At 41.8% G+C, this 288,358-nt stretch overlaps 2 protein-coding genes and 1 non-coding gene across 6 annotated transcripts in view; 1 reads left to right on the top strand and 2 right to left on the bottom strand.

The window, feature by feature from the left end:
* LIFR (LIF receptor subunit alpha) overlaps positions 1-88,568 on the top strand; it is a 91,748-nt gene extending 3,180 nt beyond the window's left edge. The window contains exons 2-21 of one of the 4 annotated variants that reach the window (XM_036846777.1): positions 3,903-3,995; positions 30,121-30,281; positions 31,934-32,048; positions 34,483-34,619; positions 40,698-40,861; positions 45,737-45,911; positions 48,143-48,397; positions 51,588-51,717; positions 52,163-52,332; positions 54,130-54,275; positions 55,452-55,614; positions 57,756-57,826; positions 67,731-67,944; positions 70,209-70,388; positions 73,092-73,193; positions 74,094-74,261; positions 78,046-78,207; positions 79,129-79,222; positions 80,859-80,937; positions 81,320-88,568. In XM_036846777.1, coding sequence (XP_036702672.1) covers positions 3,967-3,995; positions 30,121-30,281; positions 31,934-32,048; positions 34,483-34,619; positions 40,698-40,861; positions 45,737-45,911; positions 48,143-48,397; positions 51,588-51,717; positions 52,163-52,332; positions 54,130-54,275; positions 55,452-55,614; positions 57,756-57,826; positions 67,731-67,944; positions 70,209-70,388; positions 73,092-73,193; positions 74,094-74,261; positions 78,046-78,207; positions 79,129-79,222; positions 80,859-80,937; positions 81,320-81,943 — 3,339 coding nt within the window. In that variant the 5' untranslated portion in view covers positions 3,903-3,966 and the 3' untranslated portion in view covers positions 81,944-88,568. Of the gene's footprint in view, positions 1-3,902; positions 4,027-30,120; positions 30,282-31,933; positions 32,049-34,482; positions 34,620-40,697; positions 40,862-45,736; positions 45,912-48,142; positions 48,398-51,587; positions 51,718-52,162; positions 52,333-54,129; positions 54,276-55,451; positions 55,615-57,755; positions 57,827-67,730; positions 67,945-70,208; positions 70,389-73,091; positions 73,194-74,093; positions 74,262-78,045; positions 78,208-79,128; positions 79,223-80,858; positions 80,938-81,319 lie in introns of those variants that run through there. The other 3 variants (XM_036846781.1, XM_036846780.1, XM_036846782.1) reach the window with 3 other exon arrangements.
* Positions 88,569-99,164: 10,596 nt separating this feature from the next.
* Positions 99,165-263,905, bottom strand: EGFLAM (EGF like, fibronectin type III and laminin G domains). Its single transcript, XM_036849240.1, has 23 exons — positions 263,622-263,905; positions 217,866-217,975; positions 216,590-216,673; positions 213,489-213,515; positions 205,529-205,646; positions 204,168-204,303; positions 184,468-184,634; positions 149,107-149,222; positions 148,192-148,510; positions 147,426-147,526; positions 146,081-146,181; positions 143,932-144,076; positions 140,718-140,907; positions 132,223-132,348; positions 130,862-131,105; positions 127,148-127,259; positions 122,847-122,963; positions 120,276-120,456; positions 111,949-112,027; positions 108,810-108,953; positions 102,082-102,165; positions 100,470-100,573; positions 99,165-99,657 (listed from the first exon to the last, which is right to left on the bottom strand). The coding sequence occupies exons 1-23, from the start codon at positions 263,716-263,718 to the stop codon at positions 99,503-99,505; spliced, it is 3,057 nt and encodes a 1,018-aa protein (XP_036705135.1). The 5' UTR covers positions 263,719-263,905; the 3' UTR covers positions 99,165-99,502.
* TRNAD-GUC lies at positions 119,891-119,962 on the bottom strand. Its single transcript has one exon. It is a non-coding gene; the product is annotated as a tRNA-Asp (tRNA).
* Positions 263,906-288,358: the final 24,453 nt, after the last annotated feature.

Here is a 288,358-nt window from a genome sequence, read left to right as displayed (position 1 = left end):
TCACATCTTAGTGAGGGAGGTGGATAAAAAGCAGAGAAGCAATAAAGGCAATAATATCAGAGTGATAAGTGCTGGGAAAGTGATAAAATAGGTTTGCTGTGGCAAACAGGGTCAGGGTAGGGGCTGCTGTTTTAGACTGAGTGGCCCTGGAAGCCTCTCTGAGGTGGAGAGATTTGAACTGAGAGTTGAGTGTGTTTTTGGAGAATGGTGACTCAGGCAGAGGGAACAGCACATGCAAAGGCCCTGCAGCGGGGCTGAGCCTCGCATGCCAGAGGAACAGAGGGCTGCCTGTGTGGCTGGAATTTATGATGAAAAAGTGGCTGGCAGGAGAGAGCAGGCACTGGGGCTAGTGTCCTGGGTATTTGCATATGTCAAGGAACGTTTATAGAAGTGGGAAAGAGACCTTGGGTGGTGGAGTTCCTCCACCTGCTGGAAGCTCCAGGAGGGCAGGCATGGATCTGCTTGTTCCTCATTGCTTACCCCGTGCCAGGAACAGCCTTGGTCAGAATGGGCTGTGAATATTTATAGAATTAATGAATAATTAGAGAGTTTAAGAAATAATCTTGCCTGGTTTTGGTCAAAATACCTAGATTTGGGAGTCTTTTGAGTTTTCCATCTTGGCTCTGGCCCTTGACATTACCAAATCTGGTCTACTGTTAACACATCCTCTCAAATTGTTGCTTTAAGTCAGTTGCATTTGATTTCTATTCCCTGAAATTAGAGTATGAAGCCTTAAAAGCATGCCTAATTTTCCAGGACTTTATAGTGATTTCTAAGTAATTTAGTTAGAAGTTCCATCTTTGATTTTAGTGGATTAGCCATTTGCCTAAGTGTAAAAATTTCAGAGATGCCTTTTTTGGTATAGTGAATGTTTGAATCCTTTTGGGCAGATGACAGACTAATGAGCACATAAAATGTATGTATTTTATGCAGGTACTTTAATTCTCACAGGAAGAATGTGTGTGTGTTCTATTTTAGGGAGTATCAGGAACTGTGGTATTTCCTCTTCCCAACTTCTAATCTGTTTGTCATTCTAAATATATGTTCCTTTATATTAACTGAAAGCTTGGGAAATGAGTTTTGTGCCAAGCAATTGTTGTAGATGCCTAATTAGAATCTGTTGTTTTTTTCTTAACTGTGACTTTTGAGGTCCTGTTCGATACCAGGAGTTGTGATCTTGCAGAATGAGGGGGGTTGATTTTTTATTTCCTATCCTAATTGGTTGATACCTGAACCCAGTAAGTTGTTCCCATATAAGATAATTTTATCTTCCAGCATTCTCTCTTAAGCTCTGTGCACATGCTATGTAAAGGATGGATTCTGTGACTCCAAAATCTTAAATCAAGTTACCTTTGTTTTTCATCACTCTCCTTGCAGTGAAAGGTCTTCAGGCAAATTGCGGAAGCCCATACGCATCTGTTTTATAGGCCACTGGTACATTGAGGCTTAGATGCTTGAGTTAAAGTACTTTTACTACTACCTTTACATTTCCTTTGTGAACTACAGAGATGCAGGAGTTCCAGATTTGTCTTACATTGCCTAAGATTTACAGCACATACATTCCTTACCAATCCTTGCTGCTCCTCTTGCTCCTGTGAGCAGAGGTTGTGTTTATCAAATACTGTTTTATGCTTTTATGTTGGAAGTTGAAGAAAACCTTCTGGTGGGTGAATTTTTCATGTACTTTTGCAGAGAGGTGAGAAAATCTTGCCTCTATCCGTTCTTCTGGTTTGTAGGGCAGATACAGAGGAAGACTTGGAATCAGTATGTGCCAGTAGCTGAGAATCTGTATCTGTATTATTAAGTGGCAGTATCCTGGAAGACCACAAGAAGGCGCTAATACTCCCATAAAGTGTGTGGCTCTTTCCTAAGGGTGACTTGGGATACTGAGGCCCCTTGCCTTCTTCTCACTGCTTGCAGGAGCAGGCTTCTCCAAGGAAACCCTGGATCGGAGGACAGTTGAAGCAGTGGTGGTGGGAACATGTGGTGGAAAATAACAAGTGGTGGCAGAAGTAATGCTTCCCATTTCTCATATTGAAAATGCTGGTGGGGCAGTGAATTGTAGACATTTTGTAGACAGAATGTGCCTTTGAATTGGGGATGAGGGTAAGCTGGAGAGAGGTGAGACTCCACCATCACGACTTAGTGCTGCAGCCGCCAGCGTGCCACCTTAAAGCTGGGTGCCAGCCTTCCCAGTCCCAGGCTTGGAGACCTGCCGCCACACCAGTGGGTCCTGTTTCATGTTTCACGCTGTAGTATTTATAGTGCATGCAGTTCAAAAGCGAAGGAGGCAAGAACATCTTAGGATCCTTTTCAAACAAACAGTTAAAATTGGGAGCATAAATCTTCATCTAACACGAACCTTATCCTGTATCATTCCTTGAAGTTACCTGGATCACCAAAGTTTTACTGTAGATGTAAAATTTGGGAGGAGGGGGCTGAGAGCTTCATTCTGATTTCTAAGGAAGGACTATATATAGTCCTGTATATAACGTAAAATGCAAAGCATTTACGAGTAATAGGAGCTTAAGCATTCAAACAAAACCAAAGAAGGTATAGAATTTAAGGGCCAGAAGGGGCCTTGGATCATCTGGTCAACTTTTTTAAGTTTACTGATAAACCAAGCCCCAGAGGTGTTCTAATTTGCCTAAGAATCCAGTAGTTCCAGACTGGTGTTTGTAACCACGATTTGCTGATTCCTAACTGCAGGGTTCTGAGCTCCCCTCTGGAACATCAGGAAATTTGTGGGGTTCACTGCTGTGTCTCCATAGAACAGCGCCCAGCCCAGATTATTTGTTGAATAAATGAATACATAAGAGAATTTTGAGAACTTAAGATTGCACATTAGCTATTAGATAATACTTATAAAATTGGAAAGAATACATGGTTTCATGAGTTTCTTTTCTTGTTAAACAACAGAGCATGTTGCTATTAAAGCCCAAACTATTAAGCCTAATATTAGCCAGATGGGCAAATGAAGATGTGGAGTTTTACTTACTAGCTTGGCACTTTTCAGAGCCTGGTGTCACTAGATCTTGTAATATTCTTTCTGTTCAGTCTGCTGGGATCCGGTGTCATTCAAGTTTTTATTTTGTATTTGAAAACGTATGTACTTTAAAATTTAGCATTTGTTGTCTGAATTGTTTGCTATTTTTCTAGCTATGTTTTATCAATAGTTTCACTATTTTTAAAACTTAGAGCCATATAGGGATTTGATTGTTTACAAACAAATCTAGCTAACCATTAGGTTTTTGGGGATTGTCACTTTCAAATGCTGCTGGTGGGTGTTTCAATTGTTATAACTTTCCAGGAGGGCAATTTTGTTTATTACTCACCGAAAGCCTCAAAAATGTGCCATGTCCCTTAGTCAGGCATTTCCACCGCTAGGAATTTAAACTAAGGAAAAAAAAATAAAGTGTGTGCACAGAGACCAGTCTATAGCAGTGGTTCTCGCCTACGCGGTGCATGTGGGCACCGTATTCCTGTCAGGAGCTTTCTCCCCGCACAGTGATTCTTCACTTGGCGGGAAGTCCACGTAGTGGGGTGTCTCAGATTGTGAGGGGTGGGGTGCTCTCCCAAGCTTGGAAACTCATCTCCAAATTCTGGTGACCTCCACAAAAAGTGCACCAAAAACCCCACCTTTAGTTTGCAAAAATGATTTTTGTAGCTTTGTTTATGATAGTTATAAGCTAGAAACAACTTAAATGCTCAATAATAGGGAGATGGATTACTTAAATTGTGGTATATATCAATACTTGTAATGAAAAACCCTTTCTTCATTGACAGTGAGGTAAGAAAGTATTTATTGATTTGGAAAGATACTCAAAATTTGTAAGCTGAAAAAGCAGATTGCAAAACAGCATGTGTAAGTGGATCTAAGGTGTTTTTGTTTGTTTTTGGAGAAAGGGGCAGAGAGAGCGAGCGAGCGAGCAGGAGTGTGCAGTTTTCTACCTCTTATGCTGGAAAATGCCGGAAGACTATACACCAGATGTTAGGTGAGAATATCTCCTTGTGCTGAAATTACAGGTGACTACTATTTTTATTTTCCTGAATTTCCAACGTAAGGAGCATATTATGTAGTAAAGAGAATGAGAGCAGCTTCCTTTTTTCATTTACTGGTTAGGCAGCCCACAGAACTTGGACAAGTTCTGTGTCTGATTTCTTACCTGTAAAAGGGAATAATATCCACCTCATCGTGCCTGCCAGTAGTATGTGTTAGATAAATGTTACCTTTCCCTCACTATTCTGTTATGATTAAGGCCAATATTCCTACTAATATAGGATTTCTAAGCAGAATAACATATCAACTGTTGTAAGAAGCATTTTATGACATTCTGACAAAATATTTCATTTCTTCTGGTCACTGGGAAATATTTTGTTGAGTTATTATTTACTTTAAAACTGAAATGCTTTCCAGTGCCAAGAAATTTTATTTTGAATCAAAAGCTTTTTTTTTTCTCCTTTGTTTCCTTCTGTATCGGTTTCCGTAGTTCTGTATGATAAGTTCTCAAAAGTCAGGGTCCGATCTTTCTTCCTTTTATAGAGTTGTTAAAATGAAATGTGATTCATTCATTCAGCAACTATTAAGGGCCTTTTTTTCCCCAGGCAGCGGGTAGGCATCAGATATGCAGCAGTGGGCAGGGCAGACACGCCCCCACTACTTGCATGCCAAGGAAAGTGACCAGAGCACTTCAGGGCCAGGAGGCATACCCACTCAGTAAAAGGTGTGTTACAGCAGCTGACAATCAAGTGGGCCTCATTTCCTCTCCTGCGATTTTAAAAGAAACTATGTTGTGATGTTACTTTTCAGTGAACACAAACATTGCCTCCTGCTTGTTCTACGAAGTACATGAGGAGCAGACTAGGTTATTTCACCTTGACATTCACTGATGATTTAGTGATGACTTGCATTATATATCTGTGAGAATATCCTGGGCTAATAGTATTAAAATTGCTACTCTGTATCCTCTATGAAGGATATGCCTTTTTTGAGATTATCTAGTGTAAAATTACTGCTGTGGGTTCCTACTAATAAATTGAGGGTGGATAGAATTTATCGATACCGCATTTGAGAAATTCCAGCACGTGGTCTCACTGAGGATGAGGGCAAAAAGCCTGCAGTTTAAGGTTTCCATTTGACGGTATATAAGAATACATTAATTTTGTAATTTGTTCCTTGTGTAGGGACAGTTTTGGCAGCAGCTGTAAATGTTTTGATATAAAGTACACCCTCAGTGTTCATAAGAAGTGTCTCGGGACCTTTATGGCAAATACTGACCTTGCATTTTATTTCCCTGATACAGCCTAATAAAAGAAGACAGTTTCATAAATCATTTTTTCTTGTTCCTGTGTAGAAAGAATGTAGAAGTCATGTCACAGGTTGGAGCCACTAGCAAAGCCAATATTTTATTCTTTCTTTATCTCACATTTTTTCCATCTACACCATTGCTTTCCACGGCCTATTCCACTTCATTGGCCTCCGCTGGAACCAGCAATTAGCTTTCTTTTTTTTAGTGGTGGTGGGGGGATCTCTTTTCACAAAGAAATACCCTTTATCTCTCTTGAGATGTACTGAGTATGTAATATTAAAGGGAGAGCAACCAAACTGTGTTGACCTGCAGACCTTAAGCTGTTGTCTAGACCTAGAGTTTAGCCAACTTACTCTTTCTCAAATGCAAACTTCAATAAAAGTACAGGTGACTCTGTTTTGGAACTTTTCAGCTCACTTACAAATAGTCAAAGTTGTGATTGCTGTACTCACGCATTCCATGGGCTGTATTGCTGGGATCAAAAACTCAAATGCTTACAGGGACAGAAGAGGTCACAGACATTGCTGAGTGGGTCTGATCTGCCTTTTGTCTTTATGCTTCTGATAAAAACATAAGGAATATTTTACTTTCTTCTTAATTCTACTACCAGATAGACAACACTGATAGTCTAGATGAATGGCAACTGAAATTTGTCTCAGTTTTGGGGACCAATAAGGAAAGACACAGAGGAGGGTTGGATCTGGAGCAACCTTGAGCTGATGTGAGCTGAGTTTTGAAGGACGAGTTGGTGTTTGTTAAATGGACAGGGAAGAGTGGAGTAGGAAGGACATTCTGGGTAGAGGGTAAGGTGTGCAGTGACACAGAGGACAGCAGAGCCTGCCATGTTTGTTGGGACTTGAGCACAGGGCCAGTGTAGGTCAGAGGGCAAAGGTAGGTGGGACTGAAGTTAGGCGGCTTGGAACAGCAGAGAGCCTCATGCCATGCTGACAGCTGGCACCTTCTCCGTAGGCCAGGGAGAGCCATGGAAAATTTCAGGCATGTGAGACTGACGATTCAGAAGGGGGCCTCCAGCTTGTGTCATGGAGGCTTGGGAATCCAGAGACCAGGGAGCAACCTGGCAGGAGTGCAGACCAAGGGGAAGAAGCCCCAACAAGGCCCCAGCCAGGCCCAGCCCTGGAAGTTTGTCTTTACTTTCCTAATAATGTTGAGACATTATTTCCTAATAATGACACGTGCAGCAGTAATGACTCTGCTCTTCCCATGCTCAATCCATCATGCCCTTTTCTTAAAGCTTTTGATTAAACTCAAATGGTGAGAAAGCATTCAATGTGTTTAAAGCTATCAAACACAGATCTACTGATGCTTTACCCTTACGTTGCTAAAAGTTTGAGAGATCCAAAGTGTGGGTGATTATAAAACAGGGAGTAGGTGAAGTGGGAGTGATGAAGTAGCCGCTTGAGCTAAAGATGTTGGTCAGAGGGCACAAACTTTCAGCTGTAAGATGAATAAATTCTGGGAATCTATAGTTAATAAGACGGTATTGTATATCTGAAATTTGTTATGAGAGTAAATCTTAAGCATTTTTACCACACATGAAAAAGAAAGCTGTGAGGTGACAGATGTCTTATTAACTTGGTTGTGGTAATCATTTCACAGCGTACATATACACGTGTCAAATCATCGTGCTGTATACTTCAAATCCATACAATTTTATTTGTCAGTTGTACCTCAGTAAAGCTGTGGAAAAACAATAGGGAGCAGGTTGCACCTATGGAGAGAAGGGATAAGAATACTTTGAGTAAGGTTTATATTGAAGCAAGAATTTATAATAATTTGGACAGTAATAAAGACAACAATAATAGCTTATGTTTCATATTATTAATACTTTAATGTTAGATTACCTACTTACTCATTTTTTAGACTAAAAACGAATCCCTCAATTTTAATACCACCAGAGGACAGGATTTTAGATATTATGATAAAATGAGGAGACAAGAGAGTTGTCCCTCTTCTTGTTATTTTGGCAGTTACATTACATTATTGGCCCATTTCACTGACCAGTCTTTTGTGTTTTTCCCACATGCTGCTGTTAAGTCATATCTCCTCCAAACTGTATTTGTTTATTTTCTGTGTGTTGTTGTCATCATCATAACCATTTTATTTGGGACCCTGAAATTATCAATGCTAAATTTATCTTATTGGATTAGTTTGTTAGATTAATTTGTTAGCATCCTCATTATTATGTGCAGTATATTTTCTACTTTGCCCATTTTTTGGTCCACAAATTTGAGAAATGTGATTCCTGTATCTTCCTCCATTTCATTAATGAAAATGTCAAGAAAAACAGAACTCTGTCACATCTGTCCATAATCTTCGTCCAGGTTGGCATCATCGATTAATTAGCACCGTTTGAGTAGCATTGATCACGTGGTGAAAGAGCCCCCTTCACTCTTTTTTATACAACCTTCATCTTGCTCATAAACATCTTTCAGACGTCAGGAAAGGTCTTGTTCAGAGCCAGATACTTCATGTCTGATTCTGATGCTGGCTTTCCCAGTTCATTGGCCTTGTCAAGTTGGGGGTGAGGTGGGGCTGGGGTACATTGGATTAGGGTCCCTTTCCTAATGCGTTCTGTAATCTTATCCAGGATCAACGTCAGGCTCACATGTTTCTAGTCTGTAGAATCTGCTGTCTTGATAGGATGCCCATTTCCAAGATAGTTTTGACAAATGACAGTTATTTCAGGTTCTGTTGTATTTTTCATTCTCTGTTCCATCTTATGTAGAAGACTCAAATAAATGTTAAGTGGATGCTGTACTTCCACATACTTAGAAGACCTTGTAACCCTGGTCAAATGCTAAAGATTTTATTTTAGTTTTTGTTTTTTTTGAGAAGCATTTGTATTCTAAAATGATGCTTAGGATTTTGAGATCTGGGATGGAATAATATGACCAATCAAGAAAAGGCCATTCAGTGGGGCTTCCTTGGTGGTGCAGTGGTTAAGAATCTGCCTGCCAATGCAGGGGACACGGGTTCGAGCCCTGTTCCGGGAAGATCCCACATGCCGCGGAGCAACTAAGCCCTTGCACCACAACTACTGAGCCTGCGCTCTAGAGCCCGCGAGCCACAACTATTGAGCCCGCGTGCCACAACTACTGAAGCCTGCGTGCCTAGAGCCCGTGCCTCACAACAAGAAAAGCCACCGCAGTGAGAGCCCGCACACCGCAACGAAGAGTAGCCCCCCTCGCCGCAACTAGAGAAAGCCCGCGCGCAGAAACAAAGACCCAGTGCAGCCAAAAATAAATAAATAAATAAATAAATAAATAAATAAATATATTAAAAGAAAGAAAAAGCCATTCGAATTCTTTTGGAGAACAGAACTTTCAGATTCCAGCACTAAAGAATGTTAAAACATTCAGGCACATTTTGGTCAATATCTGTGCCCTGAAATATATGTCTTCAAACAGTTTATATTTTGAGATTATTTCAACAGCAAGAGAAGAATTTTTTCACGCCCATACATTTTGAAACAGGTTGTTAACTGGCACCCCAAGAATTCTATTGGGCCTGCAAATGTGTTTTGTTTGACCCACATACTGTTTTTTTGAAAAATTGGAATTAGTTGCCAGCATTTAAAAATAAGGTGATTTCACATTAAAGAAAAAAAAAAACCCTGCATTTCTGGCTCTTTTTGAAAACCTTGAAAGTCTGTGATTACACTGGGCGCATGTTCCTAACCGGTGGTAATACAAGAGTTAGGCGCTAGCTGGAGGCCGCCCACCACAGCCCTCCCGTCCTCCTCACTGCGTTTCCTGCGGCCAGCGTCACCCCCTTCATCGGCCTGGCCCTCGGGGGATGTCTGGGCTTACACCTGCTGAGTCAAGAGCTAACCAGTCGGAAGTGTACTTTGAGTTTGGAGGAGAACAGTAAGATGGTAGCTGTTTGCTGTTTTGTTTCCTGACATCGACTGCCTGAATTACTTAATTTGTCCTACTGTGATGGTTGGAAGGGCTTGGTAAAGCAAGTGGTATTTCTGCCCGGAACGGCACTCAGCTGGGCAGGGTCGGGGGAGCAGCATTCCTGCTCACGTCCTAGATATCCGAGTTCATAGATGTGACAAGCAAGGTGTCCTGAGAAGAAAACAGCTATAAATTTCTTATGACATTTAAAGTGGGGCAAGTAGGCCCTGGGTCATACCTGTGTGGTTTTAGAGATGTGAGGGGATTTGCCCGAGGTCTCATGCCTGCCACCCAGTCAGTGGTGGAATAGGGACTGGATCCCTGGATTCCTGACTCCGCTTCACTGAGTTTTCTGCTCCACGTTTTTCAGTTTAGTGTAATAGTCTAGAGATGAGATTTATAGCCAGATCTGGATTTAAATACAAGTTCGGCCCCTGTCTAGCCGCTGGACCTCAAGTAAGCCTCAAAAACCTCTCTGTGCCTTGTGTTCTGTGTTATAAAAAGGGGGACAATAATGATATGGACCTCCATAGGGTAGTTATAGGGATTAAAATCCAATATTGCGTTTAAAGAACTTAAAACAGTGCCTTGCCTGTAATAAACAATATGTAAACAGTGCATGGTATCTCAAAAATAGTATTTATGAATTCTGTATTATGGTAAACTTAGCTAAAACCAGCATTTCAGTCACTCAAAACTATTACATAATTATCAATTTTTTTCCTCTTAGAGTTTAGAAAGGGCATTAAGGATAGTTTTACTCCATCTATTTTGTAAAAAGCCTCCAGCAATTTGACCCAATATTGGTTTTTTATTCATAAATTTATCTATAGCAAACAGGTGCATTCAAAAGTATAGCATTCAACTTTCTCTCAGAATGTAAAGAAATAACTGGGTGTTATCAAAATATTTTAAGTCCTTACCAAAGATGTCATTTGGATGGATTTGTTTAATTCACTAAATGAATGTGGAATATGTAGTGCATATAAAGCCCTCTTAGATGCAGGAATGTTGGAAAGACAAATCTCTGCTGTTAGGGAACTTATAATTAATGGGATACGAGAGTGGGAGGGAGGGAAAGAATAATCTTTGTAATACTTGGTGTGATATGATAAATGACCAACGTGGAGATTCACCACAGTGCAGCAGAAACATGAAGAGACCACCAGTATCTGGACGTGATGGTCTTTGAGAGAGCCAAGAGGCAGAGCTGCCCCAAGCACAGGAGTAGAGGGGTAGTTGGTGTGACAGCCTCCAGACATTACGCCTGGAGTTTGGATGAATGATGAGACTTAGATGGAGATGCTGCTCAGAGCCAGGTGAGTCATTGTGGAAGATAGACTGTGGGAGGCCCCTGCCAGAGGCCATGGGATGAATTAAGTATTGATGTGAACGACCTATGCCAGAGATGCTGATGAGGGCCTGCCAGAGCAGTGGGAATGGAAGTAGGGGTAGGTTCTAGGGCAGAGAGTCAAGGTGTGTTTTGGAGGTAGAACTGGTGAGTAGGTGGGAGGGGTGAGAAGGAGGAGTACTTGAGTGGGACACAGGAGAGACTGGTGCCATGAATGGAGATGGGCTTGTCAAGGGGCAGGATTGGAAGAGAAGGTGAGTTTATTTTGCACATGTGGAGTTTTTTGAGAAATCTGTGAAATATCTCAGTGGATATGTAGCATCAAAATATTTTGTCAGAGCAGAAGCAAGAAGAACTACAGTCCTGAAGCCTATGAAACTCAAACCACACTCACAGAAAGATAGACAAGATGAAAAGGCAGAGGGCTATGTACCAGATGAAGGAACAAGATAAAACCCCAGAAAAACAACTAAATGAAGTGGAGATAGGCAACCTTCCAGAAAAAGAATTCAGAAGAATGATAGTGAAGATGATCCAGGACCTCAGAAAAAGAATGGAGGCAAAGATCGAGAAGATGCAAGAAATGTTTAACAAAGACCTAGAAGAATTAAAGAACAAACAAACAGATGAACAATACAATAACTGAAATGAAAAATACACTAGAAGGAATCAATAGCAGAATAAATGAGGTAGAAGAACATATAAGTGACCTGGAAGACAGAATGGTGGAATTCACTGCTGCAGAACAGAATAAAGAAACAAGAATGAAAAGAAATGAAGACAGCCTAAGAGACCTCTGGGACAACATTAAATGCAACAACATTCGAATTATAGGGGTCCCAGAAGGAGAAGAGAGAGAGAAAAGACCGGAGAAAATATTTGAAGAGATTATAGTCAAAAACTTCCCTAACATAGGAAAGAAAACAACCACCCAAGTCCAGGACGGGCAGAGAGTCCCATACAGGATAAACCCAAGGAGAAACACGCCGAGACACGTAGTAATCAAATTGGCAAAAATTAAAGACAAAGAAAAATTATTGAAAGCAGCAAGGGAAAAACGACAAATAACATACAAGGGAACTCCCATAAGGTTAACAGCTGATTTCTCAGCAAAAACTCTACAAGCCAGAAGGAAGTGGCATGACATATTTAAAGTGATGAAAGGGAAGAACTTACAACCAAGGTTATTCTACCCAGCAAGGTTCTCCTTCAGATTTGATGGAGAAATCAAAAGCTTTACAGACAAGCAAAAGCTAAGAGAATTCAGCACCACCAAACCAGCTCTACAACAAATGCTAAAGGAACTTCTCTAAGTGGGAAACACAAGAGAAGAAAAGGACCTACAAAAACAAACCCAAAACAATTAAGAAAATGGCAATAGGAACATACATGTAGATAATTACCTTAAACGTGAATGGATTAAATGCTCCATCCAAAAGACACAGGCTCGCTGAACGGATACAAAAACAAGACCCATCTATATGCTGTCTACAAGAGACCCACTTCAGACCTAGGGACACATACAGAGTAAAAGTGAGGGGATGGAAAAAGATATTCCATGCAAATGGAAATCAAAAGGAAGCTGGAGTAGCAATACTCATATCAGATAAAATAGACTTTAAAATAAAGAATGTTACAAGAGACAAGGAAGGACACTACATAATGATCAGGGGATCAATCCAAGCAAAAGATATAACAATTATAACATATATATGCACGCAACATACGAGCACCTCAATACATAAGGCAACTGCTAACAGCTATAAAAGAGGAAATCGACAGTAACACAATAATAGTGGGGGACTTTAACACCTCACTTACACCAATGGACAGAACGTCCAAAATGAAAATAAATAAGGAAACAGAAGCTTTACATGACACAACAGACCAGATAGATTTAATTGATATTTATAGGACATTCCATCTAAAAACAGCAGATTACACTTTCTTCTCAAGTGCACACGAAACATTCTACAGGATAGATCATATCTTGGATCACAAATCAAGCCTCAGTAAATTTAAGAAAATTGAAATCATATCAAGCATCTTTTCTGACCACAATGCTATGAGATTAGAAATCAATTACAGGGAAAAAACGTAAAAAACACAAACACATGGAGGCTAAACAATACATTACTAAATAACCAAGAGGTCACTGAAAAAATCAAAGAGGAAATCAAAAAATACCTAGAGACAAATGACAATGAAAACACAACGAACCAAAACCTATGGGATGCAGCAAAAGCAGTTCTAAGAGGGAAGTTTATAGCAGTATAATCCTACCTCAAGAAACAACAAACATCTCAAATAAACAATCTAACCTTACACTTAAAGGAACTAGAGAAAGAAGAACAAACAAAACCCAAAGTTAGCAGAAGGAAAGAACTCATAAAGATCAGAGCAGAAATAAATGAAATAGGAACAAAGAAAACAATAGCAAAGATCAATAAAATTAAAAGCTGGTTCTTTGACAAGATAAACAAAATTGATAAACCATTAACCAGACTCATCAAGAAAAAGAGGGAGAGGACTCAAATCAATAAAATTAGAAATGAAAAAGGAGAAGTTACAACAGACACCGCAGAAATACAAAGCATCCTAAGAGACTACTACAGGCAACTCTATGCCAGTAAAATGGACAACCTGGAAGAAACGGACAAATTCTTAGAAAGGTATAACCTTCCAAGACTGAAGCAGGAAGAAATAGAAAATATGAACAGACCAATCACAAGTAATGAAATTGAAACTGTGATTAAAAATCTTCCAACAAACAAAAGTCCAGGACCAGACGGCTTCACAGGTGAATTCTATCAAACATTTAGAGAAGAGCTAACACCCATCCTTCTCAAACTCTTCCAAAAAATTGCAGAGGAAGAAACACTCCCAAACTCATTCTATGAGGCCACCATCACCCTGATACCAAAACCAGAGAAAGATACTACAAAAAAAGAAAATTACAGACCAATATCACTGATGAATATAGATGCAAAAATCCTCAACAAAATACTAGCAAACAGAATCCAACAACACATTAAAAGGATCATACACCATGATCAAGTGGGATTTATCCCAGGGATGCAAGGATTCTTCAATATACGCAAATCAATCAATGTGATACACCATATTAACAGACTGAAGAATAAAAACCATATGATCATCTCAATAGATGCAGAAAAAGCTTTTGACAAAATTCAACACCCATTTATGATAAACACTCTCCAGAAAGTGGGCATAGAGGGAACCTACCTCAACATAATGAAGGCCATATACAACAAACCCACAGCAGACATCATTCTCAATGGTGAAAGACTGAATGCATGTCTTCTAAGATCAGGAGCAAGACAAGGATGTCCACTCTCACCGCCATTATTCAACATAGTTTTGGAAGTCCTAGCCACGGCAATCAGAGAAGAAAAAGAAATAGAAGGAATACATATTGGAAAAGAAGAAATAAAACTATCACTGTTTACAGATGACATGATACTATACATAGAAAATCCTAAAGATGCCACCAGAAAACTACTAGGGCTAATCAATGAATTTGGTAAAAGTTGCAGGATACAAAACTAATGCACAGAAATCTCTTGCATTCATATGCACTAATGATGAAAAATCTGAAAGAGAAATTAAGGAAACACTCCCATTTACCACTGCCACAAAAAGAATAAAATACCTAGGAATAAACCTACCTAGGGAAACAAAAGACCTGTATGCAGAAAACAATAAGACACTGATGAAAGAAATTAAAGATGATACAAACAGATGGAGAGATATACCATATTCTTGGATTAGAAGAATCAATATTGTGAAAATGACTATATTACCCAAAGCAATCTACAGATTCAGTGCAATCCCTATCAAATTACCAATGGCATTTTTTACAGAACTAGAACAAAAAATCTTAAAATTTGTATGGAGACACAAAAGACCCCAAATAGCTAAAGCAGTCTTGAGGGAAAAAAATGGAGCTGGAGGAATCAGATTCCCTGACTTCAGACTATACTACAAAGCTACAGTAATCAAGACAATATGGTACTGGCACAAAAACAGAAACATAGATCAGTGGAACAAGTTAGAAAGCCCAGAGATAAACCCACGCACCTATGGTCAACTAATCTATGACAAAGGAGGCAAAGATAGACAATGGAGAAAAGACAGTCTCTTCAATAAGTCGTGCTGGGAAAACTGGACAGCTACATGTAAAAGAATGAAATTAGAACACTCCCTAACACCATACACAAAAATAAACTCAAAATGGATTACAGGGGGCTTCCCTGGTGGTGCAGTGGTTGAGAATCTGCCTGCTAATGCAGGGGACATGGGTTCGCGCCCTGGTCTGGGAGGATCCCACATGCCGCGGAGCGACTGGGCCCGTGAGCCACAACTACTGAGCCTGCGCGTCTGGAGTCTGTGCTCTGCAACAGGAGAGGCCGCAGAGGTGAGGGGCCCGCGCATCGCGATGAGGAGTGGCCCCCGCTTGCCGCAACTAGAGGGAGCCCTCGCACAGAAACGAAGACCCAACACAGCCAAAAAAATAAATTAAAAAAAAAAATGGATTACAGACCTAAATGTAAGACCAGACACTATAAAACTCTTAGAGGAAAACATAGGAAGAACACTCTTTGACATAAATCACAGCAAGATCTTTTTTGATCCACCTCCTAGAGTAATGGAAATAAAAACAAAAGTAAACAAATGGGACCTGATGACACTTCAAAGCTTTTCCACAGCAAAGGAAACCATAAACAAGACGAAAAGACGATCCTCAGAATGGGAGAAAATATTTGCAAAGGAATCAATGGACAAAGGATTAATCTCCAAAATATATAAACAGCTCATGCAGCTCAACATTAAAAAAACATACAACCCAGTCCAAAAATGAGCAGAAGACCTAAATAGACATATCTCCAAAGAAGACATACAGATGGCCAAGAAGCGGACGAAAAGCTGCTCAACATCACTAATTATTAGAGAAATGCGAATCAAAACTACATGAGATATCACTTCACACCAGTTAGAATGGGAATCATCAGAAAATCTACAAAGAACAAATGCTGGAGAGGGTGTGGAGAAGAGGGAACCCTCTTGCACTGTTGGTGGGAATGTAAATTGATACAGCCACTATGGAGAACAGTATGGAGGTTCCTTAAAAAACTAAAAATAGAATTACCATGTGATCCAGCAATCCCACTACTGGGCATATAACCAAAGAAAACCATAATTCAAAAGGACACATGCACCCCAATGTTCACTGCAGCACTATTTACAATAGCCAGGACATGGCAGCAACCTAAATGGCCATCGACAGACAAATGGATAAAGAAGATGTGGTACATATACACAATGGAATATTATTCAGCCATAAAAAGGAACGTAATTGGGTCATTTGTAGAGACATGGATGGATCTAGAGACTGTCATACTGAGTGAAGTAAGTCAGAAAGAGGAAAATATCGTATATTAAGGTATATATGTGAAACCTAGAAAAATGGCACAGATGAACCGGTTTGCAGGGCAGAAATCGAGACACAGATGTAGAGAACAAACATATGGACACCAGGGGGGGAAAATGGTGGGGGTGGGGGGTTGGTGGTGTGATGAATTGGGAGATTGGGATTGACACGTATACATGAATATGTACAAAATGGATAACTAATGAGAACCTGCTGGATAAAAAAAATAAAATAAAAAATAAACAAATTTTTTAAATGTATATTTTGTCATTCCTGAAGGACCTTATTTGAGTGGATTTGTGCAGATAAGCAAGGAATTGTCCAGTAGATGGTTAATCAGTAACTGGGAAGATACCTGGAAATATGTATTTAGAAGTCATCAGTTATAAGTGATGGTTAAAGCCACAAGAGTAGAGGATGCTGTTCAGTGAAGGAATGTGGGGTGAAGGAGCAGTGGGTTATTGGAGTTCCACCAAGGAAGTTGAGAAGGAATGGGGTCCTAATGGCATCTCAAGTCAGTGGAGGAAGGATTGGGTTATTTAATAAAAAGTGTTGGGACAAGTGGTAGCATTTGGTGGGGAGAGGGGAAAGCTGGGCCCCTGACTCTTATTGTTCACCAGAATTAATTTTATATGCATTAAACCTTAAAATGTTAAAAGGCTTAATTGTACTTGAAGACAATATAGGTGACAATTTATGAAATCTTCACATGAGAAAGAAGTTTATGGTCAGAAACTATAAAGGACAAAACTGAGAAATCTGACTTAAGGAAAGTCAAACAAAAACTTCGCTAGAAAGTAAGAGAACAAACTGGGAAATATATTTGCAATGTATATAACACAGTTAATATGCACATTGTGATATTTCTTTCTAATTGAGCAGTAAGGAACAGATTAATGCCTAATTAAAAAGGTAGACAAAAGATAGAATAAGCAGTGTACAAATAAAGCATTGTAAATCACCAATGAACATGAAAATGTATTTTGATTACATAAGCAAGGAAATGAGATTTATGGCTAACAGTTGGACGATTAAAATTAAAAAGAAAAAAAAAAGATAACCCTTGATAGTAGAGAGTGTAGGGAAGTGTGGACTGGGGAATGGAGCTGTTCCTGGTTCTTTTTGAAGGTGAGCTTTTATCATGCTTTCTTTCATGTTAAAAATCTCTTGACATGTTTTTAAAAAAGAAGGAATGTTCTTCAGGTCATTTCTTTACTATAATAGTAGAGTGTTTCATCTCTGTGATAGAAGGAAGAAACAAGTTCATTTGTCTGATAGACGCTTGTTGACATTTCTTGAAGGCTGTTGAAGTCACTCCTATTATAGCAGAGCTGAGGTGAGACCTGAGTGGATAGATGTCCCTCTTCAGTGGGGTGGGGCTTCCAGGGGCCTCTGAAAGATGGGAACCGTTGGCGAGTGGAGAATATGGGTGGGTGGAAAGGGCCATTCGCTGGAGCTGTGGTTTAAGGAGAGGCCTGAGGCCTGTGGGAGTGAGGAGGTTTGGGGAGTCACCGGTCTTCAGCTGTACTGTGGAGGGCATGGAGGCAGACCGTTGGTGGCCCCTGGAAGGGCCTGGTCTTCCAGGCAGAGCAGGGACTTGATGCTGGAGCAGCAGGGGCCTTCGAAGGGTTGTAAGCACTTGAGTGATGTGCTCCAATTTGTTATGATATGCTGAAGTTGATAAGGAACAGGCTCTTGAGTGAACAGGGAGGTCCTCGCTGGAATGATGACCAAAACTGACAGAGAGGAATGTCAGGATCCCGAGAAGCAAAAAATCTGGATGACAGTGTATAAAAAATTCCTAGGACATTCAGAAAAAACATAAGCTAGATTCTTATAACATAGCAAAGGTTGAATTTCAGTATTATTCTCCTGCATGTACAAGGCGGACTAAAATATGATACTGGAATCCCTAAGCACTTGAACTATCCTCTCATTTAATTCCCAAACTTTCGTGGTTCATAGTGTCCTTAGTGTTTCATTAATGTTTTTCTTTTGTTTTTTGTTTTTTATTTTTAATACAGCAGGTTCTCATTAGTTATCCATTTGATACACATCAGTGTATACATGTCAATCCCACTCTCCCAATTCATCACACCACCACCCCGACCCCCCGCCGCTTTCCCCCTTGGTGAACATATGTTTGTTCTCTACATCTGTGTCTCAATTTCTGCCCTGCAAACCGGTTCATCTGTACCATTTTTGCAGGTTCCACATACATGCGTTAATATACAATATTTGTTTTTCTCTTTCTGACTTACTTCACTCTGTATGACACTCTCTAGATCCAGCCACGTCTCTACAAATAACCCAATTTCGTCCCCTTTGATGGCTGAGTAATATTCCATTGTGTATATGTACCACATCTTCTTTATCCATTCATCTGTCGATGGCCATTTAGGTTGCTGCCATGTCCTGGCTATTGTAAATAGTGCTGCAGTGAACATTGGGGTGCATGTGTCCTTTTGAATTATGGTTTTCTCTGGGTATATGCCCAGTAGTGGGATTGCTGGATCACATGGTAATTCTATTTTTAGTTTTTTAAGGAACCTCCATACTGTTCTCCATAGTGGCTGTATCAATTTACATTCCCACCAACAGTGCAAGAGGGTTCCCTCTTCTCCACACCCTCTCCAGCATTTGTTCTTTGTAGATTTTCTGATGATTCCCATTCTAACTGGTGTGAAGTGATATCTCATGTAGTTTTGATTCGCATTTCTCTAATAATTAGTGATGTTGAGCAGCTTTTCATGCGCTTCTTGGCCATCTGTATGTCTTCTTTGGAGAAATGTCTATTTAGGTCTTCTGCTCATTTTTGGACTGGGTTGTATGTTTTTTTAATGTTGAGCTGCATGAGCTGTTTATATATTTTGGAGATTAATCCTTTGTCCATTGATTCCTTTGCAAATATTTTCTCCCATTCTGAGGATCGTCTTTTCGTCTTGTTTATGGTTTCCTTTGCTGTGGAAGAGCTTTGAAGTGTCATCAGGTCCCATTTGTTTACTTTTGTTTTTATTTCCATTACTCTAGGAGGTGGATCAAAAAAGATCTTGCTGTGATTTATGTCAAAGTGTGTTCTTCCTATGTTTTCCTCTAAGAGTTTTATAGTGTCTGGTCTTACATTTAGGTCTGTAATCCATTTTGAGTTTATTTTTGTGTATGGTGTTAGGGAGTGTTCTAATTTCATTCTTTTACATGTAGCTGTCCAGTTTTCCCAGCACGACTTATTGAAGAGACTGTCTTTTCTCCATTGTCTATCTTTGCCTCCTTTGTCATAGATTAGTTGACCATAGGTGCGTGGGTTTATCTCTGGGCTTTCTAACTTGTTCCACTGATCTATGTTTCTGTTTTTGTGCCAGTACCATATTGTCTTGATTACTGTAGCTTTGTAGTATAGTCTGAAGTCAGGGAATCTGATTCCTCCAGCTCCATTTTTTTCCCTCAAGACTGCTTTAGCTATTCGGGGTCTTTTGTGTCTCCATACAAATTTTAAGATTTTCTTGTTCTAGTTCTGTAAAAAATGCCATTGGTAATTTGATAGGGATTGCACTGAATCTGTAGATTGCTTTGGGTAATATAGTCATTTTCACAATATTGATTCTTCTAATCCAAGAATATGGTATATCTCTCCATCTGTTTGTATCATCTTTAATTTCTTTCATCAGTGTCTTATTGTTTTCTGCATACAGGTCTTTTGTTTCCCTAGGTAGGTTTATTCCTAGGTATTTTATTCTTTTTGTGGCAGTGGTAAATGGGAGTGTTTCCTTAATTTCTCTTTCAGATTTTTCATCATTAGTGCATATGAATGCAAGAGGTTTCTGTGCATTAGTTTTGTATCCTGCAACTTTTACCAAATTCATTGATTAGCCCTAGTAGTTTTCTGGTGGCATCTTTAGGATTTTCTATGTATAGTATCATGTCATCTGTAAACAGTGATAGTTTTATTTCTTCTTTTCCAATATGTATTTCTTCTATTTCTTTTTCTTCTCTGATTGCCGTGGCTAGGACTTCCAAAACTATGTTGAATAATAGCAGTGAGAGTGGACATCCTTGTCTTGCTCCTGATCTTAGAAGACATGCATTCAGTCTTTCACCATTGAGAATGATGTCTGCTGTGGGTTTGTCGTATATGGCCTTCATTATGTTGAGGTAGGTTCCCTCTATGCCCACTTTCTGGAGAGTGTTTATCATAAATGGGTGTTGAATTTTGTCAAAAGCTTTTTCTGCATCTATTGAGATGATCATATGGTTTTTATTCTTCAGTCTGTTAATATGGTGTATCACATTGATTGATTTGCGTATATTGAAGAATCCTTGCATCCCTGGGATAAATCCCACTTGATCATGGTGTATGATCCTTTTAATGTGTTGTTGGATTCTGTTTGCTAGTATTTTGTTGAGGATTTTTGCATCTATATTCATCAGTGATATTGGTCTGTAATTTTCTTTTTTTGTAGTATCTTTCTCTGGTTTTGGTATCAGGGTGATGGTGGCCTCATAGAATGAGTTTGGGAGTGTTTCTTCCTCTGCAATTTTTTGGAAGAGTTTGAGAAGGATGGGTGTTAGCTCTTCTCTAAATGTTTGATAGAATTCACCTGTGAAGCCATCTGGTCCTGGACTTTTGTTTGTTGGAAGATTTTTAATCACAGTTCCAATTTCATTACTTGTGATTGGTCTGTTCATATTTTCTATTTCTTCCTGCTTCAGTCTTGGAAGGTTATACCTTTCTAAGAATTTGTCCGTTTCTTCCAGGTTGTCCATTTTACTGGCATAGAGTTGCCTGTAGTAGTCTCTTAGGATGCTTTGTATTTCTGCGGTGTCTGTTGTAACTTCTCCTTTTTCATTTCTAATTTTATTGATTTGAGTCCTCTCCCTCTTTTTCTTGATGAGTCTGGTTAATGGTTTATCAATTTTGTTTATCTTGTCAAAGAACCAGCTTTTAATTTTATTGATCTTTGCTATTGTTTTCTTTGTTCCTATTTCATTTATTTCTGCTCTGATCTTTATGAGTTCTTTCCTTCTGCTAACTTTGGGTTTTGTTTGTTCTTCTTTCTCTAGTTCCTTTAAGTGTAAGGTTAGATTGTTTATTTGAGATGTTTGTTGTTTCTTGAGGTAGGATTATACTGCTATAAACTTCCCTCTTAGAACTGCTTTTGCTGCATCCCATAGGTTTTGGTTCGTTGTGTTTTCATTGTCATTTGTCTCTAGGTATTTTTTGATTTCCTCTTTGATTTTTTCAGTGACCTCTTGGTTATTTAGTAATGTATTGTTTAGCCTCCATGTGTTTGTGTTTTTTACGTTTTTTCCCTGTAATTGATTTCTAATCTCATAGCATTGTGGTCAGAAAAGATGCTTGATATGATTTCAATTTTCTTAAATTTACTGAGGCTTGATTTGTGATCCAAGATATGATCTATCCTGTAGAATGTTTCGTGTGCACTTGAGAAGAAAGTGTAATCTGCTGTTTTTAGATGGAATGTCCTATAAATATCAATTAAATCTATCTGGTCTGTTGTGTCATGTAAAGCTTCTGTTTCCTTATTTATTTTCATTTTGGACGTTCTGTCCATTGGTGTAAGTGAGGTGTTAAAGTCCCCCACTATTATTGTGTTACTGTCGATTTCCTCTTTTATAGCTGTTAGCAGTTGCTTTATGTATTGAGGTGCTTCTATGTTGGGGGCATATATATGTATAATTGTTATATCTTTTGCTTGGATTGATCCCCTGATCATTATGTAGTGTCCTTCCTTGTCTCTTGTAACATTCTTTATTTTAAAGTCTATTTTATCTGATATGAGTACTGCTTCTCCAGCTTTCTTTTGATTTCCATTTGCATGGAATACCTTTTTCCACCCTCTCACTTTAACTCTGTATGTGTCCCTAGGTCTGAAGTGGGTCTCTTGTAGACAGCATATGTATGGGTCTTGTTTTTGTATCCATTCAGCGAGCCTGTGTCTTTTGGTTGGAGCATTTAATCCATTCACGTTTAAGGTAATTATCTACATGTATGTTCCTATTACCATTTTCTTTATTGTTATGGGTTTGTTTTTGTAGGTCCTTTTCTTCTCTTGTGTTTCCCACTTAGAGAAGTTCCTTTAGCATTTGTTGTAGAGCTGGTTTGGTGGTGCTGAATTCTCTTAGCTTTTGCTTGTCTGTAAAGCTTTTGATTTCTCCATCGAATCTGAATGAGATCCTTGCTGGGTAGAGTAATCTTGGTTGTAGGTTCTTCCCTTTAATCACTTTAAGTACATCATGCCACTCCCTTCTGGCTTGTAGTGTTTCTGCTGAGAAATCAGCTGTTAACCTTATGGGAGTTCCCTTGTATGTTATTTGTCGTTTTTCCCTTGCTGCTTTCAGTAATTTTTCTTTGTCTTTAATTTTTGCCAATTTGATTACTATGTATCTCGGCGTGTTTCTCCTAGGGTTTATCCTGTATGGGACTCGTTGAACTTCCTGGACTTGGGTGGCTATTTCCTTTCCCATGTTAGGGAATTTTTCGACTCTTGTCTCTTCAAATATTTTCTCTGGTCCTTTCTCTCTCTCTTCTTCTGGGACCCCTATAATGCAAATGTTGTTGCATTTAATGTTGTCCCAGAGGTCTCTTAGGCTGTCTTCATTTCTTTTCATTCTTTTTTCTTTATTCTGTTCTGCATCAGTGAATTCCACCACTCTGTCTTCCAGGTCACTTATCCATTCTTCTGCCTCAGTTATTCTGCTATTGATTCCTTCTAGTGTATTTTTCGTTTCAGTTATTGTATTGTTCATCTCTGTTTGCTTGTTCTTTAATTCTTCTAGGTCTTTGTTAAACATTTCTTTCATCTTCTTGATCTTTGCCTCTATTCTTTTTCCGAGGTCCTGGATCATCTTCTCTATCATTCTGAATTATTCTTCTGGAAGGTTGCCTATCTCCACTTCATTTAGTTGTTTTTCTGGGGTTTTATCTTGTTCCTTCATCTGGTACATAGCCCTCTGCCTTTTCATCTTGTCTATCTTTCTGTGAATGTGGTTTTAGTTCCACAGGCTGCAGGATTGTAGTTTTTCTTGCTTCTGCTGTCTGTCCTCTCTTATTAATGTTCTTATAGTACCCCCAGGTCAAAAGAAATAACCTAACATTTCTTTTTATGAAATAGTAGGTCCAATCAAATTAATAAGTATTTATGACCTGACACTTTAGTAGCAGTTTGAGAAAATAATGCATATCAACGTAAAGGTAATAATATCTTTATTTTATTCTTAAAAAGCCACGTAGACGCACCTGTCTGGGTACTGCAAAGCTTCTCAAACCTTGGAAACAGATTGGGCCCTGCCACCCTTTTTTCCACCTCTACATTGATATTTGGTTTGTACTTGTGTTTTATCATGGCATCCAACAAGCCTTCCCTCCCACTTCACAAAGATATGACGTCATTGAGAGGAATGTGGCATGACCTAGTGTTGAAACCAAACTACCTTTAGCTAAAGGTTCTCATAGTGTTGGATAGATGTCACTGTGTTTCCTCTGAAATTTTAAAATGTACTGTGGTACCCCAGTTCATTTGCTTCTGTGCCTTGGGGCACCTTAGTGCATGGTTTGGGAACTACAGCTCGAACTTAGCTTCCCAGTGTTGGCAGTACTTGGGTTAGTGGTGAAGCCTGGCAATCAAAGCGTAGTGTGCAGACATATACATATTCATTTACGTCTTGGTATTCACTCACCTATCATCCAGCTTGAGCTTTGAGTGCTGAGTGCCAGGAGCTGTGCTTGGACACTGATGGGGGGTGGGGGGGGGAGGGGGAAATGCCTTACAGTGAACAGAGAGACAGCATTTCCTCTCAAGGAGCTTATAGTCTGTTGGAGGAATTACAGAATTGGGAAGAGATCAGCAGACTTTCTAGTAGGGGCAAGGTCGTCAATATTTTAGGTTTGCTGGCCTTGTAGTCTCTGTGGAAACTATTCAGTCCCAACATGGGGATGTGAAAGCAGCCTTGGGCAGTATGTAAACAAATGGGCGTGGCTTTGTTCTAGTAAAACTTTATTTACCAAAGCAGAGGTGGGTGAATCTGGCCCACAGGTCACAGTTTTTGCAACCCCTGTAATGGAGATGTAATTAAAGTGTCCTGGAAGCAGAAGAAGGTGCATCAGACCTTCGGGAACCGGAAGGTATCACAAAGGTGATAATGAGCTCTTCCTGACTCCCACCAGGAGTCTCCCAGGTGAATTGAGGAGAGGGTGGCAGAAAGGAGTACAGAGGGAACTCCAGGCAGAAGGGAAAACATGTGCAAATGTAAAGAGTCATGAAGGGGTCCGGCAGCTTGGAGAATGGAATCAATTTTAGTGTGACCTGGAATGAGATTGGAGGGGAGGCACAGGGCTTCTTTCCTGGGTTAAAACAGTTTCATGGATCATTTTTCTCATTTTTGGTTTTCTACCTCATTTTTTTGGTGAATCATGTCCTCTAGTAGTCTCCAGAGAATGGCTGCAAGGAAGAAATATCTTTTGAGATCTGGCATGTCTTTATAAAATGTATTTTATTCTCTCGCTTAATTAATAGTTTGAGTATAGAAGTCAAGCATGAAAGTAATTTTCACTCAGCTTTTGGAAGACGTTCTCTCTAGCTTTCAGTGCTACGAAGTCTGTGTTTTCCTCTCCTCCCTGCCTCCCCTCTCCTCCCCCAGAGTGTTTACTGACCACACACCCAGTGTCTCCCGTACACCCGTGGCCCGCTCTGGAGATAGCGCCGTCACCTTCCCCGTGTGACAGTAGAGGGTTCGTGGGGCTCACAGGGCAGTCGCAGAGTCCTGGCTCAGGGAGCTGCTCCCATGTTGCGCTCGTTCCTGGGCCCTGGGTGGGACCTCCCCCTCCCCCTCCCTGGAAGCTTTTCAGAGCTTCTTTTACGCAGTTATTACGTGCTGTATTGTGGAAGGAGTCTTTTTAAATTCATTGTGCTGGGTACTTGGTGGCATCTTTTAGGACTAGATTTTTGCGGTTGAATATGGATTCTGTGTATGTTCTTGTTATTGCAGTTGTCTCTTAATCAGTCTCCTTTAAACACCACTTCCTTCAAGCTTCTCTCTTCCTTCACACCTTTACGTCTCCCTGCACAGTCCAGTCTCCATCTGCCTTCCCAGGCTGAGCTTTCCAGTCCAGCCAAGTTGGGGTTTTCCACAGGTACATCTCCCATTTTACTTAAATCCCCACACTTCACTTTAACAATGCAATAGAGTCTACCTACTGCAAAGTTTCTGTTCCTAGAGAGCATTCTTCAGAGGGCAGTGCTTGAGGAACTTAAGCTCTTGTGAGTAGGCGGGTAGGAGTGGGGAGTGGAATTAGGAGAGTGGTTGCTGATCAGAGTTTTTTAATGATTTTTATGTTCCCTAACAGAAAACAGTGAGGAAGGAAAAAAAAAAAGGGACACTAAGGAGGATGGGAATCGGCAGTAGGACACTGTCTGCTTTCCCACCTGGTTGCTCGGGGTGACCACCCAGGCACCTCCTCTCCTGTAGGCTCAGTGAACTACTTGCACATTTATTTTGCTGTGCGGTGATTAAGCAGCTTTTCTCCTTCCAGTGTTTCATTCCTTTGTGTGTTAATGACAAGGAAGTTATTTCACTGTGGTGACAAGAATAGAGGCTCGGAATAAAGATGCTTTGGGTCGTCTTTACTCACCTCTCTCTGCCTGAGCAGTTGTTTCTCAAGCCCCCTTCCAGGCCGGAGTAGATTCTCACCAGCAGAATGCACTCACTCACTCTCTGTCATGTTCCTGCTCCCTCTCTGCCCACCTGTCTCCCCTCCACCCCCCAAAAAGAGAAAACAAACATAACAACTAAACAAAATACATCAGGACTGCAGTTTCTGGCACTCTTCTGCCTTTAGCTTTACTTTTCTCCACTCTTTTTTCTAACTACTGTATCCTCAGCAGAAAGGTCCAGAACCTCACGTAGCCTAGAGGCAGAAATCTCAAAGCCGATGAGAAAGCAAACAGAGCACCTGTGTGGCCACTTTCAAGGGAGGGACCATGCTTATATGGTTGGTGGCCGAGCTCTGCACGCTGGGCCCCGGCCGCTCAGACGCCTAAGACAGAGGGCAGGATACACGCAAAGACACAAGAACTAACAAGCAAAAGACAGATTTTTTCTTTGTGCTCAACAATTTTATACATTGATTCTGCATGATCAGTTTTCCTAAACTGAAGGTTTTATTGACATTTTTGAATCCTTTAAAATAATTACATTGAGGAGGTTACGAACCTGGTAGCCCTTGGGCAGTCTGAAGGCGTATTTTGTTTGGCCTTTAGAATGTATAAAAAATATGAGTTAGTTGCTTATGTTTACAGATTTGAGTATTTCATGTAAAATCCCAGATTTCTACCTAGTCTTGAAAAAGAAGAAAATCTGGCAAAACAAGGCCCATTGCTGCCACCTTTAGAGCAGGTGGCTGTCCCCACCAAGGACACAGGGCTCCGGTTGACACCTGCCTGAGTAGTTTCTTCCCTGTCTCACCCCTTTAGAAATTTACATTTGCATTCTTCTGGTGTCAAAAGGCAGCTACTCTAATTTTGAAAATTAGCTCCTGAAATTTGATAAAAATGTGCTTTCCTCTAAAGAATAAGCCATTGGTGGGAAAAAAGTAAGTTCTGACAATGCATCTATCGGGAGGGAGCAGGGACGAGTTTTGTGGGTCCCTGTTTTCCTGGAGGTGCACCGGAGGGCTCTGTCCATGTATTGTTCCAGCCTCAAATAAGTCCATTTGCTAGAGAGGTCAGAGCTATTAGAGCATAATATAATACGGCCTAAGGACTTGCTCAAAGTCGTCTGTGTCAATGTTATAACAACAAAGTCCTCTTTATCATCTTGCCTGTTTTCAGTTAAGCTGGCCTTGGCGACAGTGCCATTGATTCTTCTGTTCCCGAGCACCCCACCCTGACCCTCGCAGACCTGCTCAGTCGTGTCCCTCCTGGGTGGGGCTGGCACTGCTGGCACAGTGCTGCTGGCACTGCTGCCCTTGTGCTTGTGCCTGCCAACAGGAATGGAATATCCCGCTTAACTTGGGGAAGTCTCTCCTAGGGACTCTGGGCAGAGCTTGCCTCTGTGCCACCCTGGTTGAGGCTGAAGCTGGGGAGGTGGGGGGGGTGGATTAAGTGATTTGCGCTCAGTCACACCGCTAATTGGTAACGGAGCCAGGATGAGGGCCTTAGTCCACAGTACCCAGTCCCGTGCCCATCCTCAGCCGCCTCCCTCCCCCACCTGCCGCTTCATGGGACACACTCTTTTCTAGACAACTGTAGACTTGTAGCGAGGGATTGTCTCATTTCAAGGTAATTCTTAGCCAGTCAGTGAATATGGTTTGTGATTATTTTAGTCATGGTTTGGTCATGTTTGGTCTCCTTTATTAAGTTATTCCTGTACACGCCACGTAATTCTATAACTTTAGCAATTGGCATTTTCGACATTCCATGAATACATTTTCATTTTAATAAGTAAGCTCGGCGAAACTGTGATTGACTAGGAAGTTATTCATCCAGAAAATCATTGTGAACACCTTTGAAATGTGTGCTTGTGCCTCGTGTATGTTTGGTTATGATCATTTGTGCTCTTTGGGATTCACTTCCCGGGTTTGTGGCAGGGCTCAGCAGCAGCCAGGCGGCCATCTTGCCGTTTGCTTTCACTGAGAAACATGTTTCTTGAATTCTCTTGTTAGGTTCCAGTTATTTAGATGTTCGATCACCTTTCCTTTTTCAAGTTCCTGTTTCTCATATTTCTTCTCACATTTTCTATTTCTGTCTTTTGTGTATTCTGAAAGATTACTCAATGTTTTATCTGTCATTAGAAATCTTTTACTATCAGCCAATGTATGTAATGTGTAAGAGTTATTTCTGATTATTCCTTTTTCATTGCATCCTCTTCTTGTTTTTATGACTATGCCATGCCTGCTCAGAGAGTACTATTTAGAGGTGATTTTCTTTTTGTTTTTTTTTGTTTTTTACTTTTCCTGTTTCTCACATTATCCCTATTTCCTCTGGGAGTAATTTTTATTTTCCTTTTGGTGATCCTGTTTATCCTGAATTTCTCTTCAATGATTTAGGCTTTCTTATATGTTTTATGATCCTTAGTCGTCTATTCCAATATAAAAATGAGGCAATATTAGGTCTGACAAGGAGTTTTCAGCACATTGGGAGGACTTGTTGTCTGGCAAGCTTCATTCAACAACAGTGGATGCGAACATCATTACTCGGAGGAATCCCTCAGGGTCAGGTGTGGAAGGCTTTCCTCTTTGACACCCATGTCTTTGTTAGCTGCTCTGTGTCCTCAACAATTCTTTTATGTTCTGTAGGGAGAACACTTCTGTTGGGAGTGGGGTGTAGGAGCATGTCAGAGTTGACTTCTATAAACAAATCTTGGAATCCTTGAGCTTCAGCCCCATGAATCACTGCATCCTCCTTTACACACGCACAGAGGATTTAAGTGGCACCATATCCATCCAGTATTGTTTTTCCACCAAATCTAGTAGTCATATTTGCCTTCTCTCTTCTCCCTATACCTCACATAATACACAAAGTACACTTATAGCACGTATATGTTGTTGGCACTATTCCAAGTGCTTTGCATATATTTACTCATTTAATCTTCACAACAAACTTATGAGAAAAATAGTCATCCCTACTTTACAGATGGGGAAACCGAGGTACAGAGCAGTTAAGGTTACACAGTAGGTGCAAAAGCTGGGATTCAGAGCCTGTCTGTGTTTTTAACCACCACTCTGTCCTGCCTATAATGGATTGATAAGACCCTCCATTTCTTGTACAGATCCTGAATCTGACCACCTATCACCACCTCTGCTCTTGAAAACCTTAGCAGAGGGTCCTCACCACTGATTATTTCATTTGGACTATGGTTCCCCTGCCTCTCTTCTCCCCTAGAGTCTGTTCTCCATGTAGCAGCTAGAGAAATCTTCCCAAAGTGCAGATCGGATCATGGATGTCCCCTGATTAAAACACTCCAGTGGCTGCTGCTCATCTCGACCTGTTAAAGCCCTTGTCCTTTTGATGACCAAAGGCCCTCTGTGGCCTGGCCAGCCCACCTCCTCTCAGCCCCCCTTCCTGACCTTTGAACCTGGTAAGCTGTCCTTGTCTTAGGGTCCTTGTATTTGCTCTTGCTACTCTTTCCCTGATCTTACCATGGCAGTCTTATCATCAGTCAGATCCCAGCTCAGATGGTGGACCTTCACTCACACACTCTCGTGCACATTGACTTACTCTAGATTTTGAAGTTCGTATCAGGACCTTACTTGTTTATGTATGTGTCTCTAGAACTAGCGTCTAAGCTCCTTGAGGGCAGGGACTTCGTCTAGCTCGGTGTTGCACCCTTAGTGCCTGGAGGAGGGCCTGGCACTCGCTAGGCTGATGGGTATGTTGGGCTGAACAATGCCTCCCTCCGCTGCAGCCCCTCCCTACCACCCGCCAGATGCAGTCACCGCTCGTCTGCACGCTCTCAGTTTTCAACAGAAATGTGTTGAAATCTCTCGTCTGCTGATAGTCCCTTCCCTGTTATAGTTGTTGAAGTGTTTGTTACACTTTAGTCATTTGTATGTCATTGTCAATATTTTTGTCACATCTGCAATCCCCCATATGTGATTAATGACCCTAAATTTTTCTTTAAACTATTTAAATTTATATAAAATAGAAACTTAATATCACAGTGTACATGGAAAAGAAAACCAACATTACTTGTCATAAATAGGTGACTATAAAAGTTAATATATACTAATTAAAATTAAAAATGCCATTTCACATATCAGTTAAAATTGTCAAAACCTCAGTTTTATGCACTGCTTTTCTATACTCTAGCAGTACTGGAGTGTTGATAACTATGTGCTCAGTTATAATCTTGAATTTGAAGCCTATCCTGACCCTATAATGGATCCCGGAGCAACAGCTGTGTCCGATTGTCACATCTCCTAAAGCCGGGGTAGCTGAGTCCGGTGTCTCCGTGGCTTTAATGTGCAGCATGTTTTGGTATTTGTCGGTATCCATTTTCAATGTTGATGTGCACAGGATAAGGAGTGTCCTTGGACCAGTTTGAACACCATTTGAAATTCTTCTCCTCATGCAGAACTGACTACATTGCACAGATGATGGACATTTCCTTATATTTGAAACGACCATCCCGGATGGGGGACAGTAAAAGAATGAGGATGACTTCAAATTTCCAGTGGCTGTTATTAACAGTTCTTCTTCTATATTTAATGAATCAAGTAAACAGCCAGAAGAAAAGTAAGTGCATCAGAGTCAGAGAAAATGAACTGATTGCAATGTCATTACTGTTTTGATTAAGAAGCGATCTTGAGACTTTATTGAACCCTTCAGGTTGTGGTTAAAATCCATTTCTATGTCATTTTTTTTTTTAATGTACTTCTAGTTTCTTTTAAAAAGGCCCGTAAAGGTATATCTAAGTATTCATTTCCCATTAAAAGATTAAGGTATAACTTCCATACAGTAAAATTCACCCTTTTAGGATAAAGTTCTGTGAGTTTTGACAGATGCATACAGACATGTATCCACCTGCACAATCAAGATACAGACCAGTCCGTCATTCCAGAAAATGCCCCTGCTCCTCTGCTGTCAGCCTCCCATCCCCACCTGCAGCCAACACTTGTCTATTTTCTGTCTGTAATTTTGCCTTTCAGAATGTCACATAAATGAAATCCAGATATCTGCTTTAAGAAATATATGATTTGTTTTCCTTTTATTTAAAAACGTTAAGAATGTTTGTAGGTGTAATCTAGCTTGCTCTATAAAGAACATTTTCATCCTTCTGCCTCTGAGTTTAGTTTTTATATTATTTCCATAATTAAAGAGATCTTCTCTTTTCCCCCCAAATTACTACTAAATAACTTTATTATGATTACTAATGATTTCTAATGTGTTTCTAATGTTTTTGTTTTCTGTCTTACATAAATAGCTTTATAATTCATTGCTGTAGTGAATAGCATACCAATCACATGTAAAAATTAAAGAAAAAACCTTTTTAATAGACATTTATATAGAGAATCTGAGATAGAATACCTTTTTCACACTCTAATTGCTTTTCCCCTCCCTCTCTCCCTCTTTTCCTTCCTTCCTTTTGTTCTCCCTCTTTCCCTCCCTCAAGTCCTCTCCTTTCTTTCTTTTCATTGTCTTTTTAGAATGACAGTTTTTCATTGTATAGTGCTTATGTATTCCATGATCTAATGTTATTTTATAGATGTGAGTAAATACTATTAGGACTGTAATCTTCTGAATTATTTGTTACTTTTCAGTTGTTTAGGCCTACACAAAATATATATTTTTCAGAGACTCATGTGAGTTTATTACTGTTTATGTGATGTGCTTCATAAAAATCTAAAGATTGGCTATGGGATTTCTGTGTAGGTGGCAGGCTGGTAACAAGCTGTGAAGCACTAGTAGTTAGGAGTGCTTAGAAGCTGTGTTTGTGGCATAGGAGATACATAGTTTTTACTTAAAGTCTTAGAGGTATTTTTTTTTTTAATTTACCTTTTTGCAAATGGGGTCACTGGAGACTAAAATTCTCCCAGGCGCTCTCTTGGTCCCTTCATTGAATCCATATAGTCACTCCCTCTGTTTATCTTAGTTGTCTGGAAGTGGAATTTTTGAGAGAGGCCTAACCCCTAAGTGGTCTCGTGGTTGACCCACTTTCATCAGTTTACTCACTAGCTTTTTTAAACCAAAGCTACAAAAAGAAATATAAAACCAGTCACCTCCTGTGACTGCAGGTTCATCTCTGCATGAAGAACATGGGCCTTCTGCAGACACATATGCTTGTACTGATGGCTGGGGACAGTTTGACTTGTTGACTTTTACAGTGCAGTTAAATTAATAAGCATTTTGTGTGTGTGTGTGTGTGTGTTTTGTTTCTCCTTCTCCAGGGACTCCTCGTGATTTGAAGTGTATAACTAACAATTTACAAGTGTGGGACTGTTCTTGGAGAGCACCCTCTGGAGCAGGCCATGGTGCTGCTTATGAAGTTTGCTTTGAAAACGGGTAATGGAAATACTTTGGTTAATTTATAGTTATAATCTAAAGGTTCTTTGTCTTTAATTTTAGAATATAAAGATTTTATTCTGGAAATTTTTAAAAGAAATTTTAAATCTTAGCTCTCTATTTTCTAAAAATCTGAATCTTACTTCAGTCAGGATGGAAACAAACCCTTCTCCTGGCCACAACTTTGATTCTTTTATCGTGTGAATGTTGAGTATGGGAAACACTTCTCATGGGCTGTGGATTCTGATCGTCTGTGGGGAAGTTTTACTGGTCTATCCTAAACCAGTGCCTACCTGTATCAATGAAGTTCAAGTTTTGACTCTGCCCAACAGAAAATGTCAGTAATAGACAGGCATTTACTGTCATGTAAAAGGTCTGGAGTGGGTGGTTCAAGGCCAACGTGGGTGCACATGGCCATGAGAGGCCCAGGTTCCTCTTTTTCATGCTACTCAGCCATCTTGAGTGTGTGATCTCGTTGTTCAAGATGATGCTTCAGGAGTGGCTGTCACGTCTGCCTTCCAGAAAGCAGGAAGGAGATGGTTTTCTTTAGGAAGACTTCTCAGAAGTCCCGTACAACACCTCTGCTTACATCTCATTGGCAGAACTTAGTCCAGTGGCTAAACTTATTTGCATAAGAGGCTAGGTGATGTGTTCTCATAGCTGATGGCAATGTACTCGGATAAACCTGGGGCAGTGTTACTAAGGAAAGCGGGGAAGTGGACATTAGGAGGCAAGTGGCAGGTTCCATCACACTGCCTTACCCTCTCAGGTAATCTTGGAGTGGCTGCAAGTCCTGGAGCTTGCAGTGGAAGCCTTCGGGCTGTCTGCAAGCCAGAACACTCTCCTTGCTTCTCCCTAACCCCAGCGGGGCTCTGAGTTGTTTAGCAACGCCAGAGAAGTTCAGTGCAGAGCTCCAAGCACGAGTGTGCTGATAAGTGGTCCTAATGTAAATTGACATAAATGTGGATTTAAATACACTCAGATTTTTTTCCCAGTCGGTGTACATTTGTTGAACATTAGTCTAAGTGTGATGGTAATTTATCAGCCAGGACGAGCTTGGTTTTATTGCAGAAAAAACCCTCGAATCTTATGTCCTTATTTTCTGCAGTGAAAATAAAGGATTACTCCCGCTTGTGTTTTGTGTCTCTCTTGGGGTCAGCTGGCATCTCTGCCCCTTTTCCCTCCCTCAGGGCCACAGGCCAGGGGGCCCTCATCTCCCAGTGCACCAGGACGGGAGGGGAGCAGAGCCTGCCTGGCTTTTAGAGCCTTCCCGGCTTTTAGAAACTGTGACCTTCACTCATTTTCTCTACAAATAACATCACATGGCCATGCCTTGCTTCAGAGGAGCAGGGAAGTGCAATCCTCCTGTGAATCCAGAAGGGGAGAATCCGAAAAATCTGGTAAATAGCACTACTGACTACTGCAGGCCCCACAGGGAAGAAGTTATCCTGGCTCCAGGAGTTCACGAGAAGCAGATCATAACGATGCTGTGGGTTAAGTGCTGATGCTAATTGTCTGTGATGGTCTGAGGCAGCGTTGACTAAGGAGTGCAGGTCCAGAGAGGCTGTCAGAAGCGTGGTGGTGGAGTAGGAATACTCAGTTTTCTCGGCAGAAATAGGACAGAAAGGCATTCCAACCTGAGAGAATATTGGGTACAATGGTATCAATGTATGAAAAAGCATGATTTAGAGAATTCGGGTGGTTTTGTGCTGCTGGCATGTAAAGAAACCTCACACGTGAGGTTAGCCAACCCTTTCAAGTCCTCAGTCCTAAATTCACTTAGGAATGTGAAGAGGCCTGTGCGGCACAGGGTGGTGATACAGGAGGCACCCAAAGTCCTTTTGCTTGAATTAAATTTTATGGGAAATTAGAAACGTACGTGAATAACAAAGCGCGTAAACATGCTCTGTAAAGATACAGAGGGCCATGGAACCACAGGAGAAAAATTCACTTTTGTCTGAGAGGTAATGGGTGGTAACTAGAAGCACTTTGAAAGCGGAGCTGATGAGAACATGAGAATGTTTTGTACGAGTGACCCATGAGGCAAGACAGAGGAGCAGACAAGCTGGTGGAAGTCTCACTGATGGGGACCCTGTAGTGGTCGGTCCAGAAGGGGGGTGTGGGGGGCAGGGTGTGTGCAAAGGCAGGGTTGGGCGGGGTTTGAAGGCCATGCTAAAGCCCTAAGTTTCTTGATAGAATTGTCTCTGCTTACTCTCTTGACTTTCTGATACAGTCTGGTTATTTTTCCTACCACCACATTGATGGACTTACCATTTACCTCGCTTTTTTGCAGTCTTAAAATGGGATATAACCTGTCATATTTTTGTATACAAAAGAACAAAATATTTTCCAGTGGATTTTTTGTTAATCAAGTTTTTATGAAAATTGTGCTCAATTTTATCTGCTAATTAAAATTTGATTTCTTATATTGCAGGTCCCATTCTTGTTATCGATTGGAGAAAAATATTAAACTCCCAGCTCTTTTACCTGGTGATCATGAAATAACAATAAATCCTTTACACGATTTTGGAAATTTTATAAGTAAATTCACACTAAATGAAAAAAACGTTTGTAAGTATTTGAAAAGAAAATTGATTTGAAAATAACTCAGAATGGTGCCTTTGTTAGTACTGTGCTGCTTTATATTTGACAGAAATTTACCATTCTTTTATATCTTTTGTTAAACTAATATTCTCATTTACCCAGCGACCATACTTCCAATTGTGGAGCATAGCCAAGATCAAGATGGAAGCAAACTCTTCCTCTGGTCAGTCAAATAGACGTCACACAAGTTAAGGTCCTTCCCACGGTTGGATTCTCTTCTCCTACCCCTCTACTTTGTTGATTCCTGCATGCCTTTCAGAATTCCTCAGCCATCCCTAGGAAATAGTCTTTGACCATCCCCTCCCAGAGGAGACCCCATTCCTTTCTTAACATTCCTTTAGGCAGTCTGTTTCTCTTTTGTGGTATTTCTCACAATTGCATAAATAATTTATTATATAATTAGGTGCTTCCTGTGTGTTTCCTCTACAAGAAAATGGGTTCCCTGAGGGCAGAGACTTTGTCTTCTACACCTAGTGTCTAGTCCAGTGCCTTGCACATAGCAGGCATCTTTTATAGATGTGTTGACCGAATGCCTAGGACATATGCTACAAGCTGGGTGGAAGCATGAAATAAATCCAGGCTCTTGGAGATGGAAATTTTGCCATGCAATGAGACCTTAAAAACTCCAGTGGTCTTGACTCTCTTAATGGTGGGGTAAGCAGGTTTGTTGCCTTCTGACAACTATTATAGGATGGCATCATAATGATATTACAATGAGTCTTATAAGGATGACTTATTTTGAAGCAAGGGAAAGAAAATATAAACAACTTGGTGATCTCTCCAATTTTACAGACAAGGTGCATGTTTGGAGTGGTCTGTGTCTGAGATAGCACAGATTTTGAAAGGATAATAGCAAAGCATGCTGTCCAGGAACTTAGAACCGGTCTCATTTTCTGGCTGAAGTATTGTCTGGGTAAAGTGCTACTTAGGGCTGTTTTCAAGATAAAGAAGAGCCATGTTTGTTACTTTCTTTCTGTAGTTGTCTGTGAGATACGTGTGAGATTGTTTTGTGCAGATCAGCCATGATCCCAATACCCAGGAAGAAATATTGTTAATACTTACATGTGTTCTCTATGTATGTGTGTGTGTGTGTGTGTGTGTGTGTGTGTGTGTGTGTGTATAAACAGTAAAGTTTATATTACTTTATGATAGGCTTACCAGAAGATATAGATAGATTTTCAAGTTATTATGTAAATAAATCTACATTATAGCTGCCTAGTATTCCATTGAATGGAGGTACCATAATTACTTTGTCATTGATTTTTTTTTTTAGCAAATTGTATTTTATTTTATTTTATTTTTAGCAAATTATATATTTTATTTTTAAATTTTTTTATTTATTATACTATTTTATTATAATCAATTACCACATCATTTTAAATAGAGGCCTTGTAAAATTGAACTAGATTGATGTCTTTTTTTTTTTCAGTTATACATGTACATGTATCTATTCTTTTAAAACTTCTTTTCCCATTTAGGTTGTTACATAATATTGAGCAGAGTTCCCTGTGCTATACAGTAGGTCATCCTACTGTTGGTTATCCATTGAAAATACAGCAGTGTGTACACGTCAATTTCAAACCGGGGTGGGGCGGGGCTGGGGGCGGGACGTTTTGGGGGGGAGGGATAGCTAGGGAGTTCGGGATTGTCATTGATTATTAACATTGAGATTTTTCTTTCCAGTCTTTCAGCATAATTACCAATGCTTTAATGAACACTTTTTGCACATATATGTTGCTGAATTTGTGCGATGGTTTTCTTAGGCTAAATTCCTAGAATTGGGAATGCTACATCAAAGACATCTGCTTGTTGTGACTTTTGATGTCCGCTACCAGTTGTTCCCCCCACATTTTGAATCTTTCTGCATTCCCATAGACATCATATTAGAGCATGCCTGCTTGTCTGCATCCTTGCCAGGACTGGGTATTGTCTATCTCTCTTAGTTTTGCGATTTCAATCTGATGGCCCCCGAATTATAGCGCTGTTGTTTTTATATTTCTGTGATTACTTTTTTAAATTATCAGTCATTTTTATTCTTTTCTGAACTATTTATGTCCTTTGAAATCTTCTCTCATGTTGAAATTCATCTTTTTCCTCATTAGTTCACAAGAGCTTTCTGTATAGTATGGTTATCACTTCTGTCCTCTTTGCTACAAATACTTTTCCAAGTTTAAAATTTAAACTTTGTGGGGTTTTTTTCACACCACCAATTTTCATTTTTATATAATAGAATCTCTTGATATTTTTCTTCATGAGTTTTTGGTTTTGTTATCATGCTTAAATCTTTCATCCATCTGGAATTATTTTGTACTAAGGTATGAGGGAATCTAACTTAATTTTATTCCAGATTTTAAAAAATTTCCCCAGGACTCTGTCAGAGAGCCAATTTGTGCTGTCTGCTTTTTCAGTAGGGATTGAGAAGGTTCTGTCTGGGAAGCTACTTGAAGATAACAGTGTTAGAATTAGAAAGGCAAATCAGGACAGACTCTAGGTGACTTACTTGATTAATAGTTCACTGTTTTTGCATAGCATGTAATTTGTTGACAGCATTTTTAATAATAATGGGCCTCATTGTGATTTGAATATTAGATTAACAGTATCCCAATATTAAGATATTACTACTGCTACTCAAATAAGAAAAATACTGATAAGAAAATGAAAAGCAAATTAGATGAATATAAGAGAAGGAGGTGGGTCCATCAGCAAACCTTTGAACACCTGTCATATGCAAGAGATGCTGTGAAATGATAGTGGAGCTGTGCATTAGAAGATTTGGGTTCTTTGGCAGTTTGCTACTAAATAAAAGTATGAGAAATTAAGTTTTCTCCAAATCTTAAGATGCTTTCAAAAGTATACATATAAAGCAAAGAAGATGTTTAACACATATACATATATCTAATAAGCTTCTTTTTTAAAATTTTATTTATTTTTGGCTGTGTTGGGTCTTTGTTGCTGCACGTGGGCTTTCTCTAGTTGAGGCAAGCGGGGGCTACTCTTCGTTGCGGTGCGTGGGCTTCCCTTGTTGTGGAGCACGGGCTGTAGGTGCACGGGCTTCAGTAGTTGCAGCATGTGGGCTCAGTAGTTGCGGCACGCAGGCTTCTAGGGCACACGGACTTCAGTAGTTGTGACACACGGTCTCAGTAGTTGTGGCTTACGGGCTCTAGAGCGCAGGCTCAGTAGTTGTGGTGCACGGGCTTAGTCGCTCCGCAGCATGTGGGATCTTCCCGGACCAGGGATCGAACCCGTGTCTCCTGCATTGGCAGGCGGATTCTTAACCACTGTGCCACTGGGAAAGTCCCCTGTAATAAGCTTCTAATTGACAAGGGCAACCACAAAAATAAGCCTTTGTAAGATTTTTAATCTCTAAGTTTCTTAAAATAACCTAAAAATTTGGATCTGTATGAGGCAGAATAAATAACGTGGATCCTATAGAAGAGCTGGGAAAGCTCCCATCTTCTGATGTTCTAAGGCAGAAGGGGCATGGAGGTTATGGGTAAAGATAAACCAGCTTTATTTAAAAAATAAACAAGACTGATGAAATTTTTTCTAGCTGAAAAGTTTCTAGTTTCTAGAAAGCAAGCTAACATTGTCCTCAAGTGTATTTTAGCTGGAGAAAAATGCAGATGACAGTTCGTGGGAGCTTAGGGGAACTTCCCTGGTATACAGTGAAGAAGTATACTATGAAGTCGTGAAAAAACTGTGTTTAATCTTTTCATTTGTAATTATGGCTGTTACTGTCTTTAGCTTGAAATATTAGATATGACTTGGGTTTTGAAGAATAGCCCACTGCTATTTAGATAAAACGTTAATTATGTGTACTTTTCAGGGAGGGAAGCATTTTAATAGATGAGTGTTGCCTTAATAAAGTACTCTCATGTTTCATAATTTTAAGTTACTACGTTGTGTCATCTTGGAACATTGGAAGGATCCGTGTTCTTGGCAGCCTCTGCTCTGTGTGGTTGCCCTGCCACCTTGAACTTGTCCCTCCTGGCACTGAATCAGCTTGTTACTCCTCATTTGCTCCTTCTTTTTTAAAAGCAGTTTCCCACTTAAACTTCTCGTGTAAAGCATCCTCCACTGTCCTTATGTAGCTGTGTAACTGTTGACTGCTGCATATTTTAGGCTTTAATCCACATGTTCTATTTCCTGTGCGGCCCTAAATATTTTACATAAATCCAGTGTAGAGCACTGTGGTCAGTACATTTTAAGTAAGTTTAGTAAAAACTTACTTTTAAGTTCCAAAACTAATTTATATTATATATAATTTATATTATTTTAGTCTGCTTTGCCATTTTTGTTCTTCAGCACATTCAGCCACCCTCCCTCTGTCAGCTCCCGCAGTTGTGCTGGAAGTGACTTTACTTAATGGTCCTTGAACTTCCTGGGGGAGCACTAGGATAGATATGGGGCCTGAGAGGCTGTGACTCTGGATTTCTTTTAGCTTCCCTTCACCTTACTGTCATTTGAGGAGAGCACAGGCAAGAAAGAGCCCTTCATACCAGAAAGCCTGAATTACATAGAGCAGAGCAGGCTATACCTGTGTGCTTCCCACTGATCCCCACATTTTTCATCACTATACTCCTTACAGGTAGGAAGACTTGAAGATTTTGAAGAATACTTTACTCTTTTGGCTACCTTGTTGTTCTTTTAAGTTTACCAGTTTCTCCCTGTGAGAGGCTCTATCCTTGAGCATGGTTTTTCTCTTTACCTTTTGTACTACAGCTTCAGAGCCTACTGCCCTGCCAGCCTTCTTTCTCAGGAATTGACGGTACCCTCACCAGCATCAGTGGTCTTTTCTCAGCCTTCCTCTCTGAACTCTGTTTTCTTGGGCCTGGACGACAACCCATTTCTTTTGACCTCAGTGATCCCAGATTTTCTCTGGTTTCCTTCTGCTTCTACGTCATTCCCTCTCGGGATTCTTGCTGGGGTCTCTGGCTCCCTGAAGGTGTGACTGTGTCACTAGCTGTCAAACAAGCTTCGGCTGTTTTGTGTCAGTGTGTTATGTTCATTTCTTGAGCTGCACTCAGCGAGTTCCTCTTGAGTCTGTGTGCACGCTCTGATTGGTCCCCGTTCTCACTTACTGTCTGCACCTCCCCCGTCCATTGATGGTCTTTTTTTCCCCAATACTTAGTCATCCATGGCCAGACTCCCACATCTCTTCACAATTGTCCCTGATACCTTTTGCCTTTCTTCCTGCTTTCTGGGCTAGTGACTTGAAGAAATCTTAGATGTTTTCATGTCTTGTTATTACTAATCCTTCATTTCTTTGATCCAGTCATTTCTTTGTAATGCCCATTAGATTTTGTCCTTTCTTTTCCATATATGGCGTCCTGAGCCACATCCTTATTACTATAGCCAGGCTTTCTCCAGCTGTCTCCTGCTGGATCGCCTTATCTCTTTCTCAGTCACCTGCAGACCTGTTGCACACCACTGCAAACTAGCCTTTCTGAAGGACTTCCCAGATCCTGCCAAGTACTTCTTAGAACCTTGTTGGCTTCCTCAGCTCAATGCTTTGGTCACTACCACGGGCTTGCTGCTGTTTACTGCTGCCTATGCCAGTAGTAGCTCATTGCATCCTCAAGTGGGTAACTTTCCCTAGCATGCAGGCTGTGACTGGAGTTGAGTGGGGAAGGGTGCAGAGAAAACAGATGGAAAGGTTTACCAAGGCCAGCTCTCCATAATCTATACAAAGGGAGCTTTTTTACCTCTCTCCAATGTTGTCTGCTTGGGGATTTCAGACCCAGTGACACTGGAGTGTTGTGGGAACTCAGTTGCTGTTTGTATTAGAAGATGTATTATGGATTTGAAACAGCGGGCTGGTAAATAATTTTCTCAGATTTGGCTGATGAACAACTGGGACCTGCTTATACAAATAAATACATATATTTATTCTCTTTTTTCAGTAGTAGGTGCAAGAATTTACTTTAATCTTTAATTGTTTTTTGATCAAGAAGTAAAGTTTAAAATTAGTTGATTAATGGGATTATAATATGAAAAATAGTCACTTATTTGACTAAGTTTTATCTTTTGTTTCCTTTTTTTAAGCCTTAATTCCAGATGCTCCAGAGATCTTGGATTTGTCTGCTGATTTCTCAACTTCTACATTACACCTAAAGTGGAATGACAAGGGTTCTGTTTTTCCACATCACTCAAATGTCATCTGGGAAATCAAAGTTCTACGTAAAAAGAATATGGAAATCGTAAAATTAGTAAGTTTGAACAAAAATAGTTTTTTTCCTGTGACATTAAAGAAACTGAATACTTTTTTAAAATTTTAAAGTGGCAACAGTGAACCTTTAGATTATTAAAGAAGTAAATCAGATATCCTTTGGGGGTTCACTAAAAACTGTATGCTATGCCTAAAAAAATCACTAAATTAATGAAAAAATGTGTAACCATTATAGGAAGTTTAGGAAATTAAGGGAGGATTAATCCATGATTCTGCCACTTGAACATAGTAAACAATATCTTTGTGTATTCCTGTCTAACCTTTTTTATATGCATGTTTTTACATAAATAAAATTAAAAATATACATATAATTTAATTTACATATTACTATAAATTATCTAACATTATAGACATAAAAATAAATGTTTTGCAACATATTTAGCCATAGTAATTGTTGAGAAATCTATAAGTATAAATCTATAAGTTTGTATAAATCTATAAGTTTGAATAAATCTGTAAGTTTGAATTTATCTGAATCCAAAATAACATTCTTATATTTAATAGTACATGGTTTTTTTTCCTCTAATTTTTAAAATCTTGTTTATGAATAGTTTCCTAATAATCCATCTTTAGTTTGTTATTAATCTAAGGAATAATGAGAAATAGCAGTGAAAAGTATTGACAGCTAGTACATGGGAATTCCCTCTTTCATCCTTTTACTCTTTTCCTCTTTAATGCACTTGAAATATGCCTAGTTATAGACTTAAGAATTAGAAGACCATGATTTTACAGTTTATTTGCCTAAGTACATAGATAAAATAGTAAAGATAATAAATAGGATTATTCTGTATTTCATAGCCACTGTATTATTTTTCCTTTTTGACAACCTATGTATTACATCCTGAAACAATAGCAGCCATAATTGTAGTTATCTTGTATCCAATGCTTCTGGCATTCCCCTTCCCAGCACTATTGTGAAAGCTCTCTATATGTTAATAGTTTGCATCTTCACAACAGGCCCCTGGGGGAGGCTCTATTAGCATCACCCCCATTTTACAGATGAAGATACAGAGTCACAGGAAGACATTAAGTGGAGGAACCAGAAATCAAACCTAGACAGTTGATTCCAGAGTCTGTGCTCTTCCTTAACCAGTACGATCTGTATTGTATTACATAATCAGTATACTTATTTTCATCTAAGAAGCCCTCCCTTTCCTTTTCACCTATACAAATTGAATACACATTTCAAGACCCAGGTCAAATCCTATCCCTTATTTTAAAGCCCATTCTAATTACTTCAGTGTAAAAATGCTCTCTCTTTTCTTGAGTTTTAATGGCAATTCTTGTGTGTCAGTCTGATTTGCAGCTAACTTTGATATAGCTCTACCATTGTTGTCTTAATAAAACTCTTACTTATTTAAAATTGTATTGTGTAGCTTTTTTTATGGCCTAACATTTTATATTCTGCATTACTACTTACTGGCTTAGGATGACTTCTCAAAACCTCCTTTTTCTTATTTGTAAAGTGGTGCTAATATTTGCTGTAGTAAATGATATGATATTTATAAAGCTACTAAACAGCTACTAGTTGTTATTAATTCCTTTGGGAGCTAGATGGTTTGTTTGTTTTTTTAACTGACTTAGGGATGCCGGAGTAAGAGGGATACTCTTTGACATGAAGTGAAATCAAATATAAATGAACGGAAATATTATTCTAAGGTCATGTAACTCATTGCCAGAAGATGCGTAACAAGACAGCAATGGCAAGATAGTAATTCCCTACTTTCTGGAATATGATCTTTGGAGAAAAATCTTTCTGTGGGGAAAAATAGCAAGAGGCAAGAAAAATAGAGCTAGAACAAATTAATTTTAAAAAGTTACTCCTGTCCATAGTAAATATGACATTTTTATTTATAATTATATTATTAGTATTTAAGGTAGAATTGCTTATAATCAGTCATTTTATGACAGGTTATAATGCTATTATTTTGTAATAGCTTAAAGATCATTAAGGATCATGAAACACTATAAATGTGAGTTTCATTTATAAGTTTCATTTATAGTGTTTCATTTATAACTTGACATTTTCTGCCCGCAGCCTCACAAACAGCTGTGGAAGCTTTGCACTGTGCAAGCCAGGATGTGAATGACGCCTGGGAGTTAATGCAGCCCTCTCTCCTCCTCTCATTTTTCTCTCTTGTAAACAATGAATTCTTTTAGCTGATTCTTTTATTATTTGTCTCCATTTTTCCAGATAGCACGCTTATGTTGCTCTTATTATTATTATTATTATTTTAGTTTTTTGAACAATGTTTTATTAACTTCCCACAATGGAAAATGAGAATTTAGTCCTGTCTCACTTCCCAGCCCAGGGACACGCACTCGCATGTATGTGCACTCACATGCGTGTGCACGCACGCACGTGCTCTCTCTCTCTCTCTCTCTCTCCACTTCTTATTTTTTTCCAATATCATTATGTTATAATTTTTGGTAGACCATTATTCATTATTTGGATTACAGTTATGTAAACACTATTTATAACTGAACCAAGTAGTGTTTACTATTCTTACTTTTCTTTTTTTTTTGTACATCTTCTTGTATTGTACTTTTAGTTTTTATTTGTCTGCTTCATTAATTCAATCCTAAATTCTCTCTGGGTTGTGTGAATCTGTCTAAATGTTCAAACAAACATCAGTTTTGTCTTTGTGAATACATCTCTCTGAGGGCCTTCTGACTTACTTCCTGACTCTTTTCATATAAGAGCTCATGTGGATGCTGCCAATATTTGTATAGCACAAAGTGCGGCAAATAGCTGAGTATTCTGAGGTTTCTCAGGAGCTCCAGCAGCCTCCACTCCCAGTAGCCAACCCTTGGTTTGAAGAGATTAATACCTGGGTATACCTGTAACCCATTCAAGACAAACCTCTATGTTTTTCAACACATTTGTTAGGAAGCTATGGTTCATCCTCATCCAGAGGATTCCTTTTATATTTGTCTTATGATGGATCCTCTTTTTCCTGAATCCCTTGTTTCCTCATTTTGGTGGAAGCATAAATTCTAGTAGTTATTTGCTATTTTTTGTAGATACTCTCTGCTAACTGCAGTGGTAGCTTACAGATATATTTTATTTAAAAAAATTTAAATCAGTTGCCAGGAAAATTTAAAAGACTGTCAATTCCGAATATTGAGAAGATGCAGAAGGATTGGAACTTTCATACCCTTCTGGTGGGAATGTAAAGTGCTACTTGATGAATACATTGAGATACTACATTTCTAAAGATGTCTTTATTCTGCATTCACTCATGATTGCTAGTTTAGCTGGGTAAAAGATCCTAGGTTGGGAAATTTTCTCAAGATTTTGAAGGCATTGTTCCATTTGCTTCTCATTGTGGATCTATCTTCATCTGTTGTGCTGGACACTCATTAGGCCCCTTTCAGTCTGAAAACACATGCCTGTCAGCTTGGGAAATTTTCTTATTTTATGTCTTTGATTTCCTCATCTCTGTTTTCTCCTTTTTTTCTTAGAACTTCTGTTCTTTAGAAATTGTACCTTTCTGACCTTTCCTCTAATTGTCTTATCATTCTTACATTCCATCAGTATTTTGCTCTATTTTCTGAGCAATTTTTCCTAAACTTTATCTTGCACTTTTGAATTTCTATTAATACACGTTTTAATATACAAGAGATCCCTTTTCTCTTCTTAGTCCTTTTTTTAAAAAATTTATCATGTTCTTGTTTCATGGATGCAATATCTCTTCTTATCTTTGAGGATATCAGTGATTAAAAATTTTTTTTTTTTTCTGTGCATTCTGTTTTTTCACATTGCTTTTTTTTTTTTTATCTTGACCTTTGACTTTCACATTAGAACTTTTTGTCCACTTTCTGGTCATCCTGGTTGCTGCTCATATTTAAGTGAGTGGTTCTTGAAAAATAAAACAAGTCTAATTGGAACTTTTGTTTGCCTGGGTGGGACTTGTTGACTGGGACATCATTGTATGTGATTAGGATGGGCTGTCAAGCTGGAAAAATCTTAATATTATTTTAGGTTTTTATCTTGACCTGTTCATATGCTCCTTAGAAAAGTTTGTTTAGACTCTTACCTGGTGAGTATGTACTTGGCCATCAGTATCCTGGGGGCTGAGTAGAGAAGAAGGCAGGAGTGCCCCAGCCTTTAGAATGCATAGTTAGTTACCATTGCCCATCTGCTTTCCAGTGTCCAGAATCTTACCGGTGTTGTTTCTTCAATTTTTTGCCCTTGTGCATCTGTGCCTTTTTTTAAAAAAAAATCTTGTACTTTTGTTCTAGAGGAATTTCATGAAGTAAAGAGAAGGAAGTACATTTATTTAATCTGTTGTCTTTAACCAGAAGTCCCAAGGTTTCTTTTAGTATATCCTCATATATTTGGTTGAAATCTTGCCCATTTTCCACAATTGAAATTAAGCGTCCTATATTATTATAAGTTGCATATTTAAAAATAAAAGTTGAAATATATGACACTTATATAAAAAAAAATCTAGTCTAAAATAATAGTTTATTTTGTTGAAATGCTCTCCTCTCTTTGACTTTAACCCTTGGAGATAAAAAAGCATTAACTGTTTTTTCTCCATGAAAAATGGGACCATTTTAGGCAATGGTGTATTTTCTCATGAACTGTATTGAATGTTTTGAAATATTAACATCTTGTGTAATAATGAAGTAGGCCCTAAAGTTGAAGAAGTAAACATAAATGAATCATAATTATTGTTACTACAACTCTCTTTTTATGCCTTATAGAAAACAGGTAGTTTTACAAAAGAACAAAGCTTTGATTTACTTAGCTGGTAATTGTATATAGTCTGTTGTGTTTTTTTAACCCTAAAGGAAAGCAGGACATAGTACTTGGAAATAGAATTTTGTGTTTGTGTTCATTTTGTAGGTGACCCACAACACAACTCTGAATGGCAGAGATACAGTTCATCACTGGAGCTGGATCTCAGACATGCCCTTGGAGTGCGCCACTCACTATGTGGGAATTAGATGCTACATTGATGATCCTCAGTTCTCTGGTCGCAAAGAGTGGAGCGACTGGAGCCCACTGAAGAACATCTCTTGTAAGTGCATATTTAAAGAATTTTCGTTTCAGATGAATTAGATTAGTCTTGCTTAAGGGTAGGGTTTAGCTCACGGTTTTAGTTCTCTGAACCCCATTTGGATGCATGAGGGTCACCTGGGGATCTTCCAAGTCTTCCACCCCAGAACATTTTGATTCAAAAACTCTTGAGATAGGCTTCAGGAATCTGTATTTTTAAAGAACATACTGAGTGATTGGATAAACATCCAGGTTTAAAAATCACTTCGAATAGACATTGGAAGAACATTTAAAAATTTTATGTAGGCGGTAATGAGATCAAGTCCATATTTTTAAAATATAGCTCCCAATTTCTTGCCCATAAAGCAGACCGCTGTGAGCTGCAGTTACTGCAGAGAACATGGGAATCTGCAAGTATAGGACTTGCCTGGCAGTCCAGTGGTTAAGACTCCGAGCTTGCAATGAAGGGGGTGCAAGTTCGATCCCTGGTCGGGGAGCTAAGATCCCGCATGCCATGTGGCGTGGACAAAAAAATAAAATAAAATTAACAGTGTGAATCTGCAGGTATATCAAAAATCATCTGTACATTGAATAAAACTCATATGCAGGTATAATGTTGGCAATGTGAGAGAGGGCCTAGAAAATTGTTGACAATAAAATAAAGGGCTTTAAAAGGCTGGTAATCATTGTAGATTATTCACTCTAGTGACAATGTGGAGAAATGGATCAGAGGGAGGAAGGACTGGAAGCAGGCAGGTTAATAAGGAGAATCTTGTAGTTCAGCAAAAGACAGTGAAGGTATAAAATAGGACACCTGGGTTTAGAAATGAAAAGAGGGAAGAAGTATAAAAACACTGAAGAGACCGAATTAGAATTAGTGCCTATGCTTTTGGTAGGGGAGAAATAGAGCCGAAGATGACTATTAGTTTGGGCAGCTGAGTAGCTGGTGATGCTGTCCAATGAGACAGAAACTAAATGAACAAACTAGGTGGGAAAGATAAATTTCAATTTTAATATGTTGAGCTTGAGGTAGCTGTGAAGTGCCTGGGAGCAATTTCTCATTGTCAGTTGGGAATACAAATTCGGCATCCAGGTGATTAGTTCAAACTGGAAATATACAGTTGACCCTTGAACAACTGGGGGTTAGGGGCTCCGACCCTCCATGTAGTGGAAAATCCACACATAATTTATAGTTAGCCCTCCATACCCGTGGAACCTCCATATCTGTGGTTCCATATCCGAGGATTCAACCAACTGCAAATCCTGTAGTACTGTAGTATTTACTATTGAAAAATATCCACACATAAGTGAACCCATGCAGTTCAAACCCGTGTTGTTCAAGGGTCAACTGTGTGTTTGAGAATCATTAACATACGTGATGTGAAATTTTTTAAATCTTGGAGGTTAACATAACTCAAGGAAAGGGGCATGAAGACCAAGGACACATCTCTTAGAAGCTTGTATGAGGAGGGTTGGATGGAAGAAAACGAGGCCAGCAAAGCAAACAGCAGCCAGAGGGTTAAGAGTAGCAAAAGTAAGTAGTCTACACCCCAAGAGAGAAGGGAGTTTTGAGAAGGAAGACTTTAGGCAACATACCAGATGTTGTGGAAGTTGAAGGAAAGATTACTAAGACGTGGCCATTGGATTGAGTAGTTAGGCCACGGAGCCATTTTAGTAAAGTGGCCAGAGTAGAAGCCAGATTGCAGTAGATTAAAGAATGAGTAGGTAGAAAGGAGACTAGAGATAATATTTTTAAATTGGCTATTTAGGAAAATAAAAACAAAGAGGTGGCTTTAACCTACAGAGTTGGGATTTTTTTTAGAAAGTGCTTTTTAGGATGTGGAGTATTTAACCATACATGCAAGCTGATGGAAAGTAGGACATCTGATCTAAATACCTAGAATAATTTCAAAGGAATGGAATTATTTAATGTGTACCTTTTTCTTGGTGTGGATTTTTCACATGTGGATAAACCCGCTTAATTTGAACCTTTAGACTTCTTAGATATTAACCTGTGACCTTACACGTTGACCTGCAGTCCCCTCTACTCCCCCACCATCACCCCGTCATAAGTAAATAAAACCACACACATTTTTATTTCTTGTGTATGTCTTGCTCCTTTGAAACCTGGGGAGCGTTCCTTATCTTTGGGCCACCATAATTACAAAGTACCTAACAGTGTGTTTTATGTACACTGGGCTAATTTATGTAAAAGACTTCTAAAGTATTTATAATTCCTTTTGCTCTTTCTAGGGTCTCCTGCTTCTCAGACTAAGGTTTTTCCTCAAGACAGAGTGCTACTTGTAGGCTCAGATATAACAGTATGTTGTGTGACTCAAGAAAAAGTGTTATCAGCACAGATTGGCAGTACATATTGTCCCCTTATCCATCTTGATGGGAAAAATGTTGCAATCAAGATCCGTAATATTTCTGCTTCCGAAAGTAGTGGAACAAATGTGGTTTTCTCTGTAGAAGATAACATGTTTGGAACAGTTATTTTTGCAGGATGTAAGTATATAATTTTTTTTTTAAGAAAAGAGTTCCTATTAATCTGTTTTGGTCCTCTTTGAAAGCCTTAATGCTTTTTTGGGGGGATGATTTTATTTCTTTCTTATTTTTTTATTCTTTGATACAAATGACATTATGAGGGTACCAGCATTTTTGCTTGTTTTAAGGTGAGTTCTAAGCTTGTTTTCTACATACCTGTATCTATATAATTTGCAGCTTTTGTAATAAGATTTGAAACATTCATCTGCTAATTTTTAGTTTAAATTCTTAGTTAACAGCTTTGTTGAGTCAAGGGCAGGTAGTATATAATATTTCTTACTCCTACATCATTTAGGAATTTTTTCATATAAATTAATTTCCCACCTAATTAAAGCATACCTTTTTTTTTAAGTACCTGAATTAAAGAATTTGTAATGATTTTACACAAAATCTTTCAAAAGCATAACCTACGCTTCTCTGATGAGAGGAGGGTGGCTGCAGGACATGGGGGGAGGAAGAGTCCCCCTCTCACTGTGTTCTGTGTCTGATGTACTCTTCATAATGCAGGGGCATTTTTTAACATGGTCACTTCTACATTCCATGACGTTTCCAAAAGTTGTTGTGGGTGGACTGCCCTACCTATATGGCTTGTGTTGTGCATCCACAGATACTTTTGTATTTAGAGCTTTTCTGTCCCCTCCCCTGTGGTAACTGTAATGTTCTAATGCACTGATGGCTTTGCCTCCAGCAGTGCTTCCCTTCCTGCTCACATTCGGAACTTAAAGTTTCTAGTGGTCCAAGGGTCTCATGAATAAAGTGTGTGAAATGTAGTGAATGGATTTTGTCATTTTCTTTTGCTCACTCAGTGATTTTTCTTATGTTTTTTTTTTCTTATGATTGTCAGTTATGCTGTGGATCAGCCGCTTTCAGTCACTTTTTTACTTCCATAGAAATTTATGATAAATTACATTCATTTGCTGATAGATTCCCAAGGGAAGGGGATTAGGTGCCCTTCTCAGCTTGATGGCTGTAACCTTACTCTCTTTTTGCCTTCCAGTAAGGCATTTTGGAATGCAAGTGAGAGTGAGGATATATTCGAATTTAAATTTTAGAAATTTAAAAAATTAAATTTTCTTTCCTAAATGGAATTTTAGGAAGTGATGTGCAACATTCCTCACAAATGATCATGGAGTCTAAGTAAAGAACCAGTGTAGTGAAACTGCTTGATAAGTGATACCAAAAAGTGAGATACTCACTTAAAAGAATGAAATAAAAAATTAAAACTTAAAAGATGAGAATATTCACTGTTTTTATTGTTTCTAACAATGTTCTAATCTTTTATCATAGTTCTAGAGCAAACCTATTTAGTTCATAATTTAGCTTTCCTTTATAACATTTGGAGGTTGAAATATTGATCAATATTTGTCAATTCAGGAACAGCAGTAACATTTCACTTCAGAGGGAGCTCTTTAGAAACTTGCAGCAAGGGCAGACTGTGGTGTGAGTTAGGGATCAAGATTTACTTTCCTTTACCTTATGGGTAGCTTGTTATCCCATCATTTACTGAAAAGGCTGAAAAGAATGTTAGAATCAGCTTGTCAGTTTTCCCCTACACACACACATACACATTCAAACGTGACAGGATTTTGATTGATATTACATTAAATCTATCAATTTAGGAGGATTTTTATTCTTAGAATATTGAGTCTTCCAAACCATGAACATGGTATAACCTTCCATTTATTTAGATTTTCTTTGATTTATTTTAGTGATATGAGGTCTTTTATCTCTTTTGGTAAATTTATTCCTAGGTGTTTGATGTTTTCTGATGCTATTAAAAATTGATGTTTTTAAATTGCGTTTTCTATATACTGCTACATAGAAAGACAATTGATTTATACCGAGCTTTTACCTAGCTTCAATTGATTCTTTTGTAAGTGAATTTCTTTGAAAAGAAAATCAGTATATTTCAAGTACTGCCCCCTCATATTTTTTTCTCCTTCAATTTTTCCTTCTACTTCTGTCTAGTTTGCTCCTGTTATTTGGATTTTAAGTATTTCAACTTAATATATCTGCCAAATCCTAAAATAATCAGCATTTTAAATATCCTCAAAATTTGGGGTATGTGAATTTAATAAAACGACCAAAAGAGTTTGTCCTTAAGTTTAAAACAGTTTTCAAAATAAATATGTCTGTGTTAGTTTTATTATCCAGTTGGTAAACTTTCATATAAATACTCATTACTTCTCTTAATGTTACCTAAGATACTTGAAGGATGTAATGCTTATCTCTGGGGAAAGTATGTGAAATTTTCTAAGTCTTGTTTGATAAACTAAGGACTATTTTAAAAATTCAGGTTTTTAAAAATAAAGTTATCTTTTAGACTTTTTCAATGAGTAGATAGTCGTTTAACAAAACTTACCTCCATGGAAGATAGTTTGGATAAATATGACAGTAGGAAATATCAGTTTCTGTATATGCTTGGTTAAGTAAGATTACAGAAATATCACTTTCTATAATCAGTGTCAGACTGTAGAATTTTTATTTATCACTCTGCCTCACAAAACAAAAACAACTTTTTTTCTTTTTCTAGTCTTGCCCCTACAAAAACAGAACAGTCTCATTAAAGAAGGAAAACAACAAAAGATCAGTAGTCACTTGGAATATAGGGATATGTAGAATTTTACCAAGAGTGGCTTTGTAAATAATAGTCCTTACAACTTATTTAAGAACTCTGAAGCTTGTAACGTGGCTTATACTGACTTATGATTTGGTACTTCTTTTCAAATCACAGTATAAAGAGGATAGGTAATAATACTTTTAACCTGTAGATTTTTCTGATTTAACTAGTTGGACAAAGGTTCCTTTGAGAGATTTGATGGACTCTGAAATGGGATTTAAGGGAAAAGCATGATAGTTGATCTCTTCAGGTTGCTATTGGGGAGTTTCCAAATGAGCTAATGGTCACTCTTAAGTGACTAACTCTTAAGTTAAGTGATTAACTCTTAAGTTAATCCATCACTCCTAATGTAATATGAACTCTGAATCAACATGCTATACAAAGAATGGTAATTCCTGCACCATTCAAAATGTAAGCAAATGATTTTTTAAGGAAATTGTCCGAAATGTAATTAACATTTATGAAACATAATGTTTTCAGAGAAAATATACATAATCAAAGTAACTACCTTTTTTTCTTTTTTTTTATTAGATCCACCTGATATTCCTCAAAAACTGAACTGTGAGACATATGACTTAAAAGAGATTATATGCACTTGGAATCCAGGAAGACCGACATTCTTGGTGGGCCCACGCAATACAAGTTACACTTTATTTGAAAGGTAAAGGTCTCTGGGAAAGGTTGTCAAACAGTGAGGAGTACCTTGGAAGGATGTTAAATGACATAAGAAGATGCTCTGTTTCATTTATATTATGAGAACAAATATAAAACAAAATATGCTGTAGAAAATTGGGTATACTATAAATACTGCACTTTAGACACATGCAGACTTGATATCTTGTCGTCTTTTTAAAAAAGCCTCTAGAAGGAAGAACCCTCAAATATGAACAGAGACTGTCTCTGGGTAGTGGGCTATGGCTGATTTTTTTCTTCTGTTTTCTGCATTGTATATATTTTCTTCCCTGAGTATGTAGTATATCTGTAATTAGAAATACAGACTTCTTAAAAAAAAATTTATTAGAAATTTACCCGTTCATCTTTTCCTGCAATAAATCTCTTGCCATTTTGAAATTATTTTAATATTCCTTAATGTTCTCTTAATTCAGTTTTTCAGGAAAATATGTTAGATTTAAAAGAGTTGAGTTGCCCACAAATGAAAGCTATCAGTTATTCTTTCAAATGCTTCCAAATCAAGAAATATACAATTTTACGTTGAATGCTCGAAATCCTCTGGGTCAATCAGAATCAACACTTTTAGTTAACATAACTGAAAAAGGTAAGCTGCTGCATAAACCAATGTCTTAAAAATAACTTTAAAAGTGGTAAAATGTCTTGAGATTAATGAAAAGTGCTTCTAGAGATTACTTTTTACTGATTATTTCCTTTATAGTTACTTAATACTAATTTTGTAAATTTCATTTAAAAATCTTTATAATTTCAAGTTTTACTGTTTTATTAAATTCAAATAAAAATTTGAATTGTTTCATAGAAATTGTAAGTGGCTTTATCTGATAGTTTTTGATTTCTGAAAACAGTTTTTTGCCCAATTTTTAAAACCTTTTTATTTTGAAATAGTTGTAGACTCACAGGTGGTTGCAAAAATAATTACAGCCCTTCATCCGACTTTCTCAGTGGTAGCATGTTATGTAACTGTAGTACCATGTCCAAATTAGGCAGTTGACCCTGGTTCAACACTGAACCAGACTACTGACCTTGCTCAGTTTTCACCAGTTTTTATATGCATTTAATTGTGTGTGTGTGTGTGTGTGTGTGTGTGTGTGTAGTTCTGTGCAGTCAGATCCACGTACAGATTCACGCAACCCACCAATACAGTTCAGATACAGAACTCTTCTGTCACCCACAGGAACCGCCTCCCGCTGTCACTGTAGCAACACCACCCCCACCCCCATCAACACACACGGGCACGTGCTAGAATCTCTGTTCCTGGAAAACAGCTAGTCTGTTCCTCATCGCTATTGTTTTGTTATTTTGGGAATGGTGTGTAAATGGAGTTGTACACTATTTAACCTTTAGAGGTTGGCATTTTTTACTAAGGATGATGTCCTTGAGATCCATCCAAGTATGTATCAGTAAATAGTTTGTTCCTTTTTACTGCTGATGATTTCTGAATTTTTACCAACCCTATTAATGTACAGCTCAAAATAGAAATAAAAGAGGCGTGTCTTTTTGGCACTCATTCCTGTGGTCATTCCATGTGTATCAACTCTGTGCCAGGCTCAGCAACACACAGAGCAGTGGCGTAGAGGCCTTCTCTTAGAGACAGTCAGGGGCGTAAGGGCTTAAACCAAATGCATTATAATACAGCCTGGCAAGTGATTAGTAGATGCTCCTGTTGCCTTACTTGTGAATATAAGTCACTTTTATCAATTATTCCTTCTCATTATCTTTGTTATGTCTTGATTTTTTCCATAAGGTCAGAAAAGCTACATCTTATACTTGCATGGCAGTTTTATATATATTTGTCTGCCCTCTGCCATTTCAGCCATATCTTCCACGTGATTCTTTCCCATCACTCAATTTGGTATATGCACTATCACCAGTGTAATGTGCAGTTTGCTTCACTGTACCTTTGTTCTTGCCAAGACCCCAGCCTGAAATGATTTTCTGCAACTGTTTTGCCAGTTTCATTCTGATTCATCCTTCAAAGCTCATCTTAAGTCCTATCTTCACTGTACATCTACACTTACATCTAAATTCCTGTAGCAGTGAATATCTGTACTACACCTTTAGGACTTAATGTATATACTCTTGTTGATTTTCCTTCTTTCTGTTTGTCAGTCCCCAAGTAAATGAGGGGTTCCTTAAAGGTAGAGACTGACTTACTACCTTTTAGTATTTCTGATGCCAACTGAGGAACCTTGAGCGTGAATGGTTCTTAAACAATGCTGGCCTGGTGTCAGCAGTAAAGGTGAGATTTGTATTCCACACAACGGTGGGTGGAACATTGTTGATCAGCAGTGATGACATCTCTTCTGTTTTTTGTTTTCTTTGACTCTCATTTGTCATATTAGAAAAGAGCTTTTAAAGTAATCTTTGAAAATTGTATTTACAGTTCATCCCCATATTCCTACTTCAGTCAAAGTGAAGGATATCAGTTCAACAGCTGTTACACTTTCCTGGCATTTACCAGGCAGCTTTGCAAAGATTAAACTGTTATGTCAAATTGAAATTAATAAAACTAACTCAGTACATGAATTGGTGAGTAAGATTCTTCTATAAACTTCCCTTGAGGTTATTTTGGATAAAATACTTAGTTTTCAAAAAGAATTAAGTAAATTGGTATGCATAAGTGCTCAGATTACTTATTATAGAGATTTACTAAGCGTGAAGACATTATATATCAATGTCATAACAGCATTATATTTAGCACTTAAAAACAATTATAATACCGGATATTATAGAACGTAAGTTTGACTTTTACTACTCAGAATATTTCCAGGTCTAGTATAGTACCTGGCATGTAACTGGTGCTCAATAAATTTGTGAATGAATTAGTAGTTTTTGCTGTAACCATTGGTGTTAGTTAACGGACTAATCGGCACCAAAGAGAGGATGTGATTTTTAAAACTGCTAAGTGCAGCAATAGGAGCAAGTTATAATTGGGCGTTATAAGTCAAAACACGGCTTTTTTGTACATTTTAAATACTTAGGTTGACTTTTATGCTGCACCATCTTGTAATTTGGGGTAGGTCCAAAATAAATGATGTACTTAAATAGTCACTTGGAAACTTACTGATAATTTCTAGAAAATCAGTCAAACTGCAAAACGTAACCCAAAAAACTTCTTTGCGGTAAGTAGTTGGGAACTCAGAGACTTTCCTGAGGCATGCAAATCCTCAAATTTGTTTAGAAGTGCTTCATCTTAATTTATTTAGTTTAAATGTTTGTTGAATAGTCTACATGTTTAGCAGCACACTAGAGGTTCTAAGTGCCGTATAAAAAAGGTGCACACGGTGATGCCTGCCTCCAGTCAGTTTCCAAGTATCATCTGAATAATGTATTTAATCCTCAGGGTCATCTTAGATTACTAAGTTATACTAAGGTATATTGCATTACCTTTAACCATTGACTGAATATCATCTTCTCTGCATAATTAATTGACCATTATTACTTAGATCCAACATTTGGACTAAAAAGATACTCAATTTTATTTATTGCTGTTGCAGAACATAATTTCACAGATTTGGCATTTATATAAGAATTAAAATATAGTGGATGAACTGCCTTGGTTTTATAGAGGTAAACTCTTATGACATTCAGTCAATTTATGTTACAAATTTGGGAGGCTTTCTTCTAAAAAAAATATATGCGTATATGTATGTATTCATATACATGTGATATTATATATGTAATATATATATTTGTTTCTAATAGCGGAATGTCACAATGAGAGGAATAGAAAATTCAAGTTATCTTGCTGCTGTGGATAAGTTAAATCCATATACCATATATACTTTTCGGATTCGTTGTTGTACTGACCCCTTCTGGAAATGGAGCAAGTGGAGCAATGAAAAACAATATTTAACCACAGAAGCCAGTAAGTTAACTGAGTGACTTATGGCTAATTATTACTATGGATCCTGAAATTTTGTTTTTAAAAGAAAATGTCACCAGAGTGACTAAAAGCAGGAGAATGTTTAGATAAATTGTGTAACTATATAATGCCTGCTAGTAAAATACCATACAGACATTTTAAATGATGGTTTTTCAAGTTTTGTGATACTATGGAAAAATGCTTGGCATGTGTTATGTGAAAGGACTAGGCTACCCTAGCCACGATATGATTGCAGCTGTATTAAAATGATACATAGGAAACCAAACTTGAAACCGTAGTAAGATTTTAGAGTGATTTTTCTCACACTCTTTCCTCCTATTCCTGGAGTTTTAATAACCTATTTAGAGTGTCTGTTTATTGAAAACAATTATTAATAAAGCTAATTTGGTGGAACTTTTATTTGTGACTTAGGCCTGAGAAATGGATGGGACTACAAGTTCTTGAACTTTAGTTTTTGTGGTACACCCAAGTCAATATATCTATAAAATCAGATAACTGGTTTTCTAAGTATGATAACTTCTAAAGACAGAATGAGATACTATTCTTGATTAAGCAGATGTCAGCTTTAAAACAAAGCAAAAAATTTAGAAATAGGTGTAATTTTCAGAAATCATTCAACAAAAGATAGCAAAAGCTTTGTTTGAACTATATAATATAGGGACTATAAAACTTCTTCCAAAAAATTTAACAAACAGTAAGACAAAAAAGGACAGGTATTAACCCAGATTTTGTCTCTCCACATGAAGACTAGAAAGATGAGAGTGGATCCTTACAGCACATGTAAGAATTATTTGGATCATGCTTGAGTCCAGGGAGAGAGTGTACTAGTTATCTGTTGCTATGACAAATTACCTCAGAACTCAGTGGCTTAAAACAGCAAACATTTGTTATCTCACAGTGTCTGTGGATCAGAAATTCAGACAGCTTAGCTGAGGCTACAGTCGGGATGTGGGTAGGGGCTGCAGGCTTGATTGGGGCTAGAGGATTGGCTTTCAGGATGGTTCAGTCACATGCCTGTTGGCAGGAGGCCTCAGTTCCTCACCACGCGGGCCTCTCCATAGGGCTGCCGGAGTGTCCTCAACATGGCAGCCAGCAGCTCCCAGACTTAGTGATCAAAGAGAGAACAAGGCAGCCTCCACAATGTCTTTTATGTCCTAGCCTCAGAAGGGACATACATCACATCTGCCGTACCCTACTTGTCACGCAGGACAACGCTGATACAGTGTGGGAGGGACCACACAAGGGCGTGAATGTCAGGAAGCGAGACCAATATCATTGGTCATGTTGGAGACTGGCTGCTTTTGCTTTCAGTTGTGAGCTGTTGTTGCCAAGAGGAAGCATTTTATTTACGCCTCATTAAGACGAAGGCATTAATTCATTTAACAAATACTTGTTGGGTGTCCACCATGTGTCAGGAATTGTTCTAGTTACTAGGAATATAGCAGTGAATAAAACAGCAGTCTCTGCCCATGGAGTTTATAGGATAGGGGATTAGAAATGAGTTTTTAAAATATGTATATAATAGCATATTGGGTGGCAGTGAGTGCCACAGAAAAAAATAAAACCTAGAGAGAGGGCTAGGGAATGAAGGCCAGGCGGTTGAGGAGGAGGGGTTACAATTTTAAATAGAGCAGCTGGAAGAGACTTCACTAATAAGGTGACACTTGATCTGAAATATAAAGGAGGTGGTGAAGGAAGCTACGTGGTTAATTCAGAGGAGGCAAGTTCTAGGCAGAGGAAGAGAGGGCATAGGAAGTGCAGAAAGCCTGGGGCAGGTGTCCTTGGCATGCTTGAGGAACAACCAGGAAGCCAGTGTGTAGCCAGAGCCAGCTTGAGTAAGGGGAGGGAGACGGATGTGAGATGGAGAGGCAGCCTTGAACCCATTTTTGAGGGACTTGAGGGTGATTTTAACCCATTGTAAGGGGCCTTGTGTTTTGTAGACATTTGGAGCTCAGCTTTTCCATTGCTCTATTTTCTAAGTGGAAGCCACTGACTTCTTCACATTTTTATTGAGAATTTCAAAAACCTAGACAAAAATTTCAAATACCACCATCCCACTTATTGATCTTATCAACTGACATAGTATGCATCTTCAAATACTAACTTTTAAATCTCTCTTCTAGTTCCTTCAAAGGGACCAGATACTTGGAGAGAGTGGAGTTCTGATGGAAAAAATTTAATAATATATTGGAAGGTAAATATCTAATTCTTCCTTGAATATTTAAATAACTTTATTATGCTGAACTAGTTAACTTACATATGGTACCTGGGTTATCAGGGAGCCAGGATTTCCCAGACTGGCTTAGCGTACAGTATTGCTGAGAATGTAACCTGGCTTCTAAAAGCCCCAGATTCCACATCACTGCAGATGCACCACAGTCACTGTAGTGAGGATCTCTGTGTCAAGAGCTGAGCATTCTTTAGTTTGATTTTATGAGGCCTGTAAAGGACGGAGGATTTCATGAATTCCATCTCTCTCACTTTAGTCAGAAATGCAGCCAGAAACCACAAGTGAGAATCTCAAGTGTTTATGTTGCATTTTCACTTCAATGACTAGGAAACCAACTTTTTATATATATCATGTGTAATTTGTTGTCCCCTAAGTAAATTGCATTATAATATGACAATTATAAAGTTTTACATAGTTTTCTAAAATTTTAGATAAAATATGAATTGCATTATGTTTTACTAGCTTTTCCTTACCAGAGCAAATGTTTTTGTTGCTGTATTTTTTTATCTGATTTATGAACATCAAAACCACAAACAATTGTCTTCTACACCAGATTTCATAGGAACAGTTATAACCAGATTCTTTTAAACAGTTAATTTTGTTATTGAAATTTAAACTATTATTTTTATAAAAATTTGACATCTTTACAGCTTTAAGTAAAGTAAATCTTTGAAGTCTGTGAGCAAGTTGTGTACACATTCCATTGCTTTGAGGTTGTCCGTATATGACTGTGCATCCCCTCTTACTCTTGATTAGCAAATCCCCTGGCTACCTGCAGTTGTCTGTCAGATTTCACAATAATATAGTAACGATTATATAAATTACTTCAATGTGAGAAAGTTTAGAATATTGTTCAAACGAGATAAATGTTTAACCAAGGATTAAAAATATTGAAGCGATTTGGATTCTAACGTCAGTGACTAGTTGATGGTTCTGCCATATTTGGTTGGAAAATTAAGTTGTTTTGGACATGTTGAGTTTTTTAAACATGTGCCACAAGGATATCTGAGTACAGTTCAGTAGGACGTGGTTTGATGTAAGGCTCTGGAGCTCGGGAGAGGTCTGAGCTAAAGACATAGCTGTGAGTAAGCATATAAATGGGATCACTCAGGGAGAGCACGCAGGGCTGAAAGAGGCCAAGAGTGGAACTGTAGGTGATGGCAGGATATAAAGGACCAGCAAAGGAGGAGGATCCAGCAGGGGAGATTGGGAAGGCCAGAGAGGCAGGAAGACCAGAAGAAAATAGCTTTTGCAGAAGCCAGTGGAGGGGGATGTGTGAAGGAATGAATAGTATCAAATGAAACCCACAAGTCTTAGGATGGTAACATGTCTACTGGACCAGGCCATCGGAGAGCCGTCGGGGACCTCTGTTGGAGCAGTGTCTTCAGCAGAGTATTAATGTCAGTGTCAGTCTGGATCAGAGGGTCCCATGCATTGCTGTATAAATTGGAGCAATTATTTTAAAAAGCAGTTTAGCTATATAAATAAAGAAGTTTGAATGTGAGGGAGACCTTCAAGATGGCAGAGGAGTAAGATGTGGAGATCACCTACTGAACACTGGCAGAAGACCTCAGACTTCCCAAAAGGCAAGAAACTCCCCACGTACCTGGGTAGGGCAGAAGAAAAAAGAAAAAACAGACAAAAGAACAGGGACAGGACCTGCACCTCTAGGAGGGAGCTGTGAAGGAGGAAAAGTTTCCACATGCTAGGAAGCCCCTTCACTGGTGGACACAGTGGGTGGCGGGGGGAGGAAGCTTCGGAGCCATGGAGGAGAGCACAGCAATAGGGGTGCAGAGAGATTCCCACACAGAGGATCGGTGCCGACCAGCACTCACCAGCCTGAGAGGCTTGTCTGCTCACCCGCCAGGGCGGGTGGGGGCTGGGAGCTGAGGCTCGGGCTTCGGAGGTCAGATCCCAGGGAGAGGACTTGGGTTGGCTGCATGAACACAGCCTGAAGGGGGCTAGTGCGCCACAGCTAGCAGGGAGGGAGTCCGGGAAAAGGTCTGGAACTGCCTAAGAGGCAAGAGAGCATTGTTTCAGGGTGCGTGAGGAGAGGGGATTCAGAGCGCCGCCTAAACGAGCTCCAGAGACGGGCATGAGCCGCGGCTATCAGCGTGAACACCAGAGACGGGGATGAGACGAGAAGGCTGCTGCTGCCGCCACCAAGAAGCCTGTGTGCGAGCACAGGTCACTGTCCACACCTGCCCTCCCGGGAGCCTGTGCAGCCCGCCACTGCCAGGGTCCTGTGATCCAGGGACAACTTCCCCAGGAGAACACACGGCGCGCCTTGGGCTGCTGCAACGTCACGCCGGCCTCTGCCGCCACAGGCTCGCCCCACACTCCACACCCCTCCCTCCCCCCGGCCTGAGTGAGCCAGAGCCCCCTAATAACCTGCTACTTTAACCCCGTCCTGTCTGAGCGGGAACAGACGCCCTCAGGTGATCTACATGCAGAGGCGGGGCATATCCAAAGTTGAACCCCAGGAGCTGTGTGAACAAAGAAGAGAAAGGGAAATCTCTCCCAGCAGCCTCAGGAGCAGCAGATTAAATCTCCACAATCAACTTGATGTACCCTGCATCTGTGGAATACCTGAATAGACAACGAATCATCCCAAAATTGAAGCAGTGAACTTCGGAAGCAATTGTAGATTTGGGGTTTGCTTTTTGCATCTAATTTGTTTCTGGTTTTATGTTTATCTTAGTTTAGTATTTAGAGTTTATTATCATTGGTAGATTTGTTTATTGATTTGGTTGCTCTCTTCCTTTTTTTTTTATATAGATATATATATTTTTTCCTTTTTCTCTTTTTGTGAGTGTGTATGTGTATGCTTCTTTGTGTGAATTTGTCTGTATAGCTTAGCTTTGCTTTTACCATTTGTCCTAGGGGTGTGTCTGTCCATTTTTTTTTTGTTTTCTTTGTATAGTTTTTAGCACTTGTTATCATTGGTGGATTTGTTTTTGGGTTTGGTTACTCCCTTCTTTTTTTTTCTTCTTTGTTACTTTTTACTTTATTTATTTATTTAATTTATTTTTTTATACATTTATTTATTTATTTCATTTTGGCTGCATTGGGTCTTTCTTGCTGCGCATGGGCTTTTCCCTAGTTGTGGCGAGCGGGAGCTACTCTTTGTTGCTATGCGCAGGCTTCTCATTGCAGTGGCTTCTCTTGTTGTGGAGCACGGGCTCTAGGCATGCAGACTTCAGTAGCTGTGGCTCGCGGGCTCTGGAGTGCAAGCTCAGAAGTTGTGGCACACGGGCTTAGTTGCTCCACGGCATGTGGCATCTTCCTGGACCAGGGCTCGAACCCGTGTCCCCTGCATTGGCATGTGGATTATCAACCACTGCGCCACCAGGGATGCCCAATTTTTTTATTTTTAATAATTTTCTTTATTTTGTATTTTAATAACTTTATTTTATTTTATTTTTTTCTTTCTTTTTTTCTCCCTTTTCTTCTGAGCTGTGTGGCTGACAGGGTCTTCTTGCTCTGGCCAGGTGTCAGGCCTGAGCCTCTGAGGTGGGAGAGCCAAGTTCAGGACATTGGTCCACCAAGACCTCCCAGCTCCATGTAATACCAAACGGCGAAAGCTCTCCCAGAGAGCTCCATCTCAACGCTAAGACCCAGCTCCACTCAACGACGAGCAAGCTACAGTGCTGGACACCCTATGCCAAACAACTAGCAAGACAGGAACACAACCCCACCCATTAGCAGAGAGGCTGCCTAAAATCATAATATGGTCACAGACACCCCAAAACACACCACTGGACGCAGTCCTGCCCACCAGAAAGAAAAGATCCAGCCTCGTCCCCCAGAACACAGGCACCAGTCCCCTCCACCAGGAAGCCTACACAACCCACTGAACCAACCTTACCCACTGGGGGCAAACACCAAAAACAACGGGAACTATGAAGCTGCAGCCTGCAAAAAGGAGACCCCAAACACAGTTAAGTTAAGCAAAATGAGAAGACAGAGAAATGCACAGCAGATGAAGGAGCAAGGTAAATACCCACCAGACCAAACAAATGAAGAGGAAATAGGCAGTCTACCTGAAAAAGATTTCAGAGTAATGATAGTAAAGATCCAAAATCTTGGAAATAGAATGGAGAAAATACAAGAAACATTTCACAAGGACCTAGAAGAACTAAAGAGCAAACAAACAATGATGAACAACACAATAAATGAAATTAAAAATTCTCTAGAAGGAATGAATAGCAGAATAACTGAGGCAGAGGAACGGATAAGTGAGCTGGAAGATAAAATAGTGGAAATAACTACCACAGAGCAGAATAAAGAAAAAAGAATGAAAAGAATTGAGGACAGTCTCAGAGACCTTTGGGACAGCATTAAATGCACCAACATTCGAATTATAGGGGTCCCAGAAGAAGAAGAGAAAAAAAAAAAGGGACTGAGAAAATATTTGAAGAGATTATAGTTGAAAACTTCCCTAATATGGGAAAGGAAATAGTCATCAAGTCCAGGAAGCGCAGAGAGTCCCAGACAGGATAAATCCAAGGAGAAACATGCCAAGACACATATTAATCAAACTATCAAAAATGAAATACAAAGAAAAAATATTAAAAGCAGCAGGAAAAGCAACAATTAACATACAACAGAATCCCCATAAGGTTAACAGCTGACCTTTCAGCAGAAACTCTGCAGGCCAGAAGGAAGTGGCAGGATGTATTTAAAGTGATGAAAGGGAAAAACCTACAACCAAGATTACTCTACCCAGCAAGGATCTCATTCAGATTTGACGGAGAAATTACAAACTTTAGAGATATGCAAAAGCTAAGAGAATTCAGCACCACCAAACCAGCTCTAAAACAAATGCTAAAGGAACTTCTCTAGGCCAGAAACACTAGAGAAGGAAAAGACATACAATAACAAACCCAAAACAATTAAGAAAATGGTAATAGGAACATACATATCTATAACTGCCTTAAATGTAAATGGATTAAATGCTCCAACCAAAAGACATAGACTGGCTGAATGGATACAAAAGCAAGACCTGTATATATACTGTCTGTAAGAGCCCACTTCAGACCTAGGGACACATACAGACTGAAAGTGAGGGGATGGAAAAAGATATTCCATGCAAATGGAAATCAAAAGAAAGCTGGAGTAGCAATTCTCATATCAGACAAAATAGACTTTAAAGACTATTACAAGAGACAAAGAAGGACACTATATAATGATCAAGGGATCGATACAAGAAGATATAGCAACTGTAAATATTTATGCACCCAACATAGGAGCACCTCAATACATAAGGCAAATGCTAACAGCCATAAAAGGGGAAATCGACAGTAACACGATCATAGTAGGGGACTTTAACCCCCCACTTTCACCAATGGACAGATCATACAAAATGAAAATAATTAAGGAAACCCAAGCTTTAAATGATACATTAAACAAGATGGACTTAGTTAATATTTATAGGACATTCCTTCCAAAAACAACAGAAGACACTTTCTTCTCAAGTGCTCATGGAACATTCTCCAGGATAGATCATATCGTGGGTCACAAATGAAGCCTTGGTAAATTTAAGAAAATTGAAATCTGATCAAGTATCTTTTCTGACCACAATGCTATAAGACTAGATATCAATTACAGGAAAAAATCTGTAAAAAATACAAACACATGGGGGCTAAACAATACACTAGTAAATAACCAAGAGATCACTGAAGAAATCAAAGGGGAAATCAAAAAATACCTAGAAACAAATAACAATGAAAACACGACGACCCAAAACCTATGGGATGCAGCAAAAGCTGTTCTAAGAAGGAGGTTTATAGCAATACAATGCTACCTCAAGAAACAAGAAACATCTCAAATAAATAACCTAAACTTACACCTAAAGCAATTAGAGAAAGAAGAACAAAAAAAAACCCAAGTTAGCAGAAGGAAAGAAATCATAAAGATCAGATAAGAAATAAATGAAAAAGAAATGATTGAAACGATAGGAAAGATCAATAAAACTAAAAGCTGGTTCTTTGAGAAGATAAACAAAATTGATAAACCATTAGCCAGACTCATCAAGAAAAAAAGGGAGAAGACTCAAGTCAATACAATTAGAAATGAAAAAGGAGAAGTAACAACTGACACTGCAGAAATGCAAAGGATCATGAGAGATTACTACAAGCAACTCTATGCCAGTAAAAAGGACAACCTGGAAGAAATAGACAAATTCTTAGAAAAACACAACCTCCTGAGACTGAACCAGGAAGAAATAGAAAATACAAACAGACCAGTCACAAGCACTTAAATTAAAACTGAGATTAAAAATCTTCCAGCAAACAAAAGCCCAGGACCAGATGGCTTCACAGGCGAATTCTATCAAACATTCAGAGAAGAGCTAACACCTATCCTTCTCAAACTCTTCCAAAATATTGCAGAGGGAGGAACACTCCCAAACTCATTCTACAAGGCCACCATCACCCTGTTACCAAACCAGACAAAGATGTCACAAAGAAAGAAAACTATAGGCCAATATCACTGATGAGCATAGATACAAAATCCTCAACAAAATAGTAGCAAACAGAATCCAACAGCACTTTAAAAGGATCATACACCATGATCAAGTGGGTTTCATCCCAGGAGTGCAAGGATTCTTCAGTAACGCAAATCAATCAAGGTGATAAACCATATTAACAAATTGAAGGAGAAAAACCATATGATCATCTCAATAGATGCAGAAAAAGCTTTCAGCCAAATTCAACACCTATTTATGATAAAAAACCCTCCAGAAAGTAGGCATGGAGGGAACTTTCCTCAACATAATAAAGGCCATATATGACAAACCCACAGCCAACATCATTCTCAATGGTGAAAAACTGAAACCATTTCCTCTAAGATCAGGAACAAGACAAGGTTGTCCACTCTCACCACTGTTATTCAACATAGTTTTGGAAGTTTTTGCCACAGCAGTCAGGGAAGAAAAAGAAATAAGAGGAATCCAAATCGGAAAAGAAGAAGTAAAGCTGTCACTGTTTGCAGATGACATGATACTATATATAGAGAATCCTAAAGATGCTACCAGCAAACTACTAGAGCTAATCAATGAATCTGGTAAAGTAGCAGGATACAAAATTAATGCACAGAAATCTCTTGCATTCCTATACACTAATGATGAAAAATCTGAAAGAGAAATTAAGAAAACACTCCCATTTACCATTGCAACAAAAAGAGTAAAATACCTAAGAATAAACTTACCTAAGGAGACAAAAGACCTGTATGCAGAAAACTATAAGACACTGTTGAAAGAAGTTAAAGATGATACAAACAGATGGAGAGATATACCATGTTCTTGGATTGGAAGAATCAACATTGTGAAAATGACTGTACTACCCAAAGCAATCTACAGATTCATTGCAATCCTTATTAAACTACCACTGGCATTTTTCACAGAACTAGAACAAAAAATTTCACAATTTGTGTGGAAACACAAAAGACCCTGAATAGCCAGAGCAATCTTGAGAAAGAAAAACGGAGCTGGAGGAATCAGGCTCCCTGACTGACAAGACAGTGTGGTACTGGCACAAAAACAGAAATATAGATCAATGGAACAGGATAGAAAGCCCAGAGTTAAACCCATGCATGTATGGTCACCTTATTTTTGATAAAGGAGGCAAGAACATACAATGGAGAAAAGACAGCCTCTTCAGTAAGTGGTGCTGGGAAAACTTGACAGCTACGTGTAAAAGAATGAAATTAGAACACTCCCTAACACCATACACAAAAATAAACTCAAAATGGATTAAACACCTAAATGTAAGTCCAGAGACTATAAAAGTCTTAGAAGAAAACATAGGCAGAACACTGTATGACCTAAATCACAGCAAGATCCTTTTTGACCCACCTCCTAGAGAAATGGAAATAAAAACAAAAATGAACAAATGGGACGTAATGAAACTTAAAAGCTTTTGCACAGCAAAGGAAACCGTAAACAAGATGTAAAGACAACCCCCAGAACGGGAGAAAATATTTGCAAATGAAGCAACTGACAAAGGATTAATCTCCAAAATTTACAAGCAGCTCATGCAGCTCAATATCAAAAAAACAAACAACCCAATCCAAAAATGGGCAGAAAACCTAAACAGACATTTCTCTAAAGACGATATACAGATTGCCAACAAACACATGAAAGGATGCTCAACATCAGTAATTATTAGAGAAATGCAAATCAGAACTACAGTGAGGTATCACCTCATACCAGTCAGAATGGCCAGCATCAAAAAATCTAGAAGCAATAAATGCTGGAGAGGGTGTGGAGAAAAGGGAACCCTCTTGCACTGTTGGTAGGAATGTAAATTGATACAGCCACTATGGAGAACAGTATGGAGGTTCCCCAAAAAACTAAAAATAGAACTACCATATGACCCAGCAATCCCACTACGGGGCATATACCCTGAGAAAACCATAATTCAAAGAGTCATGTACCACAATGTTCATTGCAGCTCTGTTTACAGTAGCCAGGACATGAAAGCAACCTAAGTGTCCACTGACAGATGAATAGATAAAGAAGTTGTGGCACATATATACAATGGAATATTACTCAGCCATAAAAAGAAATGAAATTGAGTTATTTGTAGTGAGGTGGATGGACCTAGAGTCTGTCATACAGAGTGAAGTAAGTCAGAAAGAGAAAAACAAATACTGTATGCCAACACATCTATATGGAATCTTAAAAAAAAAAAAAATGTTTCTGAAGAACCTAGGGGAAGGACAGGCATAAAGACGCAGACATTGAGAATGGACTTGAGGAGACGGGGAAGGGGAAGGGGAAGCTGGGACGAAGTGAGAGAATGGCATGGACATATATATAACTACGAAATGTAAAATAGATAGCTAGTGGGAAGCAGCCGCATAGCACAGGGAGATCAGCTGGGGTGCTTTGTGACCACCTGGAGGTGTGGGATAGGGAGGGTGGGAGGGAGAAGCAAGAGAGAGGAGATACGGGGATATATGTATATGCATAGCTGATTCATTTTGTTATGAAGCAGAAACTAACACCATTGTAAAGTAATTATACTCCAATAAAGATGTTAAAAAAAAAAAGTTTGAATGTTTATTTCCTTTTATCCAGTACGTCCAAATTTGGGAACTCACATTAAAGAATTAATCCTAGCCATGAAAAAATAATGTTGCACCAAAAGATTTATTTTAGTATTGTGAAAAATTGGGAACACCTTAAATTTCACTTATTTAAGGAATATTCAAGTAAAGTGATTAAAATGCTACATGAAATATAAAGCTATTAAAATGTATATAACTGTATTATGGACAAGTGTGTATTATAGAAGAGTGAAAAAAGATGTAAATTGTATAGTATGATTAAAACAATTTTAATAAAAATCTCCGTCTAGGAAAACAACTTGAAGGAAATATCACAATGTAAGAGTATTTAAGAGATGGGAATATGGGAGATTTTTCTTGCTTTCTTCCAACTTTTTAGTATTTTCCACATTTTCTATAATGAGCAAGTACTACTTTAAAATGAGAAAACAATAACTGTTTAAAAAAACATGATGCCATACTTTTTAATATTTTATTTTTTACGTAGAGGAATGTTGCTTATCACTTCCTTTGGTTTACTTCTGAAAAATAGGAGGCTAAATATTTTGTTACTTAATTTTTATATTTCTGTGTGCTTTTACTGCTTACAGCAAGTGTAGTTTTTCTTCAGCATCACTTTCCTGATTTATCTCAGTGGATTTTAAATCTGTGTTGTGCACTGTTAACAACTTCATCTTTTCTGACATTACTTTGTTAGGATTAGCAGAGTGTCCAGTTCAGACTCGACGGCCTTGCCTTGTCGCATAATCACTCCTCGCAGGTTTTTATAGCGGAATTTATTTTTCTGTTTTTGTAGCCTTTACCCATTAATGAAGCTAATGGAAAAATACTTTCCTATAATGTATCATGTTCATCAGACGAGGAAACACAATCCCTTTCTGAAATTCCTGATCCTCAACATAAGGCAGAAATACAACTTGATAAAAATGACTACATCATCAGTGTGGTGGCAAAAAATTCTGTGGGCTCATCGCCACCTTCTAAAATAGCTAGTATGGAAATTCCAAATGGTGAGTACTTAAGATAAAAGTAGTGTATAAGAACAAGAAATTAAGGTGAAACATTTGGAAGGTGTTGCTTGCTCTCATAAATGTCAGCTTTCTTCTCATACACCCTGCTGCTGCTGATGTGTAAGGAGGAACAGGCAGATTAATGTCATGTATTGATGTTGAGAGGCAGCAGTTATTAGTATTGACTTGAAGCGTCTACACTGATGGATAAAATATTACTAAACCCAGTTACTTTAACACGTAATGTTGTAGAGTTATGGTAGTGGATATTACTCTTAGAAATATCTTAACAGTTTATTCAGATAACATTTTCACATATCTCCCCAAGACCATGACAGTTGATACTTAACGTCAGCTAGGCAATTTTCAAACTGTCAGGCAGGAACAAATACTCATTTTAAATGGCAGCTCTGTTGATAAGGCATTCTTTATTAATAGGAATCCTTTACTGATAAGAAATTCTTAAAGTCTAAATTAGATCTTCAGTGTAAGCTTTAAAAAAACAACTGCAGTATAATTTTAAAATTTCTTAGTGCCCCCCTGTAAATTTGGTGGATTACCAGTGACTAGTCCGTTCCTCCTTAGCTGCCTTGACAGCTTTTTGAGTCACAAGTTTTCAGTGGCCACTCCTGCCTCTTCTCCTAGTTAACTCCTCTTCCTGAGTCATTCCCTGGTCCCCCTTGCTATCCCACCCTAATATGGGAGCACCTTTCTATGACTACCCACTCGGAGAGGCAGAAAAATTGGTCCAGTTTGGGTCCTAAGTATCTTTCCAGTTCTTGCTTGAGGCAGTGTCTTACTGCTTGTTACGTAACTGGTTCTTCGTTTCAGTCTGTTGTGGGCACATTAGAAGGAAGGAATTGGGGACACACCGTACATTCTGAGACACACAATATCATCCAGAGCCCAGATAGCAGTGCATACTGGAGAAGAGAGGTCTGCAGGCAGTGGTATGGAGTCAAAAGAAAGAAAAGGGAGAGAGATGTGAACGCCCATAGCAAGATAACCTGCTGATTTAAATTAGGTATTTAATGGCTCTTGCTATGTTATCTTTTAATTCAAGAACTATATTCCTACCTTTTCTGTGTGTCCGTCAGGACACAGTAATTTACAGAACTAACAATGGTCTGGCTATCAGCTTTCAGACAGTTAATGCAGTTCGGAACAAATCATTGTTCCTTGAGGATTTCCCGCGTCAGAGGCCTTGCAGCCTCAGCGCAGGTTACCTTGTGGATTTTTAGTCACATTGAGTCAAGAAGCTGTCATATCCAAAGTCTTCTGTATTCCCAGCCAAGTTGTTGTCTTGTGTCCAGTAGTAGTTGCTTATGAATGCAAATTTTGTTCAAAAAAACCTTTCCATGGCTTTTTACTGAACCCTTAAATATACATCAGTTAGAGAAATTACTTCTTTCCCCTATTTCTTGGAAAATTTCCCTCTCCCTTTGGCCACGCTGTCCTAACCCATGCTAATTCCTCACCCCCAACCTTGGGCCTCCCTTATTGCCTAGGCTGAGATCTGGCAGGATGAGGAAACCAAACCTCACCACGGCCCCCTTCTGCCAGCCTCTGCACCTCACCCATCCGTGCTCCGCGGACGCTTTCCCCTCTCTGCCCACACTGACCATCCCATCCCACCCCACCCCACAGCATTTCATCACTGTCCTGTCTTCACAATGCCTTCAGCCCACCCCGGGGGTAGCAGTCTCCCTTGAAAGGAAGAGAGGGGCTGGCCCACCCACTCATTCACTGCATGTCATCGTGCTCCTGCTTTGCATGGCCTGTGCTCGGGGCTGGAGTTGCAGGCACAAGCCCCCGTCTGCTCTCGTGGAGCTCACACCCACAGTGGACGAGGAGACGGGGGATTCTGACACCCACGCGTGCTCTTCACCAGCCTCCCGCCTGCCTCTCCCCCCGCCCCCGAGCTGCCATGCCACCCTCTAGCGCCTGTATTCCCTCTGCCCCATCCTTCATGGCTCTTGATCCTCGTGTCCCGACCCAGTTATGTCACTGCCTGATCCTAGGTGCTTTTTCATGGTTTTTTTTTTTTTCCATCTGCTGAGTTAATATATATGCACAGGTAATTGCCATAGTTAAGACGAAAACAACAGAGCAGCACTTCTAAACTTTGCTAAAGGTTTATCTAGTTTAGCACTATTCTGCAATGTCTGCACGGTGAAGTGATTTTTATAACTCTTGCCCATTTTCATGAGATTTACCTTAAAACATTATTTTTAACACTGGTAATATATCCTTCTTTCTTGAAGATGATCTCAAAATAGAGCAGGCTGTTAGAATGGGAAATGGGATTCTGCTCACTTGGAATTATGACCCCAACGTGACTTGTGACTATGTAATTAAGTGGTGTAACTCATCTCGGTCTGAACCCTGCCTCATGGACTGGAAAAAAGTCCCTTCGAACAGCACTGAAACTATAATAGAATCTGGTGAGTGTCTCGCAATTAAAGTTCTTTAAAGATATTTTTAAAATTTACTTTTTATAAGGGTAACGTTGGTTTATAACATTATGTAACTTTCATGTGTACACCATTATGTTTCTACTTCCGTATACACTCCAGCGTGCTCCCTACCAAAAAAAATGCTTTTAAAAAGAGCAGCATACAGAATGACTGGTTGCACTGCAGTGACTGTCCCCTCACCGCTGGGCTGCGTGTGGATTGGTTTAACTTTTCTGGAAGGCAGTTTGTGGCAGTATGTGTGTGAAACATTCATAGGCTTTGATCTAGTCATTACTTGTCTAGGAGTTTATTCTAAGAAGTAATCCGAGAGCAGCACAGATTTACACCTGAGTGTTCAACACAGCATTATTTATAATTGTAATGGTGTCACTCACCATCTTTTTGCCCTTGTTTGCCCAGGGCCCAGGTTACTGAGCACAAAGGAGTTGCAGCCGTTACCATGTACCCTGATGTAGGTCGGGGGCGGCGGGGGGGGCGGCAGGGGCGTAGCAGGGAAGGGGCAGCTCCCAGTGCCTGACAGCTCAGGAGCCGCGAGCCCCGCATGGTGGGCTGCCCTTGAGATGACGCAACCAGGAGGGGTATGTGGTAACCTACAGGCTGAACCAGCCTTGTCCTTTGGAATTCTGGCCCTCTCTCCACTATCACTGTTCCTTCTGAGTAACTGGTGAGAGTGGATTGTGCCTTTACCTGTGGGAATTCTGGAACCAGTTGGTAGTGAAGCTTCTTGACGTCATTCCCCCTCTCGGCTCTCCCTCACGTGTTAGTGAAGTTCAGGAGAGCAAGCGGCCGCTGGTCCCTTCTCTCCCAGGGAGCACGTTCTGCTCGTTTACTTTGCTCACTGTCACATGGTAAGGATGAGTCCCGGTCATTGGATTCCTACATGTGGCTTCAGGTTATTTTCCAGTTCTACTTGGAATACAGCCAGACTCCTTCACGTTAATAATTAGCCAATGACTTGATGGTCGCCTTTATTCTTTTTACAGCTTACGTCACTAACCAGCAACATGTGTAGCTGCCTGAGCCTTACACAGTTGTAGTGTTCTCTGTATAAATTCTGACCCCTCTTCCCTCCTTTCTCACCTGGGCTTTGAGAATAATCAGAATGGACTGGGGCAGGGTGGAGTGATGTGAAGAGGTGTCTCTTTAGATGAAATATCTGGGATGTGAGTTTAAGCTGAGACCTGTAGGATGAAAAGGAGGACTTTTGATGCTGAGGCAGGTGAACAAAGGCCCTGTAGTGGCTCAGAAGACAAAGGCTCCGAGAAGTTGGGTAACTTGCCCAAGGTCACAAAACTAGTATGTGATCACACCAGGATTTAACTTTAAAGCTATTCAGAGCTTTAAGTGGCTGGGGATTTTGTCTTTTACTTGTTGCTGCTAGGACAGGGTGTGGCCAAAACCTGCACGTTTCCTATTCCTTTCTTATTCAGTCACCCACTCTTCCAACTATCCTCTCTCTTTTATGATCCCAAAACACATTCCTGATGCGCTAACCCCTCAGGCTCTTTTTCTTTTTCAGGCGGAAGAACGCTATAGAATATTGGTATGCATAATCATAATATAAAACTAGGTACAGATTTACTAACATACATGTGGTGTAAAATCAGAACCTCAAGTACACTTGTCCCCCCCAGAAAAAGTTGCAGAGTGGTTTTTAGAGGTAACCATCTCATTTTTGAGCCTGCAGACCACTGGTGTTCTGAATCGGAGAGCAAGTGCTTTAACCACACTAGAATAATTGTATTCCACAAATTAAATGCAATCCCATAGGTTGCCATTTTTCCCCCAGGCAGTGTCTTCTTCCTTGATCACTGCAGGTGAGCTACTAAGTACCCTTCAAGGCTCTGTTCAAATATCACTTCCTGGTGGCTTTTTCTGATCTTCTTAGGCTCACTTGGTCCCTCATTGAAGGGGCCACAGGCTCTGTGATAGATCCCTCTAGTCTAACACAGGGTCTTATGGTTACCCCTCCTCATCTGTCCTGCCACCTCTCTGCCAACTGCTCCAGGCCAGGGGCCTTGTTATATATCCACCTCTGTGGTCCTAACACTTTACACGTTGCATTGTATCGAGGAGGCATTTAAAAGTGATTCACTTGGATCGAAGTTAAGGTGCTTCTCTTGTATGTCTTGTGGAGTTAACTCAAGGGCACTAAATGCTGATGCTGTAAAGAGGAGTAGACTCTATGGCCCATTTCCTTTAACACTGAAGTGTCCAAGTAGAGTGGACATTTTAGTATCTGCTTCTTGGAACAAGGGAAGAGCAGTGGGTTCTTTCCAACCCACAAATAACACTAGTTAGGGAAGGGCTTTTTCAGAGGCATGACATGGGCCTGGGATAGGTTAGAAAACTGACCCTAGACCAAATCTGGGAAGAAGTTGTCATTGCTTAATTTGAAGGAACAAAATGAAAGCCTTGATTACCAATTTTTCCCTTCAAGGTGATGTCATGTTATAATACTAAACTGTTCATTACAACAGAAGTGAGTTTAATTTTTGTTGAGTCAGTTTTCAATCTGAATATTTACCAATTTTGAAAATGTGGATTTTCTGTAACCTTTTTAAAATTAGTTTTGGAAATTTCAAAGTGTGTTGTTATAAATTTGATATTTCTAAAATATTCATACTAATATGTACTTAGGAACGTTTACTGGTTGTGTTCATCTTATAGATCAGTTTCGACCAGGTGTAAGATATAATTTTTTTGTGTACGGGTGCAGAAATCAAGGATATCAATTACTACGTTCTATAATTGGATATGTAGAAGAATTGGGTAAGTTAAATGGGTAAGTTTTCTTAGAGTTCAAGGTAATATGAGAAATTATAAAACAACATCAGTTTTTTTTGTTGTTGTTTTTTTTTTTTTTTTTTTATTTTATTTATGGCTGTGTTGGGTCTTCGTTTCTGTGCGAGGGCTTTCTCTGGTTGTGGCAAGTGGGGGCCACTCTTCATCACGGTGCGCGGGCCTCTCACTATCGCGGCCTCTCTTGTTGCGGAGCACAGGCTCCAGACGCGCAGGCTCAGCAGTTGTGGCTCACGGGCTTAGTTGCTCCGTGGCATGTGGGATCCTCCCAGACCAGGGCTCGAACCCGCGTCCCCCGCATTAGCAGGCAGACCCTCAACCACTGCGCCACCAGGGAAGCCCAACAACATCAGTTTTAAGATTGAATTCTAAAAATAGATTGAATTGAGATGTTTATTAGTTCAAGGAAGAAAAATAATTTGTATGATAACTGTAAAATTATTTATCATTACTTATTTTTCATTTGTTTAATGTTTATATTTCATAATTTTACTGTTGTCATTAAGAAAATTAAATCTTAATTTGGATGTCAAAAATACTTAATTTACACTTATACAAAGTTTTAAAACTATTAACTTATTCAAGACTATCAGTAAAGAGGGGAAATATGAGTAAAGCCTATTCTAGTAGCCATTTAAAGATTTTGCATAGGTTACCTCCCTAGATATGTTTTATGTCTGAAAGTTGTAAGTTCTACCTTTGTATCTTCACAGCAAAAGTGCTTGTGATAATATCTGTGAAAGTTTATGATTAAATAAAGTTCTCATTACAAGTTTAGCTATTTTTGAGGCTAGAAATCTCATTAAACCTTAATGTCTTGCTCTGTATTAGTAAACCCTCCTTTAGCTATTGACTTTTTTCCTTTTACAGCTCCAGTTGTTGCACCAAATTTTACTGTTGAGGATACGTCTGCAGATTCGATATTAGTGAAATGGGAAGAAATTCCTGTGGAAGAGCTTAGAGGCTTTTTAAGAGGGTATTTATTTTACTTTGAAAAAGGAGAGAGAGACACATCTAAGATGAGGGTTTTGGAATCGGGTAAGTAAATTACTAGAATAAGTATACTGTTTCTGAGAAGTTCTTTATTAACTACAAAAAAAAAAAAAAAACGAGGAAAGAAAAAAAAGAAGTAAAGAAGCTACTGAGTAGTTTATACAGATTTCCAGAACGCTCTGAAAAATAAGGAAGTGAAAATGCAGTCATTTGATGAATATGAGATTTTTAAGATTTTATTATGTGATCAATGGCATGTAGTCTTTCAGAAATCATTTAAATCATTTATTCTGAGGCCTTTGTGAGCCCCCCAGGACAGAGAGCATCTCTTTCTAATCTTGCATGATCCATAACATAGCATCTTATGAAGGTTACTTTAAAAAAAAAAAAGGTCTTCCTGTACTTATACTAATGGAGGAGAAAACTCAGGAACCTAAAGAATGGCTTCAGAATCTCCTTTTATCTGACAAAGAGCCATCCACACAGCCACGACCTTAATGAGCTAGGAAACTTAATTGACTTGATTGGGGATGTGTGTATCTATTAAATCTTAAAAAGTACAGTCAGTCCTTGACAAGTGGTAAGTGTATGTCCACAGACCTTTGAGAATCCTCAAATTTACAAATACAGAAATGTTTGTGCAGACTTTTGGCTTTAAACCCTAAATTACATTTCTGTTGGAAGTCAGATGCTTTTTATTCATGGCTGAACAACACAAGCTTATCATCTCTTCAATTTGAGAGCTTTTATTTTCCTTAATGACCTTTCCTTGGAAAGAAACCATTTTAATTATAATATTTAGTGCCTGACAAGTAGAGAACAACAACGCCACAGGGAGATGCTGACCAACTGGGCAGTAGCTTAGTCACGTCCCGAGAGCAGCTGCGTAAACATGAGCCTCCCCCAGACCACTAAGTTCTGCATTTCCTGAACCTTCAAAGTTGAGGGAAACCCTAAATATCAGATTCTGCAAACATCCAGACTCTAGTGTAATTTCCCTCAGGTGCTCAGAAATTTTACACTTGAACCAGTTAAAATTCTAACATGTAGACTTCTAGTTAGGGTGGATTGGTCACTAAAGTTAGAGCCAAATAGAGAAAAAGCAACAACAATGCATAAAGCCACAAAGACACAGAGAACTGGAGAGGCACAGAAGAGGATTTGGAAACGCTGGGTGTGGAAGTGGGCCAAGTGACCTAGAGGAGTGGAGGGCGGGCAGTCTAGGTGGACAGTTGGGCATCAGTAAGAAGTAATTTGGTTCATCCTGCGGTGCCAGAAGTGGAGGCCAATGGTTAGGATGAATCTGGGCTGAACTGCGGGAGTTGATTGTAAGTCTGTAAGGAGCAGTTAGAACCCCCAAGTCCTACACCAGCTTCATGTAGCTCATGTGAGTGCTCTGTCCCCTGCATGAGAACAATAGGTTTATTCTGGACCAGAGAGCTTCCAGACAAGGGACACTGTAGCAAACCGTGTGACTCTCCCTCTTCCTCCTTCCCACCTGCTTAATAGGACATCATCAGCTAGGCCTGTTTTCTGGGCAGGAGATGAGAGGATTAGAGTAAGTGGTTTCTGAGGAAAGACATAAAAGATGCTGATATTTGGGGGATTATCCCAATGAAAAGCCAGGAACCCACCTGGTCATTCCTCATCCATGATATAAGTGAAGCCCACCCACCAGTAAACCCCACCTATGTACACCAGGCTTCCAGTGAGCCTTTTAGTGGCTCACTCTCGAACATGACAAGCAGCCAGGGCTAACCAGATGATTGAGAAAGCTTCTACCCTGAAAGACAGACACCAGGAGAAACCAGAGGAAATGGATGCAATGTGGGAAAACAGAGAAATTTAAAACAAAACTATCCTTGGACAGTTGACGTATACTGTATTTATTGAAAAGACATGATGTTATAAAAAAGAACAAGCAGAAGACAGTTAAGAATTCCTTAGAATTAAAAATGTGATCAAAGAAATTTTTAAGGAATTAAGTACAAGTGGAGAAATTAAATGAAAAATGGGGAAATTCTTCTGAAAATGAGACAAAGGCAAAGGACAAGACTTGGAGGTAAAAGATTAGAAAGTTGGAGTTTGAGTCAAAGACCTGCACTGGCCTCCTTTATAAGAGTTCTGTTAAGAGAGAAGAGTGGAATGGAGAGAAGGAAATTATCAAAGTAATAGCACAAGAAAAAAATTTCCCAAAACTGAAAGACCTCAGTATATACAGTAAAAGGTGCCCTTAAACACACAGTAAAATAAATAGAGAAAAAGATCTATGCTGAAGTAGGTCACCATGAATTTTCAGAGCACCTGATGTATAAAGAAAAAAATCCTAGAAACAATCAGAAAAGCATCTCTTGTGCAAGGATCAAGAATAAGAATGGTAGCAGGCCTCTCAACAATGTACCAGATACTAGAAGATATCGCAGCTACATCTTCAAAATACTGAGTGAAAATTATTTTCAACCTAAAATTCTGTACTCAGCCAATCTATCTACAGATATAGTAGTATCTGTACTACTATCTGTGAGTGTAGAATGAAGAAATTTTTAGACATGGAAGGCTGCACATATTACTTCCCCCATGTATCCCTTCTCCAGAAGCTCCCAGAAGAGTGTGTGTCAATCCAAGGAAATAGTGGGGCAGGGAGTTCTAGGATGAGAGCGCCTAGAAGACTTCCAGTGCAGAGCAGATGCCCCAGGAAGCAGCCTGGGGGGAGTGGGCAGCAGCTGGGGGAAGCGGAGGCACTGGGGTGTTGTTGTTTTGGACCACATGGAAACTTGTATGGAATATTCATTCGAGGGTGTTGGGCGAATCAGTAATTGGTACATTAAGCAAATAAGGAAGAAAAGCAGTTATAACAACAGAAAAATAAGAAAGGAAACATGATCATACCAAGCAGTTTGTCTTAGTAGTAATTTGTATTTATATGATCATTACAATGTGAACACTGAAGTTACCAAATTTTTTGATGTTTCTCTATGAATGATGTGGGCTCGAGGGGAGAAGGGGTAGTGGTTGTGTGTTAGAACTAATGTCTAATATTTAAAAATCAAGCACTGCCAATTTAAGTTTATTTCAAAATATGGAAGTCAGTACCCAAAGAGACCAGTAACTTGAGTTTGAAGTGATTGTTCGTGGTGGGGAAAGATGCTGGCAGGGAACTGCTGCTTTTTGTTTTTAGCCGTATCGTACGATTTAGTTTTAGGCTATTAAACTGCATTCTTTTGGTTAAAATTCTAAAAATAATTTAATAATTTAAACAATTCTCCACATTTCCTTTCAAAATGGTTCAAGGGCGTCCTCTCTAATCTCTCATTTGAGAACTCAGATGCACTGCCTCGTTTCCCGCGTGGTTTGGAGCGATCTCTGTTGATCTATGATCTTGCTTCCTGAGTTTCTCACTTGACTCACAGGCGTGATCAGCCCGAGTGACAGTGTCCCTGCCCCAGTGGGTTTTGGTTGCGGTGGGTTTTCATGCTCTTAGTAACAGAAAAAGAAGAGACTTCTATTGATTGCCTGCTATAGGCCAGGTATTATTCTAGAGAATGTGCACGAAAACTTCACAGAGCCCTGAGAGCTAAGTCGTGATATTCTATTTCATAGTTAGAGAAACTTAGGTTCAGAGGCGTTTAAATAACAGTTACAGATAACATAGCTACCACCTGGCAGAGGTAGAACTTGAACGTGGCTCTGGCTGGCTCCATGGGCCTTGGCCCTGGAGGTGACCAGCATTCAGACTCATTTAAAAAGGGTGTGAATGTGACAGGTTTGAGTAAAACCATGTGATTAAAATGGTATAGATCAGTAATAATCTTCTTCACTTTAAAAATAGGTCGTTCTGACATAAAGGTTAAGAATATTACCGACATATCCCAGAAGACACTGAGAATTGCTGATCTTCAAGGTAAAACAAGTTACCATCTGGTCTTGCGAGCCTATACAGATGGAGGAATGGGGCCAGAGAAGAGCATGTTTGTGGTGACGAAGGAAAATTGTAAGTTAAATGTTGTCATCGAGTTGCTTTCCAAGCTTAAGTGCATTGTGTTTCTAGTGATTTTTGTTTGTATAGGAACGCCCCTTTTTAAAATTTCACGTTTTGTTACACGTTTATAGTGGGTGGAGGGCAGTATTGAAAGGCCATGAGATGACTTCATATTTATTCTTACCAGTTATTGCCTAATGTGTACTTAAGTAATTAACGAATTAAGGGTACCTCTGAAGTCTAGAGTTCTAAATTCATGTTGAACTTATGTAACGGTCAACTGGTTTAAAATTTTTTTACCCGAAATATTCTGTGATTTTTGACATATCCAGGGAAGAGTGTAAGAAATAGCCTTTAAAAAAAAGCATAAAGCACAATGCTCATAAATTTGAGATGGAAAGTAGAGAAGAGTGATGGACTTGACTAGCTTGTCAACAGCAAAGAACTTTCATTTGATCACGGGCTTATTCTCTAGCCCTGGGCTGGAGTTCATACATACCCTTAAATAAAGGACCATGTGGAGATGGTTCTCAGCTGGGGGTGATTTTGCCTCCTAGGGGACAGTTGGCAGTGTCTGGTGACATTTTTGGTTGGTGCTACTGGTCTCTGGTCATAAGAAGCCCAAGGATGCTGTTAAACTTCCTGCAATGCATGTGATAGCCTCCTCCCTGCAGAACACACAGGAAAGAAGTATCTGCCCACCATGTCAGTAGTGCCAAGGTAGAGAAACGCTGCTCTGAAGAATTTAAGTGTTAGTATAAAAATTATTACAGTACTTTTTAAGGTTATATTTTAATAGTTTTTCAGTTTCCCTGGAGCAGTTTGGATTTTTTCTTCAAATAATCTACTGACTTAAGTATCTGATAATGCGAATTTATTCTCTAGTTCATACTAAAAATGTTGATTTTAATATCTGCAATATTCTCTTTTCAGCTGTGGGATTGATTATTGCCATTCTCATCCCAGTGGCAGTGGCTGTCATCGTCGGAGTGGTAACGAGTATCCTTTGCTATCGGAAACGAGAATGGTAATGGTTTACTCTTGCTGTTTTGTCCTTAAGGGCATGATTATTTAGTTTATGTGTTAAAAAATAAGTACAACTTTTTGGTGGAAACAAGGTAGTAAAAAATATTTGTATTGGTCAGAATTAATATTGGAGTTAATATTAGGAAAGAACATGGCACATTATTTAAAAATTTTAAAATTAACAAAGTAAAAGTGTAAATTTTTCCCTACTGTATTTACTAATTAAAGTAATAGCAGTTGTACTAAAAAAATATTTACAGGCATAAATAGGTCAATAGCTATATGCAAGATTAAATGTAGCTTAATGATTGAGGTATCACTTGTCCTGGTGACCTATTTAGAAAATCTGGTCATTTATTCATTTATTCAACAAATAAGAATGACCCCTCCCATGTGAAGGGGGACATACTGGTGAACGAAATAAGAATGGTCATTAGAATTATAGGATAGTGGGGAGGATGGACGTGAAACCCATAAGCATTTAATAAATATATGGGTACAGATTGTGAGTGGGTGCTAGGAAGGGCGCGGGCGGCACGAGGAGAGTAGCGGGGAATGACGTCACAGGAGGTGGTCAGGCATCCCTGTGGAGGTCCCACTGCAGCAGGGCCTGAAGGGGAAGGAGAGGGAGAGACTGTGCCAGGCAGAGAGAATAGACTCTGTGAGGGCCCAGAAACTGGAAAGAGCTTGATCTTCTAGAGAAAGTGAGACGTGTGTGTCTGGGTGCAACAGCCGAGGGAGTGGTGTGAGCTGAGTGAGGTGAGGTAGGGTAAGAGAGTGCCTCGTGGCCAGCCAGCTGGAGCTGTCCTGGGCTGGGCTTGTGGCACCTGGCTATGTTCATGCATAGACTGTCCTCACTGGCCTTAAAAATGCCGTCATTCATGATGAAGAGAATGTACTCTAGCAATCCTGGCTTATAAATCAAAATAGTGATAGTTTAGAACTGTAGAATACCCTGTTTGGTAACCATATTCTCATTACCCAAAATCACATTTAAAAAATGATTTCAATACAAAAAAAAAAGATAAAGTTAGGAGATAGTTTAGAAGTTAGAGCATTTCGGACTTACATTAACAACATTTCTTTTTCCTGCAGGAATTTCAAATAATAAAGGTTTTTTAACAGCTATAAATATGATAGGGCACTAAGCAAATTTCATTTTTGTTTGCGTTTAGTTTTTGCTCAAGATTAACAGCCTTCCTTTTTCTGATAATCCAGAGCCTGTTTTGAGCAGTAGAGAACTACATAACGCGAACATGTTCCCAAGTAGTTGACTGTGCTGAATCCAGTCTGCAGTATGAATATTTTGGTTATGAGTAATGCCCGTATTTGACTTTTGACTTGATAGCACAATCACCATTTTAATTCTTTGCTCTCCATTTCCATAAGATACCTAAGATACTGTAGTTCTAGTAATAGAAGTACTGTTTCTGCTTTTCAGATAGGAACCTCTCAGTGCATTGTATTGAAAACTCTAGTGACTGATCACGCTGAAAATGATCTTCCATTTTTATCTCAGATATTCATTAGAGTATTCATATGAAACGTCAGAATAAGCCTGATAACTTATTAACTTATTTATTGTCTATTTGATAATCTTATCATTATTAAATGTACTTAATCATCTTTATTTAAAGGATTAAAGAAACCTTCTACCCTGATATTCCAAATCCAGAAAATTGTAAAGCTTTACAGTTTCAAAAGAGTGTCTGTGAGGTAATCCTTTATTTTCTTACGTTTACCTTTGAAGTACTGACTTCCTTTTTTTAGTTTTTTGTGAAAAGTTTTTAACATGTCAGTGTCATCCAAAGTAAAATGTATTGAGAAAATAGCAGTGCTTGAACATCTGCTGAACTTCTAAAATTATTCATTTTGAATTGTTTGTACATGGTCTTTTTTTCACTACTATTAAGACCAAGGAAAATACTGATATGTAGAAAAGAAAGTAGCTTTGCTCTAGTATGCACTACAGAATAGTAGAGACACATTTTTATAAGCAGCTGTGAAAAACACTATAAAATAATGCTTCTTTTTGTAGGAGAGGCATTGCAGCGGCTTTCTGTGGCATCCTAATCCCTGTTTTAAAACTTATTTCCAGGGAAACAGTGCTCTTAAAACATTGGAAATGAATCCTTGTACCCCAAATAATGTCGAGGTTCTGGAAACTCGATCAACAGTTCCTAAAATAGAAGACACAGAAATAATTTCTCCAGTAGCTGAGCGTCCAGAAGATAGCACTGATGCGCAACCGGAAAACCATGTGGTTGTGTCATATTGTCCACCGGTCATTGAGGAAGAGATAGTGAACCCAGGAGCGGATGAAGCCGGAGGGGCCTCACAAGTCATTTACATTGACATTCAGTCCATGTACCAGCCTCAGGCAAAACCAGAGGAAGAACCCGAAAACGACCCTGTAGTGGGGACAGGCTATAAGCCACAAATGCACCTCCTCGTTACTTCTACTGTAGAAGATCTGGCTGCAGATGATGATTTAGACAAAACTGCAGGTTACAGACCTCAGGCAAATGTAAATACTTGGAACTTAGTATCTCCAGACTCACCTAGGTCCACAGACAGCAACAGTGAAATTGTCTCTTTTGGAAGTCCGTGCTCCATTAACTCCCGACAATTTTTGATTCCTCCTAAAGATGAAGATTCTCCTAAATCTAATGGAGGAGGCTGGTCCTTCACAAACTTTTTTCAGAACAAACCAAACGATTAACAGTGTCTCCCTGTCACTTCAGTCTACCATCTCAATAAGCTCCTGTTGCCGGGTCAGCACTGGGCACCTTGGAGGGATCCTGTGAAGTGTTGCTAGTGAGGTGGACTTCACTCATGCAAGTTACACTGAAAGTGTTAATGTGCTTTTAATGTGGTCTCAAAGCCAAAGTACAATAACTCAGAAATTCAATCCACACAACTCACAATTTGGAGCTATTTGTGATTCGAGCCAAAGAATTCTAACATTGCTTTACCTTTAGGAAGCATTTCAATAACGGATACTGCCTGGTCCATACGTGCAAAACAAATCCCACAGCAACTATGTTCTGTTCTGTTGTTCATCAGGTTTTCTCATGCATATACCTTATGGAATTGTAAGCAGATTTGCAGGCAAGGGAGAAAAATGTCAGAGTAACAGATGATGTTTATTTGCCTGACATTTGCTCCATTCTAGATGAAAAACAAGCACAGATTTTAAAACTTTTAACATTATTCTCTATCCACAGAATTTAAGAAAATTAATATAATTTTTAATGTATCAACAGCAACACCTATTTAGTGTTTTGTTTGATAAAGTATGTTGATTTCTGTGCCTACTGTATAATGGTTATCAAACAGTTTTCTCAGGGGTACAAACTTGGAAAACGAGCGTGACACTGACCAGCTCAAATCAGAATCATGTTTTCTTGCTTTGGAAGATTTTTCACACCGTTCCATTATTTTTTAGCTTTTATGCTAGCTTCCCTTATTAGGTTGCCCTAATATTTAAAACTAAATTTCTAGGACTATAGACCTTAAGTTTAAAAAACAAATTCATTGTTTTTTTTTTTTTGGTGACAGTGTCAGCTTTATAAATATATGAGCAAATTCAATATTCCTCATAAGCATGTAATTCCAGTGACTTACTATTTGAGACGACTACTAAGCAATATCTGGCGGCATTAGCCGTCTGTATAGTTCGGATTGGCCTCAGTCCCTCCTGAGAAGACCATGCTTTGAGCCCCGGTTGCCCAGGCAGTGACGATCTCTGACACCTTCTAGCAGGTGTTCCTCCTCATTGTGCATCTTAGCAGTTCCTCCCTCTTAAAGGGTCATCAGTCCAGACTATCTGATTCAGTCCTCAGATTTTTACATGTAAAACTAAAAAGATAATGCGTCTTACAGGGACAGTTACTCAAGGGCTGTTTTATGTGGAGTATCATAAGACGGCTTTGAACCCGTGGGCATACCCGTGGGCACACCCGTATTAAAGGTGCAGCAGTTGCTCTGGGCGTCGTCCAGAGTTGTGTCCTCGCAGCATCCTCTGCCCACCGCTGGTTCTCATAAGTGATGTCTAGAATGAATGTGGTTCTTGGAAAAGCAAACTGAAAATCTACAAAGTGTATATTTTCCCTGCCCTCAGGTTGTCTATGTATTTTGAGTTAAGGCCAAAGTACTTGAAAATTTGGAAGATCTAAAGAAGTCAAGATATGCCTTTTTTTTTTTTTTTTAATCATCTGAGGTTCTGTAATGTGTTTGCACATAATGGATCAGTTTTTTTTTTCTAGCCCATAATGTATCGTTGTAAAAACCATGTTGTGGAAAAAAGCCACAATAAGGGTGACAAGGGAGAAAGTCTGTTTAGGTACTCTGTTTATGAATCCTGATTTTAATTGCTAGGATTCAGTTAAATTCCTGAGCTTCTTGATATATGAACATGTGGAGTGAAATACAATTAATTATGTATACAAATAGTGTAGTAAAACTACATAATAGCTCACAGAAATTTTCAACAACGAAAATTATATCAAACCAGAGCCACCTGTAAACAGTTCGCGCTGTCTTCTCATTTCTCCTGTTGGGCTCCTTCCCTTTACTTCCACCCCAGACACTCAGACCTGGGCGTGCCTTCTCTCCCTGCAGAAGCTTGTCATTACCACACCCCTCTTGCCCCCAACTCATGCCTTTTTCCCCATCAAAACTCACCAGTCGTGTACCTCCTCTCTTTAGGATAAGTGTTGGCCAAGGTAGAAGTTTACTGATCTAAACTCCACTAACCTGAGGTAACGGGAAAAGGCCAGAAGAGATTGTTTGATCTCCGCCATTAATGCATATGTGTTTCAACTGTGACCATCTGTATCCAGAGCCCTATCTAACCTACATTATGACTCATTTGTTTGGCTAATGGTGAATATCACCGGGGCTCTTGAGTCCTATCACTCCATCCAAGACTTCACAGCTTTTTCTGCATGAAGAAGATTCAGGGTGCAGCTCACCTCTCCCCTGCCTCTGGAGATCCATATGCCGGATCACTGGGTCAATGAGAAGCAGAGTATCGCTCTGTTAGTCTGGGCAGGCTCCTTGTAACCTGTGATATGCTTAGAAGAGTGTGGTTTAGGTCTGAGGTCAAAACAGTTTTCCTTATCTTTTCCCATTGAATTGAGGATGGCCAGACCTGCTCTGCAGATGGGAAGGGATTACTTCCCAACCCCTGCCCCACCTGGGCACATGGGGACAGGGCGAGGGGAGGGAGCTGGGGAGAGAGAAAACACCCTCTGTCACATATCTCTGGTTGCTTGTGGCACTGGAGACCCTGGTAAACGTGCACTGTTTGTCAGTGCCAGGACCATGCACACGGGTGACAGGTGGTCTAATAGGGCCTTTCTCTGTCCAGTCACATTAGCTCCTCTTTCTGGGGGAGGGCTAACCAAAGGCTGCTTAGAAGGGGAGGCTAGATGTGTTCCCTCCAGCGCTTCCTGACTGGGAGAATAATTGGGAAACCCCTCTTTCCTGCTAAAGTTTCCAGCTAGAACCCAATCATTGGTTAGAAAATTCTAAATGTCTGACGCAGAAGTATATCCCATTATGTCTTGATTAGTGCTGTGTAAAGGATACATTTTCACATCTCCTACAAGCCAGTTAACTTATCAGCCAGTTTCAGATCAAGCTTCCCTTGTGAGGAATGGAGATTCTGGTGGTCATTTTGACTGCATTTCTCTTGTGAGTGGCCATCTTAAATAAACAATATTGAACATAAAAGTCTTCTTGGAAGCCTTAGCTAGGCTTCTGACGTTAGACAGACCTTGTAAGTTATGTACTGCGTGGATTAGCATCCGTATACAATTGAAGTCTTCAGTGTGCTGAACCTGTAGAAGCCTGGATTTGACACGATGGCCCGAGTATCTGGAGAGTTGAATTGGGTGTTCATGTGCTTAGGTGATAGAGGTGCTTTGTTCCTGCAGCTTAGACACAGACGCAGCCATTCACGGGAAAGTTTCAGCCTCATTTTCCATACCAGCATTGCTTTCATGGTTCACGGATCTGAAGGAGTGCATTTAGAACATCTACTCCTCTTGCACTCTCGGAAACTGTGGTAAAAGTCACATTCTTCAACCTTCATGAAACTTGTATTCTTGTTGGAAATTAGTCCTGTAATTTCTTAATTGTCTTCATACCATCCATCTTTAAAGAACATGACAGGCCTTTCTGTATTTGAATAATTAGATGTAGTTTAGTGGAGACTAGGGAACACTTTCTTCCAAAAGGAATTTGGAATCAATTTTATGATAGCTTGAAATGAAAGTACTCCCTAACCTGTCAATATGCAGAAAATGTTATGTCAAATTTTTCTACTGCTCAGGCACATAACCAGATAAAACTTTTTTTTTCTATTTAATTTTTACTGTTTTCTGTTTTGAACCATGTTAAAATTTGTATATCTTTTATAAAATGCCTTTTTATCCTTATTTTGAAAGTATAAAATCGGGCATCTCAGAAGTCAAATGTAGGATCATTAGCTAATCAGTGGAAGTTCAGTCAATTTTTTATTCACTGAGTTCCATCCCAGAATGTGCAGATTCAACAGAGTTTTCCTGAAAGGTGGTATGTGTCAAGATCTAGCTTGTGTAGGTCTGAGACCATTGGCTTGAAGATTCAAATCTACTCTAGAAGTGACTCCACAGTTTGAGTGAAAACTTGAGAAAGACTCATGCAGAAGCATCACTAGATATCTTATTCCATCCTAATTTTAAGTGTTCACAGTATCTTTTTATTTGATGGGTACACAACGTGGGACATGTTTGTACCAACCAAGTGTTTCTAGTAAATCAACAGCACATTGATGTGTGAGCTTAACTGACTAGGATAAGCACTCATTCTCCTGATAAACTCTTTCTTCAAAGCATTATTTTAAACTCGTATTTCCTGCTGAAACAACGTTTCATGGTAGCATGCCCATCTTTATTTTTTATATCCAGGAGAAAATCTTTCACAAAAGAAAATAAGTTGTGACTAAACTTACTGGAAATGCAGCTTTTAGACATGACCTTAGAATATCATTGTTAATGGCTTGTTTTGAATTTGGTCTGTTTATACCTCCATGGATTATGTACCAGGGCTATTAATATTTAAACCTCTTATTTCAATAGGGTGGTGAGATTTTTATTCCTTTTCAGTTAGTACTTTTTTCTTAACTATTACATGATCATATTCATGCTAATTATAATACAAAGGAACTATTTTTAATGCTGATAATGGATTAAAGAACAACATTCTGTTCATTGAAATGTCAGGCTTTATTGTATATGGTAAAATTTCAGGGAATGTGATTTGAATATATCCAAACTCTTATAATTATGATACTGAGTTATGACAGGATTCTATTAATTTTAACCATGGGTAGCATTTGTTCCTCTATTAAGAATGTTAATATTTTGGATTATACATGTCCATGTTATCAAGAGAATTTACCTGTGCAAGACAAATTCTAACTGTGCAACATTTTTATGAAAATGAAAAGTGATGTTTTTAAGAGGGAAACCCTCTGAATTTTTTTTCCTATGTGCAGGTGCCTAGTTGAAGAAACGTAGAAACAATAAATTCAAAAGCTCTTAAATACTAACCAAATACAAAACAGTAATAACTTATATTACTTTTTGGTTGCTATAACTGAATACCCTAAAAACTGAGAGATGTGAATGGGGGAAAAAATGAATGTTTAATTGATAAAGAATTGGTTTTTATTACATTTACATATATCTTCTAAGATTGCCTTTGCAGTAGCCAATCAGAACTTTAAAACAAACAAAAAAACTAATAATATAGACCTTATGCTGCACTTAAGCCAAAAATACTTTGTATACCTGATTGAATGGATCACTTAAATGTATTGAATTTCCTTATACATTTAAAATGTACTTCCCTTAAGAATTACTCCATTTTAAATGGGTAACTTTCAATTTCTGAACTTACTATTTTTCCTCAGCATTCTGGTGGTATATTATAAAAGATCGGAAGATTTCTAGGTGGTAATGCAATTTTAATTAAAAAACATGGACAAGTTAACTGTTAGGTTTAACCTTAACATTAGTATTTTTGTAGTTGATCGTAGAAAACAGTACTGAATAATGATTTTCATAAAATTTTTTTTTCAAATACTCTGTCCCCTGTTTGATTTTCAGTACTTTTTCCTATTATTTATGATATATCCTTCAATTTAATTTTTTCCTTCCAACATAATGTTTCAGAAAAATGTGAATACGTTATGAATACAACACACAAAAAGAAACCCTATTCCATTCACTGTTGTGGAAGGGTAGGTATTACATGATACCCTGGGATTGGGATTTGTTTTATCCAATTATTTTCTCCAAAAGGAGCAAGGCGTTTTCTTACATTTCAATTCAGAATTGCTTGAAAAAGATTGGCCTGGATAGAGAGACATCCTAAATTTGAGATGGTGCCACCTTAAGGTATGTCCAAAGGTAAAGTCATTTTAGAACATTCAGTTTTCCTAGTAGGAGTGTGTTACCTTTCTTTCTCTTTCATTAGCTGGCCACAAGTCAGAGGTCCTTATAATGCTAGGAAGTTACCATTTTTTACTTTCAAAATTGCATTATAGTGAATTACTGTTTACAAAATACACATACTGTGAACAGATATGTTTTTGTCTTTTATAAGGTTGTTTGTAGAATGAGTGTTTTTTTAAAGGGGATGTTATATGTTAAATATTTTCAGTTTTTTATAAATACTAGTAACTGTTTACTAATTTTTGTTTGGTCAGGTGTGTGCAAATGTAGCTGAAAGATAGGGAGAAACTGCAAATCCAGAACTGTTTCATTTTTCATTTCTTGAAATGTTACCACTACAGACTTTTTTTTTTTAATCTGAATGATCAGTTGTGATGCTCTGTACCTAAAATCGTGCTTAATCATATCAGGAAACATTTAAATATACATATGCAGGAAGCAAACTATAGATTGCAGTATATTTGTGTGATATTCAGTCTGATTCACACAAGTCTGAGTTTAATATGGAATAAAACAACTCCACTTACAGAGACAACAACTGAAGTATTTTCTACCTTATGAAAATTTGGAGATTATGTTGCTGTTAGAAGGAAAAATTTGGACATTTTATATCATTGTATAATTTCAGAATTTAGTTTCCATATCTTTTGGGAGACATGGTTAATAGCAAGAACATAGAATATAAGTAACCTATTACTAAGACACCTTAAATGTAAAACTAGTATGCTTGGCTGTTAACTCTAAAGATGTTACTTATGTTTGTTTTTAAAACATGCATGTATTTAACAATTTTATCATAGTATTGTCATGGAAAAAATAAATATATTTTCTTACAACTTACACTGACAGATTTGGGCATTATTTTGGGGTTTTTTTTTTTCCTCCTATTTTAAGCACTTAGGAGAAGTGGCTCCTGCTTTGTTGTTAATACTTTCGGTTCTGTCTCATAAGAATTATAGTGGTTATGAAGCAATCACATAGGGCTCTGACTAAATTTTTAATATTTTAATATATTTCTATGCCATTGATATAACCTTCCATAAGTTTTCTTAAGTCTATATTCTATTTACCAGACAGGTTACCATAAAATAATCAGATAGTGGGGAGCCAACATTATAAAACACATACTAAATAAATACTGGTCCTTAAAGTATGGTTTTTCATTTTTTTCCTCTGAGGATAACCTAAACATTTCTTGAAATTCTAGAAATATATCAAAATTTTATTATCAACTTTTTGAATTTGGAAATATAGTCATTGATTCAGCAAAACCTCAGTAATTTTAAAGGATGAAGTGATCTTAAATAGAATTTCATAAGGGGGGAAGTTAAGTCTTCAGTCTTCTGTAGCCTATGCTCACCCACAGTAACAACTGATGTATTATGAAGAAACTGTAGACACCAATTTTAAATTAACTGTGAAACACATGTTAGTATTTAAGTACTATTTAAGAGCTCATACATGTGGTCTGTCCTTTACGGAGACCTCAGTGCATATCTAGTTTCCCAGATGGTGAGTTCTTGAGCCAAAATGTATAGCACCATCAACCCCAGGAAGTTTGAAAGGATCAAAAGGAAAGGAATGATGTAGTTATTAGGGGAAAGCAAAATAGAGGTGTATGAGTAATGTTTTTCATGTATGGTATTCAACATTACACTAAAATGTTAGCGTACAAACAAGTTCATTACAAAAGGCCTGTGTAAGAATTGGTTTTCAGTGGCCTATAAATTTGATCCATTACCCTTCCCCCGGAGTGACTAATAATAGAATTGAATTAAAAGTACTTATTCAGTCTGGAAGAACCAATGAAGTTGAAGTAACAAGAGATGTCTTAAACTGATTTGGGATTAAACCCGAGATGATTTTTATCCCAGAGTAATTACTTTCAGATTAAAGAAACAAGAAAAGCTTTTAAGGATGATTTTGATAGAAACTGTTAAGTGGGAATCATGTTAAAATGAGTACAACTGCTGTGCATGGAGCTCATAATTATCCATCCCTACACGTTTGCAAGATGAGAAAGAATTTCAAGTCTCAGCTGACATTGAAACCTTTTCCCCCTCCTGTCCCCAGCCAACTTGATCTCGGCCGCAGAGCTGGGTCTTCACTCTGGACTCAGCCTTCAGAAGCAGGGTGGGTCTGGTTCTCTTCCTGGCACTAGAGGCCTTGCACACACACCCCACCCGCATTTTCCTCGAGTTGATGGAGAGGCGGGAAGCCTTGAGGAAGCAGAGCATTAACAACACGTGGCCCTTCCTGGCTCCAAATTGCCCAAGGACCAGTGCAGACGACACACCCTCTTCAGAGATGTACCTGGAGTCTGACTTTCTCAATCACCTTTTGTGGCTCCTTTCCTCTTCTGTGGCTTCTGCAGGTGTCACGCCCCGGGCAGCGGCTGCCTCGTGTGAGCTGCGCAGCCCTGGCTCCTGGCCAGTTTCACCACCACTGACTACCTGGGCGACCCCGGAGAAATTCCTCCACCTCTCACCTCAGCTGTGGGTCTTGATAACCTACCTTTGCGCAGTTGCGGGGATGGCGGGTGGCGGACACAACGCTCCCGACAGAACAGATGTCGGGTTGTTACTCGCTCCTCTATCCCTTGAGAAACCTCAGGAGCACCTCGGACTTTCTGACCCGCACCTTAAAGATGTAAATGCCTTAAAACTGGCTTAGATGCACCTTAGGTTAGTGACATCTCTCAGGTACCCAGAGGGGAGTTAGCCAGCAGGAGGCCTGCTAATTAACGCACAGGATGTCTTCCCACGGGACCCGATGCTGTAGCCTTCACCTTTCTTCGCTTGGGTAACTTCTTCCGGTCTCCGTCTAAGCGGTGCTGCTCAGAGTAAGTCTTTCCAGGCTCCTGGGAGCCCCGTCGTCTGCCTTCCCAGCACGCCCACCTCTCAGCGGTCCGAGCGGCTTCGTTTGATAGCAGGAGTTGAACGGCTGCATCCACAGAGCTTAGCGTAGTGTCCGCCGCATCACAAGTGCTTGATGAATATTCTTTGAATAATTGCGCCTCGAAAGAAAAAGCAGTTTAATATGTTTCCCCAGATATTAGAAATGTTATCTTACAGGGAGGTGATACGCCTGTGGAAGAGTCTCCAAGGATGGAAAGACAGGGCAGTCCTCGTGGAGCTGGCATGCCTCGGAAGAGGAAGGAGTCTTCCCAGGTCATCTGGGAGAACATCCTGCTGTTCACGGTGGATGCTCCAGTATTTGTTGCATGCAGCTACCCTTTGTTCTCCTCAAAGCAGATTTGCCCTCATCCTGTTATCTCTTTGACAGGAGCAGATAGGGGATAAATGGGCTGTATCGGAAGTGACCACAGGTTAGGGCCCTTCTCCCACCCACTGCCCATTCCCCACCTCCTCCCGCTTTAAAATGTATTTCACCCTCTCTGTCGGGTTCTCTCCATCCTTCCAAGTGACAATGTGCATCACCAAGCGATTCGTTCCTGCCCCCATCTGTCTTTCCACAATCGCATATCTGCTTCTCTAGGAGACAATCCTTGCCCCATCTCCCAGGCATTTACTTGGTGGGCAGGTGCCCTGGTACTTGCTGCAGGCTGCACTGGGCTATAGTCTCCTACTCTACCCAGAACTGACACATACCTCTTCTCTACACCCGAAACTCTCAGGCCAGACGTCCCCAAAGAGCTGGACCCATGGTTTCAGGCTCCTCCAAGTCTACAGCCTTACATTCAGAGAGAAGAGGGCACCCTTCCTCCTGGCTGCCAGGGAGGACTCTGGTTGGCCCGGACTGTGTCACGTGTCCATCGCTGGTCCAGTCGTGTGGCCCAACAGAAGTTCTATTCAAGGGCCACTTCCACAAGTACCACATAGTTAGAGTTGGAAGAGGACCAGTCCCCCAAAAGAAAGGAGGTGATATTCTGAGTGGACAGAACAATAAATCAGCACTATAGACTCACTGAAGAAAAGCTAGAGAAGAGATAAAAGGAAAAAGAAAAAAAAATCCCCTCAACCTTCTCATGCAGCATTAGCTATTTTTAACGTTTTACTTTTTGTCCTTTCAGACATTTTTCTATGTGAATGTGTATGTATATATATATTTACACATATTTTCATATGTTTGTACCTGTATGCATATATATAAAATTATATTGTATATTCTATTTTGGAACTTGATTCTTTTATAGAACATTTTGAAAATCTTTGAATATCAATAGGATATTTTATGGCATTATTCTTTCATGGATATATAAGATTCCAAAGTATAGATGAATTCTTTAAATTCAGCGTTCTGGACATTTGTACTGTTCACACTTTTCATTAAATAATGGATGACTTTAAAACTCAGATGAAGCTGTTTGGCACTGTTTTTTTTCAGCCTTAAGAAGCCACACTTGAATTCACACTAGGTGCCACTGGCCCGTGATGCTCAAGAACTCCCAAACCAGCTTTCCTATGCTGTCATATGTGGTTTTCACCACTGAGTGACTAGTGAAGATTTTGACCTAATGCAGAGCTCTACTGCTTACATGCTGTTTCCTCTAAGATGATGGGGTGGCCAGCAGGAGCTTGGAGCAGGGACTGCTCAGGGCTCATCCACTGAAATCCAAGCTGGGCCCCTAGTCATTGGTGACAGTTCCAGGACCCAGGGGAAACAGGATTTTGCAATATTTATTGATATAAGGAGAAATTTTAAAAGACTGCCATGGTCTCTGGGAATAGAAGTTCTCTTATCCTGGGAGTCTTGGTTTGGCTCATGGTTTGGGGAACTAACAGAATGTGGCACATTCTTCGGATGGGACAGCACATGACGTAAAGTGCACTTGAAGGAAACAAAGCAGGTCTCTGGTGAAGTACGGTCTGGAGGTGGGAGAGACTGGGGTCAGAGGTGAAGAGGGTTGGCGGAGGCAGATTCTAAGATGGTCCCTGGGACTCCTGGGCCCGGCTCTACACACCTGGTACAATCCCACCCCCTGGAGTGTGGCCCGGCCTGTGCCTATGACGGGAAGGCACTCCCACAATCAGGTTACTCATCAGTCGACCCTGTGTTAACGAAAAGGGAGGCTGCACAAGGCGGGCCTAACCTCATCAGGAGAGCTCTTACAAGAGAGACCGGGCCTCTCAGAAAGACGGTCTCCTGCTGGCTTTGAGGAAGCAGGTGCCCAGTGGCCTTGGAAGAGGGCCCGAGTCTCCGAGGACCCCACAGGCCTGGCCGATGCTGGTTTGAGGAACAGAGACTTCACTGGCCTTTATGTTCTCCCCCGTGCCTCGTCCAGGTTGGTTTGCATACAGTGAGTACCCACGAGGGGCCGCTCCAGCAGTGCTTGTGAGGATCCAGGAAATCATTTCGCATCCACACCCCATCCTAACAACCCCAAAGCCTCCGAACAAACTCCGAGGACTGCAGGCTTCCAGGCCAGAGGTAGTCACGTGACCGTGAATCAGGCCCCAGCCCTGGGCAAATCCTCTGAGGTGCTGGACCAGGAGATCACACAGCTTATTCTATTTCTGAGGCAAATATGTGGCCTGGACAACTATTGGGCACATTTTCTACTCTACTGGACAGTGCCCCCCGTTTCATACCCACCTGCCCACAGTTGCCCTGTGAACCCTAAGGTCTGTGAGAGCAAGGCATGCCTGCCGCCAGGGCTGAGAGTCACCATGCAGCAGGCCTTGCACCCCGACCCTCTCTCCTCCACAGTCCTCTTGTCTGAGGGTCCCTTTACTCTGCTTCTACTTTCCTTCAGCCAGTTTCCTAGCAGGGCTTTCCATAGCTCATCCTCTGGCCTGGTGCCCGTTGCTTTTGTTTCTAAATGAGCGTAGATGAGCAGATTCCTTGCGCTTCCCTGGCCTTCCTTCTCACAGATATTCCCATCCAAGTCCCCTTTTAGCCAAGTTGGAGGTGCAGCCCCTTAGCACCAGGCTGTCCGAGGCGGCCAGAGCCCCAGGCCGGGCCCTTGCTTGAAGGTGGGCAGCTGGGACGTGGGGGGAGGCCTTACCACATGTTCAAAGATCTCTGTGCCTCGGTAAACCTTTTGGATCTTGAGCAAGTCAGAGAGACAAAGAGAGACAACGAGAAAGGCAGCAAACGCAGCCCAAGTGCTGAGACACATAGTTTCTCGCACGTCTTTCCAGGAAAAGGCGAGTGCTCCTGGGAGCCGTGCACTTTCTAGGATAAAGACGTCTTAGCAAGGGCATGAGGAGGAGGAGAGGCAGGGAGTTTTTTTCTGTTGCCTGCCCTGCTCTTGCTGTTCTCAGCTTGGCCAGGGCCGGGCAGGGGCCCAGGGGAGCACACCACTGCTTGGAAATAGCTTGCAGCTACTCCCCTGAGTGCTGGAGGTTATTTGTGGAGGAGAAGCCAGAGGAGAGAAGGAAAAGACTTCAAGACCAGACCTCATTGCCTGTCGGGGGCCCTGAATCCCTCTCCGACGGAGTGGCTCTGGTCTCTGCTTTCAGATTTGTTCAACCCGGCGTCCTTGCGATGGGAGAGCTTTGGAAGAAAGCAGACTTGGAGCTGTGACGAGAGCCCAGCAGGCAGACACTAGGGGACTGGCCTCTGCCCAAATCCCCCTCACCCACAAGACTCTCCTGCCAACGACAGCTAACCGGAGGGATCCCCAGAATGCCCCTGAACAAGCCTCGGGTCCACGGGCCGCTGCATCTGACTGAGGGTTGGGTAAGGGGTAGAAAAGTTCCACAGTGAAGCACCGTGGTTGTGTCCTGTGGAAGGACCAGGAGCAAGTCACTTGGTCTTTCTGGCCGGCTTTTGTCTTTGTGAGTCAAACTGGCCTTGCCCATGTGCTCTGGCTGTCATCAAAGGAGGGCTGTTGCTGAGATCAAATATGTGAACATTCTTTGAACATGAGGTTGAAGTGCAATTACTCACAGGGCCTGTCTCAGCAGCCAGACCATGCTGTTGAACTGGATTAGTCATTTAGCTGCCTGAATATAGCCACCTGTAAACTGGAACTTCCTAATGACAGCCTGTCACTTCCACCAGGACGCACCAGCTTAAATGCCTGCAGACCTCGTACTCCACGGCCTCCCCGAGGCTGAGGCAGGGCCACTGATATTTCCCTTGTCTGTTTAGTGCGAGCTGTAGAACAATACCCAGTGCTGATGCAGTTGAATGGCCCCCCTTTTCCATCTTGGCAAGTAATTATGCAGACCGGGCTGAAAGCAGCACAAATCCCTTACTTTGGATTCTGATCTTGGACTCTGTGCTGGCAGCCCTCGTCCCTCTGGGCTCCTTCTGGATGGTAGTCCTAGAGCTCTTCTTTCCTGCCTTTGACCAGCTAAGCACACACCCTTCTCAGCTAAGGGACTGGCTATCTCAGAGCACACACCTTACCGCCCCTCCACCTGCAAGGGCAGCGACTGAGGGTTCCTAGAAGAGACCAGGAAGGGACTGGGAAGCAAGCAGTAAATGCTCCGTCCAAGCCCCTCTCCTCAAGGACGAATCGTCTTTCCATGTGGAGCTGGAATTCTCTGCCTTTATTCTCGCCCTCAGCCAGGCCTCCGCAGGCTGCCCCTTGGTGCTTCCCTCCCAGGGGAGAGCAGCCTTGGTTGCGGGGGGGGGGGGGCTTGCTATCAGAGCTCTGAGAGGGGCTGCGAGCCCCTCCTTCTCGCTCTTCTCTTTCCTTTGGGAGCTCTCTGTGCTAAAAACATGCTTGCTGAGAATCCTATTTTTCTGGGTGAAAGGTGAAAAATGCAGCACTTCCTCCAAGTGGAAAGCACTGGGCCCGCCAGCTCCGGGCACATTTCCGAGATCCCTCCTCCCACTCTCCTTGCCAGGGGGAGAGGAGAAGAGGTGGGCGGTGGAGGGAGGGAGGGAGGCGAGGAAACCGGAAGGGAAGCACCGGTTACTCTGAAGCCTGGGCTGTGGGCATGTGGAAAGCAGAGGGCCCGTTTGTGTTGGAGGGGCCTGGGGGCTGGACGGGCCTGGGCCCAGAAATGGAAGGCAAAGAAGAGGGCGGGAGACCGGCAGCTGCTCAGAGGTGCCTGAGTCGCAGGGTCACAAGCTGCCGCTCCTCGGGCCCTGGGGCATCATGGGGACAAAGATGACCCCGCAGACCTTTCTGAGAAAGAGCCCCCAGGCGAGCTTAGAGGAAGCACGTGCCGGTGCGAGAGTCAGTTTTTGTAGGAAAAGCAAGAACATTCCCCTTCTTGACACCACCCCAGCCGTCCTTGCTTAGAACACATGGGAAGTTCTGGAGAATTTCCTCAGATGCTGATTGTGGACAAAAGCTTTTCAGTAACCCAGGCTTCATCATATCCTTCCTGGGCGGGACAGGGATGGTGTTAACCTTCGAGCTCCCTGGCTCCTCCTCAAACCTCTTTCTCCAGCCAAGAGCCCAGCCAGCCTTCTCCGACATGCCCCTCCACAGAGCCGCTGCCCAGAAGCCATGGCGCAGATCCCTTCCCCTGCCAGGCCCTCCTCCTCAGAACGACAACACGGCTGCCAGGTACCAGGCAGCAGGTGGACGAAGGGGGGACAGCAGGGGCACAGCAGGCAGGGCTGGAAGAGGCAGACGCTGCTCCCCCCGCTGGGCCCGTGACTGCAACCTCCCAGGCCTCGGCGCAGCCCCAGGGATCCCACAGATGAACTCCTGTCAGGGGCCGCCTCATCCCTGTTGCACCCTTTCCTGAACAGCACAGGACTTGCGGTGGTGGATTGGTTGCGCTAATGGCCCTAATTTTCCACCCTCCCTGAATCCATGCTCTGTGCCAGGTGACTTTGCAGTTGCTCTCACAACAGAGATAGAGTCGATTTCTTCATCTCTTGAATGTACGGACTTTGACTAACACAATGTGGCAAAGGTGACATGAGGCAGTTCCAATCCTAGGCTGTAAAACGCCTTAGACCTCAGTTCCAGTGCTCTCACCCTCCTCCATCACCAAGTGAAGGGCATGTCAGGCTAGCTCACGGGTCCCAGCAGGAGGGCGGAGCAGACCCAAGTCACCTCCCCATCCCAGCCAAGGCTACGATGAGCGAGCCACCCTACACATGTGAACAAGTCCCCCTGAGACCAGAAGAACCGCCTAGTCAAGCCCGGCCAGGATCAGCAGAAATGCCAAGCTGACCACTCAAGGCATGGAAGCTATCAGCACATTTTGCGGTATGCCACTGAGGTTCTGTGGTTGTTTGTCGTGCAGCATTATTGTGGCGATAGATAGTGATACACTTAGAGAGGAAACCGGGGGACCCACAAAACCAGGCTGCGTTCTCCTTGGCTCTCCTGCCCATCTGAACACAGGTCTAATCCCTCAGCTTCAGGACAAAGTTTATATTCTCCCAACCACCTCTGCTATAAACTCATCCCATGTTTCCCGAATTTTGGCCACTGAGAGGGTGAAAGAGCTTGGGATATACTGTCTCTTACCCTGTTCTCCCACGCTGAGCCCTCCCATATGATCAGCTCCTCTTGGGTCCCCCTATTCTGCTGTCTTCTCACCCGCAGCCTCTCTACGGCTCTGACTTCATCACGTGTCACCCCTCTTTTCCTAGCCCACCTAGGGAAAGGCAATTCATCACCCTCATCACTCCTGGGCCCCCAGCCCCGGGTTACCGTGTTTTTCTCAGGATGACACTTGCAGGGAACAACAGCCCATTCGCAGCACAACTCTTCTGGCTTCAGCTCAACTGGACGTTTTGCCAAAATCACCGTGACTTTTTTTTTTGGACTGGAGGCAATCGATTCAAAATGTGAATCAATTGGAGTTGTGAAAGCAACTCCATTATATCTTGGGAAGCACTGACCCTGGATGTCTCCAAGGAGACGGTGTTGAGGTGAGGGTGACAGGGAGGTGGTACACCCACTCTCTACCACGTGGCTTTCTCCACACCGCACTCACAGGTGACATACGCGGGAGAGGATGAATTGTTGTTGTCGTGACCATCATTGCTCTGAGAGGAAGGATCCTGGTCATCGAAGGTTCCCAAAGACAGGAGGCAGAAGGGTGAAGCTCAAGGTGAACGTCTCTAGTTTATTTATTCATTTTTTTTTTTTTTTTTAGAAATTCACGTTCTTTTATTTATTTATTTATTTATTTATGACTGTGTTGAGTCTTTGTTTCTGTGTGAGGGCTTTCTCTAGTTGCGGCAAGTGGGGACCACTCTTCATCGCGGTGCGCGGGCCTCTCACCATCGCGGCCTCTCTTGTTGCGGAGCACAGGCTCCAGACGCGCAGGCTCAGTAATTGTGGCTCACGGGCCCAGTTGCTCCGTGGCATGTGGGATCTTCCCAGACCAGGGCTGGAACCCGTGTCCCCTGCATTGGCAGGCAGATTCTCAACCACTGCGCCACCAGGGAAGCCCTATTCATTTTTTTAGAGCCCTTAATGTGCCTAAAACTGTGCTTGGCACAAAGCTCGAAGCCTTCGCTGACCGCCTGCTGCACAAGCAAGGGCAGAGTCACGATGAGACTAATTATAGGCGCTTGTGTGAGGTGGGTCACATTTCCCTCCTCTCTGGTGGCAGCATTCATCTCACTTGCCCTTAGCAAGTCCTGCCATGGGGATCTGCCAGTGAGCCAGCTGTCTCCGGGGTCACCGCGTGAGTAGCAAAGTGGCACTGTGATGGCTCAGAAGGAAGCAGCGCCGCTTCTCTGGTTCTTGCCCAGATGCTCAGACCAGGCTGAGGGCGCCCCCAGCTCAGCCTGAGAAACACTGACTATATGTATTCGTGTCCATTTCTAGACACTGCCTCGGGAGGGATCAGTAACCCCTCCACAGGTGAACGAACGACTAAATGAACGTGCTGTAGCCTTCTTCATCTTCTTTATTCAAGTTCACTACAGACACCCCCCCACTTAGAACCAGAATGACAGTGACCCACCTCAGTAACACATGTGCCTTTCCATCTGCTTATTCTGGAAGCTTCACAGTCACCTCCTTGAGTCACCATTTACCGAGAGAGAACCGTCAGCTCCCCGAAGTGCCCACCCCAAGTTACCTACCCTGCTCTGCTGATGCCACAAAGGGCCCAGACAAGTCTCCTTTGGGAGAAAATTCTTAGGAAGTGTGCAAAGAATTCAGGGCTGTCCACCCAAACTTGCAAAAGTATACTGTATGGACAATCTGTAGCTATAAAAATATACACATACAAAAGGACAGCTACAAAGTCATGGCGCCCATTTTCTTAGATTTGCATTATAAAAAGTACGGATTTCTCATTAAAGGTAAACTTTCGGGGGGGCAGCTTTATAATTATGATTCTATCTCTAGTCTCCCTTAATCCTTATTTTCATAGTCAGGGCACAATGAACCAGCCAGTGAGGAGGGGAAGGGGTTAATCCTAGTAATTCATGGACCAAAGTAGAGAAATTTGAGGTTCAATGTCTTACAGTCATTCTGCTGTCAGTAAGAGTGTCAAGAGTCAGGGGAGGAGAGAAGTATTTTAATACTGCCCTTTGGGTCTCTCTCTCTCTTTTTTTTTTTCCTTTCTTTCTTTTTTTTTTTTTTTTCTTACAAACTATGAATCACAACACAGTCATTGAGCTACAGCAGACAGGCTCGGAAATTCGCCGTGATGTGTGATCTCTGGCGGCCACTACACATTCAATGGACAAAGTCCGACGCTTCCTACACAGAGCATTCCGTTGGGTTTGGCCCACAGGATGTCAGCAGGAAAGGCCACCCAGGGACTCTTGTCTCGGTCCTAGTTTCCCATCAGGGTGTACTTGCTCCTTGATGAGAGGAAACACACCTGGTCCCCGTGCCTCTGTGTGTAGTGTCAGGCAAGATCTTGGGGCCCCCGGGATTCTCAGGATAGAAGGTTTTGTCCCTTGGGCAGAGCCAACTGCTGTTACTTGGCTCCACAAGTGTTGATGTTTTTCCCATCCACGGCGTCTTCCACGAGGGAAATGTGGTAATCGGTGGACAGGGTGAAATGAGAAATGCAGCCCACGAGGCCTCGCATGTACTGCCTGTTAGTGTGCAGAGCAATTTCCTTCATTCCACCTGCCAGGAAGCCAAAGGAAGATGACGTGTGTCAAAGGGAAGGATGTCTCTTCAGTATGCCTGAGTGTCTACTGACCAAGGCGTCCCTCAGCTGATAAGATAGGTGAGGCTGCGGTACCTAGAACTCAGGACATCACAGCTGTCTAATTTATAATTATCCTTGAAGGAACAAGCTGACTTGGATCAATTTGATACACAATCGGAGTCTATAAGTATCCAACTCATAAGTGATTTCTGACCTAGTTGACCACTTAAAACCAAATAGTACCTGGTAAATTTTGAAATGTATAATGTCAACAAAATGTAGTATGTGTGGTAAGAGGTGATGTTATCTTAAACCAAGAGAAATACACTGATGTTGAATGCTTTCGATTAAGTTCACTTTTAGGAAATATCGTACAGATAGAGGTATCTTTTCATGTTGATGTGTCAGCGTTAGTGGGTTCTAAGCTATTTACAAAAATACCACTCATTCTAACTCTGAGGGGGCCGGAAAGACAGATCCTCCTTCCTCAGGGAGAATTCAAGGAGCTATATTTAGCAGGTTCCTGTTCTATAAACAAGAAAAGCAGGGTTTTCCTGGTGGATCAGTCCACAGCACAAAAGCATCTAAGTGCTTCCTGACCCCTCAGCCATGAGTCAGAAGTTCAGAAAATGGAAGAATGGAATATCTGGAGAGCTTCCTGATTTCCAAGTATTTGACTGATCCAGTGAAGTACACAGCTTTGGGAAGCCCCAGCATGACAAACGGAAGGTTAAGAAGAAAATGCACTGGCATAATTTAGGTTTCGTCAAAGGTCAAGGTCACTTACCCACATACAGTGCTCCATTGATGTTGAGCTGCCTCATCACGCCAGGTGACTTGCCTGTTCTGGCCCCATAGTCATCCACAGTTATCTTTCCTGATTGGCCATCCCTGTAAAAACCGCCACCAGTTTTTGGAGCTTCATTCACTAATTCAATCATGCATTCATTTTAATACAAATGTATTATTGAAATCCTTACTAAGCACCAGGCACTATACTAAATGATGGAGCTGCCAAAATGAAACAAACAAAAACAAACAAACAAAAAACCACCGAAATTCCTAAGACAAACAAAAAATCAAATTGCCGGTGATGCCACAGTGTCACCACTCTATGGTAGAAGAATGGCCGGGATGACAACAGAAGCCCAGGGAAAGCTTCTGAAAAAAAGATTCTGAGATGCGTTTTGAAGGCTGGGTGGGTCAGGTGAAGGAGAAGGCTAATGCAGACAGGAAGTGGCAACGACAAAGAGAGAAAGGACATGGGGGTTGGTACAGACTGAGCATACAGAATTCTAGAGGTGGGAACAGAATAGTAAAAGATGAAGCCAGAAGCAGATGGTGAAGGGCATAAGGAGCTTAGTTAGAATTTATCCTGAAGGTGAGAGGGAACCAGGGAAGAACTTTAACAGGAGGGGTGGTGGTGACATGGTGACGCATGGTGAGTGTGGATGTTATTCTAAGCACAATGGGAAGCCAATGCAGTAGTCTTTGTTGGTAGAAGATTACTCTCAGGGAGGACGAAGAATGGCTTTGAGGTTTCTAAAGGACCCAGAGAGTCACCCCAAAGTGACTCTGAGGACAGTGACATGGAGGTGTTCATCTGTGGCAAGGGCTTTGCAGTTTTTTAAGGTGGTTTTCAAAAAGCAGCCACACTTCTCCTCCTTCTCCTTCTTTTCTTCCTCTTTTTTTTAACGAGTTCTTTATTGGTCTTTTAATGTTCCTTTTTTATAGCAATCACTTCTTGTTTCTTGGGTTAATAGCCTCTCTTATCTCACTGATGATATTAATGTTTTCATCATTGTTTTCATTCATAGTCTCTGTTTCCTCCAAGTTGCTTTGTTATATCTATTTGTTCTGATATCCATCTTTCATACTGGAAACTTTTCTCAAATGCCTAGTGATCCCCGACTGCCACACAGATAAGTGTTGAGCGCCAAGAAACAGACTGGAAGCCCTGTGTGCTGGATGGCTTTTGTTGACTGTGCTGTGATCTGGCTCAGTAATTGCCTTGGGGGAATACCTGGATTTCCTATTCTTCTTACTGTGGGGTATAGACCTGGCTCCCAGCATTCTGGGATCTCCTCAAAGTCCACCTGCCCTGAAATCTTATCTCACTAGAGATATCTAGATCTCCCTGGAAGGTGAGGGCTTCTTCAAGTTTAGCCATCGACATTCTTTCTCTAGAAGATCTCTAATGAGTGAAGATTTGGGAGTTCAGCCTCTCTGGCCTGCTAGTGTTAGTAAAGGGCACAGGTGGGAGTTGGTACCGAGATGCCCTAATGACCCGGATCAAGGATACTTGGATGCCAGGCCAGGATGGGGAACAGGAAATGGGACTAAAGGGAATTGGAGAGCACATCCCATCAGCTCTGTCTCACACTGTGGCAGGTACTCACCGAACAGCCTTGACTCGGTGCCACCGACCGTCATTGAATGAACCGTTCACCATGATGGATGCTACACCACTGCCCAGGTTATAGCTAAAGGCGTCGGAGAAGAACAAGACAGAGAACAGAATAAAACACTGATGTACAGACCGATGGTCGTTCACAAATGATTCTCACTGAGAAAGTTCTTTGGAGCTCAGGATGTAGTCTCTTTAACACAAAACAAAACAATGTTATAAAGACACTAGGTCCCCAGATTAGGCCATGAGTGAACAAAACTGGTTTTTTATTTTTAATTGTGGTAAAGTTTACAGTCTTAACTATTTTTAAGTGTACAGTTCAGTAGTGTTAAGTATATTCACATTGCTATGCAACCAATTCCAGAACTTTTTCATCTTATAAAACTGAAACCCTCTACCCATTAAACAACTTCCCATTTTGCCCTCCCCCAGCCCTTGGCAACCACCATTCTACTTTCTGTTTCTATGAATTTGACTGCCCTAGGTACCTTGTATAAGTAGGGTCATACAGTGTTTGTCTCTTTGTAACTGGCTTTTTTCACTTAGCACAATGTCCTCAAGGTTGATTTATTTTAGGCTCTATGTACAGTATTAGAGTATAAGGAACAAAAGGGCTTTATTGTTTGTAATGTGGTGTATCAATACTAGGTTGAATAGTATCCCCCCAAAATTAATGTCCACCCAGAATCTCAAAATGTGACCCTATTTGGAAACAAGGTCTTTGCGTATGTAATTAGTTAAGAGGGGTTATATGGGGGTTGTATGGGGTTAGGGAGGAAGTCATATGGGGTTAGGGAGGCCCTAAATCCAATATGACCAGTGTCCTTATAAAAAGGGGAAATTTGGACACAGAGACAAAGACATACAGAGAAGAACGCCACATGAAGATGGGACTGGAACGATGCATCTATAAGCCAAGGAACACCAAGGATTGCCAGCAACCATCAGAACCTGGGGGAGAGTCATAGAACAGACTGCCTCAGAGCCCCCAGAAGGAAGCCACCCTGCCAACAACTCCAGGTTGAAATTCTCGCCTCCAGAACTGTGCGAGAATACATTTCTATTGTTTTAAGTCACCCAATTTGTGGTAATTTGTTATGGCAGTCCTCAGAAACTAATACATGTGTTTTTACTTTTCAAAAAACAAAACAGAACAAAACATTGCAGAGCAAGCTGAGCCCCAAAGAATTTATGGGAAGTTGCCTAAAATCTCAAAGCTAACGTATAGGACTTGAACTTGGTGTCTTACCTGCCTCCCACCCTGCCACATTTTACTCGGTAGCTTTCTATTTCCTATTTCAGTTGCCAGATACTGTGATATGCTAAGGGGATCAGAAGACATGCATATGTTGTTTACCAGAGAGAAATAACCCTCTTAGTCCACTGTTCATTCAATTATTCTAATTTAATTCAATACAACAAATATTTGGTGAGTGACTATTCTAGGCCGGGCACTGGACCAGCTGCCTAGACCTCCCCTTGATAAAATAATAAAGCCTATGTAATCATGCTTTTGAAGGAAAATGTATTCCACCTGGACAACCCTCTTCTCATCTTGTAAGAGGACATGTCTCTCCTTTAGCTCGTTGGCCAAGAAATAGGAATATTGAGAGGAAACCCGCATTAGTCACTGAGCTCTTGCATGCACTCAGTATAAGAAAAGAGCAAGAATAGAAAGCTTTGGCTTTCCCCAGGGAAAGCACTATGGGTCCTTTCTTTAATACTGGAGCCTCAAAGAAGTCACACAGCCCAGCGACATTTAACCAAGAATAGAACTTGGGTGACTTGACAAACTCTGAGACAAAGCTGTTGCTCTGACCCAGAAAAATCCACTGTTTTCTAATGAATTTTCCCACATCAAGTGTCTCCTTGTATGAAGCAGCCTGGAGGTGGAATTTTCAGATTTCATTATTTAGTGGCCAAATGCTTGTTGAAGAAATGAATGAGTATAAGGCAGGGCTGAGAGCTGGTTGGCAGAAACCAACCAGCTGAATTACTGGGGCTGAATTACTATGTGGGCTTTTATGAGAGGCAGAAAGGGGTGATAGAAAGAGCCTAGACACTTGGATTAGATGAATCTGCCTCAATTCCCAGTCTCGCCAATTACTAGTTCTGTGATCTTGGGCAATTTGCTTCGTTTCTCTGAGGCTAAATTTTCTAATCTGTGAAATGGGGTAATAATACCTTCCCTGAAGGATCTTAGGGAAGATTCAGTAAGATAACATATGTAAAGAGCACAGCACATAGTAGGAGCCAAACAAATAATCCCACCACCCCCAATATATGCAGTACTTAATGCAGCTTGGATATAGCGTCAAACAATACAACCTGGGGGAACTAGCAATAGGAGAAAGTTGCCGCCAAGAGATAAACTTATCAAGCCTCTCCTGGAAGAGTAGTCATGTGTGAGAGTAAACCAACAGGCTGTAAATATGTAACCAGAACGTCCAGAAACACCCAGGTCTCAGAATCAAGGTGACTTGGGTATAGCTGCAGTGGCACTAGACTGGAATGTGATTGTAATCCAGTGAATGGAAACCTTTTCAGTTGTGTTCGGACAAAGGACGGGCCTTCTTCTCCTGTTCTCCAGCCTGATAACATGCTTGTTCATGCAATGAGCCAGATTGTATTCAAGGGAGCAAACGCTGAACCCAGCAGACAGGAATTCAGCCATCACTGCAGGTGGTGGTGTGGCCCAGCTGGCACATCTCTGGCCTGACTCTCCAACCCCCCTCGACTCTCTCTGATTTCAGACCCTCCGAATAACCTCCTGCTCCCCCAGACACCTGATACATCACCCTGGAACTTCTCTTTCTTTTAAATAATAAATGACCAAGAATAGTGGCTGCCTTCGTTGGGAGAGGGCATGAGGGAGCCTTCCTGGGTGTGGGTGGAGAAATGTTTTATACCTTGTTCTGGGTGGTGGTTACACAGGTGTTTACATGTTTAAAAATGTATTGAGCTGTACACCTAGTATTTTGCACTTTATGTAAATTATACCTCAATTTTTTAAAAATTGAACTATAGTTGAATTACAACGTTGAGTTAGTTTCTGGTGTACAGGGAAGTGTACACCAGTCTATGTATATGCTTTTTCAGATTCTTTTCCATTATAGGTTATTACAAGATACTGAATATAGTTCCCTGTGCTATACAGTAGGACCCTGTTGTTCATTTTATATATAGAACTGTGTATCTGTTAATCCCAAACTCCTAATTTATCCCTCCCAACCCCCTTCCCCTTCGGTAACCATAAATTTGTTTTCTATGTCTGTGAGTGTGCTTCTGTTTTGTAGATAAGTTCGTTTGCATCACATTTTTTTTAGATTCCACATATGAGTGATATCATATAATATTTGTCTTTCTCTGACTCACTTCACTTAGTTATACCTCAATTTTTTTAAAAAGGTAAAAACATGTGAATGAACGAATAAATGAATAAATGCACGCCTGGTTTCTCTATCAATCAATGTCCTGTGTATCCGGTTCGTGTGAATCGGTTATCCTGATCCAAGTGTACCTACTCAATTTGGTGCTCACGAAAGGCTAGGAGGCAGAGCACCAAGGTGGGCCACCAGGAAATGCCATCAGGTGGGGTCCTTATGGTGGTACTTATACTTAGGCCTCCTTTAAAGTATAGCACAGGGTACTTTGCTAATGTCAGACTGCTTTCCTTTCTCTGCTGCATGAAAATGTTATCAAGGTCACATGGAAAATTAGTGGGAAAGATCGCCCATAAAGTGATATTCACACACCTGGTTTCATGCCCTAAACATAATCATAAAACAAAATGAAACAAAACAAACAGCAAAAACCACACTCTTTGCTGAGCACTTCGATTCCCTTTCTTTTACTTAACCTTGCACCAAAACCATACATAATTTTTTTTTATAATTCCACTGTTTTTCCTTATTCTCTGGCTGAAGTGCTTTGAGCACTAAATTAGCAAAAGGACCAGCATTCAGGTGAAGAAAGCTGAGATTATATTGTATTATCTTAGGTTTCCTACTGTTTGCTTTGGACCTGGATCAAACACCAAAACCTCAAAAACGGTTCATCTACCCAATCAATCAGTTCACTCTCTAGGTTCCACTGATGTAAGCTGCTTGAGGGCAGGGCCTTATTCAGATTAATAACAACAATAACAATAATAATAGCTAAATTTTATTTAGTAGATATATTGTGCCAACTTCCTGACATATGTTAGCGATCAGAGTTTTTAGAACATAGAAAACACCCGATCAGGGGTACTCATTATCACTAATAACTAGATATGCCAGGCCCTGCACTAAGCCCTTTCTATGAATTAACTCATTCAGTCCTCATGACTAACCGTTTCCTTTTACGGAGGTCGGGTAACTTGCAGGAGATCACGTGGCCGTGGGAATCCGGCACGTCTGACTCCGAAGCCCATGCTTGTGACCACTTCAGACCCTGTTTCTCAGGGCGTGGTGGTTCCTGATGGCTTCCAATGAGGATCTGGCGCTCAGCGGGACTTCCTCCACCAGCACCTCTGGGTATGGGCCCAGGAATCCAGTAACCTCTAACACGAGACCCGCAGCTGACTCTCTGTATGCTGACAATTTCAAACCAGTGGCCACACTCCGACTCCTCTCTGTGCCCAGCCTCCCGCAGGGCTTCCATACTTCTGTGTTGGGTGAGTAATGTTGGGGGGAGTAGCTGCCCAGAGGCAGGAAATGCAGCAAAGCAGCCGCGCCGGGCCTGGGGCCCAGGGAAGAGTTCAGATGTCTGCCTGCCTCCGGTGGTGTGCCCTTTACGCAGAGCACAGCCAGAACTCCAGGCTTAAGAGGAAAACACGGGGCCTATTTCCAGAAACCTGAGAAAGAGATGGTAAGAAAAGAAATACATCGGGATGGCGTGGAGTTGTAAGAAGGGTGCCCCGGGGCCTGGGGGTCTGCCCAGGGCCGGGTGTGAGAGCCAGCGGGGGCTGTGAGGGGGCCCCAAGCAGATCAAGCTTCCCTGTCCAGCTGGGTTTTCGCTGGCGGTTTAGGGAGAAGTTGGGCCTCCCACCCACGGCTGAGCTACTGTTTCAGTTCCCTTTTCTGGGCACAATCAAGTACTTGAGGCCTTGGCGAGGTTAACCACAGGAAAACCACAAGAAAATGGCTTTGCGCAGCCAGCCTGAAACTGGGGTGTGAAGAGCTCAGCATTTGACCTCAGGGCCCGGGGGAGGGGACGGAGGTGGTGAGAACTGCTCTCTCCAGCTTTCAACCACACACTCGGCTCCCCAAAGTCCCCAACAACCATAGGGCCGCATCGCTGAGCGCGCTCTGCTAGGTAGGGGCAAGCGTGGTGTCGGACAAGTGACATTTCCTTTCGAAATGCCTTTTGTTCGAATTGCAAAGACACAGCATTCTACCCTGGCTGTCGGCAATCCCAGCGCATGACCCACTGAAGCCCCACAATTAAGCCTTCATCTCCTCTGCAGTTCCGCTCTCACTTTCATCTATTTCAATTCCAGTTAATTCCGTATCATTTAGTGAACACTTGTGCTAGTCACCAGAGGGGGGATTAAAGAAGGGAAAGCCAGAGAAACTCCTGTCCCCATGGAACAGATGGTGAGTAGGGGTTTCAGACCTTAGCAGGCGTCAGAATCACGTGGAGAAACAGTTAACAGATTGCTGGGTCCCACCTCTAGAGTTTTTCTGGTTCAGTAGGTCAGGGGTGGAGCCTAAAATTTGTATTTTTAATAAGTTCCCAGGAGATGCTGATGCTGTGGGTCCGGGGACCACAGTTTGAGAACCACTGGTCTAAACAAGATATTTCTAACCTTGAGTGAGGCTGTGCTATCACAATCTCTAGAGAAGCTTTTTCATATTACACAGCTGGGGCCTGCCCCTTGGGAATCCCGCTGGCACCCAGCTGCCACCCAGCTTCTGGTGGTGAGAAGTCGTCCAGGTAATCCTTTAGCTACTTCATCGGTACCCATCTGACAAATCTGAGAGCAGTCTGAACTCACGTAAAAGATGTTAGAACTTCTGGAACTGGCTTATCTGTTATCACCCAAGAAGCACTTTTAAAAATCCAAATGTTGGGTTGCCCTATTGAGATATGAATCTGTGCTTTGTTCTTTGCAGTGGGAGATTGGAAAAAGCAGGCATTCTCCTTCCCAAGGCTCCAGAGTGAATAGGGAGCAGAGTCAGAATATAAAGAAAGGTCTCGAGACTAAATCTTCAGATCTTCCTGAGCTGGAGGGCACTGGGCCAAGTACCCGAGTCCATGCTTGGCAGGATCAAAGTCCTCTTTCGACTACTTCCTAATTTGTAAGTGGGGAGTATATGGCAGTAACATAGTAGAACAGGAGTCACAAAATTTTCCTCTAAGGGGCCAGATAATAAATATTTCAGGCTTTGCCGTACAGTCCCTATTGAAACTACTCAAGTGTATCACTGTCGCGTGAAAGCAGCCGTTGACAGTACCTAAATGAATGAGGGTGGCAGTATTCTGATAAAACTTCATTTACAAAAATGGGTGGTGTGCCAGATTTGGCCGTCAGGCTATAGCTGACCAACTGCTGCTCTAGGGATGGATATTGGAAAGAAAGACCAGGAGCCTCAAATTAACTCGGAGCTGCAGGCAGCTGTTCATTCTAGCAGACTGTGTTCTGGCTCCCTCTGCAACCCTCCGTTTGGCGTGATCTGTACTGTCTGAGAAAAATCGCAAGGTGATGTAGAAAGCAGCTGGAGTAGGGGTTACCTGAACACCAGGGCTCCATCCCGAAGGCCCAAGGAAATGAAGTCACTGTTGGGTCTCATGGGGCTGTCTCCCCTCCACATCAACAGGCCATCTTTGGCAGTTGTCTTAAACCTCATGAATGCATTTGATCTGGATCCTGACACCCTGGAGGAAATACACAAATAGTTACATCAAATCAACCAGTCTCCACCAACATTCATTTCTGAGGAATCCCAGTTTTGTCTGCCAATTATAAAGATAATCTGACATTTCTGACTCTTACTACCAGGAGATTAGAAAAGGCATCACCACCACAAGTCATGCCATGGGTCTAAAGGTCTGACCTCCTCATTCTGCAGTTTGGAGTCTGTCTCTCTCCCCAGGTGTGGTCAAATGCCGCAAGAGAGCATCTGATGAGTCACAGATCAGCCAGACTGTGGCCAATGCCACGGTCCCAGCCTGCACCCCCAATACACACTTCAGTCTTCCCTCTTTCCTGTACTACCACTCACGGGTCCTTGGGAAAGTGTCTCCTATTCCTCAAAAGGAAGTGGTTTCCTTAATTACCAAGAGGTTCAAGTTGGCAGCTACTCTGGGCTATGATCGTGGCTGTGGATGGTTATCTCTGGAGATGACATCCTTGAGGGCAGAGGAGGAATGACTGGACAAGGGGCAGAGTGTCAGTCAAGGAAGGTGCCTTGATGGGATAATGGTCTCGAGGGGTGTTGGGGCAAAAGCAGGGTGGAGAGGAACAGGAAGATGAGAGGAAGGAAGGGTGGTCAGGAAGGTCAGGTCCCGGCCCTACAGCTTTGGCTGGGAATAGGATCACGTGATTATGTGTCCCTATCAGTTCTGGGATGTTCTTAACAATTCTTGGGAATAGACTAGTTCACAGATCCAGTTTCCCTAGAAAGTGACCAGTGTTTCATCTGCAATAAGGAGAAAAGCAACCATGAGGTCCTTAAATAAAAGGTGAGATAAGAGTAAACATAATTTAATATTGCTCCTAAGATGGCACTACTGGAAAAAGCTCTTTGTCCATTTTCCTGTTATGTGTACCATCCCTCTGTCTCACGAACATGGCCTGAAGCTGCAGAGTGCATTCCGTAGTGAACAGTGGAGGGGACTTTTGTCTAAGGCTTCCCAGAGCCTGAGCTAGACAGGAAGAGATCAAGTTTGCCCTCCCCAGGCAGGGTCTCAGAGTGGTGAGCGAGGAGCAGGGTCCATGATACTGACTTCTTCACCAGGCCAGGTGCAGAGCAATCCAGCCCCGGGCTGTTCCCTAGAGAGCTGCTTTCCCAATCTTTTGCCCAAGTTTCCTTCTTTCCCTCACTTGCCTTGGATACACTGATTGGTACAAGCCAATCACGATGGTTCCATTTCTCTTGCAGTGACTGGTTTAGGGGTGGGCATGTGACCCACTGTTGTCCAATGAGACAGAGGAAATTTATCAGGAGGATTCTAGAAAAGACTCCTTTCCTTTTTAAAAGAGTCACATAAAAAAAAAAGTTTTTTTTACTTGCATGGGATATTGCCATGATTTATAGCCATTTAATGAGCATTTATGAACAACTGTCTTGTAACCACAAAGGGTATGACCATTGGAAAATATGCTGAGGATAACAAGGCAGGAAAATGGGTCTTTGATAATACAGTTGATTATCTGAATTAATCAACTCAGGATCCAGTCTAAGTCTGGACAGCTTGTTATGTGAAATAATAAATACCCTTCATGTTTAAGACATTTTGAGCTGAGTTTCCCGTTACTTGCAGCCAAAGGCATCTAACTGAAACAGACCCTGAACTTGACTTTTACCTGCAGCTTCACACACATGCACACGTACACGCACCTACATATATGCACACAGGTGCCGTCGGGCTTTCTGCTTTGGGGCACTGCACCTCCTACTTTCACCAAACCCCTCTGCTCCCAACCACCCAGGGCCTCTCACTAAGCACCAGGGGGCTAGAAACTTGGGCCCTGTTCACACCCTCCCAGTTTCTGGGGACTGAACACCCTTCCATCTCTGGGGAAAAAGGGCTGAAGAAAGAAGAGGGTTTCTTGGCTGGGAATCCATTTTGCCTAAGGCCCGTGCAAGACAACCTTGATCTACACAACATGGGATTAGAGAAACAAAGCCCTGCCTGTCTGGTGTGTGTCCAGAGTCACCAGGGACACTCAATGCCCCAGGAAAATGTCTCTCAACCTCTTTTGTTCCTCGAAAAGCCACCAAATCCCACCCTAAGAACTGGATGCCTTTGGCTTAAAGCATTGCCTTAGTCTGTGAATATGCGATCAACCTGAAGAGGATGGAAAAATTCTAGAATGATTGTGCTGGCGGTAGGGTGAGGGATGGCACGCTCTAAACTACAAAGAGCTAGGGGGAAGGAAAAGAAAGAGAAAAGGGTAAACTGAAAGCGCCAAAGCCAAGCTTCACTCGATTGAAGACTTTGCCTAGAGCCAGTCTTTCCCATGTTGTGTAAAATAGGCTATTCCAGACCAGGAGCTTGGACCCCGGAGCAGGGCTGGAGCTTCTGCCACCAGCGATTAAAAGCCACAGCTGTGACTCAGGCATCTCCTTGGATCAGGCTCTTGTATCCACATGAAGAGAGCTGAGGAGCCCCCCACCGAACTGGAAAGAGCCTGAAGAGGACAGTGGACCTCGTTGATGAAGACGCAAGGTAGGACACGGACTTGGGGCTGTTGTCTGGTGGAGGGTGCCCCAGAACCCTTCCTCAGCTGACCTCTTCAGACCATGGCCACAGAGCAGCATGACGCTGACCGCCCTGCTGGGGAATCGGACTCATATAACCCCGGCTTCGGGAGCATCAAGTTCTCACTGCTTCTCAAAGCCTGAATACTAGAAATCCCGGGGCTGGGCACGTCCCTCTCTCTGGGAACGTCCCTTGGACCAGAAAGGCTTTGGGTTGTTTGTCATGGGCTTGTTTCAAAGGCTGCATTTTTGAGTTTGTTTTTTGTGTTGTTTTGTTCTAGTTTCTATGTTTATTTTGTATGTTTTTCCCCCCGGGACTATGGCTAAATTCTCGTGCCTTTTTGGAGAACTATCTTCTGGCACGGAAGACAAGGAAAAGCTCTGGGAAAGATATTGAGAAATTGACCTACCAGGAGATAAGGGAGGTGCCTGTGGAAGCTTCTTACCTCTTGAGGATATCTGGATGGTCATATGTCAGGTAACTGCGGCCGATAAACTGAGGGATCTCAATGGCTTCTGTGATGGCTGAGACAGAACAGAAAATGGAGGTTACACGCTACATGACTCTCTTGGCCCCAGCACTCCACCACGTGGCAGGAAAATACAAAGAAAGCCAGCTCCTGGAGGTAGGACATTTATCAACTTGGCGGCCCCTTCCTCTTGGCTGCACAGGCACTTGGCCTGGTTTGGGACTGCCCGGCCTGATGGCCTGTAATTGGCATCTCTCTGCTGTCCCCTCTCTGGGGCTGGCCGTCACTCCTATCGGTCTCAGCACTGCCGAGAAGGCTCGCAATATGCCAAAACTTGAACTGTGCCCAATTATTCTTGGAAGCCAAAGGGCAGGTCTTGGGCCATGCGAGGAGCAGCTGGGGATAACCCTCCTTCTCCAAGGGAGGCAGAGAAAACAATCCCTTCAACAAAACCCACCAGGATTTCTCTAGCTGAAGCCAATCTGGTCCAGAGCCCTTTCAGCCATGACCTTAGACACTGGTGAAGCAGAGGGGATGAGGCTTTGACAATTGTTTGCAAATCACCTCCCCGAGTCGTATTTCACAAGATTTTCACCACAGTCACAGGAAGGAGCAGGGAGTGCGGGGGTGGGGGGGGGGAAGGGGAGGGTTTGATTGTTCCCATTTTTATAGAATAGGAAAATGAGGCATAAAATCATCAAGGATTTGCCCAAGATCATACAGCTAAGAAAGCAATAGACCATGAGCCAGACCGACTCTCCCCAGTTCTGGCCCTCAGCCCACTTTTTACTTTTCAATATTTTAGAAGTGTGTTTCCTTCCTCCCAACTTCTCATCTTTGTTTTCTTGAGGAATCTCCTCCTTCCATACAGTCAGTAAAAGAATAGGCTAAGGAGTTGTGTTTGGTGTCACAAATTAGGGATAATTTAGGGGATTTCTTCTAAAGAGATTATAGCAATATCTCTTTTCTCTTTAGAAAGACACAAATGGCAGTTTAAATAAATTAAGGTAGAGTGAATCTCATGTTTAAAGAAATGTACAAAACGAGAGAGAATAAGCCAGTTTATAAAACGAGTTCTAGTTTCACAAAAGCTTGTTGTTGGTACAAAGAAGACACTGAACTAAGGACTCTATACCCAGGGGAGAAAACGTATAATTATTGACACTACAAACAGCAGGAGAGTTCTAAACATTAAAAGAAAGAAGGAAGGAGGGAAGGAAGGAAGGAAGGAAGGAAAGCAAACACAAAACCCAATGACACTGGGCCCCCAAATGTAAGTTCCTATGTTAGCAGGTCACCCACAGCAGGCTCCCATCCTCTTCATAAAAAAAATAAAGGAAGGAAGGAAAGGAGGAAGGGAGAAAGAAAGAAAACAAGAAATGCAGAACAGAAGTAAAAAAATGTTAAAGACAGTTTCTGAGGTAACTATCCAAGAAATTGCTTCACTGTCCTCTGAGGCAGCACAGCCGAAGACAAGGGCCTGCTGACCGGAGGGCCTTTTAGAGACTGAAATGAACAGCTCTTGCATCTTAAATTCTGGGCTGTACCACAGGCCTGTCTTCCTCTGCTTAAAGTGAGTAGGAGGAAGAAGGAAGAAAAGGAAGTCGAGAGAAGGAAAAAGATGCAAAATGGCACGAGTAGAAAGATGGTGGGAAGAGGGAAGAAGAAGGGGAAAGTAGATGCCAAAAGAAAACGTGGAGGAGAAGGTGTAAAAATGGACGGCAGCCCCGGGCAGGGGAAGGGGAGGGGGATGGGAAAGGTGAGGCTGGGAGAGAGGACCCAGAGGAGCAGAAATAGAAAGGAGAGGGCCAGAGGGGGGGATGAGAGGGAAGAGTGCGGAAATGCAGGAGGGCAGGAGAGCTCTTAGCTGGGCCGGCAGGCCCGGGACTGCAGGCTGCTAGTGCTGAGACAGGAGGAGAGCTAAACATCGACCCGGCGCCCCTGCTGGGTTTGGCTGAGCCTCAGGCAGGGCCTGTCCCTGCTGTTATTGGCCATGGATGTGGGTCTGTGGCCAATAGTCATCATTCCCCTGGACTCCTTGAAATGGTCAGGACGCGCTCTGCACCTGGACCCTCAAAGGGGTGTGTATGAGCCCCGTCCAGGTGCCTGCTAAGCCCCCCAGCTCAGGAGCTCAGGGCTTCCCGAGGTCCAGCTGGGAGACAAGTGTGTTCCCAGGGCCGGCGATTTTGGAGGAAGGATGCCCACCGCCCTGGGGGGTGTGTCCCCCTCATTACCTCTGCAGGCGGTTGGCCTGCTCTGTGCCCGCAGCCTGCCCTGGCATGAGCCCAGGGCACTGTCACAGCTTCTCAGAGGACTCACTGTACTTACTATTGAGGCAGTAGTTCCCACACTCTGCCAGGTGCCAGCATGAAACAGAACAGGGAAGGTCAGAATCTCACAGTCATTGTAAAAATCCCAATTACTTTGGTTGCAGATTTCTGGGAACCAGCCTTGCTGCCCTCGTGGAGCCCTGCAGGAATTCACATTCGTCTTACGGAATGTGAATCTGATTCCCAACGGGAACCACTGGAAATCTTTTCTCCTCATGGTTAGCACCAAGTCACCCAACACGCCTCGCCAGTCCCAGCTCACGAGTGGAGGCACAGGTGGTGGTGGGCCAAGAAGATGTGTGTAATAAATTATCCTACACCTCTGAGGCTCCCCTGAGCTTGCGCTGACGATCCCCATTTAATCTAAACCTGGAGAAATAACTCCTTGCTGAAGTTACTTACCTTGTCAATGACCATTTATTTTCTTGGCTCCAGGCTACGTGTGAAAAAGGAATGATAAGCCAGCCAGCTGCCTCTTTTCTCTCCCTAGTGGAAAATATCACCCTAATTCCCACCCCACCCCCTTTGCAATATTCCAGAGCCCTGGTGATGTGGTGATTAACAAAGAGCAGGGGAACGCTCTAGAAATGACACCACTGAATACAAAAATGGTGGAAATATACTCAGTGTCGTCACTGAGTGGATAAACATTAATTCCGTCCTACAACATTAGAAGTGACCATCTAGCCCTTTCTGGCCCTTTGTGGTTTGTTTAAATATTGTAAGCACAGCTATATTTGATCCTAACCCTTTATATCCGATTTCTTCTACATTGTCTTTTTTTCCGTGGTAAAGGCACGAGTCGAAAAGTGTTTTTGGTGCTTCCTCACATTTAGACCTAAAAGCTCGTGCCATCTGGTGACACAAATAATACCCCAATGAATAGCAGCCTGCAAGCTAGGCAAAGCATTTTCCACTGCAGGGACTTGAAATTCCCAAGGGACCATGATGAGCTAAAGGGAGCTTGCTGGTTCCTTCATACAGTCCCAGGACCAGTGAAGGAAGGACCTGGGGTGTTGTAACCTAGCTTTCCCAGCAGCCAGGACTCCTCTCAACAACCCCCTGAGAGATGGTCATCCAGCCCCAGGGAACACTTTCCACGATGGGTAGCTCTCTCGCCCATAGGGCAGCACCCTCCCCTGCCGGACAGCTCTACTTGGAGCAGATGTCTTGGTTCCATGAAACTGACTCTGCAGCCATAAAGTAAAGAACAGCAAAAAAATGTTTTTCCAACTAATACTAAACTTTCATTGGGTTATTTGTATGGAAATATGTTAATATAAATGTTTCAGACATTACATGAAATTTCTAAAAATCTTATATGTTCTGGTATAATGTTATAAGTCATAATCCTAGTTATTACTTTAAAATGTAAATCTCAGAAATAACTAATTTTCTTGTCAACTGCATTATTATGATCTTTCATCAAATCTTTAACTGTGGTCATTTTTAAGTCTTTTGTCATTTACAGACAGTTCTGGGTGTACTCTGATGCTTTTGCAAATATGTTCCTATAAAAGGGTTTCATCTTCAAGAAATTCATGGAAAAGACTCTGACAAGTACAGGTTTCTGGTAACTGACTATACTGCTGAGCTGAATGAATAAGCATTTTCAGAACTCTAATGAAAAACTGATGAATTCATAAAAGTGCTAACAAAAGATCAAGATGAAAAAAAATGAACTTTCACTGCAAAGTAAAGGAGCTGTTACAGTGGAGGATTACTGGACTGAATGTCAATATTATGACATAGTATGAGTGTGTTTCATGTTTGGTAATTGCAATCATTGTTGCTTTTGTTGTGGTCATCCATGTACAATGCTTGGTGTCAGTCTATTTATCTCTTGTACAAATAAAATAAAGTGTGTGTGTGAAAAAAAAAGTACATATATATGATTTTTTAATGTCTATAAACAGACATGATGCATATACAAAAAAAAAAAAAAATGTTTTTCAACACTACCAGTCTTCAGCTATCTAAACATGAACATCTAGGTTGAACACCCCCCCAAATTTTCCATTGTTTATGATACACCATCAAAAGAAAACAAATTCCCTGTAGTATGCACAATTTCTATGTTTTATTCACTTGTGTTTTTTCATACTGAGTTTTCTTAAATTATAGCCCATACTTAATGATGCTATGTGTTTTATGCACTGGGACTCCTCTCCCCGGCCAAAAAAAATCACCCAAATCAGACCCAGCAATACGATGTGAATTTACTAAACACAACATAAAATGTCCAGAATGTGGGAGATCAGCATGGGTCAGGCAGGTTCCCATCTTTGAGGACTGCGCACCCCTGACAAATGTGTGACCTAAGCCATTAGCTTTTGGTGTCGGTAGTGAGTGTGGCGCGGCTTCAGCTGCTACAGAGAAACAACCCCATCTAGTGGCCTGCAGGGTCCTGCATGGTCTGAGTCCAAACTCTAATGCAGGGAAGGGAAAGAAGGACCGGGCTCAGAGTTCCTTCCCAAGTGGCCTGTCTGCTATGGGCTGGGGGAACCCCAGGAGGAAACAGCTGCATCCTGCACCCCTGTCTTGGACACGCAGAACATAGCAAATGCTCTGAGAAGTCCCACAGAAGAGACAGTGGTTTGTTTACCCAGGATTACCCAGATTTATTTGACCCCAGAAGCCCCCTCCCATTTTGTGCCTATGAATGTATGTTGTCTGTCTCTCTGTGTGAGCATAAAACAGCCATCAGTATTCCTTGGAACTTAATTTTTTACATGTGCTTCGTGGAACTCTGCTTTAACTTGTTAGTAACTTAAATACAAGAGCCCTGAGGGACTGGGACACAGGTGGGTAAATTTGGATGAGAGCAGAGAGAAAGAAGACAGAAATCTCTAAGGATGGGGAGTATCTTTTTGAGGAGGGCAGCTTTTTGACACCCCTCTGGTGAGATGAGAAAAGGGCCTCGGTACTAGGGTACAGCATGGGTTGCTGAGGTTTGAGGTGGAAGAAGGCACCTAAGAGTGACAGCCCCCAAATGGATGGTGAGGGGACCACCAAGCCCTATGGTTTTTGCTGGTACCTGAAGTCGTGGCTGGGAGTTAGAAGACCCTCTGGCTCCTCCTGCCCCAGCTGGGGACAGAGAGGCTCACTTTTCTGCAGTTCAGTGGGAGCCCGGTGTCCACCTCCATCTGGGCTCAGGCTCTGCTCCTGCCTCTGATTTTGCCAGAGACAAAGGGCAGGACGGGGGTCCCAAAACCCCCTCAATGTTCTGATGGTCTGGGAGCCTGGACCGCTCCAGGATTTGTCTGAGTTTCTGGCCCCAGCCCGTCTGCACCACCAAGAGGTGAGAACAAGTTTCCAATCTCCCGACTAGGGTCCCAGTGGAATTCTCCTCTGAGGAGGGCAGAAAGAACCAGACTCACTGAGGATCCCAGAAGCTAATTTCCTGACCGAGAAGGTGCGCCTTGGTATGGACTGAGCGAGGCCTGGCGCTGGGGATTTCTACACCCCGCTGCCCACTGTAAAAGGACTGGTTTAACTTCTGTGGGGAGTGCTAGGAAAGGTTCGTGCTTTTGAAGCATGATCTGTTAATCAGGGAGGGAAACAACCCTTAAATATATGAGGCTAAGAATCACCTTGCTGGATCAGACAGGATTCTCTTTGACAACCAAGGATGGCTTCTAACCATTCTTTGTCTTTCTCACGAAGAATATACCCCAACTTTTAGACTGTTCTCCTGCATCTCTGTGGAACCAGCTCTCCTCCCTTTATTTCTGATCCTTACTCAGGACTAGATGCTCACCTCAAAAGTCTGTCTGGTAAGTGTGCACCTCTGAGAGCCTGCTGGGGCCTGGAAAAATTGTCCTTAACAGTCCTAACCTGCACCCAGAGTCCCACTAATCCTCTCAAGCCATATAACAGGAGAAGAAATTATGTGACACAGGCCATGCCTCCTATAGATGAATCTTCTTAGGATTGGCAACAGCTGCCATTTTGCCAGAAACACCATCTTTATTTCAAAGCACAGGGAAATACTGATATAACACAAGGACAGCTGATGTTCTGTCTGGGTTTTAATCTTGGCTCTAGCCTAGGATGTTGCAGAAAAAGAGCCCTAAAAGCCCCCCAGATCCCCCCTGCCACTGTCCATTCCCTTGGATCTTGCCAGGAGGCCCAGGCCCTCATCAGCGATCTGACTCTTCATTCTGGGGAGATTTATTTCTCATTGAACCTGAACCTATAGTTACAAAGCTATACACGTGAGCACTTTATATCTGTACGGCTAATGTTCTGTAATGGGAAAGGAGGGTTAACAAGATCACAAATTATCCTTTCCTTCCTCCTTTAATTCCCAAAGCTAAATGTTCACTTAAGCTTGGACTCTATATATTGACCATTAGTGTTAGCATTTAAGGCAGGAGCAAGCTTGAATTTGCCTGCAGTAAAATTGAAGACCTAGGAGATTCAAATGCTGATGTGTGAAATCCAGATCCAGTTTTCTGAATGAACGGGCCACTCGAGCTAAACCTCTTCAAGTACATGCTATTAGCTAAACAGTGATTTGCTCGTTAGAATTATAATCAGGCTCATTCACAAATGTTCTTCTTCTTTGGGGGTTCGTCACCAAGGTGAGCTATGTTAATAAATATATTTCATATGATTTGCCATGCAGGTTTCAAAATTCATTTCAGTATACTGCTACTTAGTCTTCCAGCTGGAAAACTGGCACCTTTCATATTTTCCAAGACTGCTGCAAAACAAGCTCTCCTAGCACCCCATGTACCGAAATATCTACCTGTTTTCCTCTAAACCCCACTTCTAATAAAAATCAGGAACCTGGAAACAAATAGGAAAGAGAAAGAGCACGTTCCTTCACTTAGGATGGCTGCCTTCTTTCCTTCAGGCCTGTCTACCTTTTTTAATTAGTTCCCAGACAGGTGAAGTCACCTGGCATTTTAACAAGAAGGCCCACGTGGCCCGACATGACACAGTTGCACAATGCAGGCCTCCTCCGGATCCACCGTGGCCTCCGCCTCCTTGAGCTGGTGTGGAAAGCTCAGTCCAGCAGGGCCTGTGGTCCGGGACCTGCTCTGCTTTCACACAAGGGCAGGTTGAAAGCTGAGCAGCTCACAGCACTTGCTGATGCATTTTATTTTTCTCACCAAGAATAATAATGTTTAATATTGGTTGAGTACTTACCAGGCATTCTTCTAAGGAACATGTGCTGCCTCATTCTTCTTCTAAGGAATATGCCTTGCCTCACTTAATCTACGCTACAATTCTCTGTGTCATACAATATTGCTCTATTACTCCCATTTTACAAATGAGGAAACTGAGGTACAGAGGAAACATATACAGCATGGAAAATAGCAGTCTACAGAAGGTTATTGATATTTTTGTTCGGAGCAACTAACGTACAACTCATATTTTGCCATACTCAGCAACATTTCTCAGATTTCTCTTTACAGCATTCACAGGTAGGAGTCAAAAATATTTAGTCAAAATATTTATCCGTCTATGAAGCCCAGGCATCCACCTGTCAGGATAGGCTCTGGGAGTGGCTCAGATGTACGAGTCCTGGAAAACTCCCTTACCCATATTATGAGTTAAACTTTTTTTTTTTAATTTGGTTGCCCAACCAGGGATCGAACCCGGGCCCCGGCAGTGACAGCGCCGAGTCCTAACCACTGGACCATCAGGGAATTCCCTACGAGTTAACCTTTTGATAGCTAGACCATGAGGGGATTCTCAGGGAAGGAGCCATGACAGGTTGGGGGAAGGGGGGAAACTATTTATTTACTGTTTACAGAACTGTTTCAGCATTTTAATTCTTATTAAATAATTATAGTAGTTTATATATAATTCATCATCTAATATGCTATTGACATCATTGATAAAAATAATTGGTATGGCTGTCCCGGGGTTATCAACTGGTCCCACAAACGGTCTGTCCATTCCCTCTGCTTCCAGAAGCAGCACCTGAGTCCCCTCTCCCCTCCCCTCCCCATGGTGTACCTTTCTGGCAGTGCAGCCCCTCAAAGCCCAAGGGACAGTCACACTCATAGCCCTCCTTCCTGGGTCGGCAGCTGCCCCCGTGGGCGCAGGGGGCTCCCACGCAGGGGTGGGCTGCATTCTCCACGTTCACGCCCCACGTGAAGTCATGCTTCACGTGGATGGTCCGGTCATTCAGGATGATCTTAGGAAAGAAAATGTAAAGAAATTCAGGAATTCAGAAAACGTCTTTTCGGTCTTCTACAGCTTTCCTCAGCTAATGTGAACTATGCCTAGTGAGGAAGCTTTAAACAAAAGAGAAAAAGTCCGGTTGCTGCTTTTACAGTCTCGTAAGTGACACAGGAACTGAAGTGATTATATCTGGTGTTTGGGAGACTCTGCATCATTTATAACACTATACACGCAGCTTCCTCTGTCTCTGCAAGACCTGGCTACTCAGTGAGGTCGTAAAGAAGTCCCAATAACCACAAAATTAGGGTTCTAATTCTGCATATTAGAATCACCCGAGGTGGAGGGGGGGAGGGTTAAGAAATATACTCATGCCCAAGCCCCACCCAGATCAAGTGAACCAGAATCTCTGTGGGTGAAATGGAGTCATCGGTAACTTTAAAAAGCTTCCCAGGTGATTCTAAGGTGCAGCCAAGGTTGAGAGATGCCGCTAATAAAGCGGAGTAAGGAAGAATACAACACAAAATGCTACACAGGCAGGAATCCAAGGGCGGGTGATTGCGTGTGGAGGTGGTGGAATTGTACTGCTGTGTCCTCCTGGCCAGAGTTCTCTGCAGCTTCTTCCAGCTCCACCAACTCGGCCTCCCCAGTTGCCCCCCTCCCTCCTGCTTCCTTCCTCCCCTGACACTCTGGAATCCCCTTCCTCTCCACATCCTCTTCCCTGGAGTGAAACCCAGGTCACATTCTTAGCACTGCTGGGCATATTCACTGGACGAGAGAGTGCTCTGCTCTCACCCCTTTTCCCTGCCATGGGGCTCTAGTGAAACTGATGATGAATTACAGGGCGAGGTTACTGGTCTCCCCAGCCACAAATGAACGGAGTGTGCACTGGCCCTGAGCTGTTGGTATTTCAATGTCTCACAGGCTTTGCTGAACTCAGAGACAGAGAGAGAACACATCCCAGGGGAAGGTCCACCATGCAGGGGGTCCTAAGAGATTAGCAGTGGCACTTCCAGCCACTAATCCATGTTTCCACAGGTTTGCCTAGTTGTTAGGGAGTGTCAGGAGAGCTGGGAGAAAACTTTTCCCTAGCCCTGAATCTCAGAAGCTGCCAGACAAGAGCCAGAACCTTTCCGCAGTCTCCTCCTTTTCTTGCTGAGAATGCAGGACTTGAACAAGCCAAGAATGGCGCGGTCCGCTGCAGGATAAGGCAGAGCCGATGACTGGGTCACTGGGAGGGGAGGAGGGCCTTTCCAGGGAGTAAGGAGGAAAGGCTTGTGTGTGCTGTGTGAAGAAGGGCAAAACCTGACACAGTAGGAAGGAAGGTGAAGCCTCTTAGCAACTCAGCCCGCTTCCTAATTTCAAACCCGTGATTACACACGGCCTATGGGGGCCGTGTCCCCGCCCCATTCCTGGAGGGACAACGGTCTGAACTGAGGTGTCATTGATATCACAGTTCAGCAACAAAGGGAAGCACACCAGAGAGAGGAAATATTGACTGGGATACAGAGTACAGAGCCCCAGGGGCCCTTCCCAGAGTCCAGATATGCAAATCGTGAGAGGACCCTCTCTCACTGTCCCTCCATCATCTTAGTCTCTCCTTACTTTGCTGCAGGTCTGAAAGGGATCAGTGGCCCCCCATTCCCCCAGTGGTTGCTAAAGAGAAACAGGATGCAGCTAACATCCAGGAACTGGATGTGCTTTTCTTCAAATTCTTTCCCCCCAGTGTTTAGTGGTCCTGGAAATCTGGGTTGGTGGGTCAACCTGCACATCTGTTGCAGACAGAACATAATCTCATGACTGGAGAGATCATGGGCAGCCCCAAGAGAAGGAATAAGAGACAGATATGAATGGGGTCACTATCCTGTCTCTTTTACTAGCTGAGTGGATTTTTTCCAGACCTTCTATGGAAGGGCTCTAATCTGTGCTCAAGAATATGATTACATGATTGATGAACAACTGCTAAATCACGGTGGTGGGAATGGGAGTGGAGGCGGCGGAAACAATTGGGTCTTGCCTTGAGCAAAAAGCAAAGTGACCCCAAAGAGAAGCAGGAGTCCCTTTGAGACTTCATCCTCTTCCTTCCCTTTTGTAGAAGCGTCTAGAGCGACCTGGCGCCAGGTGCCTCCCTCAACAATCCTAGGATATTTTAGTGGATGTGTTGTACAAATTCATCTTCACTGAGTTGCATTCATGGGATGTCTGCTGGATCTAGCTAGGAGAAGACGTTATAAGAAAGTGGGGTTGGAAAGGTGTGCTCTGAGCACTAAAAAATATAATCTTAAAAACGTTAAAAGTTTCTCCAGCTTTCTTTCTTGGGTGCAGCAGGTTGCACTGATCACAGTCTTCAGTTCCATTGTCTGCAGTCAAGGTCACACAATACACATGAGGAAGGGAAGCCTGTACCTTCTGGATGCTCCCACTGAATGGCTTGAGGATGCCTGAGTTCTTCTTCACGTCATCATAATTGGGGACCCCACCAATGAAAATGTCCGAGTTGCACTTAATCTGGGTGAAGCCTCCCTGCCAATAGATGAAAAACAAAACACGGTGCAACTTCAGAAAAAAATGGTTAAGATTACCAAAGGTACCTTTGGTTCCCTGTCAGGGAGCAAAAGTCAGAGACAGTCTCAAGACTCATCATGACAATCTGTCTACACATTGGCTTGACCTTTGCCTTGTTTTGCATTGCTTCTTACCACCTGTTTGAAAGTAAATTTCTTGACATTTCTGAGACTCAGTTTCATCATCTATAAAATGAGAGCGAATACGGTAGACTGTTCCGTCATCAATACCCCTCTCCCTGCAAGAAGATTACCTCCAACCTGTCAATCTCAAGTGGGGCTGTGTAACTTGCTTTGGTCGATAAAGCATGAGCAGAAGAGAAGTGAATCACTTCTGGGCAGAGGCTTTCGGAGCCAGGAGTGGTTCACCATGCCTTCTTCCCCCACGCCCTGTTCCTTCAGCCTGGGTCTCAGATTAAAGCTGCAGCTGACCATTGATGGACATGTAGTGTGAGTGAGAAATAACTCCTTATTATAAGGTGCTGCTATTTTGGGTTTATGTGTGCCTGACTGCAGTACAGTCTAGCCTGTCCTGGCGGCTGAGATTCCACTGATTTAGCGCTTTGCCTAGAGTTGGATGCAGGATCTGCGTTCCAGTATGGCTGCTACTGTTATATTCACTAATGGTAAAGATAGAACCTCTTTAGGCCAAGAGAAAGGGAAGGCATGGCAGGTGGGAGGCATTCCTTGTTATCAAATACAAGGGCAGAGAAACTCTTTTCCAGGCTCTCAGAGAATTCCCCATTGTCAATCCCCAAAGGCTTCCCCTGCTTCTGGTCATTTCAACAGCCTAAACCCAATGGCTGGGCTAGATAACAAGCTGTGTGTGAGACGTAAGGTCTAAACTCCTTTAAACATGAGTCTTAATTAAGCAAAATGTTAAAATGTCCTAAGATAACATACAAATTTGAGACCTCTGGGGATGAACACACTTTGGGTAACGTAAGTTATTGTTTCCTTTGATTTATGATCAAAAGAAATACAAACAGTAGCAGCATTTAATTATTTAACAAATATTATTGGGTACCTAGTATGTCCCAGGTACTAAGTGCTGCACAAACAACAGTAAATAAGAAAGCCCAGGTCCCTGCCCTCCAGAGGCTTATGCTGGGGTGAACACAGACAAGTGACCGGGCAGGTAAGATTAACCCTTTGAGGACTGTCCAGGTGACTATGGGTGCACCTGGCGGGGAGGGGGCATCGCATACTCTACCCCAGACATAGGGAGTGGGGAGGTGCACTAGGAAGAGTTAGAACTGAGAAAGAAACTGGACAAAGTCAGGGCTTAGAGGGCATGTAGGTATAGGGCAGAGGCAAGGAGGGACCAGATCATGCATGGATAGAAATGTGCACTTCACCCCAAAAGCAATGAGTTTTCAGCAGGAGAGAGAACAGTCAGACTGTGTTTTAGGAATATAACTGGCCAGAGGGAGGAGAATGGATTTGGGGTCTGGTTGGGATGGAGAAGAGGAGACAGAGAGGAGGGAGCTCCATCTAGGGGAGCGCTCACAGTGGCGGGGTCCAGCCAGGTAGAAGCAGAGAGGTCTTGGATTAAACAGATTGAACTGCCTTCCGTCAGCAACCTTCAGGCAGCTTCGAGGGTTCTTATTTAACTAGCGGGGAGGCGGAGGGGGGTGGTCATCAAAGAAGGGCTTTCGCGAATTCTTGTGGCCCGATGAAATAGAAAGCCAGACAGGAGCTGTCAACACACACCCCCATGAACCCATCTCCATCTTGTCTTTAAAATAAAATACTAGGAGGAAAGCAGGAAGGCTGCAGGGTCAAAGGGATTTCAGAGAAGCAGGCCGTTTTGAAAACACTTGCAGTTTCTTGGTTGGGTCCAGCGAAAGGGGCGGGGTCTCGTGGGGCGAGAGGCGTCCCTTTTGGCTGCCCATCAAACCTCCCCCGCCACCGGCCGGGGGATAAGAGGCGGGGCTGCAGCGGCCACGCCCACGCAGGACCACAGGAGATAAACAAACAGACCCACCAAGGTGGGCCTGTTCTGCCGTGGGATGCTCTGGGCCTGGATCTGCCGCTTCCGTTCGGCTGGGAGTGGTTGGAAAACCTGAGCAAACGCCCTGGTTGGGTTCTCCCGAAGCCCTGGGAAGCACTGCCTTTCCTCTGAGTCTGCACAGCTTGGCTCACCTTGCACTGTTGGTGTTTCTCAGTGCAGCCAGCAATCTGGCCTCGAGTGTAGCCCGGACACTTAGGGGCTGGGTTAGCCCCCAGCAGTATCCTCTAATCCCTGTCCCCACCCGTCTCGAAGCTCCAAGACCTCTGCCCCTGTCAGCCACACCTTTGAACACGGTATGTACGGACAGGACAGCTGGGGGGGCAGAGACCCCTGCGGGGTGATCTGATTAAGGTTTAACTCCTGGAGATCAAGCACTGGGCCTTCCCACTCCCGTCTCAAGGCAGCGTCACAAGAACCGCCCTCAGATGCACACAGAATAGCCACGCCTTCCCTCCCACGTGCTTATACTGTTTCCAGGTGGGCAGCCCTCCGGTCAGCTCCATCCGTTCAAATAACCAATAGGGAGGACTCTGGTTTTACCATATTGTCTAATTCTCATTCCCTGGCGTGGCAGTAACAGAACCCGAGGTGTGGTTTCTACCTTTGTGTTACCTCTTCACTGTAGGATCCCAATGGTAAATGCTGCCTCCTGAAGAGTTGCTTATTTAGAATCAAAGGCCTTAAGCCCACTATTTACAAACATGCCCATCCTAAGTTTTTGTTACTGTTTTACAGATGTTGGTAACTAGGGCCTAAAGCGATACACTGCTTTTTTGAATTTATATTATTAAGTCAACACACAGTCAGATCTATGCTTGTGAGCTTCTAATCTTGTCTTGGACTAAAGTCAGCTGTTAGAGTTTTCTGGATTGTACAAGAAGTGACTCCCATTCTCCCTTTAAAATCCATTTTCCTTTATTCGTCTCCCTTCCTTCTTCCCTGCTTTCCTTTCTTCCTTCCATCTTTCCTCCCTCCCTTCCCCTCACCCTTCCTTCCTTCCACAAATATATATGGGATATTTTCTAAGGTACTCGCCTCTTGAAGCAGAGCCCAGTTTCTGATTCTTCTAATTCCCAAGGAGGTCCTTGGTTCTGATAGGACCACCCACCATTGTTGTCCCCCAAGCTCCCTTCTTGACATGTGTGTCCTTCTTTCTTCTCTCCTCCTCAACCAAATACCTCTTACCACCAAGAGTCCCTTTTCCTTCCTTTTCTTTTTTCTATCAATTCATTTTCTTATCAGAACACCCACATTCATCAATGCCCCCTTTAAATCTGTGATGCACAAAATGAAGACTGTTGTAATGAACATCCTGGCAAATCTAAAGTCCCCTCTGTTTTAGGGGTCTGTAAATTTCGTGTGTGTACAGAATCGCAGTAGGTTATAGTTTAAAGCAAATCTCTCTTATCGCTCCTTAAAAATGTCATTTTCCTTTGAACATGACCTTGGAAATAAAATCATGGATGAAAATTATAAACTTGAGTGGAAATTCTGAGCTCTTGAGGTTATTATGATAGTACACTATTAACAGTAAGTAAAGCTACAAAGTGCTGATCATATGCCAGGTTCTGTGGTGTTTTATAAATACAGTTATTGTAATTCTTACAACTCTATAAAACATCATTATTGTATCACCATTACCCCATTTTTTAGATGCAAAAACACCAACTTGGGAGATCGAGTGGCTGGTCCGAGTTCACACTACTGGTGAGGAATGGAGCTAGATTTTGAACCCCGTGAGTCTGGTTTCAGAGTCTGTGTTCTTGTCAGCTGTGCGACCACCCCATCTCTGGCCCTGCCTTGGAGTTGTGTTCTGAACTACCTTACACACCAACATGAACAAAGGCAGAGGTTGGGAGGCATGGAGGTAGGCAGGCAATTTTCTAAGCGCTACATTTGTATTCGCTCACTCCATCCTTCCAACCACTCTATGAGGCCCCTCTTATTATCATCCCCATTCACAGTTGAGGAATTGCAAAGTTAAGAAACTTGCCCAGTAGGAAGCTTGGTTGTTAGCCCAGGTAAACTGGCACTGTGTTTAATCATTATGCTGCCACTTTCATCTCCAAGACAGGAAGGAAATAGTAACCCCATTCACATAAGCCATCAGGAGGTGACGTCCTTCTTACCTCCGCCATTCCCTCCACTACCTTCTGTGTATCCAGCTGTAAGATACCATTCTTCGCTGTGCGAGACACGTGCAGCTCGTGCCAGTGACCCAGGGTGAGGGGCTCTTCACTCCTGTTGAAGGAAGGAAACTGAGCATGGGTTAGCGTCAATGGCGTTAGAAATAATGGCCACCAATCTGGCTCACATGAGGCGTGCCAACCTTAGGCACCTCACTCTCTTCAGCAAAAAGAAAAACCTTCATTCCTTCTTGGTAAACACCGCAGTGCTAGCTCCATTTATTGGACCCCTTCATGGAAGGAGTAAGTATCTCACTTATCATTTTACTTATTCCTTACAACAAGTCTGAAATGGGGGTAGGATTAGTCTGGTTTTCAAGATGAGGGGGTGACATGAGGCTAAAGTGTGATCAGAGTTGCATACAAGCTTTGAAGAAGAGAAAATTATATAGGCTATGATGCAAAACAGATTCCTTGATGTCCTGATGTCTGTAGCATCCTCTGAAATGCATAAAAAATAAGATGGATGGATGGATGGGGAATATAAGGATAAATAGATACATGATAAAGCAAATACAGCAGAATGTTAATTGTAGACTGTAGGTGGTGGGTATAAGGATTTTACTGTACAATTCTTTCAACTTTTCTATATGTTTGAAATGTTTCATAATAGAATACTGGGGGGACAGTTTCCATGTTGTCTGATATTATGAAAAGGATTAAAAGTACTTTAAAAATTCAGTTATTAATTCAAGATGGAAACACTTGAAGTTTAAATAATATTGATAAGAGTTTTACAGCGAGGTGTGTAAAAGGGTATAAGTATTGCATTTGTGTTTCTAAAGATGTCTATATAGTTCCTGGCCTTCACTGAACCTCCCAATTATTTTTTGGTCCTGGATCATCTTTAGAAACCCACCAGGAATACCAATGGGCACAATTATTGAAAGGTCTCCACCCCCTCACTTGATTTTTTGCTCTGGCAAATGCTTTTGCCATTTGTCCTTAGCAATTAGAACTTAATCACCTTGGCTCAATCAATATGCAATAAAGATCTTGTTCAGCAGCCCATCTCCATAATAACTAACGGCGCCTGAGCCTGTTGTCGTGTAGAGGTCATTCCCCGTCGACACGCTGCTTCCCTCAGCAGGGTGATACTGATCGTGGCCATCATGAGCTCACTGCAGTTGTCTCGATTTTTGAATCAAGTTCATCATAAATCAGACCACCTTATCCTTTTCCTAAAGTTAAAACGATTTGGCCAATTCCGCAGCTTCCTGTAGTTGAGTCTTTCGCTGAATTGTCTTAATGAAGCAGGAAGTCTTGGAACTGGTTTTCAGAATAAACATCTTCCAAAGGGCCGTCTGAAACACTAACCATGATCGGTGTTGTCAGTTACATTGGAGAGGGGATGGCCCAGGGGAGCAGACGGTGGTCTGTTCCTTGGAATCTCTGAGTTCTTGCCTCCTTTTCATCACACCTAATACTAAAGAATTCTTTTTCCAGGCGCCTTTCCTGACAGGCAGGGAAGCAATAACTTATGTGAAAAGAAATGAAAAACACCTCTTGTCAAAAATAGAAACAGGGGCTTCCCTGGTGGCGCAGTGGTTGAGAATCTGCCTGCCAATGCAGGGGACACGGGTTCGAGCCCTGGTCTGGGAAGATCCCACATGCCGCGGAGCGACTAAGCCCGTGAGCCACAATTGCTGAGCCTGCGTGTCTGGAGCCTGTGCTCCGCAACGGGAGAGGCCGCGACAGTGAGAGGCCCGCGCACCGCGATGAAGAGTGGTCCCCACTTGCCGCAACTAGAGAAAGCCCTCGCACAGAAACGAAGACCCAACACAGCCATAAATAAATAAACAAATAAATAAATAAATAAAAAATAAATAAATAAATAAAATAGAAACAGAATTATGAAAGAGGGAAATGCTGGACTTCTAAGGTTCCACTGTGACCCCATAGCTGGAGCTGCCACTGTCGAGGTGCAGGGGGCGGGGGGCAATCTGTGCAGGACGAGGGCTGATGAGCCCCGACCCTCCCCAGCCCTTTCTGTTCATTCCTTATCCAGGAAGAGGCCATTTGAAAGTACAAGGTGATATTCAAGGTGTCTTCCTTTCTCGACCTGACAAACAGTTCTAAGTGAATTGCTTAGACTGTTTTGCATAATCATATGTAAATTGAATCAATTAAATACCCACCAAAGTTGTCTTGAGACATAGGATGTTCTTGCATAACCAGAGGTACAGAAGTGTTTGTCCATTCCCCACGTGGGAGGGCTCACTGATGTGTAGGAATTCAGCCCTTAAGGACAGAAATGAACTGTCCTTTTAAAGAACTGTTGAAACCTAATGCAGTAGGCTCGTCCCATCAGCCATGAAAAATGATCAGCAATTAAGGGCAACGCGTGGCTATAAGATCTCAGCGACAAATGCTTTCTAGAAATGACAGTCTAGCAATATGAATTGTGATTCAATACAGCCCTCGATTTCCTTTAAAACAACAACAGAGACTAACCGATTTCCTGCTGCAGGGCACTGTTGAACAAAACACCACAGTGTGTTTCAAAAGCGAAGAAATCACCAAATGTAGGAACAAGAGGCATGCCTGCATTAGATTAGCAGGCCTCCGGCTTGAAGGTAAAAAAAAAAACTACGATGGGAGGAACACAGTGAGAAGAGGGAGACATAAACAAGTAAGAAAAATATCTGCACCTCCCAACTGCAGGCTCCGAGGGGTTCACAAAGATACTGCCACACTGTATAGGAACAATCGATCTGCTAAATCAATGATTAGTACAAACTAGATAACAGAAGGAAAGTTTTGATAACCCAGAACCAAATCTGCAGACACCAGCAAGCGCTGTAGAAGCACTTAGTTACTCCATGCTATTGAAACCAGTCATCACACAGCCTTCACGAGCACGTTGGTCAGGGAAGGGTCTTTGAAGTTGCTGGTGATTTGCTATCAGCTTCTCTATATGGAGAACAATAAGAGCCATGCCAAATAACTCGTTGCCACCAAAGAAATAAAGCAAGAGGAAAGTTAAAATTTAAAGTGAGGCCACCCCAATCTATTGATGCATAGCAATGAATGATTATGTGACAATTATGTATTTATTCAATATGAGCATGTGTAATGTAATGCCACAATGTGTTCACTCAATGCTGGTGAAGAAGTAGGTGTCCTTTTGAAATCCTCTTAATCTAATGGAAACAACTTGTTAAGCTTCTATCAATAGGATGTTTGTGGGAAATAGGGCAGATGAATAACAATTTGATGTTTTTAAGTGATTGTGGCTCTGATACACACTACTTCCAATGGACAAAATAAATAAATAAATAAAGTGAGGTCACCAAGGAAATTTCTGTTCATTACATTTCTACTGGTACTTTTTAAACTAGTTGTCATATATTTGCCCACCAAGTGATGCTCTGAGCAAGGTACTGATTGACAATTTATCACGTTTCTGCTGATTGCGTTGCATGATCTTAGGTGGAGAGGACTGGGTAGTTATTCAAGAAGAGGAAACCTTGCCAGCAGGAGAGCATGATCTCTGGGAAGCATGTCATCTGTATGAATCAGGACAGGTTTCAGAAAAGATAACTGTGTAGGGAAGACAGGAAGAGAGCAAGCTGGTAGATGACAAATTTGTCTTTCTTCAAAGTGACTGTTGTCTGGCTTTTGAGGGGAGGGGGGCCTGACGGTCTCAGCCCTTACCTGAGAACACCAGTCCCAGAGCCACAGTCAAAGCGGAACTCCACGTGGCCCCCTGCCATGTTGATAGACAGGAAGTCTTTGCTGTCCGTGTCATAGCTGTACAGGAGGACGCCGTCATCTGAGTCAGGCCAAAACGTGATCTCAAACTCCATGAAGGAAAGGTAATGCCTGGGCTCCAGCGGCCAGGGTGTTGCAGCGTAGGACCTCAGAGACTCTCTGAACTGAGGAACGGTCAAGGTGAAGGCTGAAAGAACAAGCACGTGGTTAGAAATCCCTCCGTGCCAGAACTAGCATCTTCTTTTCCTCCTGGGTACGGAACTAAACTCTATTTCTCAGCTGCTCTGAAGATAGGTGGCTGGTGTAGCTGAGTTCTGGCCACTGGAATGTGGGTGGGAGGAGTACACAGAATTCCAGGTCTGGCCCCTAAAGCTTCCCTCCCTCCTCCACTTGCTCTGGCTTCCTCGCCTGCTGGCAGGATGCAGGACTCAGTGGAGGACGCTAAGGCCCCAGCAGAGCCACTAGAAGGCAGGCGTCTACGTCCCTGAATGACTATGTGGAGCAGAGCACGCGGCTCCCACGGACCTCCAGTGACGTGAGCAGGGATCAACCTTTAGTACGTCAGGCTACAGAAATACGAAGGTGGTGTGTAACAGCTTGGGCTTACTCTGACTCACAACGCCCTCTTCTAGGTGACAAGAAATTTGAGATTACACAGTGTTAAAAAAAAACTTTTCCCCGGGATGGTGTCTTAGGGCCAAATCTGAATCACTGGCAGAAAAATTAAAACATGTTCAACCCTGCTTGGTTTTTCCAAAATCTTTCAAAATTTCCATTATTATATGTGTGTATTTGTGTGTGCATGTGTGTTTATATGTCTGTATACATATATGGGTATATATATAAATATAATCAATATATACAGTATTGAGAGGTAGAATAATTCAGCAGAACGGTACCAAGAAAAAGAAACATCACATTGTTAATGTTTCTGTGTGTGTACCTTCCCAACATTTTCTCTGGAACCCTCAGATATTCTAAGGAGCCTGAGCTGTGAATGCTTCAAATTCTGACACAAACCACACAAATATAGGCTTTTCAAAGCTATTTGAGGGCCAAGATGAGCCCACCAAAGCCCGGCCCAGGAACATCTTAAAGAGAACTTGTCTTTGGCTGGTTTGCCACTCTGACGCTTGAAGACACTCCAACCTGGTTAAAGAGAAGATTCTCCCATCCCTCCCAACAAAGCAACATTAATCCCATAAAAATATACGGGACCTTGCTAAAAGTACATTGATGAAAAATTACATCAACATGAATTAACAACGCAGACAGAAATCGCCATCAGCTTGCTTCTTTCTCACCGTCTTCACAGTGTCGACCTCTAAATCCCAGGGGACAGAGGCAGATGTAGGAGTCAGCTTTGCTTGCTGTGCAGGTGCCACCATTGATGCAGGAGGCTTCATCACAGATTCCACTGCTGCATTCCCCTAAATACAGAATGGGAATGACAAAGCCCGATTCATCGCGTGAGCCAGTCCGAGACTGAGCACGCCGACAGCTCACGATTCTGAACAAATACAGTTCACGCGCCACTCCTATTGATTTGCTCCTCTGCACAGCTGCAAACCAGCTTTCAGGAGAAGTGGAACTTCCCTTCATTTTAATTTGATTTTGGTTTGCTCTTTACGAAGAGCCACAGGGACCCTTTCAAACATGGTGGACACAGTCAATCAAATAATAAATTACTGGGCGATTTTATGACCACTGACAGGGATGACAGAGTTGTTTCTGCCTGTAACTCATCTCGCTGTTGTTCTCACAAGAGTGTGTTACCATCCCTCCAATGTCAGCAGAGTGTTTATGTTAAAAGCGTTCTCATTTGTTTGGCCCCAATTACCTTAAGTGCTGCCCGCCTTCTTGGTTGAACGTTGGGTCAAGCAAGATAAGCACAGAAGGAGGTAAGGAGACTTGTCGAAGCTTATTAACTGGCCTGGACTGTCAACTCCTCTGTCTGGAGCAGGGAGGTGGGGGGGCTCCATGATACCTTAGCAGGGGCCTCCAGAATCTCTACTTCTAAACTCAAGGTTACAGTCTTATGAGGGACAGCAAGGTGACCGGAAGTAAGAAAAGTGCTGAAAGGTTCAACATCAGATGGGTTAGTTCTCTCTACCAAACACACACCGGAGAGACCCGTAAAGGGTACACTTGGTCATTTCCAAGTGTAGGTCACCAGATGAAGTGAAAGCAAACTGACTTTTCCTGGGCTGCTTTTCTTCCTTTCCTTTGCTTTCCCTTTCTTCTTGTGTATAAGAAATAAATGAGGCAGATGGGCCACAACCTGGCCCAGAACTACAAAGGTGAGTCCAAAGCCCTTTTTCTTGGGATGGAGGCAAAGGGGGTGCATCTCTGGCTGAGCCGCGAGGGGTCCAGCTCTGCGTCGCACAGTCTCCAAGGTGACGCCCGTGGGAGCTGGTAGCCGCCCCCCTCCCCCCTCCCCCCCCCTCCCCCCCCCCCCCCCCCCCCCGTGAGATGAGGAACCCCCGCGGCCTGATTGTGTCATCTCAGCAGGTGAGCCTCTCATCCTTTCATCATCAGTCATCTGTTTTTGTTGAACGGATCCAGTCTTTTCTTTCCCTAAAGCCTCCTCGGGAGGAGGGGGAAGGGATTGGCATACTGCGTACCCAGGAGAGGAGACCCCCTTCAGGAGCTGATAACAGGATTTAATTACAGCCCTTCCAGATGACTTGCCCCTCCAGCCGGGTGGGCTGGCCTCTATGAATTCCAGCTGGGGGCCACTGGAAGTTCAGGCAGAATTGACGGTGGTCTCTTTTTTTTTTTCAGCCACAGCCCTGAGAACATTGCCAGCAACCACAGCCTCCATAGAGAGGCCGACTTGAATTTAGAGAGCCAAACTCTCACAGGGCCCCATGCTCCACCGATTTCTGTGGGCTGGGAGGCTTTCTCAGAGAAGGGCTGGTCCCACAGGAAGAAGTGGAGTCCTTGGCTTATCTTAGATACACATGGGAAAAATTATTTCACAAATTTGCTTTGTAACTATTTATTTTTTATAGGTGGGAGTTGACGGGGAGGGGGGTTGAAAGCCAGCCAGAGATGTTTACTTGATGAAAGCAGTGTTTCAGCAAGATTGTGCTGGCAATGGTATGCAAGATAGATTGTGAGCCATGGGGGCGGGAAAGAGGAGAGAAATCCTACGGGGAGGTAAACTGCGGCTGGAGAGGGTGATGGCAGAGGAAATGGAGAGAAAGCGAACAATCAAAGACGCGCAGGGCAAGCAGGAGTAGCCAGCTCATTCTAGAAGCTGAAGGTGGAGGAAGACTGCAGCATAACCTCCAGGCTTCTAGCTTGGAAGACCGAAAGGAGAGTGGCAAGAGGAAGGAAACGAGGGAGGCTGGGAACAGGACCTGGCTTCCAGCGAGCAGAGGAGCTGGCTTTCGTTCAACTTAAGCGTAAGGTGATGGTGGAAATATCTGCTGCTGAGCCCTTCCTGCACACAGGTGAGGGCTGGAGACACAGCAGCAAGGTAGGGGCGACCCTGATACCAAGAACGTATGCGCTCCTTGAGAGAGGACAGGATGGAAGGGCCCCTGGAAATCCCAGGGCACCAAAGGAGGGTGAGGAGCTGGCAGAGAAGACAAAGGGGGAACAGATGAAGGACACAGAGGACCCAGACAAGGTGGGTTCCCAGAAGCTCAGGGGAAGCAAAAGCCAAGAGAGAAGTCAAGTTAATACCGCTGAGAGGTGCAGGAGGGGTTTGCAAAGAGAGAACCACTCACAGCTTCAGGAGAGCAGCTTTGCTTTGCAGTGGAAGGCAGAACCCCATCACAGGAAGTTCAGACAGGGGGCCTGGAGGGTTGCTGGACTCAGGTTTTGAAAGAGAGGAGAGAAGTCCGCAGGGTTCCCGAATCAGAAGGGTCCAGGGTCACGCAAACATGGTACTGGTTGAAGCTGGAGAGGACCTGAGTGGGTGTGAATAAGCTAGAGCGAGGCGTCCATGAACTTTGATGGGGAAAAACTTTTATCTTTATTTTCCATGATCTCTAACCGGACTTGAGTATTTCCCTTACTTATTAATGGAGGTAACGAATCTCCAGTATTAGCAGTTCTTGTGAATTGTGCCCAATGGACCTGAGAATGGGGTAAATCACTTTCCATTTGTTACGGGTATCTCAAAACATCATTTATTCTCATCACTCCTTTGACAGCATGGTCGTTATTGTACCCACCATTGAAGAATCCTGTTCTTTAATGCTTTATAAAGAAGCACATACATTACTATAATAACAGAACTTTATTATATAGCTTTATTTCAATATAATTTTTTCCTATCATGTATATTTATTATCTGCATTTGAAAACATCCTTCTGAGAAGAGGTCCATAGACTTCACCAGACTGCCAAAGGGGTCCATGGCATACGAAAGCTTAAGAAGCCTTGGGTTATTGAGAAGTGACAACCTCGGCAGCAAGGTCCCAGGAACATAGGGAAGGATGGGTGCAGAGTGTAGATGAAAAGGTTAGTTTGAGAAAGGAGAACTCTCAACTCTGAGAGTAGGAGGAAGGAGGTGCCAGATCATGTGTACAGGGCGCTGGCAGGACCGCATCATCAATATATAAAATAACTTTTATTGACACTGATACTTTCTATACACCAGCCGTTACGTAAGTTTACGCAAGATAATGAAGTGAGGGGCAGGAGAGAGATCAGGCTCCCAAGGAGGGAAGAGAAGGCGGAGTGGAATACACTAAGGAGGCCATGGGCGGTGAGCAGTCTCCCCGCCCCTCGTCCCCCAATGCAGCGTAACAGTGAGGCTTGTCTATTTCCCCTCCTAAAGATCTGTCAAGTGTGTCACCACTACCACCCTGGATCAAACCACCATCATCTCTGATCTGAACTACTTCACAGCCTCCCAGCTGGTCTACATGCCCCCCGTGAAGACCCTTTCCAATAAGCTGTCTATAGTCAGAGGGATCTTTCCAAAACACAGACAAGATCATGAGACCCACCTCCCCTCATAGTCCCACTGGGACAGGCCATTTCCTCTGCCTGGAATGCACTTCCCTCTCATCTCTGCTTTTTAACTCCTACTCTTGCTTCAGATATCAACTTCACATTACAGCCTCAGAAATGCTTTTCCTGACCCCCCAGCCCATAAATCTCCCTATTATACATTAGGATTGCACTTCCCCTTTGTAACACTCCAAATTGTAATTTTACATTTATTTGTGTGATGTTTATTTGATTAATTTGGTCTATCCTAGGGAGAGTTACGACAGGAGGGATGAGCTGAGATCCTGTCTTGTTTATTGCTTTATCTTAAGCACCCAGTGCTGTGACCAGCACAGGAGCTTAAATAAGTATTTACCAAGTGGAAGAAAGAGTAAGAGAGTGATAAGCCATAGTGAGACCTGTGGCCCCTGCAGACATCATGAGTCTCGAATAACTTGGGAAGTTGGCTCTGTGACACTGCAGGGCGGGGATCCAAGATGGGATCGGAAAAAATGAGTGGTGGTGGCTTAGGTGGAAATAATAAAAGAAACGTCTGGGCCAGAGAATACAAAATTTTGCTGAGATTGCTGACTATTCTAGAATGTGAGTTCACAGAGAATCCAATAGCTGGAAATAATTTAATGAAGGAGATGAGGTGGGAGGGGTCGAGTAATGAAAGGCCCCTTGGAAACAGGTTTCTTGGGTTTGGGGAGGTGGGACAGAGAAAAAACTGTGGTTGAAGCCGGCAAGGCCAAGTTAGAGATCAGAGGGAGGAGCCATGACTTGCAACTGTCCTCACCCTCTTCTGGAAGCCTGCATCTCCACAGGAAATTCACCGCTGCTTCCAAGAGCCCCGTCTCCCCCATGGTGAGACTGCATTTAAGTTATAGGAACTTGAACTTCAAGAGGACTTACTCAAAGGAAAGCAAATATGGAGGTGAGGAAGGTTAGCCAGCCCTGTTCTTGTACCCCAGGGGGGAAAATGGGAAGAAATGGAAAAAAAAGGCCATGTGACCAATGCCTGCCACTAAGGTTGACAGAGAGCAATGGAATAATCCAATAGCTGCCCCCAGGGAGCCCAGAGCCAGCAAGGTGGGTCCTCCGGGTTCATGTGCGCGACGGAGAGGTTAGTATTGTACCGGGTGAGAATTTAAAACGCTGTCAGAAATTGGTCCTTACTCAATTTTGCAACTTCTTAACTACCTGTCAGAGATTACAAGACTGCCAGATCTGTCCTTCAAGGCTGTTTCCCTGTTAGTTCAATGAAGAGAGAAGAAACAACAATCCCTGTGGATTGGTAGAGTCAGAATATTAATAATAATATCAACAACAGGAAGCATTTATAACATATTTGCTATGTGCAAGGCTTTATTCTAAGTACTCTATATGCACCATGACTCATCAGGACAAAATAATCTTATGAGGCAGTTACTATTTATAGATGGGGATATTGAGTCTCAAAGAGGTTATCTGACCTGCCTAATCCAGGCAATCTGCCTTCAGAGTCCAGACTCTTCAACACCACAGGAGACTTCTCGTGGGCCTGCTGGTTCTCACCTAACCACAGTGGGAGCCTTTGTAATAGCTTTAGTCACTACTGTTGATTGTTTGCTTTGACCAAGTGATCAATTGAGGGAAAAAGTAACATAGGGAATAACAGGTGGAGAGTAATGTTTTCTTTTCAAGTAAACTCCATCTTTTGTAGTTTTAACAATGGTGTCACCTTTAGGAGTGAGAAAAGTAGAAGGAAGCAATTTGAAACCAATTTGGGAGCCTCTGATGTGGCAGATGTGGTTAAGAGGGCAGGCACTGGTGCCAGAATTGCTGAGGTCACCATTTACCAGCTTTACCACCTACTAGCTGTGTGACCTTAGGCAAGTTACTTAACTGTTCTGAACCACCAGCTTTCATCTGTAAACACGAAGACTAATCATAGCACCTACTTTGTAGGAATCTCGAGAAGATTAAAGTAGTTCCGAATGGTGGCTACATGTAGTAGGTGCTCAACTAATATTAGCTACAAAACAAAGAAACAAAACAAACAAACTGTACTTGGAGTCATGAAGATCGAATCCTAGCTCTGACTCAGGAATGGAGAGAGGGAGGAATAGGATCATATGTGGTAAAGCAAATGCAGCCAAATGTGAATGGTAGAAGCTAGATCATGCGCACGTGGTATTCACCACGCGTTCTTTCAAAATGTCATCTTGAAGATGGAGAACAAAGAGACCCAAGAAAGGAACTTGCCATTTCTTGCAATAACAATGTCATATGAGGATGTGATGCTCAGAGTTGTGGCACCATCTTGGGATTATGAGTGAAAAACAAGAGAACCACTGAGATACCAACCCAGAGTTCTAACATCATTGAGTCACTGTTAGGGACTGAAATGTGTCCTCCCAAAATTCATAGGTTGAAGCCCTAACTCCCAATGTGACTGTATTTGGAGACAGGGCATTTAAAGAGGTAATGAAAGTTAAATGAGGTCATGTGAGTGGTCCTAATCCAATCTGACTGGTGTCCTTATAAGAAAAGGGAGAGACACAGGATTCAAGCACAGACAAAAGGCCATGTGAGGGCACAGTGAGAAGGTGGCCATTTGCAAGCCAAGGAGAGAGGCTTCCGGAGAAACCAAACATGACAACACCTTGACCTTGGATTTCCAGCCTCCAGAACTGTGAGAAAATAAATATCTGTTGTTTAAACCACCCAGTCTGTGGTATTTTGTTATGGTGGCCCTAGCTGAGTAAAACAGTCATTGAATTAACCAACCTTAGAATTATCTCTCTGCTGCCTTCAGTGATGGAATATATGTCCTTATTTCTTTAAAAACAATCCTAGTCTTTTCAACAAATGGTGCTGGAACAACTGGGCTTCCACATACAAAAAAAAAAAAAAAAATGAATCTAGACTTAGACCTTACACCCTTCACAGAAATTAACTCAAAATGGATCACAGACCTAAATGTAAACATGAAACTATAAAACTCATAGAAGATAACATAGGTGAAAACCTAGATGACCTTGGGTAAGGCAATGATTTTTTAGATATAACACCAAAGACAGGATCCATGAAAGAAATAATCGATAAGCTGAACTTCATTAAAATTAAAAACTTCTGCTCTGTGAAACACAATGTCAAGAGGATGAGAAAACAAGCCACAGATAAGAAAACATTTTCAAAAGACACATCTGATAAAGGATTGTTATCCAAAATAAATAAAGAACTCTTAAAACTCAATAATAAGAAAACAAACAACTCAATTGAAAATGAGCCAAAGATGTTAACAGATACCTCACCAAAGAAGATATACAGATGGCAAATAAACATGTGAGAAGATGTTCCATATCATATGTCATCAGGGGAATGCAAATTACAACAACAAGATGCCACTATGCACCCATCAGGATGGCCAAAATATGGAACACTGACAACATCAAATGCTAACAAGACTGTGGAGCAAAAGGAACTCTCATACATTCACGGCAGGAATGCAAAATGATACAGTCCACAGTTTGGTGGTTTCTTACAAAACTAAACATACTCTTATCACATGATCAAGCAATCACGCTCCTGGGTGTTTACCCAAAAGAACTGAAAACTTATGTCCACCCAAAAACCTGGATGTTTATAGTAGCTTTATTGATAATTACCAAAGCTTGGAAGCAGCCAAGATGTCCTTCAGTAGGTGAACAGATAAATTGTGGTCCATCCAGACAATGGAATATTATTCAGTGCTAAAAAGAAATGAGCTATCAAGCCGTGAAAAGACATGGAGGGAACTTAGATTCATATTACTAACTGAAAGAAGCCAATCTATTAAGGCTACATAATGTATGATTCCAACTATATGACATTCTGGAAAAGGCAAAACTATAAAGAATATAAAAAGACCAGTGGTTGCCAGGGGTTGGAGATGGGGGGGAGGAGATGAATAAGCAGAGCACAGAGGAATTTTAAGGCAGTGAAAATACTCTGTATGATACCATAACGATGGATATATGTTATTATACATTTGTCCAAACCCATAGAACATAAAACACTATAAGTGAACCAAAATGTAAACTAGGGATTTGGGGCAATTATGATGTGTCAACAGGTTCATCAATTGTAACAAATATACCACTCCAATGGGGGATGTGGATAATTGGGGGGTGGGGGGCTACGTGTGTGTGGGACCAGAGGGCATATGGGAAATCTCTGTACCTTCCCCTCAATTTTGCTGTGAACCTTAAACTACTCAAAAAATAATCTTAATTTAAAAAAAGGAAAATAGAAAAAAAGAAAAAAACCACAATCCTAGTTCTGCCCTATTTTGGAGAAGTTCTTTAACTTTTACAAGTCCCAGTGTCTTCATGTGTAAAATAAGTATAATAATAATTTCTACCTCCTCGAGTCAGTACGAGGAGAGGGCGTCAAGAACGCGTTTGGCATGGTGGTCAAGAATCGGAATGTGGCCATTTCTTTTAGAAGCAAAGAGTATACGAAAGATCTTTCTACATTATTGTGTTGGTTCTTCCACTGGACTGGGTGAGGAAGGGTGAAAGGGCTGAACTGCTGTTGCCTTGTCAGATGAGACCAGGCTACGTTTCATGAAGAGGGCCAAGATGGCAGCAGGACACAACCAAGGGTTTGGTGCACCCTTGGTCTTATTTACCACGTCTGAGTGTTCAGATTCAAGGTCATCATGTCTTCAGAGCACCAACCTCACCCCTCAGGCCCACCTCCCTCCTAAAGCTCTGCATTAACCATCTGCCTAGGGTTGTAGCCCATGAAGCTTCTCCCCACCCTGGCCCAAAGCAGAAAGGCAGTCCCACGAGAGTATCCCACCCACTGGGCAACCACTTACCCACATCAGCCCCGCTGAGTGCCTTCCCCAGCGGCCAGGGCCTCAAGTCCATTCTCTTCCCATTAACAGTGAGTGACTGTACACAGCCTTGAAAGCCTTGGTTTGTCCCCGTTGCTCTCACCAACCAGTAAGCACGGGGAGCCCCACCAAGATAGAGAGGCGTCCGGAAGGTAATTTTACTGTACTGGCCCTTTAAGAAAGATGGAAACAGTAACTTACTACACAAAGTCAAAAGCTAAAACACAACAGATTTTCATGAGGGACATGGTTAAGATGCAATTTATAGCGCCAGTGTTTTCTTCCATCTGTATTTAAGTCATTGTCCTACTGGAAAATTAAACCCACGGTTACCATAGAAAACTCAAGAGAGCTTCTCAGAGGGCTGTCTTTCGAGAAGCGATGATTTTGGAACCTAGAAGGGAAGGGAAGGTGGGTTAGAGCCAAGAGCAACCCAACAGGCAGTGGACCATGATGGGCATCCAAAAAAAAATTTTCTCTTTCCAGTCCTGACACCAATTTACTGTGTATCTTGGATGGGTCATAGGGCTATTCTGTGTCTCAAAAGGTGATAATACTAATTTTGTGTATACGTGGGCTAATGTTTACCCTTTTACTGTCCTAGTCACCTTTATACTATATCCTGCAAGAGGCATTTGTGAGGGAGAGGGAAATTGCCAAGACTGAGTTGCAAAATATTTTGAAATTTGCTCATGGATACAATTTTTTTTAAGTGTTATTACAGCTAAGTAGGAACATTTCCAATCTTAGACTAAACCACAATCTGGATTGTAGATTTTGAGGTTACAAAATACAGAGCTGAACATTAGGTGGGACAGAATTAAGGTGCTCTTGGTTATTTGTTATTTTTATTGCAGAAATATCTCATTTGCTTGGACTAAAGGGTATAGATGGAGGTTGGGAAAAGGTAGTTATAAAATACCTAGAATGTAAGTCACTGAAATGTAATCTTTATCGTTTATACTTTTGTTATCAATAAGTAAAACATCTAATCATTGCTTTATCTTTTCTAATGAATAGATAAGAATCATTTGTAAATAGTATATTAAATATGAGCTAGGCAGCTTTAAAGTATTTACAGTGGATTTTAAGGATTAGTTATTTGCCAGCCACTGGCATATAGCTTTCGTTAGATGAATTGAGTGCCCTGTTGGCTTATTTCACCAAGATCCTCAGGATTTACTTCTTCTGGATCCCTTCCTCACACTTCTGGCCCTATTCCCTGATCCAGGACCATAGCAGGAGCCCGGCAGCTAAATCCTTTTCTCCTTTTTTGGAACATTAAGTGCATCATAGGGGTGGGTAGCTCCTCTGAAGCTCCCTTCACAACATCCCAGGCAATAGTCTTTGAGCCTAGCCTTTACCTTCCTCTAATGAGGGTTGTCTTTGGGCCTCTGGAGGCTGCTTTGCCTGCCTATGCAGAGAACTGGTGGTATCCTGGAGTTTGCATTCCCCTGGCACAGCCCTTAACAAGTTTTAATGGGTGCTTAAGTGTGAAAGTCCAATTCCCTTGCTTTGGGTTGGCATCACTCCGTGGTTCTACTTACACTCCAGAGCTCCCCTGTGGGATCAGGCTAAAGCCAGATCCTGATGAACTTTGCCTGAGATCTAACTCATACTGACTTCTGCCCCTCCCCCGTTCATCTTAATCCTCTCTCTTACAGGTTTCCTGTGGGATCCCTTTCTTAGTGCATCATTTGCATAAGACTCCTCATCTCAGGTCTGTTTTGGGGGAACCTGACTTAAGACAGAGTCACTATCTCTTGAGACAGTTTTCTCAAACATTCCACATCTGCGGTCCTGCTTATACAACTTGCTTAGCAAGTCCTGGTAGTAAAGAGGCAGATGTTGCCCTGAGTATCCACAAAATTATATGCTTTTTGTAATTAATGCTTACATGCATTAAAATCATATACTCTGAAGGCAATACTCTTCGAGGATTAGAGTCCCTGTTAGAGCACTGCAAACTACACACATAGGCACCAGAATAGAATAGGATTATCACCTCCATTTTCCTAGATGCTATGCCTCTATTAATGCAGCCTATAATTTCTTTAGCTTGTTGTTATCACATGGCCCTATTTATTAACCTTTATTGAATTTCCTTGTTTTAAACCATAAGACATTTACACATGTGTTACTTCTGTTACAGCTTCTCCACCTGTATTCATGTTAGTATTTTGGACCCAAGTTCAAAGTTTCTTTATTCCTATCAAATTTAATTTTAACCATAGTAGGCCTATTGTTCTAGCATCTATGTGATTCTGCAGTGCATTTATCCCATCTTTCCCTTCCTTAGAAATATATGCATATCTGCATAAATGATCTTCCTGGATTCACATTCACTATATTTGGACTTTTGTTCTTTTGGAACCACTGGGATTCAAATGAATGAGATTTATTTTTTCTATTCTTTTTTTTTTATCAGCAAGTCATGACCCTCAATATAACATGTCTTGTCAGCAAAGAATAGTGAAGAGCCCAGGCAAGGAGAAAGCTATACACATATACACAAAGGCTTTCTTGCTACTTTTTTCCTCAGAGAATACAGATACCTGCCTGATTAGAATTACAGGCTCGGTTCCTTGGCAGGTTGCTAATCCCAACTGTTTATTCTAAACACAGTCCTAAAGTTGCTCAGAGCGTGACAAATATGTGAATACCTAGGTGATCTGCTGAGTAGCCCAGCAGTTACACTGCTTTGCCACTTCCTATAATCATGGCCCCAAAAATGTGGATGAATGGATTACTCCTGAATATTGAACCAAGTGAACCTTTCGGGACGATTTTCTAAAGCCACAGGATTGCAACACCTCTGCCTTAAAAGCAAGCTTTGTGTTTGGCACTAATAATGGCTTCAATTCTTCCAATATGGGCCTTCCTCCACCCCCTGGCATTGATGTCCTTGTAGAAAGAGAACATGTCCCCGGGCACAGAGCTTACTGCACGTCCCTGTGCACCCAGGGCCAGGATGCTGGCAAAGTCCTCCTCCTCCTCGGTAGATGTGGGATGGACACGTGCCCTGAAAGCCCACCTAGAGTGGAAGGCTGGCAGGGGCACATCAGAGCCAGGTTGCATGGGTTTGCCATGAAAAGCAGCCCATCTTCCAGGGCTGCCAGCTCTCTGCAGTGGGACCCTGCCAGGGTGCTTGTGGTGCGTGCTGGGCAGGGGGGCAGGGAGTGAGGCTCGCACTCACCTGGGACTGGCCTGTCACCGGGGTGCCGTTGTTCAGCTGCAGCAGCCCGTTCAGCCCATCTCTGTAGAGTGTAACCGTGTGCCAGCCCCCTAGTTTGACTTTGGTCTCACTTACGATGATGGCAACCCCAGTTCCACAGTTAAACCTGCGGGGGAAGAAAAGAAAAGGAAAATTCTTAGATCAACCAGTTCATTATGTTTTCAGACTCCACGGACATCACTTCCAGGGGAATGGCTTCTTTGAGAGCCAGTCTGTCCAGAGTTAGGTTTACAAATATCAAGAGCTGTTTAAATCTACACACGGAAGAACTAGACGCCTCCTTCCCTGGGACCACCTCAGCCTGGTTGTCTTTAATCTGCCCATAGAACCTTTCAATGTGGGGTCTCCTTTAACCCAATTTTCTCTGCAGCTTAGCTTAGAGAATCCTGGGCAACTAAGATCTTCCCTCTCCTTCTCAGCAATGACCAGATGCTGAACATCGACTCAAGGTGCAGAGAATTAGAGCTTGAGTCATTCTGCTTCTGGGGATTTCTCTGGGGACTTCCCACAACTCCCAAATGACAGGCTCAGTGATGTTAATAAAATGTAAAAAAAAAAAAGAAACCAAGTCTTCACACTCATTTTGACAAGCTGGCCAGCACTGCCATCTGTGTTCAGCTGGGCCTGAGTGCAGGGATGGTTTCCATGGAAGTCTCCAGCTCAGAGGGGATGTGGGTGGAGAACGAGCATTCTCAGACAGTTGCATTATTCTTGTTTTTTTTCCCAACCTCCGTATGGCCTGGGGTGCCCTCTGGTCACTATGCCTGACATGTAGGATTCTGACCTTTTCCAGCCAACCTCCAACCCGCCACCATGCCACGTCTGCATGGGTTCTGAAGCTGCCGGTGGGGAAGGAAGCATAGCGGGTGTCGTCCTTATCAGGATGTGCCCTAATTGCAGCCCACTTCTCATGGCCTTCCTTTGTCTCCTGACCCTCAGTGGAGTGGAGTGGGGTGGAGAGGCTCACCCAGAGCGGGGGATCTCAGAATCACGCAGTAGGAGTTGCAGAGATGGAGAGCTGCTACCAGCAAATAACCAGCAGGGCTAGCGGGAGTCAATCAGGTCCTCCAAGGGTTAGATCCGCAGAAGGTCAGGGCCACTGCCCCAGATCCTGCTGGCTGACCTCAATCTCCCATCAATCAACGCATTTAGCAAAGGATGCTGGGACAGGGGTGGGGGCATTTTCTACCCCACGTGGGATGCTTGACAGTCTTATCCTTCTTAACCAAAAGTAATTTTTGTGCTAAAATAGTCAAAAGACAATCATGGTTGGTGCTTACTGAACGCTTTGGCTACGGGTCAGGCACTGCTCTAAGTACTCTTATGCTTTAATGCATTTAATCCTCACGGTAGTCCCACGAGGAAACATGGGCTCGGAGAGGTTAAGTCATCTGCTGACGGTCAGGCCGCAGGAGAATGGTGTCATCAGGCTCTTAACCAGTGAGCCATGGAGAAGAACCCAGCTGATCCCCATTGGTTGTCCTCAAATGGGTGCCGTGTGCACCTCCATGAGGGTGGTTAAAACACTCACACGTCCACAGAACTCTGCTTGCAGAAAACCACACATAAACCAAAGGTGGCTTCCAAGGTGCGCTGGGACACAAATGATCAGGGCAGAGGAGGTAAGTCAAATAGTCCACCACAGCCCTGAGGAAAGACGAGGATGGGGTCTGAGCCTCTGGAAACCCTTAAGAGGCTATGGGCTCCTCTCTGGGCTCCGTGCTGTCAGCCATATCTACCGCAGGGGACAAGGAGGAGGTGCCAGCCTTCTTCCCATCTCATCCACCAGAGCTCCAGGAGAGAAGGGACTCGATCGCTTTGGCTCACTGCCGCATTCCCAGGCGCTGCAGCAGTGCCTGGTACACTGTGGCGGCTCAAGAAACATTTGCTGGTGAATGAATAAATGATTACAAGGTTCCAAACTCAAATCTGAGGGGTAACCCTGCAATCCTGATACCCCAGTATTTAGTAAACTGGCCCATGCTCATCTTATACACACTGTTCCTTTATTTACAGGGATCCATTGTGTATAGATTTTGTTCACACTATAAAAAGGAAAACGTAACGTAGGGTAGTATTAAAAATCTGAGGGGTTTTTGGCAGGAGTTACCTGAACTGGAGTGAGCGCTGGATGACAGCCAGGGACATGAAATCCCCCCTCCCGTGCTCATTCTCCCCGCAGTAGAGCAGTAAGCCGTCCTCCGCCTCTGCCTGTTATTATAGGAACGAAAGCCACACGAACAATAAGCACCTCTTCTTCCATAAAGGGCCCCCTGGAAACACTCATGAATACGAAACTTGAGCATCTCCGCTGCGTTCCTATTTACGAGCATGTGGACTCCAATTACTTCCCAGTTCACTTTCAATAAACAAAGGGCAGCGATATAAACAGTGCGTGAGGAATTTTGCAGTGACGTGAGAGGAAGGTGGTCCCATATCTGACCCACTCTTTACTTGGCTTCATGGATCCACCAGCAGAGGCTCTGGGAAACCATGTGCACAAAGACCGCAGTCACACAGGGGCTGCTCTCATGCTCATCAAATTCTATTCTCACCAAAGAGCATTTTAGTTTTGTTTTTTTTTTATTTCCCATGCAAATTTGCTTCTTTCCTTCCATTAGGAAAACATGACAATACAAACAGCCCATGGACTAGTTTAGTTTTCACCCATGTTGTCTGTCCTAGACTGGGACAGATCATCTTTTGGACCCTCAACACTTTGACCGTGACCTGAAGGGGACTTGTTTCCATATCTCCAAACCTTTTCCTGTCATCTGAGATACCCAAAAGAATCACTTTAAGCTGAAGGCAATGAATTCTGATCCACAGCTGATTCAGATCAGAGATCATCTATTGGGCCCTCACTGTGTGCCAGGGTTGCATATAGTCATTTTTCTATCTGTTCAGTTACAGCCATAATAATGAACGTTGTTTGGGCTTCCTTTAAAAGGAATTTTGGGCTGGAGAATGCACTTATACCTTCTGAAATCCTGGCCTGAGTAGTGTCACTATTATGAGTGTTGACCAAAAAAAAAACCACACAACCTAAAAGTTGAGAATTATGTTTTATTTGGTGGACTTGCTGAGGACTTTAGCCCGGGGAACAGTCCTTCAGAGCTATCGGGCTTAAGTCCTCAGCAAATTTGCTGAATAAAACATAATTCTCAACTTTTAGGTTATGCATTTTTTTTTCAGTCAACACGAGCAACATGTGTGGGACCCAAATATTCTTCCTGGGAACCTTCAGGCCAACCATTTCCATAGTTCAGTAACATACAGAACACACCCTCCCTTTGCTGCCGTCCTTGAGTGTGTAAGTGTGCCCATCGTTCTCACTAACCTGTGAATGGGTTTACCCCCCTGCTTCCTCTCCCCCTCTCCTCCTCCCTTTGATGTAGCACACTGCTGTGTTAAGGTGTCCAGTAAGCACTCATCAAAGGATTAATCCTTCTTACCCTAAATTCAAGAGTAATTTGAAATGCCTGATAAGAGTTCTTCAAAGGTTCAAAGGTTACATAGGAGTGGCCAAAGAACTGAGGATACTGTATAACAATATCTGAAAAGAGAAAAAGACAAAATAAAAGAATGCTGTTTCCTCACTTCAAATGCAAAAAGTCAGTACACACCATTGCCTGGATGTCATTAAGTAAAAACCCCTGATAGTCTGTTAAACCTAGCTTACCATCTTCTTCACTCTACTCTTTACTCCCGGGATTCTCATTCCTGGGGACTTTGAGCTTCTGAAATTCTTAGGGAGAAACTGGATCTTTGGAGATTGTTACTTACCACCCTAAAGAGAAATCAATGGCTTTAAGGCCACTGACACCTGCTTTCTAGCTGTACATCTGTGTAATATAAGTTGGCTCAATTATTATCCTTCTTAACCTTCACGCACATGTTTCTGCTGCATTTTCTTAGTAGAGGTGTGATAAAAGTAAACCCACCCCCAAGATGCCATCAGGATGATTTATTAATTGCTCCAAAAGGACTACATGTTTGGCACATATAAGAATAGGGCTGCTATCTAACTAGAAGCAATGGAAGTTGCCTCACATTTGCCCCGTGTAGCTAACTAGCTAATTTAATGACTAAAACATGGGAGAAGGGGCTGATCTTAGAAAAAGGACTTGAAGGAACCACGTGTGGATGCAAAACTGCCTTCTGGCTCCCAGTAGGGCCAACCCACCACCATGTTCCCCACCCCACCCCCCAAGGGCCTACCTTCTGAGCAGCTCTCACCACCTTTGCCCAGGTTGCAGTGGCATCGAGAGCCCCCCCAGTTGTAGTCATTGACACAAAAGCTGTCAGCAGAGCAGAGAGTTTCATCACAAGACACGTCAAAAAGCCTTGGCATCATAGCCACACCATTCTTCCCTTTCCTCTCCACTGGAGTGGGCTGAGGAGCTACCTCAGTCATGGGGAGAGATGCTGGGGTAGGGGGGACAAGCCTAGAAATGGTCATTGGGTTCGATCTGGGCGCCATCTTGGATTCCACCCAAAATTTCTTATTCCCTTCTTTGATAGCAGGAAGCGGTTTAACCTAAAGACCGAGAAGGAAAAGAAGTTCAGGATTAACACAGAGCACAGTAATTAGATCGCCTTATTTATAGCTGACGCCTAATACTTGAAAATATAGTCACTTTTGATATTTACCAAAACCTTGGGATGTACAGAGGGCAAATAGTGCTGACTCCAGTTTATGGATAAAGAACTTGAGGCTCAAGGATTTTAAGTACCTTCTCCTATACTACTCAGAAAATCAGTGCTAAAGGTGATATTATGTGATTTATTATTATTACAATATCACAAAGATGCATTTACCTTGTCAAGGAATTGTTCATTTCCTTATAAAAACTGACTTTATAAAATTTCACTTAGTGGGACTCTAAATATGTTTCTGCCAGATTGTGAAGTCAGCAGGCAGGAGCTGACTACAGAACATCAGCATGGCTGGTACCTAGTTACTATTAATTTATGGTCACCTGGTGCCTAAGAGTCAGAGGAAATAAATGTGTCCAAAGCAAATGAGCCAAGTTAAGTAAGTTTCAAGTAAAATGTTAGTGGTCCATTGACTAAATCACCTTGTTCAGCAAGGAAACAAAAACACCCAGGTTTTAAAGCAGTACTTTTCGTTACCTCCTCAAAGGAAATATCCAAATCTAAGTCGTCTTCATACGCGTCATCATCCTCGCTGACTTCTGTGTCGGTTATATAATGGGGTCCATAGCTCCCACTTCCTGATTCCTCAGGGCCTTCACAGAGAAAAGCAGCACACCGCAGTCAACACATGCCTTCGCTGCTCCCTTTTTTATGCTAACGCAGCCACATACAGAGCTGTGCTGAATGGATGGAGATGTATCGGAAACACACAAGGAATTCAACACAAAAGAGGAAGCAGCACTGAGCAAAAAATATGAAAAACATTTCATCTCATAAGTAATCAAGGAAATGCCTATTAAAACCAGAAGGAGCTGCCATTTTATACTGACGAGACTGGCAAATACAAAAGTTGGGCAATAAAAAATATTACCAAGGATGGGCTCAATGGAGACTCATACTCTGATGTTAGGTGTGTAAACCGGTACATCCTCTTTGCAAAACACTTAGAAATATTTAATGAAGTAGAATATGTTCATACCTTTTGATGCAGCAATGTCACCCCAACTTACAAAATCTGGAGAAACTTTTCCACATGTGCAAAGAGACATGTGCATAACACATTCATAGCATCAGAATTTGTAATTGTAAAAAAACCCAACTTTGCTATTTTTATAATATCAAGTAATACCCCAAAAATCTATCAACAGATAATGGATAAATGAATTATAGTATATCTATGGAATGGGATACTATGTAACACAGGAAATGAATAAATGAATATTTAATGAATCAACATGGTTTAATCTCACAAGATTTCATGCAAAAAATGCAAGTTGCACAGGAACATATCCAGTTTGATGCCATTTATATAAAAGTCAACAGCAAGAAAAACTATGTATTATTTAAGGATATATATATACAGTTGTCCCTCTTCCCTTGGCATCTGAGGGGTGGTTTTGGTGCAGGACCCCCTCAGATACCAAAATCTCCGGATGCTCAAGTTCCTTATATAAAATGGCAGAGTACAGTCGGTCCTTGGTATCTGCGGATTCTGTATCCACGGACTCAACCAACCACGGATCAATATGGACGGCCGACTACATTCAAACTCTTAAGAAAAGTAAGGCAAGGACCAAAAATACGTGGGAAAGGTTAGAAGAGGGATATGAATGAGGTGTGACTCACAGGGGCCTTTGATAGTACTCTATAATATTCTACTTCTTAAGATAGATGCTGGGTACCCATGAGTGTTCATATTATTTTTATATATTATATAAAAACATAAAAGTAATATCACATATATATAAAAGTATGTAATATATATATATATATATATATATATATATACACTTTTGACATATGAGATATTTCATTAAAAGTTCTTTAAAATAAGAAAGAGACAGTATAATAGAGCAAACACTCCCACACCCAGGAAAAAAAGGGGCCCTGGGTGGCATCTTGGAGGTCAACCATTTCCATACATCTTAGCAGGACAACAGGATCTTTCAGAACTGGAAGGTGGGCTGAGAAAAACTCATAGGGGACAATACAGGGTATTGTTCTTTGGGGGATGGTCAGATTAACATTTTTATTCAGTTGTCACCCACAAAGTCTACTGACCCACAGCAGTCCTGACTTAGGCTAGACACAGGAAGCCCTACCCCCAGGATCTGAGAGTCTTTCAAAGTGCTGCTCCATAGCGCCCCCATTTCCTCCTGGTGGCTTTGGGTAGGCACAGGTACCAGCTGCCTTCTCTAATCCAGTCACACCGGGCACCAGGTTTTACGGCTGTAACAACTCTGGCAACAGAAACTGACTTTTGTAGGTCATTGATGCCCATTAGTTATTGAATGATTAGTTAAAAAAAGAAAAAAATGACATTAAAAACATAAATTGAACTTGAAGACAATTCTGCTTTCAGCATAAGCTAAGCCAAACAGCTTTCTCACAAAAGCAAACTCACCCTCTTCTAAGCAAAGAGCAAGCAGATTGAACATGAAACTAAAGGAAATGTCAGAAAGGGAGTGTGGGATGCCTGCTCAGGGGGCACGCTGCTGACCAGATATCTCCTCCTGCACCAGGAAGAGGGAGGACGTGGTCGGCAGGTGATCCAAAGACATCGGGGAAGGTCCTGTTCTCAGGTATCAGGCACATCTTGGTGGAGGTGTTCTCACCACCTCCACACCAATACCCCAGTTTTATTTAAAATAGCCCACATGTCAGCTGAAAATTCAAGCCTGTTGATGCCAGATTTATACCTGGATGCCAATTCTCTTAAGCCACCTGCATCCAGCCAGCACAGCTGTGTGCCAGACGTCTTCACACAAAAAGCCAGAGGCCCTTGAAAACAGCTTCCCCTCTCTTGTCTCTCTGTATCTTTGTATCTTTCTACTTCTCTCCCCGCCTCTCTCTCTTTCTCTGGGTCTCTTTCTTCTCCCCCTCCTCACTCTCCATTTCTATCTCTGTCTCTCTCATATTTTCAGAATGGATGAATTTCACTAGAAAGAATTCATTTGGTAATAAAAGAATTATGTAGCACATGCACGGAGAGACCTGGGTTTTATCTTCAGTAGGCGGGCCTCCGTACCTCCAGGGTGTTCACCCTTGCCCTCTGCACATTTTAGCCATTCTTGTACTATTCTCATCATGTCAAGATTCTCTGCATTTCATCTTATAATACTCTATCTGGAAAAAAAATTCTTCAAAGACCCCAACTGCCAACAAGATAGATGTCCAGGCTCCTTGGTCAAGAATCCCAACGATCACAACTCCTCTTTTTCCTCCCTTCTCCTATCACCATTATTTATTGAAACCTACTGCCTCTCTCCTACTGACAGGTACTATTGTGTGCTTCATATCATACATTTCTAAACTTTACAATAATCCTGAAAGGTAAGTGTGGTAAATTTCATTTGGTAGATAAGAAACTGAAGTCAGGGAAGTTAAGTGGTTTGACCAAGATGAAATCCTTTGTAACTGGCCAAGCCTAACTCAAAACCAAATTTGTCTGATTGCTGCTTTCCCAGTGCCTGTAGGAGAAGAAATCACTGTGGAGAGAGGAAGAGCCTGGGATTTAGAAAATTAACATTTATTGCTCATTTTTACTGTGCCAAGAGCTTTTCATAGATTGTTTCTATTAATTCTCACAAAATCCTGTGAAATTGGTATTATTACTCCCATTTTACCATGTGAAGGTATAAACTGAAAAAGATTAAATAACTTGCTCAAAGGCACACAGACAATAAACAGCAGCACTAGATTTATCCTTGGTCTCTTTTTTGATTACATCATGCCACTTACAATCAGACTCCAAATCATGGTTTTGACTCTTTTTTTCCCCTCTTCCAAAGTCTTAATGGCCAAACTGGTTTACCAGTTGACTTGTGAACACATCTTGTGTTTTCTTACCCCAAGACTTTGGTTAATGCTCTTCTCCACATCACCTTCCTTTTCCCTCTTGTGTGTCCTTATACATAGTCTACCCACCCTTCCAGCTGCATGCATTCTGTGGAGACAGAGCTGAATGTGTATCATCCAAAGACCAAAATCAAGTGATATTTTAAAAAGAGAACAACAGACTCTTCTGGGAAAAAAATGGTGACTCCAGAAACGACGGAGCAGCCAAGGCCTGTAGGACATTCTTCCAACTCCTCCTGGATGGTGCCATCCACCCACGAATATGTGTCCCTAATCATGAGCTCAGAATAAGCTTCCACAGTTTGTTGAACTCAATGGATATTTAAGATGGTTTTTACATCTTCTGGACTCCTGGCCTCGGAATGTTGCCCTTGTGTTTCTCAACTCAATTGTGAACCCACTGAGGACAGGAACCATATTTTAGACTTGTTGATATGCCTCCCCATCCTCCATTTAACTAATACTTCACATACTCACCAAAAGCCAAGGCTTCCACCAGGCACGGGAGATACCACCACAGTGCTGCACTATGGTGGGACTTTGTCCTGTCCCGGCCCAGCTGGTCAGGCCTGTTTAAGTGGTGGAATATTGGGGACAAATCCTTGTATGGTGAGACTTTGCCCCCAAATCCAAAGACATTCTCCCCAAACTGCCACCATTCCTGTCTCTTTCCCCAACTCAGAGCTAGAAGTTTAGAGCTGGAAGAGGACTTAGACACCATCCGGTCCAAAAGTCTCATTTCATAAATGTGGAAACTCAGGCCACAGAAGAGAAGTGACTTAAAACCAAGGTCATGCATCTCATTAGTGGAAAATTCAGGACAAAACCAGACCATATGACCCTTAGTTCAATACGCAAAATAACATACAAATGTTTTGACACCGAGTATCTAAGATACTTTAGCCAGAAGGATATAGAGGAACCAGGGGTTGGAGTGTGGGTAACTGAGTTCTCATCCTGCCCTTTAACCCACCCTAGGAAGTCTACCTTGAAGGAAACTCTTAGAGGAAAGGACCACAAATGCATTGCTGCAGCTATGAAATGGTACCATGATGAGAATGGAAATGACTCCAGCTTCTCTGCTCGTTTTGACAAGTAAAATAAGGCATATATTGTTCAATGAGTAAGGTTCCTTGGTCCTTATAATCATTGCTTCTGTTTGAGACTGCATATAACCTATCTCTTTGAAGCCAGAGGTTACTGCTCAGTTTGGGGAAACAAAGGGTGTGAGATAAGGGTGGGACGAGAATGTGGAATTAGAAGGACTTAGAGTCAAAGACATCTTGACTTTTGTAGAAAGGTCTTGGAGATCAGCTAGCACAAGTCCATTTTACAGAGGAGTAAACTGAGGCTCAGAGAGACCATGCGACTAGCCCACAGAGACAGTTCAGTGGCAGAGCTGGTCTAGAATTCTGGACTCCTGACGCTGCACTCCAATACTCTTTGCAGCATCTCTTCCTGTTTCTCATAATTATCCAGGCTAATTGTCATTTCCCATTTTTAACAGGAAGGAAATGAGAAGAGAGAGGACCAGACACAGTATGGTGTGAAGACATGTGGAATGAAGATCCCCACTCTTGTTTCCTGATGACCCCACCACCTCAGATCTCAAATCCATGGCTTCCCTAAAGATTTTACCAATGCTGTTTCTAAGTGAGCACAGAATGTACAGTCCAAGCCACTGATAAGAATTCTCCCAGTAGCCTGGGGTTATTGTAATTAAAGTGCATAACTCATCTCTCTCTACTTGACACTTTGTTAATTAGGAAAAGAGAACATTAAAAAGGAGTCATTTATTTAGAACCAGAATAGTCAAACCATTAACTGAATACAAAACAAGTTCAAGGGGCTTCCCTGGTGGCGCAGTGGTTGAGAATCTGCCTGCTAATGCAGGGGACACGGGTTCGAGCCCTGGTCTGGGAAGATCTCACATGCCGCGGAGCAACTAGGCCCGTGAGCCACAACTACTGAGCCTGCGCGTCTGGAGCCTGTGCTCCGCAACAAGAGAGGCCACGATAGTGAGAGGCTCGCGCACCACGATGAAGAGTGGCCCCCGCTTGCCGCAACTAGAGAAAGCCCTCGCACAGAAACGAAGACCCAACACAGTCATAAATTAATTAATTAATTAATTAATTAATTAAAAAAAAAACAAGTTCAAGGGTTATTCCACTACAAGGAAAACTAATACAGAAAAGACAAATTTCTATTACTATATTACAGGATGACTTTTATTTTGTTTTTAAAAAAACCTATATGCTTGGTTTTATTGAGGCATCACCAGTTTTCTATAAACAGTAAGTTTCTCTGATGTATCATGGTATAGTTGGAAATACCCCTAGTCATGGAAACCAAAAATTGGGAGAGAGATGGACACAAATGACTGTGTGACCTTGAACGAGTCATTTAATCTCACCGGTTCTCGTGTTTTCTAATAAAACAAGGAACTGGACTGGATTTGATGACCTGTTGGCACTAACTTCCTGCGACCCTAAAGTTTACACTTTTAATTCAGACACATTGCAGGCACCTGTTACTCCAAGAGAAGTTTGAAAAAGAAACAACTAGGGAATTTCACTTATGTGGATGAAAAAAGGAGTTAGTTCAGCATGGAAGTTACACGTCTTGGGGATTGTAACTTTGTGTTCAATAATATAAGCCTCCCAGAAGATGTGAGTTATCATTTATCAGAATTCATCTTCATTCATAAGGACCAGGTTGTATTTGGGTCTCTTCTTTTAACAGCTCTTAGCAGTGATGAGAGAAGAGCACTTATTCTTCACTCCTGAAGCTGCAATCATGAGAAGAGCTTCCTGAAATACTGTTGAATGCTCGTCCAACCTTTTTGCCTCCCTACAGAGGTAGAGACAGAAACTTAGGTGCTGAGTAGAAGCATTTGGTCCATATTTCTGAACTGAGTGAAGCTAATCTATCAAAGGACCTGGGGGAGGGAGGAGGAATTTGGGGCAAATTTGGTCTCTCCCACCTTCCCTCTCTACCTCGACAAGTGGAAAGCAGTGACCTGGGCAGGTGTGATCTCTCTGCAAACCCAAACTTTCCCTCAAGTGGGTTCCATAGCCTGGATTAGGCAAAAGGGAGTTTGCAAAAGGGAGCTTGTGCCTTAGAGTAAACTATGTTCCCTGATCTAGCCTTTATCATAAACAAGGACGAGGATGGCATTTGATTCTTTATGGTCTGAGTTTGTCTTATTTCTCAGTTGGTTCAGAAAATGGACAAAGAGAAGAAGTGGTATTAGTTGGGCATCCTCAAAACCCCAACATCAGCTTTGGCGACACAGGGACTCAGAGCTCTGCAAGAACGCTGAATGGTTTCCTTTGTTCCTCCCTTTCCCACAAATAATCTGTCTGGTTCTTTTCTTTCCACCTGAGTGAAACTAACTCATCCCGGGGTACGTTTCTGTGGTGGTAAGGGTGGGATGGTTGGGAGAGAATGGCTCTAAAGAACCAGCTATAGGCTGATATGTTTGCTCTTTTCCATTCATCATGCTTCATGAAAACCTTACTTGACAACAGCCCAAGAATGGCAACCCGGGCACCAAATGACTTCTAGAGCCCTCACCTCAAAACTTCCCTGACTCCTTTACCTTTATGATCTTTATGCCTGCACACACAGAGGAAGCGTCAGCTGCATAACCCCTATGGAGTGTTGTCTTTGGAAGAACACAAACTAGTTAACCAAGCACAGCCCGCTGTAGCCTTCTCCCTTGGAGTCTCCCTTTCTAAAGATAATGCGGCTGTGGAAAGCTAAGCAGATAGCCAGAAACCAAGGTGTTAGGTACCTGCTTCTCTACTACCTGCTGATGGAGGAGATACATAGGCAAAGCATAACACGAGAGGTGGCTGTGAACACAGCAGGACAACCTACGGCCATGTTTTCATCATGGTGTGCTGAAAATTTCAGGTGTGGACTCTTTGTAACTTCAGAGAATAATGAATACTAATTTGTTGACAACATTCTGTGGGGATACTCAGGACTTGAGGTCGAGTGGGCAGTGTACAATTTAGATAGGCAAGTAAAATATTTCTAAAGAGCTGAAATAGTGGCTGGCAGGGTTATGTATACAGCAGGCCCTCAGTACGTATTACTTAGATAAGAGAGTGAGTGAATGACTGAATGTTCTCTATAAGAGCTAAGTCTTCTTACAAGGTGCTCTGCGCATGACAAATGCAAAAAAAAAAAATGTTTGTTGAAAGACCCTAGCTTTAATCTGGTCATTGGCAATGCTGTAAGTGTTTAATCAGTCATTTTCACTGGGAGTTTAGTAGTAATTCTCAAGTAACTATTAATAACAGAAAACTACCGTCCATAGTGTCAGGAAGATAACAGGGCTTAAAAAGTGAGAGTTTACTCTCTCTCCACCCTACTCCTCTCTTTCTCTTTCTTCAAGATAATTTGATAGTATATACCAAGTGTTTGAGTTAGTTGATTTTCTGATTCTACTACTAGGAATTTGTCCTAAGAAAATAGTCAGATGTATAAAAACACTCATTATCATTTAAACATTACTTTAAGAAATTTAATGGCATGTTCTATGTTCATGGGATGAATTTATGTTTGGAAACATGGAGGTCATTGGCTCTCTTTACATGAGCTGTGGGATTGGAAGCAGATTCGAGTGAGTTGAAGAGTTAATAGGAGGTTGGAAAAAAAGTAGTAACAGTGAATGTAGACAACACAATAACTCTAGCCTGAAAGAAAGCAGAGAAATGAGATGGTAGGTGGAAGGGTTGTGGGATCCAGGAAGTCTTTTCTGTGATTGTGGAATACATGTTTGCATGCTGACGGGAATGATCTAGAAAAGCAGAGAGTGAAGGATGGATCATGTAGGAGAGATTGGGGGGCAGCAAACAAAAAACAGGTGTATTTGGTGTGATCTCCAGTTGGCTTAGTATTGTACAAGACAGGGCTTGGTTCCGATCTTGCACTTGGGAATCAGGAGGTAGAATAGAGAGACTGAGATGAGAAAGAGAGAGGAGACGCAGCTCGCCAGTGGCTCACAATCCAGTGAGGAGGAAGACACATGTACCCACAACCGCAGGGCAAGATGATTGATGTTATTGTGAGAGTGAGCTCCAGTGTCTCTGTGGGTTTTCTGTGCTCCTTAAAGTGGCTTCAGAGTGGAGCACCAACTGTGGTTCAGTTCTCTTGTAGGTATTCTGATTGGCAAATGGTTTAAACCAAAGACACTTACACCCTATCATCCCTCTTCTCTCCTCCGAGAAAAGGTGCTAGGAGAAAATAATTACCATCACGAAATTCTGTGTTTGATTAAATGATAGTTCAGCAGTGAGAGTGAAACAAAAACATGATCGCAAAGCCTGAGAGAGTTTGTCCCTAACAGACCTTCAAGGATTTACTGAGAAGTATACTTCAGGATGAAGAAGGAAAGAGTAAGATGCAAAGGGTAGTGGGCAGAGAAACTGTATGGATTAAATCTAAACAAGCGTTACTGTAAAAATAAATAAATAAAAAGCCTAAACTTGTACCTATTAAACAAAGTGGAACAAAAATGCTGAAAAGTAACATGTAAGACAAGAAGGAATTGATTTGGATCGAAGCTGCTAAGGTCCTTTTATTGTTTGTGAAGAAAGTAATAGATGCTGATTAACTTTAGACCATAAAAGTTTGAAAGTTAACAATTTATGGGTAGTAAATAAAAGAATATATAATTTCCTCCCAATAGAGAGGAAAGGGGACTAAGAAAATACAGTCAATTCTATAGAAGACAGGAAAGGAGCAAAGATAAAGACCCCCTCTCCCAGAAAATGGAAAAAGCAGAGTAAATAGCACAAAGTAAGATGGTAGAAATAAATAAAATATGTCAACAATTATAATAACTGTTCACGTAATAAACTCACCATTTAAAAGACAGTGCTTGTCAAATTGGATTTTTAAAAGTTAAGCTATAGGGGCTTCCCTGGTGGCGCAGTGGTTGAGGGTCTGCCTGCCGATGCAGGGGACGCGGGTTCGAGCCCTGGTCTGGGAGGATCCCACATGCCGCGGAGCGGCTGGGCCCGTGAGCCACAACTACTGAGCCTGCGCGTCTGGAGCCTGTGCTCCACAACAAGAGAGGCAGCGATAGTGAGAGGCCCGCGCACCGCGATGAAGAGTGGCCCCCGCTTGCCGCACTGGAGAAAGCCCTCGCACAGAAACGAAGACCCAACACAGCCAAAAATAAATAAATTAAAAAAAAAAAAATCTTAAAAAAAAAAAAAAAAAGTTAAGCTATAAGTTGTTTCCCAAAAGTACTTAAAACATAAGACACAGAGAGATCAAATGTTTAAAAAAAAAAAAAGTAACAGATGTTTCAAGCAATAGCTAAAAGAAAGCTAGTGGATCTACATTATTATTGGACAACATAGACTTTAAGGGAAAAAATGAAGTATTATTAATGATAAAAATTGTTATTAAGTAATGAGTAAAGGAACCATCAGGAATACAAAACATGTAGGCATCTAATATTACAACCTCATATATATATCAAAAAAATTGAGAGAGGTGCAGGGAGATACAATGGAAAATTTTAATGTATCTCTCTCAGTAATTGTTAGATCAAGCTGATAATATAGAAGATTTGGACAATGATATTAAAAACCTTGATCCAAAGGACATATATAAAACCCTAGACACCAAAATAAGAGGATGCATAGTCTTTTCAAAAGTACATGGGAAAATTGCATGAGAAGAAAATTGTAACTACAGAAAAAGAAAAGAAAATTCCACAGATTCCAAAAATTTAAAACAGACTTCTAAATATAAGAGCCTTGGGAATAAATCTAACAAAAGCTATGAAGGACTTTTATGAAAAAATGTGAAAAGCCTATTAAAAGCCTTTGAAAAATATCCAAACGAACAGATGAGATATAGCCATGAAGTGGATGATTCTATATCACAGAGATACTAATTCCTCCAAAATTATTTATAAATTTAATATAATTCTAATTTTTAAAATTCAACATAAGCCTGATTTTTAAAATCCCTTCAGGGTTTTTCACCGTATTGGAAAACTGATTCTAAAACTTATATTGAAGAGCAAAGGGTCAAGAACAGACAATTCTGAAGAACAAAGTGCAGTAGAATTACCTACCAGATATCATGACTTTATAAAGCTGTAGAAACTAAGACAGTGTGGTATCCTATTTTATTTTACTTTATTTATTTAATTATTTGGCCATGCTGTGTGGCATGCAGGATCATAGTTCCCTGACCAGGGATGGAACCCATGTACCCTGCAGTGGAAGCACGGAGTCTTCACCACTGGACCGTCAGGGAAGTCAGTGTGGTACTGATAACGAATGAGACTATAGAACTCAGGAGCAGATTCACAGATGTATGGAGATCTGATACATCAGAAAGATGCTGCTGCAAATCAACAGGAGAGAAGATGAATAATTCAATACTTGGTGCTGGGGCAAGTGGTTATCTGTATGGAAAAAAATATTAAATTAGCCTCCTACTTCTCCATACCTAAAACTAAATCCTAGATACATTAAGATTCTAAATATGAAAAGCAGAATTTTCAAAATTTTAGAATAAAATAGAAGATTTTGCTTAATGACCTTGGGGAAAGGAAGTAGTTTAAAAAAACACACACAGAAAGCATAAATTATAAAGAAAATTGAGATATTTAACTACATTAAAAAAATACTTCTATTCAATAATTGATATCATAAGTGATATCATAAGTGAAGTGAAGGATAAGTCACAGACTAGAAGAAGATATTTGTAACACATTACTGGCTAAGGATTAGAATTTAACTCTACATATAATAATGCTTATTAATATTTATTTATATGTAAATATACACTATGTATATAATTAAGTACATGTTTATTCCAATAAAAATAGGCAAAACATATAAAAAGTCATAAGATGACTAATAGTTATAAAATTATGTTTAACTTCACTAAAAATAGAGAAATGCAAATCAAAGCAATAATGACATATTTTATATCCATCAGATTGACCATGTGTAGAAGTCTGACTAATACCAAGTGTCAGCAAGGACATACAGCAAGGAGAGTTTTGAACACACTTCCAGGGGGAGTGAAGATAGCTACGATCACTTTGAGGAACAAATTTCTCAAAGGCAATGGAGCTGAAGATATGCATGCACTACAACCTAGCAATTCCATTTGTAAGCACATACTCAAGGAAACATATATTTGTTCACTGCAACACTGTAATGGCAAAAGATTGGAACAATTTAAATGTCCAACATCAAAATAATTGATGGATAAACTATGGTATATTTATACACCAGTGTCACTATACAGCAGTGACACTGCATGAAGTAGAATTTTACAATTTAATTTGCAAAAACATAATGCAGTGGAAAAAAATCAGTCACAAAAGGATACCTGCCATGTCATTGCATTCATAAGAAATGTAAAAACAATCAAAACCATACCACATTGTTTGTAAATAAATATATATATATACATGTTACATATAATGATTAAAATGTAGGGAAATCGTAAACTCTAAATACAAATACCTCTCAGAAAGAAGGGAGAAGAATGGTGTGGGGAGAGGTTCACAGGGGCTGCCCCAATATCTGTAATATTTTTTTGTTTGGTAACACTGAAGAAAATATGGCAACTATTAAGATTCGGCAAGAAAGCTTCGCCGGTGCCCCGAGTTGTGGCACTCGGGATCTTCATTGCGGCATGAGGGATCATTAGTTGCAGCACGTGGAATCTTTAGTTGCGGCATGCATGTGGGATCTAGTTCCCTGACCAGGGATCGAACCTGCATTGGGAGCATGGAGTCTTAGCCAGTGGACCACCAGGGAGGTCATGGATCCAAAGGATTCCTGATATTTTTCACTCTGCTTGAAACTGTCCATAATAAAAAGAAAGCAATGTAACAAAGCCTGAATTTTATTAGGAGATTGAAAATCCACACCTAAGATAATAAGGAACAAAATTGATACTGGAGAAACTTGAACCAGTGATTTGAAGATGAACCTGAGGAATTACCCCAGAATGCTGAGAAAAATGTCAAGGAGATTAAAAAATATATGAGAGAAAATAATAGATATGGATGTGGATATAGAGCACAAGGTCCAAACTGAGGGATTATGGGTGTTTCTTTGGTATTTACCAGAATAATGGGAACAGAAATGAGAATCAAAAACATAAAAATATAACTTGTCTGAGCTGGAAAAAAAGCAGGAGAATATATTTTGAAAGGGCTAATATTTCCACTGAAATAAGATCTACATCTAGACATAAACTGGCAAAATTTCGACAGGATAAAGAAAAACTTCAGGAATCAAGATGGTGATTTCTGTGTAGACAAGCAGTTGGGCAAGTAAAGAAATACTTGGTGTTGAAATACATAGTACAGGAGGTGATTTATCCAGATTGTTTCTGGTTTAGTAAAGACAAATTAGGAAGGCAAAGGAAGTTCTACTATCTTCAGAGAGAGTGTGTCTGAACTAAAAAGAATTAAGATGCTTTTGATAACCACTAGTTTGTTCTCTATATCTGTAAGTCTATTTCTTTTTTGTTATATTCACTAGTTTGTTTTATTTTTTAGATTCCACATATAAATGATATCATACAGTATTTGTCTTTCTCTAGTAGGGAGAGGAAAGGGGGGAGGAGCAAGACAGAGGTAGGGGGTTAAGAGGTACAAACTATTATGTATAAAATAAATAAGCTACACGGATATATTGTACAACCCAAGGAATATAGCCAATATTTTATAATAACTATAAATGGAACATAACCTTTAAAAATTGTGAATCACTATGTTGTATACCTGAAACTTATATAATATTGTACATCAACTATACTTCAATAAAATAAGACAAAAAATAATTTGGACCAGGAGCTGGGGAGAGGAAGGAATGGAGAATTATTACATTGTTTAATGGACAGAGTTTCTGTCTGTGGTGGAAAAAATTCAGGGGGTAGATGATGGTGACAATTGCAAACATTGTAAATGAACTTAATGCCACTAAACTGTACACTATAGATGGTGAAAAGGTCAATTTTACGTTATGCATATTTTACCACCATACAAAAATAATAAACGAAAGAAAAAGAATTAAGATACTTTTGAAATATCCTTTTGAACTCCAGTTAAAAAAAAAATCTCTGGTATTCAATAGCAGAATGTATGTTAGGTGTTGGTCTTCAAAATATAGTCAAGGAATTTACTGAATAATTCTAAGGGATACATTATCACTGCCTCTAATTTTCGAAGGGTTTTCTTTCTGTCAAGTTTGATCATTCCCATAGACATGCCATTACTCAACAATGCAATTTTTTAGGAGGATCAGTCAAAATCGAGCCATGCAAAAAAAATTTCCTCATCATTAAACCACTATTAAAACCACCATTACAGTCAGTATTCACTATAATGCTCAATATTCTTTATATAATGATTTCTTTGGTAATTTCTTCCTGTAACTGTATCCAGGAAAAAAATTATTTTCACTGAAAAACTAGTTTGCATCCTTTGGTCAGACATTGAGAGTTCTATAAGACCTTGATTTCTTTCTTGTATTTGCTAATAGGAAGTTTGGCGTTTAGTGACATCCAGGACTTAACTGTCTCATCTCATACAATTATGTTACCTACCTCTATCTGGTTTCTGATCATCTTATCATATTTCTTTTTAATTAAGGTGTGTGAGTGTGTGTGTGTCAGTGTGTGTGTGAATGAGTGTGTGTGTGAGACAGTGTGTGTGTGCGTAAATTTCCTCAAAGTGGTATTGTGCATGGGTGAAATACAAATGACTTAAAAATACATTCACTGTACATCTCATACCTGCGACTCATTTATTTTGCAAATGGACGTTTGTACCTCTTCACCTCTCTTACCTATTTCTTTGCCCCCCACTCCGCCTCCCCTCTGGCAACCACCTGTGTGTTCTCTGTATCTACAACTCTGTTTTGTTATGTTTGTTCGTTTGTTTTTGATTTTTAGATTCCACATGTAAGTGAAGTCAGACAGTAACTGTTTTCTCTGTCTGACGTATTTCATTTAGCATAATACCTTCTAGGTCAGGTAACATTTTTGTATGGTGACACATCATAACCAGACGTGTTGAATCACTATGGTGTGTGAGGAACGAACATAGTGTTGTAGGTCAATTACACTTCAAACACAAACAAACAAACAAACTCATAGAAAAAGAGATCAGAATTGTGTTATCAGAGGTGGGGACTGAGGCAGGGGGACCTGGATAAAGGCAGTCAAAGCGTACAAACTTCCAGTTAAAAGGTAAGTAAGTACGAGGGATGTGATGGACAACATGATAAATCTAATGAACACTGCTGGATGTTAGTAAGAGAGTCCTGAGTTCTCATCACAAAGAAAATTTTTTCTATTTTTTTAATTTTATATTTTGTGTCTGTATGAGATGATAGATGTTCACTAAACTTATTGTCATAATCTTTTCACGAGGTATGTGAGGCAAATTATTATGCCTCACACCTTAAACTTACTCAGTGTTGTATGTCAATTATATCTCAATAAAACTGGAAGAAAAAAAATACATTCCAGTGTCTTGAGTACACTCACATTCCCAAAGCTTGCATGGCCCCAGAAGACAGCCATACTGTGGACAAGATTGTTGGTGATAACTAAGCTAGGGAGGTCCCATCAGTGTCCCATCATGATGAAAACAACTCCTACTTTGTGAATACTGTCATGGGAGCAGAGCCAGTCTTAAGTCAGGGAAGGCAGTCTGGCTTTGCTCCTCAATCCGACCCCCAATCCTGCCCAACAATTAATTGAAAACTCCAAAAGAGCCTGTGACAGAAGCAAGCCAGCCTCTCTCTGGGTCATGAGATTAGTTGTGCCCAAGAAACCTTTTCAAAATGAATGAAAACAAGAGTAATCTGATCTCATTTTCAATAGACATTGTGGTATACTGATTACACCAAGACACAGAGAGTCGAGGAGGAGCTGGGGTGCCCTGAGAGTTTCCAAGCACTGAAGCCTCACAAACCTTTCTTCATCAGAGAGAAAATCATGAAATGCCAACGCTGAGAATTCACTGAATGGAATTATCCAGTGGAATTGCCATGGGTCGCTTTCTAAGGGAAGAATTTCGGCAGGGTTTTGAAACCTACACCTTGAGAAGATACCACCTAGAATCTGCTGAGCAAGGGAAGAGAAGGAAGTGACAGAGCAGGCAGCCTCCTGGGCACAGCGGGTGTAGCTGGGATCCATCTGCCGGGATGGAGGGCTCATGCTATGAAGTCAAGAGCGGTAAGGGAGAGACGTTGGCTGGGGCTAGACCGTGGAAAATACTGAACGTTGGGCTAAGGAGTGTGGCCTTTATCCTGTAAACAAGGAGAAGCAGGAGAGCAACACGCTAATGGAGGTGGTTTTACATTACCCAACACGGGGTGCAGGGGCGGTTCTACTTTCTCCCTCTGCACCCCTGTATCTTTTGGCCTCCTTCATACCCTTGAAGGTCTCCCTCATCACTCAACCCAGAAATCCTTCTGCCTGGATTCTCCTGTTCCTATTCCTCTCTCCCTCTGGAGAAATCCCACTCGATTCTTCCCAGCCATGCCCAGTGTGACCTCACTGTGGAATCTTTGCCAACCCACCTCTCAGTTCCCACACCCGCAAAATCAACCGCTCCCCTTCCCCATGCTGCAGGGCACCTCCGTATAGCGCACGCCACGTGTCTGTTCACCAGACTGGATCCTGAACCCTGGAAAGCAAGGAATGGCTCAACTCTGACAAGGGTGTGGCAAAAATAACTATTTGTGGAATTAGTGGCTGAGCCTTTTGGTGGCTTCTATACAGAATCCACCCTCACTCTATGCCTTTCAGTGCTGATATGTCATTTATATGAAACTATTCAAATTCCTGATATATCTGATTCAGTATTATTCAAGCTGCACATTTTAAACCCATTAGTGGCGAGTAAAAATAACTCACTGGGGCCTGACCACAGTTTTCAAAAATGGAACCAAATGGTATGAAAATATAAAGCTCTGAATTTAGCATCGGTGAGTATTGTTCGCTGAGGCATCTGCACGTACACACGTGTATTTCTAGATATGTTTGTGTGCTCTGGGCTGCAGTACAAATTGTATATTCTTACTGTGTGCTGCAGTCCAAAAAAGTTTGAGAAAAAGTCTTCACTCGAGTTGATTTTTTGAATGTCAGTTAATTTTCCAGCCTGATTGCCATTTTATTTTGAGCAAGGCTTAGATTTTCTAATTTTATTTTTGTCTTGTAATAGGATTTCTCAGCCTCGGCACTACTGACATATGGGGCTGGATCACTTTTTGGTGTGTGTGGTGATGGTGGGGTTCTGTGCGTTGTAGGGTGTTTAGCAGCAACCCTGGCCTTTCCCCGCAAGATGCCAGGAGCACCTTCCCCCCAGCTGAGACAGACAAACACGTCTCCAGAGGCTGCCAAGAGCCCTGTAGGGGGCAAAATCACCCTCAGTTGAGAAATATACCCTATGGTACCCAAAATAATAGCTCATTGCAACAGAAGATATGGGAACACTGATCCCTACAGATTCTTAATCTCCATCAGGTTTACAACAAGGTCCCTGTAGACCACTGTCTGACTGCACAGAATGCTAACGGTCTAAGCACAGGATTTCCATTGGGGGGTGTGCAGCAGGACCCAGAATGTGTTCAGGGTCAGAAGGTGTTCTTGGAAGCACCAAGAGAAGAGAAGGAATCCAGAAGATGGGTGAGAAATTAAGCATCAGATGGTAAGAAGTGACACTGCTCTTACATGGAAGGGCCCAACCACGCACGCAGGTGGTGTCTCTGCACAGAGAGGAGGGTAGGAAATGCCAGGAACCCTGGACAGAGAGTCCTGTGAATCTAACACTCACGGCAACTAACTGTGACCTAGAACTAGTCACATAATCTGGTGATAGTTCAGTTCCTTATCAGAAAATTGTGGAAGTTTGGCTAGGTCCTTAAACAATCTGCTGGTTCCAAAATTCCATGATTTTGGTTTGGCTCTCTACCTTTTCTTTTCATATATATTCTCCTTCGAGCAATATATTGCCTCTCTATTCGTCTCCCTTCCTCTCTGCTGGGGGCCACACACCATAGCCATAGTGATCCTGTTCAAAATGTAGATCAGTTCAGATCATTCTGCTGCTCGAAACACTTCAAGATCTTTGCATCTAACTTGGAATAAAACCCAAAGTCCTCACCAGAACCTACAAGACTGGACATGATCTGACCCCTGGCCTCTGGCTACCTTTCTGACCTCATTTCCTAACATTCGTCTCACTTACCATATTCCTTACTGTTTGTAGAATATCCCAAGCCTGCTCTCACCCCAGGACCTTTGCACTTGCTGCTCCCCCCACAAGGAGGGACTCTGCTCAAACCTCTTTTTAAGAGAAGGTTTCCTTGGTAGCCTATTCCGAACAGCAGCCCCTGCATCCTCTATGCCCTCTCACCCCCTCTCTTTTCCTCTTAACACTTAACATTAAAGGTATATTATTTATGTAGGATAATGTAATAAGTATTTATTTTATTATCTACTTATTTACTGAGACTGATTCTCCCACATATAAGCTCCATGAAGGCAGAGATTGTCTATCTTACTTACGGCTAAGAACCCAGCACCCAGAAACTGCCTGGCATATCATTGGTATTAAATACACATTTAAAAAAATGAATTGGCAGGACTTCCCTGGTGGCGCAGTAGTTAAGAATCCACCTGCCAATGCAGGGGACATGGGTTCGAGCCCTGGTCTGGGAAGATCCCACATGCCGCGGAGCAACTAAGCCCGTGCACCACAACTACTGAGCCTGAGCTCTAGAGCCCGCGAGCCACAACTACTGAAGCCCGCGTGCCTAGAGCCCGTGCTCCACAAGAGAAGCCACCGCAATGAGAAGCCCGTGCACCTCAACGAAGAGTAGCCCCCGCTCGCCGCAACTAGAGAAAGCCTGCGTGCAGCAACGAAGACCCAAAATTAAAAATAAATAAATAAATACATTTATTTAAAAAAATGAATTGGCAAATGAATGTTTAAACAAGAGAAATAATCACTGTAGACTCAGAAACTAAATTCTTTACTTTCTTGAGCATCACCAAAACATTTTCCAGATTAATGTAAATAATTACCAGTGGTGACGTCTGATGCAAAAACAATCAAAAAAGGCCTGACTTAACTTCCAGTCATTTGCAGTTTTTCTTCTCTCTCACTCTTCTGTTTTTCATTGTTTAAATTCTTTCTGAATTTCACAGCCCTTTATTTCATTTTATTTTAGAGATAAATTTATTGTATCAGTTCTATTTACCATTAGGGCTCAGCACTGATTAGAAGTAAGATATTATAAAAGTCTCAGATCACTGAAGAGACTTCAGTTTCTGCTTGTGAACTTTTCTTTCCATTACAAAAACTAAAATCTAAAATTAGCTGCCCTCTCCCATTTTGGTGGGACTAGTTAACCATGGAAGAAGTCAGTCATCTGAGGCAACATAATGGAACCTCTCCGTTTTGTCCTCATCTCAACCACCTCAAGGGACTCCAAACTGATTCTAGAGGGCTCTTCCGGCTCTGAAAGTCTGTGAACTATCGCCATCTGCTGGGTGACTTGTGAACTACCACCACCTGGGGATCAGTCTTCATCCTTCCTCCCGAGGAGCAGTTTGGTCATTCCCTAATGTTTGTGATCCTCAGAATCTGTGGGTCTCTGGAATCCCTCCATGACCACGTGATCGACTACTGATGGGAGAAACATTTCACTGGGCCAAAATGGACGTACATTTACATTTTAAAATATGGTAAATGGTATGGTTGGAGTTAGATGGCAACACTAGTGACTTTCCACACAAGTGGGAAAGAGAAGCTGGAACCACCAAAACCTCCAATATGAGGCCTAAGCTTCAAAACTAGATAGTTTCATCCTTACAGCAGGTGATATTTTTTTAAGATTTTGTCTCAAAAGTGTGTATGAACACCATGCTTTAGTATGGATACTATCTATCAAAACATTTAATAATGGTTAGAATAGCAGGAAGAGAGTTGGACTTCAAATGCCATCCATAGTACAAATTGGCTGCACACATTGGTCTACCCCTGGATAAACATTAGGGAGAGATAACAGTCCTGACCCACCCTCCTTCATAGAGATATCAAAGGGGTAAATACAAACTTGGACAAGCCAAAAGATAAGTAAGGGAACCATCAAGTGGCCCAGTTTTGTATATAATAGTGAAACAATGTAAAAGCCCATCAATAATAAATTAGTTGAATAAATGGTAGAGATTTACAATGATATATACTGTGGTCACTAAAATGAATGATGTAGATCTATATTAATCTATATTTAAAGATGTATACAGTATTTTGTTACACAGAAAAAGTATATGTTCTATGATCTCATACTGGAGTTTTAAAAATTCTGGATGATTGTATACCAAAATGTTAATAGTGGTTACGTTTGGATGCTAAGATTAGAGATAATTTTCATCTTGATTTTTTTTTTTTGCATTTTATATGTTGTTCATTTTTTTTTTCTAATAATAAGTATGGGTTACTTTTACTATTTAGAGACAACAAAAAAAGCTATTTCTGCTTTGGGATTATTGCAGGGGTTTCATTAATCAGTCTCGCTGCTCTTGCCCTTGCCCAGCTACAGTCCTTCTTTCACATACCAGTGAGGAGTGATTTTGTTGAAACCTAAGTAAGGTCTTTTTGCCCCTCTGGTCAAGCCCACCCTGCCTCCCAACTCTCCCAGCCTTCCCATCTCTTTCTGAGAAAAAGCAAAGTCCAATGGCCTCCACTGGCCTCCAAGGTCCTAATCAGCCTCCACCGACTGTGACCTCCCTCTCTGACCTGATCTTCTACTCTTCTCCCTCACATCCCCCTAACCCGGCCACACAGGCAGCCCTGCTCTTCCATGAACAGCCCAGGATGCTCCTGTAACGAGTCCTCAGCATTTACCTGGAGCGTTCTCCCCCACCCGGGTGGATGGATAGATGATAGATAGATCAATCGATCCAGGTTTATCACCCCGTCCTTCTTACTCAGATGTCACCTTCTCAGGAGGCTTTCTCTGACTGCCCATCCCCTTCCTTGTTTCGTTATTCTCCATAGCCCTTTCACCAACTGACACACTATTTACATTTTTAATGTTATCTGTTCACCTTCTGTCTGCCCTGACTAGAACGTAAGGTCTGTGAGGTCAGGGATTCCTTTTGTCTGCTTTGCTCACTACTGACTCTCCAGCATCTGAAACATTGCCTGGCACATAGTGGGCATGAAATATTTGTTTGAAAGAGTAAACGGAGATATCATAAAATAACTTGAGAAACTGATTCTTTAGAAAATAGGAATCCCACTAACATTAGGAATCAAGTTGAAAACAAAGCGATCACCAAACTGGGTTCTTGCCCAGGACCTTCCACCAAGTGACCTTGAGAGGGCTGCTGGGATATTCTGGGCCTCAGTTCCCTCACGTGCTGAATGTGGAGGTGGTCCTTTCCAGCTCTATGAGTTTACAAACCCTCAGTAAACGATTAGCTGTGAGACCTCATTATCTCCTATGTTCAAGGAAATAAGCTGCCAGCTACAAACTGGCACTTGCCATCTACCTCTACGAGGATTAAATTATGAACCGCTGCAGCCGCTGACCTTCAACACCCCCTGAAAGGAGTTCAGGGTGGAGATCAGGAATGAGGCACTCTGTGCTCCGGGAAAAACTGGCAGAAAAGGCCTTCAGATAGTTAGATATGCTCAGGAGAAAATATTATGAGCCCAATTCTTGCATCTCCTCGTATCTAGAAAAGCACTAAAATCCTTCAAGGTGATGTCTGCTCCTTGTGACTAGCAGCAACCTTCTGCAAAAAGTATGCGCTTGGGCTTCCCTGGTGGCGCAGTGGTTAAGAATCCGCCTGCCAGTGCAGGGGACACGGGTTCGAGCCCTGGTCCGGGAAGATCCCACATGCCGCGGAGCAACTTAGCCCGTGTGCCACAACTACTGAGCCTGCACTCTAGAGCCCGTGAGCCACAACTACTGAGCCTGCGTGCTGCAACTACTGAAGCCCGCGTGCCTAGAGCCGGTGCTCCAAAACAAGAGAAGCCACCGCAATGAGAAGCCTGTGCACCACAACGTACAGCAGCCCCCGCTCGACGCAACTAGAGAAAGCCCGTGCGCAGCAATGAAGATCCAGTGCAGCTAAAAATAAAAATAAATAAATTTATAAAAAAAAAAAAAAAAAAAAAAAGTATGCGCTTGAGTGCATGTACTCCCCCTTCACCAGAATCACATATATCCTGACCTCCCCCGCTTACCTCTTTGGAGCAGTTTCTCAGAGTTATCTGAAATGCTGTCTCCCAGGCTATAGTCCTCACTTTGCCCCAAATAAAACTTAACTCACAACTCTCAACGTTGTACATTTTTTTTTCAGTCAACAAAGCTACATAGGCAAAGATGAACGAGATAAGGTCTGTGCTCTCTAAGAGCGAAAGACCAAAAATAATCAATATTTTTGCAATCCACCTAAAAGGCACCATCCTCTTATTATAGGAGATGATCCTATTCCTTCTTATGGGAGTTTCCTCCCTCTGATCTACCTCTGCCCTGGGCCCTGGGAGGCAGACTTGTCTGGCTTCCCACTGTGTCTGCCCAGCCAGAGGCCCCAGGCGGGGAGTGAAGGAGGGAGGAAAAGAGTATTCGTTCTCCTACTTCCTCCCTAGGTGGTTGTCACGGGACACGTGTGTGAAGGTCGCAGCACTTGCCCTCCCTGTCTGTCTCCAGACGCTGGTAATTGCCCCCTCTTGGTTTCCTTACATCTACTCAAACTTTTGCAAATAGTCCCTTCGCTAAACTCACTTCAAATTACCAAACTGCATGAGCCCCTGTTCCCCGCTGGGAGCCTGGTGACACCTGAGATCATGAGAAAAGTCATCTCTTCTCCCTTGGTTGCTTCTTACTTGCACAAATCTGTTTCCCATGTGGTTGCATAATCAGACGAGATCCATCAGACTCAGCCAGCGTGCACTGTGTCCCTCCCACACGTCTGTCACTGGGTCAAGCAGATTTCCTACACCCCTTCTCTGTGCCAAACCACAAATGCAGCCCTCCTTCCTCATCAGAGCACCTAAGTGATTCAGGGATTTAGATGCTAAGAAACGATCCCAGTGGAGAATTGTGGACGAGCAAGAAGTGCTCCAAAGAGCGGAAAAGATTAACCATGAAATGATGAGTATAAAGGAAGGAGAACAAAACGAATAATAAGCAAGTAGGAGGAAAGAAAAGGAAAAATGGTTAAGAACATTTGTGTATTACTTCAATATACTGACGTTTAAAAATCCATTGAGACGGAGTGAATAAACAGCATATTCACCGTGTGGTTGCAAAACACTAGCCGACTGATGAAAGAGATGCTACAGTTGAAACTAGAGCACCGTGAGTGCCATTTCTTTAGAAAATTATGTTTTCTTATCACTTGTTTTAGTCTTTCGTCCATATCTAGCCAGAGGGGGTAAAATATCGGTGCACCGATGATAAGTAAATGTATGGTAACGTAGGATGTATAAAGGTCTCAGAAGAGCAATGAATAGGTAGCAGGTATTTAAGCAGCAAAGTGAATCATTCCCTTTAGAACAAATAAAGTTGCACAAATGAGTGTTCCTCAGCTTTACAGGCATTGTGGCGTTGGCAAGTCAATGGAGCGGTTACCTTGGAGGGCACCTGAGTGTAAAATCACACTTGAAATTATGTTTATGCACAGACTGCACATTTAAAATGCAGATCTGTCTAGGCGAGGAGCGAAACAAATGATATCTTCCTCTTCCTGTTCACTTTTTCATTTTACATTCTGAAGATTTACAAATCCACGAAGCTCGCCAATTTATAGGCCCATCCCAAGCCCCTGGAGTAACACCAAGCAAAGCCTCTTCTCTCTTTCCTCTCTCTCTCTCTGTTAACAGCAGTACAAACCTGTCTGAATATAGTTAGGATGCAGGCTCTCCAGGTCTCTAATTTATTTCAGAACATTCATGTGAAAATTAAATGGCAGGGATTTCTATCAAGGGGACAATTTCCTTAGTATGCACTAATTGATTCCTTCCAATTTTGACAAAATTACTACCAAAGAGAGGATTTCCCAGACTTCCTGGAGAATCTCCTAAAATTTGGGAGATAACCGCCAGCAATGCACTACAGAGGTCAACAAACTACATCTCACAGGCCAAATCTGGAAGGCCACCTGTTTTTGTACTGGTGAAATATACTTCTAGGCCCAAGATGAAGCCACTTCTGCCAGGGTTGCCACATCAGTAAACCAAAACTCAGATAACTTTCATGTCCCTGAAAATGTTCCACTCAACCAAAAATACAGCCTACAGGCACACCTCGAGTTGTTGTGTTTCACTTTATTGCATTTTGCAGATACTGCGTTTTTTACAAATTGAAGGTTTGTGGCAACCCTGTGCTGAGCAAGTCTATTGCCACCATTTTTCCAACAGCATTTTCTCACTTCGTATCTCTGTATCACATTTTGACATATCTTGCAATATTTTAAAGTTTTTCATTATTATTATACTTGTTATGGTGATCAGTGGTCTTTGATGTTACTATTGTAATGGGGGGGGTCACGAACTGTGCCCATATAAGACGGTGAACTTAATCGATAGATGTGTGTATCCTGACTGCCCCATTGACCCCATCTCTCTCCTTCCCTCAGCCTCCCTATTTCCTGAGCCACAACAGTGAAATTAGGCCAATTAATAAACCTACAATAGTCTCTAAGTGTTCAAGTGAAAGCAAGAGTCACATGTCTCTCGCTTTAAATCAAAAGCTAGAAATGATTGAGCTTAGTGAGGAAGGCATGTCTAAAGCTGAGATAAGCCAAAAGCCAGGCCTCTTGTGCCAAACGGGTAGCCAAGTTGTGAACCAAAGGAAAAGTTCTTGAAGGAAATTAAAAGTGCTACTCCAATGAACACACAAAGGATAAAGCAAAACAGTGTTATTGCTGATGTGGAGAAAGTTTTAGTGGTCTGGAGAGAAGATCAAACCAGCCACAACATTCCCTTAGGTCAAAGCCTAATCCAGAACAAGGTTGAGAGGTAAGGAAGCTGCAGAAGAAAAATCTGAAGATAGCAGAGGTTGGTTCATGAGGTTTACAGAAAGAAGCTGTCTCCATAACATCAAAGTGCAAAGTGAAGCAGCAAGTGTTGATATAGAAGCTGCAGCAAGTTATCCAGAAGATCTAGCTCAGATCATCAATGAAAGTGGCTACACTAAACAACAGATGCTCAATGTAGATGAAACAGCCTTATATTGGAAGAAGATGCCATCTAGGACTTTCATAGCTAGAGAAGAGAAGTCAATGCCTGGCTTCAAAGCTTCAAAGGACAGGCTGACTCTCTTTTTAGGGGTTAATGCGGCTGGTGACTTGAAGTTGAAGCCAATGCTCATTTATCATTCTGAAAATCCTAGGGCCCTTAAGAATTATGCTGAATCAACTCTGTCTGTGCTCTATAAATGGAACAACAAAGCCCAGATGACAGCACATCTGCTGACAACATGGTTTACTAAATATTTTAAGCCCATTATTGAGACTTACTGCTCAGAAGAAAAAAAAAAAAAAAAGATTCCTTTCAAAATATTACCGCTCATTGACAATGCACCTGGTCACCCAAGAGCTCTGATGGAGATGGACAAGATTAATGTTGTTTCCAAAAGAGTGTGAATTGGAATGGGGGGTTGGGGATAAGTGGGGGTCTGTCCAGTCAGGTTTGTACATGATTTTAAGCAAGTTCTCATCTCATCCTAAGGAACACAGGAAGCCATTTACAAGCTCAAAGTCATGGGATGACAAAATATTAGAAAAGACAATATGAGCACATCTGTGAATACAAACAAACACAAACCCTGAACTGGATAGCTGCTGCACGTGTATAGAGTGGTGGGCAATTTACATAACACAGTGGCACCTCTCTCCCTATTTATTTCATTCCTAATAATCAATAAATTTCATTGCTTCTTTAAAAAAAAAAAGACTAATGTTGTTTCATGCCTGCTAACATAGCATTCATTCTGCAGCCCATGGATTAAAAAGTCATTTTGACTTGTCTTATTATTTAAGAAATACATATTGTGAGGCTCTAGCTGCCATAGATAGTGATTTCTCTGATGGAGCTGGGCAAAGTAAATTGAAAACCTTCTAGAAAAGATTCACCATCCTAGATGTCATTAAGAACATTCATGATTCATGGGAAGAGGTCAAAATATGCACATTCACAGGAGTTTGGAAGAAGTTGATTCCAACCATCATGGATGACTTTGAGGGGTTCAAGACTTCGGTGGAGGAAGCAAATGCAGAAGTGGTAAAATTAGCAAGAGAACTAGAATTAGAGGTAGAGCCTGAAGGGAGGCAAGACCCTCCACCAGCAAAAAGATTACAACTCACTGCAGGCTCAAATTGATGACTAGCATTTTTTAACAATAAAGTATTTTTTTTTTTCAATTCTCCTCAATTGTATCTTTATTTTATTTATTTATTTTTTTTAATAAAGTATTTTTTAATTAAGGTACTTAAATTGTTTTTTTTAGAGATAATACCTTTGCATACTTAATAGATTACAATATTGTGTAAACATAACTTTCATATGCACTGGGAAAGCAAAAGATTCTTGTGACTCGAGTTATCGTGATACTTGCTTTATCATGATGGTCTGGAACCCAACCAGCAATGTCTCGAGGTCTGCCTGTATCCAGTCAGCCAATCTCCAAATGCCAAGGCAACTCTGAGCTCTATACTCATGTCCTTCTTCTCTCTTCATTTTCTGCTTTTTTCTTCCTTGTTCCTCATTGTTTATCCTATAAAAGCTTCCTGCCTCCTGTCTCATTTTGCAGTCCTCTGGTCCTTTGAGAATGGACACTGCTTACTTCATGAAATGTTTAAGTTTGTTTGTATTATCTAAATTGTCTTCTTTAATCATTTTTAACAGTATACAAGTTAAGAAGGGGTTTTATATTCTTAAATAGCTGAAAAAGGTTAAAAAGGGAATAATCCTTTGTGACACGTAGAAATTACATGAAATTCAATTTTTTGTGTCCATTGATAAAGTTTTATTGGAACACAGTCACACACATTATTTATTGTCTATGGCTGCTTTCACGCTACAACAGCAAAGGTGACCCAAAGGTCCCAAAATATTTACTATCTTGCACTTTGCAGAAAAAGCTGCTGACCCTGTCTAAGTAAAAGTCTAGTTTTTGGAAGGTTAAAATCAAACAAACGAAAACTAGAGGTACAGCACTATAACTCTGAGGGGTTTTGTTTTGTTTTTCTCTTTGCCTGAATCCAGGATGTGCTTGAGTGGTGAGACACGTGAAATTATATTGTTAGCATAGTTAATTGTGCCTAGCAGTTTTAATTCTCTGATGTCTTCTAAATCTGTAGTCTTTTAAAACTAACTAACCAACCAACCAAAGCCCATCCTAATGATTCTACTTGACTTAACTCATGTGGTCTCTTCTATTCTTCCACTTCTGTCAGGAAAGTTTTCGCTCCTGACCCTTGGTTCCTAAAATCTAACATTTTAATGACTTCAAGTCCCAAGAGCACAGCTAGGGCACAGAGTCATAAAGAAAAAGCAATAGACCAGCTGGTGGTCACCCAGGTCAGTTATACCATCCTTCAGTAACTATGTGAGGAAACGAGTATCAACCTCTCCTTCATCTTGAAAAGTGGACTGACATCATAATCTCTGTTTCACATGTATTTTCCTCAAAATAAACTTGAGAAGTAGAAAATATCACCTGCCTCAGACATTACTGTGCCCATTTTAGAGATGAGGACACTGAGGCCCAGGGAGATTAAGTGACTTTCCAAGAAGGTCTCACAACAAGGTTATTACCTGTTGTGTAGGTCCAAGAAGACAGTTCTCCAGGTGCAGCCATGACTGCCAGATTCTGCCCTGTCCAAAGGTACTGTGTTTGGGGGCAGTAAGAAGGTTTCAAGGGTTGCTGAGAACTTTCCATAGACGTTGACCAAAGGAGGCAGCAGGTTGTATGGAAGCTGCAGGAGGGTGATGATAAGTCATGGGGATTTTGGAAGAAGCTACTTCCAGTCCCTTCATGAATGTTCCTCCCACCCCTAGGGATGCCACTGCCTTCTGCCCCTGCTTGCTTCCCCTCTGCTCACAGCTGCAGGCAGTTCAGGGCACTGCCACCAAATAGGGGCCCTTCCTAGTGACTGCGGATAAAGGAAATCTATTTTGTGGCTACATATATGAGAAACCAGGAGACCCAGCATGCCAAGCTGGTCTCTGGAGAGGCAAGCAATTAGAAACAAGCGTCCAAATCGCAGAGCAAAACTAGGTCAGATTCACATATGGACACTGGTATGACAAAAGGACATAAACAGATACACACCCAACAACAGCTGAACAGAGCAATGTCTGAGTAAGCAGGACCGTAGAGACAAGAAAAGGGGGATGGGGTAGCGGGGGAGGCAAAGAACATCATGGAATCAGGTTTATTGTAGAAATTTGATTGATTGGGGTCAAGGAGGGTTGTCTCAGCTCAGCAGAAGAGGAAGTTTCTGAAACTGTTGAAGAAAATGGATTGTGGGGAGAAGAGTATGGCAAAGACCAAACCCCAACCAAACACCTCTCACACCTCCCTACACAATCTCTAAGGATCTGAGACCATAATTAGACTCATGAGGACCAGAGGGAAAATGTACTCTAACTTAGCATAGAAATGTTAAAGTTTATTCTAATGATCAAGAAAGAACACAGGAGTACATTTACCATTGCAACAAAAAGAATAAAATACCTAGGAATAAACCTACCTAGGGAGACAAAAGACCTGTTTGCAGAAACCTATAGGACACTGATGAAAGAAAGTAAAGATGATACAAACAGATGGAGAGATATATCATGTTCTTGGATTGGAAGAATCAATATTGTGAAAATGACTATACTACCCAAAGCAATCTACAGATTCAATGCAATCCCTATCAAATTACCAACGGCATTTTTTTTACAGAACTAGAACAAAAAATCTTAAAATTTGTATGGCAACACGAAAGACCCTGAAGAGCCAAAGCAGTTTTGAGGGAAAAAAAACGGAGCTGGAGGAATCAGACTCCCTGACTTCAGACTATACTACAAAGCTACAGTAATCAAGACAATATGGTACTGGCACAAAAACAGAAATATAGATCAATGGAACAGGATAGAAAGCCCAGAGATAAACCCACGCACATATGGTCAACTAATCTATGACAAAGGAGGCAAGGATATACGATGGAGAAAAGACAGCCTCTTCAATAAGTGGTGCTGGGAAAACTAGATAGCTACATGTAAAAGAATGAAATTAGAACACTCTTAACACCATACACAAAAATAAACTCAAAATGGATTAGAGACCTAAATGTAAGCCTGGACACTATAAAACTCTTAGAGGAAAACATAGAAAGAACACTCTTTGACATAAATCACAGCAAGATCTTTTTTGATCCACCTACTAGAGCAGTGGAAATAAAAACAAAAATAAACAAATGGGACCTAATGAAATGTAAAAGCTTTTGCAAAGCAAAGGAAACTACAAACAAGACGAAAAGAAAACCCTCAGAATGGGAGAAAATATTTGCAAATGAATCAACGGACAAAGGATTAATCTCCAAAATATATAAACAGCTCATGTAGCTCAATATTTGAAAAGCAAATAACCCAATCAAAAAATGGGCAGAAGACCTAAATAGACATTTCTCCAAAGAAGACATACAGATGGTCAAGAAGCACATGAAAAGCTGCTCAACATCACTAATTATTAGAGAAATGCAAATCAAAACTACAATGAGGTATCAGTTCACACTGGTTAGAATGGGCATCATCAGAAAATCTACAAACAACAAATGCTGGAGAGGGTGTGGAGAAAAGGGAACCCTCTTGCACTGTTGGTGGGAATGTAAATTGATACAGCCCCTATGGAGAACAGTATGGAGGTTCCTTAAAAAACTAAAAATAGAATTACCATATGATCCAGCAATCCCACTACTGGGCATATACCCTCAGAAAATCAGAATTCAAAAAGACACATGCACCCCAATGTTCATTGCAGCACTGTTTACAATAGCCAGGTCATGGAAGCAACCTAAATGCCCATCGACAGACGAATGGATAAAGAAGATGGGGTACATATATGCAATGGAATATTACTCAGCCATAAAAAGGAACAAAATTGGGTCATTTGTAGAGATGTGGATGAATCTAGAGACTGTCATACAGAGTGAAGTAAGTCAGAAAGAGAAAAACAAATATTGTATATTAACGCATATATGTGGAACCTAGAAAAATGGTACAGATGAACCGGTTTGCAGGGCAGAAATTGAGACACAGATGTAGAGAACAAACGTATGGACACCAAGGGGGGAAAACCGCAGTGGGGTGGGGATGGTGGTGTGCTGAATTGGGCAATTGGGATTGACATGTATGCACTGATGTGTATAAAATTGATGACTGATAAGAACCTGCAGTACAAACAAACAAACAAACAAACAAAACAACTAATACTAAAAAAAAAAAAAAAAAAAGGAATGAAATACTGACACACACTACAGCATGGCTGAACCTTGAAAGCCTGGTCTCACTGAAAGAAGCCAGACACGACAGGCCACACATTGAATGATTCCATTTCTATGAAATGACCCAAAGAGGTAAGTCCATGGAGACAGAAAGCAGAGCAGTGGTGACCAGGGACTGGGGTGACAGGAATGAGGAATGAGTGCTTATGGGGGGGTGGGATTATCTCTTGTGTTGATGAAAATGTTCTAAAATTGGTCCTGGTGTTTTTGCACAAGCCTGTGAATATACTAAAAACCACTGAATTGTGTACTTTAAATGGGAGAATTGTGTGATATATTATCTCAATAAAGTGGTTTATAAAAAAATTCAAAAAAAAAAAGAAATAAGGGTTTCAAAAATTTACTGCTAATAGGAAAATGGAAAATATCAATGTAATAATATCCTCAACCAGCTTCCTAAATCTTCAGATCCATCATCTTTTCAATTATAAAAATGATCATAATTCATAATGGAAAAATAAAAAAAAAAGAACACAGTGGCAAAATAAGGGCTTGATTCAAAAGAGTTGGGAAATGTCTTTCCCTTCCTCAACCTCCTTATTAGCAAATGGAACTCTATTGATCACTGAAATCTCTCTGAAAGGCCTCTCTTCCATCCTTATTGCCTTGAACTTAAACTCCCTGGGTTTGCTTTCTCCTTCTCTCTCTCCCTCCCTCCCTTCCTTCCTTCCTTCTTCCCTCCCTCTTTCACTCTACTTTGTTCTTACTTGTGTCTCATTGCAATTCTGGGAGCTCGACTTTGCCTATAAACCTTGCCAATGGGTAAACCCATTTTTGGCCTGGTGGGTCTCTAGACCAACTTTCTCCTCACATCTTCTCTTCAAATTTCCCAGACAGTAGCAGTAGAAAGTTATCCAGCCACCAAAGTAGTCACGGGCTCTTGGCTTGTGAAGTCACATTCAGTCATTCATGTACTCAATCAATATTTTATTGAGAGCCTACTTTGTACAGGGTGTTAGGAACACAACCTTGAATGAGTCGATCCAACTCCAGTATGGAGCTTATACTGAAGGGGGGAAACAGATAAGTAAAGAGTTTCAGGCAGTGAAAGGGCCATAGCAAAGCAGGGAACGGGGCTGAGGAGACAGTGTGTGAAGTTTAGGGGAGCCTGTCTGGGGAAGTGACATCTGAGCTATGATATAAAAGAAGAAAGGGAGGGAGGTCATAGGGACATAGAAAGATTGGGGAGAGAGAGTTCCAAGTAGAGGAAACAGCAGGTACAAAAGCCCTGAGGCAGAAAGAAGCAAAATGACTTTTGCTGGGATCAAAAGAACACCTTCTACTAGGGACTTCCCTGAGGATACCAATTTCACTTCAATGAAAAACTTACTGGTTCTTTCTCTGCTTATATCATGAGGCTAGAACACGAGAAATTAAATGCTTTAGGGTGGTAGGACCAAGTTCCATACCCAGGGAAGGTTATATAATCCTAGAGTTGGTTACACATATGAGTGATTTTTCATTTCATTTCATTTGTTTTTGGGAAAAAGAAAGAAAACACATGACTTTCTGACTTCTGCCATTTCTATTATTTACAATTCATATCCCTTATTACTTGTTCCATCCTTCTTGATCAAGCTAAGCTTGGATCCCAGAGAATAAGTGACCACCAGACGGGGAGAATACGTGTCTTACTACAAAGCCACATATGTGCCCCTGTGTTCGTGAGGCTCCACCAGTCCCGTTCTGATTGGCTAATTTATAAGATCGACCAAGGGAAAATAGAATGCCATGGAATAATAGGCAAATTATAATGTTGTTGGCATTTCTTTCTGGAAGAAAAAAAAGTAGAGTAGAATGGGGTAAAGAATGAGGAATCGTGATCTTTGCCTTTCTTGTATTTCCTTAGAGGAAGAGAAGAGGTGCTGACGTGTGTGGAAAATCTCTGCTGAGAGGATGGGAGTCAATACAGGGTAGCATCTTTATTAGTCAAGGTTGGAAGTGATCTAGTTCTCAGCAGAGTATCTGGACACTAAAACATCTTAATTTTTCCTTCCCTTTCTACCTGTAAGGCTGTGGAGCTGAGCTAAGATGTGGACGTTGAACACACCTCACAATTCCCCGGTGAAGTCATCAAAACCCTCGCTCTTCCTCACTCAGGCTGAGCACCAATTAAGGCAAACGCTGGGCCCTGGCTTTCACTAATTACAGACACAGAGCACCCGAGGTCTGCTAACAGGTTCGGGTACTAATAGGTCCAGGGGAAGTCAATGCTTTGTGAGTAACTAGAGGTGATGTGTTATATTTTTTATGAAAGGAGGTTCATGCAAGCCTAAACCAGGTGACAGAGGAGCTCAGCGAGTGGCAGTGTCTGGGGTGCGATCCAAGGGTTCCCATCGAGCCCGCTGCACCTTGGTAGTCCGCTTGACGTCTGTCCTGACGTTCACGGTTCAGGGAGCATGAACCCACAAAACACCCATGAAGGAAGGACCCGGAGGTGGGGAGGAGTAGGAGCTATGAGAAAGGGGAAGCCCAACAGGTAGAAATACTCATCTCACAAATTCCTTCAGGAGGTGTTCAGAATATTTAACAACTTCTTGGCTTGGGTCTAACCAATCACAAGGGCTGCCAGCTGTAAACTACCAGGGCTATACTGATGCTTGCTGGTAGCATTTCAGACCTGTATGTATGTATGTTTTACTCACCTTTTGCTATGTGCAATACACCTTACAGGTTTTAAAAGAAAAAAAAATTCTTAAAATTCTTGTTCTGTGCTGTCAGAACTTCCTTAGTCCATAGATTCTACAAGGACTGTCCCCTGTACTTTATTTAATTGCTGACCTTACCTTTCTCATGCCATTTTGCACTAGAAGAATAAGAACATTCTTTAATTTGAATCTCACTCAGGGAAGTGGTTTAGCAATCAGCCAAAACCAAGTTCAAATCCTGCCTTTACAATTATTATTCTTGGGAAAATACGTAATCGTTCAAAGACTCAATTTTTTAAAATCTGTGTTTTAAAAAAAAGGATACTATTAAAAAGGGATACTATTCCTCTGGCACAGGGTTTTTGTAAGGATTAATATGGGGTTTCCCAGGTGAAGTGCTCGAGATGCAGCCGGCCCATAGGAGGCTTTCCCAATGGTAGCTCTGATATTCAGAATTTATTATAATTCCAATAAGGGCTATTTGGTAATTAGGCATTTTTATATACGGAAAAGTGGGGTTTGGAGGTAAAATAATAGTCTAGACAAACAGCAGAATAAGAAGTATACATTTGCCAGAACACAGGTTTTTCTAAAACATTAGAAATGATCATGACCAAAAAAAATCACAATTGAAATACCAATGACAGCACATTCTTATATATTCATGAAACAGGCTATCTAATAAATTCTATTTCTGTTATCCTGATTTGAGTAACCATATATATATAAACAGTTAAATTTGACTTATTTAAGAATATTTCGTAATTGAGAGTTTTCACTGAATCAGCCACATCCCCTGCACGCAATTACTTTGAAAGGATGAATTTTACTTCACAAAGGAGACCAATTGTAACAAAATGTTACATATCTGTAAAGCACTTTCACATACCTTATCCCACTTAATTCACAGAGCTGGCATCTACCAAAGGGGAAATCATTATCAGAAACTCCAAGACCAGACTAGTGTTTCAGTTTAAAAAGAAAAAGTTCAAGAGATGCCCCTCCACGCCCCCTCCCCTGACTCCAGTCTCCACACCCACGTCCAGGGCCAGCTGAGGTGCTAGAGCTCATCCTTTTTGCACTTTCTTGCCTCTGTGGAGAAGGAGATACTAGGGGATAGAAGGAAAGACGTGAACGTGGGGCAGCTCACAAAATGGGAGCGCAGGAGTTCAATGCTGGGGAAGGGCTGGTAGGCACAGAACGCAGAGTGCCTGCTCGGTTTATAATACAGAAAGACAAACTACGTGTTTCAAAACACAGTCAGATCCTGAGGCCTGCCTCAGCTACTGTTGCCCCATTTTTTGGCCATGCATCACAAAGTTTAACCAAAGAATACAGAGTAGATCTCGTCCAGCAAGAGCGGAAGGTGGCCCTCCTTTGATTTGAAATAAAATTGTTAACATTTCTTCTAGAAAGAAGGCTCTTCATCTCTTGCCGCATGAATGGGGAGTTTTAGCTTCTAAATTCTAAAGAAGAGCAGTGAAACAATTGTTGGGTGATGGTAGTTACTGTGTATGTAGGGGTGTGTGTGTGTGTGTGTGTGTGTGTGTGTGTGTGTGTGTGTGTGTGTGGGGTGTGGCCTCACTACATCCCCATATTCCCCAACAATTCAATTTGAAGGATGGAGTCCTAACATTCAAGGTTAGGGTAAGGGCTGGTTTTAGAAGAGCCAAAATTCCTAGGACTTAGGGAACTTGGTGACTCTCCACCCCTGGAAACAGCAGGTGGGCACGGAAGTCAGCTGTAGGGCTGCCGTGGAGCAGAGGGGAGGAGTTTAGAAAGATCAGCTAACCAATGAACGCAGGGCTCTGTGCTGGCCAAGGCAAGCCTCTGACGGCGCTAAGTAGGCTTCTTTTCTGAGAGCTCCTTTCCTGGCTGAAGAGACCCAGGGACGGTAGTGGGGCTCTTCAGACACAAGAACCTGTAGGAATTTACTGGCAAAATTGAAAAGATTACAGTTTTCAAACAAAAGAAGTGCCAACAGTTCAGTTCTGAGATCTCCCCACGACACAGGGTTCTAGGTTTGCGTACATGTACCTCCCACTTCCAAAAGACAAAGGTTTCTAAAAGCCAGACTGGCAAGGTGGACTAAGCAATAGAAATGTAGTTCTTGAATCGTGTGGGAGCTTCTTAAACCCCAGACCACAATCTGAATCTGACTTTTCACAAAATTCTGGATGGTTTGATGAACTGGCCCAAGCTTCCCCAAGGCCCCCAGAGAGGCACTATGACAGAGCCTATGCTACAGACCCCCAGCTACACATCGGCATGCTAGCAACTTGGATTCTCCTTGACCATCCTTCAGAGGGGCTGATTTTACTTGAGCATCCTTGATTTGCTGGTGAAGAATAACCCTGAAGGGTCTGGGAGCAGCACTTTTTCTCCTATGATTCTAAGCTGAACCCATTTTTTCCAAAAGATGGAAAGGGGCAGGGGTTGTACATCATCTTGGTAGGTGATCTGTTTGGTACTCATGAAAGAAAACTGACCTCAAACTCCCTAAGGATAATGCAAAAATAAACCTTCTGCTGACCTCCTGTACAAAGAAGCAGCCTGGCCCTGTGGAGGGCCTCTAACTTCCAAAGACCTGGGAAAACCACAGCAGGAAAGGCTGAGGACAACCCCTTCCAGACTGCCCTTTTGCGGGGCGCTAAGAAACCTCCGTCAAGTGGGTCCTCAGGAGGCAATCTCAACAACGCACCTACGTCTGTCTGTCCTTCAGAAGGACCGCAGTACTCACGGGCGGTTCGGATGGTGTCGCTGGGCTGGCTACGGGGGCTGAGACCATTGGGATTCACGGCCCTCACGGCAAACTGGTAGTTGGTGTCCGGATCGAGGCCCTTGATAACCATGAAATCCATCTGGAGCTGCTCTTGGATTAAGGTCCAACTCTTGTCAAAATCTGGCCTTTATTGATTAAAAAACAAAACAGAATGAGAAGCAGTAGTTCAGTTACAGCAGAGGGAAGGAAAGCTTGCTGGCCATGTAAACTAACAGCGTTTGAATTCTGGAAGCAAGACTCATCAAAATGAGTGAACATTTCCCACCTAAAAGTGATCTGGATTTGAAATCCCAGGTCATGATTTTTAAGCCCTTGCCAATAAAAGAAAGTAGATCATTTTTAGGGCCAGTTTTAAGCACTGTTTAAAGATCACCCGCTTTTCCTTGCATGGCCTTGACTGTGGTAAAAAGATCCCCACATAGGAATTCGGTTTCAAGGACTCTGCCTTCCAGATGTTTCGTAAACAAGCCTTCCCCTGACAGTTTCCATTCCCAGGGGTCAGGAGAGCACAGATTCCATCTATTCACAATCTGTTCACAAAATAAACAAATATAAACGTTCTAGGGTGACTAATTGCGTGAACTGCCATGGGAAAACCCAACAAGATTCTGTAGCACGGCCATTCTTACTCTTCACAAAACTACAAGTGTGCCAACTTGCCAAATGTTCACATGGACTCAGACTTGTGCCTAGTGGTGGGAGACAGTTTAAAAGCAGAGAAGGAGCTAACGGTATCAGTCACTGAGGCCATTCCCATCGCCCAAGACTGGGAGCTGCTCCCAAGTTCTTCTGCCTCAGCTGAGCCACAATCCAAGAACCTGGGTTCTGGGCACTGTGGCCCAGAGACCAGCTCCTCAGGCCAACGCTTGTACCCTGAGGTCTTCTATGGCAGCCCTGGGCCTCCCAGTTCTCAGGTTTCAGGGGGAGCCACAGCCTCTCAGCTATGTCCCAACAACGGAGGTTTCCGCCCTGGGACCCCCTCATTGCACCATTGCAGATCACAGCCCCGTACCTCCTCCCAGGCCCAGCCCGACCCTTGGCACTGCTCTCTGGGGTAGCTGTCAAGGGCCAGTTTCTGGATTTCTCCACACTGCAAGCAACAGAGCTGGGGAAGTTGCCAGCTGGAGGAGTTCTCTACCCTCCATCTTCCTTCCTCTACCCTCCAGCTTTCTGAAGCAGCCCTTTGCCAGACCTACCCTTGCTTCAGGTGTGACAGGATCTGCCATCCCCTTCAGATTTTTATTCTCCTCCTCTGCAACCTGGGGGCCAAAGTGGCTTCCTCCCCTTAGGGTCCCCTGCCCAGCAGATGCTTCCACCCACGGTGGATTCACAGCTGCCTGTGGTGAACTTGGGCTCCCTGCCACCAGCGCCGCCTCCTGCCCGACCCCCCCCCTTTCTCTGTTACCTGTGGGCCCTGCTCTGCGGCCCCCCAGCCTGGCTGTGAGGCCCCCGCCTGCTCCTGCTACCCGGTGCTGCCTTCACCTGCCAGGCCCTTCGGCCCTAGCTTGGGGCGGGCAGAGCTGCACCCAGGAGAACTAAAGCCATTCCAGGATTATCGAAAACTGAACAGCAACCTTGGGGGACCTGGGTCATCACGTACTCCTCCAGCTGGAAGGTCTTCCTCTGGCCTCAATTCCCATCTCAAGGTCCCACCTTCCACCTACAGCGGAGTCTTCCGCAGCCAGCGCATCGACCTCTACCAGCAGGCCTCCCCACCGGATGCCCTGCGTTGGACGCCAAAGCCCTGGGAGGGGACGGGGCCACCTTCTCGAGAAGGGCCGTCCCATAGGGCACAGGAGCCTGGGTCCCCAGGGGACAAGGAGCCTGGATTGCCCCCACCCCGCTGAGGGAGCGCCCTTTGCCCCCCACCTCCTGGGGCTTGTATATAGATTATAAATACATAAGGGGGAAAGGGGTGGGTGTGGAAGGGTTGCGGGGCTGGGGCTTCGCTTCCCCTCTTCCACCCTCCCCTGGTCCCCTATCCCTGGGGCCATTTGTTAAAAAAGAATAATAAAAGGATTAAAAAAAAAAAGTCCAGCTTCCATCTGGGGGACAGCATACAGGGGGTAAGAGAACAAACTCTGGAGCTGGGCTGAGCTGTTCAGATTCTGCCTCTATTGCTCACTAGCTGCTATTTCACCTCTTTAAGTCTCTAGTTTCTCATCTGTAAAATGGGGTGATAAAAGTACCTACTTAAGAGGGCCATCATAAAGGAGAAATGAGCTCTGTATCGCAGCACAGTGCCTGGCAATGTAACTGAGCAGGACCTTATGGGGCCCTCCCTGAACAGGAACCCCCTCTTCCCAATGTCCTCAGCCTGCCTTTTGCCTGTAGAAAAACTTTAGACAAAGAATAAATTTAATCAGAAAAGTGAGAAAGTGCAGAAAGGAAAAAAACCCGTCAAACAAGATAAAATAATAATAGTTTAGCCATTAAACAAAGTCAAGGACCTTTAGTTCCTCCTCAAGGGCTACAGATAATATTCTGAGCCACATCCTTTGAGCTGTTTTGCAGAAACTGAAACACCCACCAGGTGGAAGAAGTTAACTGTCTGCTGCTCACAGGCACATACACCCCAGACCAGTTGGAACCAGAAAGTTGACGATATTGATTCACGATTATCTCACCACCAACCAGTCAGAGGAGTGTCCATGAGCTGATCACACCCCCTACAACCCCCTTCCCTTACGCCTTTAAAAACCTTTCCCTGAAAGCCTTCGGGGAGTTCAGGTCTTTTAAGCACTAGCTACCTGGACTCCTTGCTTGGTGCCCTGCAATAAACGCTGCACTTTCCTTCACCACAACCTGGTGTCAGTAGATCGGCTTTACTGTGCTCGGGCAAGCAGACCCACGTTTGGTTCGGTAACAGCATCACACCGTAAATGCTCAGCATGGATTGGCCATTATGTAAGGGATGTACCCACCTCACAGAGCTGGCAGGCAACCCTTGGCCACCTGCTCACTCTATACCCATGAGCTTCAATGCAGTAGCACTAGCGCACGTGGCTAATCAGTACTTGAAATGTGGCTCGTCTGAATTGGGATGTGCTGTGAGTGTAAAATGTACAATGGATTTTTTTTAAGTGTAAAATATCTCATTAATATTTATATTGATTACATGTTGAAATGATGATATTTTGGATTCAGTGAGTTAAAAATACATATTATTGAAATTAATTTCACTTGTTTCTTACTACCCTTTAAATGCCCCTATCAAAAAACTTAAAAATTTCATATAGGCTTGCATTTACTATTGGACAGTGCTGTTCTGTATGGACTTCCTAGTTGGTGGGAGAAAGGAGAGCTTTCCAGGTAATAAGAACTACAGAATGAAATTTGGGAATGTTTGTGCATGGCTGGGGGACAGTGTAAATGGTCTAATGGAAGTGGAGAGGTTTTGTTAATAACTAATAATAGCTATCATTTATCATGTTCTTCAATGCTTATCAAGCATTGTTCTAATAGTTTAACTCATTTACTTCTCACAATTACTCTATACAGTAGATATACTAATATTAAACACACACACCCCCCCTTTCTTTGAAGAGGAAATTAAGGCACAGAATGGGTAAGTAACTTGCCTGAGGTCACACAGCTGATAAATGGTGAGGCCAACTTGGGTTGATGGGGGAAGATTAGATTAAGAAGATCCTTGATGCTGAATGAAAAATTGGGGTGATAGGGATTGGGAGATTCTCCAACTTTTAGTTTGCTCCCCGACCAACCTCTCAGCTCTTCTATTGTTAAACCCCTCTGCTCACAGATATTTAGAGGAAGGCAGGAAGCAAAAAATATTGATGTTTGTCCTTTATGAACTACTTAATAGGCAAGGAAGTAAAGACTCATTTTGCTAAAAGGGGATGCCTGGACGGTACACAGATTTCTCTAATATGTGCTCTCCTAGTTTTTCATTAGCAAGAATTGTTGAAAGCCAGATGGAGTCCTTAAGTCCAGCAAAAGTGCTTCCTTGGGCTCACCGTGCTGATGAGGAGTTTACAGGGCCCATATCTCACAAGAAATCATGTGTTTGGAGAAGCAGAGGTCACAAGCATGTCCACTGTAGGATGTAGGGCTCATTTCTCTTTCTCGGTATCCTTTCCCTAAAGATGGATTTCTCAGGTAAACTAACTTTGTCATCAAAGGGAAAACCTTGGTGAGTGGAAGGAAACACATTTACAAACTCAAATTAGAACAAAATCACTTCACAGAGGAAAGCCACAGGGATGCCTAACAGTAAAGTCAGGAAAGATATGATCTTTAGATAAAACTCTCCTGTTATCCTTTGCTAAGTTTCCCTTGTGGCATTTATAGAGGAAAGGACCTGTCACTGCTCTCAGAATGTGCCACTGTCTACCCAGAGCTACCTGAAAATATCTGCAACAATTTTCATGTAAAAATTACAGCTTCCCATCCCCCACAAAAAAAGAGATTATTTTCTATTTGCTCATTTAATGCAAGAAAGAAAGCTGTATTTTCAGCGAATAAGAGATTGACATCATTAACATTTAACTTCATTATATACAGTGAGAGAGGAAAGCTCATGTAGATTGAATACCAGTCCAAAACCTTTAACATTTTGCCTCTGATTTTGTCATGGGTTTTGCATTTAAATGTTTTTAGAGTCTCTTGAGGTACAAAAGTGCAAAGGCAAGGTTGAGAGAGAGATAATCAGGCAAAAGTATTGTCTTAGTTCATCCTCAAACAATAACTTTACCTTTTTTCACTAAAGAAAATCATCCTAACTACAAAGTTGCCAGTCAAATCACCATAGCAACACTAGCCTCCCAATTTCCCCAACCAGGAAAAGCCTAGAGGGGAAGAAGCAGCCTCAGAAAGTGCAGCCATCCCAGGTACAGATGGGCAGCCAACAGTAGGGCAGGCTCTTAAAAACTTTTCCAAATAGCGGGATAGGGTTGGGTTGTGCGTCCTGTATCTCAGGAGGTCAGTAGGACACCTTTGGAAGGTGGTTGGGTGGGGGAGTTCAGGTGGGACAGATACAATTCGGTCGGTAGTGACTATTCAAAACCCAGTTAGCTGATTCAAGTAATCAAAACACCCACTGGTTCGTTTTGGTGGGAGGAAGCATTACCACTGGCAATATTAGCATCCAGCCTGGTTATCAGGAATCTTGAGATTGTTTGGTCCAAGTGTCTGAGGGCTCTCAGAAATTACATGCAAGATTCTATGTGTGAACTTCATTTCATTTTCCTAAGAAAAGTGTCCTCAGCTTCTTATCAGATTCTCAAAGATAATCATGATCCCAAAACTTTTAGAGTCACTGTCTAGTCCATTCTCTCATTCTACCCACGTGGACACTGAAGGAAAATAATTTATCCAAAGTCATAATACCACAGGGTGGTATATTTTTCTGTTTTATTCCCTTTCTTGTGGCATTTTGACCACCTCAACTATTGCCAAATTCACCCTTAGTGGACAATCATTTTTCTTGGTACCATCAAACCCAGTAGATGGCTGCCTTGGGCTATTCAGTTGGCAGGTGATTAATGATTATCAACCATGCATCCATCACAGAAGTTATATTCTGGGAGGCTCTAAGGAACTATAAACACAATTCCATTCTCAGGGAATTTATAATCTAATTGGCAGATAATACATCTAAGGACCATTAGGAAGCCAGTGAAAAGTTGCATGTTTCAAGAGCCATATTTGAACAGGTCAATGTGAACTGGCATCCTGGGGAAAGTATATGAGACCAGGAAGAATTTAAGTTAGATTTCAAATATATTTGAGTTGTGATAACTGAAAAGGAATAGAGCATCTCTGGGTGGAGAAGAGATGAGTGCAGCATTAGCTCTATGTATGAATGTGGATAAATTAAGCACCAACTACATGTAAAATATCGTATGGAATATCCAAAGAGAATAAATAATATGGGTTCCTAACATGAATGATCAATTAACCTATATAAAAGATTGGTATAATATATTAAAACATTAGCCATAAGTAAGTAGGTAAATGAATATACGGCACCTCTCTGCATATCACACATAGTCAAAGCTTTCCTTGTCAGCCTCTACTTTACCAATTTGTTAGATTAACCAGTGATCCTCATTAGTTCCCACTAATTCAGCTGTTGGCTTATCAAGAGTCCATTGTGTTTACTTCCAAATTTATTTATGACTTTCATGTTTGTTATTGTAATTATGTTATTTAATGCCATATTATATAAACTAGTGAATATGAGTAAAAAATATAAGTGATAACTGTGTTTAATGGTTTTGAAAGACTTGGTAAAGCTGAACCACTAAAACATAATTGCCTTTGAACTAAGTGAAAGCAAGGCAACTGTAAAAGAGTGAAAAGAAGATTATAAAATTCTAGAATGATTTTGTAGTCAGATAACTTTGCAAGTGACTTTAAATTTTTAACTTGAGAAAACTATAATTAGAAGTTGTAGGTGATACCTTAGAGGTGTGGTTAAAATGTCCATATTATCCAAAGCAATCTACATATTCAATGCAATCCCTATTAAAATTCCAATGGCATTTTTCACAGAAGTAGAAAAAATACTAGCAAACCAAATTCAACAGCACATTAAAATGATCTTACATGATCAAGTGGAATTTATCCCTGGGATGCAACAATGGTTCAACATAGTCAAATCGATAAATCTGATACACCACATTAACAAAATGAAAGAAAAAAACAGAGGACCATCTCAATAAATGCAGAAGAAGCATTTGACAAAATTCCACATCACAATAAAAACTCTCAACAAATTAGGTATAGAAGGAATTTACCTCAACATAATAAAGGCCATATACGACGAGCCCACAGCTAACATCATACTCAACAGTGAAAAGCTGAAAAATTTTCTTCTCAGATCAGGAACAAGGGTAAATAAATGTGCCCACTCTGACCACTTCTAAGAAACCTACTACTAGAAGTCCTAGCCAGGGCAATTACACAAGAAAAGGAAATAAAAGCCATCCAAATTGGAAAGGAGGAAGTTAAATTGTCTCTGTTTGCAGATGACATGGTATCATATATAGAAAACCTTAAAACACTCTACCCCAAAACTGTTAGAACTAATGAACAAATTCAATAAAGTTGCAAGATACAAAAAAAAAAATACAAAAATCAGTTCCATTTATATACACTAACAAACTATCTAAAAAAGAAGAACTTTAGGAAATGCAAATAGTTGCTTGGAACGTGACCTCACAAGACATTCATGACAGAATAAAAAGTCAAAATGACCTCCGTGTGCAGAAACACAAGGGCAAAACCAACTCAAATGATAAATGTAAAATCTTATATTAGGTTTTTTAAAAAGCCGATGGCATAGCAATAAAGCAGAGAAAACCTGGTGTGGCAAAGATCTATGGGGAAGGCAGGGCGCATTGATCACAAACTCAACATGAATTCTCTGGACTACCTGCTGTTGAAAAGGCCTAGTGTCCATATCCTAGGAAAAAGTGGTTTTCTAGGTTGATCACTTGGCAGAAGTGCTCTAGACCCATCTCCACTTGAGGCAGAGTTCAAAGGGCTGGTATTGATTGGCTTGGGGTAGAGAGGATATAGTGAACATATGCCAGTGTTGTTAGATAAGAGATAGACTGTCAAACGAAGATGGTGAAGATGCCTTCTGTGTTTTCCATATTGGACTAGGAGGCCCAATGTTTCCTTACAGGGAAGCCAATGGCAGTGCATTATAAAGAAGACCCTTTGATGGCAATTAGGAGTGGTTGACAACAAAGGCAACTGCACGAAAGGGCTGAGCTCTGCATCGGCAGCTGTCTTGAAGCAGAAGTTGGGTGGCCATCCATCAGAAATGTAACCAGCTACTTCCTGAACACAGTAAGAGGTTGGACTTCATTCAGTGTCTCTGACCTCAACTCACAGTAAGAAATACATTTTTGTATAGCAACCCAATATACCTATTCATATATATATACTATATGTATATGACTCACATGTGGGTACAAAGCTGAAAGAAAAGTTTCAAGAAAAAATACTTATCCTTACTCTCCTTACTATGTTATTCACTTTGCTATTTTCTCTTCTTTTCCTTTCTTTTCTTCTTTTTTTAAAAATTCTGATAAGAACCCACTAAATTGATTTCACCACCCACTGAAGTGTTGTGACCCATAATTTGAAAAACACTGGACAAGAAGTTTTTCTTCTAGAATACCTTAGATGGTGCTTCCAACTCTAAAACTCCGAGAATAAAGAAAACAGATTTTTTCAACCATGAAGACAAATTTATGACTTACAGATAAATGTTCATAAAGTGGAAATGCAGCCTGTTAAACTCCAAGTATGCTCTAGATACATCACTCTCTAGAGCACTGTGTTTCAACATTTGTGAATGATCCACAATAAGACATACATCGAACATTGTGACCCAGTACACACCACAAATATGCACGCACAGCGGAAACACAAGTTTCACGAAATAATTCTTATTTTTATTATGTGTGATGCCTTCTGATATTTTCTTTTCTGTTTCATGTTACTTTTGAAAACCTGTTGGTCAGGACCCCCTCAGCTGATTTCTTTACCTTCTAATGAGCCCACGGGTTGAGAACCCCTTCTCTAGAAAGTTCAAGCTGAGGTGGGGAGTGATATTCAAGCATGTCACAGACATTAACTAGGAAACTGGGCTAGGAATGGTTAAATCCTGCTAAGAAAATACTTCTGAGAGAGGAACTCGTTGGAGCAGAAAACAGCCCTCTAGGGGATCCACAGAACATCCAGAATGGCCTTGACAGTGGAGGCCACTTATAGGCCTGAGATGGAGCGGACCAAAAACCTAATTACAGTACAACCAGAGATATGTGTGTCCTCCCTCCCTCAGTATGGGGCCTAGCATTCCATGGTTTAATGTTTTCTGGAGGACCTTGGATTATTTGGAGGCTCCTTCCTTCAATATTTTCCTTCATGTTATTCCTTCTAAGCACCATTTCAGACACAGAATTGAAAAGATTCTTCTCTGGACTCTCCTACCGCTTAAATCTGATTCTACCATTACACTGAATATACCACCTTCTAATGGAATTTTACATTTCTGTCTTCCCTACTAGGCTGTGAGCTCATTAACATGCTGATTGTCTTATTCATCTCTGTGTTCCCTGGAATGTCTGCGTGATCTCTCAAAATGCAAATACTATCAATTCCTTTCCTGCTTAACTCTTCCCATAGCTCCCTATTCCTGTCAGGACAAACAGGAGATCCTTTATAAAGGCTTTCCTGCTCCAAGCCTTGCTTACCTACCCGGCCTTATCTCTCACTACACAGAGCTCCAGACTTCTAAGCAAGTCCAAGAACATTTTCTTTTTGCCTCCAAGCCACTGCTTGAGTAGCTTCTTCTGGCCTGAGCCTTTTCACGCTGCTTCCTCCCTCCCCTTGTGCCTGGCTATTGCTGATATGTCCTCCTTAGCTCCTGTAAGAAGCCTTCCCAGATTCCTTCAAAACTGGGTTAGATGTCAAGGTTGTGTTCCTTTAGGCCCCTGGCCCCGACCCCTGCCTGCAACACTCACAGCTCTGGACTCTGCTCATCTGCCTTCCCCACTGGACTGTCCAAGCAGAGGCAATAGCTGATTCACCCTGAAATCTCTTGCACATGCTTTGCACGTGGAAGATACTCAATACGTACATGTTTGGATGAATGTATGCACACAGTAAGTATCCAGTAAAGGGTGAATTGAGCTGAATTAAAATATCTTCAAACTTAGACGTTGGGAATAACACAATGCCCTAAACCAGGGGGTAGCAAACTTCAGCTGCCTGCCAGTTTTTGTAAATAAAGTTTTATTGAAACACAACCACAACTGTTTGTTTAGGTATTGTCTAGGCTGCTTTCCTGCTACAATGGCAGAGCTCAATAGTTGAGAAAAAGACCATATAGCTGGCAAAGCACGAAATATTTACTACCTGATCCTGTAGAAAACTTTGCCAACCCCTGGTCTAGGACAACAGTCTTGGACTTCCCTGGTGGTATAGTGGTTAAGAATCCACCTGCCAATGCTGGGGACACGGGTTAGAGCCCTGGTCCGGGAAGATCCCACATGCTGCAGAGCAACTAAGCCCGTGCGCCACAACTATTGAGCCCGCCTGCCACAACTACTAAAGCCCGCACGCCTAGAGCCAGTGCTCCGCAACAAGAGAAGCCACCGCAATGAGAAGCCTGCGCACCACAACGAAGAGTAGCCCCCGCTCGCCGCAACTAGAGAAAGCCTGCGCACAGCAACGAAGACCCAACGCAGCCAAAAAAAAAACAAAGTGTTTAAGACAAAAGTCTTTAACCTTGTTTGTGCTACTTTGACAGTCTGCGGAAATCTGTGAATCCCTTCTTGGAATAATATTTTTAAATGCATAGGATCACACAGGAAACCAGTTATTCTAGAAACAATTACCAAAACAATAAAAAATTATGATATATTAATATAGATACTTCTTCATTAACACATTAAATAACAATACTTAGCAATGGACTTAATAATTTCATAGTAGTGATAACCATAAATGGTATTTTGAGATATGTGCAACAATTGTAATGGGATAAGAACATATCTGTGATTCTAACGGTGACAAAGTCACGGGAATTGCTAATGCCGCTGCAGTTTGTTGATTACATTCATATTTGAAGAAAACATTACATTTCAGTCGGTAAAACTAAGAGCGTAATTTTTGTCCAACCAAAGTTCAGGGACCCCTTGCCTTCTATCCATGAGCCCCTTGGGGATCCACAGACTGCAGGTTAAGCACCCTGCTTTAAGATCCCATAGTTATCCAGGGTAAATACGACAGGAGTGAAAGAAAACCTCATGCTCGGAAAGGCCTCCAAGTCTCTCTCAATTTTACAGACTTGGTTTTATGCAGGATTTGCTCTACACTAAAATGAACTGCAGAGGAAAGTCCAAAACCACTAAGTAATCACAGTTAAGAAAAAAGAAAAGATGTATTATTTGACCTGCAGCTTTCAGCCGTATTTCTTTATTTATGAATTGGTTCCACCCAACCAAATGACAAACAGATGGATAGAATGGGGTAATGATAAACTCAGCTGGCAATTTGTCCCTGACGGGGCAACTGGAGAGCACACTTTCATTTACACTTTACAAATGGCTCCCAGCACTGGTACACAAGAATTCAATTTGTGTCAACTCCCATCAGTCTGACCAGGGATTACATCAGGAAAGCTCACGGTAGGAGGGGTTGAAGCTTTAAGGGATCAATTTGTAGAACTGTAGGTCAAACTTCTGCAAAAACATTCAGAATCGCCCTTCCATTTGAGCCTGAATGGAGGAACTTGATGGCTATCAGAATTTCTGGGACTACATACCACTCTGGAAAGTGGTTCTGAGATTTTCAATTTGGAAACTAAAGGTAAGAAGAAGGAATTTTTCACAAAACACCACTTGTTAATATGAAATGTCAGCTGACACCCAAACAAGCCCACTCTTGCTTATTTCTAATTCTATTGTTGGCTGTAAGGAAGGCTTATACTTAAACAACACAACTTCCTAAACAATTTCTTGAAAAGAAAGGGAGATTTTTGTTGCTGTTTTTTCCCATTCTCCTCAAAATTGATTAATTGTGTAAGAACGATTCTTTAAATATATCAAGCTCTATAATCTTGGGGGGCAGGGAAACCAACACAGGGCTACATCACTGTTAAATATTGCAGCCATTTGCCCAGTTATTGCTATAAGTTCTAGTAAAACGCTATGGAAAAAGTCGGCAATTCACTTGCAGGTATGAAGGGCTCCAAAACACAAGTTATCATTCAATATGAAATAAAATCGCAATGGTAGCTTTCAAGTTAGTCTTATACATTAGGTATTATCTGAAGCTGTACCACATACCACTATCCCTTTTATGATGAGAAAACAAAAGCAATAAGTAACTTTGGGTCGGGGGGAAGGAAAGGGGACGTGCACGCAGATCCAGGTTGGATTTTGTCTGCCTTTTATTTCTGCAGTTAGTAAGGAATGATATTGGTTACTGCTGTGGCCGTGGAAATTAGCCGTAAAGGATTCATTCAATCTCCTGTGACTAGTATGGTAATACACTTCCATTACCATGGGGCTCAGGGTAAGGAAAAGAACTGACACTTAAAACTATTCTTCCATAAGCCACTCTTCTAAGTACTGTACAGACATCTATCTATCTTCACAACCCTCCCAACGTATCCACTATTATCATCCCTACTTTACAGCCAGGGGAAGTAAGGCTCAGAGAGGTCAAGGATCTCGCGCAAGGTGGCAGCTAGTTGTTGTCACTCTCTGGATTCAATCACGTGGCTGCCTGTATCCAAATGTTCTCCAGCACCTACTTGACACGTGCTATGTTTACTTCATGTAGGTGCCATATTCCACAGAAGGGAGCAAGTCAAGACGTTGCCCTCATGGCCTGGCAAGGAGGACAGACTTTGAACAAGTAATTAACTACAAGTGTGCTGAGTGTTGCTAGTAAATGTTGCAGGTGTACCTAACCTAGTCTGAGGTGGGGGCAGGGTTCAGGGCAGGCTTCCTGGAGGAAGTGGTACTTAAGCAGGGGAACTGAAGGATGAACAAGAGTTAACTAGGTAAAGAAGTAGAAGATATATCCTGGCAGAGTATAGCAAGCATAAAGACCTTTAGCCGAGAAAAAACATGGCTATAAAGGAAAGCAGGAAAGACCTATCATAAAAGCCTTAATAAGAACAGTTTGCATTAATTGAGCACTTACTGTATAACAGGTGCTATTCTGTGCATTTTGTGCGCATCAACTCATTTTATCTCACAACAACTCGATGAGGTAAGTAAATTGTTATCCCCATTCTTCTGTCTGAGAGACAGAGAAGTTAAATAATGCAACTAAAATCTTATGGTTTAAAAGTGGTGGAGGCAAGGGTTGGACCAGGAAGCTAGGTCCAGAGCCCTGTGTAGTAAACCGCCTATACTTCCTCACCTTTGTCACGAGGACAGAAAATCAGAGCCACCAGATTTTAGAGGTCAAGCAATCCAGCTTTATTTCATATGTAAGGAAGCTTAAAACTGGAATCAAGCCATTTGTCCCCAAGATTAGAGGCCAGCTCAGAGCTGTGTCTTCTGATTCCACATGTGGACAAACTTAAACCTGAGAGATGATACCAAGCATTGGACTGTAAGTCTCGATTCTGAATGAAACATTTCTTTAACTTTCATAGCCTATGCCCTTGACCATAAGTCATATCACATCATCCCTTAGAACTGTTCAAGGAAAATCCGTAATCCGTTCAGCTTCCGCTCTGAATCCCAGACTTGATCTTCATTTCAGTAACAGCCTTTGCAGGTTCACTTCTTAGGAGGAAACTAATTAAAATCATTTGTTACTTGTAGGCTGATGATGGGATGGAAAGACAGATGACTTTTGACAAAAATATCAATTTGTAAAATAATTTTCAAAATTATTTTGAAATAATAATTTCAATGCACCACCCAGGTGTGCGTGACCTTGAGGTTCTCAAGTAAAACCAATATGTAGACATTGCAATCAGCTTAAAAGCAGCTCTGCGTGAAGATGAATTTTGCAAGTCTTATTATGGAAGGCATCTGCAAGGGACCAGGGAATTATTTAGGCAGAAAGGTGTGAAAGGGAAAAGAAGGGAAGCATTGCTCTTTCATATTTATTAGTACTAGTGTCTTGGGCTGAGATTTAGAGATCATTTCTTGACCTAGGTCCCTAAAACACACAGAAATATTTTGAACTTTCACATGCACCCAAAATTAGCCTTGGTGGACTTTTTATTAAAAATAGCCACTGAAAGCTTTAATCTGCCCTTTCCAACAACTGACAATACAAAACTCTGAAGCAGTTTTAACCAATCAGGTTACACCTACAGAAAAACTACAGTAAGTCCCTTACATACGAACCTTCAAGTTGGGAACTTTCAAAGATGTGAACGTGCGTTCGCTTGTCCAATCATGTAAGTTGGTTCATGTGTCTGGCATATGTTGTCACATGCGTGCATCCTCTACAAGTGGTTGTGCTTTTGTGTACTTAACCGTACAGTACTGTATAGAGACAGTAGTACAGTATCTTTATTTCAAGCCCAGGATGTCCGGAAGCAAGTGTTAAAGCAGCAGTGATATAGCTGGTACTACTGGACTTTTCAAGGTACTGTACTGTAAGATTAAAAAATGTTTCCTTCATTTCTTGTGTTTGTTTTTTATGTATTCTTTGTGTGAAAAGTATTATAAACCTATTACAGTACAGTACTATATAGCTGATTGTGTTAGTTGGGTACCTAGGATAAATTTGTTGGACTTACGAACAAATTGGACTTACAAACGTGCTCTCAGAACGGAACTCATTCATATGTAGGGGACTTAACTGTATAGGTAAGTTAAATGAAAACTATTTTCACCTTTAACCAACCTGATAGATAGCATATATGGAACACAGCACCCCAACTGAAACATTACTGGTAAGGACTATTTGTCCAGGCCTTTGGGTTTTCATTGCCACCATAGTATATATTTTTCACTTATGAGAAAAGCACTTACCCTGGGGAAATTCTTAGGCCGAAGGAGGAAAGTTTCTCAGATATTTATAGACAAAATATTTCAAAACATAGGTAGCTATATTTATGCTTGGTTCTTATTTTAATGAACACTAAGATTGCTGCCCACAAAGAAATTTTCAGTATCACTTTAGAAATAAAATATTCTTCCTGGGACTTCCCTGGTGGCGCAGTGGTTGAGAATCTGCCTGCCAATGCAGGGGACACAGGTTCGAGCCCTGGTCCGAGAAGATCCCACATGCCGTGGAGCAACTAAGCCCGTGTGCCACAACTACTGAGCCTGTGCTCTAGAGCCCACAAGCCACAACCACTGAGCCCACGTGCCACAACTACTGAAGCCCACGCGCCTGGAGCCCGTGCTCCGCAACAAGAGAAGCCACCGCAATGAGAAGCCCGTGCACCAAAGTGTAGCCCCCGCTCGCCGCAACTAGAGAAAGCCCGCGTGCAGCAACGAAGATCCAACAGCAGGCAAAAAATATATACATATATATTCTTCCTACTTCGAATGCATGGTTTTTCTGTTTTAGAAAAGCAGGAAGAAAAAGTTTTAAAAACATTGCAAAATATGTTACAGCCTGCAGGCTTACTTAGAATTTGCCTCTTCAAAAAATCTTTTCTACACTGATTAAAAATTTAAAATCTACTGTAAATAAGGAAGCTGATGAATCGTCCCCGGGCCGACTTTGGGAGACATTATGAAGATTACTCTCATCCTGCCTGAGCCAGAGACCAAGTCTCCTTTCTGATACAATCACTGAGAGCACCCTTTCAAGACGCTCACCCTGTGGGAATCCTCCATTTTACAGGAGGTAGAAGCTGGATGAAGAACAAAAATTTGCTTGGCCCGCCTGACCTAAGACAGCATCACAAACACATGGAATGTCCACCCAAAATATGAACAAAACTAGCAAATACGCAGTCAGTACCCCATACCCTGGTCTAGTGTAATTTTTCAGGTTAATCTCTTATTAGCCAGTTACATATTTCCTTAAAAGTTTTTTGAGACTATTTCCCAACAATGCCTTTGACATCATTATCCCCACTGAATAAGGGCAACTGATGAATAAGCACCTACTGGAACCTAATCCTCCAGTGACAGAACTCAGACAAGAACTTCACATTCAGATGGGTGAAATCTGAGGATAACTTCTGGCGATACACTGATTTCTACAATGTCCTAGCCTTGGCCTGTCAAAGGCCTGCCTCTGGGATAGGAAAAGACACTTTTGGCTCACCCAGAGACCTGTCACAGGTGTTTGTGTACACAGTAGGTATCTGGGCAAAAAGAATTCAATGTTAAACATTAAACAGACCTCTCTGGGAAAAATAGATAACTGTAGGCCCCCAAAACTTTTCACACGAACTGCAGTTTCTGATTTAGAGCCCAGGAAAGCTCTCTTTAAACACATATCCTCAGGCTCTCAACTGAAATGGGATAGACTCTGAGATGTTTACAAATGAATGTGGGGATTTATTTTGCAGCCAAACATTAAATGCCACAACAAGCTGCGAGAGCTTTTTTTCTGGAATAACAGCAAACAGCGGCCTAAGATGAGGCTTCCCATTTCCTCAGCCAGCAGAGCTCTGGGCGGGCTGAGTCCAGGATTCCATCTCTGAAGGTGGATCACAGACATGAAGGGGACATGGGGTTTTGTAGAAAGAGCCCTGGGCTGGAAGTCGAGAGAGTTCAGTTCTAATTTTAATTTTGTCCCTAACCAGTCATTTCACCTTGGCAAAGCAACTTAAGCAATTGAGTCCCAATTTCTTTCTTTGTAAAGGGGAAATAGTGGTAGGGGGGGAAGGAAAGAAACAGATATTGAATGTCTACTATGTATAAACACTTTATGCAGACTATGAGCAACAACCCTGCTATGAGGGTCACATTAACTTGATGTTACAGATGAGGAAATGGAAGTCCTGAGATAAAATAACTTGACCGAGGTTACATATTCTGAAAGAGCTAGCAGAAGCAGAATTCCTAGTATAGGGGCTGGAACCAGGAGCTGGCTTTCCTTATTCTACCATGTTCCGTTTGGAACACCGAGATATCCAAGAGTTCTAAATATGAAGACATCTACAATGTCTCCAGGACATTGTAGAGTTATATTCATTAAGATAAACAGATACAAAAAATATTTAACAGTTTGTTAAAATGGTATATACTTTTAAAATACTTATACATTAAGAATTTGGGGTCTGAGCCCCTCAAATGTTAGAGGTTTGAATGTTAAGATGTATTTTTGTTGGAGAAGAATTAAAATTGTTAAATGTAGGTACATAACACCCATATATACCTTACACGTGTATAGGGTTTTTGCTTTTTTGCTTGTTTGTTTCCTTTTCCTTAGCTTGGTTTTTGACATGTAGATGTCAAAAGAGCTTTGTAGAAAGCTCTTTCTCATATGTGATTTCACTTGATCCTCCTAATGAGGACACACTATAAGGCTGGAAGAAGTTATCACCCATATTTTGCATTGTAAGGACATTGTAGTCAATGCCTCTGGGGCCTGTGTCACCTCCCCTTCTCCCAGTTCTGATTTCAGCTACGGCTGTCATGTGGAGAGTTTCACGTGAGCCCAACGTGCCTCGCAAGGCCAGCATCGAACCTCAAGCACAGGCTGTGCTCACATCACTCCTCCTTCTTCCCTGGACCTGCCCCCTTAATCCAAGGGCCAGCAGAGCCTAGAAGGGTGGGAAGTTGTACCCCTGGGGGAAACTTTCAATCAACAAAAAGAGGACAGAAGCCAGTGGGTAAATGGCTCTTGTCTTTTTGATAGGCAAATTAGAGAGGAATTCTGTGTGCTCCAGAGAGATCTCCATAGTATTAAGCCCCTATAGAGGCCCCCATTGCCTGCAGAAGTGACTTCTGTAACACACAGTCATATGTCCTCCATCCCTCTCCCAACCTTCTCATTCCTGCTTCCAAATAAAATAAACTACTTGCACCCAAGTCCTTGTAAAACGCTCTCCTTTTGGGGACCCTAAACTATGTGAGGCACTGAGACTACGGAGGCGAAGTGACTTGCACAGGGCCCCCTGCTGGCAGTAGAGGAAGCAGCAAGCACTCCCTTCCAGTTCTGGCTCTCAATCCTTCTCATTTTCTACTTTCAGTTGTACACACAGGTTAAGAAACTGCAATTTCCACCTTTTACCAATATGCCAGACTGAAGCTTAAAAAAGAAATACATGTTTTACCACAAAATTAATGATTCACTTTGTTATAAAGCAGAAACTAACACACTACTGTAAAACAATTATACTCCAATAAAGATGTTAAAAAAAAATAGTAAATGATAACCATCATCTTTGCTGAGGGTTACACTGGTGACCTGCTGGGCTACTATGAAAAACATTGCCCAGTTTTCAAAATTTTAAAGTATTACGTTTTGCTTTGCTGATGTTAGACAAGTAAATTAGAAATGTTAAGTTTCACTCCAAGTTTTACAGATGAGAAAGCTGAAGTTTTAGGACTTTCCACTGTTGCAGTTTAACTACTATTGGAACCAGGCTTAGAATCTTTTCTACTCCAGGCACATTCCGGGCTTTGCCTACCAAATCTGTTCAACAACAGGATTGTAGATTATCCTCACTGAAGGGCATTGGTCTGGAGCTTGGCTGGGGGCATCTTTTATTTATTTATTTTTTAATTTTCCCAGCATCTGTTCCTCCCTTTTCCATTAATTGCACAACTTCGCTTTGAGGAACCAACCCTCTTGAACTCTCAATCTGTGTACTTCAGGCCTGAATGACCCACCAGTCTTTAGTTCCAGAGCTCAGAATATGACGAGTGTCTGCCCAATCAGTGTACTCTTCTCCCTGGCCGCAGTGATTGGCACAGCTAATGAAGAGGGACCAGAGCCTGGTCAGCTAGAATGAATACTGAGACTCTACTGGGTCCACTGAGAAAGAGCCACTCTTTTCCAGTGGGGAGCTGAGCTAGTAGACAGCAAGCCTTCAGTGCCTGGTGGCCATCTTGCCACTATACTGGAAGAACCTGAAACTAAAGCCAATAAAGGGGGGAGCACAGCACAGAGATGAATGGAGACAGACTGCGGATGTGATACAGAGCTAGTCTTCCCCAAATTTCGAGTTGTCACAGGACTTGACACTCACAGGGGCCAATACATTACGGTCTCATCTTCCTTCAAGATTCTGCCACTTGCAATTCAGTAAGTCCTGCCTGAAACGAGCTCTGTACTCAAGCATTAAAGAGACTCAGTGCAGTACTTCTCTGAAGAAACAAATATCTGTTTTCTACTACCAAAAAATAGGCTAGGAAGTCAAGAAACAGAAGCAGAGCTAATCAAATCATGGCAGAATCCTTTGCCCCAGCTTTAGAGAGCCTAAGGAATGAGGTGCTGAACAAGACTCTTTACGAATCCATGAAGCAACTGGCCTCAGACAAACCCAATCACCTTTAATGTAGCGAACAACATTGTTTCATCAACTAGGTGCTTCAATTCAAAATTCAACTGCAACTAGAGTTCAGAGGAAGAGCCCTAGATGGGGAATTACTTTCGCTCATTGGTTGGGTGGGTGTTTTTTTGGTTTTGTTCTTGCTTAAAATTACATAGAAGCATTGAGAATCCATGTTTTTACATCTGTAAGTTCTTAGAAGAACTTCTAATCAACTCTTCTACCTCTGATAAGCTTCTACCTCTGATAAGCTGAATACGAGAGCTGGAGAGGTAGACAAGAGAAAAAAGCTGAAACCAAACCAAGAAACTTGCCCCATGGCAATACGGATGCAAAGGCAACAATGCATTGCACTAAAGGTTTTTTTTCCTCTCCCTCGAGAAAAGTCACCATCAAATATATACTTCAGACACAATGTTTCAAAGCCAGGGAGGCAAGTTTTGAGCGTGAAATGCAGGCAGGCTGGCAGTGGTCCCTCGGGAGTTTTCAGAGCCTAGGACAGTCTGATTGTGGCGGGGAAGTGGGGAAGAGGTCAGGTGGGTATAGACAGGTCAACCAGATGACCCACCATCAAAGAGGGCTGGGGACAGGTGCTGGCCCAAGTCAGAGTGTAAATATAGGCCTCCAAGCCTTTGTCGTCTCTTAAATTCACAGGCAATGGAGTCTTCTATCGTGTTTGGAATGACTGTGGTCAGTACATTTGGCTTCTGAATGTGACCCACTAACTTACCTGATGAATTCCACAGAATAGTACTGAATAGGGGAGCTTCCTTCACTCTCTCCAGGTTTCCAAGATAGGGCCACCTCGGAATCGGAAACCACAGTGACGTGCAGCTGCTGAGGTGCTACTGGAAGCAGGCAGGAATCTAGGCAGGACAGCGAACAACTAGAGTTGGCTGTGGTCTTTGCTGCTGGAGGGGTTTCATGTATAAAAAAACATTTGTGCTTTCTACAGCCTAAACATCTCTGTTCAGAACTGCCTCAAACTCCAAACCAAATAAACACACACACACAAAATCACAACTGGATTCTCAACTGGATTCATGGAAGGTTTGTCAATGAGAGCTGGTCTTCCCTTCTCCTCAAGCACCCCAGGCTGGAAATCCAACTAAATTATGTCCAGACTATCGACCCCAGGACACACAATGATGTGTACCCTTTAGAACCTCTGTTAGCATGTCGGAATTGAAATTTACCTACAAGGAAAATTAAATGCTTAGCGTTACTGTCACTTACTTTCAATTCTTTTGTGTATCTCTTCCTGCCCCCTATCATCAGAATACATACCAATGGTAGGACATTTGAAAAAAGCCTCAGGGGTAAAGATGTAGGATGATCCTATCACCCCAAGGTAACTCCTGTTACTATTTTCATATCTAGACTTTCACATTTATTTCCCAGCCTTTCTTTATTGCTTCGGCCAGACATATTTTTTCTGCCTTCTCTTCCTAGCAAAACGCTATGCAGCTTTCAAAAACCGGGCCAAAGATATGGTTCTTTCTGAAACCCTCCCTGAGCCTTGGGGTGGAGAACGTGCTCCTTCTGAGTGCTTCCAGAGCCAGCTGGGCAGACCTCGGATGCACTGGATCTACCTGCCTACCACGTGCCTCTCCCTCCACAAGGAGCTCCTATGAGCAACGATGTCTTCAAGCCACTTTTGTCCCCCAGTGTCCAGCGCAGTACCACCTCAATGAGCCTTTGTTGCATTCCCCTGGCCTATAAGATCTCTTCTCCCACTCCCCTTCCTCGCCTTCTTAACTCCCACTTACTTAATTCCCACTTAGCAGTCATGTCCTCAGGGAATCCTTATCGCACCCCTATATCGGATTTTACAACAGAAGATCTTACAGCACTATGGGAAGCACTTCTCACTATCTGCGGCCACACATTAATTAGATAATGTCTTGACCCACGCCACTAAGTTCTGAGAGGGCAGGGGCTGTATGCCTGTTTTTGTTCACCACTGAATTCCCAGAGCCTAGCATAGCACAGTGCCTGGTACATAGTAGGTCCTCACTGATATACTGAATGAAGGAATGAATGAATAGCACCCATCACTTTCTTACTATTAATGAATTGGACGCATTTTACCTTGGAGCAAAGTGGTAATGTGCCGAGGAGAGCTAAGCCGCCCTTTGCCAGTCTGGCTGTAAGCTGCCACGCTTACTCGGTATTCAGTGCCTGGTTTCAAATCTCCGATCACTTCCTCCTGTCAATGACCAAACAGGAAATGTGTCAATGATCAGAAGTTCTCTTGAGGCAAACCAGACAATCTCATGAGGGTTGCATCTTGAGGCCCCTGTGAAATTTGCTTGGGAGATTGTTTTGCTTTCTCTAGGATTGGCCAAGTTTTTTAATTTGCGAAGAGGAAAACACCATGACACATTTCCCAAGACTAATGAATTATCCTTTATACACTGTCGTAGAACTGGGACTCATTCACCCTATCAGATGTTGCTCATAACATCTGAGTTCTTCAATGAGAGTATTAGGCTGCTGGAATTCAGGTAACAATCTTTTCCAGGGTTAGAATCCCCCAGTTCTTTCTTTCCATTTGCATATCACAGATGCTCAGGGACTAGCCACAACAGCAAATTGAGGGCTTGATTTATATCCACAAAGTAGGGACTCAAACTTTGGTTCTCAAATTTTAAACTGCATCAGAATCACCAGGAGGGCTTCTTAAAACAAATTGCTAAGCCTGGCCCACAAAGTTTCTGATTCAGTAAATCTGGGAAGGGGTCTGAAAATTTGCATTCCTGAAAAGTTCCCAAGTGATGCTGCTGGTGGTTCATCAACGCCCACATTGAGAACCAGGAGGACTGATGATGGATGTGTGTGTGAACTTCACCTGCACAAACAGCCTTGACCAAAAAGTCCCAGCTGAAGATGACTTGCTCCATCTTGAGACTACAGTACCGAATAGTAAGTGGGAGCCTGAAGCCACTGGTCCCAGTAAACTGCAGTGGAAATGATACTGACTTTGGAATCAGTCAGTCCTGGGCTTGAATTCTGACTCTGCCACTTATTGCTAGCTATGGCCTTGATATTAAATTCCCTGAGCCTTAGTTTCTTCCTCTGTAAAATGGGGATGATGTATAACTATCTTGCATAGTTGCAATATTTGGGATAATGTATGTAAAGTAGCTGGTACCAAGGATGTCCTCAAGAAACAGGATTGTGATGATTATTGTCTTAAGCATGTGAAAGCCTTCTTTTTCTCCACTTACCTAGGTTCCACCTTCTCTGAGGCCAAAATCTTCCCCTTGACAGCTGACCACACAGAACTGATATTACCCTACCAAGTGTTGTGCCACTAAATTAGCACTTATACATACTAAAAATTATTACTACTTCTCCCATGGAATCGCAAGCCACTTGAGAGCAGGTATCCTGTCTTATATTTCTTCACAACATCCTCTGCAAATGATTAAACATTCATTGTTGTTAAGGAGAACTAATCAATTGATCAATAAAAACTTTTAAAAATATTCAACAAATAGTTATTGAATACTTACTACAGTAGTTCTTAACCCTGAAAGCACGTTAGAATCACTCAAAGATCTAAAAAAATACCAGTGCTAGATTCCACTCCAGACCACTTAAATCAGAACCTCTGGGGGGGCAAAGCCTGGGTGTCAGTTTGTTTAAAGTTCTCCAGGTGATGCTAATATGGGCAGCCAGGTTTGTGAACCACTGGTCTAGGGCTTGGTTCACCTCTCCTGGCCTCTGAACTCCATCTGTCTCCCCTCCTCTCTTTCTCCTGTATCTCCAACCTTTCCCTTATCTACCTGATGCTTCCATAAGTATTTACTGTGCTCAAGTCACTCTTATCTTAGACAATCAATTATTCCCCACCACACATGTGCCCCTGTCTCCTCTCCAGAGATGCAACATTCTTAAAGAAGTTGTCTCTACCTTCTCGCTTCCTATTCACTCCTCAACTTGCTCCCATCTGGCCTCTCCTCACTGCAAACAACTGAGATGTTCCTACCAAAGTCACCACAATGACTTTGCAGTCAACCCAGTGGGAATGTCTCCATCTTTACCTGACTATTTGCAGCTTTCAATACTGTTGCCCACCCTTGCTTCTGAACTCTCTTGGTTTCCTTGGAAACTGTGACTGCTCCTCCATGTCTCCTTCTACTTCTCTTGTTGCTCCTTCCAAGTATTCTCCACCCACTCCCCATTCTCTGCTGGCCCCTTAGGTGTTGGTCTTTCCCAGAAGTTCACCCCTCACCATCTCCTCTCACTCTGTAGCCTTGCTTAGGTGAGCTCATCTACCACTACCTTAGCTTCTAGCACCTTTGAATGACATCTCCCACCATCTCCAGCTCTAACCTGCCTCTTGATCTCCAGACATGGGTTTGTGACTGCCTCTTGAACTTCTCTACCCAGCAACTACCATGCAACTCAAGTTCAACATAACCAAAGCTCAACTAACCATCCCTCCTCTGACTACCAAAAACAAAATAAAAAATTGCTTCACCCTTTGTGTTCTCTCTCTCATTACCTAAACCAGAAATTCTCAACACTTTCCTCTCTATGTTCACCACCCCTCCTCCCTAACCACCATTCAATCAGTTACCAATACTCTTTCGTATCACTTGAATCTGTTTACGTCATTTTATCCTCACACCCGTTTAAGTCCAAGTCCTCATAATGATGACAATGGCTCTGACTCTCCCGACCACCAATACTTCCTGCACATCCAATCTGTACTCCACACTGCTAAGTTATTTTCCTAAACCCAAATCTGATCATGTCACTTCCACTTACAATAGCATCTTTGCGTCCCCCTGTTTATCCTTCCAGCATCATCTCATGCCACCTCCCTTCCTTACATTCTATATTCCAGTCATACTTAAGAACTTGGCAGGGCTCAAATTTATGCCATTCAATTCCTTGCCTCTGGGCCTTTGAACGGACTGTTCCATCTGCATGGAATGTCCTTCTCCCTGCTCCTGCCTGGCTCACCCCTGCTCATCCTTCATGACTCAGTTCAGCTACGACATTACCTCATTCCTCTGACCCCCAGCCCCCAGTCTGGTTAGGCGTCCCTCCTCTATGCTTCCCTGGCGTCCTTGGTGTACCTCAATCGTAGCAACACTCGCCTTATACTGTAATTGTCTGTTTACCGGTCACCTTCTCCCCACCCGCTTGAGGGCAGTGAAGCAAGTTCTTACTCCTCTGGCATCCCAAAGCTTAGCATTATCCGACATGTAGCAAATGCTCAGACAGTGCTTTTTGATGAATGAATAAATGAACTACTGAGTGAATGAAAAAAATCAAACCAAGAGGTAGGATATAAACAGATTACCTCATCAAGAACCAACTTCTCCTACTGACTGCTCCAACTTGATTAACAGCATCTGTAACTCTGCCCCAGACCCCGGGTTAGTAACCCCGGAGACAAAGCTGACTGCCTCTTACCCACCTCCCCTCAGCCACCTCCACATGCCTTCCAGACCTGTTCCCTTCTTCCGCTTCCCTCGAATCCTTACTTGGGCCATTTCTACAGCCTCCAAGAGAGTGTCTGTCTCCAATCTTCCCTTCCTTCTCTCTCCCCCTGACTGCATCCTACATATGACTGCACAAGGGGTCCTTGCTGAACATACGGTCCTGCTTTCACAGCTCCCTGTCCCCCATCCTCACCCCTGCTCTAATTCTCTGCATCTGTGCACCCTAGTTCCACCATCTGTCTCCTGGTTTCATTTCAAGTTGGGTAGTTAGGAGGCTGGGGGCCCCAGGTGTATACAAGACTCCTGTCTCCCTCCTCTCCCAACTGCCACTCCCAGGCTTTTCCCAGGGAAGCGGAATCACACTTTCAAATCAACCCAATGCTCTCACAGCCTTTGCTGTAGAATCCCTTCCTCCTGTGAAGTCATTACACTGTATGAAGTACAGGGGTAGTGACGTGGTTTCATAGATTATTGTAGATATCAGCTATGCGCCAATACCAAATACAGCTACCATTAGTTACCATTTATTGAGTGTTTTCTCTGTTCCAGGAACATATATAGCCTGAGTCTTCCATCAGGCCTATGAGGTAGGTATCACTCTTATTTTCACTTCCAGAGGAGAAAACTGAATCTCTGAAAAGTGAATGATTTGCTCAAGGCTGTATATTTATTAAGCGGCAAAGTGGGGATTTGAATCCTGCTTTGTTTGACTCCAGGGACCAAGTTCTAATTGGATAATACATGAATGAAAAATATTAAATAATATTTAAATCAAAAATTCTTATCATAAACACTGAAGACCAGATAATTATTTTATCTATAAACATGGCAATTTATGTATCTGCAATTTAAAAGTGATCACTGAAAACCAAGGGAAACTACACTTGTAGAAGTTCTTAATGTGGATTAAAAAACAACTAATCTTTTTGTTTGAAGATCAGTGCTACCTTTAGCCCAGGTATATTCTGAGAGGTGGAGGGTCACCCTCCCAGAAGCTATTTCCAGTCTTTTCTGGTGTCTTTTCCTGAGCTGACAGGCTAGTAGATTAGCATAAGAGAGCAAGGGTCAAGGGGACTGAGTAGTTGGGGTCATAAAAAGAGGGGTTGGATTCAATGATTTAACTGTCACTTCTTCCTCCAATATCTCTCCTTCCAAATGGAATCCCTCAGAATAATGTGACTTGTGATAACCCTTGAATTTTTTAGTAAAATGCTGCACAATTACACAAGTCTTTCTATTTCTGTCCTTAAATGTCTTATGGCCACTACTTCAGCCTTCATCAAACTAGATAAGATGCTAAATATACCCTTTTCAAAGTAGAAAAAGAAACTGTTTTTTTTTTACCTTGTGGAAGTTTGAAAATTAGTCAAAATATTTATCTCTCTTGGACCTATTTCTGCACAAGATGGTAAGAAACAAAGACAGAGAAATTGCTTTCTTGGGGTAGAAGCCAGAGTGAATTCCACAGTCTCCTCTGGTCCCTTCCATGCTTTTTGGGGGGGCGGGGAGCAAAGTTGGGTGAATTGCTGCAAAATAACCCTACTTTGTGTCCCTTTCTGAAATACAGAACCCCTTCCAAAAGTTGCCTCCTTTGTCTTTTAACACCACCAGTGGCTGTCATGTGATCAGAAAATTTATATTTGTAGAAGATAAAAGCAAGTCTAGTTAGTTAGTTCACTGAGCCCAGGAAGAAAGCTCCAACAACTTTACAACCAAGTGAGCTATTCCCCAGGACACTTGCCTCCCTCACAGACTACCAGAAACAACAACCTTTTATCTTATGATTGTATAATCATAATATAATCATAACTTATACTCCATTTTGGAATTTATAAAATCCTTGCGTACCAGTGCCACATTTAATTCTCACAACAGCTCTGAGATGTCAGTCTTATCCTCCTCATTTTATAGATGATGAAACTGGACCCATAAAGTTTATATAACTATACTCTGGGCAGGGCAAGAATGGGTCTGGTTTCACTGATAAAATGCACGACTTAATATGCCTCCGATTGCCTGACTCAAGACGGAGTACATCTAACCCTCAGGCTAGCACCTCGTTTTTCAGGTGTCCAACTGCCTTTTCCATGTCTACTGCACCAGATCTATTCCCTCCATTCACAGTCTGTGATAGGAATGACTCTCTGCCCCTAGTATCCATTCTCTCCTTTCTTGTAATAGAACCCCTGTACATTTCAGTTGGACCATGGCCACTCAAAGACTACATTTCCCAGCCTCCCTTGCATCTAGATGTGACCATGTGACTAAATTCTGTCCAATAGGATATGAGCAAAAACGCTGAGGGCAATTTCTGAATTATCCCTTCAATAGTTAGTGATATGTTCCCTTTCCCCTTTTCCTCATCTTTTGGCTAGAATGTGGATGAGGCAGTAAGCTATTTTGGATGATGGGGAGGCAGGCCAGAGGGGTTGGCAAAGCAATGAGATGGAAGAATCCTGGCACAAGGAAGCCACCAGAAGAGCCCTAAGCTGGTTATATTCAGACCATTACATGATGGAACAAGAAGGCACATCTTGTTAGGATCACTGTTATTTGGGGTTTGGGGACTGCTAAACTTTCATTCTAATTCATGCTAGACCCAATGTTCAAAAACAACCTGGATAGCTATGTAAGAGGAGCCCCTGAAAAGATGGGACTATTCTTAACTGAATCCCTGTTCGCTTTGCAATGATGAAACCGTGTTGAATGGCTCTGAACTTAAATCTCTGACCTTGAATCAAACCTCACCTTTACCCGCTTCCATGCTGCACTTTCCTCCTACTGCTGGAAACCCAAGTGGTATGTTTCCAGAAATGAAGCTGTATGTTGTCTTGTTCAGTAGTCTGGACAAGTAGCCCCTACACCGGGAGGGCATCCAGTGAGCATAGCTAAGAGGAGGCATGAAGTGGGACAGCACTGGACTAGGAGCCAGGAGATCCAGACTCTAGAGCCAAAGAGCTGTGTGGTTTTGAAGATGCCACTTAACTTCTCTGGGCCAAAGTTTCAACATGGAAATTCTACAATTCTTCTAAAATAACCTTCACTGGTAGCTAGTAACCTTGGGTTCAACTTCACAGTTGCCTCTATAAGTTAAGTCTGTGCCTCGGCTGCCTTAGTAGAAGTTGGGAATATTTAGCATCATTAGATGGAAGGCACAGGGAAATAGGAAAGGGTTATCTTCCAAACAGCCTTCTTCCAAAGGTCCAGAGGAAGGCTGTGCAGGCCAGAGTGGAGGGATTTCCATTCCCTGAGTGGTCACAGAAAGATGGAGTATTTTCCAGGGTTTTGCAAGAGGGGCAGCATTGGGGCTGGACAAATCTTCCTCATATGGATCTACCCTGCATATTGCAGGAGAGTCTGTATCCCTGAAGCTTGTTCACTAGAACGCCCACACCTATTTCCATATGCCCACAGGGAACAAAGAAGCCCCCAGTTGGCAACCATTACTAATTGGCCTCTTCATTTTATAGTCAAAGAGAGGTTCAAGGGGGTTCAGTGACCTTGCCCACAGTTACCCTTGCTCTAGTGACGGAGCTGGGACTAGATGCAAGTCTCATGATTCCTGTCTGCTTTATCCCTTAACCCTGGATAAGACCCAAATAGAATCACTATTCTGGGTCAGCCAGACCAGTGAACTCCAAAGCAGGGCGGTGGTGCATCCCCCTGAGAGAGCAAGACAATCTACTGGGATGTTGGAAGAAAACATAAGGACTTTATACTTCTATTTTATCTCCTCCTTTAAAAGGCTGTGGGATTTTATAATGTACACAATATATATGTAGAGTAGCAGATGTATACTTTACAAATACATACATATACATATATTGGTATATGTTCAAATATTTTTTAACTGATGGTATGCATGATCAAAAAGTGTTAAAGACCACCAGTTTAAGGACCATTTCTATTTCTAACTCTAAAAACATCACCAAATTGTCCTGATTTGTTTTACTATTTATTTTTCCAGGATGAAACCTGCTGGTTGTTCTTCTAAAAAAAGGTTAAGTGTCAAATGCTAATCAAATCAGAAGCCTTTATATAGGCAGACTATCAAAGAGTGCATCAGAATTCCACATGATCCACCAGGTTATTTTGGTCATTTCTTCAGTTGAATCAGACTAACCATTTGTCAGCCCAATCCTCTTTTCAGCATTCTTCCAGAAAGTCAATCAACCGGGTTTAGGTGACCCGGTTTTGTCTCATTGAGAAGGTCTAGGATTGTTAGGGGCAGTGAGGAAAGAAGAAGGAAAAGGGGGTGGAGGAGCTCCCCTCACAGTGGGGCTCGCTAGTTGAAATATTTTCTCTCCTTTTCAATCTTTTTCACCTTGTCTTGGAACAGAACTTAAATTACTTCAACCTTTAAAAACGTTGCTCTTAACCTTACTCTACCATGTGAGATAAAACAGTTTCTTTCTAAATGATTAAAAATTCACCCAGTATGCTCCGCGACTGCTGCTTCCACTAGAACCAAGCACTCTCCGTGGGCCTTAATCAGCGAGGGAGATGCAGGAAAATCAACATTTTGATGAAAAGAGACCCCCTGAATCCAGGGCTGGGGCAAGGGTTTAACTTTGCGAAAGCATACTTACAAAAATCATCTGATGATCCAATCGTCCCTGGAGAGGAGAAAAAACAAAACAATATGAAAAGGAAAGGAAGGCTAGCAGGAACTAAAATGAACTCCTAGAGTAGCTGCCCTTCCACCACGTATAGCCAAGGGCAGCAAACACACACCTTGGCAATGTGATTTCTCTTGAACACTCACTCAGTTCTTATTCTGCGCCGCATGTGGTGCTGAGGGTTCTATGACCATGATCTTGTTTAATGCCCACAACATCAAAAGCTGCTGTTCTTGGGCAGCTTTTGGTCTTATTGGGAAAACCACATTTACACTGATAAAACCATTGGAGAGCAACATGAGACCAGATGTCATTTACATGCAACTTACTAGACAGATTGAGGTCTGTAAGATGCTACAGGATGATGTGATGGAGTACAGATGTTCCCAAACTTTCTCTGTTCATGGCACCATTAGTATCGCAGTATTATTTTTACAGCACCTCTAATCCAGAAAAAATCCCTAACGGTTCCATTTATTCAATAGTTATACGCAAAAGATTTGGTAGTAGTAGTTTACACAGATGTTGCTGTTTCCCGTGCAAAGTTCAAATATTCCACAAGGCCCCTGTGAGTTTGCTGCAGAGCCCTGAAGCACACAGGCTGGGAACCACAGATAACGCTACCCATGATATAGCTCCTATTCCGGTTCTTGTTTTGTCGATGAGGAAACTGAGACCCAGTAAGGTTACCCAGCTGGTTTGTTGTCATACAGGAATCTGAATGCGAGTCATCTAAACCCAGAGCCCCCTCTGCCGTGCCAGACCGCTCCCCTCCCCCTTCCTGACTTGCTGCCTTTATGTCTAGTCATCATTTCTTCTCTCCATTCTCTGTATTCTGCACCTCCCCTGCCCCTCTGCCCGAACACACAAGCCCACGAGCATGTACACACACGTGTGTTCATTCCCTCGGTTCAAACCATTCCTTTCGACTTGAATACCCCTCTCTCTCCTCTGCCTTTCCAGAAACTGCCCCTGCTTCAACTCTCAGCCCCCAGTTTTACCTCGTGACCACTTGTTCCTACACTAATCTCTCCGTCTTCAAAACCTCAGTCTGTCTAGTAAGTGGCATGTAAACGACATCTGGTCTCATGTTGCTCTCCAATTGTTTTATCAATGTAAACGTGGTTTTCCCAATGGGACCGAAAGCTGCCCAAGAACAGCGACTGTGTGTTATCTCGTGCTGGGTGGAGAGTAGCAACTGTGCAAGTTTGCTGAAATCGGCAAGGTAATCAAATGCTATAATTTGGTAGCATATTCTAACACCTCGGTGTAGTGAATGGAGAGAATATATTTAACATAAAGGCAATGATCATCAGGAATAGCAACTAACATCTATATGGCTTCTTACTTTTTACTAAAGGCTTTTACATGCACAATTTTATCTGCCACTCACAACAGTATAATGATTACACCCCTTGCATGGGAGAAAGTTGAGGTTTAGACAGTCTAAGTAGCTTTGGCCAAAGTTACCCAACCTGTAAGTGGAGGAAGGAGGTCTGGAAGCCCAGGGTGCCTGTCTCCCTTCCTGGCCTCTGCTTTCTGTTTGCACTGCAGTGGCCTTCCCAGAAATGCCAGAGTGTCGGGCCCGGGTTCATGTAACGGGGCAGGATCTTGATTTCAGAGGCACCGTGCGGACTCCAGGACCCCTGTCACCAGCACCGTGCCCTCTCTGCGCAGGCTGTGCTCCAGTCTGAGCCGTGAGCCACATTCACTACAGGACAGGAGGCTGGGCAGCTGCGAACACCGCTAGGGATGATGTCAGTCCCACGGTGGGGTCCAGGGGCTCGTTGAAAGTTCCAGTGCTGTCAAGGGGAGATGGCACCTCAACCGGCGGTGGCCTAGGTGCGGCCAACCCGATCTCCCCCCCTCAGGATAGACTAAAACCACAGAGGCTGGGGCTGAGAGCTCCTGAGGCAAATGAGGGGTACTTCAGCAAAAGTCTGAGAATAAAAGCAGCATGCAAAATACAAACAAGCCGAACACGTGCATCTCTTCTTTTCTGAGTCATGAGAGCTTTGGTAAAAATAGCCAGAGCAGGACCCAGAATTCAGTCTGCCCTAGGTTTACAGTCGACTGTTACTTGCTAACGTATGGTTTGAAGAACGTTACTTCACCTCTCTGAGTCTCAGCATCCTTGTCAGGAAAATGAGGTCACAGTATAGTTGTAAAGATGAAATGGAAGAACAAACGTAAAGCATGAGGGAGAGTGCCTGGCAGGTAACAGACTCTCAGTAAGTGACAGCTACTCATCACGGATGACAAATAAGTTTCTAGGTGCTGCGCCCAGCAGGCATTTACTAAATAGGAGTTACAATCACCACCTCGTCCTCCACCACCATTATAGCTACGGTATTCTGGGCACTGATGTTAACTCCTTGTAGAGCAATTAGAAAGGCTCTAGCCCGGGCTAGAATAATTTAGTAGAATGGGGAAGGAGGCAGCGAGTGAAAGAAAAGGAAACAGAACATGCCTAAGGCAGAGAAATTCACCCCAAGAGACCTTGACAGGAAACAGAAAAGAAATAGATGAAGAGCCAGCAACTGGTTAGTGGAAGGACAGGATGCCGCCGGCTGGGGAAGAAAAATAAACAACTTGCACCGTTTGAATATACATTTCCAATGACATCGTTTTCTTCTGCACTGTGTCTCCGGGGAGTTGAGAAGAAACAAATGTGTCATATTTATTTATAAAGCTTTATTGGGATTTCAAAAAAAATCAGAATTGAATTTTATGGGGAAAAGAAGGGGGAAAAAAACAGCTGTAAGAGAGCTGTTTTCTCGCAGGATAAATGGGGTGGGCTGAGTCCAGCATGGAAGCTGCCTTTCTGGAAGCTTTCCTCCTACGGCTGCCTTTCTGGAGATAACACATGCACGTGATGGGTTTATGGACACGAAAGACGTTCTAAATTCCAAAGGACTATACAAACATTAGTTTTCATTGTTGTTGCTATTATTATTATTATTATACATTCAGCAGCACATACACACACCAAATTAGAAATCCTTCCGAATATCAATGAAATGCCAACCAGGGATGTGCTTTTAGGAGGCTTCCAGGATGGAGTTACTCACCGTGGTCAGGGTATCCAGGCCGAGTGGCACACCGTGGGACCGCTCCTGCAGGGATTTATCTACGCCCACCTCAGAGTAAAAGACCTGGAAAAGATGCAGACATCCGGGTGAGAGCGGGGCCAGCACTTCTCCACCAGACCAAGGGCCCGTGGTTCGAACTGTACTCACAACCACAGCGGGTCCTGAGGCGCGCTGCCTCACCTCTCTCACACTAGTTCCTTGTCAGCAAACATCAGACATACCTGGCCAGGGTTGCAAACTCCTAAGCCTGCAGAGACCCAGAGGAAGACACGGAGTAAAGTGGAATGGAGAGGGCTGGACCCGGCTCCTAGTATTTTCCCCGAAACCATGATTCTCTCAGGTAATCTTTCATTTTCCCACTTGTGATTCTACCTGAGACCAGAAATCCATTTCTCCACTTTAAGATGACAACAGGGCGAGGGTCATGATACATGGCTTCTCTCCCTTGGTGAAGGGGAGACAGGAGGGAATGGTGGGTCTGGGGTCTTATGGGGGGTTTACATCCCGGTGGGCAGCTCAGCTCCAGCGGGCTTGGCGCCCCATAGGAAGGTGAGCCTGGGGTAGCCAGGTCTCTGGATAGTCCCAGAGATTTCAGCCTTTCAAGAATTTATCTGAAGTCGCCTAACTTCTTTTTTTTTTTTTTTTGGAATTTTTGAATTTTATTTTATTTATTTTTGTATACAGCAGGTTCTTATTAGTTATCCATCTTATACGTATTAGTGTATATATGTCAATCCCAATCCTAACTTCTAAAAGTTGACTCATTTTTAAAAACACTGTTCAAAGAAAACATTTTGGTAAACTGAAAAAGGGTCAGTTTGTAAATTCTCGGAGGTAGGAATGCATTCTCTGTCCCCTTCTCCACTTTGCCTGTCCACCCCATCACTTTCATTCAGATTTTACATTATTTTGTCCTATTGACAAAATAGGACAGTGACTCCCTATTACTTCCCATGTTTCTGCTTTACTCTCCAAATTTAACTGTGGGCAATTGGAGATCAGGAAGCAGGTCTTCTACTGAGTTTATATTTTCCCATCCCTGAACAGGGCAAGGACTCAGTAGAGCCAACTGACTTTCAGGGCACTTACAAATGACCTTATAGGGAAACATCTCCTCTGGTTTCACGGAGGGAGAATGAAGCCCCACACGGGAAGGCTGGTATCAGGAGACTGTATACAGGAGGAGCAAAGATGGGAAGGAGGAAGAGTTACCCCAACACACCCACTACAGAAATCCCCATGCCCAGGTACTCACAGTATACCCCGTGATGGGGCTCCCAGGATGCCTTGGCATCTTCCACTGGATGCTGAAAGCTGTACAGTTCAGTGCCTCCAGCATGATATCAAGAGGCGGCCCCACCTTGCCTGCCCCAAAACAAAAGAGATGGTGTTAAAGCTCCACGCATCCCACCTTGAGTACACTTAACACGAGATATAAGAGTGTGTGCTTACAGATGGAGAGCATACTTAAAGATGATTTCACAGGCCAGAAATGCAGACATCTCTCCAGGAGGCCACACCTGTGGCAGCTGACTTCACCAGACCTCTACTGACCCCTCCCAAACCGGCAATGGGAGGGAAATCAGCCCAGCTATCGCCCACAGTCCCTTCTGTAACTCCTAATACCTCAAGGACCAGCAAAGGGAGATTCAGGGCAGCATAGACCAAGGCGCTTGGAATGTATTAAAGCAAGATAGTGAATTTTTTTTGGTTTACTCAGTAACATATATGTTTTATAGATATGTTATATAGATTCTGTTTATATAGCTCATATAGCCTTATTGCTGAATATTTCAAAATGTGGTTTAGTATAAAATGGGGTTAGGAAATTTCAAATGTTTTACTGTATTCTTACCTCAAATAATTTTATGGTTATAAACAATAAATTTTATGTGTATAAAAACAACATATGCAGATTTCAAAATTTAGAAAACAAAAACAAAAAATTCCATCATTCAGAAATGAGTCCTGCCAACATTTTTATATAGTATACCTCCTTTTGGTTACATGGAATTTTTTGATATATATATATATATATATATATATATATATAGACACACACACACACACACATACACACATATGTATATTTTTATTTATATAATGTATATCAATTTTTTGATATATATATATATATATATATATATATAGACACACACACACACACACATACACACATATGTATATTTTTATTTATATAATGTATATATAATTTTAATTGTTTATTGTGTTCATTATATATAATATTCATATATATTCATATTATATATATTCATATTATATATATTCGATATATATTCATATATATTCTTATTTGACTTAGTATATATAGTGTCTATATATAAATATTAATATATATAAACTGATAGTATGTATTTACTAATCAAAATAATTATTTTTATTTTTAATGGCTGTTAGCTCTTCCATATAATGCATGTGCCATAATTTATAGTGTATCTCATTCCACTATTGTTAGACACAATTTATTTCTGATATTTTGCTATTTTAAATAATGCTCCATGAGGGCAGCAACTAGGTATGTCCTGTTCAGAGCACAGAGACTAATAAATGGAAGAGCTCAATAAACGTTCCTTTAGTGAACGAGTGTTCTTCAGTTTGATTTTCCACTTACTACTATGTCCTGATGATCTTTCTTTTTAGTGACTGTGTATAATTCTCCAGCATATCAGTTGGGATACTTTGTTTGCAATTCACAGAGATCTAATGTGTCTGTTTACTGGGCTACTGCTGGGGCCTTCCACCACCAATATTTTCAATAACAAAATCGAAGGCCTTTCTGGTGGACCAAGTGACAGAGGTTCAGTGTCATCAATTGGCAATAACTGCCATAGACACCTACCACTGCCACCAGTGCTGCCACTCAGGGATTTGATCTTCAACTATTCTCTGACTCTGCCTTGGTTCAAGATTTAAAGTTCCATCTGATTGGCCAAACTTATGTCATGTGACAAACATGTCATGTGACAAACATGTCATGTGACAAACATGTCATGTGACCAAGGGATCAGAGAGGAAAGATCAGTTTTTTCTGGTTTCCAAACTGGAAACGGACAGGATGAATGGAGTCTTGAAAATAGTTCTTCCACCAAGCCTATCCACTGTACCGGAGTTTCCCAAAGGAGGACAGGATCATAGGAAAAGAGTAGTGGGCAGTGGGATGGCCAAATACTCTGCTACGCAGAGCATGCATGGACATTACTCCAATAATTGACATTTAGGTTGTTTCCGAAATTTCACTGTTAAAAATAAGGCTGAGAAGAACATCTGTGTGTGTGCCTTTTCATGCACAAAAGTCCAAGCATTTCTAGGATGGATATCTATTAAAAATTATGAGTATATGCATCTTAATTTTTAATAGCTACTGACTTGTTGCTCTCCAAAAAGGATTTAATAAATGAATCTTGAAGTACATTCAATTTTTTCATTTGGGTAAATTCTCAAGGCAGAATTTTTGTGTCTAAGACAGAATTTCTCAACCTCCACTCTACTGACATTTCAGGCTGTATACTTTTTCGTGCGGGCTGTCCTGTGCGTTGAAGGATGATGTTGAGACGCAGCCCTGGTCTCTGCCCACTAGATGCTAGTAGCACCCACCAACTGTAGTTGTGGAAACCAAAAACATCTCCAGACATTGTCAAATGCCCCATGGCAGGCAAAACTGACTCCGGCTGAAAACTGTTGATCCAGAGAATGAATGTTTTAAAGATTTTTATAAATGTAACCAAACTTACATCTAGAAAATTAACCAATTTAGAAGCTTATGGAGGTGTATGAGAATGCCCAGTATAAGGAACACATCTTCACCAGATCTGAGTATTACTTTAAAATCGTTGCTACTTTGATAAGAAAGAAAAAGGAATATTTTAATATCTTCTTTGGCTATTTTTCTTCCTCCCTTCAAGTGTTTTGTACATTTTTCAATTGGGTTAGTTTTGGGTTTTTTTTCCACTAATTTAAAAGAGCTCTTAATATGTTAAAAGATCTGAGTCATTTACCTATACTTTTTCCTGTGTAGTTTTACATTTGGGTCCGGCTGTATAATTATTTATTACTGGGCAGTTTTATTGCTGAGTTGAGGTCTATGCTATCAAAATCTCAAAGGAAGCTGGGAATGGAGGAAAAGATAGTGGAAATGATTTACAGAACCCTCACAGACCACAGAATAACCAGTAAGCACAATCTCATCCTAGGTCCTAGGAATAGCACTACTCTCTTCATTTTGGGAAAAATTACAACTTATCAAGTTGGGCTACTAGGGTCAGTGAGTGGGAAACCAGTCCTTGTATCCCTTGTGGACCTGTTCAGTACAGAAAACAGAAAACTCTCTAGGTATTTTAAGCAGAAAGGTGGTTACAAAATTGGTGGCAAGACTAGGTGACTGGAATTCAGGAGTCTCCATTAGCTCTATTTTATAAATATGTAAATAAATAGGTGAGAAAGAGAGAGAGATAATAGGTAGATAGAGGATAACTAGCTAATTCGCTATTGCAGTGATTCAAAACCAAGAAACCCCAGCCTTCACACTCGATCCTGCCATTCCTACCATTACAATTGCCTCCAGACACACACGAAAGTGGTGGTGCACCTTGGAATGATGAGTTGCCATGTTTTGATGGCCTTGCTTGGCAGGAGGAACAGCAGCCGGAAAGTGGCCTTCCTCCCATTCCTGCCTCTGTAAGTCCTAAGAGTGCATCTAATTTGTGGGACCTAATTTACATCCAGAATACTGACTGCAAGGCAGTCTGGGAAATGTTTTTATTTCTCCAGCCTTTGCATTACAGTAATGGCACCTAGAAGAAGGGTAAAATGGATGTTGTTGAACAAGCCAATCCACAGTATCCATGACATGCTGGTACCGTGAAAAGCCTGAATTCTAATATACTATCCCTTTTATGTTCATATTCTCTAAGAAAGTATTCAAATCAAGCCCTGCTGGAACACAGCTAGGTATGACTTCTATTTTATCAGCATATTCTTTCATTTATTCAATCTTTCACACACCTAACATATATTTATCGAGCTCCTATATGTTATCAGGCACTGGCTTAGTCGGTGAGGCTACCTTAATAATGAAGAGACACAGGGGACCACCAACAAGTTAGCAGGACATTACAATTGGGTGTGAGGAACATAGAGGGAAGGATGGAGCACTTTGGTGGCACATAGCAAGGACACACCTGACTCCACCTGGCAGACTAATAAGAATGCGACAAAGTGGGGATGGAGAAGTGTCCCAAGCAGAGGGAGCAGTATACACTCTTCCTCAAAGAGTCGGGGGAAGCACCACATAACAGAGCGCCATGGTTGAGTAGATGTGGGTGGGGTGGTGAGTGAGAAACATGAAAGCTCCAAGGATTCTGCCTTGGGCAGCGCAGGGGAGGGGTGTGTGTCATTCACTCATCTAGGATCACAAAGGCAGGTTTGACTGCTGCTGATGTAGGGGGTGTGGTCATCGGCAGCTAGTGAGTGAGAGGTGGCCAGGTCAGACATTTGGGCCAAACACCAAAACTATCTCAGATGAATCGAATGGTTAAAGATGGGAAATCAAATGGTTAAAGATGGAAAAGAATTGAATTTTAAAATCAGATACCTTTTTTTTGAAGATAAACCTTTCTAAGCTTAAAAGTGCTAAAGAAAATAAATCAAAAGTGATGGATCCACGTCATAAAACTTGATTATGCTCTTCAAAGATTACAAAAGAAAAACTAAAAGCAACAGATCAAAAGGTAAATAATTGCAGCAAAATGCAGGCCAAGGGATACCTTTATTATAAAACTCATACATACTGAGAAGAAACATATTCAGGCCCTAATAAATAAACTATGAAGAGACAACTCCCATAAGAGAAAATATAGCTGATAAATACTCATGGCAAAATATTCAAATTTGCTAGTTATCAAATAAATACAACTTCTTAAAATTGAGATGTCATTTTCACCTATTAAATTAGCCAAAAATGTTTAAGTGATAGTAACTAATGCTGACAAGAGTACATAAATGTGCTAGTCTCAAAAAATTACTTATGGCAGAGTAAATGAGCGCAGGCATTTTGGAAGACAATTTGGCAAAATGCAGTAATACCCAGAGCCACAAGTGTGTTCCTTCCCTTGGACTCTCAGAGGTGGATTACAGTGTGTTGTAAGGAAAGAATCTTAAAAGAAGAGAAGCCTGCTCACATGAAGATGTTCTTCAGAGGATCACTTGTGATACGGAAAGACCATAAACAATCTAAATATTTAGAAACAGGACAAAAGTCAAGTCAATAATAGTACATTACCAAGATGGACTGTTATACAAACATCAGAAATGAGATTTGACTAAACACGTTACGGTTTCTTAGGATCTGGAACAGGGAAAGGACATAGTGGGAAAATGAGTGAAATCCAAATAGTCAGTAGTTTATTTGATAATATTGTACTATTACTAGTTAGTACTAGCACCAGTTAATTTTTTAGATTCGACAAATGTACCACGGTTATATAATATGTTAACATGAGGAGAAACTGGGTAAAAGATAGACAGGAATTCTATTATTGCAACTCTCTATAAATCTAAATTAATTTCAAAATTAAGTTTATTTTAAGAATGAGGCTTGTATCACTCTGTAGCAACAATTAGGATGTAGTGTTAAATAAAAGGTATACCCAATTGCCATCAATACTGTTATTAGAGTCATACGAAATACTGATTTGTAAAATAACTGGAAGGCAAGAGTAAAAGGCTAATTGTTACATTAAGGTAGTTGAGATTAAGAATGATTTTTTTTCCTGTTTTCTTCTATTTAGTAAGCTTCACAGAATGTTATTATATTGTTTTTCATAATTTGAAAAAATTACCTGGAAAAGTATTTTTATATTCAAAGACCAAATGTTGCATGGGCGCCAGTATGACCAGGCTCATTCAGAACTAAAGGAAATCTACAAAATAACGCTTCATGAAGCATCTGTACTAGTTTTTACCAGTCAGTTTAGGGGAGGCTGCATTGTCTCATGTTTGTTGTCTGTCTCTCAATTTAACAGTAAGGTTAAAAATAGTTTGTAATTAATGAAGCAGATTTACTAGCTCTTAACCAAAGGTAATGTACCTGCATAAAATAATATGCCCGTATCACAAGTCAACTATCACAGTAAAATGAAGGTGTCCAGGAAAAGAGGCTATTGCTGCCGAAAACAATGCCACACAGATTTGTCAATCAACAGTGACTGAAGCACTAATGGGGGGACCTGATATTATAAAGGACACAGAACAGGCACTCTCTTGCTCCGCCCTACTTTGGTGGCTGGCCATAATCTAGAACAGTATTTCCCCCAATATTTTGCTCCCTATGCCCTCAATTCTCGGACAGTTCTGATTCTAAGTTACATCTCACAATTATGTCCCTTTGGATGTAACTGTGTCCAAGGGGGCATCAACATGGGGCCTCACAGGACATGAAGGCCTAGAGGATGGCCCAGCCAGATCTCACGATGTGTAGGGGAGGAGAGATGGGGTCGTGACCATGGCCCTGTCCTCAAGTCTTCATGAAGATTCTAAACTAGAGCTGGTAAGGAAGTCAGTGCTCTGAGCATGCTGCCTTTATAGTATACTCATTCCGGTGTCCTTGAATACTGACTGGAAGATTTTCTTTTCCCTTTCTCAAAATAACTAACATATAATGCTATAATTATTATTATTATTTGAATTTTCAAATCTTTTCTAAAAAGAAATAAAATAGGACAAAACTTTTGCAAACCATATATTTGATAAGAGGTTAATATCCAAAGTATATAAGGAACTCATACAACTCAATAGCAAAAAAAAATAATATGGGGCTTCCCTGGTGGCACAGTGGTTGAGAATCTGCCTGCCAATGCAGGGGACATGGGTTCGAGCCCTGGTCTGGGAAGATCCCACATGCCGCGGAGCAACTAGGCCCGTGAGCCACAATTACTGAGCCTGCGTGTCTGGAGCCTGTGCTCCGCAACAAGAGAGGCCGCGATAGTGAGAGGCCCGGGCACCGTGATGAAGAGTGGCCCCCACTTGCCGCAGCTAGAGAAAGCCCTCGCACAGAAACGAAGACCCAACACAGCCATAAATAAATAAATAAATAAATAAATAAATAAATAAATAAAAATTGTATAACTTAAAAAAAAAACAGATGTATAAAAAAAACCAAACAAATAATATGATTAAAAAATGGACAAAGAACATGAATAGACATCTTTCCAAAGAAGATGTACAAATAAATAGCTAACAGATACATGAAAAGGTGCTCAACATCACAAATCAGGGGAATGCAAATCAAAACCACAAGGAAATATTACCTCACACCTGCGAGAATGGCTATTATCAAAAAGACAAGAAATAACAAGGATGTGGAGAAAAGGGAACCTTTGTGCACTGTTGGTGGGAATGTTAATTGGTACAGCCACTATGGAGAACAGTCTGGAGGTTACTCAAATAATTAGAAATAGAACTACTATGTGATCCAGCTATCCCACTTCTGGACAGTTATCTTTATCTGAAGGAAATGAAAACAGGATCTCAAAGAGATATCTGTACTCACATGTTCATTGCAGCATTATTAACAATAGCCAAGACATGGAAACAACTAAGTGTCCATTGATGGATGAATAAAGAATATGTGGTAGATATAGATATAGATATATACACACATACATACAATGGAATATTATTCAACCATAAAAAAGGAAATCCTGCCATTTGTGATGACATGGGTGAAACTTAAGGGCATTAAACTAAGTGAAATAAGTCAGACAGAGAAAAGCAAATACCATATTATATCACTTATATGTGAAATACAAAAAAAGCAAAACATAATAAAAACAGAGAGTAGATTGGTGGTTGCCAGGGGTGGGAGAAGGTGAAAAGGTAGGGGGTGGGCAGGGAGAGTGGGTGAAGGTGGTCAAAGCATACAAAGTTTCAGTTATAAATTGAATAAGTAAGTTCTGGAGATCTAAGGTACAGCAAGACGACTATAGTTAATAGTACTTGAAAGTTGCTAAGACAGTAAATTTTAAATGTTCTCACCACACACACACAAAAATGCTAACTATGTGAGTGATGGATGTGTCAACTAACCTTACTGTGGTAATCATTTCTCTCTATATATATCAAATCACCACATTGTACACCTTAAACTTACACAATGTTGTATGTCAATTATATCTCAAAAAAGCTGGAAATAAATAAATAAATGTATGTATGTATGTTGGGGGACGGGATAAAATATAGCTGAAACGCCATTCTCCATTCCTCTCTTCCAGAGGTAACAACCATTTGGTGTTACATGTCCTATCCCCATGTGAGTCTGTGTACTCTGATTTATCTGCACATTTCTTATTTAATATTTTTACTGGAAATAACCTAATTGTCCATTGGTAAAGGAAGGGATAAACTGGTTTATTCATACAATGTATCAGTATCTTTTCTACTTGAACATTTATTCCTTTAAAAAGAAAAAGAGATCTGAGAAAAAAGAGAGAGAGAATGAGAGAGAGAGAGAAGAAAACTTTTGTGTATTTTAAAGCACTATTCAAGTATTAGCCAGCTTCTGATCTTCCCCTCACTGCTGGCTTAGCAACCATCATCCTTTGGTTTCTAAATACATTGTCACTTGCCCATGGGCATTTCAGTTTCCAAAATTTCATCACTGCCATCTGCTGGTCCTTTTGTCCTGCTGGTTAATGCTCTTTGCCCCAGCTGACAAGCATTTTAGTGGGATTTTTTAGGGACCAGTAGTAAATATGTTTGTTCAACCCACCACGTGTCACCAGAAATCAACTGATCCTCATAAAAGTATGGGATAGAGGAAGGAGACATTATTCCCACTTTACAGATGAAGAAACTGAGGTCTAGAGTCTACTGATGTAAGATCTTATCAACGGGGCAGGAGATAGAGACAGTGAGTAGTAACAAAGAAGAGATGATCTTCTTCTCTCCACCCCTTAAAGTTTGTGTTCTTGGTGATTCTGCCGAATGTCCTCTTCTCAGCTCCACTACACTCTCTTCCTGGGTGCTCTCATCCCTGCCAGTCATTACCACATATACGCTGGTGGGCTCCCCCCGCCTCCCACCCCGTCCATTTCCCCAGCCCAGCCCTCTCTTCCAGAGGGCAGGTCTATGTACCCAACTGCCAAGTGGACCCAGATGTCACACGGGCCTCTCAAATTCAACAGGCCAAGAGTGAATTCATCATCTTTCTCTTTAACCTGAGCCCCTCCAGTAATCCCTGTTCTGGTAAATGGTATCATCATCCACCATGACGTCCAGAAACCTGGAAGTCACCCTCGGCATCAAATTGATCACATGGAGTCCATTCTCTCCTATTCATGGAGGCCTCAGAATCCTCCTCGACCCAGTGCCTGGGGCAGCGCCGCCAACTGTTCGGAGCTGTGCTCGCAACGGAACTCATTTGCCATTTCTCAAGACTTCCCCCAAGGTTTCTCTGGCCTTTCCAGATTCTAAGGGATATAGTTTCCCTCCCACAGTGCCCTCAGCCTGCGCCCTCCTCGGAAGAATGTGTGTTGTTAGTAAACTAAATGGAACTTTTTTCAGCAAAGCAGTTGAAGGCCATAGGATTGGTGACTCTAAATCGTATGAGTAGGAGGGGCGTGTGAAGGGCCATCTGGTTGGAAGGAGGCATCAGAGGCCTTGTCTTATGGCATATTTGCATCGCGAGCACAGCATTTTTCTCTTTCTGTGTTTGTCTGGGGTGTCCTTGAAGGAAAGGCAGGTCTCCAGCTGGGGGCCGTCTGAAGCTGTATTTGCAGGGCAAGCACAATATTTATACAGACATTGTATGATTATTGGAGTATCCATAGAGCGGGCAAGCTGAAGGCAGGAGCAAACCACCCAGTAGGGCCCCTCTGAGCTGGAGATAGATTCCAGACAGGCGGTGGCAGACCTGGAAAGGCCAGAGAAACCAGCTGGGAAGTCTTGAGGCTTGGCCTGGTATCAGCTTTGGAGATAAAGAGATATCGGAGTGTAGTCCCAACCAAATGAACCAAGCAAACTATTTCTCTCAATCTCTTCCAGCTAGGGAATGAAAGATTAGGAGTGAAACTAAAGAGACTTTCCTCACATCTCTACAACCTCTGAGTCATCAGGAGAAAGTCCAGTCATTTGACAGGGCAAGTCGAGCCCAAGTTACTCTCTCTAAACACTCTTAAGGAAGCAAAAAAATGTTGATAATGGTTATAACACTGAGGTCTTCTGGGATTTTATCTATTATGACATAAAAACGTATTAGTGCTTCCTCAATATTAAAAAAAAAATCAAAGTGGTAGGCCACTTACATGTGGACCAAACAAGATTTAAGCAGTTAAATACAAAAATAACTCATATTTAAGCAACTATGGTTAGAATGTTGGATTATATATTATGCAATAAAAAACTAGTTTTGAAGAACTGTAGCGTTTAAAACTAGTATAATGCATTTATACAATCTATCCTGAAGCTGTGTTCTTATAAGCTAAAAGCCATACTTCTTAAGAGGTAAATAAATAAAAAGTGTGTTTCTTTGCCATGAGGGAGCTGTATTCTTGGGCTTTCTTCTTTGGAGGGCTTTCAAAACCGTGTTTTTGCATTAGAAACTTCTGAATGATTAAGTCAATTTCTTATGGTAATTTTATTTCATAAAATACTTCAACTTCCTGTGTAAAATTCATCTCCGATTCAATTAGCTTTGTAATCCAATTCATAAAAACACTCCAAGATGCAAACAAAAATGTCATCGTGACAGACATACATTGCTCGCTTTTTAGTTATTTGATTTTCATGGAATGAACAGAGTTATATTCACTGATGCAATGGAAAATGCCCAGACTAACTAAAAATAATCAGGAAATTCTGAATAGGAAAAAAACCTTATTTCCATCTTTTTGAAGCTTTCTCCAACTAATATTACTAAAGCAGCACTATGAATATGTAACCAGAATCTGCCACTAGAGCCACTTCCAAGGTGATGCCTTCAAGGCAGTAGTAAAAATGTGGGTTTAAGACACAGAACAGCATTTGTTCTAGTTACCTAGGGATTCAGGAAATCTCAGACACTGAGGAGCAGCATGAAATGTCTTCCAGAGCCCTCCCGGCTTCTTCTAGTGGGCGGTTTATGGTTCACATCACAATCATGCTTCCCTCTGAAATCCACCGTTCCAGCATGTAATTCCACAATCCACCACTCCAGAGTACAAGTCCAGGGAGTAATGCATCTTTCCAGAACGTAATCCACCCTTGCGCAGTGCCTCCGTTTACTCGTTTGCTAACCAATGGGCTGGATTCTATGATTTCTGATGTCCCTCCTACTCTGACATCCATACTTCCCTGAATAGCACACGGGGACGCATCCACAGAACAGTAAAGGTGACAGGGAAGAGAATCACTCAGAGCGGTTCCTGGCACAATTAGACCCAGACAAACGTGGGCCCTGATTTAGAAGACCCAGTTCGGATCCTCCTTTGGCCACACCATGCCCCTTGGCTGGAGTGTGTGTCCCAGGCCAGGAGGACATGCCCAGAAGAGCCTGGGGCCCCTCCACTTGTGGACCACTCCCTGAGCACACAAGACCCAGGGTTCCCTGCCCGGATAGTCCCGAGCCTGCTTCCTGGTCCTCAGTGGCCTCTTCCCTGGGTCTGTCCTTCTGAGGGGGACCTGTGCTGCCGGTGTGTGCACCCTCAGTGATGGGGTGCCCAATGGGTCGCTGTTTGTCAGCACGGGCAGTGGACGGAGCTGGGTTGTTGGTTGCGGTGTCCACGTGTGTGCACGGGCGCACCCTCCGGGGAGGGACAGAGCAAGAGGAACAGCAGACCGGGCCTCAGGGACCAGGCCTGTCCACACTGCCTCTTTCAAAGTGGAAATTCAGGGAGTCTGAAAAATCTAAATTTGAACCTGGTCTTCCAGGTCATTATGAAAGTATATTTGTCAAGGCAGAAGGAGAGAAAATCTTGCATCTAACTGTTTATTTTGTGAATGAGTTGTAAGTTTTTACAGGTGGTATGGAGGTGTCCATTTGAACTCTTGCTCTGGATGCACTAGCATTAGGGGCAGGCCCGCCTTGAGCATCATGCAGTTTCATAAACTGGGCTCAGCTGGGTTGTGAGGGGATCTTGCAGAGGAGTCCTTCCGGCCCAGCTGCGGACTTCCAGCCAAGGGAAATCTAGCTGAGAGCCTCTAACAGCAGTTCCTGTTAACAGTCAGCAAGCCAAACAAAGCACACATGCCAGAAATGGAGAAGGATGCTGGACACAGTGGTAGGATCAGAGAGCTGGCAACCTACTGGAGTAACAATTAGACGATGGACTTCTAGGCCCCGCTCTCCCCTAACTCCAGGTGTGTTAGAGAGGGTTAAGGCCAAAACCAGCTTTTGAGTGCCTACTGTGCGCGACCACACCTTGTGACTCTTTGCTTTCACTGGTGCAGGCTCACTCTGACCGCATCATCCAAAAAAGCAAGCAGGAAAGCTGAGTCTCCACTCACCAGCCTCCTGTTGCCACACACACGTGCACACGCATGCACATAATAATGATTCATTATTAACAATGATTAAATGCTAAGATCATTTAACATGGGAGAGGGACAAAGAGACTTAGACTGTGAAACTTGACAAAAGCATCTGGACAAGAATATAGAGCAGAAGATTTTAAGCTAGAAGGGAGTTCCAAATTCATCTAATCCAGCGGTTCTCCGACGTTTGGGAGCATCCGAATCACCTGACAGGCTGGAATAACAGATTGCTGGCTCTGCCTGGAATTTCTGATTAAGGAGGTAAGGGATGGGGCCCAAGAATCTGCATTTCTAACATGCTCCCAGGGCACGCTGATGCTGTTAGTTCCTAAACCACAGGGTGAGAACCACTGGTTTGGCCTACCCTCTGATTTTAATGATGTGGAAATTAAAACTCAGAGCAGCCAAGCGCCGTGTGAGATCTCAGCAGCTAGTGAAAAACTGACACTAAGGCCTTGATTTGTTCAGTCCCTAGCCAGCAGCTTTGGAGCTTCTGGCATGTACCTCCAAATTTCACGAAGCTATAGAGGCTTTCAGTTGGACGCTGGCTTCCTCTCAGGTTGTACCAGTAACTCTCAACCCTTTTTGTTGCTTCAACGTAATCACATTCCCCTTAGAGGACATCTCAATGGTGGTAGTTTAGGGAGGATGCCCATATGGGGTATTTCAAAATCTCTAAATGTCTGGGTCAAGGACACTGATGCACAGAGTCTGAAGAAGCTCCCCAGGTGGTCCTGATGTACACCTGCCCCGGATGAGCCCTACTGTGAGTCCCATTCTTCCAGGTGGTCTCATCCATTCCCACAGTATCTCCAAGCACCTGCCCAATGTATCTTTTCAAGTAAGCCCTGCATATCTCACTAAGCATCTCAGCCTTGATCGCTCACAGACACCTCAAACTCCAAATGTTCTAGATTAAAAGCATCTTCAGTCTCCAAATCTCCTCTCCCATGTTCCCCACAGTCCAAAAATCTGGGAGCATCTTTAACTGCTCCCTCTCTCTTATGTTCCAGATACAACACCACCCACCATGCTGCCCCCAATAGCCCATAGAATGTAAGCTCCATGAGGGCCAGGTCTTTTGTGGTCATCCTTTATCCTTGGCACCTATAGTAGTCTCTAGAACATAATAGGCGTTACAGAAATACTTGCTGTCTGATTGACTAAATGACTGACTGAATAAATCCACATCTTCCTTCTAGTGCTACTGCCATGACCTTAGTTCAGCCTCCTATCAAACTGTACTAACATCCCCAAATTAGCCACAAACCTGAATTTGCTCTCCCAGGTACCCTAGTTACCACAAGGACTGCTAGAAAAAAGAAATCATGGTGGCAAGAATGGGTCACCTCTCCATCACTAGATCTCTGGTTGAGACCAGAGGCCATTTGCTCCAGGTCAGAGACCCACTGAGACCTGTGGGTCATTCCCAATCTCAGGTCTACAGAGATAGACCTCACATAGAGATAAAGATACCCCTAAGCAGCAGGGGTCTGCTGCAGGAAACATGGTCATCTTTCCAAAGAGGGTATGGAAGTGAAACAGGAGGGAAGGGGGCAGGGCACAACCTCTAAAAGAATGACATAGCCATAGGGCATGACAAAACTGGTTAGAACCAACTAGGCCCAAGATGGCAAAAGGTTCAACCTTCAGTAGACCTTGAGCCTCATTATATGCTCATCGTAATACATTAGCATCTAAATGACACACCCATAGGCACCATGACAGTTCCGAGGGCCACTACACAAGGTCAAAAAGTGGGTGGTGGCCCAATTCCTGGAAATCTCACTCCTTTCGCAAAATAGTTGGAATAATCCTCCTACTCACTAGCCTATGAAATTACGCAGCCCATAAAAACTAACCACCCTAGGGGACCTTCAAGATGGCAGAGGAGTAAGACGTGGAGATCACCTTACTCCCAACAAATACATCAGAAATACATCTACACGTGTAACAACTCCTACAGAACACCTACTGAACGCTAGCAGAAGACCTCAGACTTCCCAAAAGGCAAGAAACTCCCCACGTACCTGGCCATGTGGCTGACAGGGTCTTGGTGCTCCAGCCAGGTGTCAAGCCTGAGCTTCTGAGGTGGGAGAGCCGAGTTCAGGACATTGGTCCACCAGAGACCTCCCAGCCCCATGTAATATCAAACGGCAAAAGCTCTCCCAGAGATCTCCATCTCAATGCTAAGACCCAGCTCCACTCAACGACCAGCAGGCTACAGTGCTGGACACCCTATACCAAACAACCAGCAAGACAGGAACACAACCCCACCCATTAGCAGAGAGGCTGCCTAAAATCATAGTAAGTTCACAGACACCCCAAAACACACCACCGGACATAGTCCTGCCCACCAGAAAGACAAGAGCCAGCCTCATCCACAGGCACCAGTTACCTCCACTAGGAAGGCTACACAGCCCAGCTTTCCAACAAGTGCTAAAGGAACTTCTCAAGGCAGGAAACACAAGAGAAGGAAAAGACCTACAAAAACAAACCCAAAACAATTAAGAAAATGGTAATAGGAACATACATATCAATAATTACCTTAAATGTAAGTGGATTAAATGCTCCAACCAAGAGACACAGGCTCTCTGAATGGATACAAAAACAAGACACATATATATGCTGTCTACAAGAGACCCATTTCAGACCTAGGGACATATACACACTGAAAGTGAGGGGATGGAAAAAGATATTCCATGCAAAAGGAAATCAAAAGGAAGCTGAAGTAGCAATACTCATATCACATAAAATAGACTTTAAAATAAAGAATGTTACAAGAGACAAGGAAGGACACTATATAATGATCAAGGGATCAATCCAAGAAGAAGATATAACAATTATAAAAATATATGCACCCAATATAGGAGGACCTCAATACATAAGGCAACTGCTAACAGCTATAAAAGAGGAAATCGACAGTAACACAATAACAGTGGGGGACTTTAACACCTCACCTACACCAATGGACAGATCATCCAAACAGAAAATTAACAAAGAAACACAAGCTTTAAGTGACACAATAGACCAGATAGATTTAATTGATATTTATAGGACATTCCATCCAAAAACAGCAGATTACACTTTCTTCTCAAGTGCGCACGGAACATTCTCCAGGATAGATCACATCTTGGGTCACAAATCAAGCCTTCGTAAATTTAAGAAAATTGAAATCATATCAAGCATCTTTTCTGACCACAACGTGATGAGATTAGAAATCAATTACAGGGAAAAAACGTAAAAAGCACAAACACATAGAGGCTAAACAATACCTTACTAAATAACCAAGAGATCACTGAAGAAATCAAAGAGGAAATCAAAAAATACCTAGAGACAAATGAAAATGAAAACACGATGAACCAAAACCTATGGGATGCAGCAAAAGCAGTTCTAAGAGGGAAGTTTATAGCAAAACAAGCCTACCTCAAGAAACAAGAAAAATCTCAAATAAACAATCTAATCTTACACCTAAAAGAACTAGAGAAAGAAGAACAAACAAAACTCAAAGTTAGCAGAAGGAAGAAATCATAAAGATCAGAGCAGAAATAAATAAAATAGAAACAAAGAAAACAATAGCAAAGATCAATAAAACTAAAAGCTGGTTCTTTGAGAAGATAAACAAAATTGATTAGCCAGACCCATCAAGAAAAAGAGGGAGAGGACTCAAATCAATAAAATTAGAAATGAAAAAGGAGAAGTTACAACAGACACTGCAGAAATACAAAGCATCCTAAGAGATTACTACAGGCAACTCTATGCCAGTAAAATGGACAACCTGGAAGAAACGGACAAATTCTTAGAAAGGTATAACCTTCCAAGACTGAAGTAGGAAGAAATAGAAAATATGAACAGACCAATCACAAGTAATGAAATTGAAACTGTGATTTAAAATCTTCCAACAAACAAAAGTCCAGGACCAGATGGCTTCACAGGTGAATTCCATCAAACATTTAGAGAAGAGCTAACACCCATCCTTCTCAAACTCTTCCAAAAAATTGCAGAGGAAGGAACACTCCCAAACTCATTCTATGAGGCCACCATCACCCTGATACCAAAACCAGACAAAGATACTACAAAAAAAGAAAATTACAGACCAATATCACTGATGAATATAGATGCAAAAATCCTCAACAAAATACTAGCAAACAGAATCCAACAGCACATTAAAAGGATCATACACCATGATCAAGTGGGATTTATCCCAGGGATGCAAGGGTTCTTCAATATATGCAAATCAATCAATGTGATACACCATATTAAAAGACTGAAGAATAAAAACCATATGATCATCTCAATAGATGCAGAAAAAGCTTTTGACAAAATTCAACACCCATTTATGATAAACACTCTCCAGAAAGTGGGCATAGAGGGAACCTACCTCAACATAATGAAGGCCATATACGACAAACCCACAGCAGACATCATTCTCAATGGTGAAAGACTGAATGCATGTCTTCTAAGATCAGGAGCAAGACAAGGATGTCCACTCTCACCGCTATTATTCAACATAGTTTTGGAAGTCCTAGCCACGGCAATCAGAGAAGAAAAAGAAATAGAAGGAATACATATTGGAAAAGAAGAAATAAAACTATCACTGTTTACAGATGACATGATACTATACATAGAGAATGCTAAGGATGCCACCAGAAAACTACTAGGGCTAATCAATGAATTTGGTAAAAGTTGCAGGATACAAAACTAATGCACAGAAATCTCTTGCATTCATATACACTAATGATGAAAAATCTGAAAGAGAAATTAAGGAAACACTCCCATTTACCACTGCCACAAAAAGAATAAAATACCTAGGAATAAACCTACCTAGGGAAACAAAAGACCTGTATGCAGAAAACAATAAGACACTGATGAAAGAAATTAAAGATGATACAAACAGATGGAGAGATATACCATATTCTTGGATTAGAAGAATCAATATTGTGAAAATGACTATATTACCCAAAGCAATCTACAGATTCAGTGCAATCCCTATCAAATTACCAATGGCATTTTTTACAGAACTAGAACAAAAAATCTTAAAATTTGTATGGAGACACAAAAGACCCCGAATAGCTAAAGCAGTCTTGAGGGAAAAAAATGGAGCTGGAGGAATCAGATTCCCTGACTTCAGACTATACTACAAAGCTACAGTAATCAAGACAATATGGTACTGGCACAAAAACAGAAACATAGATCAGTGGAACAAGTTAGAAAGCCCAGAGATAAACCCACGCACCTATGGTCAACTAATCTATGACAAAGGAGGCAAAGATAGACAATGGAGAAAAGACAGTCTCTTCAATAAGTGGTGCTGGGAAAACTGGACAGCTACATGTAAAAGAATGAAATTAGAACACTCCCTAACACCATACACAAAAATAAACTCAAAATGGATTACAGACCTAAATGTAAGCCTGGACACTATAAAACTCTTAGAGGAAAACATAGGAAGAACACTCTTTGACATAAATCACAGCAAGATCTTTTTTGATCCACCTCCTAGAGTAATGGAAATAAAAACAAAAGTAAACAAATGGGACCTGATGACACTTCAAATCTTTTCCACAGCAAAGGAAACCATAAACAAGACGAAAAGATGATCCTCAGAATGGGAGAAAATATTTGCAAAGGAATCAATGGACAAAGGATTAATCTCCAAAATATATAAATAGCTCATGCAGCTCAACATTAAAAAAACATACAACCCAATCCAAAAATGGGCAGATGACCTAAATAGACATTTCTCCAAAGAAGATATACGGACTGCTAACAAACACAGGATAGGATGCTCAACATCACTGATCATTAGAGAAATGCAAATCAAAAGTACAATGAGGTATCACCTCACACCGGTCAGAATGGCCATCATCAAAAAATCTACAAACAATAAATGCTGGAGAGGGTGTGGAGAAAAGGGAACCCTCTTGCACTGTTGGTGGGAATGTAAATTGATTATAGCCACTATCGAGAACTGTATGGAGGTTCCTTTAAAAACTAAAAATAGAACTACTATACCACCCTGCAATCCCACTACTGGGCATATACCCTGAGAAAACCATAATTCAAAAAGAGTCATGGACCACAATGTTCATTGCAGCACTATTTACAATAGCCAAGACATGGAAGCAACCTAAGTGTCCATCGACAGATGACTGGATAAAGAAGATGTGGCACGTATATACAATGGACTACTACTCAGCCATAAAAAGAAATGAAATTGAGTTATTTGTAGTGAGGTCGATGGACCTATAGTCTGTCATACAGAGTGAAGTAAGTCAGAAAGAGAAAAACAAATACCGTATGCTAACACATATATATGGAATCTAAAAAAAAAAAAAAAAAAATTGGTTCTGAAGAAACTAGGGGCAGGAAAGGAATAAAGACACAGACGTAGAGAATGGACTTGAGGACACGGGGAGGGGGAAGTGTAAGCTGGGATGAAGTGAGAGAGTAGCATGGACATATATACACTACCAAATGTAAAATAGATAGCTAGTGGGAAGCAGCCACATAGCACAGGGGGATCAGCTCGGTGCTTTGTGACCACCTAGAGGGCTGGGATAGGGAGGGTGGGAGGGACACGCAAGAGGGAGGGGATATGGGGATATATGTATATGTATAGCTGATTCACTTCGTTATAAAGCAGAAACCAACACACCAGTGTAAAGCAATTATACTCCAATAAAGATGTTAAAAAAAAAAAAAGAATTGCACGTCTAGGAGTGTTGGGTTTAGCCAGAAGTAGACTTGTTAAACTCCTCAAAGTATCTTAACAATTATTCTTGGAAACAAAATTCAGAACAATTATTCTTGCTTCTGATTGTATTTTGCAGTTTAAATAGCACAAACGCTAAATATATCACAAGTATTCCTCCACATTTCAGAATTGCTACTTGAACTACCTAAACTGTGATACTGCCTTCACAATGTAGGTAGTGTAAAGCTATGTGGTCTTTCAACCCAGTATCAATTGAAAAAGGAGGTTGGCTTAGCAATGGGATACATTCTGCTTTATATAGGCTTTTTTTTTTTTTTTCCTACTAGAAATGTGTAAGGTAGCCTTCACTAGTTGTCTGATAACTATCATCATAATCTTACTTATTGTTAGGGTGCATTTCGGGAATGTAGAAAGGTATACGGTTATATTACTTACCAAGTTCAAATCAGGATCCCCCTCTCAGTTCCAGCATAAATTTTTTTAAAATCAATTAAATTCTTATTTGTAAAGGATTCTTTTCTAACCTTTTCCATGTGTTGAAATATTGGGACTCTTCTAACATACACCTGAAAGAAGAGAAGGGATGCCCTATTTGGTCATCCTTAATAGACAGTTTGTCCATCTATATATTATTCATTAGCCATATATATTTTTAAAATTTTCAAGTATATTATGTTAAAACACCCACTTATTCAAAGATCAAACATGGTCCTCTCTCTGTCTTGATTACTAGCACAAACATGTTTCCCTTTTCAAGTCCAAATAAAAAGTTCATCAAAAAAGCCCAGATCACTACAATGTTCCACGGATGTCATTTTGTAATAAACTATCCACACATTCTGGTTAGTGGTTAGTGGAATCTACCTGTGGGTCTTAGTCACGGCATGCTGTCATCAGTATGAGATTTACTGTAAGCAATTAATGACTAACCATACCTAAAGTACCAAAGTTTAAGAATGATTTGTTTTTTAAAAAATAAATCAAGGTAGATATACCTTTTTGAAAGGGAGCAGGATGGTAGAATTATAGACAGAACAGAGACAAACCTGTAAAATCTATGGCCTATCTTACCTTTTTTTAACAGTGGAAATGGTTCTGTATGGGAGAATCATCCTCTATGTGTCATTTCAGGATGGCCATCGTAGAGGGGCATTGGAACGTCCACGTTTATACTGTAGAGTTGCACCACACATATGTATCTTGTGTATAGGAATTCAACGTATGTACTTGGCAATAGGACTATTAGGACTAATAGGACTATTATTGACAAAAAATATGTAACCTCCCCATGCTCCAACATGGAAAGAGTATATTTCCCTGCCCCTTTGACACTGGGCGTGGCCATGTGCTTTGCTTTGGTTTCAGGGTAAGCAGTGTGTATCTATTTCTTTGCTCCTTGTCTTTAAGCTTAGCAGTATGTGACCAATGAGTGTTAGCAGACATGATGCCATAAGAGGTTTGATATGTTCTGTACCCTGGGTCTTGCCTCTTTTTTTTTTTTTAATACGCCTTGCTTTTTAAAAATATTTATTTATTTATTTATTTATTTATTTATTTATTTATTCATTTACTTTTGGCTGCATTGGGTCTTTGTTGCTGCATTTTTTACAATGGCCATTGTTGCTGCGTTGGGTCTTTGTTGGGGCTTTCTCCAGTTGCAATGAGCGGGGGCTACTCTTCGTAGCGGTGCGCAGTCTTCTCATTGCGGCGGCTTCTCTTGCTGCGGAGCACGGGCTCTAGGCACGCGGGCTTCAGTAGTCGTAGCTCGCGGGTTCTAGAGCGCAGGCTCAGTAGTTGTGACGCACGGGCTTAGCTGCTCCACGGCATGTGGGATCTTCCCGGACCAGGGTTCAAACCCGTGTCCCCTGCACTGGCAGGCAGGTTCTTAACCACTGCACCACCAGGGAAGTCCTGGGCTTGCCTCTTGTGCCTCTGTCATTGCCATGACAACCCCTTCAACCAGAATCGACATAAGACCTATGTGGGGCGGACCTGCACGTAAACTGTTACAACGCATCAAGCCCAGAAAAACCTGCACCTTGAAACAGCACTGCCTGGCTGGGTTCAGCCAAGATCAGTCTGACGCCAGCCAACCTGCAGAGACATGAGTGAGAATACATAATAGCTCTTATAAATCATTGAGTTTTGGAGTGGTTTGCTATCCAGTAATAACTGACAGATGGAGTAATAAAGAAAAAGAAAAAGAAAGAAACATCAATACAAAGCGTTCCTAATGAGTTAGCACATGAAGTGAGTGTGAGATGGGGGTCTGGAATCTACTTTTCCTTAATAGGTATCAATTTCCACATGCATCTCCTAGTGTGGGTATCAACCCCACAGAATGCTTACAGAGAAGTACTTTTCCTACAAATGGCTCCCTAAATGGGAGTCACATGTGTAGACATCAAAGCTTATACACTGTACTTTATGAATAATAATAATAATAAAGACTTTCAAGAATAATGTTGGCTTCTTGTGCAGTTTTGATATGATGCACTAACATTAGGAAATAACCCCATAAAACCTATAACTCCACCACTTATATCTTGAGGAACCACATGTGAAGACACTTTTGGGGACTGACAAGGGGCAACTGCTAAGGAAAAATATGCTTTCGGTGTGAGTAACTGTTTACAGTTAAAGTATTTCAGGAATGGAAGAAGACCTTAAAGGGGAAATTCTTGGCAGCCCAATCTCCGTTCAGTGCCTGTACAATTACAGCACTGATCATTTAAAATAACACATTTAAATTTATGTAATGTATGTGACTAAATGTAATCCTTACTGTCATTATGGGGCCAATAAGTATTGTCCTCCTTATTTAATATACTTTGCAAACAAGGAAACAGAAGTTCAGAGAGGTTGAAGGTCTTGTCTAAAGTCACACAGCTGAGACTGGGACTCAAACCAAGGTCTTCTGCCTTCAAATCCCATGTTCTTCCCACCACACCACCTACGAGGACAACTGCAAACCAGCCTAGATTAGAAAGCAAAGGGTCTTCGTAGTTTGAAACACTAGACAAATTAGAAGGGCAAAAATAAAAAGCCTTATTAGACTAGACATTCTCAGTCAACAGCAGTCCTAACTCCTCTGAGTGGAAATGAAAAACATATGGAGTCAGAGGCTTAAAGGCAGAAATAAAAGCTGCAACCTAAAAACAAACAGAACACAGGAAAGGAGCTTTCCAACAGAGCAGTTTTTCACAAGGGCACATCTCTGTTGTATGTTCCATAGAGAGAGGAGTAGACGGAGAGCAGGAATTGATTTATTTTTAACAATTGTTAATGGTTCTCCGTGGAAATATCAACTATCTCACCAAGAATAATAATAATAAATGTTTATATGACTCGCTATGGAATTATGCCCTTTCCTTCCAACACTGGCACAGACTTTGACTCCTCCAGAAAGTTCACCTTGATTAATCACCGCCTGCCCTCCCAGCCCTGGCCAATCTGCTTACACATATATATACAAAATTCTCCTAATATCAACACATACCTTTGCAAAGTGGACTTAAATTGCCTATACATATACATGTGAGCACTGTCCCCTTTGTACATCTGGAATCTTTGTGGTTTTGATACAGGAATAATTATTAACTCACTGACTGTGGGTACTTGGTTAGTGTCAAACAGCAAATGGGGGGCATGAGCAATTTATAAATGGGATGGATTTCAGAATCTGAAAGATAAAAGCAAACTTTTAGGTTGTCTGCTCTGGCAAGAGACTCACAACTAAGAAGTTGATTTTTTCAGTGTTTTTCTGGTAGACTTTTTATTTAGACCATGGAGACAGTCACAGGAAACACGACAAAGCCATTCTTCAAACAAACTCTTAGCCCTATAAGAACAAAGGGGCAGTCAATGAAATTGAAAGGCAACTCGTTCAAAACAGATAAAAGACAATGCCTTTTTTTTTTTTTTTTTTGGGTCCACTATATAATTAAGAATTTTCTGTGCAGGAAATTGTTAAGGCAAGTTATTAGATATAGTTTTTTCAAAAAGGATTTGACTAAGAATATAATCTGTTTCCATAATTGGGGGCGGGGGGGGGGGGGTGGAGATGAGAAAGGTCACCTATCTTTGTTTAGAATGAATTACCACCTGTGGCCAAAGTGCCTCGTTGGGCTCAGCGTTTCAAAAATGAACAGCGCTATTCCCAAGGAGGGGTTGGGATTGCCATATGAGAAAACCTCACGGGAACAGCAACACCGTGGAGGCCAGGGCCATCTATTCTGCTGTTATTTCTTGTCATGGAGCTCCGGTGGGCAATGGAAATCTGAAAGGTGATCTTCAGCAACAGGAGAGTGTCTCTTTGGAAGCCAGGGAGAGCCCGGTGAAACTCCCTTCTTCAGCCCACACTACTGAGACTGCAGGTAAAAATACTTTTAAGAGTGGCTTCCTCTTCTCAGTTCTGAACATGCAAAGCTGAAGGTGTTTGTTGCCTCCCAATCACTAGAAACTCTTGGCATATAGTTTATGGTGATATGGTGTGTCCCCTGAAGGTTAATTATACTCTCCTGGTCACGTCACCTGAACTAGGCAAAACATCTTCATTCCGCTGCCATTTCAAATGGGAATAATGACAAGTACGCATCCCCCAGACATGACGTGTACAAACTGCTGGAGGCCACTCTGTCCTCATCGGTCAGCTCCTTTGCCTGTCCCTCTCAGGAGCGGACACAGCAAGTGGCAACACAGGTGCTGGAAGTCGGGTGAGTAGAGAAGCTGATGGTGGCGCATTAAGCAGAAAAGCAGAAGACCACCTCCTCCCGGAATCCAGACTTCAGTGTGACGTTTGGCAAATTCAGCCAACCTGGACTGAATGTGAAATGAATGTGCATTTGGACGTGCGCACGTGTACAGTCATATTTATCTGCCTTATTCCACCAAGTGTTCGAAGCACCTGAATAAAATAGGATTCATGCCCTCAAGGAGCCTACAGTCTAATCCAGAGAGAGACCTGTCCATGCATCTCTGCCACGCAAGACAGGACAGGGGAAGTGCTAGAAGAGTGAAACTGACCACAGTAGGGTTGAGAGGGGAGAACAGGATTTCTGATGATCAAATAAGGCTTCACGGAGAAGGCGCCGTTTGAGCTGAGCAGAGAATATGGATAGAACTTAAATAGGGGGCACGGAACAGAGAGAATTCCCAGCTGAAGAAATGGTATGAGACTTCCCTGGCGGTGCAGTGGTTAAGAATCTGCCTGCCAATGCAGGGGACACAGGTTTGAGCCCTGGTCCGGGAAGATCCCACATGCCGCAGAGCAACTAAGCTTGTGCGCCACAACTACTGAGCCTGTGTTCTAGAGCCCGCGAGCCACGACTACTGAAGCCCACACGCCTAGAGCCCGTGCTCCGCAACAAGAGAAGCCAACATAATGAGAAGCAAGTGCACTGCAACGAAGAGTAGTCGCCACTCGCCGCAACTAGAGAAATCCCACATGCAGCAACGAAGACCCAACGCAGCCAAAAATAAAAATAAGTAAAATAAATTTATTAAAAAAAGAAAGAAAGAAAGAAATGGTATGAACCCAGGGATAGAAAGAAAAAGGACAGGAGGGCTTGGAGAGTGGTCAGTGATACATTTTTGGCTGGAGCCCGGATCCACCTTCAGTGTTAGTAAATAGTGAGAGGTCCGTGCAGACAGTGTGGGACAAGAGTATTTGGATTTAAATCTTATTCACTGTATTCCTTGGGCAAGTAGCTTCACCTCTCTGTAGCAGAAGCTGCCAATGCCCGTATCCCCTCAGGGAATCAACACTGTTCCAGAAAATTGGCAAGCTGCTTGCCTCTGCAGAAGGCTGGCAGCATGTGCTTGGCTTGCGGGTAGGCTAGGGCAAAGGTGCTGGGGAGTTCACATCTCAAGAGCAGCCCTCAAGCAATGACGTATAGGAGTTCCTTGGCCCACAGTGTGGAGCCCTGTTCTGCAGTCTCTCAGAGGGTCTGCAGCTGTCCCCTGTGGTAACCCACTCATTGTCCCATTATTGACACGCCTCTCTTGCTGTTATCACAACCCCCCTCCCTCACTGGGCTTTCTGGTGTCCAAGTCCTTGCCACGTGGTCTGATTTTGGAGAAACCCAAACTAGGACATTCTTTAAGTCTCAGTTTCTTCATCTGTCATATGGGGATAATAAAGCCTACTTTGAATATTTGTTGTAAGAGATAGATAAGATAATGGATTAAAGAACATAGCAGGGTACCTGACATAGCAAAGGCTTGAGAACTATTGGTTATTCAATACCTGTTAGAGATCCATGAATTCCATCTGATAGAGTGGGAATGGCTGAAAGGTTTTAGGTAAAGGGGTGTTTTGCAGAAACTCCAATGGCCTTCGTTGGAGGACTTGGTCTTTAGTGGAGGATTCTGGCCTTCACTGTAGGATGGAACAGTGAAGCCCCCTAGTGCTCCCCAATATCCATTTCTCCACTTGTTGCAAGCACATGAGTGGATGCCACATGTCTGTCATGTGACTAGTTCTGGCCAATGGCTGTGAGTGGAAGTTAGTGTGTCACTTCTGGGACAGAACATTTAATTGTCAGAGTAAGATCATCCAGCACCCCCTTCTCCTTGGCAAACTGATGAAATTCTAAAGAGTGGAGCTTGGGTCATTGAGTGAAGAGGAAATGGAAGTCAACCCCTAGAATCTATGATAACCAGGTAACGTAAACCACAAGTAAATTTTGTTTTAAGCCACTGAGATTTTCTAATTGTTTGTCACTGTAGCATAACCTAGCTCAGCCTGACTAATACAGGTGGCAAGGAGGCAGAATGACTGAAGGCAGGTTAGTTAGGAGTCTATGGTAAGCCTCAAGTAAGAAGAGTTTGAACTAAGATCTAGAAACTGGAATGTGGAGGGAGGGAAATAAAAGAACAATTTCCAAGGAAGACGAATCAGCAAGTAGGGGAGAAGAGAAAAGGACTTAAAGATGATGCCTGGGATTCAAGCTGGGAAAACTGGAAGATGGTATCTTAAAAGAAAAAGGCAAGTCTAGAGGAAGAGTGGATCTTGGAGAGGCTGGTTTGGTATAAGACATGAGTTTAAAGACGTTCTACTTTATACCGTACCATCAAAAGAAGCCTTCCTATGCCCCCTCTCCACAGAAGGCAGGAATTGGGGGTTAATAACGGGTAAGCAACAAAGGGTTTCCCTAATATTTCCCTCATAATAATGTGTGGTGATCATGGACCCAATTATAGGACATAATGATGGGATGGCTTGTATTCAGGCCTCTTGGCTTATAACCCAGTACTCTTCCTGCCCCTTAAAACCGCCCCAGTATTGAAGAAATAACACACATCTGGTCTACACAACCAGAGGAGGGGTTACTCAACAATGTGGTTAATGTAATATTGTCTAGACAACTGAATTATGTAATTTGTAAGGAAAATAAAGCAAATGCTTGTCATCTTTTTCCTTCTTATAGTTGAGAATATTTTACCACATGAAAAATTAGCATTTAGGTTGCCCTAAGCTTTATTCTGTAACCAAAAACTACCACTTCTCTCCAAGAATTGATAGGAGCCCTATATTTTCTCAACTTGTGGACCAAAGTCTCAGGAATTGAAAACTCCACTCTCAACCTTAAATATGGACTCCTCAATCAGACTCTTTGATAAAATTTTATGAAATTATTTAGTTTTCCTAGTTAAAGTTCAATTGTAAAATAAGGGCTTTCTATTTGACCAGAAGATGAAAATAAATAATATTAAAGTGGAGGTCCTTTCTTTCCCAGCAATATGTTTTTTTCATTTTCCAATTTTCAAAATGACCGTCTTTCTTTCGTAACCTCAGAAGTTACAGCTATTTTACTAATTATACTAAAAGTCCTAGAAGATGTCAAGAAAATTGAGTAATACAATAAAACAGCCTTGCCATATATTTGAGACCTTTTATCTTTAACAGTTTCTTTTTAAATCTCTAGACCATCTAACGTGTGCACTGAATTCCCATTTATGCAAAAATAAATTAATAATGGTATATATTAAGAAATTATACTGAAAAAGAAGTTCATAATGTATCTTTCAGCTTTATAATTAGTTCTGTAATCTGTAATCAGATGATTTAAATCTAATATAGTTAAATTACAGACTAAGTAATTTCTATTTGCAACAGGAATCATTATACCTTTGGAATTCTGCAGAGCGTTAATGAGTTTTAAAGAAATGATTATATTTCTTATTCACTTTATTCCCAGCAGTTAGCACAATACCTGGCACGTGGTCCTTGTTAAATAAACAATTGCTGAATAAATGAATGAATATGTAATCATGAGTAAGTGATTGGCAAAAGCACATTCATTTGTCATTGCTCACAGAAGTGAATGATACTCACTTCTGTGTCTCAACTCAGAGCACTGATTCATTTTCTTCTGATCAGTTGGGTGCCCATTCTGACTGGATCAATCCTTTGCCTTACAGTTCGTTAAACAGAAACGTGCCTGCCTCTAGAGAACATGTGATAAAGGACAAGAACGACTGATCTAAGAATCAGAAGATGTGGGGTCAGGTTCTGCCACTCCTGTGACTCTTTCTGTGTAAAGAGATGTGTAAAGGAGATCATTAAATCTACTACAAACGAGGCTCTGTGCTAGGCACTCCATAGGCATTATAGGCTTTAACTCATGAAACTCCAAAAGGTAAAGGATTTATTCACATTTCACACATGAAACAAAAACTGACCTTCAGAAAAATTAAGGATCTTGACCTAAAGTCACAAGTCTTAGAAGAGGCAGGATTGTAAAATAGCTCTAACTGACTCCAAAATCTATCATCAGTAGCAATGCTAATGATATAGACAAGAGCTTTGCCAACTCTGAACACCATACACATAAGAAGTATCATCATAATCTGTCAGTCTCCTATATTTCTATTGTTGCCTTCATAGATACTTCTTGTCTGACGGCAACGAAAACCACTTAATATATTGGTGGAGTCCTTAATTTGCCTGATCTCTGTGGTAGGCTCTGGCCAGGCCTGCTGTGTTCAACCCCTTCTTTGTCTATTTAGATCAGACCTGACTGTCTGAGCATGTTCATATGTTGGTCATCATTTCATAGGTGCCAAGTTACTGTTCAGGAGTGATGCCTGCTCACGATTTTATAAATTTGGGTCAAGCATAGCAAGATGGTGCTGGTGGCACAGTACCCTGCACTCAGATATTCAGTCCAGTGATCTGGCTTTCTAATGGCAATTTTATATCCATAAAAGCTAAGTATGCTGGAGTTTCAGGGTCTTTGACTGAGGATTAAAGAGGCTTTGTCAGCTCCCACTCAGGGCTTCTCATGACCTGGCAGGACCTCCTCTTGACTCGGCCACCAAGTCAAATGTGTCTTCCTTGCAGAACTGGAGATTTGGGAAGTTGTGCTTACCTTACACCCCGCCCCTGGGCTGATACCTCATGATACACTTGGCTGAGAACCCATCATTTGTGCTTACTGGAGAGAACTATAAGATGTACAAGATCTGACTGTCAGAGTACTCATTTGGGTCAAGTTTCCAACCCATCCTCTGCAGGCAACTTCAGCCCTGGAGAGGCAGAAAGAAATGACTAAGAAGAAAGCCCAGCCGGGCTTGCTTGAAGCCCAGCTCTGTCACTCAAATTTCTGCCTCAGTTTCTTCATCTGCAAGATGGTCATGAGATAAGACCTACATCTAAGGGATGTTAAGAGGAATAAAAGTATATTATTTCTTAGCACTTGAAATAATACTTGGCATGTAGTAAAGCTATATGAGTCTTTAAAGTTTTTTAATTCTGAAATAGTTTACTAATCACTGTATTTTTTTTTTTTTTTACATACATGTGTCATTAGAGAAGACACAGGTTCACGGACAAAGGGTACTCAACTCACTGAAAAGCATTTCATTGATTTGAACTCCACCAAGGCCAAGTTAGTTGACAATTTCATCAGGGTTTGGCAGAAGCTTGTGTATAGCCTACTGCGAAGAAATTAATTGTGCAAAATATGAGTTTGAACAAGTGGGCAGGAAACTTGTCTTAACAAACCCAAATGAAACAACTTTTTAAAGTACTGTGAGCAAAAGATAGTCCTACTTACTTCCTGTATTAACCAACATCCTAGATTCCCTCTCAAGTGTCCTTGATACTGATGGCCCCAGTGTCCCTGGAAGGCTTGAGCTGGCAGGGCTCCACTCTCTGTATGGCCCTTGGGCATCCACTCCCCCCACAGCTGAGTGGTATGCTTACCAAGGGTCAGTTGCATTGTTCCTGGTTGTTATTTTAATTACATGACCTTCCATTCTGTAAATGGATGAAATACAAATATAACAAGAAAGAATTGTTTCTGTAAAAACTAGGTTGACTGCTTTGGGATAACTCAATAAAGGTGTTTTCTAAGCAACAACTGCAGCTACTCTAAAAGACTGAAAAATCTGGAAGCTTGCTATACTCAGATAATGCCCTATTGTTGCAGTTTATGCTTTAAGGATGACTAAGAACTCCAATCAGTGGGCCCATGTTAAAAAAAAAAAAAAAAAGAAGAAGAAGAAGCATTATCCTTACATCCAAGCACTGTCAAATAAATCTCCCACTACTATCTCTCAACTGAAAATAAAATGTATCTATATTTAAATTGTCCCCTTAACTGACTCTTCCAATTAACTGACCAATCCAAATTGGAGCAGATAGGAGAGTTTCTACCGTAATTATATGAGAATAGTTACTCTTGATAACAACTTCGAGGCATGTGGGAATCTTAGTTCCCTGACCAGGGATCGAACCGGTACCCCTTGAGGTGGAAGCGAGGAGTCTTAACCACTGGACCGCCAGGGAACTCCCTTATTTTTCCTTTAAGACAGAGTTATTGTCATTACTGTAAAATATGAGCAGAATGGGGGTTCTAGGATATGGGTCAAGTCTACAATGCTTTCTATGTGTGTGTATTTTGGACATAGTCATATATGGCCCATTACCTACATCAAATGGAGAGCTTGAGGGATGACCTCACATCTGTCCAAGGCTAACTCCCCTGGACTTGCTGTAGCACCACCAGCTTTGTTGTGTTTGGGAATTGAATCAAGCTATTTGCCAGGACACAAGAAACTTTCATAAGGAAAAAAAAAGGTTATCAATAATGTTAATAATGAATACAGACACCATAGAGGCAGCAAACAAAAGAAAGCAGCAGGCCTGGTGATGTGCACTATCTGAAGACTTAGGCTGACTAGGGTTCTGGCAAAATGTGGCCCTCTGCCTGTTTTGTAAATAAAGTTGTATTGAAACAGCCTTATTTACAAAATTTACATAAACATATGTAAATTTATTTACATATTGCCCTTGGCTATTTTTGCTTTACAATGGCAGAGCTGAGTAGTTGCAATACAGACCCAATAAATAAAAATGAAATAAATAACATATTCATTATCTGGCCCTTTTCAGAAAATGTTTGCTAACCTCAGCTCTAAAGGATCAATTCTGTACAAGTCAGTCTTGACAAAGTATGACTGTAATTGTGTTTTTAAAAAATGTCCTGGAACTTTGCCATAGTGGATTAATTCCTCAAGGTTATCCCCAACAATGAGAAGCAAGCCAAGTGATTAACTAAGCCACTGACACTGTCTTATGACACAAATTTCCCCTCAATTTCCCCTTCAAGGGTGCCTCCTAGAAGGATTCACTTAAAATCATGCTGTGGAAATAATTTCAGATGGGAATTTTGATCCTATACAAATGTACTCTTTTCTCTGCCCTAATACCACTGTCTACCTGTGGGTCTCTGTGGCTTAGAAGATGGTGCTTCTCACAGACCCTGTATTTTGGAGCAAACAAGGAGCTGAGCTGAGAAGGTAGCTTGGGCTGCCTTTTCACAGATCATTTGTTTCTCCAGGCATGGCACTGTCACAGGAGCCTGGGCTAAGGGTTCATTACCTCTAAACATACAAGCAAGACCAAGTTCAAAAAGAAAGAGATAGTCAATGAAAATAGAACATGAGTCTCTACCTACCCCATGGTCATAGGGGTGGTGGGTCTAGTAGACAGAGCACTAGGTCAGGGGTCAGAAGGCTTGGGTCCTGGTGCTGATTCTGCTACTAACAAGATGCATGACCCCAGGCAAGTGACTTACCTTCACTAAGACATATAGGTTTAGACAGCTACCCCTAAGGTCCCTTCTTGTGCTAAAATTCTTGGATTCTATGATGCCAGCCTTAGGAGGCTGTGCTGTTACCAGTGCCTGGCACATAGCAAGCACTGAATAAATGTTAGCTGTCACTATTGCTTTGTGAAGGCACAAGGCATGCCTTTAAATGTAAATGTGGGTTCTTCCCCACTGTAACAATCAACAACCTAAACTCAAGTTCTAAATAACACAGCATAACCATAAGCAATGAAGACTCTAATTTCACTGGCCTTCTCAATTAGCACAAATGAATAAAGCTTTTTTTTGGGTGGGTGGAGGGTGGTTGGTGGTGATGGTAGTTCTTGAATCTAAAACCCAAACAGTCACCCTTCCTGAATATCTCCAATTGGAGAACTGGTTTAATCAAAAGTCTATTTTGTACTGCAATATAAATTTTTTCCCCTGAAAATCTTGATATAGGTTGAGACTAAGAACTCGAATTCCTTGGAGTATCCAAACATCTTTCCCCTTCTTCTCATAATATATAAACTCCTTGTGGGGGCAGGGGAGGGGGCAAGGTTGTCCATCAAAATGGTAAATGACATTCAGTCTTGAATTTCCAAATATAATTAGTCAATTATGGGTGTAGAAGAACTGTTAGTACCCACCATAATCCCTCAGCCTTCACCACTTCAAAGCTGGCCAGCCCACTTCTAGCTACCAATCTTTGCACCTTTTGGCCTAAGAATTTTCTCAGAAGACATAGAAAACTGCTCTACCCATAAGCCTGGCAGGCCAGAAGTGTTGGGAAATTAACACCCATCCCCGAAGCAGCCCTCCCCTGGTGACAGATGGAATTGATGTAAATACCCCAGGTCTCTCACCCCTCAGGTAGGAAAACTCTGCGCCATGTGTTCTCTACCATTTTCTAGAGTTTCTCCCATAAGTATAAGCTCTAATCATCACAGTGTTAACTCGCTTGATGAGAAAACCTTCATTGACTGCCTTTTCAGTGGACTCCCTGTCTCACTTCCCCACTCTCCTTTTTTTTTTTTTTTTTTTTGTTCTGTTTTGTTTTGTTTTACCTTTCATATAACTTATTTGAATTCAAATCTTTATCCTATGGTCTGTTCCTGGGAAATCCAAATGAAGACAATAGGTGTTACCTAATTAATTCTTTAAAGTTTGAATAATAAGCATTGATCTGTAGAATATCAGGTGCAAGATATTTATAGCCAAGAAATCAGAACAGAGTTGAAAAAAATATCATCATCATAAAAACTAGCAACAAACCTAACAGAAGTGGGAGAAAGTCCAAGCTCGCCGTGGTCTTCCCCTTTAGGTCAAATTCCCTGGAGTTGTAAGAGGTTAATTTGGGTTCAGGGGGCTTTCTCAAGAGATGAAGAATTATCTTCCATTCATTTCATATGTGTTCCAGAAACCTCTGAGTTCCTAGAATTTCTATTAAGAACCCTGGACATCACTGCAATCATTTCTCAACACCCCACAGCAATGAATAGGTCAATCTCAATGTGCTCTTAGCCAAGAAGCCAGCAGATTTGGGCCCAGAGGACAAGCTCATTCTCAAAAGATCAAGGTTTCTATTGCTCTTGCAGTTACTTCATGAATTTACAGCAGGCATCCTTAAGCTAAATCAGACCTGATCCTCAAAGAGTTCTGAGTGCAAGCTAAACACAAATCAAAACCTCATGGTTACACCTAAGGAGGAAAATAGTAGAAACAGAGCATATATCACAAAGCAGTGGTACCAAAGGTAGCAATTAGGGTCCCAGCAGGAAGAAGAATTTACTTAATCTAAAAAGATTGTAATTAAAAGATATCTTACAGAGGTGTGAACAGCTCTGAGAAACAACTAGGGCTGTTGATGCACCCAGAGACCAGCAGCAGTGAAATGCTGCCGGTACCCAGGGCAGAAAGTACAAGAGGAGAAAATACTGTTCCTGGCGCCAGCCAGAGTTGGAAGCCAAGGACAGCCAGGAGATGCAGTTTTAGAGAAATGCAACTGCTGCCAGCAAAGCAGTACCAAAGCAGGGTGGAATCAGGGAAGACGTACACCAGAGTCTCTCCCTTGCTCTCCTCTGATGTCCTTCCGATGCCTCTCGTTAGCTGAACCCAAAAAAGCCAAAGGGCAAAGTAGCCTGAGTGATGCAGTAAGGCCAGCCCCAGGCAGCAAGGAGCAGGGCAGAGAAGAGCAGAGAGGAAATGTGGAGGGAAGAGCAGGACGAAAGTAGAAAACCCATCATTATTTGGGTGCAGAGCACAGCATGTTGGAACCTCACTCTGTGCAGGAAAAACTTTGTAGTCATTTTATTTGTTTCCTTAATACTTAGTTCATCTTTTCCATCACTTTATTATGAAAATAATCAAACACTACAGAAAAGTGAAAGAGTTTTAGAATGAACATGTGTATAATCACCACATGGATGCTACCATAAACATTTTACTATACTTCTTTTATCACACATATATCAACAATCTATCCCTGTCTCCATCAGTGAATCTGATTTTTGATGTATTTCAAAGTAAATTTCAGACATTACTTGCCCTTAAATACTTCAGCATCATACCATGTACTTTGTTCATTTTTAATTCTACTACAATGCAGCTTATTTTATATATATATATATATATATATATATATGTATGTATGTGTATGTATATATCAAGAAATTAATCGGTGAATGGGTCAATCAATTGGTTGCTTTCAATTGGGCCGCCCAGGAGCATTCATTTTATCAGGTATGACAGTCCTTACAAAACAAAGACCAGAAAAACCTTTGCAAACACTCTAGCTTTTGGTTGCTTTACTTTCCGGGGATTACAGAATTGATCTTCGTAAGTAAACCAGGGTCAGCACAATAAAACTGAAGAAGACTGTTGAGTACTGTTTTCCTCCCAACCTCACAGTCAGATCTCATTATGAGAGATGGACTGGCTTTATCCCTTCCCCTGCAACCTGACGTTTGCTATCATACCGCCAATGCCATTCCCACACACGTCTCATGTTCCTTTGGTTCAAAGACAAGTGGAAGAAGGAGGGGAACTGAACACTGGACTGTTTTAACTCATCCTCCCCCACTATCTTTTGATGTATGAGTAAACAGCATTATTGCCTTTGCTTCTTAACCTCCTAAAACATGATAAAAAGCAGGTCTAAGGCAGCCCCACATGTTACTTCAAACTCTACCTCTTCTCCGGGTATTGAAAATGACATATTTCACAGTATGGACTTGATCAGACGCTCCTTAAAAACCCACAATTCCAATAGCCTCTGGCAGCATGGAGGTAGGATTTAAATTATATACTGCTACAGACTGACTCCTGGGCCATCTCCTTCTCTAAATCACACTGCAGTGTGGGTTTTCAAATGTCTGCTCAGGTTGAGAGAAAATGTTGGCACAGAGAAATGACACCTTTTCTGTATCATGAGGGAGGAAGGAAGTGAATTTGGGAGCTGGGAACACGATCAAATTAACCACAACATGTTAAAAAGTATTTGCCCCAAACGAGGCCATCGTCTTCCACTGCATAGCTGTCTGGGAAAGACCAACTGCATGCAAGACACTCCAGCAGGCGATGGAGGGGACACACAGGTGAAGACATCACAGTGCTTTCCTTCACAGAGTTACAAATCTAAGACAAGGCATGGGTCAGTACATCAAAAACATAATACAAGACAAAATGGAAGAAAAGCATAAGGGCTTCTGGCTGGGAGGGTACGTGTAGACCTCACAGAACGGCACTGAGCCATGCTTGGAAGGGTCACTGCGTTTCCTTGGGCAGAGACGAGGGAAGGATGTTCCAAGGGGATGGATCAACTGGACAGGTCCACCACTGGGAAGCAAAGAGGAGGACTGTGGAAGAGCAAATAATTGAGCTTGGTTGGAATACAGATTATGTATTCAGTGAGAAGACAGGAAAAGGAAGTGGAGGCCATACTGTAATAGACCTTGGATGCTCAGCTTTAGAACTTAGAAGGCAGTAGAGAGCCAGAAAGGAATATTAAACCCAAGAGTGACAGGATTAGAACTGCATTTTAGAAAGAGTATTCTGGCAGAGAGTATGGTTGACTCAAAATGGGGAGAGAGCAGAATCATAGAAATAGCATCTTTTATACTAGTTATCTTAATACCACAGTAAAGAAGGTAGCTAAGGAAAATTTTCTTTATATTCCAACTGCAAATAACCTCTTTTGGGGTACAGAGCCATAGAGCTGATACATGAAAATCTATCACTACTATAGTAGCTATATATAATCTTGATACAGGATCTTTCTTCTTGGTTTTATACAAAGGCCAAAAAGGATGTGAGCTATTTTTATTAAACTCTATGCTGGTTCCAGATCTTTTATCAATAAAATGAACTTTATGGGGCTTCCCTGGTGGCGCAGTGGTTGAGAGTCTGCCTGCCAATGCACGGGACACGGGTTCGAGCCCTGGTCTGGGAAGATCCCACATGCCGCAGAGCAGCTGGGCCTGTGAGCCACAATTACTGAGCCTGCGCGTCTGGAGCCTGTGCTCCACAACAAGAGAGGCCGCGATAGTGAGAGGCCCGCACACCACGATGAGGAGTGGCCCCCGCTCTCCGCAACTGGAGAAAGCCCACGCACAGAAACAAAGACCCAACACAGCCAAAAATAAATAAATAAATAAATATTTTTAAAAAATTTTTAAAAAAATGAACTTTATGACTGATCTAGACACCAAAAGTCATCATTTGATGACATAAACTTGAAGAATCTAGAATATGAGATTAAGGAAATGAAATTCCTTTCAATTCCATTTTCATGGGAGCCTAAGCTCAATTATACATTTGTGTCAATGTTGTCAATATTTGGGGTTATATCAAACAGGGGAAAACTACCATCTCTACCACTACATAAACTCTATAAATCAAAAAGAACCTAGTTAATATGGACTAACTTTGGAGTGCCCATTATGTACCAAATGTTTAAGTACTTTCCTAGCTGCATTTCCAGTCATCATATTATTTCACTGATTTATCAGATGATACCCTTGTGGTAGGTATTATGAGCCTTAAATTTCAGGTAGAAATCTAAGGTATAAAGAGATTAAATACTCTGTCTGGGATCAGGCAGCCATAAATTTTAAAACTAGGATTCAAACCCATGTCTGTTTGATTGGATTCTTGTCACAATTCCTCCAAGCTGCAGGGATGTGTGTTATGTGTGTAGGTTGTGGCCAAAGCCCATCATCACTTACTCTAAAATAGCTATCAAAGGAAGGCTTCTTTTTCCAACCTAATGATTTACTTGTTTAACTACAGCCATTAGGAACTCCTAGAACATCAAAAAGATGCTGAAGAAACTACCAGAAAGCCTTGAGACTTGAATGATAAACCTTGAAATACTCACATTGAAGGTGTAGCAAATATCATTTCCACTAAAGAAGATGGCTAAATAGTGGAGGAATGGGAAGCTGGGAGGAACAACAAAGCCAGGCTGAGTGTCCTGGGTGTCCCTGAGACCCCAAAAGGATCTTCTATAGGAGACACTGGGAGGATTCTGGAGCTATCCTCCAGCCACTACAGCTGCTTCTCATTTGCAAACGGCCCCTCAGTCATCACGTATTTTGCAAAACACACACCAACCAGTCAGGAGTATGACTGAAAGCAGTACCAGTTCATTCTACAGAGTGTCCTGTGACACACATGGAGCCTCTGCAAGTAAAACGTGGGCGAGTCTTGTTGGCCAGGTCCCTCCTGGCTGTAGAGCTAGACTCAGGGCCATCACAGTGATCACGCTCTTATCCATCAGCTGCAAGAAAACCTCTGGATTGATGGGAAGCATCAGGGGTTACGGGTTGACAACCTGGGTTCATGTCCTGGCTGTGCCTGTTTCCTCTTTGCTAAGTCATCAGCTCTTGACTTCCCAGTGGGGCAAGGGTTACAAGATCAAACGAGATCATTTCTCTAAAAGTGCTTTGAAAAGTGCAGTGGTTCAACAAAGCATACTAATTTATTTTGGGGGGATCATCTTCATCCCCATCAAAGCAGGCTGTGGTGTCTAAAAAATGATTTTTATATTTTAAGATGCATCTCTCACTGAAAAAATTATTCTACCATGAACAGTCATTTTTGTTATGGGATACAAATAGAAGGAGCTTCTAGAAAACTGTGGTAAAAACTGGAGTTCTAGTTGACGTTCCTTAGAAACTCATTCTAACCCACTGAGTAGTTATTTTACCTTTTAAAAGGGATTTATTTTACTTTTTGTAAAATGTAGGAAGTATGTAGCAACAAGCAGCATGTAGTCACGTAAACATATACCTATTTTTGGACCCTACTGCAAACTGATATAAGTCAATTTGGCTGCCTGGTTTTTAGGATCTTTTATTAAATCATGGTAGCCTCCAACAAGTCAAGATAGGTGGTAACTATCTGCTTTTCAGCCACGTTGTACACTACAATGAAAGCAAATTCTAGGCCAAATTCTGCCACATATACGAACAATTCATGGGCAAAAAGGAAGTTGCAAAAATTCTCAAATAACTTACTCTTTTAACATCCCTGTTTGTTCTTTTAGGAACTCCAAAGCACTGCATGAGAGACAATCCACCACATCTGGTCATTGTCTTGCTGTGTACACAGCTGAACTACATTTCCCGACCTCCTTACAGTTAGATTGAGGCCCTGTGACCACGTTCTGGCCCGACACATAAACATCTCCCACACAAGCCTTCTTTCTTTTTACCTTCCATGACACCTTGGAGGCCCATTTTAAAGATGGTGGGAACTTCCCTGGTGGCTCAGTGGTTAAGAATCAGCCTGCCAATGCAGGGGACATGGGTTTTATCCCTGGTCTGGGAAGATCTAAGCTCGTGCAACTAAGCCTGTGCACCACAACTACTGAGCCTGTGCTCTAGAGCCCGCGAACCACAACTGCTGAGCCTGCGTGCCCTAGAGCCTGCATGCTGCAACTACTGAAGCCCACGTGCCTAGAGCCCCTGCTCCACGACAAGAGAAGCCACCACAGTGAGAAGCCCGCGCACCGCAACAAAGAGTAGCCCCCTCTCGCTGCAACTAGAGAAAGCTTGCACGCAGCAACAAAGACCCAATGCAGCCAAAAATAAAAAAATAAAATAATTTTTAAAATTTAAATAAAAAAATAAAGATGGTGGCATTACAAGATGAAGGTAATAAAGGTAGAGTGACTCAGGTTTTCAAGTCACCCTTTGGAGAAGGGCAGCCCAGGAGAGCTGCCCAACAAGAAACGTTCACTTTGGACTTGGAGTAAATGAAAAATAAATCTTATGTCAAGCCACTGAGATTTAGAGTTGTTTGTTACAGCTGCAAGCACCTTGCTGAGGCAGATGCGTCAGTGTTCTAATGGCGGGATCAGCAAATCATCCGGAGTGATCAGGCAAAGGAATCTACCATTAAGTGAGGAAGATACAGGATTGAATGGAGCTCTGGCCCAATGCCAAAGCAGCTTGATTGTTGGGCTTGCTGAATTGTTACTCTTTGTGCATGCAAGAATAGAGGGGCATGTACAATCTTTCTAGCCAATCACATATTTCACCAATGAAAACATTATTTCTAGCATAATTTGTTTGTGCTAATTAACAAACCCTCTAAGCCTGGATTTTTGATAGCATCACTTTAAATATCTTCCCAGCCACCTTTGAGAGTAGACATCATAGTAAAGTTCTTCAAGTGGTAACTAACCAGCCCTGGAGTGTAGACTCCCGGCCAGCACAGAGGTGAATTCAAAATATTTAACCACTGGTATGACACAGCCACCAAGACATTAAAAAAAGATGTAAACTCTTATGCCAGAGCGATACCTTCTATCCTGGATTACTTCAAATGTTAATTAAGCACCCTTAGGGTAGAGATTAAAGTAATTCACACCATGACTGTTTATACTGAAGTATTTAAAAAATAAATTACAAGCAAACAAGAGTCTAATTCACAGCCATCATCCAGTTTATTTACATCTCTGCTCACTCTAAGAATTACCAGCAAAGGATCATGGGACCTATTCCTAAGTGTAAGATTAGATCAATAAAATTAGCCATCTGTCCAAGGAAGGCTTTAAACTCAGGTTGTATTTAAGTATTATGTTTCCAACTGCCCAGATGTTACAGAAAAGTGCCTGCTGATACAACTCCTTTTGCACAATGTAAACCATTAACTGGCTAATATAAACTTGTTGCATCAAGAAAAATAAATAGCATTAACACTGCATTAAATCTGATTCGGGATTTTGGGTGCCCTGTCAGCAAACACAAGTGTTAAGATTTAAATTGCTCAGGATTTGCAGAGTCAGACAAAGAAAGAATCTTTAAGTGTCTTTAGGGGGATGGGGAGGAAGAGACTGGAAAAGAGATCAAAGCTTCAGAAAGTGTGTCCTTGGTTGGTCTGGTTGGTTAAGGTAATAATAATTAGTGTGAGTATTATTAGATAGTAACATCCCATCTTTGTGTAACACTTCAGTTCTTTCAAAGCACTAGTCTGCTTTATTTCCTTTGATTCTTAAAATAAGCTGGTGGGGTTATCTGGGGTAAGTGGGGTTTTGTTACAGTTCTGGAAGTGCACGAATCATTAATAAGAAAAGGAAGAGCCATCAGAGCCCAGTCTCTATCTTTCTAGGTCACTGGTAGTGGCTCATAAATTACTCCAAACTGAGGATCAACAAGCAGACCCTGACCATTTCTTAGCTCTCTAGCTTCATGGAGATTTTCCCAGACTCCCAGTCACATGTCAGTCTGGAAAATTCTCTTTCAGGAACAGCTGCTCCTCACCGCCAACACCCTACAAAACCTCCACATGACAATTACCAGACAAAAATTGTCCATCACCCTTGGGGATACTGTTTCTCATAAGAATCTACTCAAGCAAGACCGCAAACCTCACAGCCACATTTCCAAACCCCAAATCAAGGCATGTGGTTGACCAAAGAGTCTTTCTGATTTGTCAATTTATCTAAAAAATTGTACAACTCAGTAAAATTAAAATTATGTTATCAATCATACATTAACATGTACAGGAAAGGATAAAAGTACATGAACTCATAAGTGTCTACGTTAATTATTCTGATGCCTGGAAATACACACATTCTTCTCCCACCCACACCCCCTTCCAGATTAAACAATCCCAACTTCATAAACATTGCCTTCAAGCTTCAGGCTTCTAATCCTTTTTTAATGCCTTGGTGTATGTATTACCTCATTTAATCCTTAAATGGTAGGTTCTTTCCTTATCCTATTTTTACAGACAAGGAAACCCAGGTTTACAGAGCTAATATAACTAGCCCTATGTCACCAAGTAACTAATAATAATAATTTTTAAAAAAGTGTCAGAACTTGAACCCAAATTTGTCGAATAGCAGAGTCTGTGCTTTCACCCAAGCCTTCCGGCTCAGCCAGGAGAAACCTGCCTGAAAGAAGGAGCTGCGTGGGAGCGGGGGTGGAATGCGCCTGGGGGAAATGAGGGGGAGGAGCTGGTCATATACAGCCTGGCTTCTTGTTAATGCTACCGAAGGGTGTCCCCCCGTGTGCAGCCATCTCTCAATGACGGGGTTACTGGGAAAGGGGGTGAGTAGAAGGAGGACCTGCCCAGAAGAGATGTCCTTCAGGGGCCTTCAGAGGACCTCAAGTCCCGAATCCAACCTTCGGAAACCCGGCAGAGAGTCTAAACACTGGGGTTGTTTTGGCTGAAATACAGATGCTTGCTGTCGAAGTGGAGACTGTCAGGGTACCGGAGACTACCTGGGGTGGAGGCAGGGAGGCTATGGGAGGATCCCAAGTTCTCCTCCGTCACGTCCCTAAGTGTGGACTGCGAACCACATGCACCAAGTGACCTGAGGTTCTTGTTTAAAAAAGCAGATGTCTGGGATGCACTCCAAAAATTCTTATCCACATCGAATTTCAGCAGTGACTCGCCTGGGTCAGAAGTCTAAGATCCGCTCTGTGCCAGCTCTGGAAACTGCGCCCTCTGCTGGCGGAAATTTGATTTGCTTTTTCACCTGAGTCTCTCTCTGCCCCCAGGCCCAGACCCCCATCCCATGAGATCGGGGTTCTTCAAAGAAGCAAATGTCTTCCAGCTCATTTCAGGAGGCTGGAGCACACTTTGGGGTCCTTCTTCAAAACGATGGTTCACAACCAATGCAATCAAAGTTGGGTTTGGGGGGTTTCTCCTACAAACTGCCATTTAGTCTCTGCAGTATCTCCTCACCCTTTCCCTCTTTTATCCCTGAAATAGCAGGTGCACTTCTAATACCTGCAACTTGCTGTGACCAAAACAAGTGGCAAGGGTCTTGACAAGCTCAAAAGATTCTCTGTTGCAATCAAGATATCACGTCACTCATTTAGTCCGTCAGGAGAAATACAGTCCTGCTTGCCTAGTGGGTCAGGTAGGAGAAGACAGGAGGTCCCCAGGATAACACTGCAGGAGTTGAGACCCCACCTCCACCTCAGATGCCTGAGTCCCTGTTTTCCAGAAATCTAGCTCTGGTTCACTGGACCACTTTTGAGCTACAATAACCCATGAACAGATGGACAACTACTCCCAAAAGAATTCTAAGGTTATTAAAGCCCTGGGCTCAGGGAAGCAACAAAAAGCAAAAACAAAAACAAAACCGAAAAGAGAAACACCACTCAATTCCTTTCTGGTCAAGTCACTCTCCCATGAGAAAGAATTCTGAGAAAAAAGTACTGCCTCATGTACACACATTTACTCCTGACCGTGACCTCTCTGTCCCTTTACCTCATAGAGAATCAAAGGAAAGAGAAAGAGAAAGAGAGGCAGGGGCTTCTTTATAAGGATGAGGTATGATGTGGAAACAAATAGGAGGGCAGGAGGGCTGATGGAAGGAAGGATCAGAGGGAAATATTTCTGCTCTGGTGCCAGAACTGCATAGGACACTAGTAGTTAGGTGCTGGGGAGAAATATATGTAATCCCCCTTAGGGTGTTTGTCGCTCCAGTTTTCATCAAGAAGCAAGACAATCTGGATCAGCCTTGCGGAGGAGTAGAGTTGGTTGGAAAGGGAGGGCTGACATCCGGAAGAGCTGAGCCCCCCCAGATTACATGCTCTGGGAAAGGGACTTGGGTGAGAGCTTTAAGTGAGGACGTAACCAGTCTCTTGTGAATTTCAGGTTATCCCGGGTAGGGGAAGTAGAAGAGGATGACCCCTGACCTTTGCTTGACCCTTTAGCCATTCAGCCTCACACTAGGAGCAGCAGAAACCACCTAGAGGCGCATGTATTCCCCACCAGCAACCGACAAGGCACATTGCCCTTGCACTAACTCTGCGCTGCTCCTCCAGGCTTTTGTTTTTTTTTTCTTTCTGAGTTTCCCTGGATCTTTGTTTTAGTCCACTTTTTCAGATAGAGAAACGCTGAGGGAAAAGTGGATAGGAAAAGATTACAGACCTCTGCATCTCCCCCCGAAAATGACTGCGGATCTCCAGTCCTCCAGGGGAAAACCTTGAATTCTGAACCCTGACCTGACCTTGTCCCACTGACCCTGGGACCTCAGGCAGCCGGAAAGGCAGAGGAAAGGCAGAGGAAAGGCAGAGGAAAGGCAGGGCCCTCGCGCAGCCCTCCAGCACCTCTCTCTGTGCCAGAGAGTTAAGCTAACACCGCAAGTTACCAATCTGCCTGTGGGAACACACGTGGCTTGACGCATGCTGGTCCCAGCAGATGTGTCTGGATTTCCTTTTCCCTCCCCCCTGCCCTACATCAGAGGCACAACAGTCCTCTCTGCATGTCCTGGTGAGACTCTGGGTAAGGGAAGAACTGGAGACCACTCAAGGGGGTCTGGGTACTAGTCCCAGCTCAGTTTCTGATGTTATCTTGGGCAAGTCCCTTGGTCACGCTCAGTCCAGCTGTACAATAGGGTGTTTCACTTCCTGCCAGGTCTGTGATTTGAATTTGGGAGCCCCCCCCCCTCCGTGCCTTCATCCAGGGGGAAGACGCCCTCCCTGAGGGGTTGCACACCTCTCCTAACCGGGCTGCTAAGGACTCCTTTCTGCTCCTGAATATCAGAGCCTGCGTTCCCATTCAGGCTCTTACTAGTTGGGTGACCCTGGGTGAGATATTTAATTTCTCTAAGCCACAATTTCCTCTTCAGTTAAACAGGGGTAATAATAGCACCCATCTCACAGACCTGTTGGGTTGATTAAATAAATCAGTATGTGTCAAGTTCTTAGGACAGTATAGAAAGCAATTAATTAATGTTCCTTATTTAATTTGACTTAACTTGCGAACTGTTCTTTCTTGTGAGTCTCAGCAAATGCAGAGGTTTCTTTATTAACACTCAGTGACAGAGGAGTAGCTATCTTGGGGTGGAGGGAAAGGTTGTCTATGTTGGACCCAAATGAGACTCATAATTGAAGCTGCTGCTTGGTTTTTTCTCACCAGAAGTAGATGGGGATGGGAAATTTTCAGGTGGATTTTGAATCCAAGACTTCTCCAACAAAGCCGAACTTGTCAAAGGGAGATTTAGGAGTGTGGGGAGAAAGACAGGGTCAGCCAAATAAAACAGGACTGTTGCAGTACACCTTAGGGGGTAGCCATGCTACCTACAAAGCACTGCACACAAATCAATTTCTATTGAGGAAACAAGGTACAAAGAAACTCCTGTATGGATACTTGCAGGATCTGCTGGTGTCTGGGGAAGATTATAAATCAGCCAGCTGCTGTTCACATCAGAGCCAAGTGGGGCACATGCAGTCTTTAATCTGGACCAATTCTCCGGATCAAAAACTAATCTTTCCAAGGGTTGTAAATGAGCCCAGGAGGATATTTGCCCCCAAAGTGTATGAAGTAGCTGTCATTTTAATCTGAGCAGCCTTCCAACCTGAAAGCCAGTGTCTGGATAAAATTCTAAAGAAATGAAAAACTCTCCTAGGCTGAACCTAGTCCAAACACTCCTTTTACCTCAAATTTGATATATTTAATGTGCTAAAATATTTAAAATGTAGACTTTCCACTATCAAAACCCTATCTATGCTTCAAATAAAACCAAAGAGACCAACATGGCATATTCATGGCATGAATAACAGAATGAAACCCCGGATGAACCAGGTAGGAAATATTTGTAGGAGAGGAACTACAGAAAATAAGAAAGGAAATATGGTGAACCATATGAGCAGTTTTTACACAGCAGGCTTTTGTGAGATACTTTTTTAAAAAATTCTGCTTAAACGAATTGAAATCTATCCTTAAAAGAACACTACATACACTGCTCATGCTTAAGAACTACAGGTATAACTATGCATTGTTCAAAAATTCTGACTAGATGGTTTTATGTAAATAAACCCACAGAATGCAGATGATCACGTGTGGGTATCTTAAGGAGGAAAGTTAGAAAGAAGCCCTTCATTGAAATCCTTGAAGACGTGTGTCTGTGTGCATGTAGGAAAGAAACAGTTTAATATAATATCACCTGGGACTGCTGCTATTTTCTCCATAGTGAATGATCAGTGGGATTAGAATAGCTCATAATTTAAGTGTGCTTCAGATTATAATAACAACTATAAATTTCAAGGCAGGTAGCAAGGCGCAGGTGATAATAGATACAGCTTGAAGAGTGAAGGCATCTTCCAGAGCAGAAAGGAAACAAGTCATATTTCCAAGTGGAGAGATCCTGGAGCAGCGAAAATATTTAAGCAGCCATATGGGAACCTGCCAAGATTATTTTCTTTGCCCTCTGATAAATTTCCCCTGTTTGTCTCTTTCTTATGGCAACATTATTTGTGAAGACAAACTGTGCTTTCTGCAAAGTTTTGCAGACTGCATTCAAATAAAGTTATATTGTTTTCCATTGTTCATACGATGTAATTACTACCATAAGACAACCCCGCTTGCAAAGTAAACGAAGAAAAACAGATTTTTCAGAATTCTTAGTCTCAGCAAAGAGGAATAAAAATCATTATCCGAGAAACAATGTTTAGAACTTTCTTGCTTAGAATGTTCTACTTTGAATAACCTCACCACACAGGCCAAACCAAAGTAGGCAAAAACACAGTAAGACTTTCTACCTGTGTCACTAGAGAAAATGCAAGCTAGTGTGTTTCGAGTTCTCAGCAGTTCACTGTAATAGCCCACAACGCTGTACATCTTTGTTTAAATTGCAGAGCTCAAAACACGGTAAAAATTAACCCGTTGGGTGCTCCTTTCAGAGAAAACGGCCCCAGAGTGGAAGAAAGAGAATCCTAACAGCAGAGGACACATCCCTACATAGAGCGTGGGAAGGACTGGAGATGGGCAGAGGGTACACAAGGCAAATCTTCAGACACTTAACAGGAAATCGCTGGGCTCTGAACAATATGAATTCAATAAGCTGTTTAGAGACACAGGAGAAGCTGTTTGACTTTTCTTGCACAGTTGCAATCCTTGTAATTGAGACAGCATGATCGCTGCCCCAACTCTCAGCTCTCTGTGGTCAAATACAGAGCCCTCCACCTCCACTGTGTCTGGAAAATAGATCATTGTTTTAACAAACAAATATCCCTGGAACCGCCTGGGCTGGGAGGGGGAGGGCGAGGCTGGCGTCCTTTCTCGGCTCTGGCAGAGAAGAACCCAGTTCAGTGCCGCTGGTCAGGGGTGAGAGAGGCGGTGCGTTGCCCGCTTTGGGTCCTCGCTAGAGACGGGGACCTGGGCGCTCCGGACGTGATGCTCCCGGGAGCACCGAGAGCATTACCTGGTTTTCTGAGAGCTGCTCTGAGCGGCACAGCGCCGGGTGCGAGGCTGGAAGCCAGGAGCAAGAGCCGGAGCAAGACGCCTCGGGTTAAATCCATTTCACCGCGGGCGCCTGCGAAGTTTCACCAAGTCCTGGGCGCACAGGGAAAGGGCGTCTCCTGAGATACGTCGTGGGACGCGGCCCTCGCGGATCCCCTGACCGAGGTGAGGAGGCGAAGGGCTGAGGGAGCTGGACCAGGAACCACGGAGGAGTCCAAGGAGGCAGGACAGCAGCCGGGAGGTCCGCGTGCGGGAGTGAAGCGGGCGGGCTTCGAGCAGCAGGGCTTTTCGGGCGGGGTGGGGGCGGGGAGGGCGGGGATGGGGGCGGCGAGGGAAGCCGACGGGGAGGGACTGGCTGGCCGCGGGAGAGAGGGAGGGAGGGAGGCTCGACCGACCCGGGGATGGAATTACAATCGAGTGGAAGTGAGAGGGGCAGGCCCTGAGACAATTTACTCTTCGCCCACCTCTAGGGCAGAGAGCCCGCGCATCACCCCTCTAGCGACCCCCAGCGCAGCCCTTCCCGGCTGGTGACCTAGATTGGGGCGCTAGGAGGGGCCGACTTCAACCGCTAGAGACGCAGGGCAGGATTTAGGTGACTGCGAGTCCAGGACCCTCTGCCTTGGTCCTGATCCTGAAATCTTGCGGCGCCTCCCGCTCCCCTGGTATACTCTCCTCCGGCCGCGCCCCTCTGGGTCGCTTCCACCTTCCTCGGGTACTTTACCCAACACCTCCAAAGGTTGCTCTAGCCGGTCCACCGCACTAGGAGTAAGGCGGACAGCAGAGGGAGGAGGACAGGGTCTGTGATTTGCAGTGGGGGGCGGGGGGGGGAGGGTGCGTAGGAGGAAGAGGGGGCGGGGCCGGCCAGGACAGAGGCGCTAAGAAGATAAATGGGATTTAAGGCGCGCAGATGGGCAGCTGAGGCCTGCCACTCTGCTGGAAACGCCGGGTGGAGATTAGGGCCCGGCACGGGGAAGCGTGGTGCCCTCCCGGCAGAGGAAGGCAACTTGAGACCCTCCAGGGGAGGAGATGAAGCTCTGGGTTAAGCCTGGCTTTGCTGGGTGGGGGTGGTGGGGAGGGGGGAAGGAAGCGAGCTCGAGCCCCCTGGCAGACCGAGAAGACCCGGCTGGGAGGGGGCGCGCGCCGGCCGGGCTGCGGCTGGAGGCCGACGGGGAGTCCTGGCCACTGATTCTGACACCAGGGTTCCCAGATCGGCTAGCTGGCCCGAAAAAGACCCCTTCTCCTCCGGATTTGCTGCCCAAGAACTCAGTAAAATGCGCCTGTTGCCGGGTTTCCAGGTGGCGCTGCTAGAGGGGAGACCCGGGGACTCAAGTCCCGCTGCACACCTGAGTGCTGATCTTCAAGCCAGCGAGACGAGAAGGCAGATACAATAAATAAAGCAAGAGGGAATAAACCTTGAGGGAAACGCAACCCTCGCCAGTTCCTGGGGAAACATCAAAGGCCCTAGGAAGTACCCCGCAGAGGGAGCTGAGGTCGCTGGCCTGCCGGACTTCTTGCCAGCCCGGCCCCACCTGGCAGCGTGGCAGAGGCTCCTGGCGTCCTGGCCCTTCATTGTTAACCTGGGTTTGGGGACCCGGAGGGAACAATGTTGACCAATGTATCTCCCTCCACCCCGCACCCCCCAAAGATTTCTACTCCTCTTTTAGGAATGAAGTATCCCCCCTGGCTAGAGGGTTTGTACTGAGCCAGATCTAAGAATAGGTTCCCTTCTGTGTTGGCATTCTCAGGTGTGCAGCTCTCCATAAAGAAATTCAAAGTCATGAGTCTTTGAAAGTCTTAGATGTGACACCAGAGCTTGTCCTTTTACACGGAGCTGGAGGAGACAAGTCTTACAGACTGTGCTCTTCACTTCCAAGTTGATAACAAACCCATGTCCAGGAGACCGGCCATGTGACTGTCCCCAAGGCTACTAGTCTCAAAGGTAGCAGAATCCTAGACCCTTAGGATCAGAGCCCCTAAAGGTCAATTAGGCCCTGCCTCCATTCTACACAGGAATCTGCCTTCCACATCCTTGGCTTGAACTCCACCTGTGACAAAGAGTATCTACGTTACCACCAGCCCAGAAGTTGTTGGATAGCTCTTTTTATGAGAAAGGGATTTCTTATATCAGACCTCAGGTGGCACCCAGAGCCAAGTAACTGTTACCATGAAGACACCTCCCATGTTGGTGCTGTGGTCTTTCCCACTTAAAAATGATTCTCCCTGATGTAGAAATTGGAAGTAATACTAACCATTAATATTATGGCTAGAATTTCTATAACACCTCCCGTGTACCGGACCCTCTTTGAAGGGCTGTATAATCCCACTAACAACCATACCAGGTAGTTATTGTTATTAGTATTAGCCCCATTTGACAGATGAGGAAACTGAAGCATGTAAAATTAGGTAACCTGCCCCGAATCATGCAGCTCCTGAGAGACAGAGCTCTGTCCAGGTGGTCTGGTTCCAGAGTCCAGACTTTTAAGAAGACAGGTGGAGAGAAGACACAGCAGTGGACCAAGAATCATGACATCTGGGTGTTTGATAGTAGGCTCTGCCTATAGTGCATCTTGGCAAAACGAAGGGGCCGGACGAAATCATCGCTAAGTTTCAGGGTTTGCTTTCTCTTTATTATCTAATAAAACAGCACCATCTAATCCAAGCCATTTTTGCTCTGAATGTGCCTTTTCAAAGACCTGTACAAATTGTCCATGGCGAACTTTGCCAACTTGAGTTTCAGCCTTCTTGCTGATATCCTCAGCAAGCACCCGTACCACCTCCTCATCCCTGGCCCCGGGCCTCCCTTCCATCTTCTGCAGATGGCCATGGGCAATTTGGAAGCTGGCTTGGCTTCTTCAGAGGCCCCTTTGTTTCTTCTTTGCAAGGATTACCTTTGATTATATTGTTATATTTTACTTTTGAGGGCTTCCAAACGCTCTGGATTCTCAGGCTATTGAGATAAAACCTTACTTCTTGAGATCTACTTGTTACAAATCTAGGGCACATGTTAGACCCGACTTATTCCCTTCCTTTGCTAGTCAAACCACATCCCCCAAGGTTTTCTCTTCTTCTAGTTTGACAACCAGTTTACGGCACTTGTAAATCTGATTAAAGACAAATGGAACACTTGTCTTTCACTCTCTTCCTGCCTTCTGGGAGGAGAAGAACTAAGGAGGGCAAAGAGGTTTTGAATGTTTCAAAAAAAAAAAAAAAAAAACAAAAATGTGTTCAAATTCACTTGAGGTCTGGGCTTCCCTGGTGGCTCAGTGGTTGAGAATCTGCCTGCCAATGCAGGGGACATGGGTTCGAGCCCTGGTCTGGGAGGATCCCATATGCTGCGGAGCAACTGGGCCCGTGAGCCACAACTACTGAGCCTGCGCATCTGGAGCCTGTGCTCCGCAACAGGAGAGGCCGCGATGGTGAGAGGCCCGCGCACCGCGATGAGGAGTGGCCCCCGCTTGCCGCGGCTGGGGGAAGCCCTCGCGCAGAAACGAAGACCCAACAAAACAAAAAATTAAAAAAAATAAAAAATAAAAAAAAAAATAAATAAAATTTATAAAAAAAAAAAAAAAATTCACTTGAGGTCTAAACTCAGTTAATAAGGTCACCAGCAGAAGAGTGACCTGCCTGCTTTGCTCAATATCATGGAAGAAGAATATGATCTTTGCTCCATGGAATGGTTTTGGAGGCTGTTGGAAGAAAGTAAAGGCAAACTCACCAATTCTAGAATGTTTAGGAAGTCCGTAAATGAGAATGAGGAAAAGTCAGCTGCAAAGATGCAGCTTTGGATTTAATTAATTTTTTGAATAGGTTACATGTACATATAAAATTTGAAATGTGCATCAAGCAGAGCGTATAGTGAAAAATAAGTTTCCTTTTACCCCATCCTGTCTCAGAAGCAACGACTATTATCAGTTTCTTGTGTATCCTTCTAGAGATATTCTATGAACATACAAGCAAATATATATACACATACGTAACACAAACAGAAGCATCTTGTACACAGTTTTTAACCTGAAGATGCTTCCAAATCAGCAGTAACAGATCTGCCTCCCTTTTACTAACTGCTGAATAATATTTTATAGTAGGATGTACAACAATCTATTTGTTCTTCCTTCTGTTGTTTCCAGTTTTATTATTATAGACAAGTGAATGATCTTGAATGTATAACAGTTTGCACATGTTATAATAGACTGTAGGGTACATTTCTAGGCTAGCCATTGCTCAGCCAAAGGGTAAGCGCCTTCTCATTATGATAGTTTGGCCAAATTTCCTCCCAAGGAAATTTATACATTATACGATTTACACTCCCATAGGCAATACACAAGCATGACTATTTCCACAAACTCTCACAAACACAGTATCTTATCAAACTAGAACTATGTATTATACACATACATATTACATGTTTTAATAGACATGCAACATATGAAGAAAAGTATACAAATAAGAACTGTGCCAATTGATGAGTTACATCAAAGTGAGCACACATGTATAACTACCATCCAGACCAAGAACTAGAGCGTGACCAGCACCCCCAGTAATCCCTCCTCATGCTTCATCTCTAGATGTATATATTTTTGAAGAAGAAGAATGAGGAGAGTTCAAACCTCCCATTCACTTTTAATTAGAATACACAAATAAAAATAGATCAGCAAAAAGTGTAAACACTCCCCATCCTCAATATGAAACAAGCATTAATTAATGTGTGATCCCATTATGTGCAAGGCTCTGTGCTGAGAACAGAATGACTACAGGAAAGAAAAGACAACAATGTCTTTCTTCTGCACTCAAGAAGACCACAGTTTTGTTGAGAGAAGACAGTTGAGCACAAAGCAGAACAAAGGAAGCACCAGGTAAGAGTGCAACATGCTGTTGGTGTGTCAAGAGAGGAAGACCCTGTATTTCAAATAATAAGTTATGTAATCATATACTATAAAATACAGCACTCAGCATCATGAGTGTTTAAATCATGCTTATATACGTAATAGGATTCACCAGGGACAGAACTGGAATTACCAAGGTATATCACCTGATATTCCCAAACTTGTGGACAAAGTGGACAAAGCAAGATGCAGAACAGAGTGCAAGTGTTAACTGAGTGTGGGAAGGGGACGGGGGTCTGGGATGATGTTTTTACTACTTATATTTTTAATCATAGGAATGTCTTTATTTGGGTTAAAAAGAAAGTATGAATGCACTTTAAAAGAATATAGGGCAGCCTAGGTGGAGTATCTGGTGGGACATGAGGAATGGTAGGGACTGAGAAACCGAGAGAAGAGATACAGGCCCCAGACATCTTAGAAGGAGAGAGGAAGTTTGAGACAGGCAGTCCCTTCAAAGAGGAGGGGGCACGAAAGGCAGACCTCACAGATCATGTGATTCTGTCTGGTGCTGCAAGATTTAATGTAAGAAAGAGAGCAGGAGCTACCCTCTTCCTGGAAATGCAGGGAACCCCCGCAGAATGTTGACGATGCTGGGGTCTCCAGTGACCTGTGAACCACACACAACACCACAAAATGCGGGAGCCCCGCAGTGCCCACGGGCAACTGCTCAGCATACATCTATTTCAAGAGCCGGCATGCAACTTCAAAATGCAGGGCTTGTTTGTGAAATGACACAATCTCAAGAAAATCTCGGTGGGCTAGAGGTCAGGAGACCTGCCCTCTGGCTCTAGCCCTGTCACGAACAGTCAATGGGACATTAGTGATTCAATCAACCTCTTTAGACCTTATTTTTCTCCTCTATCAAATGACGGTGTTGGATGAGAGGATGCCTCCGCTGGTCCTGGGGCTCACAGTCTCAGCGTCCGTGGAAGAACCTCTTTACTTTTCCCAGGATAGATAGATGTCACTACTTAAAAACAACAAGAACTCTTGCAAAAAGTTTATTCTCAGAAAAACTTCGAAGTTGGAAAGCAGGGTCTTGCTAAAAGAAAGAAAGAAGGTGGGGGAGAGAGAAAGAAAGAGAGAGAGAAAGGAAGAAGAAAGAAGAAGAAAGAGAGAGAGAAAAAAAAAGAAGAAAAAAAGAAAGAAGAAAGAAAAGAAAGAAAGAAGAGAAAGAAAGAAAGAAACAGAAAAGAAAGGGAAGGAAAAAGAAAAAAGAAGAAGAAGAAAGACGGCAGGACAAAAGCCTCTGAGAAGGCTTAGGATGCAGATTCACAGTTTCCAAGCAGGCCATATCCAGTCCATCCAGACAGAGGAAATGCGGAGGTGTGAGAAAGGAGGGGCAGGGGAGACCAGTGTGGGGAGGTGGGTGTAGGAAGCAGAGGAATGCTGGCTCATTTTCGGGGTTATTTAATGACAGTGCATTAAATAACTAGAAAATCTGGATTTTCTGATGCCAAGAGAAAACCTGTGGAAAGAAGCAAAAGGCCAATTTTTCCATCTGAGTTTGGTTATATCTGTATTTGGATGTTTCTTAAAGGAGGAAATGAGGAGGAGAGGATTGGGAGATTTGAAGATACAGTCTGATGTCACCAAGTGGGAGGTGTCAAGGAGGTGCAAAATAGCTGAGTAAGAGACTTGGCTTATACCCAGCCCCCAGGGAGGTGAGGTGTGAAAGGAAAAGGTTTAAGCAAGAGAAGAAGTCGTGTAGCCTGTCAGGATAGCAGGGCTGCTGGAAGGAAAGAGGAATGGGATAGCTTCAAAGGAAAATCCAAAAAATAAGAGGGATGGCTTAGATCCATGTTTTTAAGTTAATTGTTGATATAAAGAAAGATCAATGGTGAAGGATGAGGGAGAAATTAGCCTTGGTTTCTTCCCCTGTATAATGGGATGTAACACCTACTTTAAAGGCTGTGCCCATCAGATGGGATAACCCAGGGCACTATACATACCATACCCTTGGCATTTCATTCTGTCACTCTCACGTTTATCACAGAGACAAGCTAAGTCCTCTCCAGAGTTAAATTCCAGAAGCACTAGTGGATTACTGCTAGGATGGCAAATAAGACTGGAGACCAAAGATAAAGCTTTGATCTAGATACTTGCAATGTGAACTGGAAATAATGGAAAATCAAGGTGTGTATTTTGGGACAATGAAAGATATCTCCCAAAAGATAATGATATACTAGATAGGGATTCTCCAGGGAAGGAATAATGGCTGAGCCATCAAAAGAAATAAAGATACACACAGGCTACAACTACCACTGGTAGCATGCCAATTAGTCCTCTCTGCTCCTGGGAACATTGAGGCCCCTTCATATTTTCCTTCAGCTTTAGTGCCTCTTAATTGATCCAGTATGCGTGCTTTCCATGTTCCCTGTTTTCTTCCTTGTTTATTACTTATTATATTCCCTGGATGAGTCACATTGCCTCCCTGACATCAGTTTCCTGGGCTGAACTGAATGGAGCACAAAATCTTTCCCCGCTCGGACATTCTTGAATCCACGTTTGGGCATAATGGCCCCGGGCACATCCTCCTCAATTATGTCCAGATCCCAATGGCTTATCCTGGGAAATGCTGCCATGGCTCTGGTGTCTGAGCTAAAGGAATAGACCAAAGTGGTTGCTGAGTCCAGATGATGGAAAAAAAACCCAAGAAGCAGTTGGAGAATGTGGAGATGTTCACTTGCATGAAGAAGGCAGTCCTGAAAGTATTTGTGTGGTGAACAGAGAGGGATGGCTTTAATTGTTCTTTGGTTCTAGGCTCTATTTATAATCATGGGTTTAGTTGACACAACAATAATAATAACACACAATTCAAGCTATTCACTTTTACTGAGGTGAAAAGCAGACAGTAACAATACAATGACTTTGAATATGTAAGAAAGTGTCCCCATGGATCCCCACCCATGCAGGTATATACCTGGGCCCTTCTCAAACAGTAGAGAGCTATATGTAAGGAAATTAGGACAAAGAAGAAACCCAGAAGTCAAGGAAACGAAGTGGAAGATACAGAGAATGGGAAGAGCATTCTCACACATGTTCCCGTAAGTCCACAGAATTAGCTCACAAGTTTGATAGCACGACTTCAAATTTTAACAATTTAACATATTAACAACCAGTCAAGTAGATAAACAAAATTACCAGTTCAAAAAGGTGGCTCTTTACAGGTGTGCCCTTCTTTAAGAAATCTGCATATATGTAAAATATTCATTTGGGGGATGATTGGGATTTTTTCACAATTTTTAAACAATTTTAGAAAGTAGTCACTACAGGGAAATTTTCCCAAATGTTTTAATTGAAAGTAGAATAGACAAACTAAAGTGTTAGATTCAGTTTCAATTTATATGTATTCAAATGTAAAAATAAAGCATTAGTTTTTTTTTTTAATAAATTTATTTATTTATTTTTATTTTGACTGCATTTGGGTCTTTGGTTGCTTGCACGGGCTTTCCTCTAGTTGCAGCGAGCGGGAGCTACTGTTCATTGCGGTGCACAGGCTTCTCATTGTGGTGGCTTCTCTTGTTACGGAGCATAGGCTCTAGGTGCGCGGGCTTCAGTAGTTGTGGCATGCGGGCTCAGTAGTTGTGGTGCACAGGCTTAGCTGCTCCACGGCATGTGAGATCTTCCCGGACAAGGGATCGAACCCGTGTCCCCTACATTGGCAGGTGGATTCTTAACCACTGCACCACTAGGGAAGTCCAAAACTAAAGCATTATTGAAATGAAAATGTAAGCCAGTGAAGAAAGTAGAAAATATGTACCAAAATTGAGATTTCATTAAAAACATATTAAATACAAATGTTACAGTAATAGAAGACAAGAATTATACTTAGAAAAAATATCCTTCTTAAAATGTTCTCCATCTTCCTCTCTCACATTTTCTTGGGAAGCCAAACTACATGTTCCTTAATGGAGAAGAGAAATGCTCTAAAATTCTCTGTACTTTTCAGGCACCCAAAACACAATCTTCTCTTCCTACAATACTTGCTTACTCTACAGAGTAAACATTAATGTTATCTCTAAGATTACTTATTGGGATGTTTAAAGAACTGAGAATCAAATTTTTAAATCCCTCATGCATCTATAAATCTGTCTAATGTGTCACATTCATGATTAAACAACACTTGAATATGTTTATCCAGATTTGAAGCCTAGGTAAGCAGGGATGCGAGGGAGAAGAAGATGTGGTGGCATTTCCTCCCTGAACATCCAAATTAATTTGACTATTATTTAGTTTTCAAAACACATATGTATAAAGGAAAGTTTGTAAGCTGTACATTTTCTAAATTTTATTTTAATATGTGAATGATACTCATTAGAATCTAGAATGTTAGAACTTCCAAATTTATTTATTATTGAGTTCACTTTGTGTTGTATTTGTATTAATAGTAAATTAAAATGACTATGGGTAGTAATTTGAATTTCCTTTTAAAATAACACTCTCTCCCTAGTCCTCAAACTTTTGACTTGATCATGTATTTAGTCTGTTTAGAATTACTGTTAACATGATTTATATATTTCCAAGCAACAATTAGTCTAATGCAGCACTATTAAAATAAAACTGGATAGTTTAAAAGCTAATAAACGTCAACAAAATCATTCTCCCATAAATCTTGAAAAAAAATGCAGCTTTCAGTTTCTTAAACAGTCATGTCACAAACAAAAGTGCTTATTACTCAAGAGGATTATTGAGTGGAGAAAAACATCCGGCCGCTTTTGAGGCCAGCAAGACTATGACATTAGCAAAATTTCTCTTATACCCATCAGGCCAAGGACTAGACTGGGCACCCCATGTTCAGCTGATGGAGCCCACTTACCCAACAGCTATAGAGGTTCTTGCTTCCTTACACCTCCCTCGCCCCAGAGAACCACGAATGCAGAAGCAAGAGGAAAAACTGGAAACCTGAAGTGGGCTGGCCAAAGGAGAACTTCCCCTTCTTGGCCTGACCTAGCCCCTTCCTGCCCAAGGCAGCTTAGCTGGCCAAGAACTGGTCATGACCAAGAACTAGGCATGAAGTCTGCCCCTCAGCAACCCAACATCCCATCATATACTTTCTTCTCATTCCCTAACTCCTGGTTCCTCCATCCCAGAATACTGCTGTGTGAATTATCAAGCCTACCAGTGTATGATATGAAAATGTTTGCAATAAATTATTTATGCTGATTTTAAAAAATCTATTTCCAGGCAAAATGAGGGGATATGTGCATTTTCACAGAAAATTAAAGCAAGGAATGAAGTAAATGGCCTAAGATGCAAATGGATAGCTCTTGATCACCGGTCCATACTTGGTTACACATTTAGAATATTGTGGGAACTTCATAAAATACCAATGCCAGAGGTCCAGATTTTATTAGTCAGAGGTGAGGCCTCAACATAGGGATTTTTAAAAGATCCCCAAGTGATTTTAATGTGCAATCAGACTTGGGAATCATTGATCTAGAATCCTTGATCTGTATCCCAAAGCCTGAAGGTAAAGACTTATGAGCACTGAGGGGCAGCCCCGGGGGAAGACGCTGCAGATAGGATTTCTCCACTGGATGGGGGGGGCTGGTCTGGAGCGGCACTTCTTAAACACTAACATGCACACTCCATATCTTGGGATCTTGTTAGAATGATTTCGATTCAGTAGGTCTGAGTGACTCCTGAGATTCTGCATTTCTAACAAATTCCCAGGTGGTGCCTGTGTCTTGACCCTTGAGTAGCAAGGGTCTAGATGACCTTGAAGATCCCTCCTCATCCTAAGACTCTATGATTCTCTGAATTGAGAGCATCAAGTCTTGAGGAGATATTCTTCCAGAGAGAACCTGAAGGCTTGAACTCACAGGGTCCTATTTTCCTAGCCGTAACATAATGATGAACAGATTTGCCAATGAGCATAACTCCTTCGACATACAGTTGGAGGAGTCAGGTTGATACAGACCCAGCGGAGAAGCAAATGTGCTAAGGAAACATTTCAGAGCTCAAAGGGGAGTGCAAATCAAAGAACCCAGGAACCTACTCAAATATTCTTCTGAGAAGACCTGGTATAAACTTGGAAATCCAGGCATAAGAGTAAGGTATTAAAAATTAGGGACAAGAAGTGGGTATATGATATTTAAGCATATCAAATGATTTCAGTTTACATCTTTTATTTTAAAAATTGTGGGGGCTTCCCTGGTGGCGCAGTGGTTGAGAATCTGCCTGCCAATGCAGGGGACACGGGTTCGAGCCCTGGTCTGGGAAGATCCCACATGCCGCAGAGCAACTAAGCCCGTGAGCCACAACTACTGAGCCTGCGCGTCTGGAGCCTGTTCTCCGCAACAAGAGAGGCCGCGATAGTGAGAGACCCGCGCACCGCGATGAAGAGTGGCCCCCACTCGCCGCAACTAGAAAGCCCTTGCACAGAAACGAAGACCCAACACAGCCATAAATAAATAAATAAATAAACAAATTAAAAAGTGAAATTCTTAAAAAAAAAAAAAATTGTGAAACCATGTGTGAAAAAAAAAACTAAAGATAAATGTAGTAAATGTACATAGCATAAAATCCTACTAGCTTTAAGTCATTTAATACATTAGGTTAGGATGATCTATTCTAAAGCGATTTTTTAAAATCTTTAAGGAATTCAATAAAATATGTTTTTCCACTTGACCTTCTTCTTTATCAATATTCTATCTAGAGAGAGTACTACTGGGACTTCCCTGATGGCGCACTTGTTAAGAATCTGCCTGCCAATGCAGGGGACACGGGGTTCGAACCCTGGTCTGGGAAGATCCCACATGCCGCGGAGCCACTAAGCCCGTGAGCCACAACTACTGAGCCTGCACTCTAGAGCCCGCGAGCCACAACTACTGAGCCCGCGTGCCACAACTACTGAAGCACACATGCCTAGAGTCCCTGCTCCGCAACAAGAGAAGCCACTGCAATGAGAAGCCCGTGCCCCGCAATGAAGAGTAGCCCCGGGTCGCCACAACTAGAGAAAACCCACGTGCAGCAATGAACACTCAACGCAGCCAAATAAAGAAAGAAAGAAAGAAAGAAAAAAAATTTTTTTTAAAAAGAGAGCGAGTACTACCTTTTTGGCTGATGGTTTTCTGAAGAGAGTCTTCTCTGTGTTGAGACTATGATCTGGCACCATCAGAGGATGCAGATGAGGATGAAAACTGCAACTGGAATGGATACAAAACCTAGATTCAGAAGGAGTATCCTCACTGAATTTTAGAAGTCAGAAATTTTACAAAATGTCAAAAGCCCAACTCCGCAATGAACGTAATGACTTTCAGAGTTTTCTTGGATTCTTAAGAGTGGTCTAGAGCAGTGGTTTTTTTAAGGTAGTGTCTGGGGACCCTTGGGTGGGGTCTCTGAGACCTTCTCGTGGGGTCTGTAAGGTTAAAACTATTCCTGTAATATTAAGATGCCATTTGCTTTTTTTTGATTTGCATCCTCTCCTGAGAACACAACGGGGTTTTTCAGAGGCTGCATGGCACGTCATATGATAATAGATTGCATAAGCAGGTGTGAGCATGCATGCAGCCATCTTCTATTAAACTGGACGTTAAAAAGATTTGCAGAAATGTGCAACAAGGCCATTCTGCTCACTCATCTTTTATTTTGAAAAATATAGTTATTTCTCATTAAAACGTATTATTTTTATTAACATGGAATGGGTTTCCTTAAATATTTTAAAAATACTTTTTCAATTTCTCATTTTTAATTTTTATTACAGTAAATATTGACAGATATAGCCCATGTAAACAAAAGCTCTTTGGTGCCCTCAATAATACTTAATAGTGTAAGAGGGCCCTGAGACCAAAAAAAAAACAACAGACAAAGCTTTGAACCACAAGTCTAGGGCCTTGATTCTCAAAGTGTAGTCCACTGGCTGGGAGCCTGTTGGAAAGTCAGAATCTTGGTGCCGCTTCAGACCTATTGATCAGAATCTGCATTTTCACAAAGTCCCCAGGTGACTCATGGACACAATTATTTGAGAAGCACTGGACTGTAGTTTTTATTTAGTTAGTTGATCCTACTCTCGATACAGCCCAATGATTACAAATGTCGACTCTTTGAAATCCATCTTAACTTCTCCCTAGCTGGGTGAAGTTAGGCAAATTACATAGCCTCAGTTTCCTTATTTGTAAAGTGGGCAAAACGATAGTACCCAGCTCTTGGAGTTTCTATGGAGATAAATGAATTAATATATGTAAAAGGTAAATAAGGCCTTGCCTGTAATAAGCACTCAGTAAACACTGAGTACTCAGTAAATACTCATTAAGTTCTAGGTGCTATTCCTACTTCAGGGGGGGTACAGATCAGTGGGAAGACAGCAATCCCAGCAATTTCCATACAATAAAGCTGCCAGATGGATTCCCTGTGTGTTCAAAGAGGCAGAGAAGGCATGTTCCAAGGCAGAAACAGCAAGTGCAAAGGTAGAGAATCCTGGGAGAGTGTGACACGATTAAGGGACTACCATTTTCCTCACCACAAGCCTTTGAGTTTCACAGATGAGGAAACAGAGGCATGGAGGGTTAAGTAACTGTCCCAAGCTCATAGGACTAGGAATGGTCAGGATCCAAAGAAAAGCAGGTGGGCTCCCAAGTCCATGCACTTTTCCGCTATGGGAAGCAGCCTCTGTCTGTGATACCAAAAAAATTTTATTGTAATTTGTTTTCTAGCTAATAAGTGACCTATGCTTGCAGAAGTTCCAGGTTCTCTATTTGGTGGTTACTGCGCTCTATATGCCCCCCAAAATCAAACTGATTAATGGTGCTCTTCAAATCCGGGTGGGGTCAGATGGTGAAGGGTTTATTTGCCAGGCAAAGGAATCCAGGTTTCATCCTGTGAGCCCAAGGGAGCACTGCAGGCTTGTCACAGGGGAGTGCCATTCTATTTTCAAGATGATAAAGACCAGTTAACTGGATGCTATGGCCAATAATATGCAGCCAAGTGATATCATGAAGACATGCTAAGAGGGCACGAAAAAATACCTCAGAGAGCATGACAATGAGAGTGCCCCAGCATCCAAGAAAGGAGAGCTCCGCCTACACCCACAGGTTGGGCACTTTTCTAAAAGGAGAACCGGGCTGAAGAGGGCTCTTTGCTAAACGCTATTTGGAGATACGGAATTTAAAATGACCCCTAGGTCCTGAGACCTCCAACAAGCATGTGTACATGTTATAATCAACAGAAAAATCAGAGTCCAAAACCACACTGGATCCCAGGAAAAGTAGCCAAAACAGGCTGCCTGAGCACATTCTCGCCTCCTTTCACGAGGAATGAACCTCTACTCCTGGAAGTCGAGCCTCAGCAAATGCCTGTCCCTGCCCCCTTCACACCCTGAACTCCAGCATCCTTTACCCTTCAGAGCAAATTAAAATTGGCTTCTCTCAAGGAACTTCATCAGCGGCTGGCCAGAGTGAGGGGACTTCCCTTCTGCTTCTGAAAGTGTTTGTCCACGTAGGAAGGAGGCAAATGAATACATTGAGTTAATTCAAGTAAGGGGGGAAATTCATATTAAAGGCAGAACTATAGGGACAGAAAAATATCAGCAGTTGCCAAGGGCTAGGGAGGGGGGAGGGGCTGGCTACCAGAGGCACGATGCATTTTGGGGGGGATGATGGAATTGCTCTGTATCTTGACTGTGGTTACCCAATTGTATGCGTTTGTCAGCTTTTCTAGAACTGTATACTATATGCAAATGATACCTCCATAAACGTAATGTTTTAAATTGCGTATTATGTCCCATCTATTTTTAAATTTGTTCTCTCTGTATTTCCTTAACATTCTTTCACGGTGAATATTACCTGAGTGCTTAGTATTTGTCAGGCACAATGCTAAATGTTTACTACTACATTGAACCATTTCAAGTTGCCAAGTTCATAAGTCAAAAGATGATCAAGTATCAGCTATTTCATGCGATTTAATCTAATACCATAACCCTTGGAGGTAGATACTATTATTGTCTTCATTTTGAGGTACAGAATGAGGCTCAAGATGGTTAAGTAATTTTCCCCAAAACACAGTGAAGAAGTTAAGGTAAAAAATTTTTTGCTTAACAGAGAAAAGTAGTGAAACATAGAGATTCCCAAAAGAAGAAAAAAGACTCGCCCACAATACCATCGCCCACAGTGATGACATTTTGGTGTATTATCATCAAATATTTTTCTAAGCATTCAATAAAAATTATTCTGATGCTTTTTTCTAATAACTGAAGAAGAGAGATGCAGACATTGAATAAATATAGTAGAGCTATAAATAAAGATTTTGTCTTTTTTCAGCTGTCAGGCATTTTGATAACTGAAAAACAGTTTAATGCTATTTTGCACACAGTTTTCATTTTTACAATCCATCTTCTCCTCTCCTCACTTTCTACCCCTTAATACTATTCAGCTTCACATACTTAAGATGGTTATTGATAATTATCACGAGTTTCCAATGCAACGGTAGCACTTACAAAGAGCCTAAAAATACAGGTGTTCGTGTAACTAATTACCACATTAATTTATCTCCAGGACCCCCTTATCTTCTCCCGCCTGTGAGACATTGATAACCTGCCGGCTTCAGATGAATTCATTGTGTCAGAAATAGAGAAAGAGCATTGTAGAGTTAATTCCAGCTGCCAGGGAAGCTCAATACGCCCCTAAGAAGCTTTTGAAAAATCAAAAAACTCTTAAAAGGGTCTTTTAAAGTACTTTTTTATATTTGGCCCAACAGAGTAATAATGCTTCTCTAAAGATAGCAGGAGTTTGAGCCAATCAATACGCTATTAAGACACTGACAGCACTGAGATAGGATTACACGGTGAAGAAATTGTGAAACCTTTAACTTTTTCATTTTCAGCAAGAAGAATTGAGGGAAGTGGCTTCTTAAAATTTATTTTTATCTGAATAGCCTTAGGTCATACAATTTTTTCATCTTAGAGCAGGAAGTTCACCCTCAGTCCACAAATAACCAAGAGATCAAGTTAACTTCATATCTTTTCTTATAACATGACTTTATCCCCAAGTCTGGCCAGGCTTCCTGGTTTGCTGGGAAAACGCAGCTACTTACCTGGTAAAGACTCCTGCCGATTATTGCCTTTATTCCATTATTGAAGATAGAGGAGCTTAAGCAGATGAACTTACAGAGTAATTTGGCTGCACTTACACATTAACTTGAGCTCTGAAACTCCTTATAAATAGATACCAGTAGTCTACGAGAGATTTTTAAGGCTGGAAGTATCTGTAGAAGTCATTGTATTCCACGCCTAATTTCACAGATAATAAAACAGAGACCCAGACTGGTTAATTGACTTAAGGCCACACAGATGGACAGATAGTATTGGAGTTGAAAATCACGGTAAAGCCCTGATGCTTAGAAGAGATAGTATTGGAGTTGAAAATCACGGTAAAGCCCTGATGCTTAGACGAGATCACTGACTCTCTACTCTGGGCGTACCTTAGCATCACTTCAGGGAGTTTTAAAATATCCTGATGCTCAAGCTGCACCTCAAACTAATTAAATTAGAATCCCTGGAGTGGGACCCAGGCATCAGTGTTTTGCAAACTTTCCAGGAGATCCCCATGTTTACTCTCCAAGTGCAGAGAACCATCGGGTAGATCCTCTAGATACTGTCTGCTTTTTAAAAGTCAGCCTTACCAGAAGCATTTGACGTGTGTGATTTTGAACATACTACAGGTCAAAATTTGCCCTGTCAATCTTAATGACATGTGGAAGTCATTAGTACTATTTTACAAATATTCTCAGCTGCCTTTCAGGTACTTGGTAGGATTATACTTCCTGGGCCCTTGTGATTGAATGGAGCACATGACCACTGCTGGCCAATGAGTTGTGAGCAAACGTTACTCTGGGCTGGAGCATTTAATTGCTGATTCAAGTCCTTCCAAAGCTCTTATTCTCTGTCACAATGATCAGACCTGTTCCGTAGAGCGGCCGTTCTGTAATCCTGTGTTCCAGATTGAAGTCAACACTCATAATGGGTATGTTCCATGGATGAAAAATAGACCTTGGTTGTTTTAAGCCACTGAGATTTTGAGGTTGTGTGTTTCCGCAGGACAACCTAACCCATCCTGAATGATTCACTACATAGTCCTAAAGTTAGTATTATGTGGCAAGTAAATTATCTTTAAAAGAGGAATAAGTCTTCTCCCCCAAAATCAGTATTCAAGATTCCATTGTCCTCCCCCTCCACTCTTCTATTTAGGCTGTATCATAAATATTTAACCTCAAACTCAAACTTTTGAAAGTCTTGTCTTGTTCCCAACATTGGCACTGCTATTTCCACGCATCATCAAAAAGTCAACTAGAAGAATCACAAAGAAGATTCTCAGATGTTCAGAAATGAGAAGTTATCTTTAAGAGACTAGAGTCTTCTCAACACACACACCACACACACACACAGGGACTTCTCCTAACATTACTGCTTTTTTACCATCTACTGGTAGACTTACACCTGAACTCATTTTTGTCTCTTTACAGTACTGACTTGTTGCTTTAAAGTTGTTTTTAAAAGTCTCCAATGGGGGTTCTCAATGGCTGTTAGAATCCATATGGTTATGACATCATCCAAGTCACCTGCAGACAATCACACTAGGGTCTGGAAAGATGCCCTCTAGCTTCCTTCTTGGGCTCATAGCTTAACATTCTTATTCCTGAATACAATACCTGCCCTTTTTTCTTCTTCCCCAGTTATGGTAATGATGGAGGCCCATTAGAGCCCATGTAGATGAAGGGATGGTCTTGGAGGAAAGGCTCTCCCGTCTCCAAATCAGAACCTGCAGGTAGAAGAAGCAAAATGCACCAGCAGCAATTATGGGCTTAAATCCAACCAAGATGATTCCATAGGATGGGAAGGAATAGATTATGGGGAATTGCAGGTCACAGTCATGGGGAAGAGTGGCTGAGAAAAGGCTGAGGATATGCCACACCAGTTCTCATAACCCCCCGCTAATCAATAATAAATGAATTTCCCATGCAGCCCAACACAGCTGGGAGAACAACCCAGCATTGTACAGCGAGGTGGAGTGAACTCGCCGACCTAATAATGAGCTTCTTCCTTTTGTAACATGTCTGAGTCTATAACTAGCCCTGGAGCCTTGTTATGCTGTGCTACAGTTACAGACTTCTAAGTCAGGGTGGTCCTTCAAAGACTTCTTTGACTCTGTAGGGTCTCATTTTATGTGGTTGCTGAAACAGATCCATTTTCAAGCATTTACCTTCATTCCTTTGATTCCTCTGGGAAATTTCTCCCCACCTCTAGTAACCAATCCCGCAACCCAATGGTGGCTCTACAACTTTAAGAATAAACAATGTGGAGAAAGGAGGCAAAGTCTGTTTGCAAAATAATCAAGAAGTTTCTGAGAATGTTTTTCTTTTTTTTCTGAAGACAGAATATATTTCTATTGGCTGAAGTTAGAATCTGCAGTTTGCTCAAAAAAAAAAAAAATCAATTGATTGTTGCTATTGGAAAGCTATCATGGTGTAGAGAAGAGACGATAAGATATGGAAAATGAAAAGCTTCAGATTCAAGCCTCACTCTATCACTCATCTGTTCTGCAACTGTGAGAAAAGTAGATATACTTTCGGACCTTAGGTTTTGCATTCTGTAAAATGGGATAATAATAAACTGCTCTATCTTAGCTATTGCATTGAGATCCAACTGGATAACATAATTTTCAAACTCTGGGCTTAATATTGATGTGAGAGTACCTGAAAATTTAATCATAATCATTAACAAAAATGAGCTTTGAGAAGCAATAAAAGAAAGTCTTATGATGACTGCAACTTAACTTTTAAAATTTCAAAATTGACGATGTTCTATAAATGTGTGTTAGTTTTAATAAATACTCTGAGTCTACTATTACCCTAGTAGAACTTGCATATTTTGGGGGTGTCATCTAATATTTAATAAGAAGGCCACACTCCAGAAGCAGCTGCTGTAAGCACTTCAGCTATATTTATCTCTGATCTATACCAGAGGTTTTGCTAATTAGCAAAATGGATATTAGCAATGGGTTTTCGTTGCTGAAAACGGTCGTGCTTAATATATGTGGATTGGCTAATGCAGGGGTCAGAAAACTTTTTTTTTTTGAAACGGCTCAGATGGTAAATTGTTTTTGGCTTTGCAGGCAAACCATCTCTGTCACAATCACTCAACTCTGCCGTTATAGCACAAAATCAGCCACAGACAATACTAAATGACTTGGCATGGTTGTGTTCAGTACAACTTTATTTACAAAATAGGCGCAGGCCAGATTTGGCCTTTGCACCAAGTTTGCCAGCTACTAGGCTAGAATAATGTAGAAACACTGCCTGTCCTTGAATGGACAGGGTTTAAGAATATAAATCTCTTCACACAGTAAAATGGTTCCTAAGGCTGAATTCCAGAATAGTCCCAAGTCCACTGCTGGCTTGGAGGATTCTGGTTGCCTGATAACTACAAGGTTAACTGAACTGCACCTCTAGGATGTTGCTGCATTTGCCCCAAATGTGCCATTCAAACAGGAAGTAATTGGAGCATCCGAAAGGGCAAGAACTAGAAGTCATTCAGTTACGTGCTTTGATGCCTGCTTGTCAATAAATAAATTTTATAAATAATAAATAATTGTGTGGGAGCAGAATTTGTCTGAGCCTTGCTTTTATTACCTGTAGCGTGATGATGGGCTCAGAGATCTGCAGTCCTCACCTACTTCTGATCATTGATATGCACCCGCTGTGAATAAAAAGAACCTGAGAACTCTATGCTGCCACATTGGCTTAGGTCAGTTCACAACAGAAGTAGAAACTAGAAAGGAGAAAGAGTATCACCAATTAAGGAAAGAACTAATTCTAGAGAAAGGGATACAGCAAAAAAAAAACAAAACCCTGCTACATGAAGTCATAACCACACAGAAACCTGTCCCTCAGAGTCAAAGATGACATTATCTCTGTGTGTCTTTGTAGCTGGGGAGACCACCCCCAGATTTAATAGCCCTTTCAGCTGGGGGAAGGGTGGGGGGAACAGTTCTTTGACTTGGGGCAGCAATTACTTTTACAAAGCATGTTATTGTTGGCAACTTTGCTGCTTCGAATCGTGGTCTGTGCTTAGAATGATCCCCTCCCTTCCAGTTGCTGGACACCAGGCGGAATTTCCAACACCCATTTTATAGGGATTGTAAGGATTAAGTGAAACAAGGTATGTAGGCCTGGCCCTTAGTCAACACTCTATAAATGTGAGGTGTTTATTATCATCCTCCAAGTATAACGTGACTTCTGTCCCACAGGGATCCCGGGCTTTTTTTTTTTTTTAACCTCTGCTCTCCCCTTGTGCTTTTATTCTCAAAATTCTATAATTTTAGGCCAAAAGGGGGCATTTGAGATCATTTACCTCAATTTCCTCATTTAATTTCAAAAACCCTATCAGTGAGAAAGTTGAGGAATTTCCTCCTTATCTGTGTATTTCCATATGGAGACAGAAACTACATTAAGACGTAAAACAGACTTTAGAAATATGTGGCCAACAACATATGTGTTAATTTCTCCCAAGCAAAACATAGGTCCAAAAATAGTTAAACATACAGAAAAGTAAAATATAGAATAACTTTGTCAACCGTTCAAGTCACTGTAACATAAATATTTCAAATAAAAATAATCTTTTTCTTCCTCTCGGGTTGGGGGAACTCATCGACTTCATGAAATACTTTCTGAAAGTACTCTGAAAAGTTCATTCATTCATTCATCCATTCATTTACGCAATCGACAAATTTTCATAAAATACCTGCATTGTTAGGTTTTCCTTATAAAGAATGATTAGGACTAATAATTATGAGTGTGTAACTCTCAAAACTCTATCTCCAGCCTTAACCAGGCTCTCTGGTTAATTTCCTTCTCTCTCTGGTTCATTTCCTTCCTCAGTGGAGCAGAGATGGCCTGAACTTCGCTCCTTCAGTGAATATTCATCGGGCACCAATTCAGCACCAGCCACAATTCTGGGCACAGCAGACACAGCAGTGAACAAGCCAGACACAGCTCCAGTTCTTATGGAGTTGATGTTCCAATGAACTTTCTGAAGTTAGTATTCCTTTGTGCCTAGACATGTTGAAACGTAAGTTCATTCAGATTCCACTAACAGCTGTTAAGTTCACCCCAATGTTCATAGCAGCACTATCTACAGTAGCCAAGACATGGAAGCAACCTAAAGGTCCATCAACAGATGAATGGATAAAGAAGATGTGGTGTGTGTGTATATATGTATATATAGCAACATGGATGGACCCAGAGATGATCATACTAAGTGAAGTAAGCCAGACAGAGAAAGACAAATATCATATGATATTGCTTATATGTGGAATCTAAAAAAAAAAAGATAGAAATGAACTTATTTACAAAACAGAGAGACTAACAAACATAGAAAACAAACTTATGGTTACCAGAAAGGAAAGTGTGGGGTTGGGGGAGAGGGATAAATGAGGAGTTTGGGATTCACAGATACACACGACTATATATCAAATAGATAACCAACAAGGACCTAGTGCATAGCACAGGGAACTCTGCTCAACATTTTATAATAACCTATAAGGGAAAAGAATCTGAAAAAGGATAAATATGTATATATATATATATAACTGAGTCACTGTGCTGTATACCTGAAACTAATGCAACATTGTAAATCCACTCTACTTCAATAAAAAAATAATAAATAATGAAGTAAATAGAAAAAAAGAAAAAAAAGTTCATACTCTTAACCAAGCATTTTCACATGCACCCTTTCTGTATCACCCACAACAACCTTGCCTTGATAATTGGTCCCAGATTCAGACAGCTCTCGTAAGTGGTGGAGCTGGAGTTCAAAGCTGGGTCTTGTAACTCCAGGCTCCGTGTTCAGTCTCTGTCTCTGTTTCTCTCTGTCTCTCCCCTTCACTACAAGTGCACAATGATCTTTTCCAGGTATCTGCCCTTCCCTAACCTGTGCATTTCCGGGCATCTTCAGCCAGGTGGTCTTAATTCTATATGTCATTAGCCCATTCCTCTCACCCCTGTCTTAGCTTCCCCATCCCAAGCTCCCAGATGTCTCTGCGTCCTGCAAATTTGTTTCTGGTTGACCATCGTTAGGTCTAGGCTCTTGTACCTACTTAGCCCTTCAGCAAGGCCCAGAGAGACCAAGAGAATTGCTGGCTCCTTGCATCATGGGAATTCTTGGGGAGAATTCCTCCCAAGTGGAAGAGTCCAACATTGGTCATTATAAAGACATGATTGTATAAACATAGTCCTTTATGTATCTCTCAGAATAAAAATGCTCATAGCTTCTGCTCCTTGGTACTTGATTAACAGACGGCACTTTCATATGTGCAAAGTGACATTACTGGGCAAATATATCCATTGCAATATTATAATAGCAAAAGATTGGAAACCACATAAATGTCCATTAATAGGCACTGGTTAAACAGAACATGGTACATCCCTAAAATGGATGGAATACTATACAGAAAGGGAAAAAGTTCTTTATACATTGATATGGAAAGATCTTCTGATGATATTGTTAGGTTAAAAAAGAAAGGTTCCAAAAAAGCATTTAAGTATAATATCGTATTTGTGTGGGAAAATAAATATATACATGTTTATTTAAATATACATAGAATACCTTTGAAAAGATATATAAGAAATGGGTAATAGTGGTAGTTTTCAGAGAAACTGGGTTTCTAGAAGGCAAGGGAAAGATAAGGACTTGCTTTTTCACTAGATGATCTTTTATGTTGTTTGGATATTGTCTGCATTACATTATCTACTCAAACAATAAATTAAATTATAAAACTAATTTTAAGTGTGTCATATGCTTCCTTGAAGCTTAACTGTTGGGAACCTAGGAATGTAGTTACAGTATTTTGTTTGCCCGTATGCCTATGTAAAGGCTAAAAGTCAAACAATATTGATGAATTAGCTACTGACAAGTACACTGAGGTTAAAAAAGAACTGCATATGTTACAGATGTGATTTTGGTTTGAACTTCTATAATCATCAACTTCATTAAGCTTATAAACCCATTGCTCTCCAATAACGTACAAGCAAATACGTAGAACATCATTAGGAGCCCATTAAAAATAGAATTGTGGGAAAATATTCTGTTAAATCAAGGAAAAGAAAAGGAAGAAAAAGCGGTTTTCAGCTAAACTTATAACAAGAAGCATATGCTTGCCACAGGTAATCACATCTCTTCACTCATTTAATTATCAAATTTGATGAACAGATCAGAATATTTTTGCTTTAAAACCAACTTAAAAAATAAATATAGGGCTTCCCTGGTGGCGCAGTGGTTAAGAATCTGCCTGCCAATGCAGGGGACACGGGTTCGAGCCCTGGTCCGGGAAGATCCCACATGCTGCGGAGCAACTAAGCCCACATGCCACAACTACTGAGCCTGTTCTCTACAGCCGGTGCTCCGCAACAAGAGAGGCCACAGCAATGAGAAGCCCGTGGGCACTGCAAAGAAGAGTAGCCCCTGCTTGCCCAAAGACCCAATGCAGCCGAAAATAAATAAAATAAATAAATTTATAAAGAAAAAATAATAAATAAATAAATGTATATATTTTTTAGAAGTAATGGCTTCCCCAGTGAAAGAAATATTAATCTTGAAAGGAAAAAGACAGAGTGCTATGGAGTGCTCCTTGGCTCACTGCTTTAGGTCTCCTGGTTAAAGAGCTGGTCAGCTGGGTGCTTTTACACAACTGTGGTGTACACAGGCAGATGCTACTTCATGCCACTTTTATGAGCAACCACACCAGCTGCATTATGCCCCTTCCCAAGCTGAACTTGGATACAGCCGAGGGAGAATGCAGGCTGAGAATGTTGGGGAACGAGGTGCTCTCATTCTGCTGAATCCCAAGGGGCCCTCGCTGAGCATCACAAAGGTGAAAGTCCAGCAGCGGGATGCCTGCCAGTGAGACCTGGCAACCTGAGTTTCAGAATGTTAACATCAGCACGAATGTTAACTTCCTCCCTACTTACCTTCCTGTGGAAGCAAATCGGTAGTAGACTAACTGTTGAAGCAATTGTTTATTTCCCTCTCACATCACAGGTTAATGTGAATTGATGGGAGAATGAGCGAGGGAGTAGAAGAAGCGGAGGGGTCTGCTCCAAGCAGTCATTCAGGACTCCAGGATCCTTCTATCTCATGCCACCCGCAAGGCAGGAACTCAAACTTTTTTGTGTCATGGACCCACTTGGCAGTCTGGTGAAGCTTGAGGACCAACCGCAGAATAATATTTTTTTAATATTATTTTTAAATGCATACAGTGAATGACTTCAGATAGCAACATCAAAATACTGAAATACAGTTATCAAAATATTAAAGAAATGGTGATATACGCACTTGTTATAATAAGAACTACCATAACGTCACAGTGGCGATGATCACACAGCATTTTGGGATCTCATCAACCACTGTAACGTGATATGAAAATATCTGTCATTTCTATTAGTGGCAAAGTTACAGATGCTGTTAATTTACTGTGGTTTGTTGCTTTCATTCATAATTGAAGAAACTATTAAATGTCAGTTAGCTGGAGAAAATAAAGATGCATATTAATTCCCCTTTCAACTTCTCAGGTCTCCTGAATTCTGTCCACAGACCTCTTTGGGGGTCTGAGGACCCCAGGTTAAACCCCGCATCTTCTCCTGGCTCCTCTGCTTCCAGCCAGTGATCAGTAAAAGAGGGAGCCTGGAAGATTGCAAAAGAGGTTTTATGGACCAGGCTTGGGGGTGGCAGTGGAAGCAAACATCACTTTTGCCCACGTTGCGTGGAACTCAGTCTCATGGTTGCACCTGACTGCAGGGGAGGCTGGGACACGCACCCCAGCCGCGT

Source organism: Balaenoptera musculus, chromosome 3 (assembly GCF_009873245.2).
Source record: "Balaenoptera musculus isolate JJ_BM4_2016_0621 chromosome 3, mBalMus1.pri.v3, whole genome shotgun sequence".
In the NCBI taxonomy this organism is placed as follows: domain Eukaryota; kingdom Metazoa; phylum Chordata; class Mammalia; order Artiodactyla; family Balaenopteridae; genus Balaenoptera; species Balaenoptera musculus.
The sequence above is the reverse complement of the archived record's forward strand: the minus strand, read 5'-3'. Positions and strand labels throughout refer to the sequence as shown.

Bases quoted from the DNA above. Each gene is read 5' to 3' on its own strand.
- EGFLAM (XM_036849240.1), bottom strand. From the start codon at position 263,718: ATGGATTTAACCCGAGGCGTCTTGCTCCGGCTCTTGCTCCTGGCTTCC. The intron at 205,647-213,488 runs GTAAGTATGCTT...GGTCATTGACAG, and splicing joins TGGATCATCAGATGATTTTT to GAGGAAGTGATCGGAGATTT. The intron at 140,908-143,931 runs GTGAGTGCGAGC...TCTTTCTTAAAG, and splicing joins CGGTGACAGGCCAGTCCCAG to GGCCAGTACAGTAAAATTAC.